The sequence below is a fragment of the Malaya genurostris genome, chromosome 3 (assembly GCF_030247185.1).
Source record: "Malaya genurostris strain Urasoe2022 chromosome 3, Malgen_1.1, whole genome shotgun sequence".
Lineage (NCBI taxonomy): Eukaryota > Metazoa > Arthropoda > Insecta > Diptera > Culicidae > Malaya > Malaya genurostris.
In genome coordinates this window covers 256572775-256861132 of record NC_080572.1, presented here as the reverse complement: position 1 = coordinate 256861132, position 288358 = coordinate 256572775, and the positions used below count along the sequence as shown (strand labels likewise).

Sequence of the window (288358 nt, the reverse complement as noted above, 5' to 3'; positions counted from 1 at the left end):
CCTATTTTTGTGGCCTTTTACGACATGGAATAGGAAACCAGTGGATCAATTCTTGGTAAAAAATAATTCCGCCGGATGCCACACGGCTTACCTGTTTGGTGGACTTATACCACCGGTACAGGTGGACCGTAGCGTTATTCTTAGCAGTTGGGAAACCGCTACCGACACTACACGGCTATCTAGGCTGCTCAGAGAGGGAAGTTAACATTGATGGTCAACTTCCATGGATGGCCGAGCAGCCGGTAAAAAATGCTTATACCGGCCAGCAGCCGGGAGTGTTAATGCTTATACCGGTCATCAATATATGATAATCGTCGGCAAAACCATAAGTCGGAAATCCAAGGTTATTAAGTTTCCTTAACAAACCATCAGCGACTAGGTTCCATAAAAGTGGGGATAGTACACCACCTTGAGGACACCCACAGACACTCAGCTTTCTAATCTCTGCTTGCCGAAGCGATGAACAAAGAAGTCGATTGCTAAGCATTGCGTGTATCCAATTTGTGATACTTGAAGGTATGCCATGACCACGGGCTGCTTCCAGAATTGAATTGAAAGACACGTTATCAAAGGCACCTTCAATATCTAGGAAAACTCCCAAGCAAGATTGCTTTTGTGAGAAAGCTTTTTCAATGTTGTACACAACATCATGTAACAGGGTTATAGTGGACTTTCCACGCTGGTAAGCATGTTGCATTCCATGTAGCGGTTGCACGCCCAGACTAACATTCCTGATATAGTGATCGACTATGCGTTCCACTGTTTTAAGAAGAAATGAGCTAAGACTGATAGGCCTGAAACTCTTCGCTTCCTCATAAGTGTCGTGACCGCCTTTGGGAATAAATTTGACAATTATTTCCTGCCAGGCTCTTGGAATATATCCAGTCGCAAGACTAAAAGTAAGTATTTTCTTCAAAACATGTTTGAAATGTTCATACCCTTTCTGCAGTAACACTGGGAAAACTCCATCCTTTCCAGGAGACTTATACGGAGCAAAACTCTCAACTGCCCATTTGACCGATTCAATCGTCACAACGCTTCGAGCAAGGGCCCAAGAATCGTAACTACCTGAAAAAGTCTCGGGAAGAGCTGTCGGTGATGGATCCATACATCCTGGAAAGTGAGTGTTAAAAAGGCAGTGAAGTACATCACTTTCATCAGACAAGTGTTCACCATCTGAAGTTCTTAAGAAACTGACATTAAAGTCCTTAGACTTCGAAAGTAATTTATTTAATCTGCTAGCCTCGTTGAGACTAGAGACATTTGTGCAGAGGCTTTTCCAACCACTTCGCTCAGACGATCGAAGAGCGTTTTTGTAAGCCCTTCGAGCCAACACGAATGCCTCCGACCCATCTCTGCGTCGGTGGTTCCATGGTTCTTCTGCATAGTTTCCTTAGTCTAGCAAGTTCAGCATTCCACCAAGGAGTTCCTCTAGTAGCTCGCACAATCCGAAGTGGACAAGCCTCTTCATATGCTGCAACTATGAGTGAATTTGTCTCGTCGACAACATTTTCCAAATCAATTGGGGTTTCAATTGTTGGTTGGTACCCGTAAAATCTAGTCGCCAAGCCCTCTTCATAGAGGTCCCAGTTTGTAGTTTTGGGATTACGATATGTGACAATATCAAATTTAACGTTTGAATGATCAAAGAATATGTACTTATGATCAGACAACGAAGGTTCGAGCTCATCGGAGACGAGCCAATTCACCAACTCATGCGCAATTCTATCAGAGCAGAGAGTTACGTCCAAAACCTCCTCTCTTCCAGATCTCGCAAAAGTTGGGCGGTTTCCTGCATTGACTATGTGCAGGTTTGTACTGCTCACGAATTCCATCATATCAGAGCCTCTCGAATTTATATCTGTGCTGCCCCAAATGATATGGTGAGCATTTATGTCACTGCCGATTACAAGCGGTATATCACTCTTGCAGCAGTATGATACAACCTTTTTGAAGTCATCGCTTGGCGAAGGTTGGTTATGCGGTAAATATGCCGAACAATAGACATATTTCCTGTCTATGCCATCAATAGTCATACCAACTGTGACAGCACAAATATCCCGAGTTGTGAGCTCCGATATGAGAGAAACATCGAGAGCACTATTTGCAAGTATGCATGCTCGAGGCATTTCACGTGGATTAGTCATACCGATCTTGTTGAAGGCAACAAAGACTGGGTTTAACAATTTTCCAACGTAGAAGTTTTTCTTTTGGAAATATGGTTCTTGAACCAAAGCTATAGAAGCTTTACCTTCTTGAAGAAGTCTGGATAGATTCATAGTTGCTGTACGTTTATGCTGAAGATTGATTTGTGCCACTCTAACCATTATAAATTAGAGTAACGAACATTCCACCTCCAGCACCAACCGTACAACAACTACAAGAAACCAAATATATTGGCTTATAATCGCCTATAGCGAACCATGTAAGGATTTTTTTAAATGTTATTATCATTTAAATCCCACGAGTTGCGAAGAAAGAAGTCGTCCACTGTGCCAGAGCTTCGCTTAACACAGTAAGGGAACACCCCAAGATATTCCGTTCACGACTGCATTGTTTAACCTCCTGCAGCCATTCAGCCATCGGCACGGAAATACACCTTGGCTTAGGAGTTCCTATTTTTGTGGCCTTTTACGACATGGAACAGGAAACCAGTGGATCAATTCTTGGTAAAAAAATAATTCCGCCGGATGCCACACGGCTTACCTGTTTGGTGGACTTATACCACCGGTACAGGTGGACCGTAGCGTTATTCTTAGCCAGTTGGGAAACCGCTACCGACACTACACGGCTATCTAGGCTGCTCAGAGAGGGAAGTTGACATTGATGGTCAACTTCCATGGATGGCCGAGCAGCCAACCAGTTTTAAAATGGCAACTTACATCTATTAATTTTCTCTCTTATATAATTGTAAACTTCGTGGAAAACAGATCCATTTTTTATATTTTATTATTTAGTTTTTAAATCACTCTTTAATATGAATGCAAAATCTATATTGGCGGTCAAAAATCTGTAATATGTATATGCAGAATCTTGATCACGAACTTATATGAAAAATCTGTAAAATACGGATTAACCTGTACATGTGGTAAACCTGGATAGAGTTTCAAATCGTTTTAAAAGCTTTGTGTGATTCTTGCTGAGTAGCAGCAACCTTGCTCTGACATGTTTAATGTGAGACCTAAACTTTGAAAATAATCTCGGTAATATTTATAGACTCGCGTGCATTTACAGTTTTGCTTCTGCATTGAATGACCAATTAGAGTGATGCTTCCTAGCTGATTAATCGCTTACTTAATAACCATCGTTAGGGAAATCCAGTAAGCAAATATAATATCTTAGATTTTTTGCAGACAAAATAGGACACAGCACGCTATTCAAATTTATATTAAAACATTTGGTTTGGTACATTTAAATCGACACCTAGAAATATTTCCAATCAAAAGGTTAAATAATATTAGTTATTGATACAAAATTAACTGAACTGTAAGTGTTCAAAACCTAACCACATTTCTACATGTATTATTCTTTGAATTTCTAATTTGCACCCGTATATAGAAAACAAACCACATCAACAATTTTAGAATATCAAAAAAATACGCACAGGAACACGCCAAAACGTACTGTCAAACTGAGATTACAAGGATTATTTGTTACACAAGCCGCTAGGGCCACTAAACCACGCCTTCGTAAACGGTGATTATGCTAAGATTCCGTCCAAATTGGGAATTGAACTGGCTGGTCAATATAGTTATCAATAGTTTACTGTACGGATACCTTGGTTTATGAACATATTCGAAAAATGACCTCCTTGTGCAAACAAGTTGTAGGAACCAGCCGGTTATTGTCGATACATTTACGAAAAATTTAGACGAACTTTATTTCTGTTATCAGATCGAAAATGCTTCCCATCCTTTTGTCACAAGTAGTAGAGTAGAGTAAGAGGCAACTGTCACTTACATTTTCGAAAAAAGTCATATTACTCCTCAGACTTTGTCATCCTTTTCTATCATTCTTCCCTGCTCAATGTCATAATAAGTACCCTGCGTTATACACGTTTCAAATTGAATGCCGCTTTTGGGCGGAGGGAAAATAAGCTGAAAAGGTGCTGGATGACGGCCTCAAGTGGGTAATCAAAGACTCACCCATTTCCGATGAGGCACTGTAAATTTTGTGGTACTGTGAATCACTTCGCACAATGGTATTAGGTTTAAATGTAGGAAAATTTATCTGAAGTTTTAGCTTGAAGTGTTAAAATCAGCGAGATGGATGGATGTGAATTGCGCTTCCAAGAATGAATTAATGAATGTTGGTTACGTTTCAATTATCATACACTAGAGGGTGGACGTAGCAGGATTGGTACGACGATCGCTTTGAAATGTCCAACTGGTAAATAATTTTTGCTTCAAGGTATGAATGCAACTTACTACAGTGACATTCCGTAGAATGCTGATCCACATACACGTTGCAGTAGTTCATAATTTTAGGCCGCACGAAACCAAACACTGCAGGCTGAAGCAGAATGAATAACGATTTGCAACGAAAAATTGAGTTCAAGGAAGCTGAAAAATTTTTGTGAACTCTGAACCGAACAAAAATAAAAGGTTTCTGAAAACATGATACTGTTGGAAACATTCACCTCCACAAAATCCCTTCCGGTCAAAATGACCCTTTTTCGTTCGAAAATGACGTTTCCAGCGCGTTTCGATTGGTGATAAAAAGTGCGTTCGCTGCGAATCTCTGGCGAGGGTATAAAAAGCGGAAGTGAATCGAACAGAATCCGCTGCAACATCGATGCTTTCCTGTTTTTTATGTACGATCCATTTCGTCACACTTTCGTTATATTCCCTGTGTGTGTATACATATTTTCAATTTGCCTGCGCTCACATTTATAGCTCTCCGTAGGCATCGAGGTATTCAATTGAAATCGCCGAACAAGTGGGTGATCTGATCCTTTTTCACTGGCTCGACCCTTCAGGGCAACGGGCCCGCTTACTGTTGCGAGAGGGTGAACAGTGAAATTGACCGAACGAATCGGTTTCGGCCCAGTCTCGCAACTGGCAACGGCAACGCGATTGTGAAAAGGATCGATCGCCACAGGGCAACGTTTTTAGTTCCACCCATTTCATTTGCTCTGTCAGCAACGTCGTTAAACAGGTCCTGGAACGGTTGCACTGGTGTTGAACGGTACCGGCCGTGACCGCAGCACACTTAAAGTCAAAATAAGCTATTGCGAGATGAATGGAAAATATTCCCGAAAACATAATCGATTCCAAGGGGAGTGATTTCGGCCGAACAAATTGTTCGCCCCGGGGACGAGTTTTTATGGTGCTTCGAGAGAAAGGGTTCATTCTTTTTTTTCCGCCAAGAAGTTGTTTCAACTGGTTCTGGATGAGGAGTTGTCGTTTAGCGATTGTTTCATAAGAGCTGTTTATAGCTTATGAACTGTAAGGAGATGTTTTTTTTCGAAGGATGGTGTATAACCGACAGAACAAAAGTGATCCACAATCAAAATAGTGGTATCGTCTTATCAATGTCATTCTGGAGCAAAGTTTTTTCATTGGTAGCTTTGCTGATGGCCCCTCCGATTCATTAATTTAAAATAAATGTGCAATAAAAGTAATATTTCAATATCACAAATACAGCTGAAAATTTCGGTGAAAAAGTCGCTTAGATTAAATAAGATAGAATGCTGAGCAGTGTAGAAGTAACGTATAGATGAGAATGGTGGAACCGTTACCCTTGAAAAAAAGAAATTGAGTTTTTGTGAAACTGTAATTGATTCCATTCAATTACATTAAATTTTTCAAAATCAAAAGTTTACTTCAGAAAAAATATTCTACACACTCAATTTTGCAACCGCAATTTGGGCAAACTTTATACTGCTTAGCGGTTCCATGGCAAACATGGTTATGACGATTCATTGAAGAAGACGCAAATATTTGCGTCTACATCAGTACAAATTGTTGAAATGTTCGACAAAATATCAATAAACCTAATCAAATATTTATTTCGCTGTCTGAAAGGCACGTGTATTGAAACATCGAGAGCTGTGAAATTATTTTATCGAACTCGTGGTAAACACATATGTTATGGTGGATCGAGTCATTACGAATCTCACTTCTTTCTTTCTCAAAGAGCATCAATCAGTCGCATTGCGTGTCATCGAATCAAATATTGTTAGTACTGGAGCTATATGTGTTTGTGCAATCTTAGGAAATTTAGATCCAACAAAGGCACAAACACAGATGGATCGATAACTTTTTCCTTGATTTTGCAAATGGTATGAAAGTATGAAAGTTAATCGTCTTACAAAGCTCGAGACAAATAATTTTTACCTACTTAATTTTCATGAATAATAATAATAATTATTTTTATTACAATCGTTTATTTATCTCCGGTTTTAACTTTCTTATTATAATGAAGTATTGTAAAGTAACGACCTCCTTGTTTCATTTCATTGGTAAGAACGTTACCTCAAAAACCTGTTTTAGTTACTAAAATCACAGAAATTATTTCTTATTCACTTTGCTAAACATCAAGAAATAATTCACATTACTTAGAAATCAAACTCATATGCAAAAAACAGCTAAAAACACTTCTGATATGTTCACTACTCTGTTCCTAATATCATCTCAATGGATTTTTATTCATCTTATTGTTGGTCCTATATTCATCCTAATAAGGAGCAAGACACTTTGCAAGCGTATGAGTAATGACAACAATGTGTGCGTAAAAACACATTCCTGCGCTTTTTTCCTGATTTTAACCAATAAATCTTCCATACGGTTGAAAAATAAACAAAACAGTTCATTCTGCTTTGAATTGCAATTCAAGTAAAGCGAAAATCTTAGTCTAAAAGTCTTCAGTTTTTTTTTTTTAAACTGTTCGAGAATATTTTTTTTCAGTTTCAGCTTACTTCCACTAACACATTTGATTAGCAACGAACAAATTCCTATATAGATTTTCTATTGCAGGAATTATTGCAGAATAAAGATTGGCGTAACTTCTATTAGTAATCCCGCAAAATAGGAACCTTTTATTTAACACACGAGACGTAATGAATATGGAAAGTTGTCGTAAAACTATGTGTTTATCCGGAAAACTTATTTTTAACAGAAAATATTTAGATTTGTTTATTTTGTGTAGCGCGATCTAAAACAAATGCATTGAATCAGTGTAGCTAACTTTTTTATTGCGGAATTAAAAAAATCTACATTTATAAAATGTAATCAATTTTCCATCAAACACTGGTGAAAAGATGAACAAAACTGATATTTCATCCAAAATTCAGGCTTAACATTCCTTTTAGAGAGAATTGTTGCTAAAAACAATTGTTTCAAACTCAATCGTTCAAGACACCTTGGTTCAAAATGTCAGAATTCTTCCCAAAAGAGCCTAACGCCAAATGTGAGATATTTTTAGAATCAATTCGACTTTAAAAAATTGTTGGGTCGTTAACATTTAAAATTTTAATTTAGGTCAGCCCTTTGAAAAATTTAACAGTACCAGATGCACAGCCAGGGTTGCAAATCGTTAGTCATGTTAAATACGTTGACAGACTGACTAAAATCATCGTCAACAATAATCGGTACGGTCAAAGTGTCTGTCAAATGAGATACTCAATAATTCTATGACCAAGTAGAAGTTTACTCAGTCAAAGACAGACGACTTTCTTGTTTTCTCTCTTATTTTCCTATTCCCTGTTGAAGTAAAAATAATCCATGTGAATACTAACATAAATATAAATTGATAAAGTTTATTGTTCTTTGCAAAAAGTCATCGGACTTCGGAGTTTATTGGTGCAAATGATTATAATTCAATGTTTATGCTGTTTGATTAATATTTAGTCACATCGTAATCAAGCAGTGACATGAGAAATGAAGATAATATCATCCTGGTGAGTGTAATATCCAGAGAATTTAAGTTCTGACAGATCGGCTCTCAGACACTCAATATATGATGATTGGTAGAGCCTGGTTGGCAGCAGTCCAGTGACATAAACTTTCTAATCTTCGTCGTGCAAAGTTGCTAATTGATAGTGACATTCAGCAGCTCTGTGCACAGCTGATGAAACACACACACGCACTTTTTAGAAATATTCGAAGACGATACAGTTTTATTGAACTATAAACATCAATAATATAACTAAAATAATGTCACGGATGCCAAAAAATAAAATTTATGATGGTAATTTAAACAAAAAAAATGAAAAAAAAATGTTGGGAACTTTATTTTTTTTTTTTTTTCATAAATACGTTTATTTCTTAAGGCAGTTTACATAAGTTTTTCTTCGCCGTAGCATCACTTTTACATAATATTCTTATCCTAATTTAATTCTAACATAGTCACAACGTTTTGCATTTATTAAAACATATTCTCTTATTACTTAAATATCATCTTAGGTAACTCGTCATTAATTATGAAATCTACTCGGAAATATTATTTGAACCAAACGATTAACTTCTATAAATTATAAAATAAGCTGTTATTTTCAGACATTTTTTTAATAATTTCATAAACTGTTTCGAGTTTGTTTGTATCATTACATAATTTCTATTCTAATTTAGCTATTGGTTGAACTCATGGACGCAGCTGGGATCAGAACTAAGTCTTGAAAGGGGCCTTTATTAAATTGAAACTCCAGTTTTCTTTATGAAATGATAAATAAGTTTCATGTATGAAAGGTCACGACAAGCAAGAATGTCTCGAACTGGGATATCGGGTAGTCTACCTTGGGTACGCAAAGAATTTATTAGTTGAGATCTGACATCACGATACTCCACGCATGTCCAAACGACATGATCAATATCTCGATAACCTTCGCCACAAGCACAATGATTAGTCTCGGAGAGCCCAATTCGAAGGAGATGTGCATCTAACGTGTAGTGATTGGACATGAGTCTGGACATCACACGAATGAAATCTCTACTCACATCCAGTCCCCTGAACCATGCCTTTGTCGATATTTTCGGAATAATTGAGTGCATCCACCGACCCAGATCATCTTTATATTGGGAACTTTAGGCAACGTGTATTTTAATGGTGTAATTGGAAAAAATGGATCTATTTGTCTTTAGATTTCAATTTCAATTTCCTATCAATGAGCTGTGATGCATAGATTTTTCGTTAAATAAAACTGTGACTTCTCATCAACGAGTAAAGTTCAGGTAATATTTATTTGAGACTCCGTGGGGTAGCTCTTGAACGCCTGATTTTTATTTTGCTCTCGAACGATATGATTTGAGTTCTCATCTTCTGTCGCTAAGTTCAAGTTATACTAAAAAGTACGAAACATTGAGAACGCCGTATTCTTCCAATGTGAAATCAAATTTTATGCTAAGTAGTGGAGGGTGGAGGTAAAATTATATGTATGTAAATAATAAACTACAGGTATAACGATTCCATCTAAACCTACTGGTTCTTGCATCAATATCAAATGAATTTAAAAGATTTTGACTTTATAACTAATTGTCTCTGAGATCTGGACTAATTTCTTAGGCTGGACAGTCGACAGGGGAGGGTAAGGGGGGAATTCCCCCTGGCCCGGATTTTTAAGGGGGCCCGGAAATTCGAGGATTTAAAAATATTTCTGATTTCTCATAATCAAATAATATCTTAGGACCTTTTTTCTGGCTCTTTCAATCCTCCAAAATTGAGTCAGGCCGTATGGTTTTGCTCATTTTTGCTCACTAAACGAAGGAGCCCGTATTAAAATCCCCCCGGGTCCGATTTTTTATCTCGGCGGCCCTTTACATGCCTTTCAAAACATACATTCACTCAGGTCGCAAAGCGGAATCGACTGATGTATGACAATTGACTCTTGGAGTCCCATAGAGTCTCTCGACTGATGTAACTAAATTTTTGCCCCCATTGTTTAAAAGTTGTATGGGATTTAATATTCGAAAATTGACTTTTCATAATAAAATCGGCTTAAAAAAAATCAACCTTTGAATCAGTGCATCTGTTATTTTTGTAGGAAAGTTTAAGAGAAAGAAAACCTTCGAAGTTTTAGAACAATCCTACATTTGTAGAAAATATTTTTGTAAAACGCTAGTATCCCATACTAAATCCCATACAAACTTTAACCCTGGGGCGCGAAAATATAGTACCACCCAGTGTAGGCGATTGCCGATAATTTGACTGAGAGCGGCTCGATATTTCTCTTCTTTGTATACAACATCATCAATCTGGCAGATGGTGCTACAAGAACTTGATGCCTCTCAGTGCATGAACGTAGAGAGAATTTTTCTACATTTCTTCGCTCCACCGTATACTCTGAGTATTTCACGGCCTTTACCAAAATAGGTACAGTTTTGCAATGATCGGCGCTGTGTGGAAAACACCAAGAAATAATCACCAGTTGACAATTATCGCAGAAAATCGAATTGATGATTCTCATACTAGATTACAATATTTCAAAACCCTTGTATGGGGCATTCACAGACATTTTCATGGACACAATTTATACAAAGGTTATATGCACATAGTTAGAATAAGCGGCAATAGTAAAATGATTCTATCGCAATTATCCACTACCCGTATAGAATCGTATCGGAAAACGAGACTGACCGACCGTTGAACGACCTTCAGAGCAAATCCCCACAGCAGCGTGCTAACCCGTGATTCTCAGACAGGTCATCGAGAGAAATTCGCTCTTGCACTGGAGTCCATTCTATGTTAAATGAACCATGCCGGTTTTTTGTTGCTGATATTATATCTGTCTCTCTTTGGTGGCACTTATTGAAGAAGTTCTGAAGAGTTTCTCTCCCAGAGTCTCCCAGATAATTATTGTGGTGCACCCACATAACCGAAAACAAGATGGCGCCCCAAAGCCACCAAGGCGACGCCAGCGGAACTGAGCTGTCTTTATTTCAAATCAATTCCAAATACGATATTAAGACAATTGTAAGATTCGGCGAAATAGTTTTCGGCTTAATGATCCTGATCCCTTTCTATCTGTTCATAGGGATCAGAGTCATTTCGCCGAATTCTGAAATCGTATTAAAATCGTATTTGAAATCAATTGAAAAGAAAAGACAAATGAAAGATGATAGCGTTAACGCCCGTTTTGTTGACCTACAATTGTACTTCTTGAATAAAAATTGATCATTGTACTCTTGAATAAAGATTGATTCATGAACCTCAGAACGGAGTTTCCAAGAAAACTTGTTGACTATTAGCTACTAAGCATCAAAGCAATTGCATAGGTGTATCTACCAAGCAAATGTATGTGGTATTTTCTTTTTATTAAGTGAAAATTATAAACACATCGTTTTAGTTCATGCGCTGTCCGACCTCGCTACCGCTCGTTCGGACCTAACTAAAGGAAAGAAACCTAGCTTTGAGTAGACCGGGCAAACGAGGCGGAAACAGGTTTGTATGCAAGAGGCCGTCGCTTCCGGCTTTGTGTCGCCAAACCATCTTGGCTTCGGTTATGTGGCTGCGCCACATCAGTTATGAAGGAAACATAACATATAGGACCTTTACAGACATGACCCTTTCGGCGAAACGACTTTCGGCAAAATGACCTATTCGAAACAACGACTTTCGGCGAAATGGCATTCGGCAAAATGGTTTTCGGTGAAATGTCTTTCGGCTAAATGATCCTGATCCCCTTCTATCTGTTCGATTTCAACAAACAAAGCCCGTTTGAAAGCTACTGTTGCGTTATTGGTCAAATTTGAATATTGAGATCTTTGAATATCACTTCTTGTTCCGTAGTTATAATGCTATAAGTTCTCTCCACTCCAGTTTCTTTGAGATAGCTGAGTTGATTTCAACAAGATTAGGTTCGTTTGAAAGCATTGATCAAGTTCTAAGATTTGACCCTTCTGGTTCCAAGAATAGAATAGAAGAAATAACCTAACCGACAAACGGTAATTTTGCCGTGAATACGACCTACATTACTATAGGGCGCCTTTTGAAAATTTTCCCTGTACAAGAATGGGTAGAACTTAATCGAAAATATTTCTTGTTGTATTCAACGCAGCAACATAAATTTTTTCTCCGTATCGCCGGAGATATGGTCAGCAATTTATGATAAACTTTTAAGTGCAATAATAGTGCCGGAATTGAACTAATCATCGCACAAAGCGTATCTTGCAAAACCGACACATAGAAATACGGATTATTTTCAGTGATTGTACAGTGGGCCTACGTCAATTCCCATGAATTTTTTGATTAATTATAGATAGGGGAAAGTTATATAAAGCGCTCCTGCTAGCCATAATGCCCCCTTTCCTTTCTTAAGCATTGAAGACTTTTCTGAACCAAAGTTTTATCACTAACACTATCTTTTCTTAGGATCTTTTTGCTATGCAAGTTTGGTGGTTGTCGTTTGCAGGAAAGTATGAAAAAACTAAAAAATTCATTTGGCAGCTTTTCGCCATTTCTTTGACATACTGATTATCTCAAAACAGTAACTTTATGGGCATTTCAAGAAGCATAATGCATCATTGTTGTGGGATAAAATGTCTTTTGTTGTGTGTCATGCCACTGATTTGTTGTGAGACATATTTTACGGCTGCTGGGGCATTATGTCTGAGGCGAGCGAAAAAAACTAAGATTGTGGCCGTTTTGGAAAATGTGTTTATATCAATCAATTCTCATCTTTTCTATTGGAGTCATTGAAAATTATGTTCCTCATCCGTATTGCAATGAAATACTTACATTCTCGAGGAAAATATATCAATACACTTGGAAATATCTCAATGTTTTCTTAAGGGGGGCATATTATAACACTTTACCCTACTTTTTGTCCGCGCTTGGCAATAGGTTATTAATAATTCATATTTTAGAATTCATAAAATCGAAGGTGACGGCGTTCGGTTTGTGGATATTTTTTTAAATCGCTAAACAATTAGTGTTTTTGAGACAGGTTTGACAAGTTATTGAAATTATAAAGCAATTTTAACATCTCGTGTGTTCTGCCTTATAATTGTACCGTTATGGTACGTGTACTAGTACGTGCGATGATCGACATTTGGATGTGAGTAAAAAGCATGTCAATTTTATTCGTATTCACGTCATCCAGTTATGTTTCAAACAATATCCGAAACCAATATGGCGGCAATTTTTTCGTAGATGCCTAAATTGATTTTGAAAAACTCTGATGTGCATTTGAGCTACTATTGTGTTATTTGATAGGCTGACAATCCTCTTCGCGAAAAAAATTTGTTCTGCAGGTATAATCGCATAAGTAAGGTAACTGACAAGTCGCACTATTCTATTCGTATTCATAGTTCTTAAATTCAATAATTACTGATAGTTTCGGCTCCGCGAATGTTACCGAAAAAGCGATGCAGTACGCTTCTGTGAATTATTCGTTACTTTCTACATGAACCCAAATGAATCTACCTGCATTTGGGTCAAACATTACTTTGATGAAAAAAGTGGCACTTTGCCGAATCTTTGGCATTATCACACAACTAAGTGAATTTAGAAGAGATTGTGTTTTTAATTTTGTGATCGGGCATATTTGTTAATTTGCTCTGAAAACGATCATTGGAAAACATCCTGTTTTAGAAGCATATAAATTACATAGCCTGCAACCGTATATTATCAAAATGTATACATTTTACAAATTGGCACATCAAAAATATGCCATATAAATTCTTATTTCGTTCATCAGCATATCTTTAGTTCAAAGGAATGTCAAATACAGATATCTTCTTCTTCAAAACGAACCGCGCAAAAATCACATGTTCCCATAACAGAGATTGATTGATAGCTAATGCAAAACCTAACCTCTGATTCCGTTCGATTCCGCAACTTTGGTTTCTCTTTCCCTTCGACTACATTTATTTGTTGGGGTAATGCCGGATTTCGGAGCTCATACATAAACCATTTTTAATAGAACCATCATCGGTGCACTGCTAAGGAAATTTGACGTGACACGTGCGGAACATCTATTCACTCTATTCGATTCAAAATCAAAATCAGAAACAAAACTCAGTTAAAAGTGGAAGGCGGAAACTCGCTGAAAGGTTTTTTTTTCTTCTATTTGTGAGCCATATGTGGTCGGTGACGCACGGGAAAGTGCAAATAGAACAGAGGGGTGGTGAATCATCATCGAAAGGAGAAATAATTCGGGGGTTGTCGGTGTGTTTCTATAGTTATAAAAATGTTATTTCCGAATGTGACAGCTGTTGTGTTTTCCCTGCTCTCTCTCTCTGTTGTTCGGCCGCCAGTTTTGGTTCAATGCCAAGGCTTTACCGGTTACCTGATGGCAGCTTTCGGGATCAGCCGGAAACGGGTAAAGTGTCGGCAACAATGATTGCAGTGCCACAGGTTCGAGTGGCACGTGCCAATGAGAAACGGTTTTTAAACGGATCGACCAGGTTGGAAATAATGACGATTTTAAAATTACTTTTCGTGTCGATGGAAAGTAAAATTTTATTCAACATTGTAGAATCAGTGGCAAAGCGTTCGAATAGGAGAAAGTGATCAATAAAGTCATGTGTCAAGAAAGCGTAAACCATTTACCGAAACTACCCTAAAAAATGTTATGTTCCGCCAAGCAGTCTTGTAACACATCGATCAAATATGACGAATGAATTGACACCGTTTACGGGCTCGATTGACGAACAGATGACACCAAGGTGTAGCATTTCACTTGAAATCGAGAAGTTCGACAGAAGAACGCTTAGATGAACTCTCACTCAACTCACATCCAGCCGTGAACGTTTGACGGTGATTTGTGTTGCTTCCGTTTCCTCTCTAGGAGTGCTTTCGTGTGTGAAGACGAGATTGCGAAACGTTCTTTTCCGGCGAAAAAGATCGAATGAGGCCAACCATTCGATTCCACCCATAGTAGGTAGCCAATAGTTGACCTGCAGCATAAGACTAAGTTTCGATAGGCCCTCTATTGAACCTTTACCGTGCCCCGACGTAAAAAAAAATCGCCGGTCAGATAATAATTCATCCAATGGTGACCAAATTGGCGCAAAGTCCAGTCAAGCTGAAATTGACTAAAACCATCGAATAAGCAGAAGGAATGCTTTCGGAATCAAAGCAACAAAAACGCGGGTCCGCTTGATGAAGTTATTGATGTTCAGTCATTTATAAGCTGTAATCAATGAATCGTCTGCCGACTAGATAAGGCTATTCGGCAGTGGGTGGAACCATTCGCCCACTTGTCGTTAGGTGACGGGATGACGGCCCAGGTCGGGTTGTTCTTTCCATCATAGGCTATTTGTTCCTGTGTTTGACGGAACATGTTACACACATGTCTACCCATATCTTTACACATTTCCATCGATAAGGGAGAAGGCGGCGTTTTTTTTTTTGGCACTGTGAAAGGCGTTTGGTACCAGTCGGGCGAAGATTGATGTTTGTGGATGATTTCTCTTTTGGGCGTTTTGGTTTTTATACCCAGAGTCAATCTTCATAATACACCCTCAACTCCCGCTTATCGCTGGTCGCATAGAAGTTAATCGTTCATACATCCTTTATATTCTGAATGGTTCAAGCCTTCAGCAATTTCTTTTCTAAAGCTCCCGCCAACAAATCATGAAAGAAGGAAGAATAGCAAGATACAGATTAAGGAAAATCACTATCGGAGAATATTTTGTATTTTGGAACAACTTTTATGTGAGAAACAATTTGATTATTACTTTCATTTTTGCCTCTATCTAAAAAAAGAAATGTATTAGAACTGCTGGAAAACCCGACTTTCGAACGAAGCCTCGTAGACCCTTAGTTTTATATACCATTCGACTCAGTTCGACAAGATCGGAAAATGTCTGTGTATGTATGTGTGTGCACTTTTCGAAGATATTTGAACGCGCTCAATTTTCTCAGAGATGGCTGAGCCGATTTTAACAAACTTAGGCTAACTAATTATTATATCATCAAAATAATCAAGTCTTTTATACCGGTCTCCGAAAAACGGAAGTGAAAATCACTTAGTATCATTATATCTCCTGAATCGAAGGTTAGAACCATTTGATCTTCGAACTTGAATAGGGGTTGATGGGGTAAAATGGGGTGCCCCTAAGGAAACGTAGCTATAGCTTAACTATAGAGAATAACACGGAAAAGTTTCATACATGACTATCTTCCGTAATCATTATTTATCAAAATTACGTACAAATGGTCGCTGAATGCATTGAAAAAAACCTGAAATATCTTATTATCCAAAACCCTTAAAAATTGTCTATTGAAATATATGCGGGGCATGACACCCGATCGTGGAAAACATGAAAAATATACATTTTAAATTACGCGAAGTGACGATTATCTGAACATAGAGGCAGGATGATCCTAAACAACGGGTAAATATCCTTGAAAATAACGTATTAATGGTCATAACAACCTCGGGGCAATATGCACACACATAAAGCTTCTTCTTCTTATTTTAAGAAAGCTTTCGACTTTTCGTTGACGAAATATTTGTCAGTTGGAAGATTGTTCTGTATTATGCATTAAATTGATAACTTATGGATAATTTTTGTAAGCGAATTCTCGAGCATTTTACCTTACACAATTCGGGTCATTTTGCCCCCAAAAATATGAGACGTTAAACTGTGGATATTTCTATAAAATTGCAAATATATCGTGTGTATTAGAACTAATTTTAGAAACCCGAATGATTGGCAAAGAAGTTCACTGGTTATACAATTAAAATCGTCTCCCTCACCCTAGAAAATGACTATAGAACGAACATCAAAAATTACTTATAACAGAGACATAATTGTTTTTTTCTAATTTTTCCAGATATGATTGAACCTTCGCTACCAAAATTGCATAGTAATCTGTTGTTATGGCGGACTTTTAGTTTCATTAAAATTTCAGTGAAAAAAATTGGTAACTTTTGAGAAAAGCAAAAGGTGCATTATGCCTCGGGGGTGCGTTTCACCTCATCTTCCCCTAATAACTCTATGGTAGCTTTGAACGAGCCCGAAGGGTGTAGCCGGGTTTTCATATAAAAACTGCCCCCAAACAGAAGATAAATTTATATATGCTGTTTGAAAGGATTTATATTGGAGATGATTTTCCCAAAATTTTTACCCTTTAACTGCCATATTGGTGGAGTTGGGGTGGTTCTTCTGATTTTCATTTTATTTAAATTTTTCAAAAACCTCTTTAGCAAAAAATTGAAAAATATTCCTGTTTTTTTTCAATTTTTTTGCTAAAGAAAACAAATTTAAATAAAATGAAAATCAGAAGAACCACCCTAACTCCGACAACATGCCAGTTACAGGGTTAAAATTTTGGGAAAATCATCTCTAATAAAACCCTTTCAAACAGCGTATATCAATTTTTTCTGTTTGGAGGCAGTTTTTATATGGAAACCCGGCTACACCCTTTGTTTATTGGGCAAATAGAAAGAACTTTGAAAGGTGAACACACAAAAATAAACACAGGCATTTTCCTATCTTGTCGATTCAGGTGCTCTTTAACACTAGGGGTCGCCGACGCTTTCATCAAAAGACAGTTTTACCAGCAATTCTGCATCTCTTGTTAGGAAAATGGCAAAAACAATCATAAAATTGGTTTTTTTCACTTACTCACTGAATTGTGAAGAAATCGCATTATGGCATTAGCAGTCCAACATAATCTGCTAATGCACTGCTAAGCCGAATGACGGATTTGTTTTTTATCATATTTGCTGTCAGAGTGCAAGCGTAACGCGAAGCGTCAAGATGCGCGTGCCAGCTAGCTACATTTGATCAAAGAAACGTCAGAGTAAATTTAATTTTGATCTTCATCTAACGAGGAAAACAGATTGAGTAAATGACATGTAATGAAAACCGCGAAAATGTTACCTCAGAGACGGGACTCGAACTCGTAACTAGCTCCTATCTAGGGAAATTGTTTAGCAAATTAAACTACCCAGTATAACAGTATACCGTATTGAATTGCTCTGCGTTCAGCACTCATTCTGACAGCAACCTTTGTTTCGGAATGTTCAACGGTATTTTTATTTTATAGAGTAACCGAGTTCCAACTCGACAACCATTGCCGACTACCATCTGGAGGTAGGATTCCCTAGAGTGTATCACCGTTATCCCGATGCGACATCACCACAATAGTTGAAATTATACTAATTTTAAGCAAATAGATATTTAAAATTAGAAAATGTCCTCGGAATCTTAGAGCTGAAGCAGTGTGCAATCAAACTTATATTATTAAAAAAAAACCTGTTTGAATCCACCTAGTGTAATGATGCCTTTTTCATATCAATCATATTATCATATATAAAATTGTAGTATTCTTCAAAATAATTTTCTTCGATTCTTTAGAAAATAATAGAAATCGGTTTGTTTGGCCGTCTAATGACAAAAACTATAAATTGGAGAAGATTTGAGGTCGATTTAGAATTTTATTTTAAGTTTTTTTTTAGTTTTCAGTGATGGTATAAAATTTTTAACACACTTTACTCTATATTTCCGGATCCGAAGGTTGGATCCGGATGAAATTCAGTAATTCCGTATAGGACTACAGGACTTTTCATTTGAACCCAAGTTTGTGCGCCATCTACGAGAAAAGTAAGAACACATATTTTCATTTTACCCCATAACTCCGGAATCGGAAGTCAGATCCAAGGAACATTCAAGCATTTAGTATGGGACTTCTTCGAGAAAAGTTAGTGCAAAAAAACGTTACATACACACATAAGCACATACACACACAGACATTTTCAAAAGTCGGGTTTCACAGTGATAGCATAACCTTTCTATATGAGAATGACAAAAAGGGTATTTTTTTGCCTTTCTCATATAGGAAGGTTATGCAATCACTGTGAAAACCCACTTTTGAACCGAGGCCCGGAGGGCCGAGTGTCACATACCATTCGACTCCGTTCGTCGAGTACGCAAAATGTCCGTGTGTGTGTATGTGTGTGCGTATGTGTGTATGTAACGTTTTTTTGCACTAACTTTTCTCGGAGATGGCTAAACCGATTTTCACAAATTTAGGTTCAAATGAAAGGTCCTGTTTTCCCATGCGGAGTTCCTGAATTTCATGCCGATCAGACTTCCGGATCCGGAAATATAGGGTAAAGTGTGTTAAAAATTGTATACCATCACTGAAATGGGGAAAAACCTTAGAAATTTTTCTAAATCGACCTCAAATATTTTTCAACTGATAGTTTTTATCAGTAGACGGTCAAACAAACCGATTTCGGTTATTCTTTTAAGAATCGAAGAAAATTATTTTGACGAATGCCACAGTATTATATATGATGGTATGATTGATATGAGAAAGGCATCATCACACCACTAGGTGGATTAAAACAGGTTTATTCCTTACGCGCAAACGAGATTCCATTCCAGCTACATTTCCTGTGTTTCGAATAAATAATAGATATACACGTCATCAGCAAACGATAGGCCAGGGCCCTCCAGAAAAAAATTAATATCGAATTACTGAATGAGTTAATTATGGTTATTTCATAACAAAAATGTTTTTTATTTAGAAAATTTCAATACTTAGATGCAACGACGTCGAATACAAATAAAACAGTCAAATATAAAAATAAACATGCCAGGAATAAAACGTGTAAAATATTATCTACTAAATATTAGACGTCTTTTTGTGATGGAATATATTGTTAGTTATTAATTTATTTTATTTTATTTGGGTGCAGGGAATAGCCTTCTGGAGATGAAATTTACAATCTCTTTCACCAAAAGGCGTAAAACCACCTCATCTTTTCAATTATTCAATTCAATCTTCAGATTTCAATAAATTACTTTACAAATTATTGTATAGTGTTTGCTTATAAAAATTTCTCTAGCTCTGCAACTAGATAAGAAATAACGGAACAATCACTTTACTGCATTTCGCGATAAATGAAAATCAAAATCATCAGAGCAACTATTAAATAAACAGCACATACTAGAAAAAGGCTCATTATATCCGTAGTTGGTTCTAGCAGCGGGAGTTCTAAGAAACAGGTGTGAAAGAAAACTGCGACGATGAATGTCGAAATTAATCAACCGTAAGAAATCCTGTATCGTGACTGTATTAAGTCCACGATGAACAGACAGCAGATCCAAGTCGATAAGTCGGCAGCAATCCACGTATCTTGGAAGGTTTAATGGATCACTCCATGGTAGATTGCGAAATACGATGTCAATTTAATAATGAGGTGACCAAAAAATAGCTCCATATTCGAGGATTGACCGGACTAGTGCACAGTGAAGAACTTTCAAGTAGTGTATGTTACGAAAACTTTTAGTAATTCGAACTAAACTAAGTAACTTTTAGTAAGATGAAACCAAAGAGTTTGAAAAAAAATCATGTATATCAAAATAACTTCTAAGTCTTTCACAAACGATTCATATATAATTGTTGAGCACATTCGAGAGAAGAATATAACGGAACATTTAGAGACATTCAATACCATCCTGTTGACATGACACAATTTTGCGATAGCATCCAGTTGAGCTTGTAGAAAGCATGCGTCATCCTGACCATTTATCAGATGATATAGTTTGAAATCATCAGCGAGAGATAGCTTGAAACATTTTTCAGTAAAGTTGTGATCATTGAGATAAATTAAAAATATGAACGGTCCTAAATGGCTACCTTGAGGCACTTCAGAACTAACAGCAAATGGTGTTTACTATTTCCACAATCATCTCACGACCAGTAAAATATGACTGCATCCATTCCAGTAGAGCATCGTTGAAGCCAAGTCTGTCACATTTGGCTATTGCTATTTGATGGTGTATTTTGTTGATTATGTAGATATGTAGTCGTTGCAATTGAACTTTTTTTTTTCAAATAATTTTGAACAACGGAAAGTTAAGCAATTCTGCGATAATTAGTTATATCGGATTTGTTGCCTTTTTTAAACACTATGAAGATATATGACTTCTTCCAAGATTCCAGAAATATTCCTTACTTGAGAGATGTGTTAAAAAGTATTGTCAGTGGCGTTATGAGACTGTTCAGGCACCTTTTCAATACTATTGAAGGAATACCATATGGTCCAACGATAGTAGAACATTTCTACTTGGAACAAGCCGTAATAATCATGGTCGTCGTGATACGATTGTGAGCTTCAAGCGAGATTTGAATGTGGGTCTACAAGCTATAAGAAAATTCATCTTGGTTCGATCAAATGATCTGATTGGAGTAGAAGCTCACGTTCACTTTGAATGTTTCTAATCTTTTCAATTCATTGCTATCTTAGTTTCTCCTTGATATCTTAAATAAATGTTTCTGAAAGAAGACGTTACCCTTATCCACATTAATCAACTACTAGTATCTCTAGTTCCTAATGGGAAACTAACAGGTGATCTATTAGATGTCTAAACGTCGAGTCACCTTTTTTTCGACAAAAGCTCCCCGGTGGAATATAAGGAATCGTGATAGTTTCTTCTGGTGCAAAATGCAGCAGCTGAAGAGCCTTTTTTCCTCTTCAGCAACTCTATCTTTAAATCTCATTCGTATCCGTATCCGTGCGGTCCAATCAGAAGACGATTTCCACTGAATTCACATAACCGTAAACCATCACAGTGAATTAGCCAATAAAATTTTAGAGTCAATTCATTCAGCCAATAACTGTCATAATAAAATTATAGACATCTTTGGAAGACGCAATAATCATTAATCAATTAGTACACAGTGTCAAACTCCCACCGCAACTATCCTTCAATATTTGCGAGCAATTGTAATCATGTTTATTTTTCCATTCAACTAGGGTATAATCATAAATAATCCCATGAGCTAGCAGAGGACACCAAGCGGAAGTTACATTTCCTCCCCCAAACTCCCGTGCGCTAACCCCATCCGAGGATGTGGCATATAGCACAAATAAACATCACACATGCAGTCCGGGTCCACCCTAGATCAGAAGGGCCGCCGTTGCCGTCACCGTGTTGTAATTGAAACCCTCGAGAACAAACAAAAGATTTATTATCATTTCCCACTTTAGACGTCCCAAGACGAACATTTTCGCTTTAATAGCGAACATCTTCACCGGACCAATATCTACACACATTTGCCACCACCGACCCTGCACCGGACCTGCTGTTGGGGGAAAGTCATTCAAGGCTCATAGTTTCTTCTGTCCCGGAAAGCTGCAGCTACCCAAACTTAGCCTTAGCCGCTTATGTGCAGTGACGCCTCAAAGACGGATGTTCTGATGGGAAGAAAAGAATACGGTATGCTGTCTGTGTGTGCGCGCCTAGTTGCCTCAAATGGCTGCGAACAAAAGGGGTGATTTTCAATTTCTTTTCCATTAGACCCACTACTGCCGGTTCCGGCAGCACAACGAAAGGGCTTTCGGATAGTGGCTGCCGTAGTAGATATGTGTGTGGAAAAGGTTCACTGATGTAGGACATTGTTTGCCGTTTCAATTCAGTGAACAAAGCCACTGTATTTTCCAGAGACGCTTGGCTGGTGTTGATATGGAATAGTTCTGGAAGGAAGCGTCAAGGGAACAAAAAAGAAGAAAACAGATGAAAAAGGATGGGGTTTTTATTGGTAGCACTGCAGGACAAAGTATGAATAATCCATTCTGATCAACGTTTGACAAATATCCGGAGTTGGAAAAATATCATGTGATTCAAGGAAATCGTTGTTTGATGATATTTTTATGCTGTATTTGATGAAGCCAAAGATTGAATTGGAGCTGTTCTTATGATTTCTCGTAAAATTTTCTTCGTTTTCAAAAGACCACTATAATAAAATTTGAATAAAGTTTCTTTTGGACGTCTCCCTACAAAAAATAAAACAACCAGTCAATTTAACCACTTTTGAGGTCCAGATTGTTGATCCTTTATCATATTCCATTCACACAGAATAATTCCCAGTAGGAAGGACCTGGAGGCTATTTCTCTTCCGATAACTCTCGTTATATCGCTGAATACTGCACAAATCACAAAAGTTATACAAATATTGATCAATTAACTGATTTGTGCTCTCAACATAAATTCGAGCATGCATCCTGTGTTTACCTATGTATGGTGAACCGATCCGTGTGAAAGGGAAAAAAAGTTGGTTCATTAGCAGAGTAACACCACCAAAATAGGGTTTATGGGAAAACGGGTCCCGTGCCTTGTATCTTTTGATACCGCTAATGATGAGAATTTATTGTGGTGGTTTGTTTTTGCACAATTCCCTAACCTGTTTGTACCACCCGAGTGGGAAAAGCTTCGTCTCATTGATTATTCCGACAAATGCTATTTCGGTTTTGTCGCTTGTTTACCATCCGATCTCCATTATTCAGTATAATCGTTTATTTATCAATCAAAGGTTTCTTTGTCATAAACGATGCATGTCGTTCAAGGTAGGTGCACAGTACGAACAGGCTGCTGTGCAAACATCCGAAGGAAAAGCGGTGCTCGAAATATTAGACTTTATTTAGCAGTTACTATTGCTCAGTTATTTTCCTACCTTACTATGGACTATGGAGATTTTAATAAAACTTGCTGTACATAAAGACTTTTTTAAAAAAAATGACTTTCCATACTTTGGTTATCCAAAAATGATCCAGAGTGTCTTTTAAAAAGGGACAAACTTTGTTTACCAACTTCTTTTTCAAATGGATGTAGTCGAAAAATGATAAATTCTACAAAAAAAGTGTTGTTTGAGTGACTTTTAAAAAACTAGTCAAGCTAACATACGCATATTCATTGCATTTCTTATAGTAAACTCCAAATAGATATATTGTTGCTTGAGAATTATTGCAATGATATCCGTGAGTAGCGTTTGAATAATAAATGAATAATTTTCTGAAAAAACCACAAGGATCAGCCCCATGGGGTTGTTCGAGCCGTTGATGTGGAACAAGGCAACCAAAATTTCCAATGATTGACATTTTCAATTAATCGTCACACTTTTGAATCCGCAAATGCACAAGAGTCTGCTTAGATTGATCCTTATTAGGAATCAACACCGAACACGCGAACCCAGAATATAGACTCTATTTATCGTGATTTGTATTTGTTTCGTAGCCGACGAAATTACATCAATAGCCCAAATGTATACAATTAAATGTTTGTACTTGCTTGCGATACGGATATCGATATTTAAGCTTCTCTTCACCAAGCTTGTGTTCAAGTTTTGTATGCAGGCAGTTATTTTTATAGCGTTTCTCTACCATTACTACCATTTTGCGATTTCGATTGAAGCGATAAAATATTTCTCATTATCAATCGAGTTCATCTTATATAAATTAGAAATTAGTCTTATGCACTCAAAATTTACCCTGGGGTAGTTGTCAATTTTCCAGGCGAAACGACATAACATGGGATTTCATCCAATCTTGCATGACACAATATCAGAGCATACCAATAAAAGCTTCAAATCGTTTATGGCACTTTTTGTTTTGCTGTGTAGCAACAACCTACCTCTAACAAGCTACGCATAAGACTGAAACGTTAGCAATAATTTCGCTTCTATTTGTAGATTCGCGTGCTTCCAACAGCTTTGCTTTTGCTTCGATTAACCAATCAGAACGCTGCTTTCCCTTTGATATATCGCTTACTCCTTCAAAACCGTCGACTATGGCAGGGAAATCCGGTATGCCGGAGATTTTTTGCAGCCAAAATAGGACACTGCTAGCTATTAATCAACATTTCAATGATATAAAATTAAAAATACATGGCTATGAACATTCAAATCAATTGGTAGAAATATTTCCAATCAAATGGTGATATAATATTAATAATTGATACAAAATTGACTGAGCTGTAATTGTTCAAAACCTGACCACATTTCTACGTGTATTTTTCTTGAGTTTCTAGTTTGCACCGCTATATAGAAAACAAAAATGTGTTCCACATTAAAACACAAATCGCAAGAGTTTCGTCTTCTTTTCATGAATCTTTCTGCTTTTCTCATATAGCAAGGCTATGCAATCACATTTAGTCGAGTTCGCATAATGTCTGTATGTGTGTGTATAAGTGTGTGTGTGTATGTATGTAACATTCTTTTGCACTCACATTTCTCGGAGATAACTGAGCCGATTTCCATAAACTTAGATTCAAAAATATTGTAACCCCATGCAAACAGTGGCGTACCGAGACAATTTGGCACCCGGGGCAAAATAAGATTTGCCGCCCCATCGTTGGTTCAGTTAACAAAAAAAGCTGAACTCCATATCCAGAAAGATGACTTGGACTAGCAAAACAAATGTCCCAAAAAAATGATTTGCCGCCCCTCTCAAAACGTTGCGCCCTCTTCCTAGATACGCCACTGCATAAAAAGTTCGAGAATTTTACTCGAATCCGACTTCCGGTTCCGGAATTACAAGTTGTTATGTGCAAAGACAATGAAAATAAGTGTACCTACTTTTCTCAGAGACCGCTTCAAGATTATTGAAGGTCGAATTTTGTACTGTCTGAAGTCAACAATAATTGTATTCTTCCGTATTGGCTATCGCCTCAAAACTATTCCAATCGGTAGTCATTGTCAGTAGACGGCCTAACAAATTAATTTCGGGCTTCCTGGTTCCCGGTTTTCGATCAACGACCGAAGATTGTAGCCATAGACTCAAAAATGGATCCCAGTTCTATTTCTCGTATCGACTTTCGTAAGTACCTGCAATAGTGGAACTAACTTCGTTTTCTCAGAGATGGCCTAACCGACCCGAATACTGTTTCTTTCTGTAGGTTATACTAGATTATGATTAATCCTTTTGTCGTGAATACCATACCATTTTGTCGTGAATACCATTAGCCATATGGAAGAATGGGCAGAACTTAATCGTGAATATCTCGACTTGTATTAACAGCAGTAACATAATTCTTTCACTATTTCATCCAAAGTATGATCAGGAATTTAGGATAATATTTTGAACAGTGTGAGATAGCCACAAACAACTTGAAAATTAAGTTTTCTCAAAATTTGTAAACAACGCGGAAAACTCTTTACTTTCGCTTGGGTTTTTCGCGCAAGGACGACGATTTTGAGGTAGTCAGGTACATATCATCAACTGAACGTTATTAAAGGGGAACCGTGGTCGAAAATCGATCATTTCTTCTTGTGCGTTGGATGGAAGCAGACGTCGGGGGGAAAGACGCATTCAAACAGCGACATCGGAGCGCGCACCTTCTGCGTGGTTAAAAACCTCAAACGCTCAGGTCGTAGTTCTCATTTGCCTTCCGGTCGTCAAGGCGAGAAGACGCATTAATCCAGTTTCGCATCATTTGGCACTGCGAGCGGATATGTCGGTTTGTTCGTGAAGCCTAGTTACAATCCAAGCAAGAACGATTGCATCAGCTGCTGGTCGTTTGCAATGAAGAAAAAGGAAACGAAAAACGAAAAGTGGACAACATTATATAAAGCCGTTCTAATGTTATCTAAAGAACTATTAAGATTACTTCTTTGCAAATCGAAGGTAAAAATCATCAGTTTAGTGAAAATCCAAAACCATTTGATTTGCTTCGTGCACTTTTCGCTGTGCGAAAACCGTTCGAGAAAAATGTTCCGAACTGTGCTAAATATCGTAGAGAGTTCCACAATTTGATCCTTCTAAAAGTCAGAAATGTATCCTGTACAGCATCTTGATAGTTTCTTTCAATGAAATATGCAAATCCGAAATGAGATAATCGACGTCAAAAATCGTTTAAAGTTCTAGTAGTGAAATGGGGGGAAGTTTCACAATTCACACAATCGATCAACTTTTAATTCGAATTCGAAAGTATAAAGAAATCATGTCAGTTTTATTCGTATTCACGACATCCAGTTATGTCTCTGACATTACACACCCGTATTTTTTGTTTACAAGAATCAAAGAAAATCATTTTGTAGAATACCACACATTTATATATGAGAATATGTGAGATATGAGAAAAGCATCAGTACACCAGGTTCGAAACAAATTCAGCCAAAGGCTTAATAATGGTTTCCAAATTATAGCGATCAGTATACAGCCATTGTAAAAAAAATGCAATATTTTCTTTGTTGTTTGATTCTATTCGCATGGTGAGTTTATTTTCAATGTATTCTTTGGAAGCACAATCTTCACACGCACGGTAAAAGCAATCACTTGTTCTAGTAGTTTTATCACAAAGCATTTTTACTATTGTTTCTTCCTGTGACACAATTTTTGAACAGTTAATTATTAGGTTCACATTTCCATGGATTGTACATATACACACATGGTGTTCAGCAGTAACGACCCCACGCTCATTTGAAAGTTTATATTCAGATTTGTTATTTTTTTTTAATCAATAATGTAATATAATTTTAGGAACACTGCTTAAGCTCTAAGATGCCAAGGGTATTTTCTAATCTTAATTAACGACAAACTTAAAACTAGAATAGTATCATTAGACGATGTCATCTCGGGTTCACGTAAATCCAGCTTTCAGCTGGCGATCGGCAGTGGTCGATGAATTGAGTGTTGCACGAGTTTTCCAGATGGCGTTGGTAAATATCTATGCTGGCCGCATCCTTCGGTCCGTGTGGGTCGGCGGGAAACACCACCAGGCTACGAAGGCCAGGCGGGTGGCCCGCATACTGGTTTTCGACTGGAAATAGATTTGTTATGAATATATACAAAATTCGTCATTGATATTTTTTGCATATACCAGGAAACTAGCAGTTGAGAAATTGGATTCTGAGATAATCATGACTTTCATTGGTTTAGTTTGGTCAAGGAAAGGTTTTATCAAATAACTTTTTTTCTTTTAAAGTGGCTAACGTAAATTTTTGAGGCAAAAAAATCATAACATAACAACAACATAATCACATTGTAACAAAATTTGATCCGAGTCGAAAATGATTTTTTTTGCAAATCGAATTTAAATTTTTAAAATCGATTATTTCAGTGCAGGAGTCGATTATGATTTTTTTCTGTGTTTTATTCGAAAACTGGTGTCTTTAACGTGACATGCTAAGGCCAGTGATGACTTTCTGCCATCTGTGTGGATTTGCGTCTCCTGCAAATTTCATATTTTTTTGCTGTGTAGATATGACTTTTCGGCAAATTTGTTTTATTTATCAAGTATTATCATTTTGAAAGTTTATTTCCTCATCTTCTGGGTAGAACGACTCAAAGGATTCTTCGACAAGTAGGGTATGGTAGCATAAAATGGTATCTGTGGATTGGCGTACAGTTTCGAAATCATCGTTTGAATTTTTGACAATAGCGTTCAATTTTACAATTTATGCATTTTCCAAGAATTCTCGTGGAAGTGGAAAATTTGTCACTTCACAAATAGTTTGCAAAAACCTAGTACAAAAATATATGAAATTGGGAATAAGAAGAATGCAATGAAATTGAATAGACATTTCTTGATATCCATTCAACACTGATATTGTTTGTTTTGGATACATGAAATGAATAAACTCTCTTGTTTTGAATTTCTGATGAGAAACATTTCAAGTGTCATTTTCAATATTTCGTTATGTGAATGCGTCAAATCCAATGCTGAGTGAGTCAAATAAACTCATTTCACTGTAAGGTGAACTCCGATGGTTTTAGTGAAAATAATTACTAGCGAGAGACATACAAAAATACATAGAGAAAACCTCGCTTGAAACGTTCATGAGAATCAAGCAATGCAATTAGAAAGTTACGACTCAAAATTGCTTCGAGAATACGCAGTGTGACATTTAGACTAAAGCTAATAGCTTGACCTACTTCACGAACTTATATTCAAGCGAAAGTTGTTCTTATCCCGTATGACATTGAATTTCATCGAGATCCAACTTTTAGGCCCAGAAATACAGGAGAATAATGAGTGTTGAAAATTTCAAATCGTCATTAGTAGTAACGATGCAACTAAAACAGAAAAAAATCATCACTTCATTCAAAACTCTTTCATTTTCAAGGCCTTGTTAGTTGGTTTTTGAAAAAACTTGGCTTTGCCGGTTTTCAGTTTCCGGTCATAAATCCAAGTACTTAGCGCACAAAGATATACCTGAGATGACTAGGAAGAATACAATACAGAATTTTGAGTGCTCAAAATCTCAAACAGTTATAAACATTTAAATTTCTTCATTGACTTCTATTAGAGATGAAGAAGTACTCGTTTTTTTGCAGACTCGGTAAGTTGATGAGAGCACAGTGATTCTCATAACGTTGTAATTGGAGCCGATTCAGCCAAGGCCGATGTGATTCGCGTAACTCCGTATTCATGAATACTGCTCACTTGTGCAATGTATTGCTAATCTTGAGGAAATAAACATCGTACAAACTAGAGCAGACTAATTTGGCTATACCGGTTTCGGTTTCAGGTTCCGAGATTTAATGGTCTAAAATTTCAATACGAATCTCACAGAGATTTCTCCGAGATGATTTGAGGTTTGGGAACAGATAATAATCCGAGGGAGCCAAGTCAGGTGAACTAGGTGGATGGGGGTATTGATTCTAATATGTTTCTGACACAGCGATTTCGTTCTTTAAACAATCCATTATTGTACGCTAATTTTTGCATTTCTGTTTCGAAGTAATCCTCCAAAAGTATACCATGACAATCCCAGTAAACCGACACCGTGATCTTTTCAACTCATTGAGCCATGTCGCTTGGAAGCATTCGTTCTGTCTTCAGTTCATTTTCGGGTAATCTTTCTGTTCTCTGACGTATAATAATGGATCTTGCCAAACATGTGCTCGAAGTGCGCTTGCGTTCGTCTTTTTAGTCCTAAATAAGTATGTGCGGGATCCAGCTGAAGAATATCTTTCTCATCTGCAGAATGATTCCCAACTATGGCATGCTCTTTCCGGTCATCCAATTATAATTTTATGTATTTTTAGTTTTTGTTGTTTATTTTGTTCCAATTTTACTATTCATTTTATGTAGGTATGTACTTTGGACGCTGTCAGTGGCAGTTGAGTTTCGACCATCATGAAACTCTTTATACCACTATTTCACGGTAATCTGCATTTGCTTCAACAGCCCCATTTCTTTAAACTTTTTTCAGTTTCGGTTTCTAATTTCGAAGAAGGACAGGTCCCTTCGTGCCTGATTTACAATTTTAAGGAAATCGGGCTTTGATGACTGTTTTGAATGTGTTGAAACCCAGTTGTTCTTGGATTACCGATTCCTGTAATGCGCACTATGTTTCACTGAACGCAATTTTGTTTCAGCATATACCGACATTGGCAGGAACCTAAAAAAAGTGTTTTTTTTTTCAATTATGGAAGATCCAAACAGTTCAGAAAAACTTCCTAACTCTAGAAGAGAGTACGGAAGTCGAACCCAGGCATGGAGAATGCAAGGCATACACTAAACCAATCACGTTATGAACGTGCCCGGAATGTTAACTTATTCCTGTATGAGGTATTTATAAATTATTTCCATAATAATTCTGGATGAGTTAACAAAATTTAGCATGTTCTGTTTCACAGTTCACGTAAACAAATTATTTTTATTTCGAACGGATTTGGTATCGTAAGACCACTTAAAAAATTAATTATTTCATATTGAATATTTTTTTTCGAAAGTACATCAACCGTCAAACACCGTGTCGCTGTTCGGTCTGTTGTGTGCCGGAAACTACAATAATCGGAAATCGGTTGACTCGATCATTGCTGGAACTCGAGAAACAATGGCTTCCGACCCTTAACTGTGGATGCTTGTGCAATGTTCAATCTGCATCAACGCCTTTCTCGACTGATTTGTGTACTAATTAAATTTAATTTTTAATTAATTAATTTCATGCTGCACTTGGTGCTTTTTGTTCGACTCCACCAGACAGAAGCTGGCAGCCCAGGCGAACCCGCTCTCGAGATGGTGTTGATGCTGAACGAGCGAGGCACGGTGGGCGATTTTCCATCCTATTCACTGCTGATGAGACCGGCGATTGCTGAATAGAAACGGATTCCGGGACTCGATTCCGGTGACATTAGTAGGTTATTTGTTTTCCATTTGCTGCGTTTGAGCCGTGCCCAGCGCAAACGACGAGACGAGTTAGTGCATTGAATAATTAATTGATTACGGATACAATAAAATTGATTGTGTCAAATTATTCGCAGGCCCGATTATGCAATTGGAATTGGAAGCAGAACCTGAAACTTGGAATTTCGAGGAATCTGATTTTGTTTTCTTTTAAGCGTTTTGTCTCTAACTCTTCAGTCTAGAGTGTTGTTTAAATTATAAAAGAACATTTCAATTTTTTCATGTTCTCAGTTATTTGGAGGTATCGCATAAGTAGCATGTCATACTAAACAATTAAGTTGGAGCTAGTGAAAATTTGAGACATATTCGAGGAAAAACTTCTCTCTAACAAGTTTGAATATCCTTAAGTTCCAAATATGTAATACGTATTCTATCTGACAATAAAAAATATTTTTGAAACTAGAAAGTTAATCACACACGGAACGACCGAAACTAGTTCTGTACCTAATTCGCAAAATTTCAATCCAACACGAAATTCTCATTAACAACTAATTTTGTTTGACTCTATACATCTAACACTATCACTGCTGAAAGACAGAACAAAGAAAATAAAAATAAATTTGATTTTATTAACATTAACATTAATATGTTCGTCGAAAACTAATGAGAAGCGTCAAAGCAAAATAATCCATTGAAAAACTACGAAGCAAAGTCTTGTTGAAACTGCTTGCAAAATGTTTTGTTATGTTTCGCATGTGTTACGATCCATATTTAAATATTTAAATTTCTAAACCTATATGTGAAACTGCCGTAAACTCTTAGTGGAAAGTGTATTCATTAAGAATTTTTGCGCATTTGATGCCATTGTTCGTAATATTGTTTCTACGTGGAACAGTGAAGTGAGTTTCGAATGTTGCACTCTGATTGTATACGTCAAACGAAGTTCGTTGTATCTTCCAATGTATATTGCAACTGGCTGTAGTTTTTTCAGCTGAAGGCTATATCGAAACAAAAAGAAAGGTAGTTTTATATTTGTTCGATGAAGAAAATAAACTCCTTCACAGTTTGTGTAGAATACTCGTAGTAGGCGGTTGCTCTTCTCTGTGGCTTCTTGTTATTTCATGGTATGTTTCGCTCCGGCTACGCCGTCCAGAGTACTACTTGTATTCGGTTTTTGCGCTTCCCGAATGCTCAAAGTTTTCAGTGAGAGAGTCGATTTCGCTGAGTCGAATGAAGGAAACATTGATTTAGAAGAAAATTTTTATAAAGTTTATGATTCGTTTATGTATTTTCCTCCAATACAACACGGGAAGTCGCTATCCTATTTATACCTGCCAATATAGAAAAGATAACCGAGACTGCAAAATTCCTTTCGGTAGTAGTGTGCCATCCAGTGGATAGTAGTCATTAGAGTATCAACGTTTTATAGGTTACAGTGCGCCATATAACTGCAGATTGCAGAAGACAATTCAATCATTAATGTTGGTTGAATATAACATTTTTTTTAATTCAACTAAGAAATTAGTTTAATGGAAAGGAGTGTGCTATAGCTAAGAAATGACGGCACGTTTAATTGGTGAATTCAACTAAAAAAATAGTCATTTTAACTCATATTTTGTCATTATTAGGGAAATGAGAATTAAAAAAATCTAAATTTATGTATTTATTTATTTTTAATGTTTGATTCCATCTGACTGAAGTCTACATGAAATATTACCTTATATTATATCGATGAACTATTTTTAATCCGTGTTATGAATCGGCAAGATGGTTCTCCGAATTCAAAAAAAACTCTTCGACAGATGTAAAAGTGCGGATTATTGATGTAAACGGTTCGTAAAGTCCAAAGCTAGTACGATGGAAGCGAGGCACAAGTAATGATCCATGATGCAGAGATCTGGATGGCACTCGGATGCATACCGATGACAATAGATTAGGGCTGGCGACTTCTCCATTCAAAAGCTTTGCAACAAATCCAACCTGTTGGATACAACGACGTCGTTGAAGAGTTTCCATATTTAGCAGCTTGCAGCGAGCATCATACGGTGGTAGATTTATCGGGTCACGCCAAGGAAGGTACCGCAGTGCAAATCTGATGAACTTGCGCTGCACGTTTTCGATCCTCAGGCTCCAGGTCAATTGATAAGGATGCCAAACAATTGAAGCATTCTCCAGTATTGGCCGAACGAGAGAGCAGTAGAGAGCTTTAAAACAGTACGGATCAGAAAAATGTTTTAATATCTTCGTGATAAACCCTAATTGTCGATTAGCTTTTGCGATTACTGCCGATCGATGCAAATTGAACGTAAGCTGTTGATCGAGTCGCACACCTAAATCGCTAAATTGGTGAGTTCTTTGCAGAATAACACTATCGATGATATAGTCGAATCTCATTAGCTGTTTGGTACGATGGTAGGACATAACCATGCATTTTGAAATGCTCACGGTCAGCTTGTTTCGATGACACTAGTCGACGAATTGATCTAATATTGTTTGAAGGCAAACGCAGTCCTCAGTAGATCGAACGATCAAATAAATCATCGGCATACGCTAATTTACATCCAGGCCTCAGAGTTCGTAATATGTCGTTGAAATACAGAATGAACAGCAACGGACTTAGGTTGCTTCCTTGGGGTACCCTGGACGAGTTAGAGATACTGGAGGATTTAGTTGCGCCAAGCTTAACATGTAGAGTTCTGCAAGTCAAGTATGATCTCAGCCAATTAGTTATACGCTCTGAAATCCCTAGTTTAGATAACTTTGCAAGCAGAATATCATGGTCAGTTGTATCGAAAGCCGCTTTAAGATCCGTATAAATTACGTCCACTTGCGCTCCGTGTTCTAAGTGTTCTAAACAAGTTGTTGTGAATTGGAGAAGATTTGTGGTAACTGATCGTCCGGGCATAAAACCATGTTGATCGTTCGGAATATAGCATTTAGCCTTAGCAAGGAGAGCATTGCTAACAATAATTTCAAAAATTTTGGATGCAGCTGAGAGACTTGTGATGCCACGATAATTTGCCACATTCCGTTTATCTCCTCTATTGAAAACAGGAACTATAAACGATTGTTTCCAAATCGCCTGGAATCGAGATTCAACAAGTGACTGGTTATAAATTCTACACAATGGATTGGCAAGAGCTTCGATATTACGGCGAAACACGACGGAAGGTATACCATCCGGACCGGGCGAGAACGTACTCCTAAGTTTCCGAGCAGCTTACCTAACCATATCAAGTGTAACATAGGATACATCAAAATCAACCAGATTATCAGAAACATCCAATACTGCCAAGTCAATTTCACGCTTGGTAACGTAATGCGCGGCGAATACCTGCAAAAGTAAGATTTTTCTACATGTCTCAAAAAATATCTTACTAAAATTAAAAATCCACTAATTTTTTCGCCAAAATGCTGATTTTGGTCTTTCCGTGCAATAATGATGCAGTAATGATTGGTAGTTATGATGATTTCGTAGAGAGGTGTCCCGTGTTATATACACAATATTTCTTCCATCTGTCATAATTGCAGCAATTGTAAACAACGGAGAACATACAATGCCACCATATCTCTTTCAGTAGTGGCTTCGAATAGATGCTACTATAAGGGTAAAGCCAGTTTCGCTTCACGTCGTGTGTCGCTTTCTCTCTGACTTCACCCTACGATTTGAGATTTCAGAAACGCATATACTCTTTTGATCAGTGTATGTATGAATGGGTATATATGTACTTGAGGTCTATCCACAGTAGGAAACTCCGACCGATCCGAGCTGGATAATATGTGCGAAAATTAAAAAGACGACTTTCTCGGATACGGATAAACCGATTTTTACCGAACTTAGATTCAAATTAAAGTTTTTATGGTTTCGCAGTAATAAAATCATAAAGAAAAACATGATCTTAGTTTGGCCATTACGTCTGATTCGTTAGACGAATCCACGCCAAGTAAATGAAAATTGAATTTAACATTTTACATAATCGGTTCTTTTAAAAACCAGCTGATCGTTCCCAAAGATTAGAGCATTTTCTTCATTAACTGATGACTATGTGTAGCGAGGCTAATATATGAACAGAACACATGGGCTGAAAAATTCCGGGCCAAACAAAGAGAACACAATTTTTTTTGGCTTCAAATTAACTTTTTTCATCAACGTAATCTCAAGCCATCAGAAACAATGAAATCATTCCAGCGCCGCTCAAACATTTCAATACCACTTTTGTAGAACGATTTATCTTTTGCATAAAAATAGGCCTCAGTTTCAGCGATAACCTTTTCATTCGTGCGAAATTTCTTACCGGCGAGCATTTTCAGGTCGGCGAACAGCCAGTAGTCGCTGGGAGCCAAAGCTGGTGAATATGGTGGACGTGGGAAGTTCAAATCATGTAGTTTTGCCATTGTTTTGATAGACTTGTGATACGTTGCGTCGCTTGATGAAACAAATTTTTTTCCTTGTCATATGAGGTCGTATTTTGCAATTCCAACCTTATAACGTTCCAATAACGCTATATAATATTCACTGTTAATGGTATTTTCTTTTTCAAGATAGTCGATAAATATAACATCACGCACATCCCAAAACACCGAGGCAAATACGCTTCCCAGCCTATTGTTGTGCTTTCGGGAGCTTTGGACGAGGTTCACTAGTTGCTGTCCACTCAAATGACTATCGTTTTGATTCCGGGGTGAAGTGATAAACCCATGTTTCGTCCATTGTCATATATCGACGCAAAAATTCCAGTTTGTTACGTTTAAACATGACCAAACACTGCTCACCATTATTAACACGTTCTCGTTTTTGGTCAACAGTGAGCAAACGCGGCACGCACTTTGAACAGAGCCTTCTCATAGTCAAATGCTCATGCAATATGAAGCTAACACGTTCTTTTGATATCTTTACGATGTTAGCTAACTCACGCAACTTAACTGTTCAATCATTCAAAATGATTTTGTGAATTTTTTTATGTTTTCTGGTGTTACCGCTTCATTTGGACGTCCACTACGTTTTGCATTATCGGTGTCTCTACAACTTTGAAGTTAGTGTTTCATTGTTGTTTCTTATAGAGCGGAGTCTCTATAACTCTGTTCAAGCCACTGCTTTTCTTGAACGGTGTAAAATTAAAACACGAAATTGTTTTTGATCGATTGTCCTGAAAATAACAAAAGTAGCGTCACTCTTAGTGCAATAACTTACAATCTAATGAATAACATATCATGAAATTTTAACAACTGTTATTTAAAGGTTAGTATTAACTGAAAAAAGTTGACCGCAATAAAACTGTGTTAGGTCCGGAACTTTTCAGCCCATGTGTTAGTGACGCGAGACTTAGAAACGATTGCGCAAATTTATTTCATGTTTGGAGTCAATTTAATGAACCGAGAAAACAAATCTCACTGCAGCTAATGGCTTCAATAGATGAAATGATGGAACCGAGATATGTATGATCTGATGACAGTAGGCCGGCGTCGATTTTATTTATCTCCTTTTTCCGAATGCTAACAGGAAACTGAAACGGATAAAATGGCGGATGTATCGAAACTAACTGTGTTTCAGATTTAGTTTTTATCGCGACAACATATACTGTTTCATGTACCAATCTTATCTAAACTATATTATCTAGACTTCATCACGGTAAATTTATGAAGTAAGCCTCACAAGTCGAAATATTCGAGTAGAGGCGTGGCACTCCAAGCGTTGCAGTTTTCAGCAGTTCATCTGTCAGAAAAATCCTTTTTTAATCCACCTAGTGGTGTAATGATGCCTGGCTCATATTACTTGTATTTTCAAAAACTTCTCTAGACGATTCTGTCAGATTTTTTTCAAACTTGAAAAAAATCAAAAAAATTCTTTGGCATAAACTACCATCACCTTTTGAATTTGTAAACAGGTATGTCAAGTTACCAAATGTGTCAACCCTGCACGCTACACAAAATTGAAGAAAGCACGCTGTGTGCTAGGCGGTGGCGTTTCCTTCCTCTGTACCGATGCGTACCAATTTTGCATGTATGACAGTTTGAAAGCTTTGATACTCATTGCCCTTTAATTTCGGAATCGGAAGTCGAATCTGGATGGAATGGCACAATATCTTTTAAGACATAGAGCTATAATTGGAATCATGATTTATCAAAATTGGTTTAACCGTTGCTGCGAAAATGAAGTGCTTTCCTTTTTTGGGAGATTTACTTTACTATAACCGGTGCGTTCGGACGCGGAAACCGGGTGCTAACTTTGCCAACTAGATACATTTACTAGATTTTATAAAAATAAGCACCTTGTTTCGCCATCACTTTTGAAAAAATCCTCATGAAATTGAAAATTATTCACTTATCGCGCTGTAATACCGAAACCAAAAATCGGATCGGAACAACTTTTCGAGGGCTTTTTAAGAAAAATTCATGCCTTTCATTTGCATCTTCGTTTGAAGAAATCGGTTAAGAAACTTCTAAGAAATTAAAGTGCGCATTTTCTCCTAGATTTGCACAATATGTGCAATATGCCTTGTAGTTCCGGAACTGGAAGTCGGATAAAAATAAAAATTAATAGCGAGTTATAAGACCATACGACCTTTCGTTTGAATCTAGGTTTGGTGCATATCACCCTGTAATTCCGGAACCGGATCGGGATAAAATTTAATAGCTATGTATGGGACTATAAGACCTTTAGGGGCTGGGGTCCACTAGGAGATTGATAGTACCTATTAGCTCTCTCCGGACTGTACCAGCCTAGATGCCGTGTGGAATCCGGCGGAAAAAAATGAACCAAGAATAGATCCACTGGGTTCCTGCTTCCATGTCGTAAAAGGCGACCATTGCAGGATTTTATTTTTCCTTTCAGTTATCAGATATTTTCAATGTTTTACTTCTGATTACTCTATTTTACTAAATCATCTCGTTATGCAACCCATCAATTTCCGTCTAGCTTCGTAGAAAAGTTTTATTAGGAATGATTTCTTCTTCCATGTTATTGATTGTCTTTCAGGATTATAAAATGAATGATAAAAATCAACCATTGCGCAAATCCGTTTATATTACAAAGTTAATAACAGAGATGACATGTATCGGTATATTGAATACATAGTAAAAAACACTTGATATTAATATTTCAAACAGTAAATTAATATTTTTCTCGGTAGCCGGCTGCCCAGATCAACTAATATAACTAATTAATAATTTTAATAAATAAATAAAATAATAAAGCGGAAATAATAAAGAATCAAGACGCGTGTGAAATTTGTTGACCTTTGTTTGGTGATTTAAAATGATTTTATAATAACTGTTTAGAATATTTCAATGCAATGAATCAACTTTTTTGTCTAAATCCTTTTCGCTCGTTTATTTTGTATCACGTAGTTTCATTTATAAAAACGTGCTTAATCCACCTAGCAGTGAGATGATACCTTTTTTTATCAATCCGAATGTGTTTTTTTGCATGACTAAAAAAACGCGAAAGGTAGATGCATAAACAAGTGACTGCATACTCGACAGCCGGCTGTCCGGAGTTTTGTCAATTTCGGAGATTGACTGTTTCGTGCATTATATTGCCAGCACAAAGTAACACATAAAACGATAATACTTTAAAACATTCTTGGTAGCCGGCTACCCAGAGCTATAAACACATGATAACATTATTAAAACATTTACTAACAAAGTATCCTCTCCTGTGATGCATGTGGGAATGCAGAGGATTCCTCGGTTCTTAGTAGCAACATGCATCGAACTAACAATCCTTTCCCTCCCAAGTAGATCTGCATTCGGACGTGGCCGGCGTCGGTATTGATCAGCATGCATGGTTCAATACAGTTTGCACAGTGTGAAACAATGTGTTATTCCCAAACATGTTACTTCAAAAAATCATTTTGCAATCTCAATTGGTCCAGATCAATAACGGAGTAGCAACACACGGGCGGTCTCTAATGCTAATGCTAATGCTATGTATGGGACTATAAGACCTTTAATTTGAATCTGAGTTTGTGAAAATCGGTTCAGCCGTTTCTGAGAAAATCGAGTGACATTTTTTGAGTCGAATGGTATATGACATTCGGCCCTGCGGGTCTAGAGTCAAAAGTCGGTTCTCACAGTGATTGTGTAGCCTTTCTATATGAGGCAAAAATACAGCTCAATCAATAAACGCAATGAATTATTCTGAAAATTTTAAAGAGTGTTCTAAACTAAATTTCAAAACCATCATCAGGTGTTTTTTATTCATTATTCATCACCGTTTCAAAGAAATTTCATTTGAAACGAGAAAATATTGAAAAAAACTGACATCCTAAACGTACTCTTCTTAGCCCTTAAAGGTGCGGTTTTCCTATGTAACAATGGAGCAGTCCTAACGTATTGTTACAAAGCCTGACTTGAAAATTACTGTTAATGTGAAGATGTTTTAGTAGGGCTTAATTCGTAAGCGACTGGTGTTTCTGTTTATTTTTAAATACAGAAATTGTGTCACCTTAGTATCATTCAATTGCCATCATGAACATACCAATCAATACCAATCAATAGAAATCAATATCAATTTACTTGTTGAACTAAAGACGGACCCAAGCCCCGAACTCAGTAAACCCAAATTTCGATATTTCAGATTTACCACTGCAAATCCTGTTAACTCTGTAAGAAACATTTATCGTTTGGTTTTAGTTATGTCATGCACACATCTAAAGACGAATTTCCATTTGGTCTTAAATTGGGATCGACTTGTTCTAAACCAAGTGCCGACCCAACGAAGACCATCCAAGTCTTTTTCTAGCCTGTTACCGACCTGATCGACAGCAATGAAATCTGATGAACGAAATCAATTGGAAAATTGTACCACATCCATCCCATGCGTGAAGATGATTGATTAGTGAAGGCAACTTTGCGCTCGGTTAGATTATTTCCGGAACCTTTCGTTGTGGCAGCTCACACACCTACCTCACAAAGCTAACAAATTTACCGACTTCCGAAAGTATATGGAAGTACACGTGCCCAAATAGAGTTCCACCGGAGAGATAGCCATGCTTCATCTGTCGGTACGTCCTGTGACGGAACGCATCGTTACAAATTTCGGTCACGTACAGCTTTCTCTAACTTCTCGTCGAATTCCAATGCAATTTCCCCCGCCGGTGCGTTTCGGTTCATGGAGCTCTCTTCTAGTCTTCCTTCCGGTTGTATTACTTTTTTTTCTCTCACCGCCAATATCTTTCCGCAACTTGGACAGGTGTTTCCGTTCTTTTCCTGCTACACAATGGTATAGTATATTGATTTTTCGGTTTCGCGTAGGGTCCGAAGCCTATTCAAAACTGGCCGAGTTTTCTTTTAATTATTCATTTCAGCTTTAAAAACGTATAAAAAAATAATAAAAGATGGAAGAGCGAAAGTACAGAGAGATGTTGTTTGGTTTTTGCTGTAGCTAGAAAATTTCACACACAGATATTTCTAATGACAAAAGCAACGAGGAAAGTGACAATCAGACTAGCCCTCTAGTTCCATTTTGTACAACCTTCATCATTGTTTTCGAAGTTCATGAAACAGCACAATCGAAAAAGTTTCTTCCGGAAGAATCTCGTTCTGTTGCTACGTCTGAAGTACGCAAACGAAAAGAAAAATATAAATGACAAGGTCTCAGCATTTTTTCTATCAAACGAAGGTGAGCATGATTTTCGTAACGGGCCACTACATCAGCTAAGCGACACTTGAGAGAGAGAGAGAGAGTCTTCGCTGTTGAGGTGAACCAATAAATAAACAACATCTTGAAGTTAGACAATATTTTCTGTCACAACTGGTATCTTAAAAAACACTTCAGTCTTCAGTAGTTGTCTCATCGTATTCTGTGGAACACGAGTAGCAGGTAGCATGTAAAGTTGATTGAGGAAGTAACTTAACAGATTGCTTTTTTTTCTCGGTATCGTTTTTCATTACAGTCCGATGTGTTTTTTTTATCAGACATGTTTCCACTAACACTAAAACCGTGGGAAAATGACACCAGTATTAAGAAGTTAATTTTCCCAACAGAAATCTTTTTGCCTTTCTCTACAGGAAGGATTAAAATTGCTGGAAAAACTGACTGTCGAACGAAGCCTCGGAGACCCATAGTGTTATATACAGATCGACTCAGCTCGACGAGATCGGAAAATGTCTATGTGTGTATGTGAGTGTAAGTAAATGAACGCCCCTTTCAACGAGTTTTCTTCCGATTCCAACAAACTTGGGCTCGTTTGAGCGGTACTATTGAATTGTGGATGAAGTTCGAAAACCAAACAGTTGTCACTTCTGGTTCTGATGATATAATAGTACTAGCTGAATTATCCGGTGTTGCTCGGAAATGTTTCGGGAAGATAATGTCGGAAAAAATTCTGGAAATTGTCCTGCTTAGTGAAATACTCTCTCTTAATAATCATAATTTTCACGGTATTCTTGTCAACTTGAGTCAGTTTTATATTCTTATGTTTTTCGTAAAATTCGATCAACTTCCCATTTTTGGGGTATTTGGTACACTCCCGCTACCATAAAATAACCTTATAATCCCCTTTGATATAAAAGTATGATAGTATCAGTATTTGTCAAGATGTATCGTTTCTCGTCGAATAAATTTTATATTGAGCCCCCCTTTTCTTAGTGAACTTACTACAGCTCTCATCCATGATTACCCTTATGACCACCTCTGAGTAGTGTAGAAAGCATCTGTGCTCTTTAAAAAGTATCGATTATTTTCCCTTATTTATTTGAATTTCCCGGCAAAATGGAAACAGATCTTTTGAAATTATTTTAAAAAATTGAGTTGCATTAAAATTAACAATAGCAATACTATGACTATCTAGCATGACCTTGAAATTCTTACACCTCTCTTATTTTACGAAAAATGAAAGTTGAAAATTGATTTTTAAAATCTCCTCTTGATATTGGAAATTTTTGAAATTCTCAGTAAATAAATACACACATAATAGTTAGATTTTTGCAAAGATGGCTTATTCAAACTCCTCTTCCAGGCTGAATGCCAAGTAGCGTCGTCTTTCTTACACACATTAATACACTCTTCCATCAAATTCTTGTAATGTTTGAAGACCTTCTCTGTTTATTGGTGCTGGTCCTACATAATCACCTTGAATTTTTCTATTCGGCAATGTTTTGGCGAGTTTGACTGATATGCCTCCACCAGACACAAAATGCTTCGTACTACTCCATCACAGATTTCGCGTAATGGCATGATGCCAGATCCAGTTAAAACAGAGTGTAAGTTTCGTGGAGCAGGAAAAGGACAGCAGGTGCTTCTGGAGGTATTCTTCTTCATATGTTTGTCGCCTGCCTCACCAAGTACATACTTCTTGGAAAATTATTCGACCTTATTCTTCCGGAGCTTCTCTAAAACATTTAGGCGGACTTACTGAAGGAAGAACCGTTGTATCTTTCAATACCATAAAATCGTATAACGCGTATTCCAAGAACATAATTTTCCTGCAAAAAAAAAAACTCTTTTAAATACAATTGAAAGTGTTCCATCAAAAAAACAAAAGGAATGCTGTTAGCAGTGTTTCATTCAAATGAAGTGAAGAAATATGTAAAAATGGAAAGAACGAATAGATCAACAAACATTACTAGAAAGGTACAAGTTTCTGCATAATCTGTTTGAACAAGCAAAACACGTGCGGTAATTGAATCAACTCAATTTCACCGATATCCGAATATACCAGGCAAATCGTCATGGCCACAGAAAATAGAAAAATCTTCCGACAGGGACGCACTTGTCCCTTGTTCGCAATAAACAGGAAGTCATCAGCTCACCGAGGCTAATCGATGCACCCTGAAGCTGTTTTACCACCGGCTGTTGTTGATGTTGTTGTGTGACTTTCCATTTCGACTGGCTGGCGAACGGAAGCCCGAAGGGGTGGTATTGAAATTCAATGCTGCTCTATCTGACTCAAGAATCTATTTTATTTGTTTTCTTCCCTATTGCATCGTCACCCGCTCAGCTTACCGATCGGGGATGAATTGCTATTGCTAGTGACATCACGTCATTCCGACCGACCCCGGCAGGGAAACAGTTCATCATCACCATATTCCCCCCGTCACAACGGAAGGAAGATTGCTGCTTCGAAGGGTGTTGTGTTCATTTTTTACCAATAAAACTAACATTAGATTATAGCGATAAGCCGGGCTTTTTCCATCTCATGTCGTCGTCTGGGGAATTCTATGCTGTTCGAATCATGACTGCGTTGTAGAAAAATACCGACTAGACAACAAATTCGTGAGATAAGGCTTACCAAGTTGAGATTATCCTTGCCTTAGCAGCATCATCGTTTCAATTCTTAGAAGTGGCTCACCGTTGGATGCCAGCTGAATGATGAGTACTTTTCGATATACGAAGCACAATCGATGGACAGACATTTGCGATTTCAATATAGCTTAATAATTTTAGCTTGAACGCGTGCTTTGTTGGATTTGAGGTCTCGCGGCTTTATGTTTTTATTTCAAAGTCAAGTTTCAAACGAAGTCTATTGATCGTCACGTAGTATTTTTTGAATTTCATTGCCTTTAAACTTTATTCGGATTTAACTCTCGGTTCTGAAAATACAGTGTGATGATCAAAAAAGAACCGGAATTTTCATTTTAAAATTCCCGCGCTTGTCCAATCGGTAAACTTTTATTCTCTCAACGTTGGCAACACTTTTATACACATTCTGTCAAATTTTGATGCATATCGTAGGATTAGTTTTTGTTTGGCGTCTATACAAAGAAGTTGAAAAATTTTCGTTTGGCGATTTTTATAATGGATGAAAATTTAGAACATCGAAGCGCCATTCGGTCGATTGTTGTGCGGTTTCGACGTCATAATCATAGATCTACACCTCATCACCAGTTATGATGCATTCGATGAATGTGGGGTCACTATCTGCGTTGGAAATCATCTTTTTAGCCACATCAACACGACGCTGTTTTTGAATGAGATTCAGCTTTTATGGCACCAGCCGAGAAGCGACGCGTTTCAAACCCAAAACATCAGTTAAAATGTGTTCGGCTGATCCATAAGAGATGCCCAACAACACAGAAATTTCTCTAATCGGTACAGAACGATTTTGCAACACGATTTGCTTCGCCGATTCAATGTTTGCTTCAGTAACAAATGTTGTTGGGCGGCCAGGGATCTTATCATGATCCAAGCCTTTGAAGCGTTTATACCACTCGTATGCCTGTGTTTTTCTTAGAAACGATTCGCCAAAGGCCTTTTCTAACATTTTCAACGTTTCGGAACACTTAAATCCATTTGCAACACAAAATTTGATGCACGCACGTTATTCTAAATTTTCATCCATTATAAAAATCGCCACACGAAAATTTTTCAACTTCTTTGTATAGACGCCAAACAAAAACTAATCCTACGATATGCATCAAAATTTGACAGAATGTGTATAAAAGTGTTGCCAACGTTGAGGAAATAAAAGTTTACCGATTGGACAAGTGCGGGAATTTTAAAATGAAAATTCCGGTTCTTTTTTGATCATAAGGTATGACAAATTTCACTTTTGAGGTAGCAATGTAAACTGGAGAAAATTTCTACAATCTAACCAGTAACTTCAATTACTGTAGTAGTTTTGTTAGTTGTAAAAGAAACAAGCCCCATTTGGCAATATGGGTGCCCCAGAAATAGTGTCAAGAGATTCTGAAATGGAACTCATATCCAATTTTCAGATATGACTTCCATATATTGAGTTTTCAACGCAGAGTCTCATGATACCATTAAACTTTGTTGAAACCAGTGTTGGTGATTGTCGATAATTTGACAGAAGCTGCACGATATTACTCTATATTATATACAACATTTTCTATCCGGTAGAAAATGCTACAAGAACTCGTGTGTCTCAATGCATGAACCGTGAGAGAATTTTTTTACATTTCTTCGCTCCACTTCATACATTGAGTATTTCACGGCCCTTAAAAAAATTACAATCTGGTAATAATCGGTGCTGTGCGGAATTTACCAAGAGAGAATCGCAATTTGACAATTATCGCAGAAAATCGAATCGATGATTCGACTTAATGATTCTCATACTAGGTTGCAATATTTCAAAACACTTCACATACATTTTCATAGACACAACTTATACAAACATAGTTAGAATAAGCGGCAATAGTAAAATGCTTCTATCGCAAACATCAACTGCCCATATAGAATCGGATCGCGAAACGAGAATAAGCGACCGTTTGTTGCTTCAGAGAGAATCCCCACAGCAGCGTGCTAACTCGTGATGCTCAGACAGGTCATCGAGAGAAATTCGCTCTCACACTGGTATCCATTCTATGTTAAATGAACCATGCCGGTTTTTTGTTGCTGGTATGATATTCGTCTCTCTTTGATGGCACTGATTGAATCGTGTGAAGAGTTGGTAGAGAGCGTTCTTTGATACGATAAAAGCCATCCTTGGTTGAAACTATTAAATTCTATTCTTATGCAACTTACGGTTCCGAGTGTTCATGTGAATGATTTATTTGGTAATCAACTATATAGATTTGGAAACAAGATAAATTTTTTTAACCAATTTGAAGGAATTCCTATCATCTTGTGTTTGCAGAACTGGGAAACGGTTTCCAATGAAATTTATGAACGTCGTATATGAACTATACGACATTTCATTTGAACCTAAATCGTAAACTTTTTACGACCTCGACGAACTGAATCGAGCTGTATATGACACTCGGACCCTCGTTAACTACTACTGCTGTTGCTCAACGTTTCGAACGTTCATTTCTTAGACTTCGGGGTAGTACGACCAAAGTTGCAAAACATAGCACAACAATATAGGGTAACAGAGGTATTTTTGGCCACTTCATATATTTTGGCCCACCTAACAAACTTTATGGATTTAATCGATGTTAGGTAACCCATGTTGCACCAATTTGAAGCTAATCACATTAAATTACCTATTGCGGAAGGAGTTTTCGAAGATATTACAACATTTGATGGATATTTTTACTAAGTGGGCCAAAATAAAATCAATCCTAAAGTGGGCCAAAATACCTCTGTTACCCTAGTCCCGATATAAATCATTCTTCACTTTTCCACTGTGACTGTGAAGACCTATCAAATAGGGTTAAGCGGAACTGTGAGCAGAGAAATTTACGCACAACCCATGAGCACTAAGACCCTCTTCTAATCGTACTTCTAATACAGTTCCTTGATGAAGTATTGATACTATTAAAAAAAAAGGTGAAACACAAAATTTCTAGTTCGCAAACATTATTTATTTCTGATCATCGGAATGCTCCGATTGTTGTGCTTGGGCATATATTACTTGACAATTCAACCCAATAGCTTCACCACCATTCCCAACAGTTTTTTAACCAAGTCCTTCTGGGCAGAAGTGATCGTGTACGTTTGGCCACCGAGACCAATCGAAATGCTACCATTCGCGTTGGTTGTAATTGGTACGCTGAAATTGACGGTTTGTCCAGATACGAGCGATGACACCACGGAGTTGACATCATTCAGTAGCACCTGTGCCAAGCTAGCCAAATTTGCCGGAACCTGGATGGTTTCACCATCGATGACAGCAGTGAGAGAACCGTCCGAATTCACTTTTAGGGACACATTGACAGTAACTGTTTTCGATTTGCCGGCAGCAGTGGCAGCGATGGCCAAAACGACGAGCAGCAGAATAGCCTTCATTGTGGATAGTATTCCAAGTGATAGTCGGAAAATGAACTGAATTTTCGTAGAGCAAATGTTGGTATTTATACGATTTTAGAGCAACACGAGTGTAGAAATCGAGTTTACGTGGAATGAGCCACGGTAACGTTATTGCTCATAATCAATCGATTATGAATTGAATTAATTGATCGTTTTGACAATGAATGTTATGAACGAATTCATTTGTTACATTTTGTGTATCGCAGATCGGCACGTGTCATTGGATTGAGTGTCCCTCCCCGTTCACAAGTTCGTTTGTTTTCGCGACGAAAAAATTCGCATCTACGAACAAGTATCACGCACAAACGTCGTGAGTATTTGACGCGTCAGTTGCTCGACGATGCGAATACTTTTTTATCGGATTGTAATTATGAATATGTAACCTTGAAATTTGTGGAATGAGAGTATGTTGGAATGAAAATTTTCCTAACCTCTAACACATAAGATTCTAAACAACCTAACAGCTTCAAAAAAGAGCTTATCATTGATGCTTAAAGCAGTTAAAATTGATCTGTCATCTCCGCCTAACAGTTCAATTTGAACCACTAAACAGACGCAAATTTTACACTATTTATGTAACGACTTTTTTGATATTGTACCGAGATGCAATATCCTTTCTGATGGCTAGAACAAAAACGTTTGACGACTGACTACTGGTCGCCGCAGAGTGTGAACATTTTGGTTTTTTTTTTGGTTTGTGCAGAAAAGCACATATTTTATTTCAGCTTTCTTCACGTTTTGCCTTCGGCTCATCAAGGTATCAGGTTTATTGTTAGTGTGTTAAAAAAAATTCCATTGAACATCCATTCCATAAACCTATCAATCGGAATACCTATAATATTTGTTAGTGAAGACAATTTGAATGCTCTCATTATTACTTCAAAAAAATAACGAAAATATTTTTATAGTCATCAATAACATTCCAAGCCAATCTTTGCTACATTATTCGTTGATTTTTTTCACAGTTTTCTATGTATTCTTTTTTTGTTGGTGAGATTTTTGTTTCGTGTTAAATTTGAACTCAATGTTTTGACGTAGGACTACTTCTTTCTTTTCTATGATGCTCACCTGGGTGCATTTTCAAAATTTCACAACACGAAAGTGTTATGAAATTACTCCAGATTTGATTTTGTGATATCATCACAAAATTTTAAAGTGACAAGCCATGTTTCAGAAGTCATTGTAAAGGCACTAAACAGTCTAACTTTTTAATTGGGAGAAATAGGTTTTTGGAATCTTCTACAATGTTGTAGAAAAATTCAAATCCACTAACTTTACCGAAGATAAAAACTTTTTATCTCTCATAATTCAGAAGATATAGACGATACTATTTTATGCAAACAAAACCATAATTTAAATGACCTTTTGTGTCTTTACAATAAAGTTTGGAGCATGGTTTGTCACTTAAAAAAATTCTTCATTCTAAGCTGAGTAACTATCGTGAAGACATCAAATAACTCAGATCAACCATTTCAGCATATTGAAAAAAAGTCAAATCATATTACGACCACTTGCAGCAGTGGTGCTAGATATATTAGAGAATGAGCCATTGTTAGGACCGGTTTTCCTTTAATAACTTTTTCTAAAAATGTCGGATTGTTTTGTGGTCTTCGAAAGATTTCTTCCTCGTTAAATTTCCTACGAAAACGATACATGCACTGATTTTTAGAGCTCATAGGTTGATCTCCAGCTAATTTTTTTTTTTTTTGTAAAAAGTGACTTTTTCCATACTAAATCCCATACAAACTTTAAACCTCGGGCACAAAAATATAGTTTCTACGATCGAGCTCAAATTTTGCACGGAGCTTAAGGGACCCAGAAGGAATACGAAAAGTTTTGTGGAGCGAGAATATAAACCTTTTCATTTTTTCCCATACAACCTTGTCCCACCCTAGTGAACATTGTTTAAATAGTAAAAAATAGTTCCAAACACAAAACTTAAGAATCAACCAAATCTATAAACTGACCCTGTTGGACGTTTGCGTTTTCTATGATAATCCATAAACGGAGACACATCGTGTGCGCAGGCTGCCATCTATGCAAAGACAGTGGAACTACACCCGGCATTATCCAGTTGATGCTTCAGTCAATGCCGTTCATAAAGTGTAAACGCATAAAAACAACTAATTATTATGCGAGCATATCAGCTGTTAGACGTTCGCAGTGTGAGTTTAGCTTCAAACAAGAGCGATTGCGAATGGTGGTCGTTTGCATTGGAGAAAAAGAAAAACGAAAAGTGAACAACGATGATATATAAAATCAGCCGTTCTAATGGCTCTAAATGTTATCTAAAGAACTATAAAAATTATTTGTTGATAAAAATCATCAGTTTATAGCAAATCTAGATTAATTTCATTAGCTTCGTGCACTTTTCGCAGTTCGAAATTCGCACCGTACGAGAGCAAATAAACAATATTTGGCTGCCTCGCATTCGAGAAAAATGTTTCCAACAATGTTTAATATCGTAGAGAATTTCACAACTTTGTCCTCCTAAAAACCAGATATGAATCACATACAGCATTTTGAAAGTTTCTAACATTGAAATATGAAAATCCGAAATGAAATAATCTATACAGAATAGAAATATGTCTACGGATATCTACGGAAATTGGTATTTTTGAAAGGAAAACTACGGAAACTGTGTGCCTAACTACCAGAAAAGGGTCTCTCCCTACTTTGCACAGTTGGATTCTGAGACAAATGTCTATCTACAGAAATGACACTACAACTACCTGATATTGCTTACTGTGAACAGTTCGAGCGATTGCATCATCCTGGTGCTGGTCGTTTGCTTTGGAGAAAAAGACAACAATGGGGAACACTATACAAAATCAGCCATTCTAATGGCTCTAAATGTTATCTAAAGAACAAATAAGGTTACTTCTTTGCAAATCGAAAGTCAGTATCATCAGTTTAGAGTAATACTATGTCCACACTGGCAGAAATAAATATAAAGTTAAAACCGCACTGTTTACACTACGATTATGTTATACGCATGACATATTACTTGGCATTGAGTTTTTTTTTAGAAACCAACTGCAAAAATTCCTACGTCGCAGGTAGGAGAGAAAAAAGTATTTTGACAACATCAGGAAAATAAGAAATAAGACAGGTACTTCTCCTAGCTATGAAGGATATTATCGTTTCACGTCTATTGCAACGTTTTGAAGGTTTATTGCTTCAATACGTTGGCCATTTAAGAGAAATAAATATTTTTGAGCATCAAATGACTAAACAAGTAATCTTTTAATTTCAAAACAAAAAAGGTTGTACCAGTCTGCGTTGCCAGGTCATTTATCCAAAAATCGCTGTTCGTCGCAAAAATCTATCTGTACCATATCGGTATCAGAATCTCTTCTACATAAGTAGTAGAAAATGTCACCGAGAGGTGAGCTAAAAAAAGGTCCCACGACAACCTTTTCCCATGTCTATTCAAGCTAAAAACAAAAATCGGAACTTATCTGTATGATCCGTGAATTATCGGTTTTTTGGGAGTACATATCTGTATTGTAAATATAATAATAATAATCCGAAATGAAATAATCAACCTCAAAACTCTATTTGTTGTTATTCACTTCACGGATGCCACGATTCGGTGCGGAACGTAAGCACTGTAAGGAAGGGCACACAAACATGTGGCAGATTTACTTTGTGCGCCGTTCGCCAAACAAGAGGCAACCGATTTGTTCGGAATTTTGCTCGTGGAAAAAATTTTCAACTGTGTTGAAAGTTGGAGAAATTTTAACGCTCGGTTATTTTCAGAATTCAAAGCATTTTGCTAAGAACTGATGAGATTTTACTTGAAGTGGATGATTTATTAGTAGAACAATGTACCAAAAAAATGTGCATTTTCCTAGTGATCTGCTCCTTGTCGACAGCAGTCCTACGTCAATCTCGCGGCACTGGAGGAAGGAACAATTAAAAACAAACTGAAGTTAACACTTCCAAACTCGACAACCAGAAGCGCTTCATTAGAATAAACATTGTGTCAAGATAATCAATTTCAAGTGGTTCAAGCTTTAATCACTTAATACGATATTCGACTGTTTTTTATGTTCATAATCTATGTTTTTTTCTAATTCTCAACAGGCTTGAATGATAAATGGTAACAGAAATACACAATTGTGAAGTGACATGTATAGTGACAGTGTTACGACGTTGGTATAATAGAATCCAAAGGTAACAATCATTGTTCAGTATAGCAACTAAACCTGCTTCAATTATTTAGTAGGGTTATTGTAAAAATAGTAATTTTATTAGTAGTCATTATTTCACCTCGTTATTTTGCCAATCACTCGAATTTCAATCAACTGCATCGTGATAAAATCGAATACAATGTCTTCACTTCGGCTCTAACAAGTAATACAGTATAAATATAGGTCAACAGTTGTGCAACACTGCTTCTATAGCAAAGCGAAAACTCGAATCGAATCCACCTATTTTCATTAGAGATTCTCAAACCCACAGTTTTATTATCCAGACGCATCAGGTGTATTGTTTTTAATTGTTCACGGACTACGAAGCTGTTAGTTAAAATAATCATTCCGTAGTTTATTAGGTTTTATCCCAAGATTAACAGATCAAACCGACCTTTTCGTCTCTCTACGCAAAACTTATTACCAAAGCAAATGTTTTCAATTTCCCAACATTTGTCCCCAACCAGCTCGCATTGGGAAGGAACGACAATCCTGCTCCAGTGTTTTCGTCCCAACCTAACGGCCAAAACGTAAATCCGGATTATCCGCCTAGCAGCTCTTTCCTTTGCTTTCTTATCATTTCTCCAAAGTGTCCTTTTCGATTCTGTTAGCGAAGCCTTTCCCAGAAACCTTTCCCCAAACTCACAAATCTATGTACAGCTTGTTGCTCATCCGAAGAGATCCTAAACTGTTCTTATTTCTTGCTTTTCCTTTATCTGCAACTATAGCAGACTTAGTCTGACCTCACTTCACCCAGCCGATGTCTGTTGCGTTGTCTACGGGTCTACCGGGAGGGGTGTTTCTCTTACTCGGAGCGTGGCAGGGGGGAAGGGGAACTTCAAGATACTACTTCGAACATGTAGGCCTATCCATTCCAGCTTCTGGATTCAGCAAGCTCATAAACGAGGATAAAAGTAAACGTTGAGCAGAGATTACTTCCGATTCAATAAATTCAGTAGAGGAACAAAAACGAAAAGTGTTTCATTGCTTTAATACCCAATGCCTTGCGCCGTGTGTCTGTGTGTGTTACGCCATTGGTAAGCTATGGGGAATATGCCTCGGGATGTTTAACAGTAGGAAACATGATTTACTTTCGAGAATTTTTTTATAAGAATTTTTGCAAAACTAGACAAAGCTAGGCACCTTGAATCGGCTGCCTGAAAGCATTTAATCTTTTCCTTCTACTTCCTTTATAACCGTTTGTACCTTTATAACAATCAGTAAAAGTCTGTTTTTTCCATTTCAGGTATTATTGTTAATGTTATTTTATTTTACCCCGATTTTAACCATTAATGGTTATTCGACGGGGTGATTTCATTTCAGAAAAAGTGCAGCGAAACTTTTTTTTTAGCTTGATAAAGGAAGATTTGTGATTCAGAAGGAATTTGCACTGGAATAAAGATATTTGAAGATAAGCCTCTCGTGAAATAGATAAGAGACAGATTTGTATTTGATGAGAAGCTTGAGTTATGGCAAGTCGGGAAATACTGATTGGGAAAAAAAAACGGAAACGCATTTGGAGATTAGATCGATTGTAGTTTCATCACGCGCAATAATTTAAAAATGAATTGAACCGTAAAGAAAAATTATGTCGAATTCACTTCCCAGCTCACCAACTTGCCAATCGGTGCTCTGTCAGAAGTCTCTCTGTCTGGAGGGGAAATCGTAAAAAAGGATTGATGCGAGTTTGGCAAAAGGAAATGTAGCATTCAGACGGAGGCAAATATTTTCGTTTGCTGCTTCTGTTTAACTTTTATTTTAGAAATATCCTGTCGCCTTCGTTCACTCTTCAGCCGGGCAGTGGACAGAAAGAGAAGAAAAAAAAATTGCTAAGAAAACTAAGCATAATCTGACCGGGCGGAAGCCAGAGCCATCAACTTCCCGAAACGGTTGACTGACTTTTGATGGCAGGGGGGGTGAAGAAAACTTCGAAGGCAAATTCAGTCTCATTTTATAGCTGGTGAAATATTGATTTTGGCGAAACAATTCCATCGAATGTCATTGTACTGCTGGCAAACTTTAACTGATACTGCCTTGTCCTCGTTACATCAGCAGTAACGACTGATATCCCATCGTATATTCTATTACAGAGAGTGCTCATCTCGTTTGGGGATGTCTTTGCCGAAACGGTCCAAAAGGGGAATTTGTTTGTAATCGAATACTTTGAAATGAGTCATGTTAACATCGGGTTGCTTCAATCAAATTTCGAAACAATAAAGACCGAACAGCAGGATGCAACTCGAAACTGGTCCTCATTATTCTAACAACCTGCCTGAAGGATCATGTACACACACAGGTAGCTAAATAATTAGAATTGGCTTCGTTACTTTGATACGTTTCATGTACGCGCGTGTTTCACACGATGTTGGAACCGAGTCTCAAAATACACTTGGCAAATGAGCAAGTACGTAGGAACATAATTTCGATCTCTGATTTCGTGAACTGAAACGAGGGTGAACCAATCCCGCCGGGTAGAGCAAATGATTTATGTAAATGATACTCCGAGCACAGTGACAAGTGAATCGACGGAACCGTGCTTAAGACGTTAGCTACCTAATGCAGAACGTGGGTTTGGTTTGATGAATAGTACCGGTAGTATATTCATAATAGGATTCATTCTATTGTAATCCCTCTAGCGTTTAGATGCAGATGAAACGATACATCTAAACAATTTCAATTGGAGAGGCAATTAATTGATATTGGAATTACATGCTACACTTACGAGAACTCTGTGGTGAACTAAATCGTATGTTCATGGATTCGTCTTAGAAACAATTGCCGGACAAAGTTTTAGAAACATCAAAATAACAATATCTATCATTTTAGGTCGCAGTTTTGGATAAACGTCTTTCTCGAAAATGTAACGGTAGTAAAATTGAATACATGTTTTATTATTAAATTCTGCAGCTAAATTTGTTGAAACAGAAAGAAGATTCGGCAAGCTATTCTTGGGTTTGGCACGAATCTTCATCAAGCAATGCTTCTAGTTGTTCATATTTGAAAGGTTTTTCTCTACCACCACCATGTTTGTCTTCGACATCGAGATCGCCATTTTCTAAACGTTGAAACCACTCCCGACACGATCTTTTACTCAGAGCAGCCTCATCGTAAGTTTCTGAGAGCATTCGATGCGCTTCAGCTGCATTTTTGTTCGAATTGTTACAGAAAAGTAAAACTTCCCGCAAATGGCGAGAATTGGGCACATAAACAGACATTTTCGAGCGTAAATAATACGAAAACAAGAACAACTGTCACTGAAACGGCGATGACAATTCGTTAGGCATTGTACAAACTCACTTTAAAGGCATTATCATCTATGTATTTTGACCAGCCTCAGCCGGTACAGCCACATATCGGAAAACGGCGGAAGCAAAGTTGTACACCTGATAGTAAAACACCTGATAGTAAAGCATTCTCTGTGAAATATTCAAGCCTATTGGAATGAGACTTTGGAAGTTATGGACCTTTATCTATGGCTATCTCATTCTACGAAGAAGCTAAAGCTCGGCGCACTGGCCCAAGATTTTTAATTCGATTAACTTTGAAACTTGTCATAACATTTTTGAAATGTTTCATTATTACAAATTTCGCTTTTCCTCGAAAGCAGGTCTTGAAAGTCCGTCATTCAAAAACTACTGTATCAATTTTTTTCAAATTTTGCACACACTTTCTACATATAAAAAAAACAGACCTTTCCTTTCCTTTTCGTTGTTTGTTACTTCGGGGAGGTTTTGTAGCTACAAAATAACGATTTTTTTCGTGAAAAATCGTAGTTTACACTTTGAATAACCACAAAAAATTCGAAAAAAATCAAACAGAAATGTAGGGGTCTAAAAAAACTTCTTCTTTAACTATGCTGCGTTCATTTGTTCACTTCTGATAAGTCTGCGCTACAAAATACAAAATACAAATTAGGAATTAGCAAAGTACAAATTAGGAATTAATCTTAAGCACTCAAAATTGACCTTGGGGTAGTTGCAAATTTCTCAGGCGAAAACAGCATGGCATGGAATTTCATCCAAACTCGCATGACATAAGCTTCAAATTTTTTTATGGCACTTTTTGTCTTGCTGTCTAGCAACAACCTACCTCTAGCATGCTACGCGTAGGACTGAAACGTTAGCTATGATTTCGCTGCTATTTATAGATTCGCGTGCTTCCAACAGCTTCACTTTTGCATCCATTGAGCAATCAGGACGATGCTTTCCCTTTGATATATCGCTTACTCCTTCAAAACCGTCGTCTATGGCAGGGAAATCCGATATGCCGAAGATTTTTAGCAAACAAAATAGGGCACTGCTCGCTACTAATCACAGTTTCAATCATTTATAATTGAAAATACGTGGCTTTATATATTCAAATCGAATCTTAGAAATATTTCCAATCAAATAATAAAATAATATTAAAACTTGATACAAAATATACTGAGCTATAAGTGTTTAAAACCTGACCACATTTCTACGTGTATTTTTCCTAGAGTTTCTGATTTGCACCCTTATATAGAAAATAAAGATGTGTTCCACATCAAAAAAATGTATCTGTTGAATATTTGTAATCTGTTGATACAAAAGATGAGAAGGTTTTATGCCCGTTGGAGTTTTCTCAAAATAGATAAAAAAATAATTACAATGAAAATTAGATTCGAAACAAAAAACGTAATACATTATAGAAACGCAAAAAAGAAAACTTAAAATTTTCAAAAGGTTATAACCCAAAAACAACAAAAAACATACATCGCCGATTTTTAAATATATTATGTAAAATGTTTAAGGTTTCAAACAAAAATATGATATGATTTAGCGCTAACCGAAACCGTTAATAAGTTATACAATTGACTTTTTCAAACACGAAGCTTCAATTTTACAATATTCGCATATTTTTCATAAAAACTATAGGCATTTATTGACAACATTACCAAAAATTAGTAGAATCGCCCGACTGGTTCAAAAGTTATGATTTATAAAAAATGCGATTTTTGAAGAAAATCGAAAATGATCGATTTGTTAATACACCCTAACACTCTAACGACAAAATGAAAAAAATACGGGTCTAATATTTTTTCAATGGAGAACGATTCTTCCAAACACCACGAAATTCAGAGAGATCGTATATCAATTTCTCAAGGAATTGTTGAATAACGATGCCCCGAAAGAAAAAGGTTCGTGTCCTGAAAATAATACTTCTGCAAGAAAACTGATGAAACCCATTCAGCTACCGAGGAATTCCATACGAAATTGAAAGTTTTCATGAACGTTTTGATTTGGCTCAAATTTTGCATATGCATTCTTTATGATCAAAAGAGACAAATTGCTTCATCAAATTGCCAGTTTTACACTAGCCTTACTTTTGAGAAGGGACTAAGAAAAAAATCCCTCAAAAATTTTCAATAATATATGTTTCAGAAACGATGGGTCCGATCGATTTCGTGTCTTCTGCAATGTTTCAAGTAATTAAAAGGAATTTTTGTTTGATTTTTTTTTTAAAAGAACACTTAAAATTCAAATATCTCGAAAAATGTATTTTTGATTTTTTTTTTGATATGTTGTAACTGAATTCCAAAGTAAAATACTGTCATATTTCCAGAATGGAGAAATAATATTTGGAAAAGCTACATATTTCAAAATAATGCAAATTTTTGAAAATCATGACGCACATTTTTTTATATATTTAAACAAAATTTTATGATAAAACGCTAAATTTTCAATTAAAACGATGTTGATCAAAATTTTGCTATATGCTGCCGTTCTCAAAATACAGAAGTTTGGAAAAAAATCAGAAAATTTTTATTTTTGTGACGATTTTCGGATGATTATTTGAGTTTATTGAAAAATAGCATAATTTTATAGTAAGTTGTTAAACAATGTTTGAGCGTCGCACTTATTAAAGATTTTTAATTGTTTAATAATATCTGCATATTTATACAAGCATTAGAAACTGAAAATCGTGTAATTTTTGTTCATCTACTGAAACTGGAATGAATGAATAGTATTTTTGTGTTGAATAATAATTTCGTTTGAATATTGTTCACTAAGATGTTGCTTGGTATTCTCTTCTCCATTTCGCTTTTAAGCCCAATCGAATAGTTCCTTTGCATTAAACTTTTTTCGCATGAGCCTGAATGTATGCCATTTTCGCATTGATATAAAAAACATTCTACTGTTGCATTTTCACATGTCAAACTTTTTGTATACATACTATACTACTATACTTTCAATTCGTTAGATAAGTCATATTTTTGAAAGCTACGGAAGATGAGATTCACACGTTATGAGTCCCTGAGCCTGTTAATAGTTTGCAATGCTTAGGTCGGAGTTGAGCGAAGCATGAAAATTCGTATTTCAGTGTTCAATCCCTTATATCGGTCATTAGCATTTTTTGGACAGCTTGCCGTTTTCTGTCCTTCCTAATTGTTACTATTAATCACGTTGACCAGGCATTGGGTTTGTCATCCTCGTAAAATTGTATAGCGATGCTCTTCATATTTTAATCTAGTCCACTTGCTGCCCTCGATTTAATAGTAGAATGCTCACCGCTCTCATTCGTTTCTCACTAGCTTGTTTATTCGCATAACCATATTGTTTTACATACAAACATGGGTACCTGTAACAACTAACAGATACATTTTTGTAAGATCAGGAAAAATATAACAACAGACCTATCCTAAAAAAATAACAGGTATATTCAAATCAGAAAACTGGGAAACATATTTTCTGATTCCTTTCTCATATATTTTATACATTCTAAAAACCACATTAATAATTTGTTTACTGTTTCGAAAAAATTTGTTCATATTTTAACAACCCGCATGAACGGATACCATAAACCAACTATACCAGATATCGTCAAACGGTAAGGAGTATGGTTTGGATGATATATGAAATAGGTTGTTAGAAGAGTCTGGTGGTTCTTTTACATGCGGGAAGATCATCCAGAATCGTTACAAAAAACACGCTGTGTCTCGAGAACCCTAGCCTATAGCAAAGTTTTGATTAACATCTTTTTCATTGGAAATTTAGCGTTCTTCCATAAAATTTTGTTGAAAAATATGAGGAAAATGATTTTTAAAAATTTACATTATTTTAAAAATATGTAACCTTTTCAACATTATTTTTTCATTCTACAAATTTGACAGTATGGTACTTTGGAATTCAGCTATAACACATCAAAAAATAAAAAAATAAATCAGAAATACATTTTTAAAGATACATATACAAATCAAACGAAAAAATTTTGCAATAGTGCGAATTTTTTACATAGTCTTTATAATTACCTAAAAAAATTCAGAAGACACCAAATCGATCGAACCCACCGTTCCTGAAACGTATATTATTGAAAATTTTCAAGGGATTTTTTCTTAGTCCCTTCTTAACAATATGGCTAAAGTAAAAAGGGCTAATTGATGATGCAAATTGTTTCGTTTGGCCATAAATAACGCTTATGCAAAATTTTAGCCGAAATAAACAATAAAATTAAAAAAAAAATTCAATTTCATACAGAGGAACCAATGTGTGACATTGTTTTCAGCGGCTTCCGGTGACATCACAGGATTCTGCAAAAAGGTTTTTTTTTTCTTTGATTTTGTGAAAATAGAGCATGAGCCAAAACCGCTAGTCGAAATATGTGTTTTAATCCGGAACACATTTTTATTTTCTATATAGAGGTGCAAATCAGAAACTCAAGGAAAATACACGTAGAAATGTGGTCAGGGTTTAAACACTTACTGCTCAGTCTTTTTTTTTTATTCATTATTAATATTATTTCATCATTTGATTGGAAATATTTCTAAGTTTCGATTTGAATGTATCAAGCCACGTATTTTCAATTGTATATAATTGAAATTTTGATTAGCAGCGAGCAGTGTCCTATTTTGTCTGCTAAAAATCTCCGGCATACCGGATTTCCCTGCCAAAGACGACGGTGATATAACAAAAGGAAAGCATCGCTCTGATTGGTTAATCTATGCAAAAGCGAAGCTGTTGGAAGCATGCGAATCTATAAATAGAAGCGAAATTATAGCTAACAGTCCTACGCGTAGCATGCTAGAGGTAGGTTGTTGCTAGACAGCATGAGGAAAAGTGCCATAAAACGATTTGAAGCTTCAAATGGTAAGTTCTGATCTTGTGTCATGCAAGCTCGGATGAAATTCCATGTTATGTCGTTTCGCCTGAGAAATTGACAACTACCCCAGGGTAAATTTTAAGTGCTTGAGATTAATTTATAATTTATATGAGATGAACTCGATTGATAATGAGAAAAAGTTAATCATTTCAACAGAAATCGCAGAATGGTAGAAAAATTTAACGCTATAAAAATAACTGCTTGCATACAAAACTTGAACACAAGCTTGGCGAAGCGAAGCTTAAATATCGAAATCCGTATCGCAAGTTTGTACAAAGATAAAATTGCATACTTTTGGGATATTGGTGTAATTTCGTCGGCTATAAAACAAATACAAATCAAGACAAACAATGTTCGGTGTTGGTTCCTAATCAAGATCAATCTAAGCAGACTCTTGTGGAAATGCGGATCCAGAGGTGTGACGATTGATTGATTGTAGATCATTAGAAATTTTGGTTGCCTTGTTACACATCAATGACTCGAAAAACCCCATGGGGTTGATCCTTGTAGTTTTTTTAAAGGAAGTAAATGAAAAGATTCGGTTGCATAACACGTGGAAACTTAAGGCTGATAAAAAAAATCAAAACGTAGCACCAAGATCTCACACCTAATCAAACTCAATTCAATTTGAACAGATTTCGGTAGCAAACATGACTCATTTGTTATTCGGTAACAGTCTAGCCATACCACGTCAATCGTTTCGTTCGAAAAAAAACTGGGTATATATTTAAATCAGAATTTCATTCTAAATTCAGTTACATTTTTGACTACCCAGAACAACAATGAAAGTGTTTATTCTGCTAGCTGTGCTTGCCGTCGCTGGGCTACAGCGGTCTCATGCCGCAACCACATACTCTGTCACCCTGCAAGTCACCGGAAATGCCGACGGATCGGTGAGTGTAGGTCTCGGATCTACCAGCTTCAATTTTACGGCCGATCAGTTTGCAACGCTTCAAACTGCAGTGACAGCCCTGCAAAGCTTTTTGAGTACAATTACACCAGGATCGACCCAAACATTAACCATCGCCGTGACCCCCAACACGGACGGTTCGATCACGGTGGTCGTCAATGGACAATCTTTCACCATCACGGCGGATTCGATTGCCACGCTGAAGAATGCTATTGTACAGATCTTCAACACTTTCTTGCCACTAACAACCGGTCGCCCACCGATCGTAGGAGGACGCTTCGGACACCACCACCATGGAGGAAGACATCATGGTTAAATTTGTCCCAGAAATTTTGAAAAGTTTCTTTCAATACATTTTACCCGGTGAACGACCAAAATGGTTAAAGCCGGAGTAAAATAAATGATATAAAAAAAAATTCTTTCAATACAAATTTTTGGAACGCAAGACTCGTTTATTTGTATGTGAACATGTAAACTAGAATACCATTCTCTGTTTTTATAGAGGCTCTAATCTTATGGAAAAATTTTAAGTCTTCGACCCATTGAATTTTGATTCACCCCAAATCAAAACGTTAGAGAGATCAACAACATGTAGCGAATATAAATACCGGCAAACAGCAAACGAAAAGTTGTTCATGACAACAGGACGAATAGAAATATCGAAAAGATTTGATTATTGTCTCCTTTTCATCACCAATGGTCATTTTTGTTCAAAGCGCGTCACAACAGTTTTGCTAACATTAGTTGATTTTAAACTAAAGAAAAATATCTCCACTAGAATGCCTGTAAGCAGAGTGACGTCATTTAATCTGTTATTTAGGTACCAACTCAAACCAAGTTTCGTAAGCCTTTGCAAAGTCGTTCGAAACGGTACTGCCAAAAATGTGTCTTTTAAACGATCAACTGTTCGTTAAAAAGAAAAAAGGCGGGTGGGTAATGTCACAGACATAACTGGAGGACGTGAATACGAATAAAACTGACATGTTTCTTTCTCACTTTAGGATAAAGATAATCATTCGTATTAGATTGTGTATATTTTTCAACTTTCATTGCTTCGCTTCCAGAATTTTAACGAAGCATCTATACTACAGTACAACTAATTGACGGCAAACATATTCTACCATACAATTGAATAACACGGAACAAATACAGTTTTGTAGATTTAGATACTAGTAGAAATAAACTTCTCAAAATCCTTTGGAAATATTTTAGTGGCTCTAAAAAACCGCTTTGCGTAATTTGTTAAATGGTTATAACGTTAAAATTAAAGAGCTAATATATAAATCTAGGGTACGCTCCGAATTCAGCTGCAAATTTTCGGAATCTAGATCAAAAACTCAGGTCTTAAATTTAGTTCTAGAAGTAAGGAACTGAAATTATTTTTAGAATTTTCCAAATTGCGTTATGGAACTTAATTCTGAACTTTAATTCCAAGTCTTGATATAGGAACTGAATTCAGTTCCAGCATCTAGTTCCAGAAATCATGTTCACAATTTGGTTCCAACATGTAGGTTCTGAATTCCGGAAATGAATGCTGAAACTGAATTGATGAATTAAATTCTGAAACTAAACTCAGGAATTAAACTCTGGTTTTCAATTCAGTTTTTATATCAAGGTTCGGTGTTTAATATTTAGTTTCAGAATCCAGATCTAAAATTCATATCCTGAATTTTGTTCATGAATTCTGAAAAATCATAAATCATATCTCTGGATTCGAGTTCCTGAATAAGCAACTAAATTTCAAACCATAAAATCCAGAAATAGGATTCAGTTCTAGAGTCATAGTTTTAAATTCTGAACCTGTAATCTGGAACTAAATTTTTAAATAGAAGTATGAAACTAAATTCGGAACCTAAAATTAACTTCAGAATTCAGGTGGACCAGAATCTAGTTTCTGAGATATGTTCTTGAATTTAACTAAAAATCCAGTTCTCTGCTACTGCTGGTTTACTGCTAGCCACGACGTCCGAATGCGAAGAAGAGCTACATTGATCCCACCTGAGCATTTGAGGTTTTTACCACCTCATTATTACTGATGTTGGTGGAAGAACCCATATCGATTTTCGCTAATTTTGAGTTAGCTTGAGGAATGAAATCTATCATCAATACACTCTCAGAAATTGCAATAAAAGTTGCGGGTTTGTTCAGTAAAATGTGAAAAAAAAAAATATCGACTCATGTCTGTCCCATATGCAAAGTACCCGCATATCAGTCCCATTCAGTGCAAATTTCAATAATTTTATTTGTTGCATCATTGGAATAGCAAAAGTGTATTACCGATATTTTATGTAATAATACCATGATTTAGCCTTAGGTAGCAAAATAAATCAAAAAATTCGAAAATAAAATTTAAATCGTCTTTTTCTCGACATGCCGATTTTCCATATGGGACTGATATGCAAGTATGGGCAGTATAGTTCCGTCTTACGTACTAGAAAAAATGAACAATTCTCGGTCAAGATTTACCTATTACACTCGGCCAGTAGAACATCGGAATGACCTGTGTATGTATGTGCCTGACTACCTCAAAACCGTCGTCCTGGTGCGTAAAAGGCAAGCAAACGTGGTGAGTTTTCCTCTTTGTTTTCAAAAGTTTGAGAAAACATAGATTTGAGTTATTTATGGTTATTTTACACTGTTGAAAATTCAATCACAAATTCCTGATTGTATTTCTGATAGCATGGAGGAAAAATTATGTTGTTGCGTTATGTATAACGAGAGATATTCACGATCAAAAACTTATCACTCTCCCAGAGGGTAAATTTTGAAAAGGCGCCCCATAGTAAAGTAAGTCGTATGCACGACAAAAAACATACATGTTTAAAATCTGCGTTTTTTGAAAAAAACAGAAAAAGAATGTGACGTTTTGAGTAAAAAAATATGTGAATTGCTATCCATTGCAGATGAAGGAAATGATGATTAACTTGCGTATTTTGTTAGATTTTATTGAACATAAAAAGTACCTATTTTCATTGGGAAATACAAAAATAAAGTGCAGATGAAAAGATGAAAATATACCATCTGATTATTATTTTCTTTTGTTTTTTTTCACTATTTATGCATACTGAAAAAATCACCGATTTTTTCAAAGTCGACGTATTTTCTTCATTTTACTGCAAAATGTACAGTTTTTTGTAAATAAATATATACCAGTGTTATGCATTAGGTTTAAAATACATGTAGCACATTTTTCAGCCTATCAACGGCATTTCACATCATCACTTATTAAATTTCATACACTTCGAAAAAACTCTGTGATATTACATTTTATAAGATGCACATGAATGGAGCGTCGCAGTTCACGCAAATTTATCATATGAACTTTCATTAAATTCTAAGCTTGTAAAAACCCATTCAGACATGATAGAGAAATCGAAAAGATTTCTTCATCACTACTTCCGGTGCTTCTCGAACCGGTGACTGAAGTTCGGTGTTTAGTACCGAAGTAAGCTACCACCGAACAAGATCTGCAAACCAAAAGAATTCGGCAATAAGTTTCAAGGCATTTGCTCTTGTTAACAACTTCACTTAAATTAAATAAATCATTCACGAAATTTGTTTCCTTTATTGCCTGTTAGTCCCGAACCGGAACTCGGATATTGACAAAATTCGATAACAGGCTATGCGACCATAAGATCTTTAGTTTGAAAGTGAGCATGAGAAAAACGATTTATTTATTGCCTGGAGAAATGTGTACACATTTTTTCTACTTGTTCAATGTGTATAACTCTGTAATTTTGCAACCTGTAAGGTGGAATCCGAATAAAATTCAATGGTAGATTTAATTTGAATGTAGGTTTGAGAAAATCGGCTCAGTCACTTCGGAGAAAATCAAGTGCACATTTTTGGTCACCTACAAGCTATTCAAACACATAAAAAAATTTGTTTTCAACGAATGGAGTCGAATTGTATATGGTACTCGGTTCTCCGGGCCTCGGTTCAAAATACCGTTTTCAGAATAATTGTATAGCCATTTCTATATCTAGATATTTTGATATTTTTAGTTGATGGCCATGTAAACTTTCCGCTGTTACAAATATTGGCCTTCGCTTCCGGAACTACCGGAAACAGAATTTAATAAAGTTATTTTATGTTTCGTCTTTCACTCATCAGTGCGTAGCAGTTTATACTGAACTGCTAGTGCGACCTGGCGGCTCAACATAAACCACTAGGCAGACGTCAAGTTAAAGCTATTTGCAAAACACACATTTTAGTTATCTAGCCACACAGATTTTTGTAATTTGAACAAAAAAAACCTGTTTTAATCCACCTAGTAGTGTATAATGCCTTTCTCATATCAATCATACTATCATATATAATACTGTGGTATTATTCAAAATAATTTTCTTCGATTCTTAAAAGAATAACCGAAATCGGTTTGTTTGACCGTCTACTGATAAAAGCTATCAATTGGAGAAGATTTTAGGTCGCTTTAGAAATTTTTTTAAGTTTTTTCACCCTTTTCAGTGATGGTGTAAAATTTTTAACACTCTTTACCCTATATTTCTGGATCCGGTGAAGCTTAGGAATTCTGTATGGGACCACAGAACCTTCCATTTGAACCTAAGTTTATGAAACTCGGTCGCTCCATCTATGAGAAAAGTTACAACATATATTTTCATATTTTTTGCACATTTTACCCCATAACTCCGGAACCCAGATTCAAATGAATTCAGGAATTTACTATGGAGTCTAAAGAGCTTTCATTTGATTCTAAATTTGTGAAAATCGGTTCAGCCATCTCCAAAAAAAGTTGGTTCACTTATTTGCACAGTTTTCGAACATTTTACCCCATAATTCCAGAACCGGAAGTCGGATCCAAATAATATTCAGGAATTTTGTATGGGAACACAAGACCTTTCGTTTGAATCTAAGTTTGTGAAAATTGGTTCAGGCATCCCGGAGAAAAGTTAGTGAAAAATAACGTTACACACATACAAGTCGGTTTTCACAGTGATTGCATAACCTTTCTATATGAGAAAGGTAAAAACTTATTTTTAACCCCCAAATTTATGCAAGGTGCACATGCCCATTTTTAAAGTTATTTTACGTTTCGTCTTTGACTCATCAGTGCGTAGCAGCTTATGTTGAATTGCTAGCGCGACCTGGCGGATTGTCTAGTGGTTTATGATGAACCGCCAGGTCCCTTCAAATTACCAGAATTTAATAGATTTCTAAAAAAAACACCGATTATACAAGCTCCACCACTAGGTAGATTAAACCGATTTCGAATTGCTCATCCATTTTTAAAATCACAACACCATGCTTTCTTTTACACATTAAAGTATATCCTTAAACTAGGAATAACTCTCGATGCATTTCAAAAGCTGCAGATATATTTGCACAAAAAAAAACTATTACAGCGAGAATGCAAGATTGTTTACTGTACGCACTGATAGGCAAATGATATTTTGATTCCCCTATCGATACTGTTTAAAAACTCTTTAAAAACAGAACCTTTTCTAGCCCTATGAAAAAAAATCATGCATTTTTCCAGTATTTAAGAAAGGCAGTAAAACCGGAATATCAATATGATCAGTATCTAACGGGGAAACAGATTGGAAAACCGACATTTGAACACAATGATGTAATGAAAACCGCGAAAATGTTACCGCAGAGACGGGACTCGAACCCGTAGCTAACTCCTAACCGGGGAAATTGTTTTACCAATTAAACTACCCTGCATATGAAAACACATGAAGAGAAAGTCCAATTGATTGGACGAAACTAAGCATGCTTCGCTCTACTTAGCCACTACGGTATTCACTTACAGTCCCGTATCGACGGAAACAAATTCAACAGAAACACATACAATGATCACGAGTCTATTTCTACCCATCTGTTCTTGCCGCACGATACTGATTTGAGACTTTTGTTTTTGTCTATTTCGCTATCTACGGGATAACACACGATAGTTTCATCCATCGATTTAATGGATCTCCACTAGTGTGTGGTAGCAGCAGTGACGATTGTGTGATCTCAAACACAATGGTAAAGGTAGACAAACCTTTTATTGTCCTTCAACGATTTTGTTTTAGGCTTTGTTAAGACGTAAAGCCGTCTTGAGCTAGTTTTAATATGATCAGTATCTAACGGGTTCGAGTCCCGTCTCTGCGGTAACATTTTCGCGGTTTTCATTACATCATTGTGTTCACATGTCGGTTTTCCAATCTGTTTCCCCGTTAGATACTGATCATATTAAAACTAGCACAAGACGGCTTTACGTCTTAACAAAGCCTAAAACAAAATCGCGGAATATCAAGTTATCGTGGAATAGCGGCGTTATGCTCAGTATCCAAATTGTTTGAACTAATCGTCTCGGACTTCATCACACATAATTGCTCAAATTGTATATCTGAAAGTCAACACGGTTTTATACTTCATTAATAATTAAATCTCTGCAAGCGCGACTGAAAGTAGATGCAATATAAGCTGATTTTTCTTCTGCCTTCGACAAGATCAATCATCGGATCACAATTTCCGAATTGAGTAGATTTGGATTCAATGGACCTTTTCTCAATTGGCTGTGTTCAGTTACATATGATCGCGACATGTTAGTGATTGCATTACGTCTCCATTTACTATCAGCTCCGAAGTTCCTCAAGGTAGTTATCTTGAATCATTCATATTTCTACCTTATCTAAACGATTTAAACATTTTGCTAAATTGAATGAAGTTACCGTATGCTGATGATTTTAAACTCTTTCACCTTATCATACCTTATATTCGAAGACGCCAGATTTTTGCAGTCTCAACTGGACATTTTAACAAGCTGATGTAGAGTAAACCAAATGACCGTTAATTCTTCAAAATGTTCTGTTATTTCATTCACTCGCAAACGTTCTATGATTGAATTCGACTACACGATCTTACGAACCGTTCTTGAACAAGAATCGTATATCAAATACTTGGGATTCATCTAGGATTCGAAAATGATTTACAAACAGCACATTGAATAAACTATCAATAAAGCCTCGAAGCTGATAGGGTTCGTCTTTCGTGTGACGAAAAACTTTAAAAACATATATTGCCTAAAAGCATTATATTGTGCTTTAGTTCGTTCTACACTAGAATATGAAGCTCTTGTTTGGTAGCCCTACTATCAAAACGACATTCAACGCATGACCACAACGAGTCATTGTTCAGCATGTGCCGACTGTTTAATCAATGTTCAAGCTAGTTCGACTTACATCTAACCCGTGATACTATCAGGAAATTCTTTTCTCGAACACTATCTCTTTTAAAATTCATCTTAAGTTTTAAGAATTTAGTTATGTAGTTATAATAATTAATAACATATCATCACCATTTGGATATTCTGTAATCTGTTGGTACAGAAGTTGAGGAGATTTTATGCCTACTGGAGACCCGCTTGTTCTTTGTTGCCATCCGCTGCTGGTACAGCGCTGATCGACGGTATGGATTTTTTAAATCTACATCAAGCAAACCAGTGCAGAAATCATCTTGGGCGATTGCTCGATTTGGTCTTTTGTTCTTCGGAGCATCAATTAATAGTTGATTGTGGTGTTACTCCACTGCTACCTGTCGACCCGCATCATCCGCCTTTAGTTATCTCGTTGGCTGCTGACTGCGGAAACAATTCCCGGAACATGGACTCCACGAATGAATCAAGGCCATTAAATTATAGAAAAATTGATTTTGCTGTTTTACTTGAATTCTTGCAAAACGTTAACTGGAGTGCTTTGCAAGAGATCGACAACGCAAATGAAATGGCATCCTTTTTCTGTAACAAAATAACTCAGTGGTTAAGTTCAAATTTATCTATTGTAAAACGGCCAATAAACCCTCCTTGAAGCATAGATTTGCTTCGTAAATTGAAACGAATTCGAAATGCTTGGCAGCGCAAACATCGTCGCTGGAAGAGCTCTGAAATAAAACGAATGTTCAAAAGTTCCAGTGAAAACTATCGCAAATTAAACGCGGGGTTGTAAAAATCCTACGTTATGCGGGTTCAAACTGATCTTCGTCGGAATCCCAAACATTTCTGAACTTTTGTAAACTCGAAACGCAAATGCTCATCAATTCCATCAAAAGTTTGTCTCGATGGTGTTGAATTCAGGTCATCCTTGGAGTCATGTGATCTGTTTGAAAAGTTCTTTGCTTCGGTGTTTGCAGAAAAAACAGCCTCCGGTATCGATGCGGAGATCGCGGCGGTGGATGTTCGTGAGAATTTAGTGCACATTGACACATTTTTGGTTACTCCCGATATGATTGTTGGCGCCGCGAAGAAGTTGAAACGATCGTTTTCGGCCGGACCAGATGGCATACCTGCAGCGGTGTACAGTCATTGCGCTTCTGTTTTAGCCGATCCTTTGTGCACTATATTTAACGAATCATTTGAGCAAGGGATTTTCCGATGACTTGGAAGGAGTCCTTTATGTTTCCTGTATAGAAGTGCGGTGATCGTACAAATGTTAGAAATTATCGAGGCATAACTAATTTATCAGCTGCATCTAAACTGTTTGAAATAATTGTGAGCACTGAGGTACTTTTTCGTACTAAAAATTACATCTGTATTGATCAGCATGGATTTATGCCAGGTCGTTCAGTCAGCACGAATCTCTTAGATTTCACTTCCAGTTGTTTTTCGAGTTTGGAGAATAAAGTACAAATTGATGCAGTATACACTGATCTGAAAGCAGCTTTCGACCGAATACTCTTGTGCAAGATGTTGCGGCTGGGCGCCACACAAAAGTTTACGGACTGGCTACGCTCTTACTTTTGTGGTAGAGTCCTGCGAATTAAGCTCGACTCTTGTGTATCATCTCCGTTCTCAAATTTATCAGGAGTTCCTCAAGGCAGCAATATGGGACCACTTTTGTTTTTGCTGTTCTTCAACGATACTCGGAGTTGGTTGTAGATTAGTGTATGTCGATGATTTGAAATTATATCTTGTAGTTCGCTCTATTGACGACTGCATCCGGCTTCAAAAACTTCTAGATACATTTGTCGCATGGTGTCGTAGAAACTGGTTGATTGTCAGCATTTCAAAATGCCAGGTCATAACGTTTCACCGAATACTGAACCCAATTCGATTCGACTATGCAATTGATGGACAAACGCTCCAGAGAGTTGATCATGTTAATGACCTTGGTGTTTTGTTAGATGCCAAACTTACCTTCAATCTGCATCGTTCATCTATAATTTCAAAAGCGACACGGCAACTAAGTTTTATTGCAAAGATCGGGCGGGACTTCAAAGATCCGTATTGTTTGAAGGCGTTATATTGCTCTTTGGTTCGTCCAATACTTGAAAATGCTTGCGTAATTTGGAGTTCTTATCAACTTACATGGAACTTACGGATTGAGCGCGTTCAGAAACGATTTGTTCGTCTTGCTCTAAGAAACCTTCCCTGGCAGAACCCGCTTGAGCTTCCACCATACCACGATCGCTGTCGACTGATCGGACTCGACTCATTGGAACGACGTAGGAAAATTCAGCAAGCTAATTTGGCAAAACTGATCAACGGGGATATCGACTCACCGAAGATTTTGTCTCAACTCGATTTTCGTGCTTCACAACGATCACTGCGCTATACCAGTTTACTTCAGCCGAGATTTCATCGAACGACGTTCGGGTATTACGAACCGATAACATCATGCTTGAGGTCATTTGGCGCAGTTGAAAATCTTTTTGAATTTCATGAACCATCACACAAATTCGCGCAGTAAGTACAGCGATCTACAATTTTATGACTTGACTAATACATATTCATTAAGACCATTTTATTGTCAGATGAATAAATTTAATAATAAATAATAATAGTGATAGATTGATAATAATTTATCTCCAGTGGGCTTTTCCCTGTTCCCGAAAGAAATAAATAAAGAAAGAAATGATTGCTGAGAAAAAACAACACCTGATATATGTTGATAGTTAGCAACATTCAAACAGTTATTACTCTGAAATGGCTTAATTTTTTGCAGCGTGTTTTGTGGTGACACGTTTGTTTACATGTCAATAACAGCTGCGAAATCGATTGGTTTCGGTACGGTTTATCGTTTCAATGATGAGTAGAATTGATCCGGGAACGCGAAAGAAAATTCTGCACACTTGGTGCTTAGAAACTGGTGTCACGTGCAACGAAATTGCAAAACGGGTGAAAGTGCACCACACCAGTGTCAAAAATATTATCGAGAAGTTCGGTAAGACCCTTTTCAAGAAGGATTTACCCCGATCCGGTAGGAAAACGGGTCCCAGCCAGCCCGGCCGGGACTTAAAAGTGGTTGAGTACATCAGGAAAAACCCATCGGCGTCGACGCGGGATTTGGCCAAGCAGTTCAACACCAGCATCGGGATGATTCAACGGATCAAAGTTCCGAACTCCCTGAAAACGTACAAGAAACAGAGGGTGTCGAAAAAGTCCCTGATACAGCAAGTTCAGGCCAAAACAAGAGCGCGAAAACTGTATAACCGGATTCTACAGAATAAAGACAGATGCATCCTGATCGACGACGAAACCTACGCCAAGGAAGACTCTCGAGCGCTGCCCGGAACGCAATATTATACGAAATCGGTGTACCAGGACCTGGACGACGCTGACACCACTGTAGCGATGGAAAAGTTTGGGCAAAAGATGTTGGTCTGGCAAGCAATTTGTACCTGTGGTTTGCGTGGAATGCTGCCACTGTACAGAAAGCATAAGGCTCCTCCTCTCTTCTGGCCGGATTTGGCTTCAGCCCACTACGCCAACTCCGTTCTACAGTGGTTGTCAAAAAATAATGTACAATTCGTGGAAAAGGACATCAACCCACCGAACTGCCCGGATCTTCGGCCAATTGAAAGGTATTGGGCAATTGTCAAGCGGCACTTTCGGAAGGAAGGTACAGTGTTACAAAACATGCAGGAGTTAAAAAAAACTGGTCTGCTGCCACCAGGAAAGTCACAAAAGTAACTGTGCAGAATTTATTGAAGAATGTCAAGTCCAAAGTGCGAGCGTTTCACAGAAACTAGAATTTTCTTCAATATAATCAGTGAAATGCATAAAAATGTAATTTTTCTCTAATATATCGAAAACTGATGTCAAAATATGTTTTTTTTTTCGCTTTTTTATTCAATAATCAATGTTTCTAACTACTTTTCGATACACTCCTTACAAGCAGCACACTTACAGGTTTTTATGTGTGCAACGGCTTGTCGAGTTTTAAACATAAGTTAATGATCCCCGATGAATGCCTTGGTACAGCTGAATAAATTGAATTTCACGGATTTTAGTTAACTATGGTCTGTAAATTCTTCATATGGGACTACCAAGTTCACTAAACTAATTTACAGTACTGCATGTTATGTTGTTTATAAAATAAAATTGTAATATTTGATAGTGCTACTAAAATCAAACAATTTTGAAAATCGATTCAGTAGACATCTTCCGAAATATTACCACTTTGTAAACAATAATAGAAGCTATTGGTTTATTTAACTAAGCTAACTTCCTCGTCATTATTAGTTTATATCGGAAGCTTATTTGATGAAATTGTTATTATTTTGAGCTACCATTCTTAAGCCGTTTATTGAATGACCTCTCCATGATCCTCAGCATTCGTACAAGACTCTAGATTATCGAGAACAACAACAACAACCTGCTAATCTGATGAACACGTTGCGAAGTAACACGCGAAAAACAAACAGACCAGAACACAGCAGTACCAATCAAAACCTTCGCTTGTTACTTCGCACGACAGGACGTCTCGAAAATCGAATTTTGAGACACAGCAGGAAATCCTCTCCGAAGATCCAGTAAACTGACACAAACAAGCTGATAACTTAACTCCGAAGGAAAGGATTATTGTTTATGTTCTCCAACTGAGAGATACTACTTTTTGCCTCCGTTGCGTTTGAGGTGGGGTTCCAATCTCGATAAAAACCAGAAGGAAAAAATCACCATCAAGGGTTTGCTGGCCGGGGTGTCTCTCGTACCACTTCCGAGTCCGAACCGTTGACGGACTGAGGAGAAAATAAGATGTTTAACATCCCAACATACGTACGGTAGAAGGAACACCATCGGGTACTTTCTTGGCCTCATCCGGCACCGTGTTTGTACCTCTATTCCAATGGACACGACGGCACCGGATGCAAGATTTCCACAGTGGTTTCCAGTTCAACTGTTTTTTTCCTCTTTCTGTCGCTTACCCGTTCCTTCACAAAGAAACATCTGATGTGGTGAACTGGGTACAAACTGCGCTACTAGCGCTAACCCAAAGTCACTACTGATCTGAAAACTACCCTGTGGGTAAGCGTGTCAGAGGGATTTCGCTGGAAAGCTCTGTGGGGGAGCAAGCCAAGCCAACCCAAGCTACTGACGATGAAAGACTCGAGCCCTGGCGTGAAGGAAAGATTAGCTTCGTTGGGTCTTGCCGATAGATGTTGAGGTTGATAAGCGTGACATAGAATTGTAATCTGCAACGGGAAACAAAAGCAATAAGCAAATTTGATTATTACTGCTTGGACTGTACTGTTTTATGAATTGTAAATTGTATTTCGAATTGGCACAGTTCTTCATAATTCTATTGCTGTATCAAATCTGCAATTAGAGTGTGACAGTCGGAACCGAACAAACTATTTGGGAACCTAATTCGATTCAAACTGGTAATTGCTTCCATAATGTAAATCGGATTCCGCCTCGGAGAAAATATAACACAGATTTACTTTGCAAAATACCGGTTGTAACTTTGTTTAGAAAATTTATCGAAAGCTAGAGCAGCACTCTGTGCATTACGCACTCCTAGTAAGTCATTGCGGAATTAGAAAACTGTTTCTATTTCAATGTCAGTGGTGGTAAGAGAAAAGTTTCACCATCTCACCATTACTGGCTACAGTTGGTAGCAAAAGTTTTCAAATTCGATCGTATCCGCATACGATGAATGTGAACTTAGTTCGTATAGGCTTGACAGTGCATCATCGATAAATGTACAAGACTCTCGAGATCGGGCGAAGTAGCAAGTAGGAAGTTTAAGAGTCATCAATTATGGACAGAGTAAAAGCGCTACTCGATTACGTTCAACTGAACTACAGGTTAAACGAACGTGAAAATATTGATGCTTTCCTGCAAACTTGTTTTCAAGTTCGTTTGTTTTTGAATAACTTTTTCGTTGAAGGTAAACGATTTCACTCCACCAACATTGATGAAATAGCATAATCTATTTTAAGAGACACACGGAACAGGATTCATATTACTTACATAACAGTAAGATACAAATTGAATTCCTAGTGAGCGTCTCAGAAAGTATGGACGCAATCGAAAATGTCCTCTTCTTCATCTGGCATCGATTTGGTGAGAAAAACAATTGCTTTGTCGTCCCCAAAAAACATTGCCCCCTTTCTCAAAAGTAATGTAAAATATTAGACGCCAACGTTTTCCTTTTCGTTGGGGAGGTTTTACAGGTACAAAATACCAGATTTTTTCATGAAAAATCTAAGTTTTGACTTCGAACAATCACCAAAAATTCAAAATAGTTTTTAAAAAATCAAACAGAAACATTGGGGTCTAGAAAAATATGTACTCTATCTATGCTGCTTTGATTTGTTGACTTTTGATTAGGCTGCGCTGAGATACCTTACCTCTACGCCGACATATTTCTCAAATTTTTCTACGAAAAAATTACAACATGTTGTTTATTTACATGATGCTTTGTATTATGCTAAACGTTAGAGTTTATTTTGTTGAACGATAGTTCTGAAAATAATGATGATTTTTCATCACCCAGACCCTAGCGCTTTCTCAGATTTAAGGGCTGAGGCCAGTGTGTTTAAGGGCGTTTTATAGGGCTATTTTCACGCTTCAAATCTGATTTTCTCAGAAACGGTGACGAATATCAAAAACCCCAACTGACAATCTCTTAGAAAATTAGTTCAGATTATTCTGTGGAAATTTCAGAATGATTCAATGACATTAGCGGTCGGGAAAGTCTTTTTTTTGAAGGAAGAATTTCATAGCTGAAAACGCCGTCTTCCAACTTGTTCATTGAATATTTGAATATTGGATCAAAAATCTATCCTGATAATGTCTAGATAATTTTATTTAGATTATTAGGAGCGATTAGGGCATAAAATCATATACGTTGTCGCGATAAATATGAAGTGAAAGTTATTTTTGTGAAGGTAAGTCAATTTCCATGCAAGCGCCTTTCCAGTTTCCTGGTAATGTAACGAAACATGAGAGAGAAATAAAATCAGCTCATCAAGGCTGCCAAACAAGCGGTAGCTTTATTGGATGCAGACACATTTTATGCAAACTTTTAACCAATCATCAAAACTTTCTTGGTCACCCGGCCACATCGACAGTCATTTTGCACATTTGCCAGAGAGCGTGGAGAGAAATGTAATACTCACAGCGAGCCACGTGGTTTTACGCGACCTACTGGCCTCAGCCCTTAAATGAAATTTTCACTTACTTTGTTTTTCCAAAATTGATCATCGATCAATTTTTTTTTAAAAAAAAAAACAAATAATTCTATTTTTTGCAAATTGTTTTATTTGAAAAATGACAAATCCTACAAAAAAAACTACACAATCACAAAATATGTTAAATTTTCGTATTAAAATACTGATACTGATACTGATCTTAAAATACTGAAATACTTATACTGATCTTAAAAATTTAAAGTCAAGTGAACATAGAAAATTATGTTCCAGATGGACATTTGAATGGAAAATGGAAATTTCCTAAAAAAAAAAACTTTTTTTCTCCAGCACTGATACTTTTTACTAATGTCGGTCTACTAGCAATAGGGCATTCGGTGTAATAATTCTCATAAATTGAGTTCCATTGGAATCCTATATAACGGCTTTCAGTTTAGTTTAGTTTAATATTCGATAACAAAACACTGGATAAAAAAATTCAATTTGGACAAGAAATAGTTCTTGCAATATATGAACGGTTGATTGGGAACATAATCAACTTTCTTGGGACAAAATTTTATCAAAATAAAAAATGTTTTTTTTTTCGAAAATCGATTTAAAATGTTTAAGGCCAATTTTTGTCTGTGTAGGATTCGATAAGGATTTTTGTGAAAATCACTTGTACAAAATTTTTTCAGGATTTATCATTTTTTAACTATAACTATAACTATAACTATAACTATAACTATAACTATAACTATAACTATAACTATAACTATAACTATAACTATAACTATAACTATAACTATAACTATAACTATAACTATAACTATAACTATAACTATAACTATAACTATAACTATAACTATAACTATAACTATAACTATAACTATAACTATAACTATAACTATAACTATAACTATAACTATAACTATAACTATAACTATAACTATAACTATAACTATAACTATAACTATAACTATAACTATAACTATAACTATAACTATAACTATAACTATAACTATAACTATAACTATAACTATAACTATAACTATAACTATAACTATAACTATAACTATAACTATAACTATAACTATAACTATAACTATAACTATAACTATAACTATAACTATAACTATAACTATAACTATAATTATAACTATAACTATAACTATAATACAAAAGAGCTAAAAAGGTTTGGCCTATTTCAAAAGTCAGTCTGGATTAATTTTAGAAAAACAAGGTATGCAAAGTGACTTTTTGTGTTGCTGGCATTTGTACGAGTTGGTGCGAAAGTCGTCTATTGAAATTGTATCGGATGGATTTTTTAAGAGGTATAAAACTTTTTGTTCAAAAAAGGCACACAAAAATTGATAAAATTGATACAATATTTATTGAAGTCGATAGAACGATCGATATAATTTAATATTTGAAGATGATTTCATGCAAATGTTGGCCACTATAACCTATGCGCAAGATCCAATTTTGCACACTCTTTTCAACATATCAGTCGGTATTTCATGAACAAATGCTTCAATATTGATTTTCAGTTCGACAATCGTTGCTGGTTTATCCTTGTAGACATGAGCCTTAACATGGCCCCACAAGAAATAATCCAAAGGCGTTAAATCACACGATCTAGGCAGGCAATTAACGGGTCCAAAACGTGAGATAAACGGTTTGCCGAAGGCGGCCTTCATATCGGTCATTGTTTTGCATGCCGTGTGGGATGTGGCACCGTCTTGTTGAAACCACATGTCAGATGTCTATCTCCTCTGTGTGACGAAGAGCAAGCAAAATTTCTCCCCTCGCACTGACAACTTCAACGAGAGCTCTTCTCTTTCACATTCATACACCACTGTTGTGTAAAGTGTACACGCATCATGAGTGCGTTTGTTTATTTCCTTTTACCTCTTCCACTGAATCGCACCAAAGTGCTAGAGCATTAGCTAATAAATTCTCTGAGGTGGATGCAGATACTTTCACAGAGGTGTACACGCCGGTGAGCACTCTGCTGTATGGTTTTCGTAGATGAAGCGTGGACACGCAAAATCAGCAAAATAAAACAATTTATCATAAAATTTTCGGTTTTCCTTGCAAATTTTTCATAGCAAGGCCAGATCTACTCTCTATTAATTGAAGTTCACAGAAGTGTTCGCTCACCATCACGCGCCAGTGGTCACTTGGGTGTATTCAGACGAGAGCGCGTGTGAGCGATTCATGCGAAGAGAATGTGTTTCACTCGCGCCAGCTGCTTTAACCACAAGCACACACTCAAATGCTGTCTATTCGACACTGAGAAGAAGTGCGCTTTCCTCTTTGTGCGGTGCTTCGTTTTTTGCATCCTCGATGTGGCAAAAATCTGACTCTAGCGTTTATCACTCTGGTGAAATGCCATCTCTGACCACGCGTAAGTCGATTCATGATTAAATTATAGACCAAACTGAACAAGTTTGACAATGACACAATACCCGATTCACGCGTGATCTGTCAAAAACAGTGTTGCCAAAAAGATACCAGTAAAAACATCACCCTTTACACGGTGACTACATTTTGGTAGTTAATTAATGAAAACCTAACTAGCCTTTGAAAACAGCTACGCTGAATTGCAACGCACAGGTACAAAAAAGTTTCAGTATTTAGCTAGGATTATATGCAAGGAAGTTTCAGCATTTTAGTTTAAAAATGTCTATGTCTGTATGGTTTTAACATGATTTAATGTTGATCTAGATATTATGATTGTCTAAGACATGTTGAAATAAAGATTATTGTTTTTGAGTCATATCATCTAATCAAAATAATACATACTTGATTAATAATAATATGGTTCTCAAGTTCATCTCGAGTATTTTTTTATGATTTAATGATACTTGCAGGAATGTTGAGAGAGCAACTTTCTTCGATTGCAGAATATTTTTCTCCTAATTAAATCACTGCCGGGCGAGAAACGCATCAGATGTGGTAGCCCTAGTAATACGGCTCTATAATATACATATTCTTCATTCTCTTATAATCTCTAGGAATGAAAACTGACTGACCAGAAGTCGTAAATAAAAAAAAGTAAAAAATAAAGTTTGTTCATGTCATTATATGACCACATGAAGAAAGACACAAAAGATTACAATTTCCGAAAATCTAATTTTTGGATGGAGCTTCATTCAGTCAACTGTCGCCACTGGTTTTCAACGCATTGACGGATCAACGCAGCCAAGGATCACGATTATCATAAATTCGACCCACTGAACGTGTCTCGAAATTTAAGCGCACTTTATTTAATTAATTTCAAATCGAATGAAGGAATCTAATTGCAGAGCACATTCTACGTAATTGCAATTTCAAACATAAGCGATCCCCTCATCATTTCTCATCCCGTGGAGACTACAATCCCACATTCAGACACACACACATACACCTAACCAATCCTGATAGAATCAGTGCATCCGGTGATGGACAGCGCTCCTTGGAGGCCAACAATCGGCCACATTCTAACTGACCGTCCCGGCACTGGTACATGATAGGTTCCACCCAAACGTGACATACGTCACGTTCACCTGGATAAATTGCTATTGCTGACATACCAGCGGGAGATCAACCGCCAGACGTTACACAGATACGACGATGTACACCGGTTTCCTACCATTCGTGGTTTGAAGCTGCGAAGGAAGGAATTTCAATAGGTTTTCGTACCAATCTAGTCACTTTATTGGATGAGGTTCGAAAAACATGATCCTAGTGTAGTTCGTTCGATGGTAAGAAAGCGGCCACTAAATCGGCAATTCCAACACGCAATGCTCGCTTACTGTAAAATGCCTATTGTAGGTTCAACTGTTGTCCTGTTGTGCGTTGTTTCGGCACGTTGTGTGACTGTGACTGTGACTACTTACGAGGCAACTGTCGAAATCGTTGTAAAATAGTGCTGCAATCATTCAGTTGTATCAACTATGGTTACCTTGTGACTTTCAGTGCGTGTTGGGTGTCGTAAAGGACATTCGTAGCAGTTTGTTTGGTGTTCATTCCAACAGGTAATTAATGCATATAACAGTAGTTGAATATTTTGAACTACATTTGCTTGTGTCTATAGTTGAACAATTTTCAATTAATAGCAACTACTATCAACTCAATTTAGTTCTGTGCTAAACTTTCCTATCACCACTAAAATGTGGAAGACTTTCTCTGGAGCATTTGGGAAACCGTAATGTTTTGTACCATTTTATGGTGGTTGTTTTTCCCCTGCAAAATGAATTTTAACGATAAATTCCAAACGCGAACAATGCGGCTCGTAAATCAGGCTGTCCAAACAAAAGAAAATCTTTGCGAAATTCAATCCTGCTGCAAAAGCAAACTAATCTGGAAACAGCAGTAAATCTATTGAACCAATAATCATAAAATCGGTCCAGCAGCCTAATGAATGTCATTTCTTTTTTCTGCTCCACAATCACTGAACGAGAGAGAAATTGATTCCGTACCGTAAACGAAACCCTACATCATCTCCCGACGGTAGAAGGAACTCGGGTGGACTGGGCTGTTGTTTGCCAATCCCATGCCCGGTGATTGATATTGGACAATCGTCGTCTTGTTCTTTGCTTCTGGTAGACTGACCGCGTCCGGGAGGCTTTCCTGATTGTGCCCGATTGCCTACCAACCAATCACCCTATCCGTAAACAAGCCTAAATGGAAAAGTCGTTCGCCCATACGCATATTGTTGTTCCAATGATGAATGCTACGGTACTGGGGCGGGAAAGGCCATCCTCAATTCGTCTACCGACGATCGGTGCCCGGGTGCTTGTCACTACATCGAACTACACATGTTGGCGTTTATATTATTACTTCAATAACTGTCATCATTATCTGCTAAAGATATAGTGGAGAAATACTTCCGGCCGGTGGAGCAGAAGGCAGCAGCAATCGGAGCAAGCCAGTAAGTGACTGAGTGAGTGAGCAATGCGTTGATGCGAAAAGAATGAGTAAAAGCATTTTGCGATAAATCAATTCTCGCTATGGAGGGGTAGCTCATGTCATAAAAGCCGTTTGCGAAAAGTCGTCTTATGTCATTACGAAATGATACGCCTCATTTTCGTTTTGATTACTACATTCTCACTGGAAGCCAGTTTTGAATTGGAGATATTTGGGAACAACATTTCTCGCAAAGCATGCATGAAATAAGCCAATAATCAATTGGTGGAGTGGTTAAGACCAAAGGACTTGTATTTAACTCTATAACGTGACCAGTAAAGACAAAGAACAGACCAGTCAATGTTGGTCATCAGACTTTTACTAAGACCGTGAACCAGTTCACTGACAGCTGCATATAAATCATTCAACCGTATAAAACATTATCATGTCACAAGTTTGTTGAGAAAGGAGCCCCGAATTGAAACGGGAACCCGATAAAATCAGCATCATATCGAACATACCGCAGCTCCATAAAAGTGTAATAATAATCACCCCATTAATTCTGTTCAACTTTACCACCGAATCCACGAATCAACGGCAACTATCAGGCTCTGGCACAGAGACAATTATTTTCTCTCGCCGGGCCCTATTTTAAAAACAACAGCACAAGCTACCTACCGTAACAAAGTGGGGTGTAAATATTGATACATCCAATCTGTTTAATTACAGCAGGGTAACGGCAAACAGAGTAATATCTACTTTTGCCTAGGTCGCTACAAAAATATTTCACCATTTGGGAGTTTTGATGTTGAACAACTGGAATAAAAAAAGGGTGAATCCGGACCAGGCGACACGGAGAAAATGCGTCGTTCGTGAATCACTTCCAGAGTTATCAAGTTTCATTACAAGAACACTAAAGTATGTGATTATTTTTTCCATGGAATTTATTGAACAATCGATTTTTTTATTTCGTTAAATTCGTTCCATTTATAAATATTTTTAAATTAAAACTGAAAGAAACTCATTACTATGAATTTTTATTGTATTTTATGCAATATTTAAGATTATTTTGTAACGTAATTAGGGCTTAACAAGAGTTTAACTATAACATTGCGTACGAATTATCGGAAAATGTCCGAAAAAACATCAAAAACTGTCTGAATAAAGTGCAGCGCCCTTAGCAAATTTTCCTTCGAATTTTCTAGTATTGTAGAAAAAGTAGGAAATTGTGAAGAAAACTCTCATATCAGCGTAGCCGCAACCTTCAGGTATAAACTTTGTTATAGAAGCGTGCACATTTTCGAGCATTAGTCATCGCAACGATGTTTAAGAAACTTTGTTATAAAACCATAGACAGTTCCGGGCATTAGTCAGCGCAGCAATGTTGTAAAAACAAAGCTATTTTTTTCCACGGACACTGGTCACTGCCTCTGGCATAGTGACAGTGGTCTCGGCTTTCGGTAGAACTTCGGGAGAAAGTCGGATGAACTTTCTACTTAAAATCACAAGCTCGGCTTGTACTAAAATCTTCGGGCTTCACCCGAAAGAAGATGTTAGGAGTTAAAAAACTCATAGTTGGGAAGAGTTAGAGGCAGTCGTCATTAGGCAGTCGTTATTAGGTAGTCGGTTAAAATAGTCGATTCGAGTAGTCGGTTAGTCCAGTCAGTCCAAGGGTGTTAGTTAGTAGTTAGTAGTGTAATACGCGATAACCGAAACAGTTCGGCAATTAACTTCTGCTGTAGGTAGATTACGGAAAAAGTAGAACGAAACGTGCATCTCACTAGAAACGAAAAGTACATCTCACTAGAAACGAAAAATGCATCTCACTAGAAACGAAAAGTGCATCTCATTAGAAGCGAAAAGTGCATCTCACCAGAAGAAAAACAGTCAATCAATTAACTTCTGCTATAAATAGATTAAGAGTGTAGCCAAATATTAGTGAAGAAATACAGAAAAAAAGAAAAAAAACGGTTTATTGACAAAGAATGTTACAAGTTTCCATTCAAAACAGAAAGAAACATCCCTTTTCGTTATTTTTCTCCCTCCACCGCTCGGCCGAAAACAACGAGGCGTTTGCAAAAATTAGCGTATATTTTAGGTTGGGTGAGATTTCAATGTAAAATACATTCAATGTGGTTCCTGTTCAGACGGATATAATAATTCCAGTGATTTAACAACTTTTTTATATTTTTCACCTGGAGCTGTTAGCGGAATATATTGAACAGTTGCACTATTTATGTACCATTTAATTCCACTATTTCACTGTCACGTTATTACACTTTCACAAAGTCACTATACTTTAATGAAGCATAACAATTGTTACAATACAGATACGCGTATTTCAGAATGTTATTTACATCCTTCATCAGTGCATCGGTTTTATAAGTTTGTTTTGTGAAAAAATCAACACAAACTTATAAAACCGATACACTGAAGAAGGATGTAAATAACATTCCGAAATATGCGTACTGTATTGTAACGATTGTTTTTTTTTTTTTTTTTTTTTAATAACTATTTATTGGAATATGAGTTAAAATTAAATTATTAAGATTTAAATTGGGTGTTCAGCCACAAGTGGTGACTTTTCAGCCCTGTTATATATATATATATATATATGATTTGGTTATTACCATGAAGACATCATTTGCTTCCGCAATTCTGAGATTTTTGTGTAGGGAAAATTCTAAACCTACTTGTATTGTGTAATGGGGAAAAGGAACTTATATACTAACTTACTAACTAATACAGAGAGCGAATCGATTCAATTGAAGATTGCATCGATTTTTGTCGGAATTTGCTTATAATATTATGTGACATTACATCTAATGGTTCTATATTTGTGAGTCTGTGTAACTCATTTGTACTAAACCAGGGAGGACGCTTCAGAATCATTTTCAGAATTTTATTCTGAATCCTTTGAAGCGTTTTCTTCCTGGTGGAACAACAGCTTGACCAAATTGGTACCGCATAAAGCATGGCTGGTCTGAAAATTTGTTTATAAATTAACAATTTGTTTTTTAGACAGAGCTTAGAATTTCTGTTTATAAGAGGATATAAACATTTAATATATTTATTACACTTTGCCTGGATTCCTTCAATGTGATCCTTGAAAGTGAGTTTTTTGTCATACGTTAAACCTAAGTATTTAGCTTGATCAGACCATGTCAATTCCAAGCCATTCAATTTGAGAATGTGATTATTGTTTGGTTTTAGAAAAGAAGCTCTTGGCTTGTGAGGAAAGATAATTAATTGCGTTTTTGCTGCATTTGGTTTAATTTTCCATTTTGACAGATAATCACTGAAAATATTTAAACTTCTTTGTAGGCGACTGCAGATCACTCTTAGATTTCTACCTGTGGCTAACAGACTTGTGTCGTCACAGAATAGCGATTTCTGACAACCAACGGGTAGATTTGGAAGATCAGAAGTGAAAATATTATACAAGATTGGAGCTACACTCGAACCCTGCGGAACACCGGCTCTTACGGGTAGCAATTCAGATTTACAATTCTGATAGCTAACCTGAAGAGTACGATCAGTTAAATAATTTTGAATCATTTTGATCAAATAAATAGGAAACTGGAAATCAGACATTTTTGCTATTAAACCTTTGTGCCAAACACTGTCGAATGCTTTTTCTATGTCTAGAAAAGCAACTCCAGTGGATAACCCAGAAGATTCATTTGATTTTATCATGTTCGTTACTCTGACAAGTTGATGAGTAGTTGAATGTTCATGACGAAATCCAAACTGCTCTGGTAAAAAAATTGAATTCTCATTTATATGAGTCATCATTCTTAACAAGATAATTTTTTCAAAAAGTTTACTGATAGAAGAAAGTAAACTAATTGGGCGATAACTTGATGTTTCTGCTGGGTTTTTATCAGGTTTTAGGATAGGAATTACTTTAGCGTTTTTCCATCTTTTTGGGAAGTAAGCTAATGAAAAACTGTAACGATTGTTATGCTTCATTAAAGTATAGTGACTTTGTGAAAGTGTAATAACGTGACAGTGAAATAGTGGAATTAAATGGTACATAAATAGTGCAACTGTTGAACTTTTTTATTCCATCCGAAAAGTGGTTCTTCGTGAAGCAAGCGAAAATCCACGGCGTCGATCATCTTCTCGTACGAGTACAATTTTCTATCAGGTGTACAACTTTGCTTCCGCCATTTTCCGATAGGTGGCTGTACCGGCTGAGGCTAATGCCTTTAAAGTGAGTGTCTAACGAATTGTCATCGCCGTTTCAGTGACAGTTGTTCTTGTTTTCATATTATTCACGCTCGAAATGGTCTGTTTATGTGCCCAATTCTCGCCATTTGCGGGAAGTTTTACTTTTCTGTTACAATTCGAAAGAAAAATGCAGCTGAAGCGCATCGAATGTTTCCAGAAACTTACGGTGATGCTGCTCTGAGTAAAAGAACGTGTCGGGAGTGGTTTCAACGTTTTCAAAATGATGATTTCGATGTCGAAGACAAACATGGTGGTGGAAGAGAAAAAACCTTCAAAGATGAACAACTAGAAGCATTGCTTGATGAAGATTCGTGCCAAACCCAAGAAGAGCTTGCCGAATCAGCGGCCGAGCTTGCGGCTACAATATCAAGAGCGACATGACAAAGTCATCCTCCAACACGGCAATGCTCGGCCTCACGTCTCAAAAGTGGTCAAAAAGTACCTGATAACGCTGATATTCCCCAGATGAAACGCCGTATTCCCCAGATGTCGCCCCTTCTGACTTCCACCTATTCCGTTCGATAGCACACGGCCCGGCAAATCAACAACATCCGCCCAAAAATCTTCTCCAATTTATAGTTTTCATCAGTAGACGGTCAAACAAACTGATTTCGGTTATTCTTTTAAGAATCGAACAAAATTATTTTGATGAATACCACAGTATTATATATGATAGTATGATCGATATGAGAAAGGCATCATTACACCTCTAGGTGGATTAAAACAGGTTTTATTCTTTCACTTCTCGCGAGGCCTTTCCACTACGATTTCGGTTTCCAATCGCTCTTGAACTATGAGCGGTGATTCCCGCTGTTGATGGGTTTTTCTTCAACGAGGTAGTCAACAAAAAGTATTCCATGACATTTCCAGAAAATCGTTGCTATGATCTTTCCAACTCATTGAGTCTCCATAGACCACGTTGGAGCGTGCCGGCTTCAATCCACTACGGGGCGCTGATTCTGTTACCTAGCGTGTAACAACGAATCCAGGTTTCATCAACAGCTACCAACACACGACAAACGTCCATCCGATCCCACGACAGCATGGCCAAACACGCTATCGAAGTGCGCTTGCACTCTTGGTTTTGGTCCGGAGTCAGCATGTGTGGCACATAGTGGCTGAATTTTTTTTCCCGTCTGTAGAATCTTATCAAAATTATAGCGTTCTAATTCTTGTGACATTAACTAGTTCACACTTTTACTTTGAAATTATAAGCTCACATCACCCTTTAATTCCAAAACTGGAAATCAGATCCGGATTAAATTCGATAGAAATCTATGGGATTTGAATTTGAATCTAAGTTAGTAAAAACCAGCCAAAAAATCCCTGAGAAACCTACGTGAACCTTTTAAAAATCTTTTCATCACATTTTTATCCTGCACTTCCGGAATCGGATAACGATAAAATTCAATGACATTCTATGGCGTCATAAGAGCTTTCATTCAAATCTTAGTTTGTGGAAATAGGTTCAGCCATCTACGAGAAAATTTAGTGCATATTCTTCTTTTTTGTGCATTTTACCCCATAATTCTGGAACTGGAAATCGGATACGGATAAAATTCGTCAACCTTTCATGTGAAGTTTGAAAATAATGTTCTAGCAATATCCGAAAAAATCAAGTACACATTTTTGTCACCTACTTGCATACCACACACATGCATTTGCCGATCTCAACTAACTGAGTTGAATGGTATATGGCACTCGGACCTCTGGCACTCGATTCGAGAGATATTTTTCTCAGTGATTGCATAGTCTGATATTTAACAATTGCTCTCCAAACAATTTGCCGAGAGATAGATTTCAGAGTAATAATATTGCATCAATATGCTAGAGTGATAAAATAAATATTACCGGATTCGCTAAGTGTTTTTGAAGAATAGTTTTTTGATGAATCGAGAAACAAGTAAACAGAAAAAGAGCTTTAACTTGCTCGAAAGATTGAAAAGTTCATAATTATCATTAATATACAAGAAAACATTATAACGACTAAATAGTACATATAAGATTTCTCAAAATAATGAAATTGTTCAAATTCTCGAAAACAATTACATTTAAAATTTGATGAAAACACCCAACATTATCAACACGTTTAAGTTTAGCGCATATTCAGATTTTGGTTCAGAGCTCACAAAAAATTTAATTTATCTCTCATGGTGCGGAAATGTGCAGAATGGCACTAAGATTTTTGAAAACTAAGAAAAATGCTCTAAAATGAAATTTTATGGTTTTGTTTCAATTCAAAAATTTTCAAATTTCGTATGATTATAATAAAAAAAACCGGAATTTTCATTTTAAAATTCCCGCGCTTGTCCAATCGGTAAACTTTTATTCTCTCAACGTTGGCAACACTTTTATACACATTCTGTCAAATTTTGACGCATATCGTACGATTAGTTTTTGTTTGGCGTCTATACAAAGAAGTTGAAAAATTTTCGAGTAACGATTTTTATGATGGATGAAAATTAAATGAAAATGATTCTACAGCTCAAAGGATTTTTTCCGTTTTTCGCGTCGTCACACTTGAACGACGGTCTCAAAGTTGAGTCCCCAACGCCATGTAATTCCGGAACCGGTAGTCGGATCCAAATAAAATTCACGAGTTTTGTACATGGCTATATAATTGTGTGGGAATATTAGACTTCTATTCCCAATTCTTCCGGAACCGGAAAATGGGCACCGCTATAACCGAAGTAAGATTATTTGGATATATGCTAACAAGATCTACAAACTAGATAAATCTACGGACAATTTTCGAGGAAACAGAAATTTAGAACATGGTTATTTATGAAAAAAAAAACACTAAAAAAAATTGTTAACACTAATCAGTCTGTTATTTCAATACTGGAAGTCGTAATAAAATGAAATTCAATGACTTTTTATGACATTTTAAAAACTTTCATTTGAATGTAAGTTTGTGATATCGGTTCTGCAATCTCTGAAAAAGTGTATTACAAAAATGTAACATGTATGACACTCGACCCTCCAGACCTCGGTTAAAAAACGGTTTTCACAGTTATTGCATAGCTTTTCTTATAGATTTTTCCAATTCATTTTTTCGGTTCATTTTCTAATTCTTACGAGAGAATTCAACTTTGATGTTTTTCCGTGTATGATTTGTTTGGAGTGTTTAATCGATTTTCTAAAATTTTCTCTTGGACGTCATTTATGTACATAGAACGGTTTCCGAGTTACAACGAATGGAAGAATAGTGCATGTTTTCACTCTTGAAACGAATCAGTTTCCCTATTCATACAAAATTACGAACGACCTATTATGTGATTAAATAAACGATTATACTTCTAATTTTCACTATGACTATAATCTGTGACCGGAAAAGTATTGACAAATTGATACTTTTGTACCACGGTAAAACAATTTTTTTTTCATAAATCCTTCGTTCCACTTGTTTGGTTCAACAAAAATTAAACTGGTGTATCGTACGGTTTTTAAAGAAAGGAATCACAGTCATGAACAAGAAATTGTCAAAAAAAACAGTCAAAACGGTACGGGTGTGTAATGTCAGAGACATAACTGGATGTCGTGAATACGAATATGACATGCTTTATTTATGCTTCCGAATTCGAATTGGTAGTTGATCGATTGTTAGAATTGTGCAACTTTCCCCTCTTGCATTACTAGAAATTTAAACGATGCGCTTAGACTAAATTACAGATTAGTTACATTAAACATTCTGAAACGCAATTAAATATTATTACATAAGCAGTATAGTTCTTTATAATAAAAAAATGGTGGCTCTGAAAAGAACTTTTTATGAAAGCGTTCGTGATGGAGAGTGACGAGTTGAGTTAGTTCAGCACGCAGACTCTGAATTCTAAACCCATATTCCGGAACTAAGCTCTGAAACTTGAAGACGATTTTTCGCCATGACTACCAGAATGGGTTGTATAGAGTACAGTAAAGTAAATTTCCGCATAATTCTTTAGGAGTATTATTATGGTTCTAAAAAGAACCGAATAGAAGAAGTCTGGAATAAAGAACTGGACCCTGAGTTCAAGAACTAAATTTAGAATCAATAACAGACTCAGAATCCAGTTTCAATTCTAGAACTGCAATTTCAGTTCCAGAATCCAGTTTCAGCACGCAGACTCTGAATTCTAAACCCATATTCCGGAACTAAGCGGTATAGAGTACAGTAAAGTAAATTTCCGCATAATTCTTTAGGAGTATTATTATGGTTCTAAAAAGAACCGAATAGAAGAAGTCTGGAATAAAGAACTGGACCTTGAGTTCTAGAACTAAATTTAGAATCAATAACAGACTCAGAATCCAGTTTCAATTCTAGAACTGCAATTTCAGTTCCAGAATCCAGTTTCAGCACGCAGGCTCTGAATTCTAAACCTATATTGCGGAACTAAAATCTGAAACTTGAACTTCCCGTTACGACTACCGAAAAGCAAATAAGAGTTGCGACCTGAGCGTTTGAGGTTTTAACCACGCAGAAGGTGCACTCTCCGTCACTGCTGGTTGAAGGTTTAACTCCCACGACGTCTGCTTCCATCGAACGCACGAAAAGAAATGATCGATTTTCACCACGGTTCCCCTTTTATACGCATTCAGTTGAAGATATGTGCCTGACGGATCAGGGTCATTTCGTCAAAAGCCATTTCGCCGAAAGCCGTTTCGCCGAAAGTCATTTCGCCGAAAGGGTTATTTCGCCGAATGACATTTCGCCGAATGGGTCACTTCGCCGAATGCCATTTCGCCGAAAGCCATTTCGCCGAAAGCCATTTCGCCGAAAGCCATTTCGCCGAAAGGGTAATTTCGCCGAATCCTGAAATCGTCTTGAAATCGTAATTAGAAGTGATTTAAATTAAAGATAAACGAGAGATGATAGCGTTAACGCCCGTTTTGTTAACCTACCATTGTACTTCTTGAATAATGATTGATTGTTGTACTCTTGAACAAAGATTGATTCATGAACCTCAGAAAGTAGTTCCCAAGAAAACTTGTTGACTAATAGCTAGTAAGCATCAAAGTAATTGCATAGGTGTATCTACCAGGCAAATGCAGGTGGTATTCTCCGTTTATTAAGTGAAAATGAAAAAATACTAATGCGGCTACGCCACATCGTTTTAGTTCATGTGCTGTCCGACCTCGCTACCGCTCGTTCAGACCTAACTAAAGCAAAGAAACCTAGCTTTGAGTAGACCGAGCAAACGAGGCGGCTACAGGTTTGTATGCAAGAGGCCGCCGCTTCCGACCCTTTCGGCGAAACGACTTCCGGCGAAATGACCTATTCGGCGAAACGACTTCTGGCGAAATGGCATTCGGCGAAACGACTTTCGGCGAAATGGTTTTCGGCGATATGACCCGCTCCCGTGCCTGACTACCTCAAAATCGTCGTCCTTGCGCGAAAAACCCAAGCGAAAGTAAAGAGTTTTTCGCATTGTTTACAAATTTTGAGAAAACTTAAGTTTTGAGTTGTTTGTGGTTATCTCACACTGTTCAAAATATTATCCTAAATTCCTGATCATAATTTTGATGAAATGGTGTAAGAATTATGTTGCTACCATTAATACAAGTCGAGATATTCACGATTAAGTTCTGCCCATTCTTCCATATAGCACCCCATAGTAAAGTAAGTCGTATTCACAACAAAAAACAGTTAAATGAAACGGCTAAGTTTCTCAAACCGTTTGGTGGAATAACCAGTCCGGTAAGAAAATCCTTGTCTGGCAGGCGATCTGCGGATGAAGGAAAATAAGCCACCAATTCATAATATCAAAGTTTTCAAGAAGACATGGATTCATAAGTGCTAGATTTTAGATTTTTCTTTTTCCTATTACACAAAAAGTACACAACTTCGCGATTGTAGGGTTAGTGGTAAAAGCAACGGAAACACGTTTTTCGTGGTGTACGACCATCATAAAATACAAACAGATCATGCTGTTTGGTGAACGATTGAAAATAAGCATATATCTAGATAGTCGCGGAGGGATTCCAACTTCGTGCACAGCTAATCAGCATTGTTTGATGTGTGCTTCAGCTGTATCATAGCCAGAGTCAATCCGTTGTGAATTGTTGGTACACGGTAATGTCAACCAGCTGCATTTGCTTGAGTGCTGATTTCCGGCAGACGGTCGTTTTTCGTGACACATGGTATGTACCGACAGTGTTGTTTGGGGTCACGTAGATACGTCCTACGCTGAGACAGGACAAACGTGTGTAGCTGTTCAACAATGAACAATGCTGGTTCCAGCGCTGATAATCTGTTAACCAGTGGTCTATTGACATTTGCTTTGGCAATAATATAAACATTTGAGAAATGCTTCGGGAATTCCATCCAAATCAGATAATAGAATTTTTCAACCCGGAAATATTAATTGTTGACTGATTCTCGATTCAAATTTGCAATCCGGAGTTTTGGGAACATTCCAACAAGGATAGCTTCGAAAAGGTTATTCGAACTATTGCCCTGCGAGCAATGAATCAGTTAAAGTATGTTTATAGTCGGCAATCGCTCGCAATAATTTAGCTACTGATCACATACACATACTACTTAATACATACTCAATATGTTTGGGTTAATATGCCTAAAATTTGAACCCTTTATTGTGTTTATCTTTTTATGATTCTAGTCTACTCCTTTTACATCCTTTAAATATGCATATGTTTAAAATTTCATAGCGATTGCTAAATTATTACTTTTTTTAGATCTCCCACTAGCAACACCTGTCACCGCTGACGTACCACCATTTAGAGAAAGACTGAGTAAAATTCATCCCCGAGGCAAAACGCACCCCTTGCTTTGCTCAGGTAATTGCAATTCTTTCGCAGAAATTTTATTGACACTGAAAGTCAATTTCGACAAATGACTACTTTATTATCATATATGAAGTAATAAACAAAAAACAGTTATTTCGTTACTATATGTAATTTTTCATGTTTGCTCCTGAGTAATTTTTATGGGTTATGAAGTTATGATCAATCACATAACCAGTGAACTTCTGTGTCATCATTGTCATCATTGAGAATTCTTTCCTGTTACAGAAAAAGAATATTCAATTGAATGGAATAATCTTCAAAGTTTTAGTCTCATGCAGTGTTCAGAATTTCGAAGATCGCCTGAATTTCGAAGATCGCGACTGAAAGTGATTTTCAGATAAAAACCTATTTCAATCCAACTGGTGGTGTGATGATGCCTCTCTCATATTACTTATATATTCAAAAATATCACTAGAAGATTATGTGAAAAAAAAATTCGATCTTGAATAAAATAAGAAACTTTCTTTGGGTATAAACTAACATAACCTTTTCAATTTTTAAACCGTTATGTTAAGTTAATAAGAGTTTTTTTTTATTTTGCATCACCGCACTAAATGATTAAACACACTTTACCCTATAGCTCTGGAACCGAAAGTCGGATTAAGATAAAATTTAAAAGCAACCTATATAGACTATAAAATTTTTTATTTGAGCCTGTTTGTGGAAATCGATCAAATCATCTCTGAGAAAATTGAGTGAGTCGCGTTTTAAACTTTTTGACCACTTAAAAATATAAATTTTAATATGGCAACCCTTCACGCTATACGAAATTGAACATGCTGTGAACGGAGCAAAGCCGCACGTACCGACGCGTTAAAGTTTTGCATCGTCATTTTGAATGTCGATTTGAATGTTTTGACAATCATCGCCCTATAATTTCGAATCTTAATGAAATTGCACAGTATATTTAAAGTCAATGAGAGCTTTAAATTGAATCATTATTCATGAAAATCGGCTTAACCGTTGCTGAGAAATCGAAGTTAGTTTCGTTTATGGAGATTTCCTTCACTATTATCGGTTCTTTCGGAAGCGGAAACCAAGGACTAGAATTCCAAAGTAGTTGTATATATTTAATAACTAACAAGATCAACCAACTAGATGAATTTAGCAGTAAGTTTTATAAAAATATGCACCTCGTTTCGCCATCGCTTGTGAAAAAATACTCAGGAAATTGAAAACTTTCACTAATCGCACTGCAATACCGGAACCGGAAGTCGAATCTGGACTTACTTTTCGGGGACATTTTAAAGAATTTTAAGACCTCTTATTTGCTTCTTAATTCGCGAAAATCGGTTGAGAAATTTTCGAGAAAATTGAGAGCGCATTTTATAATAAGTTAGCACATATTTCCTTGTAATTCCGGAGCCGGAAGTCGGATCCAAATGAAATTTAAGAAAATTATATGAGGCTATAAGACCTTTCAATTGAATCTGAGTTTGTGAAGTCGGTTCAGCCATCTCTGAGAAACGTGTGTGTCTATTTTTTTTTTCTTTTTGGTGCATATCACCCTGTAATTCCGGAACCGGAATTCGGATTCAAATGAAAATGAGGAAATTTGTATGGGACCTTAAGACCTTTCATTTGAATCTAAGTTTGTGAAAATCGGTTTAGTCATCTCTGAGAAAGTTGAGTGACATTATTCGTCGCATACACATACATACATATACACACAGGTATTGTGTGATCTCGACGAAATAATTCGAATGGTATATGAAACCCGGACCTCCAGGCCTTGGTTGTAAAGTCGATTTTTACAGAGATTGCAGAGCCTTTCTATATGAGAAAGGCAAAAAACATCGATCAGAAATCTCACTGCAGAGACGTTCAGTACTGATTTTTTAACAAAGCAATTCTCACAGAGTTGTGAAAAGTTCACTAGCGAACATTCTCCTCGATGATATTCAAGAAAAAAGTTCGCACTTTGAGTATAGGTGTCTGATATGATTCTCAAGCAGGAGATTTACGGGAAATGAACTTTCATAGACGTTATATCTCAACCCTTTGCAGAATACATGATGAATAAATTTGCTGATGAACTAGAACTAAACCTTTCTGAAAATGTTCAGTGCGCGTAGGGTGGTTGAAATTTAGATAAAGTGGTGATGTATTCGAGATTTATTCGGCACTACCGTGATGGTGGAAAATATCATTAATGAAAGCATCAAGTGCTGTGCTTATAATAGTTATAATGATAATAAAAACATTAATGTTAATATCACAAAGCATGTTATGCAGCTGATTAAAAATATTAGCCTATTTAGCTTGAATAACGTTAGCAGAAGTAACATGAGCGCAGGATATCGCTGTGCTAATTCAAATGCAGCGCATACTGTGTGTTACTTCTATGTTATGCTATAATCATTATTTGGAATGTGGGAAAAAATATAGCTGTTCATACTGACCACCCTACATGCATCGAAAATACCGTAGTAATTATTTTTCAGTTGCTGTTCAGTTGCAAATTTATTAAGCAGAAATTGTTTTATTGATGAAAATTTTATAATTGAACCTTGCACGAATCGCTTTGGTGTCGAACTGAAGCGTAGTGGAAATTCAGCACCGAAATATCATCGGAGACTCGTCTCCCTTTGGATTCTTTCTTTTCTGTGGGTGAAAATTCGTCACCAAATTTCGCTGACACAAAAATCACATGCTTCAGAAAATCACCAGATTCAGAGTTTTGTAGATGCTTGTTACTTGAATTAAATTTTTAGAAGGGGTTTTAACAGTCACTGTTAGTTTTTCATTCATTTGGCTTCTCCAATATATGTTTTCGGTCAGTCATAGCAAAAATTGAACTTAGTTATGGCGGCTTTACGTCAAACAACTAAAATTAATGAATCGTTAGGAAATTATTATTTTTTATTGCTGGACCTCGTTGTCATCCTCTTTCTTGGCGGAGAGGCGTTTTCATTTCTATCCAGCGAATGAGGTGGGAGCAGTGGTTCGCTATTCACGCTCCCGTCCATTGGTTCGGTGTCACTGTTGTTGGCGGAACGATCGTTATTGCTTATATTTGTCTGGAGGTTTAGTGTGTTGTTAGCTGTAGCTGGAGTACCTTGTTCTGCATATGGAAGAACTGGTTTTGTTGAAGAGCTGTTGATGGCTGTCTCCGATGTACTGTTTTTTTTGGGGTTGGTGTGGTGTGGAGAGTCCTTTGGTGCAGACGTCTTCTTGTCCAGTTTCTCACATGGCTTACCATAGTGAACAGTTTTTTGGCAATATTAACATGTGGCCATCTGATTGTCATGGGTAACAAATGATTTGCACGAAATTCTTGTATCCTGACCGAAAATAACATAAGAAGGTGTAGCCATTTAGAATACCAGGGAAAAGTTCTTCCACTTTTCTTTTACGATGGAGAGAATCGCTCCGTACTGGGACATAGTTTTGCGAATATAAGGATCGATGACGCTTGAGGCGAGATCATGCACACGCACTTCTATAGTACTATCTTCCATATAAACTGGTATGTTGTACTTGATATTTTCGTGCTCCACATAGTCCACATTATTATTGTTTTTAGCGAATTGAATTGCATCCAACTCTTTATAGAACTTAATAGTAACAACATTATTTTTCTAATTGCAATGAAGTAAATGCACACGTTTAATATTAATATGTAAATATTTGCTCTTCAAATAAACCTTCAAGTTCTCGTATCGAAGGTCGAATTTTGCACTGCCTGAAGTCAACAATAATTATATTCTTTCGTATCGGTGGTACCTTTTGTTCGTTTGGTTCACTCAATTCGAGATCGTTCTATTGTTCACTACACAATACTGTACTTGGTTTCTTCCGTCCCGAACGTAAGCGGTTTTGTTTTACCGACTGACTTGGATGAGATGTGAAAGCGAACTAGAAACTTATCTCTTCAAATGTCAGTATCAAAGGTTCAGTTGATTGCAGCTTTGATGACGATTTGACATTTAATGACATGCGGACAGTGTTGTGAAGGAAATGCACACATTCCGTTAACCAGGCCATAAACGTTTTTCGAGTGTACGGAAACAAACTCACTCGAATTAGGTTTTTTTTAATTTGACGAAAAATATTAAAAGTAGCTTTTTATAATATTTTCGTATAGTTTTACTTAAACCTGAAATTGTGTTGCTCACATCTGATCCCAAAATAACACAGAAGTGCGGTTGACAACATCAATCTATAATTCTGTTGGTCAACATTGAAAGTATATTTTCAAACGAAAATAAAAGGTACTACATTTAGAACCAGAACTTAACAAGTTACTTCAGAAGTGCACGGAGCAATAACACGACTAGTACAACAATTCTACTGACGATAAGGTTTCTTCCAGATCGAACATTCCTGCGTCAAACGTTGCATCAAAAACCCTCTTCAAACTACCGAACAACAATCAGTTATAAATGTTTTCCCCAAATCGATTCCAACCACGAAACTAATTTCATTTCTCAGCACAAAATTGCAGCGCCAACAATCACTGTTCATCAGCAAGTAATCTTTCATTCCATATCGCCAAAAGGCACCCGCACTAACCTGGAACTTGTTCTTGCGGTGGTTTCCAAATCCAACGTACGAACTGTCCTCTCGTTCTACGAAAGTTAACACCAACTAATATTGAGCACCCGGGAGCTGGCACGAAACAGTCCCAGCACAACCGACATCGGCAAACGGAAGTCCCTGGCTGAAACAGGAATCGCTATTCAAAAATCAATTACGTGATAATTCAAGTTGAAAGGCGAAGATAAAGCTTCGCCTGCCAGACGGAAATTTCATGTCTCCCGAAATAGTGTGCCACCAGACGGAAGTGGGACTGCTGGAACGAGGAAAGCTCCGAAAAGCACACAGCCACAGATGCCCGGGGGAGGGATGCTCCAGTAAACTGGTGGGTGGTTATTAAGATTTCGGCCATTCCTCCTCGGAGGTAAGTTGTAAACCTGGGCGAATGCTGTGGAAAAGGATCTTCTTTTCAGAAGGAAATTGTAATCTACGATCTCGAGCTGCACCCAGGACTTTGCGCAGCAAAAGGGAGAAATATATAATGGTAAATTAAACGCGGTTGAGCAAAGAAGTTTTTTTCTTTTCTATTTTTTATTTCACACTTTTTACGAAACTGGTCCGATAGTGGTGGCCACCTAGGCAGAGCAGCATGGCGCGATCCACAGGCGTAACTTATGACTAAGGACGGTGGCAAAAGGCAAAGATTTTAGGACAGTTACCAGCTGGAGTCGCTGCACCAGTGCGGGTGGAACGGTGGGAACCTTTTGATACTTGTATAAAATTGCGCGGCAATGCCTGAAGAAAAATCTTCAAAACAAGAAAAAAAAACTACCAAGAGAAATGAGTTTTGAAAGGAGCAAGTGGAATGATGACAAATTGAAAGAGATTGGACTTTTCTGATAAAATTGAAAAGATAATGGAGAAAATTATTTAACTACAAGTGCGCAACTTGGCTGAAACAGCAATGCGATTCGCAGGATTGTGTCTGCAGGGGACGTGCTTTCGCGAAAGCTTGGGATGTTTTGTGCGAATAAGCTCTCATTTTGATTTACAAAGTTTAATCGCAATTCATACTTTGTTAGCTTGCATATCAGCGGAGTATAATTGTTTTATTCAGGAGTCAACTGTAAGACTTTACATACTTTGTGCCTCAGAACACGTTGGAGAACTACACAGTTGGAAATGAACCGGTATTTAAATAAGCTATAACAAATGGCGTCCATCATAATAACATAATTTAAGTGCGATACAAAAATTGCATGACTAAAAAATCAATGAAATAGAAACCAGTTTCAATCACCTTTCTCATGTCACTCATGTTATCATAAATATTACCAAGGAATTTTTCAAAACACTTTTTTTCCGACACGGATGAAAATTTACGAGACCGTTAGACCTTCTCTTTGTGACAATCGATTTTGACATTTCTAAGAATATTAAGTTCCGTTTTCGAACTTTTGATCACTATTTCCGGAACATAACCGGGAACTGAAAGACGATATATCGAAAAAATATTCTTCACTAACAACTCGTGAAATTGATTTTTAGTTTAGTGCCGGAAGCCATACCAACATCAAACTTAATACTTTTGTAAGACCATTTTTTCAATCTAAGTTGATAGAAATCGATTCGGTCATCTCTGAGAAAGTTGTGTGCATTTTGATTTTTGTTTTGCGCATAGCAACTTGTAATTCCGAAATAAGGCCGTCAATATGAAAGTTTGAAACCATCGGTTCAGCCGTTTCCGAGAAAACTAAATGAACATTTTTGGCACATACACACTTACATACAGCCAGATATTTTGCGATTTCGAAAAGCTGATTCGAATCAGGCGCGTATAGAGGGGGGTGTTATAGAGGTTCAAACCCTCTCCGAAAAAAAAAATAATGAACACTCTTCTCTTCAACTATTTAGGTGAATTATAAAATGAATAATTTTCAACGAATGACTTTATAACCAAAAACCCTTCTTATCCACCTAGTGGTGTGATAATGCCTTTCTCTTCTTTCATAACAGTCTCATGAAAATATGTTTCATACTTTTATTAAATAATTTTGAATACTAATTTTGACACCAATTGATTCAGATTGATTAGAATAGTTCACAAAAGCAAGCTTCAGTGTTTATGTCACACAGTCAGCATCATTTTTCCAAGCTAGTGCTTGACATTTGCGTTGCCTATTTGTATGAGAACAGTGATGCTAATCTAAAAAATCGGTTCAGCCATCTCTGAGAAAATTGAGCGCGTTCAAATACAACGCTTTTTGTCGGTTACGTCACTTATACAATCATATATCCGGAATCAAAAGTCACAGCCATTTGATCTTTGAACTTGATCAATAGCCCGACAGTAGCTTTCAAACGAGCCCAAGTTTGTTAAAATCGGTTCAGCCATCTCTGAGAAAATTGAGCGCGTTCAAATACAACGCTTTTTGTCAGTTACGTCACTTATACAATCATATCTCCGGAACCAAAAGTCACAGAGATTTGATCTTCGAACTTGATCAATGGCCCGACAGTAGCTTTCAAACGAGCCCAAATTTGTTAAAATCGGTTAAGCCATCTCTGAGAAAATTGAGCGCGTTCAAATATCTTCGAAAAGTGCACACATACACAAACACACACACACACACATACACACACACACATATACACACACAGACATTTTCCGATCTCGTCGAACTGAGTCGAATGGTATATAACACTATGGATCTCCGAGGCTCCGTTCGAAAGTCGGTTTTTCCAGAAATTCTGATACCTTTCTATAGAGAAAGGCAAAACACCTAAACACAATCCAAAACAAAAAGCATCGCAGCGAACATTTATGAAGCTATTATGCGCAGTGGCGACATCTGTATTGATTTTTGTGGAATATTAGGTCAGTTATGTACCGACGTAATTTCAAGTGTTTTTTATGGTGTCGTTTGTACAGGGGCTTGATCCATTTCCGGAGCTGGTGAGTGAATTTATGTACCTATAAAATTTGTTCGGTGTTTCAGAACATGTTGATCAATTTTCAATGGAAACTTTAATGTAATTATTTGAAAAATTTTTAATTGTAAAATCGTTTGTTGAATTTTTTTAATTTTATTCTTTACTTATTTGAAGAGAAGAGTTTACATAATATAATTATTTTTTGAGTTTCGGAGGGAGTTTGAACCCCTAAGGCACCCCCCTGTATACGCGCCTGTACATTATACTAATATTCATGATTGAAAAAAATATGCGTGAGAAATTTGTAATAAAAATAAAAGTAATTTGATTAGAATCATTAGATGTGTGAAATTGTCGATCAAAAAGATGATTCCAATATTTTAATATTCAAAACTCTTAGCATTCAGAGTTACTTACAGGATTTGTCGAAGATTTACCCGACCCCGAACAAAATTCGTCCATCAGTATTCATTCAGAAATGAAAAAATATACAGATATGCTCAAAAGGTTCACGACAGAGCAAACTGTTTATCAAAAAGTCTAACCAGAAGTACATAATGTCCAAAAGCAAAACTCGACCAACCAACCGCACTCTCCCCCAATTCGCAGCAAAAAACTGAAACATACGACAAATTCGATTGCAAATCTTTGTCGGACCACCAAATTATACAGTGCTAAAAGGGCAGATAATCAAAAAGTCCGAATCATCAATTCAAGCCGAAAAAATTGGAAGGAAACTATGGTCTATTTGTGGCTACGTTAAGATTTCACTACAGGGAAATATACATCAATAAATATTTACATAAACGACTTCTACTCATGATTCAAAGCCACAAAGATCCCACTGTCTCCAGTCCAGATCTTGCACCTTGTCATAATCCAAAACCATTGCCGTTTCAACCTTCCGAGCGAACGGACGTGATTTGGATTTACTGCGAAAGCATTGAAAACCAGTTGTGTGTGTGTGATAAAGTGGTCGGACGTTCGAAACGATATTGTGTTATAGACAATAGTGCTTTTTCCTCTGAGAGGTTTTTTTCGCATTATATAATAGAACAGTGCCTTATTGTGAGCGGTGGATCGAAACGGTACCGTTAGCCGGTTATTGTTTCGCCGATCAAGGCCAAGCGTGCGGTTTGTAAACAAGCGGCCATTGTGTGAGGATAATAAATAAGTGTGCTTTTTCCTCTCGGAGGTTTTTTGCACATCATCAAAGCGGCGATACGCCGACCGACGAAGACCAGCTTGGTGTCCCCCGTTGGATCTTAAGTTAAGTACCGTTACTTCGATTATTCGTTTTTGACCATTATATTTCCCCCCGAATTACTTGTTTCTGCGCGGAAGTAGTTCCGCGACATGTCTAATTTAAGTCCTGGCCCCCCCGCTCCCGATGTTCAAATGGAGACTTCCCTTGTCTGTAAAATGTCCCGCATAAAGAGCTATCCTGATGGGCTCGCACTACCGGCCGGGCCTTACGCGGTCTATTTCCGGACCAAATCAAGAGAAAAAAAATTAAATATTTTAAAAATATCGCGAGACCTGTTTTCGCGATATAATACTATAAAAAGTATTGATAGAATACGGCCAGACAAGCTCAGGGTCCTGTTTACCAGCTCTAAACAGGCTAATGAGCTTGTTCAAAAGGATCCCTTTACGCAGGAGTACCGCGTCTACGTGCCCGCTCGCGAAGTAGAAATCGACGGTGTGGTCACCGATTCGAGTTTGACTTGCGAGGATATTCTTAAGTACGGGGCGGGTTGTTTTAAAGACCCCTCACTTAAGAATGTCAAGATACTGGATTGCAAGCGATTGCATTCAGTATCGATCGCAGGGGATGGAACAAAGTCTTATCCCCAATCAGACTCTTATCGTGTGACCTTCGCCGGCACTGCTTTGCCCAACTACATCCTCTTGGACCGGGTTCGTTTGCCTGTTCGTTTATTTGTACCCCGGATAATGAATTGTACCAATTGCAAACAACTGGGGCATACAGCTACCCATTGCAGCAATAAGCCACGTTGTGCTAACTGTGGGGAAGCTCATGCGGACGGCTCTTGCGGTAAGGATGCTGAAAAGTGTCTCTACTGTAAGGAGGGTCCACATGACCTCTCTGATTGTCCCGCTTACAAACTGCGAGGTGATCGAATGAAGCGTTCCCTAAAGGAGCACTCCAAGCGTTCCTTCGCAGAGATGCTTAAAAGTGCCACCCCTCCTAAACAGACAACGAATCCATATGCCTGCTTGTCGACTGACGAGAGCGATTCTGACGACCCTTTGGAAGGTCCATCTTCAGCGGTCCCTCATAGCTGTAGGAAAAGAATGAATAAATCTTCTCATAAGCTACCTAGTAAGGGTTCGAAGGTGTCTTCCGAAGGGCTTCGAAAAGTTACAGCTAACGGGAATCGGGAAAAATCACCGAAGCAAAAAGCTCCTGGTCTCGGAAAGCTCAATTCCGAGATGGAATTCCCACCACTTCCAGGGACTACAAAATCCCCAAGCGTCCCTAAAAATCCACCAGAGAACCAACTAGGTGCTGGACTTATCAAGTTTTCTGATGTTGTGGACTGGATTTTTACAACTTTCAATATTTCAGACCCTCTTAGAAGCATTTTAATTGCTTTCATGCCTACAGTAAAAACATATTTGAAGCAGTTGACTGCAAATTGGCCCCTTCTTTCAGCGATTGTATCTTTCGATGGCTAAATCATCCACCGAGGTCACGGATCTAATCACTGTTTTACAGTGGAATTGTAGAAGTATTATCCCAAAAATAGATTCATTTAAATTTCTAGTAAATAATCTGAAATGTGACGCATTTGCATTGTGCGAAACTTGGTTAACTTCTGAAATACCCTTAAACTCCCACGATTTTAACATTATTCGCCTGGATCGAGATGATCCCTACGGAGGAGTACTTTTAGGGATCAAAAAGTGCTATTCTTTTTATCGAATTAACCTCCCCTCGATACCAGGTATTGAAGTTGTCGCATGTCATGTTACAATCAAAGGTAAGGACCTTTGTATTGCTTCCATCTACATTCCCCCAAGAGCCTCAGTTGGGCATCGGCGACTCAGTGATATCATTGAGCTCCTTCCCGCACCGACGTTGGTTTTGGGAGACTTTAACTCACACGGTACGGGATGGGGCTGTCTTCACGATGATAACAGATCAGCTATGATCCATGATATCTGCGATAACTTCAATATGACAATATTGAATACGGGAGAAATGACACGGATTCCTGCACCACCAGCAAGACCAAGTGCGCTGGATTTATCCCTTTGCTCGACATCGCTACGGTTGGATTGCACGTGGGAGGTAATTCCTGATCCCCACGGTAGCGATCACCTACCGATCGTAATATCAATCACCAGCGGCTCAAAACCATCGAAGACAATCAATGTTTCGTACGACCTCACACGAAATATTGATTGGAATAGCTATGCGACCTCGATATCTGAGAAACTTGAAAGAACTCAACAACTTCCTCCGGAGGAAGAGTACACGTTTTTGGCTGGCTTGATTCTCGACACCGCGACTCAAGCTCAGACGAAACGTGTACCCGGCGCGAAAACTAACATCCGTCCTCCCAACCCGTGGTGGGACAAAGAGTGCACAAATTTAAACGCGGAGAGAGCCTCCGCGTATAAAATATTCAGAAAAAATGGAACACCTGATAATTACCGGAATTACGCGGCGTTAGACGTTAAAACTAAGAACTTGATTAGAGCCAAGAAACGCGGTTACTGGCGTCGGTTTATAGACGGCTTAACGAAAGAAACATCTATGAGCACTCTTTGGAACACAGCCCGACGAATGCGCAATCATAACACCACGAATGAAAGCGAGGAATATTCCAACCGCTGGATATTCGATTTCGCTAAAAAAGTATGCCCAGACTCTGTACCGGAACAGAAGATCACCCGCGCCGCGACACCAAACACAAACGAAACACCGTTTTCGATGGTAGAGCTCTCACTTGCACTCTTGTCATGTAACAATAAAGCCCCGGGATTAGACAGAATAAAATTCAACTTGTTGAAAAATCTGCCTGACCCCGCCAAAAGGCGCTTGTTGAGTTTATTCAATAAGTTCCTTGAGGGCAACATTGTTCCACATGACTGGAGACAAGTGAAAGTGATCGCCATTCAAAAACCAGGAAAATCAGCCACCGATCACAATTCGTATCGACCGATTGCTATGCTTTCCTGTATCCGGAAATTGTTCGAAAAAATGATTCTCTTCCGTCTAGACAATTGGGTCGAAACTAATGGCTTACTTTCAGATACACAATTTGGTTTCCGCAGAGGCAAAGGAACGAACGATTGTTTGGCGTTGCTCTCAACCGAAATTCAAATGGCATTTGCTCGTAAGGAACAAATGGCGTCAGTTTTCCTAGACATCAAGGGGGCTTTTGACTCAGTTTCCATAAACATCCTATCTGAGAAGTTGCATCAGCATGGTCTTTCACCAATTTTGAATAACTTTTTGTATAATCTGTTGTCCGAGAAATACATGTATTTCGCGCATGGTGATTTGTCGACAATACGATTCAGTTACATGGGTCTTCCTCAGGGCTCATGCTTAAGCCCCCTTTTATACAATTTTTACGTAAACGACATCGATAAATGTATCAACACATCTTGCACGCTAAGACAACTTGCCGATGACAGCGTTGTGTCTATTATAGGACCCAAAGCTGCCGATCTGCAAGGGCCGTTACAAGATACTCTTGCCAACTTATCCACATGGGCTCTTCAAATGGGTATCGAGTTCTCTACGGAGAAAACTGAGCTGGTTGTATTTTCAAGGAAGCGAGAACCAGCACAACTACAGCTTCAACTAGGGGGTGAAAACATAGCTCAGGTCTTCACATTTAAATATCTCGGGGTCTGGTTCGACTCCAAAGGCACATGGGGATGTCACATTAGGTATATGAAACGAAAATGCCAACAAAGAATCAACTTTCTTCGTACAATAACCGGATCGTGGTGGGGTGCCCATCCAGGAGACCTGATCAGGCTGTACCAAACAACGATATTGTCCGTGATGGAATACGGATGCTTTTGCTTCCGATCCGCGGCGAACACTCATTTCATCAAGCTGGAAAGAATTCAGTATCGTTGTTTGCGTATTGCCTTGGGTTGCATGCAATCGACTCATACGATGAGCCTCGAAGTGCTGGCGGGCGTTCTCCCATTGAAAAACCGGTTCTGGGATCTCTCATATCGTTTACTCATTCGATGCGACATTTTGAATCCTCTGGTGATTGAAAATTTCGAAAGGTTAGTTGAGCTCAATTCTCAAACCCGTTTTATGTCCTTGTATTTTGATTACATGGCTCAGAATATTAATCCTTCTTCGTTTGTTTCCAACCGTGCTCATTTCTTGGATACTTCTGATTCTACTGTGTTTTTCGATACTTCCATGAGAGAAGAGATTCGTGGAATTCCGGATCACGTGCGCCCTCAAGTGGCCCCAAATATTTTTTATAATAAATTTAGAACAGTCAACTGTGAAAAGGTGTTTTACACTGACGGATCAAACATCAACGAGTCCACAGGCTTCGGTATCTTCAATCAAAACATCACCGCTTCGTACAAACTCAGTGATCCGGCTTCAGTTTACGTCGCAGAATTAGCTGCTATTCAGTACACCCACGAGATCATTGAAACCTCGCCCAAAGACCATTACTTCATTGTCACGGACAGTCTAAGCTCAATAGAAGCTCTCCGGGCAATGAAGCCAGGAAAGTACCCCCCTTATTTTCTGGGGAAAATACGGGAACTCTTGAGAACTTTATCTGAACGGTCTTATTCAATATCGTTAGTCTGGGTCCCTTCGCATTGTTCCATTCCGGGAAATGAAAAGGCAGACTCATTGGCTAAGGTGGGCGCATTAGAAGGTGATATTTATGAAAGACCAATCTGCTTCAATGAATTTTTCAGTATTTCTCGTCAGAAAACTCTCGAAAGTTGGCAAACTTCATGGACGAATGACGAACTGGGACGATGGCTACACTCCATTATTCCTAAGGTATCAACGAAACCGTGGTTCAAGGGGATGAACGTGAGTCGTGATTTCATTCGCGTTATGTCACGGCTCATGTCAAATCACTATACATTCAACGCACATCTCCGGCGTATCGGGATCGTGGAGAACGGGCTCTGCACCTGTGGCGACGGTTATCAGGACATCGAGCATGTCGTGTGGTCGTGCGTAGAGTATCGCGACGCCAGGTCGAAGCTACTGGAATCCCTCAGGGCCCGAGGTAGACCGCCTGAAGTTCCGGTTCGGGATGTGTTGGCGAGTCGGGATAGCTCATATATGCTTCTGATATACGAGTTTCTCAAACACATTAATATACAAGTGTAATCTGTTACATCTGGCTTAGAAAGTTCCTCCTATTTATCGACGTTGTTTCAACTGTGGCTAGGAATAATCTTCACCTGCAGGTTCGACACTAACTTCCGCCGATTATCCCGATTCCTCATCTGTCCACCATCTTCATCGGAACTAACAAGATCTTTGTGCTGTCACTAACCTTTTCGCTTCCCCGCTCCCCGTCTCTTCACCATATCGATGTCAACTAATTAGATCTCTGTCGTTTTAGTCATTTCATTCCCATATCCCCTTTTTACTCCGTTTTCCGCAATATTTACTTCGCTATTTTTTTTTCATTTTCTTCTGTAACAACACCATCATCGCCCACGGAAACTTACCAACAGCATGCGGGCCACCCGCCGGGTATTCGTAACCTGGGGGTGTTTCCCGCGGACCCACACGGACCGAAGAATGCGGCCAACATGAACATTCACCAACGCCATATGGAAGACTCTCATGAAATATTCAATTCACCGGCCACTGCCGATCACCAGCTGAAGGCTGGATCTGCCAAAGTCAACCATTGCGACCCAAATATGACATTACTCAATGATACAACCCTAGTTTTAAGTTAGTCGTAAATTAGAATTAGTAGAAGCCCTTGGCATCTTAGAGCTTAAGCAGTGTGCCTTAAACATTATATTCTTGAAAAAAAAAAAAAAAATAATCCAAAACCAACGGCAGAGTGATATACCATCAACAATACTAAAGGGTGATTTTTTGTTTAGAGGTATATAATTTGAGTTTCAAAACAAACGAAAAATAATGTGAGAAAATTGATGAAATCTATATTGAAATTGATTGAACGATCAATATAATTTGATGTGGTTGGTAAAAGCTGGGTAACGCTCAACACAGACCCCATTGAGGTCATCAGCCTCTTCCCAGTAACTCCTATCCCTACCTCCCCGCGGAACCAGCTGGGTTGCGAGCAACCTTAGGAAAAAATTGGGTAACCAACCCCGGTGGGAACTTTGGTTGTAGGCTGACAGGGAAGGGGGGTTACCCATGTTAGGGGCGGCTGATCGACGTCCGAGTGCCAGTGAAGGACTCTAAGCTCAATTGTGCACTATGGTCCTCCGGAAATTTAGGGGGTTGGTGTCCTGCCCTGCGAGCCAGCCGTAAAAAAAACTACTGCAACGGAAAATCAGCAAGAGAGAAGTACGAATCGAGACCAATGGCGACGACCCCTGCCACCAAAATTAGCTCGGTACGTGGAACTGCCGATCTCTCAACTTCATCGGGAGCACCCGCATACTCGCCGATCTACTGAAGGACCGCGGGTTCGGCATCGTAGCGCTGCAGGAGGTGTGTTGGACAGGATCTATGGTGCGAACGTTTAGAGGTGATCATACCATCAACCAGAGCTGCGGCAATACACGCGAGCTGGGAACAGCTTTCGTTGTGATGTGTGATATGCAGAGGCGCGTGATCGGTTGGTGGCCGATCGACGAAAGAATGTGCAGGTTGAGGATCAAGGGCCGTTTCTTCAACTTTAGCATAATCAACGCGCACAGCCCTCACTCCGGAAGCACTGATGATGACAAGGACGCATTTCACGCGCAGCTCGAACGTGAGTACGATTGTTGCCCAAGCCACGACGTCAAGATCATCATAGGTGATCTAAACGCTCAGATAGGCCAGGAGGAGGAGTTCAGACCGACGATTGTAAAGTTCAGCTGACAAACGAAACCGGCTTACGACTCATCGATTTTGCCGCCTCCAAGAACATGGCCACTCGTAGCACCTTCTTCCAACATAGCCTCCCTTATAGTTACACCTGGAGATCACCACAGCAGACGGAATCGCAAATCGACCACGTTCTGATTGATGGAAGGCACTTCTCCGAAATTATCGACGTCAGGACCTATCGTGGCGCTAACGTCGACTCTGACCACTATCTGGTAATGGCGAAACTGCGCCAAAAACTCTCCGTCATCAACAATGCGCGGTACCAACTACCGCCACGGTACAACATGGAGCGGTTGAAGCAACCGGATGTCGCCTCAGCATACGAGTAGAATCTCGAGGCAGCGTTGCCAGATGAGGACGAGCTCGATGCGGCTCTCCTAGAAGACTGCCGGAATACAGTAAAGGCAGCCATAAACAAAGCAGCCGAGTGCACCGTCGGATACGTGGAACGGAGTCGACGGAACGAATGGTTTGACGAAGAGTGCAGAGTGATTTTGGAGGAGAAGAACGCAGCGCGGGCGGTGATGCTGCAGCATGGAACCCGGTAGAACGTGGAACGATACAAACAGAAGCGGAAACAGCAGACCCGCATCTTTCGGGAGAAACAACGCCACCTGGAAGAAGCAGAGTGCGAGGAAATGGAACTGCTGTACCGCTCCCAAGAAACGCGGAAATTCTACAAGAAGCTCAACAAATCCCGCAACGGCTCTGTGCCGCGATGCCGAATACCAGGTCCCAACGCATCACCTGTTCATCGACTTCAAGGCGGCATACGATAGTATCGACCACATAGAGCTATGGAAAATTATGGACGAGCTGACTAGAATGATCAAAGCGACGATGTACGGTGTGCAAAACTGCGTAAGGGTCTCGGGTGAACTATCCAGTTCATTCGGATCTCGCCGGGGACTGCGACAAGGTGACGGACTCTCATGCCTACTATTCAACATCGCCTTGGAAGGAGTTATGTGACGAGCCAGGGTACGATTTTCACGAAATCCAGTCAATTTGTGTACTTTACGGATGACATGGAGTTGTACGCTGTTTGCCACAAATCATTTTGAAACAAGAAGACGGGGAGCGCAGCGAGCAGGTAGAATGTGATCTGTCGAGCATTAGGCGTGATCGAGGATGGAGAGCGGCAATGTAAATGTAAATGTAAATGTATGTATAATTTTATGTTTAAAGATGAATTCATGCACATATTGGCCGCGACTCCGCTCTAGATGGCCCATGTGCAAGGTCCAATTTTGGCTCACTCTCTCCAACATATCGGCCGATATTTCACGAATAATGCCATAATCACACCAAACAGTGACTTTTTGGATGCATTGGTAGCTTTTGCAATGGTTCCTGCTAGTCTTCACTTCAGATGCGGAAATTTTACTTGTTGACGTATCCATGCAACTAGAAATGAGCTTCGTCGCTGAACACATTTTTTTTATCAAAAAGTGGATCTTCCTCTTACTTCTCCACTGTCCATTTATGATTAAATAATAGACCAAACGACGATTCATGATTAGATTATAGACCAAACTGAACAAGTTTGACAGTGACACAAGACACAATTCACGCGTGATTTTTTTGGAAACAATGTCGCCAAAAAGATACAAGCAAAAAATCTCCCTTTACCTTCGTTGCTAAAAATATGAGCCTTCCAAATTACCCGCAAAATCAATCAATTGAAAAATGATGGGCATTTTTGAAGGCAAATTTCAGAAAACAAAACCACTCAACGGTTTGAAAAAGATTGAAAAAAATGTCAAAACTTATCGCCAAGATATCTGAGCAGAATCTAATGAAGCTTCCTAGTCTGGATCAGACAGTCTTAGAATTTTCGGAAAGCATAAAGCGAGTATTTTGTTGTGACGCTTAGAGATGCGAAACAAAAAAAAATCATTTTCATTTCATCTTGTTATTCAATTGAATGGATGTATGGTTATATCGTCAACTTGCGATGTGAAACGTAAAAATGTCGTGGCCAGTTTACATATACGAATACTTTACTTCACCGGGAATTTTCCGATGGCTTCCATACATCTCCAGAACAGCTTAATGGCAGAGCAGGTCCACAGATAGAATGTTTGAGGATACAAGTTCTGTCTGATGCTTAGCCAGCATAAAATACACGAATCCATGATTTCTAAAGTATCGGATTTTCGAAACTCTTACTTCACAAGCACTGAATGAAATTTTTAATCCATCTAGTGGTGTAATGTTGGCATTCACATAAAAGTATGGCCCTTGAATACGAAACCAATAAAGTTCTTCACTAATTAGCTAGATACTGATCCAGAGACAAATTTAATTTAACAGGAAACTCTTGAACTGTATAGTAGCTAATGCTATGTATAATATAAACGAATTTATACTATACTAGGACCACAACTGCAAACCCGTTCTCTAAAGAGATTTTATGTTGAGTGAAATAATCTGCGAACCTCTCGGGCTGCCATGAAACACGGGCATCAGATATGGTTGAACGATTCCGCTAAATCACGGTCGCTTTAGTTAGAATGGCGAACTTATCACTTCATTATATGCTTCGTTAGTGATAACGGACCGACGACAAAAAAAGCAGCTAAACGGTGGTGTCCGGTCCTTTCTGAAACCTATCACACAATACATTATATCCTTCCGGTATCCGTTTTGCACTTACTGGATGTGTGTTTGCGTAGGTGTGCATGTTTGGTGAGCAAAGTTAGACAAGCGGAAAAAAGAGCTATCGAGCACAGTCGGGGCGATATTTAACGATCGTAATTTTCTTTAATAGTTGCAGGCAATTATCAGCACAGCTAGTGGCAATGTTCTTCCTTCCGTTAACCATGCTCTGGGATGCAGTGTATTTAGGGCGGTATGGAAAATAAGAACAATTTCATATGAATATTTGTCAAATGCTGCCCAAAAAAAAATTTTTTTTTTGATAAATTGAAAATATTATTATTCTCTTCGATTATTTGAAAACAACATGGTATTTTGAATATGCCAAAAAACGTATACAAAAAAAACACCCTTCTTTTGCCAACATTTAACACCGAAGGGGTGCGAATGGAAATTGCAACAGCAGTCGAGCCGTAAACCAACAATCAGCATCACGACTTCGTTGCCGCGAAAACTCGATTAGGTGGAAAACCCGGTCGATTTTCACTTGTACTGTACCGGCCTGAATACACCATGGAGTGAAGCTGGTTAGCGACAAGAAACAAATGAAGCTACGTTGAAAATGTAAAGGAATGACTAATCGGTCAATTACAGCGAATGCCATCGTGCTGGAAACGTCACTACTTCACTTCGGAGTCCATACAGCATCGATGTTTAAAATTTTTCCAGACCATTACCTTTCCCGCCACGCTCAAACCGAACTCAGAGACACAATCCCAGCCCAACCGTAATGACGTTGGTGTCGTGATGGAGATTGTCACATTTGTGTGAAACCGTTGGATGATCACTGTCCGTTGGGTCGGAGGGTTTTCGGTCCGATTCGGAAAACACGTTTGCCACAAAGACCTGTTCCTGACCATTCGCAACGTGCTAGTTGTTTGTGCAATTGTGGTTTTATGATTGCCTGTCGACTGGTTCTGCTGCATGGTTCGGTCCTGTAAATTTGCACCACTTTGCCATTGGAGGGGATGAATGACACGGGAAAGCGTTCGGGCTGAATTTGATTCTTGAGAATTGAGTTCTAAACCGTTTTAGATGGATGTTGGATTATTATCGTAGAAAAGTTTAAGATAATATAATGTGTCAAAGGAAAATCTAGCAAATAACACTTCTCTCAAGTGGAACTCTCTATAAATTTTAAAAGCGTGAAACTAAGAGTCGTTTCTGGATTTTATATAGATGATACTGCGCAATTTCATCTTCGAGAAACACATTGCCGGGCATTTTTATCAAGATCCTGGAAGCTAAATAGAGCCAGTGTAAAGAAAAATTCCTTACAGGACTCTCGGAAATGGGTAGGTTTTTAACAATTTTGGCATGTGGCCAGTTGATTTTCGTATGTACTCTTCGATCTGCGATCTTCCGGTCTTGAAACCCAAATAAGACGGAATTGGCAACTCCAAATAAATACGCAACACACGAATAATGTTTGGTACGTCAGAAAAAAATTCCTCCGCGCACTCTCGATGGAAAGAATAGCTGCTCAACGCAGCAGACCTTGTTATTTTAAGTCGTGAATTTTTCTAACGCTTATTTGGGAAGGAACATCATGTATAAGGTGTTAGAAGACTTGTTCAACTGCAGCTCTTTAACCCTTTTCAATATCGAAGTGGTTTTTTTCTTCAGCGAGGATTTAATATCGCTTACTGATGTCCGATGATTCTTTTCATAAAGCTTGGGAACTTAGGGTTCCCCAATATAATGTGTATTTATCTGCACATATCTGTAACCAGGATTGCTGGCGGAAGGGTTGCCATAGAGATATGACAATAATTTAACCCCGTGGCACCCGATCACAGCAAAGCATGCTTGGTTCTTCTAGTCAATTAGGCTATTTCTTCATATGTTCCATATGCAGGGAAGTTTAATTGGTAAAACAATTTCCCCGTATAGGAGCTAGTCACAGGTTCGGGCCCCATCTGAGCGGTAGCTTTTTCGCGATTTTCATAACGTAGTTGTATTCAAATATCCGTTTTCTAATTTGTTTCACTCATATATCGAATATTGTATGTAACAGTATAAAGAATCGTGTTACATTTGGCTCCGAAACAGCGCTGGAATAAGGCGAAAAGTCTTTTACACAAAAATATCGATATCTCCATTAAAAATGAGCGGATTTTAACAAACTATGGCTTGTTGGATAGCTATTACCGTGCGAAATCTAAGTCTAAAAACATATTCTGTTTTCAAAGTTAGTTATGGCAGATATTGTCAAAAAACTGAAAATTTTGACATAAAACTTTGAATAACTCAAAAAGTAAACATCCGATCTCAAAATCATTCAATAGCGTTCTGGGTGACGGGGAGACCTTTCATTTGCGACTAGTTTAATAGTCCAGCCATCTCTAAGATCTCGACCTCTTTATTGACAACACACATACAGACCCACACACATACACACACGGATATTTGCTCAGTTGGTCGAGCTGAATCGATTGGTATATGATATTCGGCCCTCGGGGCCTTGGAAAATTCTTCTAAAGTTCGAGCGAATTATATACCTATTTATATATATATATATATATATATATATATATATATATATATATATATATATATATATATATATATATATATATATATATATATATATATATATATATATATATATATATATAATCCACCTAGTAGTGTAATGCCTTTCTCATATTACTATTGACATCCTAAATATAACCGTAAAAATTGGCAAAGTCCGGAACCGGAAGTTACATTCAAATGAAATTCAATAACAAGCTATGGGACCATAATACCTTTCATTTGAATCTTAGTTTGTGAAAATCGGTTCGGCCATCTCTAAAAATAGTAAGTGGATATTTTTTTTCATTTTTTTGGTACATATCATCCTATATCTCCGGGACCGGAATTCGGATCGGAATGAAATTCAATAGCAGGCTATGGGACTATGAGACCTTTCATTTGAATCTTTTTTTTGTGAAAATCGGTTTAGCCATCTCTGAGAAAAGTGAGTGCATACGAGGTCTGTTCAAAAAGTACCCGGAATTCTCATTTTTCTAAAAAAAATATTTATTTATTCGTCTACATCTATATGGTCCCCTTCAAAGTAATCCCCTCTAGATATAATACACTTATGCCAGCGTTTTTCCAGTCTTCGAAACACCCCTGATAGTCACTTTTTGTAATGCTCTGTAGCACTCTCAGCGATTCTGCCTTTATCTCTTCAATCGATGAAAAACGCTGTCCTTTCATGGGTCTCTTCAACTTTGGGAACAGGAAAAAATCACACGGAGCGATATCTGGTGAATAAGAAGGTTGGGGCATGTTGAAAGCTTGTATTTTTAATTTTTAATTTTGTTTTTAGCCAAAAATTACGATTTTTTGATCAAAATTCAGCAGTTTTGGAACGAATTTTGCTGCCACTCGTTTCATGCCCAAAACATTTGAAAAAATATGATGGCATGAGCCAACTGATATGCCAACTTCATCAGCAACTTCTTTAATAGTGATTCGGCGATCATCCATAATCATTTTTTTTCACTTTTCCCACATTTTCATCGATTATTGACGTGCTGGGTCGACCGGAGCGTTCGTCGTCTTCAACGTCTTCGCGGCCATCTTGGAAACGCTTATACCACTCGTAAACACTTGTTTTTTTCATAGCAGACTCACCGTAGGCTCTCTGTAACATTTCGCACACTTGGTTACACTTTATTTCATTTTTCACGCAAAATTTAATACAAATTCTTTGACTCTTCAATTCTTCCATTGTTTAAAGCTTGTTTAAGCATTGTTTAAGCTGAAAATTTCACCATACATTAGGGACATATGTACCAACACAATAAAAAAAAAATTTTACCACCGGACTCTCCAGACGCGTGCAATTAAAAAATTCCGGAAACTTTTTGAACAGACCTCGTATTTTGTTTACATACCCACACACATACTCACACACATACCCACACACACACACACACATACACACACACGCACACACACACACACACGCGCGCGCACACACACATTTGCTCAGATCGTCGGGCTGAGTCGAATGGTATATGACATTCGGCCCTCCCTCCGAGTTAAAAAGTCGAACAGAATTAAATGGTAATATTAAAAAATTTATCCTTGTTCGAATAGTTCCTTGAGAATATTTGAGTACTTTTTGCCACCGTTTATTTATCTACACCAGAGCCTGAATTCTGTATATTCAGGAACTGGCACTAAGTTTATGAACTATATTCGGAACCGATCAAGAACTCATTTTATGAATTTAGTTGTAGAGGTTCATGAACTGAAGTTGAATTGCTAAATCAAAATTCTGGATACGAACTCCGAGCTTGTATTTAATCTACCAATTTGGTTCCAAAAATCTAGCTTCTAATTCTAGAATTAGGAGTCTGAGTTTTAATCTTTGAACCTGTATTTTGAAACTAAACCTTAGTTTCAGTTCAGTTAATATGCGAGGAGTTGAAACCGATGTAGTTGTAGTTGATGTTTTCGTGGATAAAGTTCGAAGGATGCTTTGTTTTTTCATTTACAGAATCAACTACTAGTATTAACCTGGGCTGGCGGTTCATTGCATACGGCGCTAGTCTTTCAAGCCAGTTGTCGTATGTTCGAGCCCCGATCTGGAAAGATTTTTAGTGTCAGTAGGATCGTTGTACCAACCATGCAATGGTTCCGTGCGATACACAGAAAGAAAGTAGGAGTTTTACGTGTGACATAATTCTACAAACGATACAATTCATAACTACTCAACTTGTCAAATGATGCAATATTCCACTAATACAGAATTCGGTTCCGAGTGTAATTTGCACTCGGTTACAAAGTGCCGTTGTTTGGATGAGAGAGGGTCATTTCTCCAAAAGCCATTTCGCCAAAAATCGTATTGCCGAATGCCATTTCGCCTAACGGGATATTTAGCGGAGAGTCATTTCGCCAAAGAGGTCATTTCGCTGAAAGTGTTATTTTGCCGAAAGTGAAATTTCGTGTACATCACATAATGAATCAGAAAACTGTAAATTCTGGTTATTCATCAAAATTATCTATTTGTTTTTATGTCTCCTGAAAAATTGATATGGCGCGGTCACATAACCGAGATAGCTCGGTGGCACAAAGCCGCCAAGGCGACGCCAGCTGAATTGGCTGTCGACCCGTCGCCGTCGAAAGCGGCGACCTCGCGCATACAAACCTGTAATCTCCTTCTTTTTCGTTAAGTCCGAACTAGCGGTAGCGAGGTCGGATATCACACGAGCAAAACGATGACATTTGATATTTCTTCATTTGCACTCAGCTATTGGAAAATACCGCAAACAATTGCCTGGTGGATACTCTAATAAAGTCAAAAAGTTTTCTTGGGAATTCCGTTCCGAAGATTATGAAATTTAAATAAAATTAAAACAGAAAACAAAAAAAAATTTAAGTCTTTTGGATTATTTTAATTTACGATTATAGTTCAATAAAACGGGAGTAAAAATTATCATTTGTCTTTATTTCAAATCAATTCCAACTACAATATGAACATTATTAACTCGGTGAAATGACCCTTTCGGCGAAATGGCGTTCGGCGAAATGACATTCGGCGAAATAACCCGTTCGATGAAATGGCTTTCGGCCAAACGGTTTTTTGCCGAAATGGCTTTCGATAAAATTACCCTGATCCGTTTGGATTTATATGTATCAATTACTCATTAGACAGATATGTGCTTCTGTGGCTCAGTCGATTAACTGGCGTGCTTTGTGATCTAATGTTTCTCGGTTCAAATCACGCTGTTGATCTTTTGTTTTTTATTTCATTCGAATTCAAGCCATGTAATTTTCAAATCACACAATTTTACATCTTCTTGAATATAAATTTATGTGAAATATGACGCTACATTTATGTACATCACAAGAATTTTTCATCTGATATCATTCGATTGAAAATGAAATTTTACAGCACTGAATAGGATACGTAATACATGGACGCAATTCCAAGAAAAAATCCGGAGGCTGTTGAAGCAGAATATTCTATCTTCTAATTGAAATTTTTAACCCAAACCACGATATGTGGCCGAACGCTGTCGTGATGAAAAACTTCAAACTCATGTGTGATTTCATACTCTGGACATATTTCAACGAATGTCCGCTTCAAAAGAAGAACAGCTAGTCAGTGTTGGTGATTGCCGAAAATTTCACAGAAGCTGCTATATTGCTATCTATATTGTATACAACATTTTCAATCCGGTAGAAGATGCTACAAGAACTCGAATCTCTCAATGCATGAACCGCGAGAGAATTTTTCTACATTCCTTCGCTCCACTTCATACTCTGAGTATTTCTCGGCCCTTAAAAAAAATACAGTCTGATAATGATCGTTGCTGTATCGAAATTCCCAAGAGAGAATCGCAAGTTGACAATTATCGCAGAAAATCGAATCGATGTTTCGACTTGATGATTCTCATACTAGGTTGCAATATTTCAAAACCCTTGTGTGGAGCATTCACAGACATTTTCATAGACACAACTTATACAAAGATTATATGCACATAGTTAGAATAAGCGGCAATAGTGAAATGATTCAATCGCAATTATCAACTGCCTGTAAAGAATCGGATCGCGAAACGAGAATAAGTGACCGTTTGTTGCTTCAGAGAAGATCCCCACAGCGGCGTGCCAACCTTTGATTCTCAGAAATGTCATCGAGAGAAGTTCGCTCTCGCACTGGTGTCGATTCTATGTTAAATGAGCCATGCGGGGTTTTTGTTGTTGCGATGATTTCCAACTCTCTTTGAAGGCACTGATTCAATCGTTGAAGAGTTGCCAGCGAACGTTCTTTGATACGATAAAAGCCATCCTTGCAGTTAGTCATCGGATCCGAACAAGACAGTCATAGCAACTCACATATACATACAGATATTTTGCGAACTGAGTCGAGTAATACCCTCCGGTCAACACTTCACTTCAGTTTGCTTACTGTTTCAACATAAAAATGGTATCTTTAGTTAGACACAATTATTCAAAATTTTGATAACATATGCTGGATAGTGAAGAAACTGTCTCGCTTTTAACAAAATGGATAATAAAAGGAACAATTTTGTGTGGTAATCGTTTCATCTTTATCTTTATTCATCTTTTAGTATGCCTTCAAACGAAATGAATGTCAAAAAACATATTAATGAATGTCTAAAACCATATATTGACGATAATTTTAGCCGCCTATGGGGTCTACCCCGAAAACAATAACTGTTAGTTAGTCGCTTAATCCTTTATCGGCAACGTTCATGTTTCTCGAATGGTTTATACAAGTTTATACGGTAATGCGGAAGGGAGACGTCGCACTCTGATGCTGCCGAAGTACCGTTGTCTTCCAGGACATATGTGTGAACAAATCGTGTACCATATTGGAATGTTTACAAGCACCAGAACATAACATTAACAGTTAATTACGCAAAAAGCTGTGCACCAGCTATGGTTGATGGCAGCAGTGCCAACAGTCCGTAGAGAAACAGAATTCCGAACGTTCGCTGTCCGTTCGAACGGACATTTTGCGGTTGGTCGGCATACTCGCACACTGCTAGGACATACCATAACCATCAGGCAAGGAAAGCACAAAGATCTACCAAGATTGCGGCACTTCAACGCTTCACGTCTGTATCCTGTAGCCGCGAGTAGAGTGTGAGTGGATACAAATGTCACATTTCGCTGTACAAATTGATAAATTGCTCTTACAGTTCCTAGGCGCATATCCACTGCGAAACGTACTGCCATTCCAGTACGAAAGGGATTAAGTTGCAGGACAATTCCATTCTACTTGAGTTCCTTGCCCACATGATGTTCTCCCCCCTGTGGCTTGAACCGTGTTAAAGAATCGTCAGCTGCTACCAACTCCAGCAAGTTCCATATCAATTCAAGTCAACCTCTGCTTCCCATCCCCCAAAACGCAACTTTCGCGCATTGCTTAACTGTACAGAATCGCACTGGTACGGCGATTTACCGTTGCACAAAAGAAACAGAATCAACCAGCAGATTAAGACTATAAATTATACTCACTATCGAGCTCCATAGGTGTAGCTAGTTACTCGTATCAACTCTGTGCAGATAGCAGGATAGCGGCACACGTGCATATCTAGAGTTGAGAACCTTCTTGCTGGCTGTCATGTTGTACAGATTGGTCGAAGCTAGTACTATCCCCGCTTTCTAGGCCCTACATTGACTTTCGAGAGCTTCGGAAGCGACGACTCTACTGTGATGGCGTTCGTTTGGGTGAGTGAATGCAGCACCTGCTCACCAGAAGGAAACGCGAAATGTTCGGAGGTACAACAAATTAGGTGTAAAATAAATCAACCTTGCTAATAGTGACACGCTTTCCAGGTGGATGTTACGATCCGTAGTTGGATGGATGGTTCCGCTCAAAAGAGACCTCATGACTCAAGACGAACTTTGACGATGGAAGTGACAGTCTTTTTGCAACACTTTACAATCTGTTAAGGGTTCTGTTTGCTTTATTTAAATTAAAAACTTAATTTCACCGTAGACTATCGTATTCATTATGGCTCAAATTCTATCTGTATGATCTTTGAGACGGAACTCATAAACTTTTTTATATTTTCATACATAAGAAAACTTAAATGATTTTACAAGGATAATTTTTTTAATATTACCATTTAATTCTGTTATAAGTATATCACGTCACTATACAAATTCACTATGTATCTCACAACACTATAAATCATATATAATGAACGTCACATCACATATAAGTATTTCGAATACAATTTATATTCTTTTTAGTGTATCAGGTTTTTTTTAATTAAAATTAAAAAAATTAAATTAAAAAAACCTGATACACTGAAGAAGAATATAAATTGTATTCGAAATACGTATATGTGATGTGACGTTCATTATATATGATTTATAGTGTTGTGAGATACATAGTGAATTTGTATAGTGACGTGATATACTTATAACAGAATTAAATGGTAATATTAAAAAAATTATCCTTGTAAAATCATTCTGTTCAAACACTCAAACGAAAAGTTAATTAAATTTTTTGTTTTGTTTACAAAATCTCCTAATAAGTAAACAATACTGTAGCACTTTTAGACAAAGACATAAATTGTAATGTACACAATAAAAATTATTAAGATGAAGGTTGCAAAGAATTGATTTCAATTTTTTCAGTGAACTTTTTGTAATTTTGTAACGATTACCGATTTCGAATGAAGCTACGTGAATTTTCAACATTTTCGGTTTTCTTGTTTTGTCTTAGGAATGAATGAAACGTCGAGATCCGAATTTTTTTAAGTCAACTCTCTGATACTTTTCAAAAAAAAATTCGATTACACCAGAACTCGACGTTTCAAGCTTTTGCTAAGACATTTGCTATGTTCTGCGGTTTTTTTCTATGCGGAGTTCCGAAGCAATGCGGTCCCAAAGTCGATTTTTGTAAAATAAAACTTTTTTTGAGATTACATCAGATTATTGGAGCATTTCGGATATCTCAAAATTTTCTTAGTCCCAAGAATTTCATGAATTCAGGTTCCGAATTCAGGTCTAGAACTGAATTCTGAACTTCAATTCCGAACCTCAATAAAGGAACTGAGTTCAATTCCAAAATGTAGTTCCAGAATCCATGTTCCGAGTTCAGTTTCAGCATGCAAGTTCTGAATTCTGGAAATAAATTCTGAAGCTGAATATCGGAATAAAAATCGGAAATTAAATTCAGGACTTAAATTCTGATTCAGTAGTCAGTTCTAAGATATAGGTTTGGAGCTCAGATGTAACATTTAGTTTCAGAATCTAGATCTGAAATTCATATCCTGAATTTTGTTCATGAATTCTTATTTTGAAATCCTGAATCAGATTCTGGTAATGGTTGTATTCACGTGCGACCTAGTACGTTCCGGTCTCAAGATGCTCGGATGTATCACTGAAATCAATGACTTCCCAAGTGAGGAATGTCATATACCATTCGACTCAGCTCGACGAACTGAGCAAATGTCTGTGTGTGTATGTGTCCGTGTGTCCGTGTGTGTGTGTATGTGTGTGTGTATGTGTGTGTATGTGTGTGTATGTTACAAAAATATGCACTCACTTTTCTCAGAGAAGACTGAAGCGATTTTCACAAACAAATGAAAGGTCTCATAGTCCCATAGCCTGCCATTGAATTTCTTTCCGATCCGACTTCCGGTTCCGGAGATATAGGATGATATGTACCAAAAAAGTGAAAAAAATATGCACTCACTTTTTTCAGAAATGGCTGAACCGATTTTCACATAAGATTCACACTAAGATTCAAATAAAAGGTATTATGGTCCAATAGCTTGCTATTGAATTTCATTTGAATGTGACTTCCGGTTCCGGAGGTATATGGTAATATGTGTAAATTTGAGAAAAAGTTTAAACTCAATTATCTCTGGAACAACTCAACCGATTTTTGCAAACTAAGATTCAAATGAAAGGTCCTATAATATCCTAACAAAATAAAATTTTTGGAACATTTTATCAGAATCCGACTTCCGGTTTCGGAACTAAAGCGTGATAAGTGGAAAATTACCAATTTGCTTTGTTCTATTTCGTACACGTTGTGTAGTGATGTCAATAATAATAATAATAATAATAATAATAATAATAATAATAATAATAATAATAATGATAATAGTAATAATAATAATAATAATGATAATAATAATATTAATAATAATAATAATAATAATAATAATAATAATAATAATAATAATAATAATAATAATAATAATAATAATAATAATAATAATAATAATAATAATAATAATGATAAGATTATTAATAATAATAATAAAAATAATAATAATAACTTCGGCTATTCCGTTTATCTGAAACCGTTTTCGGAAGAATTGGAAATAGTGATCAAAAACTGCAAAAAGGATCTCACTTACTTTTCTTGGAGATGGCCAAATCGATTTTCACAAACTTAAAGGATTAAAAGAAAAGTCTTACAGTTTCTAGGGGCTGGGGTCCACTAGGAGATTGATATTACCCAAAAAAAATGGAAAAAAATGAACCAAGAATAGATCCACTGGGTTCCTGCTTCCATGTCGTAAAAGGCGACAATTGCTGGAGTTTCTTTTTCCTTTCAGTTATCAGAAATTTTCAATGTTTCACTTCTGATTACTCTATTTTGCTAAATTATCTCTTCATTCAATCTATCAATTTCCGTCTAGCTTCGTTCGTTTCAATCTATCAATTTCCGTCTAGTTTTATTTGGAATGTTTTCTTCTTCCATGTTATTGATTGTCTTTCAGGATTATAAATTATAAATTGATAACTATTGCGCAAATCCGTTGATATTACAAAGTTGATAATAGAGATAACATATATCGGTATATTGAATACATAGTAAAAAACACTTGATATTAATATTTCAAACAACAAATTAATATTTTTCTCGGTAGCCGGCTGCCCAGATCAACCAATATAACCAATTAATAATTTTATTAAATAATTAAAATAATAAAGCTGAAATAATAAAGACGCGCGTGAAATCTTTTTACCTTTATTTGGTGATTTAAAATGACTTAATAACAACTGTTTTGAATATGTCAATGCAATGAATCAACTATTTTGTCTAAATCCTATTCACTCGTTTATTTTGTATCACGTAATTTAATTTTAAAAACGTGTTTAATCCACCTAGCAGTGAGATGATACCTATTTTTATCAATCCGCATGTGTTTTTTGCATGAATATTCTTCGGTGTTTAAGTTTTCATGACATTATTTTAATGACCCTCGTTTTAAGCGACAATTTGAGATTTTAATCACTCATTACTCTGTAATGTCGAAACTGCAAATCGGATCGAATTTGAATCTAGAAGTGTGATAATCGATTAAACATGCCATGATATGTAAGTTCCACTCTAGAGTTTACGGTAATTTAAGGTACTTCCAGAGCCGGTATTCAGGAACCAGCATAACCCAAACCGATTCGTATGGCCATATGACGAATAAATTACAACAGTTTTGAGTTCAACTTTGAAACTTTTCGGGATTGTCATCTTCTATATCGGTTTGAATTTTAAAAATTCATCATCATGTAATTCGAGAACCGGAAGTCATAATTGGATAAAATAATTAATTTTTGTATATAAGTTTGTTTTAATTAAAATTTTTGTTTCTGAAATTTGATTAGGCTTTTTTTGAGAAAACGATTGAGCTTTGAGAAACGATTTTATACTGGAACCGGAATTCTAAAAGCGGTATGGCCGAAGTCAGATAAATTCACCTGAGTAGCTGTACACTTTACATTTGTTTCAAAACATTTGAAAATCAGTTAAGACATCTTTGAGAGATCATAGCACGAATTAAATTTTTAGGTGCCTTCTGATCGACAACTGAATACCACTAAAACTGAAAAAAGTTATTTTTTTTATCGACTATCCAAATCTGCTAACCCGATAAACCTGATTAAATTATGTGGAATAGACATTTTTATACAATCCCCGAAACCGGAAGTTGGATCTGACTGAAAAGCAAGATGTTTTATAGAACTTTGAAACTTTTCATTTGAATCTTAGATGATTCTTGGATTTCATTTGCATCTTAGATCGGTTCAGCCATCTTCAAGAAAAATGAGTTACACAATTTTGATTTCGTTTCACATATCATCCTGTAGTTCCGAAACCAGAGGTCGGAACCAAACATAATGCAGGAACTTTGTTTGGGAGCATACGACTTTTCGTATGAATCTGAATTTGTAGAAAAGAAATTTTCCGAGAAAATTAACTGAAGTTATTTGTCACACACGCATTTGCTGATCTCGACGAACTGATTGGAATGGTATATGGATGTTATGTTGTTCCAGCATTTATTGCTGTAAGTAGTTTAAAACAAAATAATTAAAAAAAATGCTGTCATCATCTGGTTTATATATGTCATATTCGAACGATTATGTTGCCAAAAACGAGCCGTGCCAAAATCGGTCCGAGGCTAAATGTCATGAAAAAGAATGCTGTACACAATCCTTTTGGTTCTTAGAAACAATTGTATGTAACAGTATAAAAAATCGTGTTTTCCGTTGCTCCCAAGCATTTCTTTGTCATACAGCGCTCAAAACTCCTACTGCTGGAATAGGGGGAAAAGTCGCTTACAGAAAAATTTCGATATCTCCGTTAAAAATGGACGGATTTTAACAATCTATGGCTTGTTGGATAGGTATTACCGTGCGGAATCTAAGTCTGAAAACATATTCTGTTTTCAAGGTCAATTGTGACAGATACTGTCAAAAAACTGAAAATTTTGACATAAAACTTTGTATAACTCAAAAAGTAAACATCCGATCTCAAAACCATTCAATAGCGTTTTGGGTGACGGGGAGACCTTTCATTTGCGACTAGTTTGATGAAAATCGGTCCAGCCATCTCTGAGATCTCGACCTCTTAGTTGACAACACACATACGGACACACACACATACACACACACACACACACACACAGACATTTGCTCAGTTCGTCGAGCTGAATCGATTGGTATATGTCATTCGGCCCTCCGGGCCTCGGAAAAATTTTCGAAAGTTTGAGCGAATTCTATACCTATTTTTTATACCTATATAAAAATAGGTAAAAAAAAGGGAAGTTTTTATTCTTTACGCGATAGTATTGCAAATTTTTCTTTAGTTTCCTCGAATAAGATCTGTGAATCAAGACTTCCCGGGACTTCAATATCGGATATTGTTGAAACGTTCACTCGGGAAGTCAGTGAGTTTAGTGGTGCATCCGAGCATCTTGAAACCGGAACATACTGAGTCGCGCGCGAAACCAATACTGAAATTTTTACTAACAAATATCCTTCTCCCGTGACACTTGTGGAGTGCGCAGTAGTATATACGGCCTCTAGTAACAACAAGTGTTGGACTAACATCCCTTCCCATTCCTTAGACGATCTACGTTCGGGCCTGGCCGGCGCCGGTACTGATCAATGATTTCTGGGATTACCAGGAGATGTACATTGAAGGATGATTTACCAGTCCCAGGTCGGATCATCTAGAAACTCCCTGTACAATTTCAGCTAATCCCGATCAGTAACGGAGTAGCAACCAGGGGTGGTCGCTCAAGCTCAAGCTCCAGCTCAAAAGAAAAGTCTTACAGTTTCATACGGAATTCCTTAATTTGTTGTGGAAACTACTTTCGGTTCCGGAACTACAGGGTAAACAAATTTTAAAGAGTTTGTGAGATTAGATCCGAACAAATTATCCTATTTCTATTCAATAAACAGTTGTTTTTGCGAATTTCACGATTATATTTATGATATGATGAGTAATATGAGAAAGGCATAATGACACCACTAGGTGAATTAAAATAGGTTTTTTCCTATACGGCATTACCGGCATTACCATGAGTGAATAGGATTCAGACAAAACAGTTGGTTCATTGTAGTGACATATTCTAAAACTTTTTATAAAGTCATTTCAAATCACCAAACAGACGCGCGACTTGATTGCTTATTATTTTTGATTTATTATCAAACAAACAAAGTTTTTTTTTACTGTTTATTCAATATACCGACCTATGTTATTTCTGTCAATCATATCGATCATTATCATTCAATTTATAATCCTGAAAGACAATCAACAACATGGAAGATGGAAAAAATACCAAATAAAACTTTTCTCAGAAGCTAACCGGAAATCGATATACTGAAACAAAAAACTATTTGTTGAATGAAGATATATTAGGTAAAATAGAGTAATCAGATGTGAAACATTGAAAACATAGAAAGTCGTTTTTTACGACATGGAAGCAGGAACCCAGTGGATCTATTCTTGACTAATTTTTTCCGCCGGATTCCATACGGCATCTAGGCTGGTATTGACTGGAGAGAGATAATAGGTACTATCAATCTCCTAGTGGACCCCAGCCCCTCCTATAATCTGAAACTATATTCTAAACCGGAAATAAAGTTCAGAATTTAGGTGAATCAAAATCAAGGTTCTCCCGATTTCTGATACAGTATTCAGAAGGCTAAAACAATTAATACGTCCACGACGACCGAAATTCAAATTAGATACTGCTGTTTATGGAAGGTTTTCACCAAGACGTCCAGTTCCATCCAAAGTACATGAAGAAATGATCGATTTTTGTAAAGTAAAGTAAGACTTATTCACGTCTCAATTTTCTAAATTCGGCTAAAATCCGTTCCAATTTGTAGGTAATGATAGTTTATGCCCCTACGAATTACCTTCGGTTATACCAGTCCCAGTATTATGTTTCCGAAAGTACCTAAAATTTTCTCAGAGATAAGTCAAATAAACCGATCTGAGAATTATTTTAAATTGTAGGCAATGCTAGTTGATGGTTTAGTTTTTTTTTTTGTTCATATTAGAACCGAAGAAAAAAAATTTGAAACATTTGAATGAAACTTTGAAATATCACATATAATACAATTTACAAGTTTTTGTTATAATAATATGAAAACATTCAATGATTTGTTCTAGTCTCGTTAAGACGTAGCACTGGCTTGAGCTAGTTTTAAATTTGATCAGTATCTAACGAGGAAAACAGATTAATAAAATGAAATGTGAATGGAACTATGCAATAGAAGCCGCTTAAATGTTACTGTAGAAACAGGATTAGAATTCATAGCTAGCTAAAACCGGGGAAATTATTTTGCCAATTATACTACCGTGTCTATTAAAACACATAAAGAGACAGCCTAATTGACTAGAAGAACCAAACATGCTTCGCTTTACTTGTTCGCCACAGCATACAATTATAGTCATATCTCTATGGAAACATATCCGACAGAAATACTGATCTCAGCTGATGTGTGGTCGCAGCAGTTATATTGTGTTCGAGATCATAATCGTTGAACACTGTGGCGGTCGAATAAAGCGAAGCATGCTTGGTTCTCCTAGTCAATTAGGCTATCTCTTCGTGTGTTTTCATATGCCGGGTAGTTTAATTGGCAAAACAATTTCCCCGGTTAGAAGCTAGCTACGAATTCGAGTCCAGTCTCTGTGATAACATTTTCGCGGTTTTCATTAAATAGTTGTATTCGCAAGTCATTTTTCCACTCAGATACTGATAAAACTTTTCCCGTCAGATACTGATAAAAATTTATGAAAACATTGTTTTCTATAATTCATTTATGTTATTTTTATATTTTTTTTGATATTTCATCATATCATTCTGAGCCTTTTAAAAGTCGGGGAAATAATCACAAAACAATGAAACATCGTAGAATCTAAATCCGTTAGAAAGTTCGCATAATTCACGTTATGCTATACTTTACTAAAAATTATAAGATGAAGTTACAGTCAAAAAGAGAACACTAGTTTTGTATAAATTTCTTAAATAGCAAGTTAGGCAAAATAAACTATTTACTATCTGAACGGCAAATAATTCTAAACTTTTAACGTTGGACACATAATTTTGGACATTACACTTCTATCATTGAAGATGAGTCGATAATTGGGAAGGCTTTAATCATCGATCATCCGGTTCAAAAAATATATAGATATTAGTTTTTTAATTGGTTTACATTTGAACAATATTTATGGTACTGATGGTTTGAAACATTTAACACTTTTCACCTTTTAGTTTCGAAGACAGGTGTAGAACCCGGATGAAATTCAACAATAGAATATAGAACCAAAAATTATAAATTCGGCATGTGCAAAAAAAAAGAAAAAAATCGATACAATGAAATGAACCCCGTTTCGAAGTTTATGCTTCCAGGAATCGGGAACTGGGATGGTTTGGCCAGCAACTAATATAACTTTCAAATAGGAACACTTTTGAGACAAATTTAGAATAAATTTTCTGCTTTTTGTTTCGTCGCTCTAAATGATGGAAAATGTTGGCAACAATTTCCGGTACTTCCGGAACCGGGAACTAACAACCTATATCTTCTAAATCAATTCTTAGTGCCAAAACTAACAAGACGTACAAAACATAAGTTTAGTTGAGAAAAGCGGTTAACTCTAAATCGATAACATTAGGACTATTGTACCAATAGTCATCTCATTAGTAGAGTCACAAAATTACTTTCACAATGTATTGTGAAAAAAACCACAAACAATAACTTTGCCTTGGCTCTAAAAAGCAATACCGCAGAAAAAATAGTTCGAAAATGTGTGAAAGTAGGTACCAGAAGAGTGTGGTCATGATTGTTAGCGATCAATGAGTTGAATGATGAAATGAATTTTAGCAATTTTTCAGTTTGTGAGAAAGTCGATGAATCGTTTCAAACAGGTGAAAGAATGTCAATGTGATGATTTCCAAACCCCGTTCAATCGATGATGTCCGTAGAAGCAGCAAGAGTTGTTAGAGTATATTGTGCGGATCTGTTCATAGCCACATAAACGCAAATAATTTGAAATGTCGAAGTACTCTGCAGAAACCGATGTTTAGAAAAAAAAATATGCTCAAGAACATCTCGTGCGGGTTGATATAATTTGAATAGTGTCTGGGCCAATCGAAGACGTTTGGTCCCACATGAACCAATGGCCCCAACTGGTGATGCTAGTTTTGCTTTTCGGGCATTGTTAATGCTTATGTAAAATTTAAGCCGAAAAAAACATAAAACATCCTTTGGATTCAAATGGAATTGTTCCATTGCACACTTCAAATCTTGCTGGTTTTGGATGAATGTTTAGCGCATTGTGACAGCAATAATTACATCCATCGTGAAGATAGAAAATCACATTTCAGGAATTTTAAGAAAACAATGAATCATAAAATAACGTGCTCTCGTCAATCACTTTCTTTTTAATTTCGTTCTTTAATTTGAATTGACGGCATTGAACACAATTTATATATCGAAAAATGGAAACCTGTATGTTGTTTATCTGGCGCCCATATCTAATTGAACATGTCGTTCGAAATAAAGAAACACGTGAATCAAGTAGGCTCAATAAAATTTGAACACAAATCAGCTCGTTTGGCGAAAAAACCAATTTAATTTATAATCTAGTATTCATATTTTGCTCTCCAGCGGGCAAGCATTACATAACTCGATATGCGCCAAACAATCATCAAAGATCTAGCATGCATTGAGCGGAAAATTTCCAAGTCCATACAAAACATTTTTCAAGATTTTCTCCACTTTCCCGAAGGATTTTCTTTATGTACTACAGCCTAAAACCTCCGCATAAACGTCACCTTTCGAACAAAAAAAATCATTTGAAAATCGGCCCACGCATACCAGAGAACATTAGCAACACACACTTTTTTCGCTATTATTTTATATATATAGATATGGCTATGTGGCTGAGATGAATGGGGGTACCGTTAGCCTGTTCATTAATTTTGAAACTGGAGAAAATATGCCTAATACTTGATGAATAAACACAAACGAATTAATGGTCAAACACTTAATAATACAACAACAAGAATGCTCATAGCTATTAGTTGAGTGCAAATTGACAGGCAATCAGTATTTGGCCTTATCTGGCTTTGACGATCGATTAATAATAAGTATTAATTTCACTTACGACACGGGACCTCGCATCGTTGCGTTTCCGTTGCTACAGTAGGCAATTTATCAATTTCGTTCAGTAATTAACCCTTGTACGATGCAAAGGCTCTATGCTCGTTTCTTTCGCCAATTAGTTTTTTTTGCTTAACATTCACCATATCGTTAGTTGTAGTTGCTACTTGCATGGATTAATCGATACACGCTATGATGTGGTCAGTGAAAACCAACCGATTAAAGCTTGACTAAATCTTTTATTTTTATATCGTTCATTCAGCCCCGGCTTTAACTGCGGAGAGTCATTCACCGGGGACTGACTAAATATCTAAAGCACTACAATGGACCGTACGACCGAAGAGAAACTGATATTATTCGAAGTAATCATGTACTTAATATAACACTTTGGATCAAATAATATGCAAAGTTCAAACTCTGTACATTATTAAATTAACGTACTACATACCAAATGCTAACACAATCGAACCCAGTTGGAACGGTTTAACAGAATACCCCATGTGAATTCAGATCCTCCGAAATACTTTAAAAACCCACCCAAGACTCATGTCAACAATGATTTATTTCGAATTATTATGGATGTGTTTTAAGCAGCTACGGGAATATAAATAAACAATTCGATCACTACTTAAGCTACCTCTCCCACCGAGAGAAAAGCTTGTTCGAAAAGAATGCAATTTTTTTTCGCACTATCGTTTTATTTCCGTTTTCATTGCACACTAGCGATTATTGCGGTTGGTTTGATTGGTCGTATAAAATAATATTGATTGCATAATTATTGCCATTGAAATCGCTATCCACTCATCAAACCGTCTATGAAGAGCGATTATACGAAACCAATTTTGCGACAGACGATCCAACTGCGTTTGTTTGTGGAACGAGCGGCATTAAAAATGGTGGGAATAAAACAATAACATTTGTGTTCGGAACAAAGCCGAATTTCATAGCTTACGTATGTTAGGGTGGAACAAAAATTTGTGTCTTGATTCTCTAATACCTATATATTTCAAATAATTTCAAACCAGAAGATTCCAGAGGAGTAATAACAGGGTGAACAGGTAAAGGGAAAACGAACTCCTGGGGTAAAACGCATCCCTCTCTTTTCTCTAACTACTAATTCTTTTCGCAACAAGTCCATAATACATGGAATGAGAAGTCCTGGGCCTAACGAAGAAAAAGTCGATTTTTTACCGTGAAAACTTTTTATTCTTCAATATAATCTCCATCTAGAGTGACAAACTTGACCCATCGGTCCTCCAACATTTTGATGCCCTTTGAAACAAAAAACAATATTCGTCAACGCTTTCAAAATAGGCTTCCGTTTCTGCAATGATCTCAGGTCTCGATAGAAGTTTCTTTCCCTGCGGAACCCTTTTCAGGTTTGGAAATAGATAATAGTCGCTGAGGTCCAGGTCTGGAAAATACGGCGCATGGTGAACCAATCCGTACCGCAAATCATTCAATTTCACCGTTGCTTTTATGCATGAATGCGCTGGTGCTTCTATTTCCACAGCATGATGAAAACTAGAACTCGTCTGACACGATCAACTGTTACTGAAACACTAGTAAATAGATTGTCATGAACTTTGGTATTGGGTCATCTAGAGGTTTACCAAAATCTACACGGTTCGAAACAATTCAAGTCTTCCCTGTGAGAAGCCCGGGACTTTTCATTCCATGTAGTAGAAACACAGTATTTTTCTGGAGTTATGAAACCAATTTTAGTTATGAAACCAGTGCACTTCTGGGCCTATCACACGTTTTTCATAACTAGTTGGGTATTTGCAATAAATTTGATTATTCTTCATTTTTTCCTTTCGTCTTACTTAAACTCCATAACAATCGTGGAAATGAAATATCTTCGTATGCGATTATGTATTCACACATTCATTTTGTGCAGAAAAAAAGGATTTTCACAGATGAATACGTACAACAGAAACTGTAAAGAAATCATGTTTCAATTATACTAGACATACGAGAAGGAGTACAAAGAACGACTAGCTCATACAACATAGTGTTGTTAAACAGTTAAACGATTTTAAAATGAATCAATTTAGTAAGCTAATGGTGCTTTCTCGACCCGTCACGTACCCATAGGGGGGGTGGGGGGTGGTGGGGGGGGGGGGGGCAAGCGGCTCTGTCTTCTCCCGAAATCCAATAATAAAATGCGTAGGATCTCAAACTCAACCCTACTAAAACTCTGCGGTTGCCCTGGAAGGCTATACTATTTGCCCTGAAAGGCCACTCTTGCCCTGGATGGCAATCTGACATTTTCTCATGATTGATTCTTCGTAATTTTTTCGCCAAAAATTCAACCAATCGTCCTATCATTTCGTATCGAATATGCGCCCTTATTCTGAATAACGACGTATCGGTTTTTTGATCGTATTTCATTCGTATTCCTAATAACGCTAGCAAAATTGCTTAATAGACAGAAGAAACCAAGTACAGTATTGTGTAGTGAACAATAGACCTCGAAAATGAGTGAACTAAACGAACAAAAGCGCCGGTACGAAAGAATACAATTATTGTTGACTTCAGGCAGTGCAAAATTCGACCTTCGATGCGAGAACTTGAAGGTTTGCTTAAGGAGCAAATGCATCTTGACATTAACTCGTCAAAATCGTGCTCTCGCATGCCCAAAATCCAAACGTCTCGAAATTTTATACTGTGGCCAAACTAATTATCAGAGATGCCAGGTAAAAATTTCAAATATTTTCAGACAGGGTTGCAAAAGTCTGTATATCCGAAAAAAAAATCTGCAGTTATCGAGTATTTCTCGGTGTCACCAATTTCTCTATAAAGTATGACACGCTAAACTGATTTGACGAGAAAAAAAAGGTCGCGACATTTTCAAAAATCTGTAAATTTTGACGAAAGTCACATTCGATTTTCAAAAGTCTGCAAAATTCTGCACAACAAAAAATGTCTACAGCACTATGTACGAGATCTTAGATCTGGCATCTCTGCTGATTATCACCAGTATGTTAAAAGTGTTCGGATAACGATTATCGACTAGGTCAGAGAGAAAGAGAGAGAGAGAGAGAGAGAGAGAGAGAGAGAGAGAGAGAGTAAAAGCGTCGAAAAGAGAGGCCAGTTGTATGAAGCAATACCCGTGGTAGAGATATTCAAACACATTAAGCTATCGAAGATCGCAAAAAATATCTCGTTTGGCTGGCCATCTGTTCCTATGGCTTCAAAAGCGACACTTGCATAGCGACCGAGAATATTCGAAATGAATCATTGTTGACATTTACATTTCTAAAAGTAACACAGTTGTTTCGTACTGTGTTGACTGGACTGAGCATGAAAAAGGAAACCGTGGAGGGGTGGGCCACGAATAACGTACAGGTGATATGAGAGAACATAAATCCATGCAGAAAAAAGACGCTGTGCGTTCTGTGGCGAGGAAAGTGACCTTCGGAGGCTTTGGAAACATTAAGAAAAGAGCCAAACAAAAAGTATGCAATTCGCATTCGATAGAAATTAAGCTTGAGTGATTTTCTTACTATTGAACTTAAGTTCGGTAAGGTCAATTGTAATATACCACTCGACTCAGTTCGTCGAAGTCGGAAAATGGCTGGGTGTGTATATTTGTATGGAACAGACACACTTTTATCGAAGATGGATAAACCGATTTTCACAAACTTAGGTTCAAGTGAAATGTCTTAGGGTTCATAGGAAATTTCATGTTTTTTTTTTTTCAAATCATACTTCCGTTCTATAAATGATAGAGGTAATCAAAACTTCAAAGTTTTTTTTTATAATCATGTCAAATAAACGCAAATTTCTTCAAGGGTAAGGCCACCATGCACGTCAAAAAAATAGGACAATTTCAGAAACGTTTTCCGGAAATATAGTGAAAGCTATCGAAATTTATTTTTCAGTGTTAAATCAATTGTACTTCAACGTACAAAAAAAAATGTTGCATAATTCCGATAAAAAAATAGCCTCTTAATGACTAAGTTGCTGGGTCTAGCTTTCCGGGAGGTTCAAAACTGGTAACAAATCACTCATTGTCGAGTTCTTCTATACGCTACCCAAAATTAGGTCGTTATCTACTGAAACTTTGACTTGATCGTAAAAAAAGGTAAAAATGAGTAGCGAGCTTTGCCATGGCATAACACTTTGGCACCACTTGCATTTAACTAAATTTTTAGGTCATCTCTCGTTACCTAAAATTGGGGAGATGCACTTTAGTTGATTTTCTGTAGGTTTTGACCCAAAATTAGGTAACGACTAGTAAGAATGTAGTTTGATGATCTTGTTAGTTGAATCGGGTAACAGTCTCCATTTTGGGAAGTATTGTAAATATAGTTATCAGAAACTCTATTTACCGGAGTCGATGTATCAGACGTGACAAATTCATAAAAGATGGCAGAATCGATTTTCATAAATTTCGAATCAAATGAAAAGTCTGCTAGTCCCAAAGGTAACTTTTATCGGAATGAGTGTGGAAAAATGCTCAACCGTCATTTAAAATAACAATTCAAATAAAAATTCTTCGAAGATCTCCCAGTATATTGATCTTTTTAACACATGATCTTCGAAACTCATTTCGGTTATACCCGTTTTGAGCTGCCGTTCCGGAAATAGCGAAAGTAGGAGTCTAAAATTTTAAAATGGAACGTCAATGTCATATGTTAACGATGATAAGGAAAGCTCAGTTATTCTATTAGATTGATTAAAACAAATTTTTGTCTAAATAAATTTTAATTTGGAATCATTATTCCCGTAACAACACAATTGCAAACAAATACTTGCAGTATACGTTGAAAAATTCAAAATAGTATGATATTTGAAAATTTATGAAACATGTAAAACTTACATTTTTCTTTATGTAACGTCACATATATCTAAACATAGAAGCAATATTTTTTTCAACAAGTCAAAATTCATCAAAATATGAATTGGGCACTGTTATTCGTAAAGCTAATTATTTTTCCAAAAAATTTTAAAGTGTACTATGTCCAATGTTTGATGACCTATGATGACTACTACCCACCCTAGTGGATACGACGCGTTAATCATAATCAGTATTGTCCGAAATTCCAGCATTAAATTAAACCCAGAGAAAAACTTTAAATCCCGTTCTCACTAATTATGTGTCAGCACATTATTTTTGTGCCCCGGTTGTCCATTTCGATAAACTATAATGGAATATACTGAAATTGATTCCTCTAATTATGCATGGACATGCAAACAGAAAACTGATTATCCCGTGCCGCACTAACCGAAGGTGCCTACAGAAAATGCGCTTTTGGCAAAGCTTCACTCAACCAATGAATTCAATTATCGCCCTGTTCGATTAGAGCGCGAAACAAACCAGTTCTTACTGATTCGCGTTTAACATGAAGACCCATCAAATGGTCGGTTCCGATGCAACGTATTATTCACTTATGCGTATTTATTGAAACCAGGACACAACCTTCAATATACGGCCTTGGGAGCATTGTAATTTCAACCAGTGGGTTACCAACGTCATGTAGTCGGTATCGGTATATATTCGTGGACTACATCCGCCGTTTTGAAGATATAGTGAAAACAGATTATGTGTGAGTGTGTAGGTACGGGCTTGTGTTTACACTATCCCAAGTCCCACCGTTGGGTAGCGGTTTACAGCCAAAAGATGGTTTACATACAATTTGTTTATACATTCAAATAATTTCAACCCAAGGGCTCAAATAGGTGTTAGTACAATCGAATTTTAATGACCCGTTTCGTATACCGGACAAATAAACAGTTCCGAAATAAACATTCCTTCGACCAGCCCCGCATGAATATACTGTGAGCATCGAATGGATTCAAATATTACAGCAGTTTCAGGGGGACGGGTATAGCGTGATGGGTAACTCGATGCCTATCACGCAGCCCACCTGGGTTCGTTTCCCAACCCCGCACATAGGTTCAGGAAACTTTACTGGCCCGAAGAGGCGAATGACCTCAAGGTTAAAACGTCTATAATCTAAACAAAAAAAATTACAGCAGTTTCAATCCTTGGTGGATGGCTAGCCATAGACGTGAATTTTGTTTGTTTATTTTCCTATGTACATTAAGTACAATCTTGAATTATATTAATATTCCAGCTTGCCACTATGCCCTATTACTAAGCACTTATAAGCAATACAAGGAATGTTACACTACCCCGATGGAAGCAAGCCAACAATGAACCGTTCAGTTCGTGCTCGCATCTCAGCCAACGCAGTCGAAAATCGTTTGCGGTCGAAGCAAAAGAAACAAAGACAATACAGTGCAGTGAACAATAGAGTGTACGGAATGGTCAAATACGATTTAACAAAGCCTGAAACTTGGCCAACAAGGCCAAATTCAATTTGTATAGATTTCAAGCGTTGCAAAGTTAGACCAGCAGCAAATGAAATTGAAATCTTACTTAAAGAACGAATGCATCTAGACGCTAATAATGTAACTGAGATTCAATTCAACAAGGCGTCTAACTGTGTGTACATTATGTTTAAACGTGAAAGCGATGCAATTGCATTCGCTTCGGTTAACAACGAGGTGCACAGCGTTGAGTGTGACAACATTAAATACAAAATTCCTGTGCACATGGTGGACAATGCCATACAAGTACGCGTGCATGACCTTCCCCCGCAGTCCACCGATGAATATGTTCGGGAAAGTATGTCGCAGTACGGTGAAGTTCTTTCCATCGAAAGGGAAGTATGGTGGAATTTTTTTCCGGGTATCCGGAATGGCGTGCGAGTGGTACGTATGCAACTACGTAAAGCAATTCCATCTTACATCATTTGTAATCAAGACGGGAAACATCCGTGTAAAACGCTGATTACGTATGAAAATCAACTGGTTACATGTCAGTTTTGTGAACAACCTGCACACTACGGTAAACCTTGCACTGAAACTGCGAAAAGAACATCTTCAACAAAAGATAAGGTCAACCGTTCAACAACGAAAACTAGTGAGCGTAGTACTCCTGTTTCACCATCAAACCAACCAACAATTGCAACCAATGTACAACAAGGCGCTCCTACAGCAACTAGCAACGAGCTCAAGACTGCGAACAACAAGGAAAACGAAAAGAAGACGGAAATCAACAACAAAACCACCGATGCGGCAATGGAGGACGAGACGAGCCACGAACAAAGTGCCCCTCACCCCTCGTAGGAGGGAAATGGAAGCTCTTCTCCTCCTAGAAAAAGAGTGACAACAAGATCCACTTCGAAAAATTGTATATTTAAAAAATCGGCTAATTCGGCCACGTAAAGCTTGTACGCAAATAGGCCTGAATAAAAAACATCTTTTAAATAAAAAAAAAATGAACCGTTCATAAAACATGTAATTAAAAATTTGGCACTTCAGAACTTCTCGTAAACCACTTCTAATAGGCTTTACTCCCGTCCTTTCAGCTTCGCAAACTTTTCCGTTGTTCTAAAAACTGAACAAATTGACATACTTGACCTCGGTGACCAAAACTTAACCTCGGTGACAAGTGATATATAACAAAACTAGGCTCAAAAAATTGCCTAAATAAGCCTATCGAAATTCCTGCTTGATCTACTTCTAGTATTCCAGTCGATAGAAAAATGAATCTTTGTTCAAGTCTCATCGCTAAGATTATTAAGTGTCATGGTTTAAATGAAAAATTTTGAATTTTGTAGTGAAAAATAAGACTGTTACATTAGTTATTGAGATCTACAGCTTAACCATCTGTCTGATTAATAACTAAACTAAAAACCTGTTTTAATCCACCTAGTGGTGTAATGATGCTTTTCTCGTATCTCACATAATCTCATATATAAATGTGTGGTACTCTTCACAATAATTTTCTTTGATTCTTGGAAACCAAAAAGAATTGTCCATTGCGAAATGCAATCAGAAAGTTCGGTGAGGATAACACCTTTGAGGATAAACCGAAAACGGGTCGAAAAAAAGGTCCTGCTAACCCTTAGTTGAAGAAACGTATACTGAAGGCGTTCGAGCAAAAGAAGGAGGTTTCAGTTCGGGATGTGACCAAAAAGTGGGCACTTCGAAGTCAAATGTTCTTCGTGCTAAAGAACGTTTGAATCTTCGAACCTATAAGAAGCAGAAACAACCAAAACGTAGTCCGAAACAAGAAGCATCGATCAGGCCGAGGGTTCGAAAGCTGTACAATACGATTCTTGCTGGAAATTTGAACTGCATAATCATGGACGACGAAACCTACGTGAAACTCGATTACAGATCCTTGCCGGGACCACAATATTATACGATGCGAGAAGGGCAAGTGTTAAACCAGTCCGAGACATCGATTAAAGTCGAAAAATTTGGTAAGAAAGCTATGGTCTGGTAAGCAATTTGTAGCTGCGGTAAGATTTCGAAACCCTTCATCACCATTGCTTCAATGAACAGCGAAATACACATCAAGGCATGTTTACAAAAACGACTTCTACCCATGATTCGAAGCCACAAGTCTTCTGGCCAGATCTTGCTTCTTGCCACTACTAGAAATCAACGGTAGAATGGTATACTACCAAAAATGTCACTTTCGTTCCAAAAGACATGAATCCACTAAACTGCCCACAACTTCGACCAATTGAGGAATTTTAATGAGGAACGTTCGCAAGAAGGTGCGCCAGCTAGTCTACAATGGCTAAGTAGCAAATGTTGAAAATAATATTCTGTTGTTGTATTCCAATATTATCAGTATATCGAATAAAATTTGAATATCTAACACGTGTGAATTATTTACAGCGAAATCAAAGTGCGTCCATACTTTCTGGGACAGTCTTCAACCTACAGAGCGAATCTGTACTCAGATCGGTTAGGCCATATCTGAGAAAACGAAGTGAGTCCCACTATTGCAGGTACTTCCGATACCGGAATCCGGGAACCGGTATAATCAAGTCGGTTCGAGAAATGGGACTGGGATCCATTTTTGAGTCTATGGCTACAATTTTTGGTCTTTATTCGAAAACCGGGAACCAGGAAAGCCAAAATTAATTTGGCCGTCTACTGACAATGACTACCGATTGGAATAGTTTTAAGGCGAGGTTAGCAATTATTTTACGTGTTTTACTTTGCCACTTTTGCTGACGGTATGAATATTCGAACAATCATCACCCTGTAAATCCGAAACCAGAAATCGAATCCGGATGAAATTCAGAAATTCAATTTGGACCAAAGTTTGTGAAAATCGGTCAAGCCATCGCTGAGTGTGATCCATTTTTTAACATATGACCACTATTTCCGGTGCTTCCAGAATCGGAAACCGGGAACCAGGATAGCCGAAATCGGTTTGTTTGGTTGTTTATTGATAATGGCTACCGATTGAAGTAATTAAATTTTAAACACACTTTACCCTATAATTCCGAACCGGACGTCGGACCCGGTTGAAATTTGGATGTTTTGTATGGAACCATGAGACCTTTCATTTGAGCTTATGTTTGTTGAAATCGGTCGCGCCATCTCTGGAAAAATTAAGGAATTTATTTGAAATAGGAATTTTTATACTAATAACCCTGTAATTCCGAAACCGGAAGACGGATCGAAGTAAAATTCAGAAACTTTGTATAGAACAATTGTCCCTTTCATTTGAAGTTTGTGAGAATCGGTTCAGCCGAGAAAAGTTAGTGCACTTATTTTATTTTTTGGCACATATAACCCTGTAGATCCGAAACCCCAAGTCAAATTCGAATAAAATCCAAGAACGTTGTATGGGGTTACAAGACCATTCATTTAAATCTAAGTTCATGAAAATCGGTTCAGCTTATTCAACTGAATGTAAAATTGGTGAGATTATAACGGTTGCGACATAGCGCTGATAATTCGTTTGAATTGAAAGCATCAAAATATTCTTGTCGTAAAACTTCTTTATCATTTCATAAAGACGATTGGAGTTTCAATTTAATAATTGACCCTTTTGAGACTAAGTTCTGACTCCAACTGCGTCCATTAGTTCAACCAATAGCTTAATTTGAATAGATATGATGTACTGTTACAAGCAAACTCGAAGTACTTTATGAAATTATCAACAAAATGTATAAAAATAACAACTTAGTTAATCGTTTGGTTCAAATAATATGCTTTAACAAATTTAATAATAAATGACGAAAAACCTAATATGATATTTAATAAAAGAGATATATGTTTTATTAAATTCAAATCGTTGTGACTGTATTAGAATTATATTAGAATAAGAATTCTATGTGAAAGTGGTGCTACGGCGAAAAAAACCTTATGTTAACTGCCTTAAGAAATAAAGGTGTTTATGAAAAAAATGTTTCCAGAATAATAATAATAGAATTGTTGTTCATACGTCCGAATTTTTATGCAATAACCCTTTTAATTATTATGTGCCCTTAGAAACATATACTCATAATCACGTCTGTTTACGCCAATGTGTAAGTCTCAGGAGACAGTTTAAGTGAGCTATACTGTATACACAACAGAAACCTATTAGTGACAGGATTCGAGCAGTTATACAAGCAGCAGACAGTATTAAAGATTACGATACATACTTTCCGGTACATCTTACGATATGTGCTTTCCGGTAGATACAAATTGTGTTCCTATAATAATGTACGCAGACTATAAAAGCATAGTGCAAATCAGATCAGGAGCGTTCGTATGAACGATCGTGCGATCGTACGACAGTACGATAGTACGATAAAACGTTAGTATGTTAGTCAGTCCAAGTCTTATAGTGATCGTTGTAATAAATACAGTTAGTGTTAAATAGTATCCGCGAGTTTTCACTTCGTCGCGAGAATCCGAACACTTGTCCGACAAAACCACAAACGTTAATGTGCGCAAACATTTTGGTCCTTCGAGCCGGATCGTCGGAATAAGTAACGGAAATCTATCGCGCCGGTCGAATTGCGTAATCAGAAAAACACTGTCAGTGCCAACATGAAACCGGCCATCAGTACCGTCCGTATTCGTGACTCTTATACTTTCTGTGAACATCAAATCGATTGTTACAAATCATGCGCGATCACGTTTCAAATGAAGAACCTACGTTCAGTGTAAGCAGCCCTTACACGAGACAATATTATTGTCAATACAAGGAGTATTGACAATACTTTTGATCGTGTAATGGAAACTTCATTGGATTGACGAAAATATTGTCAAAAAATCAAAACTGCCCATCAATCCGACAATATTTTCTCTCCAGAGAGAAACTGTTAAATATGTGCAACGGCCTCTTCTCTCAATATTTTAATATTCATTTGCAATATTTAAAGCACCAAACACTTGAATTTCTCGAAAAACTCGGACTCTAGTTATCAAACCAATTGGATTGATGGTATTGACAATACTTTGGATTGACAATAATATTGTCACGTGTAAGGGCAGCTGTACGGCAAAGACAGAAATGAAATGCGGCGAAATTAATTCTGGTCGATAAAAACGACAATTCAAATACACCCAAATCTGTGTAAAAAGTGTTCTATTGAATATAAAACCTCTCATAATAAATGTGCGACACGAGGTCAAACTGAACAGTAATGGCGACGCAACCATTTTGCAGTGAAGTTCGTAAAGTGATACCAAAACCTCGTGCTGATGAAATTGAACTTTTAAAGTTTCGTTTTACTTAAAATAAAAGAGTTCGGATCATTATGAAAAATCAGGATGTTAGCATCTTCTACCGAATCTCTTGACAATATGTGCAGAATCCGTCTCCGCCAAGCGGTGAAATGTCAGTAGCACACGAGCGAAAGAACAGTTAAAATTGCGCTGATCATTCTGTGAGACATTTAATTCTTTTGGTTGCTACCCGTGTTAGTCTCTTTCTACCTTTAATACACGAAATGTTCAATTTCTGTGTAAATCCGTGTGAAAACTATAATCCAGTACAGTTATCGTTAAGAAAAAAAAAGTGTGCTAATCGTCAATATGCGTGCAGATGAACTCAAAGTGATACTTTACGGACAATGCATATTAAAAGAAGTTGGAAGTTAAAAAGGCTTCTACATGAGATTTATCGATCAGCATGATTCAGTTCGTGGCACAGAATTGATCATCAAACCAGATACATGAGTGAAGTAGAATTTCTGTGTAAAGAGTAACAACCTTTCAACTACGGTTACGAATTTCGGTCTTCGGTTCGATAAGCAGGTCCATACCCTGATCGTCTGGGTAGTTTTGCTGACCATTCTGTGGAATGGAAATAATTCACTCCGATACATAACAGTAAGTCACTCAGGCTTGTTCACAATACAAGCAAAATCTTTCCCGGTCATTTGCGTTAAGGATTCTCGGAGGTCGTCCCATCATGGGAGACTTCTTTTCGGTTAGCAAAGACAGTTCAGGTAGCACCTCAGTCTGCACACTGCAGATGAGGAAACAATTTATTTCATCGGCTACGCTGAAACACGGCGTACAATCTCATCATGATTAGACGATAGACTAGCAGCAGCTAGTAAGTGAAATCCACTACGGTCAGAGAAGACAAACTTATTCGGCTGAAAGTACTACAGCGGTGATGGTATTCGTCCTCACCAATCTCAGGTGCATTCACTTCGGGTTGAATTGAGCGTCATTCAACCAGGTTCAACAGTGAACCATCAGGGCTGACAGAGCCGTTGTAGTCTGTTGCTTGCATGAAGCAGCAGAGCTGGATTGAGATCCAGTCATTTAGCGAATGCACATCCATAACATCATCGTATTCTTCGGATCAACAAATAAGTTGTTGATAATTCCAACATTGAGGAAACGTTGGAATTCCAGTCCGTGGGTCTGAGCCCAGCGGAACCTTTCGGAAGGCAACACAGCAGCAGTCCAGTAATTGGAACCTTCACGAAATTCATCGTAGTACCAACAGCGCGAATAGGAACTTCGTCACCAGTCAACAGTTCATAATTACGTCGAATTAGTTATTCGAATTCTGAGAGACAGCCTTGTCTCATATCATCGGGAGTATCTGTATGTCCAAGGTACTCAAAACATCGTCCTATCGAAATTGAAAGCTATTCATCCAAGTTCGGGAGTCAACCATCAGGGCTTGCAGAGCCACTACAGCCTGTTGCTTACAGGAAGCAGCAGAGCTGGATTGAGATCCAGTAATTTCGCGAATGCTAAATACCATTTTTGTATTTATTGAATCAACAAGCAAGCTGTTGATAATTACAGCATTGAGGAAATGTTGCAATTCCAGTCCGTGGGTCTGAGTCCAGCGGAGCCTTTCGGAAGGCAAAACAGCAGCAGTACAATAATTGAAACCATCAGGAAAATTCCAGTGGTACCAACAGTTCTATTAGGAAATTCGTCGTCAATCAACACAGATTACTATTACGTCAACGCATTGAAATTCTGAGAGACACTGTTGTCTCATATCATCGGGAATATCCAAGATACTCGAAACTTCATCGGTCCAGTAATAGTCGGAGCACTACGTTAGCGTCAACCATCATATTTTAGAGAAAGCGATCCTGTCAGCGTCACAACATAAGCAGTTGCGGCGATTATCAACTTCATCGATCATCAGATGTACGTCGCCGGTTGTGAATCCGGTCCTTACTCGGGAGAAAGAGTCGCCAGACGAGTTCCTGGCCCAAGCTCGGGGGAATCGAGCAGTTCCTGTAGCATCTGTAAAGAGCACAAGCCTCGTCGGTGGGTTCGTAGAACCCCCGGCTGGGACTTGACAGCAGTTAAGTACCCATTTTGTTTTATTTCAATCGCCAACGTGCTCGTGCAGATTCTTACATTTCAGCTATTTCACATCATCAGCACGGTTCAAGGACATCGGGACACTATAGTTAAGGTTTCCAGATCGTCATTCACGTCAAACAGGATGTTCCCAAGCACATCAAAAAGTGTGTCAACATCATCGTAGCATTTTTTTGACTAATCGACAGCCTAGGATAGCGGATATTCTCGGAAGCATTCGTCAACTGACATCAAACAGCTTGTCGCCAGTCAATGGTTCATGATCGTTGCATATTTCCCAGTTTTCATCTACCTCACCAGTCCAGCAGCATAAAATCATCCTCGGTCTAGGAAGCAGTCAAGCAACTGCAGGTAAGTAACAGCTCACTACCAGCACGGAGTGCACATCACCACTCAACCCCTCCAGCAACAGCAGTCCATACATTACGATGCATTCTTCTGCCAGTTCGATCTACAGCAGTCAATTCAGCGATTGATAACCACATAATAGAAGTGGTTTCGAGGTCCCAGCAACGAAGCAATCAATGATTGCCCAGTTTTGGTCAAGGTGATCGGAACTACCATCCCAACAATAACTCAAATTAATGCAGGTGTGATGTGTGGCACCATTAAAACTTTGCTGAGCGACGTAGCTCTGCGTCATGATACGGATTGTGGCATCAAGTCTACGAAGGGTGGAGGAGGTCAAAGGAACGAATACAGAACGTGAACATTCGGCAATTTAAGTAGTATCGTGGAGGAGGTCGACGGAGGAAATTCAGCCAACAAATTCTAACTATCCAAATAGTACAGCATAGGACTTCAGTCAACGAGATCATCAGTTCATTCATCGTTCAGAAACAACATGCTTTCGTCTGAAGCAAGGCATGCTCAGGTCACCAGGACATCTCGTTAGAAACAACATCTAGGTCATCAGTTTTTTTTTGGTTATCGGATTCTTCTTCATGTGTTTAAGGCGGAAATACATTCAGCATCGGTCTTGTTACATCGTTTATTCAAAGTCAACGTTTGAGTCACTCTGACTCGGTCAACAGTCTGCAATTGTAGCAGCATTACCAGAGATGAAACCAGCGGAGTCGCTCGGGTCTTGTCTTATCGACGCCGGCTGCATAGCAGTTGACGGAGTCGAATTCAAGTCTCCCGTCCTCGACGCCCATGGTTCATCAAAAGATCATCGAGTACCAGCAAGCAGCACACCAAAGTTATTGTGAATAGAAATTACAGAGAATTTGTAATGTATAGGATAGTCAGGCAAATAGAACTCGTGAAACAATTTTGGATATATCGTAACAACAGGCAGGTCAATAATGGTTAACAGTAGTACACACTCAATTGTAACAGGAACAGAGCAGATAGGTTAGTACCTCAAATCAGATTAGAGTTTGTTGAAAGTATAGTCTTTCAAGGCGGGCGGTATGTTTACGCCAATGTGTAAGTCTCAGGAGACAGTTTAAGTGAGCTATACTGTATACACAACAGAAACCTATTAGTGACAGGATTCGAGCAGTTATACAAGCAGCAGACAGTATTAAAGATTACGATACATACTTTCCGGTACATCTTACGATATGTGCTTTCCGGTAGATACAAATTGTGTTCCTATAATAATGTACGCAGACTATAAAAGCATAGTGCAAATCAGATCAGGAGCGTTCGTATGAACGATCGTGCGATCGTAGGATAGTGCGATCGTACGACAGTACGATAGTACGATAAAACGTTAGTATGTTAGTCAGTTCAAGTCTTATAGTGATCGTTGTAATAAATACAGTTAGTGTTAAATAGTATCCATTTATTCCGTAGACCTACAATATTGATATTGACAGTATTTCATCCAGTTTTACATGGTGTCCTTCTTCTGATAGCTCGAATTGAAGTCGAAAATGGGTATTTGTGGTACTCGTAAATGGATGTTTACCGTGTATCTAAAAGAATCTTCCTCTTAAGCAGGGCTAACTTTGACAACGATAAAAAAGGGAGCGGGTAATTTCGCCGAAAGCCATTTCGCCCAATGCCATTACGCTGAAAGTCGTTTCACCGAAAGGGACATTTCGCCGAAATGGTGATTTCGAATACATCCTAATATTATTTTTTAGTGTTATGTGTCCTGGATAATGGATGTCGCACAGGTACATAACCGAAGCCAATATAGATCGGCGGCACAAAGCCGCCGAGGTGTTACCAGCTGAGTTGGCCGCCGACCCAGCGTTGGATACGGCCGCCTTGTTTACCCGGTACACTCAATTCCTGTTACGATATTAACACTCCGAATACCAAGGGGGTAAAAAAATGGGAACGCTAATTTTGACTGACTATATCTTAGCCATTTTTGGACCGATTTTAAAACCTTTTTTGACATTAGAAAGATAAATTCATTCAAAATAAAATTCGTTTGGGAAATCTTTAAACTCAAAACGAAGACATATGCATTTTTATATACAAATAGATAGTATTTGGCATCAGATATATGTTTTACAAGAAATCAATTTCAACTTTACTGAAAATGTCTCAAAAAATTCGATATTTTCACAGAAACTTTGGAATATTAGAAGTATTCGAAGAATGGTAAATACAGCTTTGTATTTTTGTACACCAATGGATTGAATTTGGTACCAGCTATAATGTACGGGACAAAATAGTTTCAAATTTACTAAAGAAAATTCAAAAATTAGATATTCCACAGAAATTTTAGAATAAAATAAAATTAAACCTGTTTGACACTTTGCATGAAATTCATATGAAACATTTAGGCATTGTTGATCACCAATCGATTGAATATTGCTTCAATAAAAATTTTTGAAAAGGAAATTTTTCCATAATTTCAAATGGATTTTATTCCGAATAAATTTATCTTTCTAATGTCAAAAAAAAAGTTTTGAAATCGGTCCAAAAATGGCTAGGATATAGTCAGTCAAAATTAACGTTCCCACTTTTCATGGTACCCTAGGTAGACCGCGTAACTTTTTACCCCCTTGGTATTCGGAGTGTTAAGACAATTGCAGGATTCGTCGAAATGACCCTCTCGGGGGAACGGCTTTCAATGAAACGGCTTTCGGCGAAACGACCCAAACCCGAAAAAAATCACTTGTCAATTGTCTTATTTTAATTAAAAGTTGAAATTATTCACGAAATGGTTTACAGTTCAAGTATTATTAATCCAACAACGAGTGACGAACAGCGCATATCTTTATAACGGGGAGTAGCAGAAACATAACTTGAAAGCTACAGAAGCATTAAAAGCTTATGTACGCTACAAGCTCTATGCTCTCGCATAAAATTGTGTTTGAAAAAATATAGTGAATGAAAGCACTCTAGGGAAAAAACGAAGCTATCTATCGGAAACCTTTCGTAAAGCTTTCAAGCTTCGCAATATTTCAAAAATCAAATTTTTGGAGAGATATTCTCGATTTCTGAAAGGAAATTGAAAGCTTTGAAGCACTTATTTCATAGCAGCAAAAGTCTTTGTCGAGCAAAGCAAGCATGCGATGTGATGCTGATGCTGACTCAGGATAAATTTCATGCACACGAAAAAACTTCAATACGGAATCCGAAAAATTCGTTGGAATCACAAATTTGTTCACGAATGACATTCATTAAAAATTTGTCATATTTTTTCACTCACAAAAACATACTTTTATGTTTAATAACACTTTTTGCTTCAAAACATTCAGTAGTAGCAAGAACCAATCCAACTGTTTGTTTAAGCAGATCATGATATCCCAGCTTCACAACATTTTGACAAATTGCTAGAAGTGTTATCTTTCCAGTGCACAAACTGTCACATTGCCAGGGCATTCGCTCTCACGAGCTCAAGTCCGTGCTCTCTGTTTTCGTTCGATTGTCAGGGCAAACAAATGCGACCTAGTACGGTGCTGGAAAGAGAGTGAGAGAGAGAGACAGGAACGAAGAAACGGCTGCGGGATGATTCACGCAATAATGCTATGTGGGACCAAAAACAGCACGCTGTGGAACCGTTTGTTTAACTGTCAGAACGGCATGGAAAGCAAAAGTATGAAAAACATTGGCTGTTGCGTGGATCGGCTCGACTCGGAGAGTGCGACGTGATTCAGAGTGGGAGAATGTGCTCAGTTTTCCAGCTGCTAGCTGGGTACTGTTTCTACCAAGCAACACGAGCAACACGGGACTCGGCGTGACTATGACGGTGATGTGCGGCTCGTAGTGACGGCACGTTGCTCTCTCTGCTCATTGGTTTTGCGTGCGTTTCACTGAACGGTCACTGAAACGCTGTGGAACGTCGGTCGCCGTTCCCTCTAATTTGCACAGCATATTCAATTTTCCCTAGTTCTGTGTGTAGAATTACAGAACAATTTTTTAATTGACCGATCAAAGATTAGGCATCATCCGATTGAGGTCATCGGGGGGGGGGTGGATAGTGTTCGTGCGTGGAGTGTTTTCTGGTTTTCGTGAAAAAAAAAACAGGAGAAGGTAACCGTATGCGGGCCAAATCGGGCAGCATCACGAAGTGGTTTACTGGGAAAAATCGATTCGCAGTGTGGCAATTTTCAGCTGGTAAACTCAAGTAGTTCGTTTTGGGGCTAACAGCGAAAGGGAAAATTGGGGTTCGTCCTCATTACATCTTGGGGAAAATCATGCTTGGGTCGTCATTTCTCTGCAGCATGATGCAGCAGCAGCTGTCGTGAATAAGTGATGCAGTGAAAGAAAACTCGTGAGTGTAGGACCAGAGTGTTGGGTGCGGTGTGTGTGGTTTAATCTTGAGAAGAAATCATCTTGCCCATCCCCAGTTAACTGGGCAGCTCTGCGAGAATCCTAGGAGGTGTTCCAGTGCGATTTTGTCAATGAACTGTTTGCATTTTTTGAAGAGTATTATTAAAGTACCCAGCTCACCTTGAAAGTGTGGCGCACAAGTCGGTTCATAGACCAGTGAAGGATGGTGATGCTGTGCGAAACAACTCGCGGAAAGTTTGAATTGGTACGCAAGCAACAAGCCAATAATTGCAGCGACAAAAAATAACCGATAAGCTGACCCATCAAAACGAAAGGTTGGCTGCATTCAACCGGCCCGTACTACAGTGAAACCGTTTAATACTGGCGGCGTGGAGGGCGGACGTTTAGCAATTGTGTATGTTCAAGGTAAGCGGCATTTCATGATTTTTACTATCAACAGCATACATCTCCTAGCAGGTATCGAATGCTACAGCCTGCGAATTGATCTTCTGGTTACTTCTAGGGACTAATCGATGTCAGTGTTGCCAAATATGGAACTCGTTCGGTTTCGAAAGATGGGTTAGGGATATTTATACTAACTTTACAATATGAGGGACTTCGATATTAGCTTCAAAACGTCTTCAACTAGATTTAATCAATTGGCGGAACAACATAAAATGTAAACCGTAGAGCACCAACACCTTCGTTACGGTCAAATGAAATATCGTACAAAACAACTCTTGCCGCAGGCATCAGAAATAAATTCTAGGAGAGAGAAGTGAGTCATAAATTTTGGAATCCCCAAGATTAACATTGCTTGCCATTTGGGTAAAAAGGATTCCCTTTCCGGGAAAACGTATTAGCTGCTGGGCTTTTAAGAGTAATTACACCGGTTTATCCGCAATGCATATTTTAAGCAACACTAGATTGCCTTCAGGTTCTTTTCTTGTATGTTTATTTAACCCCGGTTTTACTGAAGGTGAATATAAATCTTTGCTCGTGACGGAAGAGCTCCCTTTGTTAAATTCCCAATTCGCCATGTTGCATTATCCAAATTAGTATGAATAGTTTATGTTGGATAAAGAACACGAAGTAAGTAGTGTATATTCAACAACTACATGGTTAGATTTTGTTTGCCACTCTCGATATCTGAGCTGCAATGAGGTAAAAAGATTGACTCTTAAAGCCAAATTCACTAATCTCAGCAAATCAATATGGAATTATTACTTAACACAATTGTTCTAGACAAAAATTAAGGAAAAATAGCAATTTATGACAATTGTTTTATTGATAGAGCTACAACACGAACTTTTATCATAGATGACGAACAGGCTTAGGATTACTCAAATGAGACCGGAAAGATGTGAAGAAAATTTCATCGTTGTGTGTTTAACCTATCACAAATTCCACCATCTGGCAGCGGTTTACACAAAAATATGTTTCTATTTGTTTTGTTTATACATGCAAATAACTTTTCCTGCGCTCAGAGACGTGTTAACGAATTCCGATCATCCATTTCGTATACAGAGCAAATCGTGTTCCGAAGTCATCGTTCCATCGATCAGCCCCGTCTCAATGAAATATTCGCATCAAATGGATGTATAAACAATATTTTCCGTCAGGGGCGGGTATAGCGTGATTAGTAAGTCGATGCCTTTCATTCAGCCTGTCTGGGTTCGATTCTCAACCCCTCAAATAGGGTCAGAAAGATTTTCTGGTCCGAAGTGGTGAATGACTTTAAGGCCTCTATAATCGAAACAACATAAAAATAACATTTTCCGATTTTACCAGTACTCTAGTTTCACCGATTTTACCAGTACTCAAATCTTCCATTTTATGAAACAGCCAATTACACTCTTCGGGACAGTGTATGATATTGCACACAACTGAATATTCTTATATTTAGACGCTCCTGCATAAAACACTAAACTAAAAATAAAAAAAGAAAGATTATTTGTACGAAAACAGTTAGTCTTACTCATGAAATGTATTTTATTTTATACGTCGAATTCTACAAGAATGAGATAAAAAATGCTAATCTATGAGTATTGCAGTGAATGTTACTGACGGTTTTTATGAAAACAAGTTTTTAAAAAGACTGGATAAATGAACGTCAATTTAAAACCACATTAAGCGGTTTGAATACACATTAGCAAATAGGACGTCAAGCCGAAATATTTGACCAAATATGACCAAATGTCATCATAGACACACGGGTCATGTTCATGGTAGGAATTTGTGAGCATTCAGTTATCTCATTTTTTGACGACCAATTCTCATTCTTTTTTTTTTCATCTCACTAAACCAGACAAGCTCGCAAACGACATCGGTCGCCATCACATCAATTTTTTTTTTCAACAGAAAACTCATTTAAAAGTAAACCCCAAAACAAAACAATTCAATTTTAGAAATGGATAACAAGTCATCAGTTTTCACACAAGTCAATTTGAATGAAAAATTATACACGTTTTCAGAATGGAGAACCATTTATTTTGCATGAAGGAAGAAACCAATCTGACTCAAGACTGGTTTAAAAAAACGGGTTGTATTTTGCATGTGTTTTCAAATCTTCGATGTCCCGGGCTGACGGTTCAATGCATAGGGAGCTGGTCTAGCAAGGTAGTTGTCGTATGTTTGAGCCCCTCTCTGGAAGGGTTCTGAGTGTTAATAGGATCGTAGTATTACCATGCAATGATTCTGCACGCAGAGAATAGTCTGCAAAGTCGGTTGAAACAAAATTATAAAATAAAAAAAAAAAAAGAATTTAATGCCAATAATTAGCTTTTCAAATCTTCCAAAATCAGAGACTGTTTATTGTACAAAAATTGTGTCCGCACAATCTAACTAAATTCTGAATTCTTAGAATTTCATGTATAAAATGTTTAAATAACTGCTCGAAAACTGCTCGATAAAACTTTTCAAAAACTGCTCGAAATCTACTTAAAAACTGTTTAATAAATAACTGCACAAAAAATTGCCCGGAAAATGCTCAAAAAACTGTTCGATCCCTTTAGAACAGCAACTTTTATAATAAAAATCACTACGTTTTTGATACATCCTGGGGCCGAATTCGTGAGGCCGCTAGAGAAAACATCGATCCGAATGGCTAGCAACAAATATATCCTACAAATTGAAATAGTTTTGAGTTGAATTAAGAAGAATTTTTCCTTGTTATGCATCGTCACTCTTTCCGACGTGGTGAAATCTTAAGCACTCATCCTTTGATTCTCACCTTCAATTCCGGAACCGGAAGTTGGCTTAATACAAACTTTAGGAATTAAGTATGGCACTTTTTCTATTGTTTCTTTTAACCTAAGATTGTGAATTTCCAGTGCTACCGAGTGCCATTTGAGCCAATTTGTTCTGACAATGACTACCGATTGGAATAGCTTTGAATTCAGTCTTGAACATTTTTCACTATTTTCGCTTCGTCGCTCTGAGTGGCGGTATAAAATGGTTAACACACGTCAGCCTGTGATTCAGAAACCGGAAATTGAATCGTAATAAAATTCACAAATGTTTTATAGGTTTCGTATACCTTTAAATTTAATCTGAGTTTGTGGAAAACGGTTCAGCCATGTCTGAGAGAAGTTAATGCATATTTTATTATTTTTGTTGCGCACTTTACCCCTCAACTCCGGAACCAGATGTCGGATCTGGTTAAAAATCAAGAATAGGGAATCGGTTGAGCAAATTGAGCGATAAGAATTGGCGTAAAGAAGTTCTCGGACATTTTCCGATTTTGGCAAACTTAGTCGAACGATACACTTTAAACTAGGGGTCTCCAGATTTCAGTAATTCAACAGCCTACATTCTTTAGAGAAACATAAAAAATAATAATTTAAATTGGTTCAAGTGATAAAGAGAAAAAAATCTAATGGTACAAAAAATATGATCTGCCGGTTTCCAATTGAGTAATAAGAATTATTGGTTCTAAACGGAAATAAGCGTATTGTTCCGATTGCTTGAGGCTTATTACAGAAAACAAAATTTCGATGAGATAGTTTTGTATTATTCGAAACAAACTGTAGTCAAGACGGTTGAGGTAGAACTTTCCATCTACTGTTTTTCAATTCAATTTTCATAGGAGCTGTAACGTGTGCTCAATTGTTGTCGTGATGAAAAGCAACAAACTTGTACCTGGGCTGAAATGCTAGCAAAGTTCTTGTTCAAAGTAATAATTATTTGATGATTTGCTCAGTTATAGAAAACGACACGTTACTCAAGGCAGAGGTGTGACGAAGAGCAAGTGTAATTTCTCCTCTCGCACTGACAATATTAAAAAAAGAACTCTTCTCTTTTACGCACATACACTACTGTTCTATACGGTGTGCACGCATCATGAGAGCGCGTGTTTATTTCCTAGCATCGGATCGCACCAAAGTGCTGGAGAAGAGCTTTCAAATTCTCTGAGGTGGATTAATACGTTTTCATTTAGTGAGAAAAATGAGTCGATTAGCGTAATGGATTATAGTGCTAAATAATACATTAATGTAACTAATCTATTAAATTATACTAGGCAGAACTAGAGCTACCAAATGAAAATCTGTGTTGAATAAGAAATCATTACCATCTGTGTTGCTTAAAGCAAGCAAAAATCTTAGATAATGTGGTTAAAATGTCCCAAAAATCTATCAGTTTCTCAGAATATTGAACAAACTCTGTAATCTGTGACAGATTATAATCTGTGCAATCTAACGGATGAAAAAATCTGTGAACATTTTTACAGTGGCAGAATAGACAATAAATCATTAATCAAATTGAAACTCGTTTTTCCTAGAATTATGACAGTTAAAATGACCATCATCATTGCACACGAGCGTCTCTAGTCGTGAGATACATCGTTAAATTGCCTATAGCTAAACGATAAGCTAACTCTAAGACAGGACCAACCAACTGGCTTCTTTTTTTCCAAGATGAAGTGCATCTTCTTATTTTTGTGGAAAAATGTGGATGTGAATTTCAATATAATCTCGGCCAAAGACGTCAGAGCCGAAGGAATGCTGACAAATATTCAATAGAATATCAATTACAATTCATGTGAAGGTTATAATTTGTAGAACTTGAGCTCTTGGCTTTTCGAAATAATGCTTTGCACTTCATATTTTCTTCCTCTATAGATTATGGAAACTAAAACATTCTCTTACATAAGGAACCAAATAAGCCAATGCCGGTGATCCTGACAATACTTTTATTTCACACTGCAGTAAAACTAATTTCAAACTCGTGTACTTGCTTATGTCAATCTCAACCAATCATGGGCTGTTTCAAAAATGGCTCTAAAATCGGTTACATAGTTTTCAGGTCCTGTCTTAGAGCTAAACCTAAGGCTGCAGACAAAATGAGCCCGAGAAGCTGAACCGATTTTAGTGCTGATCGAATCGGAAAATGTTTTTACATTTTCATTTGCACCAGCTTCTTTAAACAAAAGCGCGCACCTAAAATCTATCTATTCGACACTGAGGACAAGTGCGCTTTCCTTTTTGTGCGATATTCGCCGGCTGCATTCTCAGGGTAGACATGAAACTTACACGCTGGTGTATCACTCTAGTGAAATGCCATCACTGATATTAAAATCAACCTGCTTGAATATTTAAAATCATTGGACTAGAAGTATAAGTTTTGATGCAATCAAAAATACTTAAACGGGTTCTTCAAAGAAGTTGCACTATTCAATTGAAGTAGTTCTTTCGATCTTTGACATCTGTCAACAACAGGTTACATTTTTATCACATCTTACTTCTTTTTGAGTCTAAATATGACAACCCTGCCCTTTGAGACTATCAACTATTTTCGTTGATGGGACACGCACTCGGTTAGCAGCACAGTTTACGATGAAATCTTTACATTTGTTGAGAACTACGATTAAAATTGCCTAGTATATAATTACTAACAAATTACTCAATAGATTGAACACGACAAACTTTGCGAAAAAATAAACATGTGATTTTATTAAGAACAGCGTAGTGAAAAAGCAGTTGAACATGTTTTTTTATACAGCCTGCACCAACTAAACTAATAAAATAAATGGTTAAAAAACGTTGCTAAAAATATCAATTACAAATTTCACTAACTTTTACTTATGATCCAAGCAATCATCATGCACTAAATTTGACACGGTTAAAGCTATTTTCTACTATTCATTTTATCTTCGACAATTAAGCGCACGGGCATAGCTCAACAAAATCAAATGAAACTATAGCATTCATTTATCTTAAAATACGACTTGTTTCATATTCATATTATTCATAACATGTATGAAGGGTCTGTAATTACCGTAAATTCCCAGGGGAGTGGATACTAACAAATATGTGTACATTTGACTTTTCCAGAGAACTAATTGAAGCGATTTAATATTCGTCACTTAGGCAATATGCCGAAATCAATCGAATGACAAAACTAACCTAATTACATTTCAAAGCCGCAAAACATAAACACAAGTTACGACTAGAGATAGTTATTAGATCTTTAAACGACACAACACAGGTAATCATCACCGTAATACAAATATTATGACATTATTTTAGTGTTATTGTGAGATATACAGATAAATTCATCTCATTAAATCGTAACCCTCGGCATGAGCTCGTCTCTTCGAAACATTCGTGTTCTGTCGAGAAAGAAGCTATAACCACAGAAAGAGTCAATACACCCGTGGTTAACACTCACTATCATTTCCTGATGTTGTATCGAGCATTAATTTTTCTCGAAGCAGATTATGGACAGCTAAGAGCTGAAAAATGTATGAAAAATGAACTGCTCGAAGCAGTGTCACGTTTTACGAACCATTGGATTACTACGTACATATTCGAAGGCGTTCGAATACACGAATCGTGATATCAATCGTGTTGTTCTGTTTCTTACGGTTGGTAGCTGGCCTGGGATGGCACGAGTGTGTGGGAGGGGAGCTAAAAGCTTCAACTGCCGAGCAACTATTACGGTAGAAAAAACAGCAATAAAGATGGAATAGATATGCTATCGCCCGAAGGAGAACTGTTTTACGATGCCAACCAGTAGAAAAAGCCAACGAACATACGTTGGCTGGCCGTACGTACTGCCGGTGTGCTTCGATTGTGAATTGACATAAGGGTGAACCGAACTTAATCGATTTTTGGAATCTATGATACGTTGGTAAAATATTTCCAATACCATACACTGAGATTACCGACTATAGGATAAAAGGAAGCGTTGAGCTTGAGTTAATTGTACAGGTGATAAATTTTCAACTGATCTGAATAGCATCAGAATAGATTGTCAGTATCTGTTCATCCATAATTGATAATCGCTTTAGTGAGTCAAGTAACGATTTCCGATTTACTCTCTAATTGAACACATTTGAGATTTATTTTGCTCTTTTGAATATTCAGGGCCCATGGATTAGTTTTCGGGTAGGGTCGGCTCTCAATGCAACAATTTTAACTTGAGAAAAATATTTTTGCTGAACAAGAACCCGACTCGTATCCATCGGGTTTCAGTCGGGTCTTGGGTTTTTTTTGGGGCTTGCCATCTCTACTAAGTAGATCCATTCTAAAACATTTCGATGCTATGAACTATGATTAAAAACATGTTTTATATGCACACTTTCAGAAATTCCATAAGGTGGATAAATAACGATTAGGCGCGTTTCAACCACATAACAGTAGAGGAAGATGTTCGGTTACCGGCACCACACCGTTGCTTTTGACAGAAAGCAGATAGCGTCATTCCGACAAATGTCATGTGTGTGTAATAGCAGCACGTTCTTTTTGTACCGAATACAGAAGCAAACAGACGCTTGTACTTTTTGCTGCGCTCAAAACAAATTTTAATTACGTGAAAATCCACACAAAAGTTTTTTCTGACTTTTTTTATATTTGTTTTTCGTAATTTTCCAAATGTCTACCGATTTCTGTTACCGGCACCCCAAGGTGTTCAGTTACCGACACCCCATTTTTTTCGACAAATCGTGAAAAATTGTCAGTGATATGCAGAGATTCCAAATCTGCAAATTTGTCTGTAAATTATCAAATTTCGTAGCTGCAAACCTTTTTTTGTCTGAAGACTTTTTACATACTTTTGAAACCTCGATTGCATACCGACATTCGTCAGAATATACATACTTTTTTAAATCGATACGATCTTTTTGCTTTTGCTAGTTAAACTTATTGTACTAACTGGCATCTCGGGTGATATGCAACACGTGGACAACTTGACAGCTTCAAAACATCCGTCATATAAGTAGAAACTTTGGTTCTCTGGTTCTGTTAGCCATGGCGACTCCAAACAAATCGTCAGAGTCGAGGAAATTAATTTTAATGCACTGATGAGTGTCATTAATTAGTGGATAAGAAGCCAAACAATTCGGCTGCAGTAACGTATTCAATGCCGCGAAGCCAGTGGAAAACCGGCCAAATCAACACCAAAGGCACCACCATCCACATCATCGGCCAAGAAAGCCAAGACGAAGTCACCATCAGACAATGAAGACTTTTGCCCAAAACGCCTCCGAAAAGAATACATTCCGTTGAAGTCTTTACTTATATTTTTCCATTTTTAGCGAAATTTCTTGGATTTCTTGGCCAGTAATCGAACACCTTTTTTGAAATGGCCAAAATTTAAAACTTTACTAAATTGATAATAAAGTTTTCGAAAACATAGTTGCTTAATCAGTTGTTAGTTAGGGACTTTAGCTTTCCATTCATGTATATATGTCTGCAAAATGTGCACTTAGTCTGAAGTTATAAGCTTAAACTAAAAGGGTGCCGGTAACCGAACACTCTCCCCTACTACCAGAAAAAATAGAATTTGAAAAATCGAAATCATACAAACTGCTTAGCACATATATCGGTAGTTTAACTTTGTATTATGAACAAACCCCGGTAAAGTAATTCGTACTATGTTTAAATACTACAGCTTTGAATTGTAGAAAGAGAACTTATTACAATAAGTCGCTAAACGAAAAAGTTATTGAGAAATCAAATCTGGACTAATTTCGTTACAATTCCGTGTTGTGAAATTTTGAGAATGTACCCAAGTGAACAATATAAAGAAAGACGTAGTCCTACGTGAAAACAGTTTGTATATATCAAAAGAACTTGGAGTAGGTAATGTCAAAGACATAGTTGCGATATTGACGTAGGACTGCACTTGAGATGTGTATAGATATTAACTGATTTAACCCTTATGCACTCGAATGGGTACCCGGGTACCTTTTCGAATTTCAAAATAAGAAATTTCTGAGTTAGGTTTAAACTAAGATTCTGCAATTCGGTCAATTCCAAGAACTAGTTGGACCATAACTTCTCATGCTTTGACTTTTCATTTTACAGTAAGGGGGGTCGAATGGGGGGGCTCAAATTTTTTTTATTACGTAAACACCCGAATGGGTACCCGGGTACCCACAAATAAAAATGCTTGTAACTAAGGCAAATTCCATCCGATTTGAATTTTTTCAGTACGGGTAAATTCAGAAATTTATCCACTTTTCGATGGCCGTGTATATTGCTGTAGTAGGTTCTTCTGGTTCCCGTTAATCCGGATTTCCGTAGAATGTTCCGACACTTGTGTTTTCCACCATAAATGTCATTTACTAATTTGAAACTTTTCCAAACCAGCTATTTGAGAAAGGCCGTACCAAAATGAACCTTTTGTAGAAAAATGACGTCATCTAAAGGGTAGTTGGCCTATTCTGGACTTACTCTCATAGAACGAAAAAAAGGAAATATAAATGAGAACGAAACTGTTTGGGAAGTAACTTCGTGATGTTTCGAAATGTTTGTTGCCAGAATTAAAAATTGTATTGCGTGCTCCTCGCAATAGGCCTGAAGTACATAATAATTTTCAAACTGAAGATAAGAAAGTGAAGTATATAAGGGAACATACATAAAGTACGTCACGCGTTTAGGGGGGAGAGGTTTCAAAAATACGTGACAATACATGGTGAAAAGATTGAGAAATGCTCGACAAAGGGGGAAAGGAGTGGTAGAAAAATTCAAAATTTTATGTTACGTACATAACGGATGCCCCCTGAAATATATAAACATAACAACTCAGCATAGCACTTGATTTCATATAGCAATTCTTAGATAAGATTACAAAAATACGTGAAATCCGTGTATAAATGCCTCGATGTCGGAACTCATTTAGGATATCCGGGTTCCTGGGAACCAGGAGCACCATGTCCATCTTTATGGGTACCAATCCCAAAGAGCTTAAGTTCCTGAATCCAACAGTGCTAAAATTACTTCAATCGGTTGAAAAATGCTCAACTTACAGCGATTTAAAAAAATGGGTACCCGGGTACCCATTCGGGTGGTTAAAGGTGTTTTTTTTTTCGAGTGCACAACGGTTAATACCGTTCGATCGTTTAAGATTTCGTAGTATTGAAAAGAACCATTCGCTTTCGAAAGATTGTGTTTGTATTCTAGGAATTAGAGATGTAGTTCAAGACAGTTTTCTAAATAAGTTCTTTACTTTATTTTTGGGATCCTGAAAACGACCGTTAGTGGATTTGGAGTCTTGAAAATGACTATTTGGTTACGGATGATTACGTTTGTATTCCACGAAGTAGGGCGCCGTTCCAAGTCATTTGTTAGTTTGAACCTTGACCTAGAAGTAATAATTACATAAATATAATCGAAACACAAGTCATACAATCGTTCATATATTTTTGTTGGCGACCTACCCTATTTTTCTGTCATTCCCCTGTACTGAAGTAGCGCATTTTGGTTACCCAGCGAAGCTCGAGCTACCAGAACAGGCAGCGCGGCAAAAAAGGAGTTTTTTTGGCTTCACCACGCAGCATCCCAGACAGATCAGAATTGGCTTCCAACGATTAAGCTGCGCCGAGTGCTCCGAGAATTTTTTTGTATTAGTTATAATTGTGTAGCGTTAAATATAATTAGATAATAAAGTTATTAAAGTGGTTTGAGTAAACGTTTAGACTTTATTAAGCCGAACTGGCACTGTCTCATCGCACACTTGGAAATAGTAAGAACTAAGACGAGCAGAACAGCACAATCCCGTGATCATCGGTAATAAGTATTGGCCAATCGATTCCGAATCCTATGAACTATCGAACAACTGGTCCTTCGAACCGGATCGGTAATACGGACATCTTAAACCCGCCAAACTTACCGTTACCATTTATTCATCGTGCATTCACATCGCGTTTGTGGGAGACGCCATCTTGTTTGAAGCGTCGGTAACATCACCGAAAGGATTTCAGTGGATTATCCAATAATACAAGGCCTTATTCCTAGGAAAAAATCGGTGAGTGCAATTCCAATGATTTAGCTTCCAAATCCCAGTACTGCTCGCGGTCTTTTGTTTTACAAACGAATAGGTGCCTCGACGCATCACTAACGGTTAACCATCATTCGGAACAATCACCAATTATATCAACTTACACAAGTAAAACATTATTATCTCTGGTGAGAGACACTTGGTTCGAGGAGCATCTTTAATAATACACAAGGCTCGTTTCATGAGCCATCAGGTAATTGGCTCTCCAAACACTTCACCTCCCCCAAACTTTGCTACTTTGGTCTCATTTTTTGAGGAAAACAGCATGCCTGCTGCATCGAAACAGAAGTCACCACCACTGAAAGCACTACAAACTAAACTTCGCGGCTTGCAGACATCTTTCAACAATATGTACCAGTTCATGCAACTGTGCCGTACCGATACTAAGCTGGTAGAGGTCAACGTTCGACTGGAGCAGCTGGATCCAATGTGGGATAAGATGATAGAGGCCCTTGACGAACTAGAATCTCACGAAGAGACACCCGATAACACCGAAGACTTCGTTAAAGATCGGATTGAATTCGAAAATCGATTTTACGAATTGAAATCGTTTCTCGTCGACAAAATTAAAGAAGATGGTGATACAAGTGCACTCAATCAGACTACTCGCTCACTCGATAATGCCCCCACCGGTTCCACTCCACATGTGCGTTTACCGCAAATAACCCTTCCAAGATTTGATGGAAAAATTGATGAATGGCTTACATTTCGTGATCTTTACACTTCTCTTATACACTGGCAAGCAGATCTTCCAGATATAGAAAAATTCCACTATTTACGTAGTCAGCTGGAAGGAGAAGCACTAGCGGTTATAGATTCTCTTCCTTTAACCAAAGCAAACTATACCGTAGCATGGGAACTGCTAACCAAACGATACTCAAATACTAAGGTTCTCCGTAAACGACAAGTTCAAGCTTTGTTTGAGTTACCTTTCGCTAAACGAGAGTGTGCTGCTGATCTCCATTCATTATTGGATACATTCGAAAAAATCGTAAAAACCTTAGATCAGGTGACACCTCAGCAAGCTGATTACAAGGATATGTTGTTATTACACCTGCTGAGTTCTCGTTTAGACAATGCTACAAGACGAAGCTGGGAAGAATGGTCATCAACCAAGGATATTGATACCGTGAAGGATCTTACTGAATTTTTACAGCGACATATTAGAATTTTGGAATCGTTGCCTAATAGGTCCACTGATCAGAAAATGGAACCTTCCCAATCCAAATATCCAAAGAAGGCATCAACGGTGAAGGCATTTAATACTACGGTTCAGAACCCTTCGGCGTCGGCAAAGTGTGTGGCATGCTCGCATAATCATCCTCTTTATCAATGCCAATCATTTCATAGCCTACCTGTACCAGAAAGAGATGCACTACTACGAAGTAACTCATTGTGCCGAAATTGCTTTCGGCGGGGTCATCATGCAAAGGATTGTAACTCCAAGTTTACTTGCCAACAGTGCAAGGGGAAACATCATACACTCGTTTGTTTTAAGGGGAAGGCAAACGAAGGCAAGCCGAATAACAATACGGATCTGAAAGCGTCTGATAAGAGTGAGGAAATACCCGAAGCAAAGGTGGTCAATCTGGCGACTACTACCAATACTACTTTATCCTGCAATACGACTACTAGTTCTACGGGTGTACTCTTGCTCACAGCTGTCGTTATTTTAGAAGATGATCAAGGTCATAAGGTTCATGCAAGGGCACTGTTGAATAGTGCAGCAGAATGCAATTTGATCAGCAAGAGGTTGAGGAAATATTTATCAGTCAAAGAGGAAAGCAGCATGGTCGAAGTAGTTGGGATTCAAGGTTTAGCAACAAAGGTGCATGGGAAAATTACAGTACATATTCACTCTCGCGTGTCGGATTTTAAGCAAACGATGGAAATGTTTGTTTTGACCAAGATAGCTGCCCAAATGAATACAGCTTTAATCGACGCTGCCAAATGGAATATACCAAGTGGGATAGAATTAGCCGATCCAAATATTCTCCAAGATGATCATGTTGATCTCGTCTTAGGTGCAGAATTTTTCTTTGAATTCTTTTCCAGTAACCGTCGCATTCGATTGGGAGATAATTTACCATCGTTAGTTGACTCAGTCTTTGGATGGGTAGTTACAGGACGATATGCTGTGAATGCTCCTACTAAATCGGTTTTATGTGATGTGGCACTTACGAGTCGGTTGGAGGATATGCTAGAAAGGTTCTGGAAATGTGAAGATGTTGGTTTGGAAACTAATTATTCGCCAGAAGAAACTAGATGTGAGAATTATTTCCTTCAAACCACACAGAGAGATGCTTCAGGTCGGTATATAGTATCCTACCCTAGGATTGACGAACTGCTGACAAAGTTAGGCGAATCCAAGGCGATTGCGGAACGGCGATTCTTGCAATTAGAAAGACGGCTCGGTCGCGACGTAGAACTCCAGAGGCAGTACAAGGCATTCATGCTAGAATACGAAACTCTGGGTCATATGAGGTTGGTCTCCCAGGAAGAAAAGGCGGATATCACCCGTTGTTATCTTCCACATCATCCGGTGGTGAAGAACGAGAGTACTACCACCAAGGTACGGGTGGTATTCGACGCTTCTGCTAAAACTGCATCAAATCTTTCCTTGAATGACAGTTTATGTGTTGGACCGACCATCCAAGAGGATTTACGCTCGATCATCTTACGCAGTCGTACCCGTCAGATAATGCTTGTAGCTGACATAGAAAAAATGTTTCGACAGGTGGAGGTCTGCCCTCAAGACAGACCCCTTCAATCAATTTTATGGCGTACTTCCGCAAACGACCCACTATCAACATATGAGCTGGCAACTGTATTGTATGGTACCAAGCCAGCTCCATTCCTCGCTACCAGGACTTTAGTGCAACTTGCAAGCGATGAGGAAACTCGATTTCCTTTGGCAGCGACAGCGGTTCGAGAGGACTTTTATATGGATGATGCCATAACAGGAGCAGACGACGCTAATACGGCTAAAGAGTTGAGAATTCAGTTGCAATCTATGTTGGAGCTAGGTGGATTCAAATTGAGAAAATTTGCCTCCAACTGTGAAACAGTACTAAGCGGACTTCCGAAGGAAGACCTTTCGATTCAAACAGATGATGGAATTAGTTTGGATAATGACTGTATGGTTAAGACTTTAGGTTTGATATGGATGCCACACACGGATGTTTTTCGGTTCAAATTCGATATAATACCACTCCATTCGAGCGACCGATTGACGAAAAGGAAAGTGCTATCCATAATCGCCACCCTGTTTGACCCTCTGGGTCTCATCGGAGCCGTCATTACCCGTGCAAAAATCTTCATGCAACTTCTGTGGCAACTGGAAGATAGTTCAAAGGGAAAGTTAGCCTGGGATTCTCCTCTACCTACAAATGTAGCAGAAGAGTGGATTCGATTTCACCAACAATTGCCATCGCTCAACAACATTCGAGTTGAACGCTTAGTAATGTTGAAACGACCAAAATCATCTCAAATACACATATTTTGTGATGCTTCGCAAAAGGCTTATGGCGCCTGCGCATACATCAGAAGCGAAGATGCATTGGAAAGGATTAAGGTAGCCCTTTTGTCGTCGAAATCTCGAGTTTCACCGTTGAAAATACAAACCATTCCTAAGCTAGAGTTGTGTGGAGCATTGTTGGCAGCTGAGTTGTATTCAAAGGTGAAAAGGGCTGTCCGGTTCGCATCAGAAATATTTTTTTGGACGGATTCTTCCACAGTTCTACGTTGGTTAGCTGCCACACCCTGTATATGGACAATTTTTGTGGCGAATCGTGTAGCCAAGATACAAAATTTAACTGAGAATTGTCATTGGTTTCACGTACCAGGAGAGCAAAACCCTGCGGACCTCCTTTCGAGGGGAGTTGCTCCTGAAGATTTATTTGATAATAAATTTTGGTGGGAAGGCCCATCTTGGCTAGGTAAGAACCCTGAAATCTGGCCAAAACAACAATCCTGGTCGTCGGAATGTGTAGAGGAGGAGAGGAGACGTGTTGTGCTAGCGGCAAGTACTGAAGGTCACAGTTCCATAGAACACTATATATCCCGATTTTCCAACTATACGGCTATGGTTCGATGTACAGCATACTGTCTTCGATTTATACAAAACTCTCGGAAACGGAAGAAAGGTAACCGAACGTTTGGTGCTCTAACGATTACGGAGTTGCAAGAGGCCGAATTTAAGATTTTACGGATTATTCAGGAGGAACAATTTAGCAGTGAGATGAAGGCTATATCCAACGGAGAATGCTTGTCACGATCATCGCCTTTGCGTTGGTACGTTCCATTCATAGCAGCTGACGGCATTCTAAGAGTAGGAGGAAGGTTAGGGCAATCGAGAGAGTCTGAAGAAGTGAAACACCCCATCGTGCTTCCCGCCAGACATTTAATCACCAAACTTCTTATGCGTCACTACCATTTAAAATTGATGCATGCTGGACCTCAACTGATGCTGAGTAACATTCGGTTGCGGTATTGGCCTCTTGGGGGAAGGAACGTGGCGAAAACGGTGTGTCATCATTGTTTAATATGTTACCGCAGGAAACCTAAGGCAATTGAGCAGTTTATGGCGGAGTTACCTGCGCAGAGAGTAGCTGTAACGAGACCATTCTCAACGACAGGCGTTGACTATTTCGGACCGGTGTATATACGACCAGGATACAGACGAATTGCAGTGAAGGCGTATGTTGCCGTTTTTGTGTGCTTCTCCACAAAAGCAGCACATTTGGAGTTGGTTACGGATTTATCGACAGCACGGTTTATTCAAGCATTGAGGAGGTTTATAGCACGACGGGGAAAGTGCGCCAATTTGTGGTCCGACAACGGCACCAACTTTGTAGGAGCACGAAATCAGATGAAAGAGCTTCTCTTGAACCTTAAACGTAAAGAGCATCACGATACTGTGGCGAGAGAGTGTGCGGACGATGGAATACAATGGAATTTTATTCCCCCCGGCGCTTCTCATTTTGGAGGTCTTTGGGAGGCCGCAGTCCAATCAGCAAAAACACATTTACTCAAGGTATTAGGTGACTCGGCGGTTTCTTATGAAGACATGGTCACTCTATTAGCACAAGTGGAATGTTGTTTAAATTCGCGGCCATTAACTCAGCTTTCGGATGATCCTAACGATCTACAACCGTTAACACCAGGCCATTTTTTGGTTGGGTCTGCCATGCAAGCTTTACCATCAGCAGATTACACACAAACTGTGATAGGACGGCTAAACCTTTGGGAGACTGTTCAGCGAAGAGTACAAGACTTCTGGAAACGGTGGAGGACCGAGTATCTAGTTCAACTTCAAGGAAGAACTAAATGGTGGAAACCTCCGGTAGGTGTGAATAAAGGTAGCTTGGTGGTAATACGTGATGATAATCTGCCACCAACACGCTGGAAATTGGGGAGAATAATAGAAACACATCCAGGACCAGACGGTGTAGTTCGTGTTGTTTCTCTTAAAACAGCAAGCGGAAGAGTGGAGAGACCAGTAGATAAAATTTGCATATTACCGGTTGCGACACCCGACGAAGAAGAACACGTGAAGAACGTTTAGGTTCAACTGAAACGATGGTCGTTTCAGGGGGGCGAGGATGTTGGCGACCTACCCTATTTTTCTGTCATTCCCCTGTACTGAAGTAGCGCATTTTGGTTACCCAGCGAAGCTCGAGCTACCAGAACAGGCAGCGCGGCAAAAAAGGAGTTTTTTTGGCTTCACCACGCAGCATCCCAGACAGATCAGAATTGGCTTCCAACGATTAAGCTGCGCCGAGTGCTCCGAGAATTTTTTTGTATTAGTTATAATTGTGTAGCGTTAAATATAATTAGATAATAAAGTTATTAAAGTGGTTTGAGTAAACGTTTAGACTTTATTAAGCCGAACTGGCACTGTCTCATCGCACACTTGGAAATAGTAAGAACTAAGACGAGCAGAACAGCACAATCCCGTGATCATCGGTAATAAGTATTGGCCAATCGATTCCGAATCCTATGAACTATCGAACAATTTTAATATTCAAACTATCAAAATGCTATCGTATATTCGTAGATTCATTCCCGGCTTTCAAAAGGGCCAAATTCTGGAATTCTATACGATAATAAACACTTTTCGAACTTTTTTCTCAAACGTGAAGCAGCCAAATACCAGCTTTATTTGCACTCGTTTGGTGTGAATTTCGCACTGCGAAAACGGCACAAAGCTAATCAAATTATTCTAGATTTTCACTAAACTGATGCTTTTATCCCCGATTTGTAAAGAAGTAATGTTATGGCATGTCCAGGAGTGTTCCAGTTCTAGATGCATAATGTATGTCAATTTTAAAGTTTGAATCTGGAAATTATAACAAGAAAAACTGGCAGCCCCAGCAGCGTTTTCCTCTTGTTTCAAAAATACAAAAAATATAACGGCAGCGTATATCAGTTTTGAATTTGACAGTAGAACTGTAAGATAAAACTAAAACGATTTGCTGGAGATACGTTGTTCCAGTTTAAGTTCTATTATAGATCGCCCACATAAAACTTCCAGCTGCTGAATTTGCTCTTAATATTTCTTTAGATAACATTTAGAGTCATTAAAATGGTTGATTTTGTATAATATTCCCCATCGTTGTCCACTTTTTCGTTTTCATTTTCTCCAATGCAAACGACCAGCAGCTGGACGACGCCATCGCTTTTGTTCGAAGCGAAACTCACACTGCGAACGTCCAACAGCAAATATGCTCACAGAAGAACTAGTTGTTGTTTTTCTGCGTTTAGGCTTGAGGAACGGAGCCTCATATTCGCCACTGTCTAAGAGTACAAGATTAATAATGCCGGGTGTAGTTCGATTGTCTTAACATAGATGAAGGCTTGGGCACTCGATGTGTCTCCTTTCATGGATAATCATAGACTGAAGCTAGCTAACGAGCAATAGGGTCTATTTACAGATTCGGTTAATTTTGATGTTTCGTGTTTGTACCTATTCTTTCACCATTCAAACAATGTTTATATAATGAACGTTTTATTAACAACACTCTTCCATTCGTTTTGTGACTTTAAACCGCTGACGCGAGTGTCTATTATCAAACTCACATTTCGCAAATGAACACTCCACTTTCTAACACCAATCCAATTAGTCTTTTGTCCCCGCAGGATAGTGATATTTGCGATTTTCATTGTCTCTTTGGCCGAAAACATCATGTTGATGATAAAGCTAGCTACCGAAAAAAGATATACTAAGTTTTTTAGCGTCTTTATACGTCTGAACGTATCAAATTATAAATAAATTGATATGGCACTATTCTCTCTCAATTCAATACATATGTTATTAGCTGAAATATTATCTAAAATTTAAGTTTAGTGCATGACACAGTATTAAGGCTTGGTGAGAGCTATTGATATATTTTTCTACAGAAATTGTTGTCCACGAATCGAGTCAAATTTAATTACTAAATTCAATTAACCTGCTTTAAACCAAAAACTACTATCAACTTGTCAAACTGTCACACACTAAGACTGCCAAAATTGCTGAGTTCAGCAGCAACCATGTGCACCGGCGACCAGAAGTGGGAGAAAAACTCTAGAATCAACTTTCCTATCACCGTCCAGAGGCCAAAAGCGTTGAGGCACTGTTTCAGACAGGCAGGCCACCCCCTGCCCACCAGTCATCGTGCGCACCCAACTCAAACCAAGCTGAATGATAAATTGTGTGATAGCCTACACTCTGTTCATTCGAGCAGGTGGACACAGCTGTTAAGTGAAGCTGACGAGAGTGAATACGAAACGGCTACAACCCGCGCAAGGCCAATGTCTTATTCGTTTCCATCAGCTCGCAGCACCTCCCTACGGGAGGGGTTATCTGCGTCAAAAGATTTTTTTTTCATATGGTAGGTTGAGTAAAAGGTATCCCTGGGGTGAAACGTACGCTTTTACTATTAAAACAATTACTGAAAATTAAGTAATCGATTGAACCTATTACGTGAAGCTTTGACTAATATCGATCAATAGTGTCCCGGAATTGATAGGTCCAAACCCCTCATAATTCAATTCCTATAGAGAGACTGGCATTAGAGGTGTGGCGGTCATTTTTCACACACTCTACTTGGATTTGATTTGATTCACATTTTTCTGCCCTGATAGGAGAAATAACACGTAAGTTGAAGCTTCGTATTTTTTATGCCTTTTTTTCAAGCTATTGAATAAATCAATATTGATTAAAAGTTCACGATTAACGTATGACAATAAAACCTAATTGCAGACGTATTACCCCAGCGTCCCACTAGTCTCTAGAAGGCTCTACGAATGTTGGGGAATGAGCGGATAGCACTTGCAATGTGGCTCTTGGGTGGTTTCATGATGCAAGATTTTGTCGGTTTTTAAAACTCTGTATTGGGGAGGTGGTTTGGTTTTGCATCAAACCCACTCAACATTAAAAAACTAGTTAGGGACCTGCAAAATAAATCACTTGATGTTGTTCGAAACAACTGGATATTGCAAACAAACAATCGCAGGTGGGGCTTTTGTAGGTAAACAACTGTAGTGTCTTTTAGTCGGAATCAGTGACGGAGTAATCTCTGAATGGAACAGCTAGTGAGAAGGGTTGTATCGCGCATTAACTCATCAAACATGTGGATGAATATGAACTGTGTGCGGTTTGGTTTCATTATGCTAGTATAATCACAGGTTGGTTGAACTTAATAAACTTAATAAACCTAACAGCAACAGCTTGTGCTTCACTTCCTTAAACAGTTGACCATCTTTTCAGGCTATTATCGGACATGTCCATATCGAAACATATCGCTGTTTTTCGCCTTTCTCATATAGAGATCACTGTGAAAACCTACTTTTGAACGGAGTTATATACCATTCGACTCAGTTCGTCGAGATAACAAAATGTGTGTATGTATGTATTTATGTGAGTATGTGACAAATAATGTCATTCAATTTGTTCAGAAATGGCTGAACTGATTTTCACAAACTCAGATTCAAAAGAAAGGTCTTATAGTCACATAGACTGCTACTAAATTTTATCTTGACCCGAATTCCGGTTCCGGAGTTACCGGACAAAATAGTCATTCACGTTTCTCAGATATCGATGAACCGATTTTCACAAACTTAGATTAATACGAAAGGTATCATGGTCCCATGGTCCATGGTCCCATTGAATTTAATCTTTATCCAACCTTCGGTTCCGGAATTACAAGGAAATATGTGCAAAGATGATAATAAAATGTCTTGAAATTCATTAAAAAGTTCCCGAAAAGTTTATCCAGATCCGACTTTCGGTTCTGGTATTACACCGCGATGGGCGGAAAATTTTCAATTTATTTTTGAACAAACGATGGTGAAACTAGGTGCAAATTTTTATAAAACTTACTGGTAAATTCATCTTGTTAGTTAGTGGATATATAAACCTACTTTGGGACTACTAGTCCACGGTTTCCGCTTCCGAAAGCACCGATAATAGTGAAGAATAGCTTTAAAAAAAAGAACTCAACTCGTTTTATTAGCAACGGTTAAACCGATTTTCTGAATTCATGATTCAAATTAAAGTTCGCATTGTTTTAAAAGATACGTTGCCACTTCATCCAGATGCGACTTCCAGCTCCGAAATTGTATGGCGATGAGTGTCAAAACATTCAAACCGTCATACAAAATGACAATGCAAAACCGCAACGTGCTGGTACGAAGAAGGAAACACTACCGCCTTTCTAACGAATCACACAACGTGTGATGCATAAAAAAAAGATCTAAATTATCGGAATATTATTCATGTTACCAGGAGTACACCTACTTTACAAATTGCTACGCATTATCGGAGTTCGAAATCGATCCGAAACTATATCACACGAAGCGAAAACAAGTTTAATATTTTACGAGACAATACGCCGGCATTCAAGAATACCTCAACCATGACCAACATTCACGATTCAAAGCTCCCATTTCTTTTCCACACTCCTTATTCGCTTGATTTTGCTCTCTAGGATTATAACCAATCAAAATTCTTCAAAGTACATCAATAAAATATTCAGTTCGCGCGAAAAAAACGCTTACGAAGAGGAATAAAAAGTTAGAAAATCGCTGAAATAAGTGTACCGATTACAGTGACATACGCTGATAAAGTGTAAATTACAGTTGAATTCTTAATTATTCTATGTTGCATTTGAATGAAATATGAAATAATTCAATTCTTAATCACACTAATTTTTAAACGAATTTTCCGGAGTTCGGATCTTAGCGAATTTCCGAAGTTATGCAAGCTTTCAAAGTTATGCCGATTACTTTATACGGGTTTCATAAAAAAATGCACGATGCGTAAAATCTAGCATTTACCAGGAACATTTTTTTCACGATTCCGATTTTGGAAACCTCGAAGTCGATATTTTTCGTTTTTTTCGATGTTTCATGTTTTTCTAAGACATCTGGCAATAAAAAAATGATTTAGCTCAATGCTGTGGTTTTTTATTCAAATTCAAAGTTAAGTGGTTTGTAGTTACGCGATTTTTGGTGTAGCTCATTCAAATAACCGCTATCTTCATAGAAAGATAATAAAATTGCTGGAAACTGACTTTCGAACGGAGCCTTGGAGAACCATAATGTTATACACCATTCGACTCAGTTTGACAAGATAAGAAAATGCCTGTGTGTTTATGTGCGTAATTTTCTCGAAAATGACTTAACTGTTTTCAACAAACTAAGGTTTATTTGAAAGCTACTATTAAGTCATTGATCAAGTTCGAAGATTAAATGGCTGTGACTTCTGGTTCCAGAGATATATTGGCATAAGTGACGTTACCGACAAAACGCTCAATTTACTCAAGAAAGCTGAATCGATTTAAACAAACTTAGGCTCGTTTGAAACCTACCATAAAGCCAATAATTAAGTTCGAAGGTCAAATGACTGTCTCTTTTGGTTCCAGCGATATAATAAGTGTATAAGTGTCACAACTGTCAAAACGCGTTGTTTCCTTACCGCTCAACTTTCTCAGAGATGGTTGAACCGATTTTATCAAACTTAGGCTTGTTTGAAAGCTACTTTTGAAACATTGCTCATATTCGAACTTCAAATGGCTGTCACTTCTGATTCCGGATATATAATGGTATAAGTGACGTAATAACAGCACTTTTTCTTTCCGTTCAATTTTCTCGTGATGGCTGAACCGATTTCAACAAAATTAGGCTCGTTTAGAAACTACTATTGGTTCATCAAACAGGTTTGTAGTTCAAATGGCGGTCACTTGCGGTTCCGGTGATATAATGACATAAGCAAACGTAAAAATTTTTTACCCCTCCATTTTTCTGTTAATGGATTAACCGATATCAAAAATTTTAGGCTCGTTCGAGACTAAAATTGGGCAGTGAATCGATTTCCAAGATATAATACTTTTCTATCCGCATAATTGATTCAGATAGTGACCTATGATCACGTTCAAATTTATTATTTCAGAAACGCTCCGATGTTGTCGAATGTTGTCGAATATGTGACATAAATGCTGAAGCTTTTGTGAACGGTCCGAATCAATCAAAATAAATTGGTGTCAAATATGAACCCATACCAGTGACAGAAATTATCTCAATAAAAAGGCAAGAAACTTTCTAATGAGACTGTGTCGATGAAAGAAAAAAAGGCATTGTCAAATAATAGGTTTCTGTTTTTGAAATCAATTAAATTTTCTGACGTGTAATTTTCCCATCGCGCTATTTTACATGTTCTTGAATGTAAATTTGCGTTAACTGTGACGCTCTTTTATGTTTTAGTCTGACCATAGCTACAGAGTCTAAGACGCTGGTCTCGCAACCCAGTTGTTGTATGTTCGAGCTAGGATCTGGCATGAACCATCCACAAAGTAGTCTATTGTAACGGAAGATCAAATCCCGTTTCTAATCCTACAATTTACACCCATTTACGTTAATCATGTTATCATATTTTTACATCTTTGACGGTATTTTGAATATTGATAATACTGTTTTAAATCAAATTTACAAACATTTCTATTTCCTAAACTTATCGAAATATCAGGTTTGGATATATGAGGCTAAACAAAAACGACTCTTAAGATGTGCTGTATTCACAAGTTGATGCCTAAACGTTTGTTAAACAACGGGAATTAAAGGCTCTTCTTAAAAATAGATTATGAAAAAAATCCAGGACGAAATACAGCTTCAAGATTTTGCTTTTGTGTTCGTGACTAATTGGTAAATAAATATTTGCCTTCATGTAAAACCCCGCACATAACTTAGCATTATCCTTTATCAAAGCATTTCCCCCACCATCCTACCGGTGTTCACAGGACAAGCCAAACTCCGGAATATTGCACCATAAACATTGAATGGAACCGCTCGGCTTGCACACAATTGACATAACGGCGTATTAGTGCACGGAACCCTTCGCCACAAAAAGGTAAAAAACACTCCGAACAATGAACTCCTAGAGCATAAACGTTAGACGTTTTGCTTAACAGAAAGCCTCAGTCAAGGTAAGGTACTTTTTGGGCCCTCGTTTTGAGAACGGTGTTGCAGGTATATTTACTACCGCCTTTGTACATTACATAGCATGTGAATCCACTGCGAATAATCAAAAACCTTTGCCTTCAATAAGTATGAGCAGGATGTAGACCATTTGTCATTTGCACGGTGCCGCACTGTGGGCTAGAAATTCATTCGCTATCAAATATTTTGAAGCTTTTCAGACGTTTCTCTGCTTGGACTAGATTTAGTAATATATATTTCTCCCGTAGTTCAAATAACTGACCAAACCTTATAGTTTACATCAAATCTTGATTATACTAAAGAAATATCAGTAACTTTATCTATCTTTAACGGATTCCGTTTTATCGTAATTTTTGCAATTTGTCTCACTTTAACCTTTATGATTGCACTGCATACCATATAAACTTCTTCACATCTTGTTCGATGCATAAAAATGCAATCCAACTTACTTACGTTCTTAAGGTAAAAAAGTGAAAAATTTGTTGTCAACCACAGCGGATTTGGGTGAATTCGACAACAAAACTGGAATAAAATTTTGTTTCACCTACTAATTCATACAAATAAATACGGCACGCATGTTTCAAACTTATCAAAAAACTTAATGGTTTTTAATTTTGTTTCCGAGTTTCCGTGAAACATTTCAAACTAATTTACCTTCGCCTTAATGACAAGTAAATACGTCTGGAAAATTTTTCTCAGTTTTAAAATTCGTTTTCACTAAACTGTTTCAAATTTTCTGTCACTCATTTGCTTTCATTGAGGGTCACTCCTTTATTCTCATGGGCTTCGTTAATAGGGAATAAATTAAGGAAAACCTATTTCGAATGCAGTGAATTTTAAGACTCATGCATTGAAAAATTTAACAGGAATTTCTTGCACGCACACCTATATTAGTACACATGCCATTCGTATCAGGGAAGCCTAATTTTGAGGGCGGATTTAAAAAGTTTCTTCTTTAATGCCTCTCTTTTCAGCAAACAAAGACAAAATTCAAGTTCTCCAAGATATGTTAATTTCGAAAATGTCCATTTAGTATTTGATAAAAAGTTATTTTTTCCAAATATTCGGATCCATAAATATCTGCAGCTTTTATCATAAATCTGTAAATGTAAGAGATAAATCAGCAAACGTGCCATCACTGGGCTAAATTGTATGTATGTACTGAAGAAAGTGGACTGTGCAAATAATTTTCTCGCAGTGGTTTACTCAAGTGAACAAATTACAGGGTTGCGTACAAAACACGACTGATCACGATGACATTAAAACTGCACAAGCGACCTTCTCTACGGCATTTTCGTCCCGCGTCAAGTGTAAGTCGGTTCAATACTGATTCTAATTGGCAATCTAACGCAGAACTAATTTTACCTAATACTTCATCTAATTTTCATTATTTAAACCTTTCTTATGACGACGATAGAATTATAAACCGGCTGCTATTGACACATAGTTCCAAAACTCAATGACCGGTAGCGATACCTGCAGATGAAAAATATAGCCAAGAAAAGGACAATTTTTCTGAGAATTTTCATGTCGGCAGAACATTTTTTTAAGCCGAAGCCAACAAAATGTTGACATCTCGAGTACAAGAATGTTTAGCGATCGAGTACCATTTATTTTAGAGTCTATACTAGTTATTTCCGTACATTTTGGAAAGGATGTTGAACTATGTGTAATGCTCCATTCATAAGTATAATGCTCAATTCTAAATAAACTTTATTAAATAATGAAAACCAATGCTGCTCGTTCGAGGTGAAAAAAAATGACAGAGACTATATTTGTTTAAGACGGTTAATTTAATTATTAAGTTCTTAATCAAAACGCTCCTATAATTGATATCCTCGCCAATAGCGAAATAGTTCAATTTTTGTTACAGAACAAAATTTTTGGCTTGAGCTGTGTACATCTTATTCGGTTCATAAGGGAAAGATGTGAATACTGAGTGTGATACTTGTTGTGATCGACTGATCACCTATACTTAAAAACTCTTGATTTTAGTTAGTTATTTTTTAGAATAACCTAAAAAAATCTTAATATTGCAATTTATTATTTGTTATTTCCTAAACCTTTAAAAATGCTAGTCATAGTTGAAATGGCAAATTTTTTTATTAAATTCACCAATTAAGTGTGCTGTCATTTCTTAGCTAAGACACACTCCATTTTCATTCAACTAATTTTTTAGTTGACTTTTATGCTTATGACAGACATGTGATATCGGTATCACTGTACACCATGAAATCACATGTTTGTCACCCTGAATCACGGTGGTATCACGCGAGCATCATGATACAACGGTGATTACCGTACTACGGTCATTCATCGTTGTACTGCATCACATCACTGTTTACTGCTACCAGCGCCATTGGCGAGCGATGGTGAACTCATGGAACAATATTTCCTTCTTCTGAGCATCAAATAATAAACAACCATCGCCATATTTAAATAAAAAATCTCGATAAAATGCTAACAAGCAGCATAAAACTTATACTTTGTAGCATATTTTCAAAAAGCAGTCAAACTAAGAAATATTCATTAATTTGGTGAAATTTTGAAATACAAATAAGAAAAACAATTTATTCATATTTGTACAAAAAATCAGCACTATTGAGTAATTGTTTTCTTTTCAATAACAAGTAAGATTATTGTTGCAATGGATTTAAAAACATAGTGATAAATATCCAATACATGAATAAACCAATTGTGTAATCATCCTGTTTATTGATGACCTATCGAAATTCCATTTTTAACATTGGCCCCTATATACACTCTAAATCTTTTTATTACTTCGTCTTGTGTCATCGGGTTGAATACAGTTCGATGGAAAGAAAACTTGTTTTTAAATTGTTTAGAAAAAGTCTTATTTTGGGTATGAATAGAGAGAACAACGAATCATGTCTTCCAGTGTGAGTAAATTGAAGCAGAACACGTACCAAGTTACATATTCAATTTAAGAAATACTTGTAATAGTTTTCAGTGTTACTTCATAAATATAGCATAACAACTTTAAACTTCACAAAATCCTAATAAAACCATTATCAGATTATATTCCAGTGTAGAAGACCGTTTTTCATAAGATTTCTGAAGCACTTTCCTATTATATAACAGCATCAAACCTATGTCAAATCTATTTCGGAATGATTTAAAATTCAAGAAGGTTTTAAATTCAGTTTTATGATGAACATAATCCTTTCTATGAAAATTCCGTGATGAATAAACTGTTACGTTGACGAAATTTTTCTGAAATATGTGTGTGCCATGCCGTTTCTGATGGTTACATACTAATAACAGTTCGGCTGAAAAGTTCGTATCCTTTAATACAAACACACATTTTTTTGCCAAAATACGTTTTTATTATTCAACATAATTGCCATCAGTGGCGATACAGCGATTAAGCGATCTTCCAACTTTTCGATACCATTTTTGTAGTACGATTTGTCCTTTGCCTCAAAATAGGCCTCAGTTTCAGCGATTACCTCTTCATTGCTTCTAAATTTTTTACCAGCGAGCATTCTCTTGAGGTCTGAGAATAGGAAAAGGTCACTGGGGGCCAAATCTGGAGAATACGGTGGATGAGGGAGCAATTCGAAGCCCAATTCGTTCAATTTCAGCATGGTTTTCATCGACTTGTGACACGGTGCATTGTCTTGATGAAACAAAACTTTTTTCTTTTTCAAATGAGGCCGTTTTTTTTTAAATTTCGTCCCTCAAACGCTCTAATAACGCTATATAATAGTCACTGTTGATGGTTTTTCCCTTTTCAAGGTAGTCGATGAAAATTATACCATGCGAATCCCAAAATACAGACGCCATAACTTTACCGGCCGATTATTGAGTCTTTCCACGCTTTGGGTTCGGTTCATCGCGTGCATTCCACTCAGCTGACTGTCGATTGGACTCCGGAGTGAAGTGATGGAGCCATGTTTCGTCCATTGTTATATATCGACGAAAAAAATCGGTTTTATTTCGATATAACAGCTCCAAAAACACTGCTCAGAATCATCAATCCGTTGTTGTTTTTCATCGATTGTGAGCTCACGCGGCACCCATTTTGCACAATACTTTCTCATATCCAAATATTCGTGAATAATATGTCCAACACGTTCCTTTGATATCTTCAGGGTGTCAGCTATCTCGATCAACTTCACTTTACGGTCATTGAAAATCATTTTGTGGATTTTTTTCACGTTTTCATCGGTAACAGCCTCTTTTGGACGTCCACTGCGTTCATCGTCTTCGGTGCTCATATGACCAGTACGAAATTTTGCAAACCACTTACGAATTGTTGCTTCGCCCGGTGCAGAGTCTGGATAACACTCATCATGCCATGTTTTGGTATCGGCGGCACTTTTTTCATCAAAAAGTAGTGTTTCATCAACACACGAAATTCCTTTTTTTCCATTTTTTTTCACAATAACAAAAGTAGCTTCACTCAAAATGCAATATCTCACAAACTAATAATCAGACAGCTGTCAAATTTATACACGTATCTTTTGAAGGTTGGTACTAACTGAAAATGGTATAGATTTAATTCTAGTGGCGCCCTCTCATAGAAACGATACGAACTTTTCAGCCGATCTGTTAATATCTTAGATTTATTTACTATTTTGAGACTCAATTTTAATAGTTTATACGCTCTTATTTTTATCGTGAATATGCGGGTGAAAAAGGAATTATGGCTGAACACCTTGAAATTTATGTGGATTTGGCAAAAGTCGGTAAGATTTACAAACAAAATTTAGTGATTCATCACCATTTTGGTAGAAATCAGCGTCGTTGCAAAAAATAGTGCTCGTGTTCCGAAAATTAGTTCTAAAAGCCTTTCATATTTCCTCCATTCTATATTTATATTGGTTTTTTATTTTTATCAGTGAATGTTACGATAGAACATCAAAATTATGAACATCTAATTTTCTCTAATGCTAATTACATTTAAACAATGATATGAGTGGTACTGTCATCCAATGAACACTTCACACACAAATAGCTGGGAAATTAAGCTAAATTTTGAGTTTTTTCGTTTCACAGTACATTCATTCTGTGCGCAAAACATGTCTGTCACCTCATCGTTGTACGCTTACAACGTTATACAGAAATTATTGTACGGGAATTACATATCTGTCAGCGGTATTAGCAAAATAAAATATTGTTTTCAACAAATATTAATGGTTGAACTCAACAGAAGGTATTCCTAAATTCAAAAATATTTTTGTTGATTTCAATTGATATTATTAGTCGATTTTAGCAATAATATTTGTTGTTTTTGGTATTAGTTATTGTCGTTTTTGATATCAGTCGTTATTGAAATCAACAATTTTTATTTTATTTGAACTTTTGTCATGTTGATTTTAGTACAATATAATATTTCTACTGATATTATTCAAATTTAAATATTGATCTTAAACATCACATTTAATAATTCGTGTAATTTTGCTCTATTTCAACTAGGTATTAGAAATCAATTATAATTTTTAACAATGCTGACAAAATTTCTCAGTACATATCTCCGAATTACAAAAAAAAACCATGTTTAAATGAACGCATTTATCAATAGTCATATATTGCATAAGGAATTATCATTTTGTTGTTTTTTATCACTTTGTTTTTTTTTTTGGTTAGTAATATAATGAAATGTAATATATTATAATATCAGAACAGAACACAATGAAATCAGACTTGAATACAACCGATTTTGCAGACTAGCGATTTCGTCGGTGGATGGCGAAATTGGGGAACTGTCAAATTTTTATTTGGTTATAACAGCCAACATTAGATTCTGCCATCTGCACCTGTCACCGAAAAATTGTTTTCACTACTAGCCACTAAAATAATGACTGCTAGCCACTAGATGGCAAACTACTGCCGAAAATATTTTACATTTGCGATTGTTATTTTATATTTTTTTTATATTTTATTATATTTTTTATTTTATTTTATTTTATTTGGGAGCAGGGAAAAACCCGGTGGAGATGAAATTTGGCAGTTCCTCTCTCCAGCAAGCATAAAACCTCCTCATGTCCTTACTATTTTGGCAGGTTTAAATACGATAGCGACTTCCCGTGCTGTATTTACGGAAAAGATATAAACGAAAATGAAATTAAGGCAATCTGCTATCAGGGTAAGTATTTTTATTCAAAATCACTTCATTTCCTTCATTCAATTGTGCGACAAAACCTTTTTGCACTTCGAAAGCAAAAACCAAATACAAACAGTATTCCGTACGGCGTAGCCCGAAAACAACAAGGGGCTATAGAGAAAAGCAACCGCCCACTACCGATCCAAAACTATGTTATGAACAGAGGAAAACTTACCTTTCTACTTGTTTCGATGCAGCTTTCTACTGATTAAAGCATAACCAGCATACGAAACTTCAGCACACAAAACTCATTTCACTGTTCCACGTGAAAAACATTGTTATTAACATTCATATCAATTGTGTATAAATTCTGAACAAAAAACACTTTCCACTGAGAGTTTACGGCATTTTCAGGTATCGGTTTAAAAATTTACGTAGGTATATAAAAAATGTAAAAAACATTAATACAATTTGCAAGCACTTTCAACTAGACTATAATTTTTATCTTTTTAATGGATTGTGTTGTGTTGACACTTCTCATGAGTTTTTGACTAATAAACTTGTTAATAAACCAATTTCATTTTTGCTTTCTTTTGCTGTCTTTAAGCAGTTATGGTGACAGTAAGACAACGTCGATTTTTATGATCTCAACCACAAAATTAGTTGGTTATTGAAAATTTCGTGTTGGATTGAAAGTTTTGTGGTTTGTGTCCAGAATTTGCCAACTAATCACATTTTTTAAAAACAAAAGCTTTTTTCAGCAAAGTAAATTTTGATTTTATTTTATTTGGCAATTTTGTTGTTAAAAACAACTCACTCAAAAGCAGTAAAACGAATTCGGCGCAGAGCTAATTCCAGTCGTTCCGTGTAAAAACTTTTCAACATTCCGATACATGGTACTTCCCCTAGACAATACGAGTAGTAAGAATATTATGGCTATTCATAATAATGCATTACAACTTTAACAGTTGACGAATCCGATAAGCTATTATATAAATTTCATAAAATACCTCTTTTGAATATTCTTATGAACTACGAGTTCCCAGCCAAAACCGAGCAGATTCTTAAAAAAGTGTTTTAATGTAACGTCATTAATATAAACTTTTAGATTGCCGAAAATTTAATTTGATTTCTGAAAAAAAAACCCTAAAATTCCAAAAATGGACAGATGCGGCAAAAATTTGTCCCACAGTGAAGTAAGGCAGACTCTAATGGGTCACGGTTCTGTAGGATTGAGAGTCAAATGGTGAACTTTACTTCACGGAGCTCTGCTTGTCTAAGTGTTATGCGGTTGAAGCTCTTGACTTAGCAAAACTATGTTAGTTTACTTTTCTGGAACGAATACTATAAAATATTCCAGCCATAGTTTTGCACATACGGAAAATACTTGAAGCAACTAGCATTATTTATATAAAAGTTGGTGCTCGTCGTAGTGATAAATATGTCAACAGCATCATTCAGTGACAACAATGTTGTTTAGTATAATGAATCAAATACTCTCCATGAGTTGAATTAGAAGCTTGATTATAAGCTGGCTTCCATTAATCCCATAGATGCCATTGTAATTTTCCCTTCCCTAATTAATTAGTCTGCGGCGAAGAGTTATCATCCATGATGCCATCGTTCAACAATTCTCCATCGATGCTGGGAGACGCTAGTATTCGACGATTTATAACCTACGACATTCATTATTTCCATTCTCAACCAATGTACATCTCTGTACTGAAGCAAAAAAAAGCTGGAAACAACGCAGGCATATTTTTGAATTATAAATGCAGACGAACGCTGAGCAGTTGAATGAAAAATAGCTACATTTTTACGCACTGAATAGTGACTGTCATGATGAATTCTCGTTCGTTGGAAGTGCATTGTTCGGCATAGGATTAACGTATCGTGTAAGGAATGGGTGATTTGTTTCCGCTATTTGACTCGACTCCGGGAAGGAATCAAGTCGTATCGAGCTGGCAACGGCTCGGTGGGATGTTCCAGCCAAATTTAAATTTGTTTTTGCCGACAAATTTGCAAGAAAATTTATGATTTGGCAGGGCATTTGCAGCTGTGGCAAAAAACGAAAGTTTTCGTTACAAATAAGACAATGACATCGGAACTATACCAAAAAGAGTGTCTCCAAAAACGAATTTTGCCGTTCATTCGATCCCACGATCATCCCGTATTGTTTTGGCCAGATGTGGCCAGCTGTCATTACAGCAAAGTCGTTCAAGAATGGTATGCAGAGAAAGGGGTCCTGTTTGTTCCGAAAAACCTTAACCCACCCAACTGCCCCCAGTTCCGCCCTATTGAGAAATACTGGGCAATCATGAAGAGGAGACTCAAGACAAAGGGAAAGGTTGTCAAAGACATCAATCAGATGACGACCTGGTGGAATAAGATAGCTAAAACGATGGACGAAGAAGGTGTGCTTCGCCTAATGAGCCGTGTTACAGGAAAAATTCGAGAATTCCTTCGAGACCGTGACGAATATTTTGATCCGCATTTTTTCTTAAAAGTATGAAGAAAACGCTACATTTATATAAAATAAGACCTTGAATTCAATAATAAATAACTGAAATACAGGCAATTGTCTTTGTTCCAATTCTATCTGAAGCTAGCTTTATTTTTTACACAGCTTTTCCGAAAAAGTTTGTACTAGCTTGGATGTCTGTTTTCTGTGCTAATGGTTTTAGTATATTAGATGACTACTCGAGTCGTTACCTTATATAAGGTTTAAAAATTTTTTTCGATAGAATTGTGGTTTTCTAATTCTAGCTGAAAAAAAATCTTTCTTACTGAAGGAAATGCATACGAGATTTTATTTTTAATTCTCTAAATTAGAATTTGCAAAAAAAAACCTTAAAATACTTTCAAAATTTTTGCTTTTTAAGATTCTTTGTGGTGATAACGTCTCCTCTGTGGCCAGACTTTGAATTAAATCCTACTGCCGCGACGAAAAAATATAAGCAAACATGTGAGACTGGAGCTAAGCCAGACACTCTGTGTAAATTGAAAAAGCACTCACACAGATAAAAATATTTTGTAAATTTACATTATTTCCATGCACATATTTGTAGCAGGCAATTGAATGGAAAGTTATTTTAAAGTTAGTTTTTCAATATACTTTGAAAGCAAAACAAAGCGTTTTTAGAAATTTACAGTCTTGTTCATTGAAAAAATCAATGCATTCTTTTTTAATTTTACATCGATGATCTATTTCATAGTTCTGTTGAATAACATGTCGTGTAAATTTAATTCTTCAATCATTATTTAATTATTTCTTGCACCCGGTGAACAACCGAAAATGTTAAAGTCGGGTATAAATAACCGATATTATTAATAATCATTTCAAAGTTTACCAAAGTTTTCTATACTGCTGTGCAGCTTCAATTATCAGCAATAATTTCCAATGTGTGATTAGGAATAGTATGCATTAGTTTTCGTACTAAGTCGCGATGAAGTCACCGATCCAAAACCCAATATCTTAGAAATCGCGGAGCTAAACCGCACTTCCTATGGGCCTGAAAAGTTTCGCACAAAAATGAAGAACGAATACAGTATGGTGCCAAATATCAAGATACCTTAATGAACGCGAAAAAAATGGAACCATGTTCGAATGTATTGTCTGTTGCTTTCAATCTTTCGTGAGACATAATTCTGCCCGTTGAAGCTATAGGTACTGTCTCGAAACTTGACGTACTGAACTTAAGTGTTAGTTAAAAACGTATTTAGTTCTGAAGATGAGAGGCGTATGATTTAAGAACCAAATACCATGCGTCTCCGTCTGATGATAATTTGATGGAGACGCATGGTTTTTCGATTGTTTTATTTTTTGAAAAGTCTGATATAATACCCATCCACATTTTTTGAAAATCTGAAAATAAAACAGCTAATGAACTAATAAATAATTTATTTTTCATGTAAAATCTAGAGTTGTACCAAAATTCTAAGCGTGAATAAAAAAAAAATCGAAAATTTCGAACATATATTTTACATGAAAACCATTTTGAAAAAATCTCGGAAAATCAGAAAGGTTTCCCATAATACCTAAAATATTCCAGATTTTTATTTATTGAAAAAATTAAAGAGAATGAAAATCAGGAGACATCATCATCACAAATATGGCAGTTGAACGGTTAAAATTTTGGAAAATTCATCTCCAATATAAATCTTATCAAACAGGGTATATCAATTTAATTTTTGGTTGGAGACAGTTTTTATATTCCAACTCGGCTACACCCTTTATCCAAAATCCAGATCTAGATTTCATATCTTTAATATTGTTCCAGAATTCTGAAGTTGAATTACTGAATCGGAATTCTGGATACGAACACCGAGCGTAAATTAAATATCTAAATTCAGTTCCGAAAATCTAGTATCAGATTCTAGAATTAGGACTCAATTCCGGAGTCCAAGTTTCAACTTTTGAACCATTGAATTCAGGTAAACCAGAATCCAGGTTCTGATTTCAGTCGCAAAATGAAGTCTTCAGTGGATGAAGACGACAGAGACTGCCTGAAAACCGTCATCCGAGAGTGAAAAAGGCGAGCACGAGTAATGAGTTTTCTTCATTATTTCCAAAAAGTTGAGAAAACTAAATTTTTGAGATATTTATGGTTATATATTACTTTCGAAAATTTAATCACAAATTGCTGATCATATTTCTGGTAGCATGTAGAAACAAGCGTTTAGTACAACTCGAGATATTCACGATGAAGTTCTGCCCATTCTTCCACAGACATACTCACGTCAAAATTTATGCTGTAACTGACTTTATAGCTAGCGAAACAATAAAGCTATTTGATTGCTTCGCTGCATATAATGAAGGTTTTGGTTACATTTAAGGTAAATCTAATTCTAGTAAGTGGTATAGAATGGAAAAGGAATATAGATATCAATCTATAGGTATATTTCAAAAATTTAAAGTCGGAAATTATGTGTCCGGTTTAACCCCAAGGTTTGTCCGGTTTAGCCCCGCACAGATAATACACTTTCGAGTCCCAATCATAATTTAATTCTCCACATAATCACAAACACTCAATAATCACCAGACCGTCATTACGATGTACAGAAATCAGATAAACCAAAAATTTTAGAAAATCTCAAAAAAATATTTCAGTTTAGGACGTGCAAGTTTTGACATGACAACGATTGACACCTAACTGAATTGACTCAGCGTCACCCAGCTAGCTGGCGTGTACCTGTCACATGAATGCACATTTACAAAATCAATCCATGGATCGAAATGATTGTTGTTGTTGGTCTGTAAGATATTAAAGCTGTTCGGTTTAGCCCTGTGTCGGGCTTAAACTCCCCTTCACATTCTTGAGCATGTTAATGGTGTTGACAAGAGCAGAATTCTTAAATGAAGAATGGGATTCATACAAAAAACTTTTCATTGAAGCTTGAATGAAAACAACACAGTTAGAAATATTCACATCTACTTTCATGCACATATTTGGAGCAGGGAATTGAATATAAAATTACTCCTGATCTCTTCATTTTTTAATATACTACAATTAATTGCAATATGGTATGATATTCATTGAAAAATCAAAGCATTTCAATTTACTTTTACATCCATGATAGTTTTCAATCATTTTTTTTATTCAACTGATCTATTTCATAGTATCATTGATTTGCATGTCGTGTGAATTTCATTACTTTTTTCTGTGAAGAATGAAGAAAAAAGTTTTGAGCCAAATTTAGAAAAAGTTCCCTTTTTTGTATAAAGTTATCTAGCGTGAAATATTGCTGATTCAAATAATTTTTTCCTTGACCTTAATCTCGTTTCACTGGCTCAAAGTTACGGCAGCTACCAGCATTATCCGCCGGATATGCTGTTTTTATGAATGTTCTCATTAGGCATCAGGTTTGTGTCCTATAGCTATGCACCCTTTTTAATGGATTATATACTTGGAATCTTGTTGGCGCCAGTGTTAGCAGTCCTGGAATGCTTAGCGACCAGCTGCATCGAACATGGATCGATGGAGATTAAGCGATACCGATCAATTCTCGCACACTTCATTTCACCCGGAACGGAGGTCATCAATCACCTTTGTATGTTTACTGGCTGGTTTCTTCGGGATTTTTTTAAAAGCATTTTCCCTGGAAGCTGTTTATATATGTTTGTACAGAACGTCTTAAACAGAAATGTGATAACTGAGGTTCGGAAATGAAAAAAAAACAATGTTCTTTAAAACTTAATGGTATTGATTATTTGACAACGGTTGTTGGAACCAGTAATATTTTACTTCCTCTCAGGCACGAATCGGTGAAGGTGTGCGAGTAAAATCCAGTTTCTTACATTCGGTTCGTAGCTCTACGAAGCTCATTCAAACACTTTCCTGGCCCCAGGAAGCAATTATTTGCGCTACGAGAGTATTGCCGGTAGGAAGTAGATGAAATTGGAATAAAATATCTTTCTCGGATTGTCGTCCGCATCCTCAATGTCGTCAAAGGAAAGGTTAGCATAATTAAAAACCATCCGGGTTAGGTCATTATTAAGTAAATTAATTACAATTCAATACCTCTGCTCCTATTATTTTCTATAAGACCAGAACATAAGAAAAAAAAGCATTCAATGGAAAAAGTATTTAAATTACAAGCTATTTTTGAATTCATCCTCCCGGAACCGTTAGGCACGAATTCAAATATAAGTGGTAATTCTAGTGCAATTTTTGAATGAGCAGGAACAACCTCTCACTTAAACCACCCATCGAAAAGGGAAAAATGCAAAAAAAATAAACATTTTTCTTCTTTGGGACAGTGAAACTCATGCGGCCAAGCAAATTACGGGTTCACGTGATGAAGAGCTACAAGCAATCTTAACAAAACTCGACTAGACGTTATAAAACCTTCTAATTTGCATAAGCGTTGCCGTTGAAGTTCATGGGATATACATGACGAGCGTCGATTGCCTTCAGCTAGCCGGCTTCATCGTGGAAACAATGTCAGAGCTTTGGAATGATTGCACTGTATTTCATAAACGTAGGTACGTACAGATGAGAATGGGGCAAAAAGTTCTCCCTCGGGTGGGGGCACAGTTGCAGCATAACGTACGCCTACTGTCAAGTTACTGACGGTGCACTTGGATGGGTTTATGGAATGTTGTCATGATTTAAATAATTCTAATGCATTAGGGTGCATGATAATTGCATCTAAAAATAGAATCCTACAGCTGTCTTTCAGAGTCAGACAGGCACTGCAGCAGCTATCAAAGCGTGACTTAAATTGCTAAGTTCGAATAGTACTCGATGTTCAATTCAATGATACAAGTGAGCACAGAAATGATCATCGTTTGAAGGTTTGGTGCAGTACAAATTTTTAATATTCGTTACGGATTTTTTAATTTCAATATGATAGGTTAAATTTTCCTGAAATGAACGCGTTCACAAAGGAGAACCTTATTTAACAGCCTATACTGAAAAGTCCAAAAAACAATCTTATGTTAATTTATTGAAAGAAGTCAAAAGATGATAAACAAATAAAGAAAAATTAAACTTGAGCCTAATTTTTCTTCTTTTTTTTAGTTGAAAAGGGGAGTCTTTGATTCAATTCTGGGAAAATTTTATAGTGGAAAGATCAATAGTTTCGGAGCAGGATATTTTGCAACCACAACCCACATGTGCGGAGCGCGACTAGCTCGTAACGTTTGCATTAAAAATCTATTTTAATCCACCTAGTGGTGTGATGATGCCTTTCTCATATCAATCATACAATCATATATAATGCTGGGGTATACTTCAAAACAATTTTCTTCGATTATTGAAAGAATAACCGGAATCGTTGGTCGTCTACTGATGACTACCGATTGGAGTACCTTTACTTTATAATTCCGGAACCGTGGGTCGGATCCGGATGAAATTCAGGAATTTGTGAAACTCGATCAAGCCATCGCTGAGAAAATTGATTGAGATCCATTTAAGGAAAAATGTCCGGTGCCTTCGGAAGCGGAAACTGAGAACCAGGATAGCCGGAATCAGTTTGTTTGATCGTCTACTGATAATGACTGTCAAATGGAGTAGTTTTGAGGCCAGTTTAGAAATTTTTCACGTTGTTTTTTTTCGCCCCTCTAAGTGATGGTATAAAACTTTTAACGCACTTTATCCTATAATTCCGGAAGATTTGTGTAAGACTGTAAGACCATTCATTTGAAACTAAGTTTGTTAAAATCGATCACGCCATCTCTGAGAAATGCGAGTAAGTAATTTGAAATTTGAATTTTTACACTAACCGGAAGAAGGAATTTTGTAATCGACCACAAGATCTTTCATTTGAATTTAAGTTTGTGAAAATTGGTCCAGCCATTTCCGATAAAATTTATTGCAAAAAAACATTACATACACACATACGCAAACACACACATTATGCGTACTCGACGAACTGAGTCGAAAATTCGGCCTTTAGGACCTCGGTTAAAAAATCGATTTTTACAGTGGTTGCATAACTTTTCTATATGAGACGACGTTTTTTGTATGGAGAACAAAATAAGTGCGTTTGATATTTTGGAAGGTAAGTATTTAAGCATACTTCCCCGTCCGAAATCAGGCTTTCTTTCAATGCTCTGATTGTTGTCTAATAGTGCCAAGACGTTTTAGATGCCGAAACGGGCGTATCCGTCGTTCAAAAAGTGCCGCACGATGCTCGTTTTCAACGGAGCGGGGTTCCGTTTTTTGAACGCGCACACTTCTGTACAGAGTTGCTTCACTGTTTTTACCATCACGATTAGAGTTCGACTGATAGAGCTGTCCAATTTTTGTCTGCTGACTCATGAGTTACTATTGCCGTTTTTCATTGAAAAACACTGGTGGCGTGGATTGCTCTGATTTTGCACTTTCGAGCAGAAATGCAACATACTGACGGTGTTTCATTGTGATTTCTGCTCGAAAGTGCAAAACCAGAGCAATCCACGCCACCAGTGTTTTTCAATGAAAAACGCCATATGATTAATGCTCCATGGTAGTTTCCGTAGTGCGAGTGAAGGTAAACCCTTGAAAAAATGACAATTTTTGCCCCTTTTTTAAATACATTCCGACTACCAAGCCTCAAAACAGTCGGAACGGAATTTTCAAATGGCTGTATCTTCGTCGGTACTGCTCCGATTTGGGTAATTTTGGTATCAATAGATTTTTCGAAGTGTTTAGATTATTGTATACTAATAATGACTTGTATTTGAGCATTGATCAATTTCGGAAACTGAAAATGTCAAGTACAGTAAAATAACCTATGCATCGCAACAATTTTTACGAAACTCAACATCTATCGCGATAATCTACGTTTTTTTTAATCATTCATATTGATACCAGTGATAAGTTATAAGATTTCTATCCGAATTTTGAATCAAATTGGAATCAAATATTTTCAAAAAAATACATGTAATTCAGTCTAGTTCTGTTTTTTTTTCTTTTGCTTGCAATGACTCGCTACTACTGACTAAATGTATGTTGTAGGTACTTGCAATTCAAAGATATTTGGCATCACCAAGACGAATTTTTGTATCTTTATTTGATGTTTCAGTATAGACTATTGGAAAAAACGACTGTTTATGAACGCAGAACTTCCAAAAATTTATTTATCCAAAATTCCACGTATAATATTGAAATACAAAATGCGCATCGAATATTTTTAAATTCTAAACCAAAAAAAATGGAAGGAAACAAAATTTTGGTGGCTGATTTTGTGCGGAATACTCCATACATACATACAAACAACTCGAATCAAAGAGAAAAACTCATGACACCTGTTTGTTTTTCTCGTGCTCAGGTGACGGAGATGAGAAATCGAGGATCAGAATTCAGTTCCAAAATCCAGCTTTGGTATTCAGCTCTAGAATGTGCAAGCGAGGAAAATTCTACCAGTATCATGAATCATCAATGCGATTCTAATTATTTGGTTCTTTCAAGTACCAGTTAATTCATGACCGACTAAAACGTAAATTCGCATCATATGCAGTTTTGCGGTTGGTCAATTGTTCGATCCGTCAGTTCCGCCTTACTGTTTGAAAACGTGTAGAGACGCAGTATTTAAGGAGAGAAATTTAACAACTTAGTTCTTGCATAAATGTAAGAACAAAAAATTTATCCCAAAGAACTATTTGATTATGTTAACGTGTTGCTAATGCTAATGTAATTCACACCGTGTCCAGTTCTGCTTTTTTGCTCTGAATAAGTTGTACTTTGGTATAAAAGCACCGTAACAAATCTGGAAGCGAATAAGTGATAACTTGCACAATTCACACAATCAATTAACTAAAAAACAGAATCTCGATATCACAAATCCTAAAGGAAACGTATCAGTTTGATTCGTATTTATTACATACAGTTATGTCTATCACATTAGCCACCCATTTCTTTTGTCGTGAATATGTCTAACTTTTTTAAGGGGGGGGGGGGGGGGTTCTTTTCAAAATTTACCCTTTGCAAAAATGGGTGAAACTCCATTCCATTCCAATCTGTCAGTTGCAAAAATGATTTGATTAGTGCATCATTCAATTCTTGTGAGATTTATGAGAAAGAAAACGAAAGTAAGAAGATGAAAATTTTATTGCTGTTTCGATCAAGAATTGGTCAAATAAAAATGAGTGTAAATAGTTTCAATGTTCCATTAGAAATTCATATCATGTCTATATTTAAAATTCAATTCATACAAAAAAAAATCCAGAATCCAGAAGTTCAGAATGATTTTCAGAGATCGAGTCCAAAATCTTGTTCAGAATCCTGAGGTCAGATCCAGAATTCAGATTAATGTTCGAAATTCAGACCCAGTATCCTGTTCCAGAGTTTAGATGATGAGTCAAGGTTCAGGATCTAGTTTCAGTTTGAAACACGCTGTTAGGAGCTGATCCAGGGTCAGAACTCAGATCCAGACCAAGAATTTCGGTCCAGAACCAAGTCCTTAATCATGCTTCAAAATTTTGGCCCAGAATCCAAGTGTAGAGTTATGTTTCCAGCTTCAGGTTCAGAATCCAAAATCAGGGCCAAGTTCCAGGTTTCTGGTACATTCTCTGCCAATTTTTTTGAGTAAAAATATTGTCTGGAATCCTGAATCCAGCTCCAGAACCCTGCTCCAGATTTACACCCGAAACCTTCATCGAGAGTTCAAGCCAAGAAATCAGGTTCCGGTCTAGAATCAAATTCCATGCTCACACTGAGTGTGCAAGATTCCTGCCTCAGGCTCAGAAACTCTGTTAGAATTCTGGTTCAAAAACCATGTCCAGATTCAGTATTCGGATCTAGAAACCTCAACTCCAGGGTCCTGGTTCAGAATCCTGGTCTAGGATTAGATTCTCTGTCAATAATTTAGGTTTAAGTTTAGAATTCAGGAATCCTAGAGAACTCAGGTCCAGAATACAATTCAGGCTAACAGTTCAAGTGCAAAATAGATTCAAAGTGTAGTTTCGGAAACTCTGTCAGAAGTTCAGAAAACAGAATTCTGGTGCAGAATCCGGGTCTAGAATCTAGGTTAAAGTCTCTGTCAGGAGTTCAGATTCACAATCTAACTTCAGGCCTAGAATCCTAATCCGTGTTCCGAATATAAGTACTGAATTCTGCTTCAAGTTCAGAATCCATATTCGGATAAAGAATCTCTTCCAAGAATCCAGGCTTAGATTCACTACTCTGATCCAGGAACCTTGTTCGATAGTTCAATATTATAATCCAGTGAGGGCTTAGGAGTTTATCTAATAATCATAAAACCAAATACTAACAATTGTAATAAACACAGTCACATCTTTATCATAAAAATTTATTGTTTGTCGTAATTTCCACTGTAGAAAGTCGTCGCTTGAGAGTTACAAATGAACTGTTTGCTTTCAAATAAACTGTTTGATTTGAAATGTTTTTGTTTTTGTCTCTCACACAAGAACTAGAATATGACTCGAAAAGTTACTTTTGAGCGAGCTCTTAAAAAAATCATAGTGTTGTCCTCATACACCGCATGAAAACACGTATAATCCAGAACTTTTCTTCATTACCCAACGAAAAGACGGTTTGAAATTACGACTGATAAAATGAAAATAATAAACGACTGATAAAATGAAAATAATCCAAAACTGACCTCATAACCCAATCATTAAGCCGTAACAAGTTTACAACAAAAAGCAGTTTTCGTAACAAATGGTGATATACGTTCGGTCTCGTTAGTAATTAAAATAACAAAATTTTCTAACAAGTAACAGAAGGAGAAATAGTTTCGATATGATATGTTGATCGGGAAGCTCTCAGAGACAGTTAAAAATTCGTGCGCAACCTTCTTCAATCCGGAGAAATCGCTCAGCCAACTGAACTACTGTGGATGTTATGATACACAACGCAGAAGACTTCCGGCTAGAAAAGAACTTGATATTTGATCTGACTGTGCACGGTCGGTTAAGTTCATATTTTAGTTGATCCCCTGTGATCCAATTTCGCACTCAAATCCTTCATTCCTCTACCACTTTATTTCTCCGGTTGAGCAATGATATGTAAGGTTTTGTTGAAAGATAGGGTCTTGAATTAATAATTAATTTCTACCGCGTTGGGATAGGGAAGTAAATTATTTTTTGTATCATTTCTATCTATTTTATATTGGAATCTCGAGTTAACCGCAAAATTTTTTTTCTACTTGATGGGCAGTAGAATGAATAATATATTTAAAATGGGCATTCGACCAAAGAAGTTTAGGAACCACTGCTCTAGACCAATCCGACACATTACAATAAAAAGTTGTTAAATTCTACCGAACGAAAAGAGAAGAAAGATTCCGATTCTGCTACAACAAAGCTACCACTAGCCGGAACAACCAACACTTGTTCTTGAATCAAAATCGATTCTCCGCAATGTAGTTACGTATTCAAGAGCATTCTAACTTCAATTTCAATACCATCCTTGCCAAACATTAAAACCATATGCGTACCTCCGGAATTCTACTTCCCTGCAATCCTAATATCCATACTAGTCATACATACCGGTCATGAACATGCCTAAGGCCCAAATCACACTCGAATGGAGTGGTGAAAATGCTACCCATAGGAAAATCCGGAATGTCTCGAAGCTGGCAATTCTAAAAACAGTTCTAGCATACTAATACTGTCGCAGCTCGTTTCAGCCCTGTCCAGTGTGAATGAGGCGCGTCTGAGCAGCAAATGAAAAGCAAATGTGCTTGTCGCACCGCAATAATGTGGATGAATCACGGAAGGTCTGGGGGGAGCAGCAAATTGAGACAATTTCATTGAACAGTGCCGATGGTAAAAATTGGGACAGGAATGATACTTCGAACCTGGCAATATAGGGTGATAGTACAATTTTTATCTTGTCCTGTTTATGTCGTTTATGTTTCTGGCCATTATTCCAATGTAAACTGTAACGTAAGTAACGAGACCTGTAAGGTTCCAAAGAGACTAAACACTCCTTCCGACGTTATCGCCATGTTCGCACTAAATTGTTGCCACATGCACCAACTAACTGCAGGTCACTGGCATATCGTAGCTACAAGACACATCGTGAACAGCAAGTAACATTAAATAAATCATAAAAACGCTAAGGAAACACTTTCAGCCCACACTGTCCTTCCCGTACCCTGCCATTACCGTCTGGGTAAGTCGCGTGGCTGCGGTTCTTTCGCCGGTTGCCTTATCCAGTTATGATGTTAGGTGCAAAATGTGGAAGTAGCATGCGATATGGCCCAGCTATGTCTAAAGTTTGTACCTTTAAACTGCCTGCCGATACCCACAATTTACCATCGCTCTACAACGCACGCACAAGTACACAGACCTTTGAATCTAGAACAGGCTCCATAACAAATCAAGTTTTGCATATTTCGAAAGCGCGTTTGCTCATGTTATTGACTTCTGCTCCAATTGGAATGGTTGGTGAAAGGAGGGAGGGGGGGGGGGGGGGAGGTGTGTCGGTTAAGAGAGTTGGACCTGACAAAGGGCAGAGCCAGCGACATACTGTCTGGCGATCCCAGGCCCACCATTAACCAGTGTGTGTGTGCAGTCTACCTATGTCGATGCTCGATAGAGTTTCTCTCTCTCTCAATGGCCTGTTGTGGATAAGTACCATCACAACGGGTTGAGTGAGGCAGAAATTATGCTGACTGTGTGTCTTTCGATTAGGGCTTTTACGGTAACCGCCCGATCGACTCGTAGGACAGTGCGGGTACGATCCGATAGGAACATAATGTTATGCTTGCAAATCAGTGTACCACTTGAAGTTTTAGTTAGTTAGTGATTATGCCCTGATAGAAAACGATGAGTTTTGGATTGAGACTTCGTAAATAATTTAAGCGTATCCGTCTTTTGCTTTTTGTCGACACCGGTATTGACAACGGAATTATTTTCAGCTCATTAATGCATATTCTTCATTGGGTTTGCTTGTATCAGAAATGTTTAATTGTACACTATATTATTGTTCGTTTCAGTCGTGCTAATCTGCAAGCGATCCTTGACTGTATCGATTGAGAAACGATGGTTAACCGAACCGCTGGTAAACTGTTTAGATCCAAAAAATAATAATACGTCTTACTCTACAATGGGGCACAAAGTTGCAGAGAATACTCTATTCAGTTTTCTTAAAGACGTCAACATGTTTCATGAAATTTAATATCGATTATTTGCTTTGCTTCAAGTTAAAGTACGTAGTCCCCGGCTCAACAGACGAGGATATTATCCGCCGCATTGCTACAAGAATCACAAGCTCAGTAACATCAAAATCTACTGAGAATTTCACGAAACATAAATAATTCAGCATCAACCAATACGAAATGTAATTTCAATCGCCCCCCTGGTGAATGACCGATAGGACCAAATTTTCAGTTTTATGACATGATGCGGATATGATCCCTATTATTTCCAAGACGATGGTGGAGCAAAAAAACTGTTAATGGCTATCGTTATCGAGCCATGATAAATGATTTTATCATGTCCATTGGTTTCAACAGGACGGTGCAACATGCCATACAGCTCGACTAACAATCGATTTGCTACGACCATTGTTCCCCGGATGAGTCATATCGAAAAATAGTGATTTTTACTGGCCCCCGAGATCACCTGACACCACTAGACTTTTTTTTTGGCTATGTTAAATCCAAAGTATAGGCTGATAAACTAAAAAACCATAGCTCAACTGGAAGAAAACATATGATGTGAAATCTCCGCAATATTGATCGATACATTGGCCAAAACGATGTAAAACACCAAAAAAGGGCCGACCCTCCATCGGAAGCGGTAACCTCTTGCATACAAACCAGTAATCGCCTCGTTTGTCCGGTCTACTGAAAGCTAGGTTTCTTTGCTTTAGTTAGGTCCAAACGAGCGGTAGCGAGGTCGGACAGCACATGAACCAAAACGATGTGGCGAAGCCGCATTAGATATTTTTTTATTGAGTAAACGGAAAATACCACACACATTTGCTTGGTAGATACCTATGGAATTGCTTTGATGATTAGTAGTCAAAAAGTTTCTTTGGGAACTCCGTTCTGAGGTTCACGAATCAATCTTTATTCAAGAAGTACAATTGTAGGTCAACAAAATGGGCGTTAACGATATCATCTTTAATTTGTCTTTATTTTAAATCGATTCTCATTACGATTTTAAGACAATTGCAGGAATCGGCGAAATGACCCTTTCGGCGAAATGGCTTTCGGCGAAATGACATTCGGCGAAGTGGCCCATTCGGCGATATGACATTCGGTGAAATGATTTTCGGCGAAACGGTTTTCGGCGAAATGGCTTTTGGCGACATGACCCTGATCCGCTTTGTAGCTAATAGTCAACAAACTCCGTTCTGAGGTTCATGAATCAATCTTTATTCAAGAGTACAAGAATCAATATTCATTCAAGAAGTACAATTGCACGGCTGAAAGCAAAAATCGGATAAGTGTAACTTAGTTTGTAAAACCAGTCCAAGTATTTTTGAACGCGAAAACCGGATAAAAACATTGAGGGCAAAACCGGACATGGATTTAGCAATGCAAGAATCGTTTAAAAATTTTTTTTTGCAAGAACCGGACAGAAAAACTTTGAATGCAAAAACCGGACAAAAACTTAATCGGTTCTTCAAAAACAAATGTATTTATCCGGTTAAATTTTTGTCCGGCTTTTGCCTTCAAAGTTTTTCTGTCCGGTTCTTGCAAAAAATATGTTTTTAAACGATTCTTGCATTGCAAAGTCCATGCCCGGTTTTTGCTGTCAATGTTTTTATCCGGTTTTTGCATTCAAAAATACTAAAACGGGGCTTCCAAACTAAGTTGCACTTATCCGAATTTTGCATTCAGTTGTTCAATTACAGGTCAACAAAACGGGTGTTAACTCTATCATCTTTCATTTGTCTTTATTTTAAATCAATTCCAATTACGATTTTAAAACGATTTCAGAATTCGGCGAAATGACTCTTTCGGCGAAATGGCTTTCGAAAAATGGCATTCGGCGAAATGACTATTTCGGCGAAATGACTCTTCCGACGAAATGGCTTTCGGCGAAATGACATTGATCCGGTTTTTTTACATATTTTGATCCGAAACAAATGCTTCCACTTTAAATGGCCAACCTGGTATAAGAGTTATTCAAATGTTAAAATGTGCAAATCGGTAGTGAAAAATATCAGTGTGGTGAACCGTCTCTAAAACTAGTTCGAAAATTGTTCAATACTGCTGAATGCTCATAATTTCATCTTACTCTTGAAGTCAATCTATCGAACAGAGAAAGCAGAACTCACTCTAATTAATGGTTTTCGTATATGTGATGAATATACTGGAGTTGATATGACTAATGGCCGAGTGTCATATACCATTCGACTCAGTTCGTCGAGATCACAAAAAGTCTGTTTGTATGTGACAAATAATGTCATTCAGTTTTCTCAGAAATGGCTGTTTCAGCGTTTTCACTAACTCAGAACCAAATGAAAGGTCTTATGGTCGTATAGACAGCTATTGAATTTTATCCCGATCCGACTTCCGGTTCCAGAATTACAGGGAGATATGTACAAAAAAATCATCACTCACTTTCCTCAGAAATGGCTGAGCCAATTCTCACAAACTTATATTCAAACAAAAAGTCTTATAGTCTCATAGCTTGTTTTTGAATATCACCTTTATCCGATTTCCGCTTAAGGAACTACAAGATATTATGTACAAATCTATGAGAAACTGCGCACTCAATTTTCTTGAGAATTTCCTCATCAATTTTGAAAAAACTAAGATGCAGATAAAAGGTCTTAAAATTCTTTAAAAAGTCCTCGAAAAGTTGATCCAGATCCGACTTCCGGTTCCGGTATTTTCCTGAGTACGAAAAAATTTTGCAAATATCCAAATGTTCTTCAATTTTAAAAATACTCTAATCTGATCAACGTCTAACGTTAGTTTTAATATCTGGTATTTATATTATTTTTCCAGTTACCATTTTTTGAAAAATCATTGAGAAAACTAAGTGATGAGCGTGCGCGGCAGCATTTTCCTCTCGAGCGTCTAATTTTCGATTTTTCAACCAGAAATTTGATTTTTTATTTATAAATTTTTTATTCATGCCAATTCGCGTACAAGCTTTACGTTGCCGATTGAGCCATGTTTTTATTAGATAATATATTTTTTTACCATTGGATCTCTTTGTCACCTTTTTTCTAGGGGGAGGTTAGTTTCCATTTTTATTTTGCGATTGTTTTTGTTTAAAGTTGTCTTTTTTGCAGTTTCAGTGCAAGGTTTGCCGTAGTGTGCAGGTTGTTCATAAAACTGACATGTAACCAGTTGATTTTCATACGTAATCAGCGTTTTACACGGATGGGATACATCCGTGTAAAAAACAAATGATGTAAGATGGAATTGCTTTACGTAGTTGCATACGTACCACTCGCACGCCATTCCGGATACCCGGAAAAAAATTCCGCCGACTCTAATCTAATCAACGTCTAATATTAGTTTTAATATCTGGCTCAAAATAAGAATATTGCAAAAAATAATAAGGGTGCGATTTATTCATATGATTTTATCAGCTACAATTTTTTCAAAAATCATTGAGAAAAGTAAGCGACGAGCGTGCGCGGCAGTATTTTACTCTCGAGCGTCTAATTTTCGATTTTTCAACTAGAAATTTGATTTTTTTTTACTTGATGAGATGAATGAACCAATTTCAATTAAATTTATGAAGCAGTGCAAGAAACGCGATTTTGGAAGCTTTTGCTGATTGATGAATCTGGTGATGGTTTCTTCTTCTACCGTACCTACAGGACGATTCGGATTCTCGAAAATTAACTGAAATAATACCAGTGCATGCAAATTAATTTCAAAATTGGTTATTTGTGGTGATGCCATAGATACCTTGGAAATAATATTTCGGTGAGCTCGTTTAATATTCATTGAATGCTTGAAACTTTAGCTTGACCTAATTCAGCAAACGACGAAAAATTTAATCTGAATTTGTAAATTTTAATGTTGGATTAGTATGAAATTTACTGGTTTCGATTGTTATTTGCATCTGGCTAACAAGTGCGACTGTATGAATTTATATGCACCATTTACCAGTCCATCAGATGTATGCTTCTGTGACTCAGTCGATTAATGGGCGAGCTTTGTGACCCAATGATTCCCGGTTCAAGTCGCTGTCAGTTTTTTTTTCAATTTCAGGAATTTAATGTCATGGAATTCTCCACTGCGACACTCCATTTATGTTTGTCTTATAAAATGCCAATCAATTTTATATGTAGCATTTTTAAATAATTTTCAACTGCTTTCACAGCGTTAGCTACTGCGGCTGAACGAATATATGGGTAACATTTATCTTCAAGTCTTAGTCTTAGTTTTTAGATTTTTTTTCAATTCATTGAATTTCTTGTCATGTAATTCTCGAATCGCACGCAAAATTCTGTTATATATATGATAACTATTCTACAGGTTTATTTCAAACTTTATAATCAAACTCGCTCATAAGTACCTGTTTAGTAAACAGCATGTTCCAAATGCAAAGTTTTAAATTTCCAAAATTAAACATTCATGAGTGTCAATTTATTCTCATCACGCAACTATTGTATTCTAGGACAATATGGCACATTATCATGGAAAACTAACAAGATTCGTCTAGAGAGATAGCATTTCCAAACGGCTCACGTCAAGTATTATCACACTCACATGCTCTGTTACTTCCAGGTCACGTGCCGCCGCATCATGGCATATTACTGTAACATGATACAAGCGGAGACATATGATATCCTTGCTGCTGGCAGTTTATGTTTCCACTAAATATGTAATACTTAACGAATAAGTTTAAATCATAGCAGTGCCGCACCTCAGGTGTGCCTTTCCGAGCAGACAGCTTTAGTTCCACTTTGCAGAAGTTCTTGTGCCATCCAACTGTCGGCAACATTTTCTCACCATGTGCTAGAAACCGTGTTTGCGTGGGTGCGCAACTGTCTGGCAGGCGAAAACACACAATACTCCGTAAAGATGAAGCAAAACCCGTTCGATTGTGATTTGCCCAGAATAAATGTGCGGAATCACCGGAGCGCGGGGGAACGGCACTGACGGTTCGGGGCGGGTTTCGATATAGAAAATTGCGCTAACCAGATCTGGGGGCTGGTTGACATACGGATGACGTTTCTGTCGATGTCTCCGACCGGCAGTAATAACCGCGTGTACCCGCATGCAGATTGAGTCGTGTTACGTTTTTACACTGACAACAAGGCGGCAGGATATGCTTGAATGGACGGGAGACCCGTTTTTTTGTCATGCATAAGGTTTCTCTGGTGGGCTCGTTGCTGAAACGGTGCGGTAGTGTGACACACACAAAAAAGTTCAGATTTCTATCAATCGATTAAATTTATCGGTGACAAGCACTGTTGTTTACATACTTGAAACAATTCCTGTTGGCCTTCGAATACGTATTGTTTTGTGAGAGGTACGAGCACCGTCAAAAGAATGTCAAGTTTTTCCAAGGCAAACGGATATGTAAATGACTTGAATACGTGTTGTAAAGTTGGAAATCCGGTTTCGATTGGTACCATCTCCACCTTAAAGTATCTCCCATTTTCCATCCATCTGTCAGCTATCATGCAGATTATCAAAACATCATCTATCTTCAGAACGAATCTAGATTTATGATGCGTCCGATGACCATCATTCAATCGATTTTACTCCGTACAAGGAGTGAGGAAATCTTCAAGTTTTCAGACTGCAAAAACAGGCTTGTTCGTTGGACGGAAAAAAGGTTTGTGTAAATGTAGGTTTCGATTAGAATCGATTCTCTTAATTGCTTACATGTTATTGTTAATTTAAGAAATCGAGTCAATTTTAAAATTCACTCGATCTGCTAAGAGCATACTGTAACTATTTGTGCTTGATATAACGATCCTGTGATGGTATGACCGCTTCAAATTATTTTAATAGTATCATCAAACTTCACATATTCCGAGTTGGGAGTAACTTTACACACGTTTTCAGTATGACAAACCATTTATTTTGTACTGATGGAAAGACTAGCTCGACACAGAAATGATTTTTAGAATGGGTGAATGAATTTCCGCATCGTTTTCTTCAAATCGTTGTAGCTCAGAAACTGTTCATTGTCCAAAAAAGGTGTCATAGAAAAAGTTTTAGAAAATCAATTAGGATCTTTAGAATAAAAATCTATGTTCTATGTATTTCATGTCTAAATATCTCGAGAACGGTAACTTCTAGGAGAATGAACATTTTGCGTAAGTTTATTACTTTGATCTGTGAAATTATGGTCATTTGGATCTAGATATTGAAGTTTGTTTTAAAGGTGTTTTTTGATCATTAACACTCAAACGCTCGGGTAGGGATTTTCATCGAATTATTTTTTTCAAAAAATCATAACTCTTGATACCGTTGACCAATTTTCATGCGTCCAGTGTAAAAAAAAACAGATTTTCTTTTAGTCCATGCTGACTCATACGGAACCGCAGCGGTCCAAAAATACCGGAGTTATTCCAGATCGCGTTGGGGTATGTCTGTTCTGCCGTTAGAAATTTTTGATACATAAAATTTTATATAAGTATGGGATTAATACGGAAATTGTATAAAATGTGAAGGACTTACTAGAGCTCATAAAATGCAATGTCCAATTCCGCTAAATCCGGATTGTGGTCCCATGGCATTTCATCTCAGGACTTTTTAAGTTGTTAAAAGACTTTCAAAACTAATTTGGGAACTCCAGTTTAGTTGATCTGCATATTTTCGAGATTTTGATGTAAATTCAAAGTACTTTCCATTTAGAGCTGTTTGATCAACTACTTTTTGCCACCTTCATAACATACTTCTAACGGCAGAACAGACATACCCTAACGCGATCTGGAATAAATCCGGTGTTTTTGGACCACTGCGGTTCCGTATGAGTCAGCATGGACTAGAAGAAATTTTTTTTTATACTGGACGCATCGAAATTGATCAACGGTATCAAGAGTTATGATTTTTTGAAAAAATAAATTCGTTGAAAATCCCTACCCGAGCGTTTGAGTGTTAACGTCAAATGTTAGTTTTAAAAATGATATTAAGTTGAAATATTTATGCAAAACATTGAAGAGACGTTTTGCCTTTCTCTATAGAAGATCGGAAAACGTCTGTGTGTGTGTATGTGTGTGCGCCATTCAACGAATGTTTTTCACGTTCAATTTTCTCAGAGATGGTTGAGCAAATTTCAACAAACTTAGGCTCGTTTGAATGCTACTATTGAGTCATTGATTCAGTTTGAAGATCAAAACTGTATGACTTCTGGTTCCGGAGATATGATGGTATAAGTGTCGTAACCGTCAAAACGCGTTGTTTTCTTCACGCTTAATATTTTCAGAGATGACAAAACCGATTTCAACAAACTTAGGCTCGTTTGAAACCTAATATTTAGCCATTGACCTAGTTTGAAGATCAAATTGCTGTAATTTATGGTTCCGGAGATATAATGGTATAAGTGACGTAACCAACTAAACGCGTTTTTCATTCTTCTCAATTTTCTCGAAGATGGCTGAACCAATTTCAACAAACTCAGACTCGTTTGGAAACTACTATTGGTTCTTTCAACAGCTTTGAAGTTCCAATGGCTGTCATTTACGGTTCCGGTGTCATAATGGCATAAGTGATGTAAACGTCAAAGCTCATTTCTTGTATATGGATTAACCGATATTAATATTTCTTCGCGTTTCGCCTTCGGCTCATCAGTGCTTAAAGCAGTTCCAATTGATCTGCCATATCGTGCTTAGCAGTTCAATTTCAACTAGGCACGAGATGGCAGTTCAATGCTTTAAGCACTGATGAGCCGAAGGCGAAACGCAAAGAAATAGAAACAAAATATGTGCTTTTTGCACAAACCAACAAAACCCCTAAATGATTGCGAATATCATATGGCAAAAGTTTGTAGTTTTCGAAATATAATCGTTAAAGTGACGTAATCGACAAAATATGTTTTTATCGGTATAAATATTTCACATAGTGACCTAGATATAAAATTACGTTCAAATGTATTATTTGACGCATGCTTTTGTGAACTACCCAAATCAATCTGAATAAATTGGTGTCAAAAATAAGCCGAAAAAAAATTTAAAAAAAAAATATTTTAAAGAGTTTGTTTCAACGAAACAGAAATACATTATCACACCACTAGGTGGAATAAGAATGCGCATTTTTTTGCAGTTTTCTACAATGGTTCGAGGACGACTAGTTCTACATAAAATATTACTATAAAAAATTTACTGCTTTGATCAGTTAAATCATATTCTATTGTTTAATTGAGTCTAAATCAACAGAGATGTCCATCTCCTCAGTGAGACAAGTGTAATTTCTCCCCTCGAACTGACAACATCAACGAGAGTTCTTCTCTTTTACACATATACACCACTGTTCTATACAGTGTGCACTTATTATGAGGGCGCGTGTTTATTTTCTTTCAGCTCTAGCATCGGATCACACCAAAGTTCTAGAATAGAGCTAGCTTACATACCGGTGTGCACTCTGATATATGGTCCGCATCAAAGTGTAAACGTGGGCACGCATACTTAGTAAAAATACAATTCACCGTTGAATTTTCTTTATTCTTTACTGCAATAAAGATGTTCCTAGCACAGCTATCTCTTCTCTCTATAAATTGATAAAAATCACAGAAGTTCGTTCGTTCACCAGTACACGAGTCAGTGCACACTTGGGTGTATTTAGGCAAGAACACGTCAGAGCGATTCATGAGAGAATAATGTGGTATTTTGGGGCAGCATTCACATCACGACACTATTTTGGGTGCTACATTACCTTTACGTAACATTTTTGTTTTGTGGTTGGTTAAAATAAAAACTTTTCTTTACGTTCTTTTTTTAACTGCTCTGCACTGACAAGTCTAAGACGAAACGTAAAGAAAAGTAATAACGGTTTTGTGCTCTAAGCACAAACATAAGCTAACCCCAAACTAAAATGAAAAGTTAATTTTTGTTATATTTCGATTTAATTCACGTGTGAAACAAACGACATGGAAATACAATTTTCTTTTACACTTAGGGGAACCGTTTGAGAAGTGTCTAAAATGTTGTGCTCGGAATATTCCTATAACTAGCAGAAGTACATTGTTATCGTTCCGGAATGTAGTTGAAGGTCACGTACAGCAAATTTGAAATTTACACTATGATTCCAATGTGTATATCTGTTATCTGTACTCAAAGTCCGTCTACCCCACACAGAGGAGAAATATGCTTTCCTTTTTGTGCGGTGTTTGCCGACTACATCCTCAGTGTAGGCATGAAACCTATTCGCTAGTGTATCACTCTAGTGAAATGCCATCACTATATCTCAAGAAGTTCAGAAAATGCCAATGAATTGTCTAAGATATAACTTCCAAAGTTTTTAAAGGGCACTTGTCGCCATTAGGACTGCATTTCTAAAATTTCAAACTCAGGAAATCAGTCATTGTTGTAAAACGAAAAGGTAGTTCTTTTCGAAACCGCTAAGTTTGTCGTCATGAAAAAGGTATTATTCTATTTTTTCAACAGAGTACAAAATAAACTGATTTCGCTTTTATTAAAATCCGATTAAACCAAAAACTGTGAAAAATTCGTGATATTTTAAGGAAATGTGCATAAACTTTTTTCACGATTCTGCACCAATTTTATTGGCCCGGCTTTTTCAACAAACTTTGGATTTGTATTTTGGGACGAGTATAGCTTGATGAGTCAGTGTCTGTCATTCAACCCACCTGGATTCGATTCCCAATCCCGCACATAGAGTCAGAAAGTATTTCTGGCCCGAAGAAGCGAATTCTCTTGAGGTTAAAACCTCTATAATTGAAAAAACAATTTTTTTTTAGTAATACGAATCCCCCTGGTGAACTACAAGAGAGGTTGAGCCCGGAGTAAAATAAACTTGAATAACACAGATTTATTTTGCACGGTTTTTATTTGATATTGTACGTATTCCCCGCGTCAAAAGTCACGGGCCTAACAAAGAAATAGTCGATTTAGGAGAAACTTTTATAGGTTTGTAAATAGATAATAATAGCAGAGGGCCAGGTCTGGATAATACGGGGGATGGTGGACCGAAAATCATTCAATTTCACCGTTGCTTTTAGGCATGAATGCGCTAATGCGTTGTCGTAGTGGTGGTGATAAAAACTAGAGCTCGTCTGACATGATCAGCTGTTGTTCAAACACTAGTGGATAAATTGTCACGAAATTTGGTGTAGGGCCATCCAGAGGCTTGTTCTCAGCGAAAATATACACGATTCGAAACTATTCACATCTTTTCTGTGAGACGCCCGGAACTCTTCATTCCATGTAGTGTGTGTATGGTTTTCCTAAAATTGTGGATTGCCAAGTAACGTCAAGTATTTTTTTAAAAATAAAATCTTTACTATATTGGATAAAAATACTGATTCGGGTGCTTTTACAAATTTATTTTTCCGGTCGATATTATAATCTTTCAAAAACATTCAATTATTTCGTCAGTAAATGTTCTTTTTTAAGTACTTAATCAAGTTCCTAAATTTCCTCGAGAATTCCTTTTTTCGTACAAGTAGTATTTTGCGTGCTGCAACTATTTGAAGAAAGTAAAAATATTTTTTCCATTTTCTAACTACCGACGTGCCGAAAGAAACGAAACTATGTGACGGCGTTCTGGTTGTCAACTGATAGTAGGTATTTAGGGGTTTTGGTGCCGCGTGGGGGCCGGTTTTGTGCTAGATTCAATTTCAATTTTTACATTTCAGTGCGTCAGCAGTTTTCTACTTATTGATTTTCCGCGCCAACTTATAAGTGGAAACAAAATCTGTATTAGACAACATTTTCTATTGTATTTCCGAATATTCATTTTTATAAAAATGTTATGTTTGTTTTCAAAATATTTTCTATGCAGAGCTGCGCTGAGCTAAAGTAGATCACCCGTAATCGCACTTAGTAATTGACCGAATAAGTGAAAATACACAATGATCCAACGAAAGCTTAGTGGTTTACTACTATGGGCAAACAATTCAAAAAATCCGAATCTATTTTGTTCCCCTCAAAGTTATTCCCTCCGGACCTCAATACACTTATGCCTCGAAACAGTTATTAAAGTCAATTTCCGGAATAGGCTTCAATGGGTGAAACGATTCACGTTTGATGTCTTCAATTGACTTAAAACAGTTTCCCCGAAGCGGTCGTTTGAATTTGCTGATTAGCCAAAAATCACACGGAGAAATCATGCACATACGGTGGTTGCGGAAACATATTGGTTAAATGTTTGGCGAAAAAATCGCGAAGAATTAATACAGTATGCGACGATGAATTACCGTGGTGCAAAAACCAAGAGTTGTCCGCCCATAATTCCGGCCTCTTTTTACGAATAGCTTCGTGCAAATGAGACATAACACTCAAATAGTATTCCTTGTTGATAGTTTGGTCGGTTGGAAGCAATTCGGTTGCCTGCAACATACAATTATTACCGAAGAACTTTAGCAACATTCTGGACGTTTTGGCTTCAGAAATTTGATTCCACATACAAAATTTACAAATAATACAAATAATTTCACTCATTCTAAAAATCGCTGATTGAACTTTCAATACTTCAGAAAGACAAACGAATACTAAACACTAATGAATATACAGTAGTATGTTGAACCGTTACTTGGCGTTAGCAAATCAACTTAAACAGCTAATGAACTGATGAGTTGAAGAAGGTGTGCATTTAACACAAACCGGTACCAATGCGGTACTAAAACCACTTAACAAGTTCTATCTGTTGACGGTCAGAAAACCGTCACTAAGTTTCGTACTTTTGGCACTTCAGTTATGACATGACACTTCGGTGAGAAAAAAAAGTTTTTGCTAAAAAGCATTCCCTTAATGCCAGCTTAGCTGTTTATGTTCAACTGTAAGGTAGCATTGGCAGCTCAACACAGTCGAAAACGAAATGTTAAAGGTATTGGAAATAAAACTGGATTTTCGCTTGGCGCAACAGTATAAACTTTTATGTGCCATTTACTTGTCAAAAAAATATGTTCTTCCGTGGATCAGTCGATAGTCATACTCACTTTGAGATCTAGTGACTTATGGCTGACGCCACAAGTTCGATTTTTTTTGTCGATCGAATATATTGAGTACTGTCCGGAACTGAGCTCCGACTCCGAAGTTACTAGATGATGAACAAGGCATAACTATGATATTCGAAGTAAAAGTGATACGATATATCTCTAAATGGACTTCAAATTATTTCTATGAACTGATCATGACCAGATAGGCCAAGTTTCTTTTGCTGTTTCTATTCTATTCACTGGTTCCAACAATTCAGAAAATAGTAACCAAAACCAAATCCAAATTGAACCTTACATCAATTATCCAGCGAATGATAGACTTTAGATATTTATGAAACTTGATTCTATTCTTGATCGACTAAAATTAAATTTTATCTGGATAAGTTCTATCAGTCTTTAATTGAGGTATGAAAGTCTTTTCTTAGAGGACTACATTAGGGTAAAATGAATTTCGATTCACAATATTTTGGTATGATGATAATGATACCAATGATGTCAAAAAAATCCAATAGCAAATACAAGTTGTTGTTGTTTCCGTGAATCCTAGCACAGACAGAATTTATGAAAATCAATTTCCGATTCGGATTCAAGTACTGAACCCATCGGTCATTGCCACCAGATATGCTACTCCGTCTGTTTGGTTGTTTGTTTACTGATTTGTATGCACCACGAATGCAGTACTACAGCCGTCGACGGTGACCAATCGACACTCCGCTTATTTTCGCCCACTACTGCTGCCTCGGCTCGTATCGTTCGAATGAGGTTGATTTATTTTTAATCGAGCTTCACCCGGACCATCGACTTACGACTGATTTATTCTATGGTTATATTCCTGATTTGCATTCCATCAAAGTAGGGTGAACACAGAGATATTCAACTATCAAAACAAAAAATAATCAACTTTATGTATATGCGATTTCATATGTCATGTTTTTATTTAACTACAACTAGTTAAACATCATTTAACATATTAAGTAGTACGTTGGTAGGTCTCAATCTGAACCCGAGTAATTGGCATAGTATACCTAGATCTAGGCTAACTGCATACACGTTTGATTCCCAAGAACCAGATTTAGTGTTGTTGCGTACAACAAATGCAATTAAAATTCTCTCAACTGCCCAGCTGTTTGGCTTACAGCGGTAAATGATGCAGTTACGGTAAAGCTCAAGACGATCCCGCAATTTTAAGGCCGAAACATGAGGAGCGAGGTACAGTGACAAAGCGAATACAATTACTTCTGTCATAAGCCCAAAACACACATCAATTCGGTACCTCCGATTAACTATCAAGTGAAGCAAATGGGGTCAACATTTTAAACGCTTGCCACCATACAAATGAATCTTTTGCTGGTAACGAACGAGGTGGTGGTGGATTATTTTTTGTCTGGATATACAATCACAAAAGAAACAGTTAATAAAACCATTACCAGTCCACATCCGTACAGTTTGATGGCTCATTATTTGCGTATTTTGTGTTGCCTTCTACCGAGCAAATGACAAACGGTGTTTCATAAACAACACATTTCCGTTGCCTCGCTTTTCCAGTCTTTTGCCTGGGTTGCCTGGCTGCATTCCAATATTATATTTAGTTTTTTTTCCTAATTTTGAGCAATAATGAATCAGAGAACAATGGGTCCACCAGAAAACTAACGAGGGATAAAATTGATCTTTAGTTGGACAACGAAGGAAAGATTTTTCTGTAGCCTCCTGAGGTCGAAATCTCAAATACGTTCGTTTATAAATTAAATAAACGCTGTACCGGATAGAAAACAACGTTATTCGAAAAAAATGTAAGTTCCTTGCATTTCATGTCTAAATATCTTATCTATAAAATCATAATTCTAGTGCTTGAATGACTACTTTATATCAAAAACTTAATTACATTTTCTCGGTAAAATTTTAAATTCTTAATAAAGCGTTGGACATTTTTTTCCAAGTATTGATTTTTAGCTTGTTTAATCGATTTTTTTTCTACCAATTATAGTTCCCGAGTGAGAACGTTAGATAGAAATTTCAAGCAAAAATACATTCGCCCGATTTTTTTAGGTTAACTGTAAACTTTTTTGTTTCTACACATAATTCTGTACTGGTTTATTTGTTTGGATCCAAGAAAAATCTACTGTAACTAAAATAAACCTCCTCATCTGACACTAAAAAATAACATTAATTTTTATTTTGGAGCAAAAAGCAATAATAGATACTGATACTGTTGGTATGTATTTTTTTTATCAAAAACGCATTACATACGCAAGTTCTATTTGTTGTTGGTGGGAAAACTTTTTCTGACTCCAAGAGCTTTGAAACTTTGTAATTTGAGACATTTCTAAATCAAAATGTTGCCGGCCCTGTTTTTTTCAGAAAATTCATAGTTTACTCTAAAGTGTGTAGGTATGATTTCTAAAATTTAAAAAAATCGATTCATAAATTTTCAAATTATTTCGCGTTATTCATTTTGATTATTTCAGAGTATGTAACTTGAATCCAATATATTGTTACAAAATAACATTTCACTATGACAGCATTCAGAGAAGCACTCGTATCTATGCAAAAAGGTGGGTGATTAATGTCAGAGAATTAACCGGGTTGACGTAAATACGAATAACATAGTAAACTATAGATGCAGATTATGTTCAGCAGTATACCTTAGAAATCAAACGGATATATATTTTATACACCAATATTTATGTCAAATCTAAATTTTTTTAAGAAGTATAGGATTTGATTTAAAAAAACAAACAGAAAAAAATAGAGGAAATTAAAAAAAAAAATTTGAAGTCGATAGAACGATCAATATAAATTATTATTTCATGCAAATATTGGCCGCGGCTCCGCTCTAGACAGGATCCAGTTTTAGCACACACTCTCCAATATATCGGTCGATATTTCACGAATAATGCCACCGGCCTATAAGCCACACCAAACAGTGACCTTTTTGGGATGCATTGGTAGCTCTTGCAATGCTTCTGGCTGGTCTTCACTCCGGATGCGGCAATTTTGCTTGTTGACTTATCCATTGAACCAAAAATGAGCTTCGTCGCTGAACGCAATTTTTCGATGAAAAAGTGGATCTTCTTCCAACCTTACCAGCGCCCATTCTCGATTAAATTAAAGATCAAACGACGATTGATGTTTAAATTATAGACCAAACTGAACAAGTTTGACAATCATACAAGACACGATTCATCTGTCAAAAACAGTGTTGCCAAGAAGATACCAGCAAAATAATCACCCTTTATATTGTCAAACTGGAAATCATCATCTTGGTTTGTACAAAACTCTAAGACATAAATTTCCAATCAATTTGAAAATTGCCTTGAGCATCTATTCGTCATACCCGTTCTAAAATTACCAATATTGTAAGAATCCCGTAAAGTGGAAGTCATCTGGAGTTTAACAGTGAATTTTTGAGACAAACTCGTCGGACCCGTTCCAAAATGCCCAGATGCTCGGATTTGAAACCAATATTGACAAACTAAAGGCAAATATTTAGTTATATTGGGATTTAAAATAGGCAGAAGGATGATGTTTCTGATTGGTTGTTAAATAGTATAAATCTATCTATAAATCACCTAGTAACAAGCGTATAAAAAGATGGTAACAGTTCGGCTGATAAGTTCGTATCGTTTAATAGAAACACACATTTATTTGCCAAAATTCGTTTTTATTATTCAACATAATTGCCATCAGAGGCGATACAGCGATTATAGCGATCTTCCAACTTTTCGATACCATTTTTGTAGTACGATTTGTCCTTTGCCTCAAAATAGGCCTCAGTTTCAGCGATTACCTCTTCATTGCTTCTAAATTTTTTACCAGCGAGCATTCTCTTGAGGTCTGAGAACAGGAAAAAGTCACTGGGGGCCAAATCTGGAGAATACGGTGGATGAGGGAGCAATTCGAAGCCCAATTCGTTCAATTTCAGCATGGTTTTCATCGATTTGTGACACGGTGTTGTCTTGATGAAACAAAACTTTTTTCTTCTTCAAATGAGGCCGTTTTTTGAAATTTCGTCCTTCAAACGCTCTAATAACGCTATATAATAGTCACTGTTGATGGTTTTTCCCTTTTAAAGGAAGTCGATGAAAATTATACCATGCGAATCCCAAAATACAGACGCCATAACCTTACCGGCCGATTGTTGAGTCTTTCCACGCTTTGGGTTCGGTTCATCGCGTGCAGTCCACTCAGCTGACTGTCGATTGGACTCCGGAGTGAAGTGATGGAGCCATGTTTCGTCCATTGTTATATATCGACGAAAAAAATCGGTTTTATTTCGATATAACAGCTCCAAACACTGCTCAGAATCATCAATTCGTTGTTGTTTTTGATCGATTGTGAGCTCACGCGGCACCCATTTTGCACAAAGCTTTCTCATATCCAAATATTCGTGAATAATATGTCCAACACGTACCTTTGATATCTTTAAGGTGTCAGCTATCTCGATCAACTTCACTTTACGGTCTTGAAAATCATTTTGTGGATTTTTTTCAAGTTTTCGTCGGTAACAGCCTCTTTTGGACGTCCACTGCGTTCATCGTCTTCGGTGCTCATATGACCAGTACGAAATTTTACAAACCACTTACGAATTGTTGCTTCGCCCGGTGCAGAGTCTGGATAACACTCATCAAGCCATTTTTTGGTATCGGCGGCACTTTTTTTCATCAAAAAGTAGAGTTTCATCAACACACGAAGTTCCTTTTTTTCCATTTTGTTCACAATATCAAAAGTAGCTTCACTCAAAATGCAATATCTTACAAAATAATAATCAGACAGCTGTCAAATTTATACACGTATCTTTTGAAGGTTGGTACTAACTGAAAATGGTATGGATTTAATTCTAGGGGCGCCCTCTCATAGAAACGATACGAACTTTTCAGCCGATCTGTTAATTCAGAACCTACTCTGTTAGGACAGCATCACCTACAAACCCGTCATTCACCGGTGAACCTATATTAATAGTGAACTGTAATGCAGTGAACACTCGCTCAAACGAACGCGGTGTGCAGCAAACGAGAATATGCTTGACATATTTGGCATACCCGTATACTGCGAACCAAGTAGTTGACTATTCATCGAGCGAACGGCAAGGCAAATATGTCATCCATCAGCTGTACATGAAGCCGAGCGTTGACTGAGCAGGAAAATGTTACCGAGCACATATTGAAAGATTCAGGTTTGTGTGAAAGCTCATACTATGAAGAACGGTGCGGTATTTTCATCATGCACGACGTGAACCCTCTTCACACTGACTGAAGCAAAACTGCTACTGAACAAAATGCGAGTTGCGAATCAACGGTCAAAACAATCAGCCGTGTTGGAGGAATCAAGAGGATGACATCATTATGACATGCTGTGATTGGCTGGTGAAAACATAGGTCGATTAAAACCAATTTTTCAATTTGTGCTATTGAAATACTAAAATGACGTTGCAATACGTGTTCAAGTAAAATTTTCCTAAATCTATAGGCAGGTAAATTACATTAGTATGTTCCGAATTATGACAAAAAAACTACAAGGATCAGCCCCATGGGGTTGTTCGAGCAATTGATGTGGAACAAAGCAACCAAAATTTCTAATGATCTACAATCAAACAGTTCAATCAATCATCACACTTTTGAATCCGCAATTGTACGAGGGTCTGCTTATGTCGTTTTCGTTTTTAAATTGCACTACACCGGCGTAGCGAAAGCTGCACTGAAACCGTTCGTTTTTATCAATTGCACTACACCAGTGCTACACTTTTTCTGCACCGATAAAACTGGTGTAGCACTCATCAAAAGTTCGGTGTAGCTCTGTGCAATAGAATCGTAGTCAAGGGTTACTGTTTATGTTTTCATCATTTTTGTTCGTTTATTCATGCCATGTTGTAGCACTGCACCGGTGTAGTGCACTTTAAAAACGAAAACGACATGAGATTGATCTTGATTCGGAACCAACACCGAAGATTGTTTGTCTTATAACCGACGAAATTACACCAATATCCCAAATGTATGCAATTATATCTTTGTACATACTTGCGATACGATTTTGATATTTAAGCTTCGCCAAGCTTGTGTTCAAGTTTTGTATGCAAGCAGTTATTTTTATAGTGTTAAGTTTCTCTACCATTCTGCGATTTCGGTTGAAGCGATAAACTTTTTCTCATTATCTATCGAGTTCATATTATATAAATTACAAACCCTAAGCACTCATTTTCTCTGGGAAGTTGTCAATTTCTCAGACGAAACGACATAACATGGAATTTCATCCGAGCTTGCATGACACAAGATCAAGCAAAGTCTTGGCATTACATTCCTTTTGTGGAATTTGGCCTTTCTGTTTCAACAGACTTCGCAGCCGATTCTTAGTGTACAGAATCATTGCATGGCTAGTACTATGGATCCTACTGACACTAAGAATCCTTCCAGGTCGGGGCTCGAACATACGACAACTGGCTTGTAAGACCAGCGATCCGATGACACAAGATCAGAGCATACCAATTAAAGCTTTAATTCGTTTTATGGCACTTTTTGTCTTGCTGTCTAACAACAACCTACCTCTAGCATGCTACGCGTAGGACTGAAATGTTAGCTATAATTTCGCTCCTATTTATAGATTCGCGTGCTTCCAACAGCTTCGCTTTTGCATCGATTGACCAATCAGAGTGATGCTTTCCCTTTGATATATCGCTCACTCCTTCAAAACCGTCGTCTATGGCAGGGAAATCCGATATGCCGGAGATTTTTAGCAGACAAAATATTTCGTACCTCTATACGTCAGTTTTGCACGATACACTTTGTGTGATGATTCGTACAGCTCATGCTGTTGAAATTTGCGTTAATTTTGGCTCTGAATTTCATTTAAATACTCGTTCATACCATTTTTAGAAAATTTCGATTTTGAGTGGACATCTTTTACTACTGAAAATTTTAAAATAAGTTGTCAAAAATATTTCTGACGTTAATGATGACAATTATGTTGCTGTATTAAATATAATAAGAGATATTCACAATTAAGTTCTCTCCATTCTTGTATAAAGCGAATTTTGAAAAGGCGCTTCATGGTGAAGTAATAGTAGATAAGCATTCACGTCAAAAATATTCGTTGCCTATTCGATCGTAAATGTAATTGATTGTAAGTTTTTCAGACTACAATTTCGTCATCACTAATAATTATAAAAAATGTTAAACACGTGAAACAAAAAGAAAACTGTTTCATCGCCTAGTCGTATTTTTTTTTTTTTTTTATTCAATATTATAATACAATTTTAAGGCACACTGCTTAAGCTCTAAGATGCCAAGGGTATTTACTAATCTTAATTACGACTATATTAAAACTAGAATAGTATCATTATGTAATGCCGGTGAATTGGATATTGCATGAGGGTCTCCCATATGGCGTTTGCAAATGTCCATGTTGGCCGCATCCTTCGGTCCGTGTGGGTCCGCGGGAAACACCCCCAGGCTACGAAGGCCCGGCGGGTGGCCCGCATGCTGGTCATCGTCTGGAGCGTAGGACCGTAGGCGGTGATGGTGATGTTACGAAGAGATGAGAAAATAAAAAAAGTAAATATTGTGAAAACCGAGGTAAATAGGGGGTATGGAAACAAAATGTCTGAAAACTACAGAGATCTAATTAGTTGCCATCGAGATGGTGAAGAGACATGGAAGGGGGGAACGAAAAGTTAGTGACAAAAAAAGATCTTGTTAGTTACAATGAAGATGGTGGACAGGGACGGTGATCGAGAGAATCGAGCGGATGTTAGTGTCGAACCTGTAGGTGGAGATTATACTTTCTGAGCGAGGTATAACAGATTACACTTGGATATTAATGTGTTTGAGGTACTGGTATATAAGAAGCATATAAGAGATATCCCGACTAGCCAACACATCTCGGACCGGAACTTTAGGTGGTCTACCTCGGGCCCTTAGGGAGTCCTTTAATAAAGACCTGGCGTCACGATACTCCGTACACGTCCATACGACATGCTCGATGTCCTGATAACCGTCACCACAAGCGCAGAGACCGCTCTCCACGATTCCAATACGCCGGAGATGCGCGTTAAAGGTGTAATGGTTTGACATGAGCCGAGACATCACACGAATGAAGTCACGACTCACGTTCATCCCCCTGAACCAAGGTTTCGTCGATACCCTAGGGATAATGGAATGCAGCCATCGTCCCAGTTCGCCATTGCTCCATGAAGTTTGCCAACTTTCGAGAGTTTTCTGACGAGAGATACTGAAAAATTCATTGAAGCAGATTGGTCTTTCATAAATATCACCTTCTAATGCGCCCACCTTAGCCAATGAGTCTGCCTTTTCATTGCCCGGAATGGAACAATGCGAAGGGACCCAGACTAACGATATTAAATAAGACCGTTCAGATAAAGTTCTCAAATGTTCCCGTATTTTCCCCAGGAAATATGGGGGATACTTTCCTGGCTTCACTGCGCGGAGAGCTTCTATTGAACTTAGACTGTCCGTGACAATGAAGTAATGGTCTTTGGGCAAGGTTTCAATGATCTCGAGGGTGTACTGAATAGCAGCTAATTCTGCGACGTAGACTGAAGCCGGATCACTGAGTTTGTACGAAGCGGTGATGTTCTGATTGAAGATTCCGAAGCCTGTGGACTTCTTGATGTTTGATCCGTCAGTGTAAAACATCTTTTCACAGTTGACTGTTCTAAATTTATTATAAAAAATATTCGGGGCCACTTGAGGGCGCACGTGATCCGGAATTCCACGAATTTCTTCTCTCATGGATGTGTCGAAAAACACAGTAGAATTAGTAGTATCCAAGAAATGAGCACGGTTGGAAACAAACGAAGAAGGATTAATATTCTGAGCCATGTAATCAAAATACAAGGACATAAAACGGGTCTGAGAATTGAGTTCGACAAGCCTTTCGAAGTTTTCAATCACCATCGGATTCAAGATATCGCATCGGATTAGCAATCGATATGAGAGATCCCAGAATCGGTTTTTCAACGGTAAGACGCCCGCGAGCACTTCGAGACTCATCGTATGAGTCGACTGCATGCAACCTAAGGCAATACGCAAACAACGATACTGAATTCTTTCCAGTTTAATGAAATGGGTGTTCGCGGCGGATCGGAAGCAGAAGCATCCATATTCCATTACGGACAATATCGTTGTTTGGTACTGCCTGATCAGGTCTCCTGGGTTTGCACCCCACCAAGTTCCGGTTATTGTGCGAAGAAAATTGATTCTCTGCTGGCATTTTTGTTTCAGATATCTAATGTGACATCCCCAGGTGCCTTTGGAGTCGAACCAGACCCCGAGATATTTAAATGTGAAGGCCTGAGCTATGGTTTCACCCCCTAGTTGAAGCTGTAATTGTGCTGGTTCTCGCTTTCTTGAAAATACGACCAGCTCAGTTTTCTCCGTAGAGAACTCGATACCCATTTGAAGAGCCCATGTCGACAAGTTGTCGAGGGTATCTTGTAATGGTCCTTGGAGATCGGCAGCTTTGGGTCCTATAATGGACACAACGCTGTCGTCGGCAAGTTGTCTTAGCGTGCAAGATGTGTTGATACATTCATCAATGTTGTTTACGTAAAAGTTGTATAAAAGGGGGCTTAAGCATGAGCCCTGAGGAAGACCCATGTAACTGAATCGTATTGTCGACAAATCACCATGTGCAAAATACATGTGTTTCTCGGACAATAGATTATGTAAAAAGGTGTTCAAAACCGGCGAAAGACCATGCTGGTGCAGCTTCTTAGATAGGATATTTATAGAAACTGAATCAAAAGCCCCCTTGATATCTAGAAATACTGATGCCATTTGTTCTTTACGAGCAAATGCCATTTGAATTTCGGTTGAGAGCAACGCAAGACAATCGTTCGTTCCTTTACCCCTGCGGAAGCCGAATTGTGTATCTGAAAGTAAACCATTAGTCTCGACCCAATTGTCTAGACGGAAGAGAATCATTTTTTCGAACAACTTCCGGATACAGGAAAGCATAGCAATCGGCCGATACGAATTGTGATCGGAGGCTGGTTTCCCAGGTTTTTGAATGGCGATAACTCTCACTTGTCTCCAGTCGTGTGGAACAATATTACCCTCGAGGAACTTGTTAAACAAATTCAGCAAGCGCCTTTTGGCAGAGTCAGGAAGATTTTTCAACAAGTTGAATTTAATTCTGTCTAACCCCGGGGCCTTATTGTTACACGACAAGAGCGCAAGTGAGAACTCTACCATCGAAAACGGTGTTTCGTTTGTATTCGAAGTCGCGGCGCGGGATATCTTCTGTTCCGGAACAGAATCAGGACATACTTTTTTAGCGAAATCGAATATCCAGCGGTTAGAATATTCCTCGCTTTCGTTCGTTGTGTTTTGGTTGCGCATTCGTCGGGCTGTGTTCCAAAGAGTGCTCATCGATGTTTCTTTTGTTAATCCGTCAACAAACCGTCGCCAGTAACCTAGTTTCTTTGCTTTAACTAAGTTCTTCATTTGCTTATCTAGCGCTGCGTAATTTCTATAATTATCAGGTGTTCCATATTTTCTGAACTTTTTGAATGCTAAAGATCTTTCCGCGTTCAGTGATGAGCACTCTTTGTCCCACCACGGGTTGGGAGGACGAATGTTAGTATTCGCGCCGGGTATACGTTTCGTCTGAACTTGAATCGCAGTGTCGAGAATCAAGCCAGCCATAAACGTATACTCTTCCTCCGGAGGAAGTTCTTGTGTTGTTTCTAGTTTCTCAGATATCGATATTGCGTAGCATTTCCAATCAATATTTCGTGTGAGGTCATACAAAACATTGATTGTTTCCGATGGTCTTAATCCGCTGGCGATTGAAATTACGATAGGCAGATGATCGCTACCGTGGGGATCAGGGATTACTTTCCACGTGCAATCCAACCGTAGCGATGTCGAGCAGAGGGATAAGTCCAGCGCACTTGGTCTTGCTGGTGGTGCGGGAATTCGTGTCATTTCTCCCGTATTCAAGATTGTCATATTGAAGTTGTCGCAAATATCATGGATCATAGCTGATCTGTTATCATCATGAAGACAACCCCATCCCGTACCGTGAGAGTTAAAGTCTCCTAGAACTAACGTCGGTCCGGGAAGAAGTTGCATGATACTGCTGAGCCAGTGGTACCCAACTGAGGCTCTAGGGGGAATATAGATGGAAGCAATACAAAGGTCCTTGCCTTTAATTGTGACATGACATGCGACAACTTCAATACCTGATATCGAGGGGAGGTTAATTCGAAAGAAGGAATAGCACTTTTTGATCCCCAAAAGTACTCCTCCGTAGGGATTATCTCGATCCAGGCGAATAATGTTAAAATCGTGGAAGTTTAGTGATACATCAAAAGTTAACCAAGTTTCGCACAATGCAAATGCGTCACATTTCAGATTATTTACTAAGTATTTAAAAGGATCTATTTTCGGGATGATACTTCTACAGTTCCACTGTAAAACAGTGATCGAATCCTTGACCTCGTTCGAAAAATTAGCCATCGAAGGAAACGATTGCTGAGAGGAGGGGCCATTTTGCAGTAAGCTGCATCAAAAACATTTTAACTTTTGGCAGGAAAGTCATTAAAATACCTTTTAGGGGGTCAGAAATGTTGAAGACGGAAAATATAAAGTCCACAATGTCACTGAATTTTACAAGTCCAGCACTTGATGTGTTTTCTGGTTCCTTGGGGACTTTCGGGGTTTTGGGTGTCCCCGGAAGTGTTGGATATTCTTTCTCCGATTTCAAGTCTCCGGAACTAGGAGCTTTTGGCTTCTTCTTTTCGTTTTTTTTACCAACACTTCCTTCTGCTGTTACTTTTGGAGGGCCTTCAAGAGATATCTTCGAACCCTTTCTAGGGAGTTTAGGAGATGATATATTTTTCCTCTTCCTAAAACTACGAGGGACAGTTGAAGATGTACCTTCTTGAGGATCGTCAGAGTCGCAATCGTCCGCAGACAAACAGGTGTAGGGGTTCTGTTCAGGTGGTGTGGCGATTTTCAGCATTTCTGCGAACGAGCGGTTTGATCGTTGCTTGAGAGATCGTTTCAAATGATCTCCACGCAATTTATACGCAGAACATGCTGTGAGGTCATGCGGGGCCGCCCCACAGTAAAGACACTTTTCAATGTCTCTGTCGCAAACGCCATCCGCATGACTCTCTCCACACTTCGAGCAGCGGGGCCGATTTCCACAATGGGAAGCTGTGTGTCCTAGTTGTTGACAACTAGTGCAATTCATTACCCGTGGTACGAAAAGTCGTACAGGTAGACGAACCCTGGCCAGGAGAACGAATTTCGGCAAAGCCGAGCCGGAGAAGGTCACCCGATACGAGTCCGAGTGGGGATAAGACTTTGTCCCATCCGCGGCGATCGATACTGAATGCAAACGTTTGCAGTCCAGTATCTTGACATTCTTAAGCAAGGGATCTTTAAAACATCCGACCCCATGTTTGAGAATGTCCTCGCATGTCAGACTTGGATCCGTGATCACTCCGTCTATCTCGACTTCGCGAGCTGGTATGTAAACGCGGTAGTCCCGCGTAAAGTGGTCGTTTCGAGCGATCTCATTAGCATGTTTCAGACTGGTCAACGAGACCCTAAGCTTATCGGGACGAATTTTTGAAATAAATTTCAATGTTGCATATTTCGACTCCAAGTCTTTAGATATTTTCAAAATATTAAGCGGTTTATTCTTCTCTTTGGTCCGAAAATAAACCACATAAAGGCCGGCCGAGGGTGAAGGCTCTTCGGGATACTGTTTAACCCGGTGAGTCTTACTATTTGGAGCAGATTTAAAATCTGTTTCCATTTTATCTTCGGGGGGCAGGGGAGGATTTAATGGACTTGCCATAGCGCGGTTGAGGTTCCGCGCAAATTATAGGGGGAGTCAAAATATAAGACGATAAAGGGACACGAAGGAAAAAAATATAATACTTAGCTAATGATCCGTAGCAACTCGGCCGCTGAGGCCAAGCGTTAGTTACAACGGCCTCTGAGAATTAATATGCACACAGCACCGGTTCACGGCACCACACTGAACGTCGGTTCACTGATCTTATTGTTTTAACACAATAGCACCCGGCACTGTCTAACGGTATTTATTGTTTATACTGTATTGATCTACTGCACAAGCTCACGAACAAAAGATCTGATATTAAATGACCTTGAAACGGATTAGAATGGATTAACGCACAGCTGCTCTAATGCAAACTACCATCCGATCGATACGACGGTCACGAAAGGAATGATGCCTAGTCGTATTTGAAAACTATGCTATTTGTTTAGAAAAATATGCAATAACATAGAACTAATTTCCAAAAAGCTCGATGATTCCTGTTGAAACTGTTGGCTTTTAGTAACAAGAAATGTCTTATTGTTCCATAGCCTACTATTGCATTTTTCGCTGGCTTTGACTTCCGATTCCGAAGTGACGCTTTTCTCAGAAAACGCTAGATCAATTTTCATATTAATTATTCAAATATTCAAATAAATAACCTTTTGTTCCTACAGCCTGCTACTGAGTTTTGTACAGATCTGATTCCCGATTCCCGAATAAAACGAATAAAATCACACACTACTGAATATCTAAATTCGTTCTCATAAGTTAATATATTATGTGAATTGTGCAAGGTTTCATTTCTTTACTTCCAAAATTATCACGGTGCAACTATACTACTTGTGTTGTTGGGTTAAGTACAACAAGAGATATTCACGATAAAGTTCTATCCACTCTTGTACAGGGCAAAAGATGAAAAATCGCCCTATAGTAAAGTAAGTCGTATTCACGACAAAATGACACTAGATTTTTTTGTATACTGCTGAACAAATTTTTGCAATCTTTATTTGAATTGTAAGGTCCTATGATCACGTAGCCTGCTATGAAATTTTATCCAAATTCAACTACCGGTTGTCATTTGATGGCCAAGATATAGCTCGTGTCAGTTAATGTCCAAATAAATAGGATATGATAGCTAAAAAATTCCTTAAAACAAGAAACTCACTTTGATTTCTCTGCGATAGTTAAATCGATTTTCAAAAACTTGAGCTCAAACGAAACTTATGGCCTCATAGGTTACAACGAAATTTTATGCATATCTGATTTCCGGTCCCAGCATTATACAGTGAAGGGTGTTGCAATTCCCAAACCTTAATTTAAAATAACATTGCAAAAGACGTAAAAAGCCATTCCAACTGATCCAATTTATCTTACTGGCTAATGGCCATACCAATTTATTTGGCTATTCTGATACTGAAAATAGTTCAAAAAATCGGAAAAAGGAATTTGCATGATTATCTCATATTTACGATTAGCATATCACTAAAAATCAACAAATCAGCAATTAAAAATTTGTTTATCATATCTACTTTATCTACTAAGCAGCCATAACGTAACTTAACTTTCATTATTAATAGTGATGTCTTTTGGGAAAAAAATGCACACAACTTCTCATCTGTCTGTTTTTGTTTTTAGAATCAAATATCTTGATATGAAATAAAATTTTGTACAACTAAACATAGATCATACTTTGATGTTCATATAAGTATAAGAAGCAAAAGAACTGAGATAAATAAACGAATAATAATAATTGTTTAATTTGTTACTGTAGTTTGAATGACAGAAGAGCTGAAAAGTTTACATAGCTTTATTATTAAACTTTCTGGCAAGAAGAGCACAAAAAAAGGAATTCTCTAAAATACTAACCATGAATTTGAACAGAACGTTAAACTATCTCCTATCAGTATCGAAAATCAATTTCAGCTTTGCACATACGAGCTACGGAAATTGAACTACATCCGTTAGCTTCGAAAACAATATCGCACACCCGCACAAGCAGTGGCAGTAGAAAACATTAAACCATAAAACGAAATAGCCCAAAACCCTAGAAAGCAACCGACGTCAGCAGAAAAGTAGGTTATTTGTATCCTTTTCGTTTCGTTCCGCTCTAGAAAGAACAAACTCATCTTTGTGACGAGTACCCGAGCTTTCTTAGCAGATTGTTTGCTAGTGGTCCGCTGACGTTGATGTTTCCGTGGCTCTACCGCCCGCCGAACCGTCAGGTGAAATACATTTCAACTCAAACACACAATCATGAAGTTTTCCAACTTCTCTCATATGAGAAACAGACGGGCAGCAACCGGAAAATCAGCTTCTCATCTTCGAAAGCCTGCTTCCGACTCATCGCAGCGAACTACATTCACACAATGCCTAGTACATAAACGGTCGCTTCCTAGTGCTAGTATGAATATGCGTAGTCTTACAGTTTCAGACGGAAATGTGTTCCAGCAGGCGGAAAAGTTTCTGGTGCATCAAACTCGCTCAATCGGACGGGTAGACTTCAGCAAGTGAAAACCGCGTTGCAAAAAACAAAACAAAAGTGACAGCAAAATGTCTGTCGCTATGTTTCGCTCATGTGTAGGTAAAAAAATATTTCAACGGGGACAAGTAAAGAGTCTCACTTGAATTTGAATCGTATTCATGTTGGTTTGTTTGAAGTAGAATTTAAAATATGTAATATGAAATGTCAGGCTGATCCTTTAAAAATCTTGAAAAATATATTCTTATACTATTTCGGTTACGAAGCTGAAAGAATACATACATTCATATGACAAACCAACGCATTGTTCCGTGGAATTGAAGTACATAACACATGGATCAATAAGTCCCGAGACTAAAGCAGAGATGGCGCTCGTAGTAAACCAGTAACCACGTCTTTCTAGAATACTAACCTTTGCTTGAAACGGGTCAAAATTTTAAGTCGATCCGACCAGAAACAGCTGAGTTATCGAGGTTGGAGTAAAGTCGTTTTGTAGTTTGTTTAAAAAATGGAAAAACCGAGTTTCGTGTTTTGATAAAACATTGTTTTTTAATGGGTGAAAACACCGTGCAAGCGAAACAATGGATTGAAAAATGTTATCCGGACTCTTGTTCATCAAAAGCAACGATTTGTCGGTGGTTTGCCGAGTTTAAACGTGGTCGTACCGACACAAATGACGCGGAACGCTCGGGTAGACCTGTGGAAGCCGTTACACCGGAAAATGTGAGTGAAGTGACAAAAACTATAATGGAAGATCGTAAAGTGAAGCTCCGTGAGATTGCTGAGATGACACAGATATCATATGGAAGTGTATTTACTATCCTTCATGAAAAATTGAGCATGAAAAAGGTTTTTTCCAAGTGGGTGCCGCGATTGCTTTCGATGGAACAAAAACAGCAATGAATAAAACAATGAAAACAATGGCGAAATTGAACGAATTGGGCTTTGATCTGCTTCCCCACCCCCAAACTCGCCAGATATAGCCCCCAGTGACTACTGGCTCTTTGCTGATCTTAAAAAAATGCTCCAGGGAAAAAGATTTGGCTCAAACGAGGAGGTCATCGCTGAAACTGAAGCTTATTTTGAAGCGAAAGATATATTTTTTTAAACATAATTGAAAAATTGGATAAACGTTGGAACCATTGTATCACCCTAAAAGGTGATTATGTTGATGCATAAAAAAAAATTTTGCAAAAAAAATGTTGTTTCCATTGTTAGTCTCGGGACTTATTGATCCATGTGTTACTAAACAATATATCACATATCTGTAAAAAAAAATGAGATGAGAGTATATTGTAATAGAAACTATCATATTATCAGTGGCGGATTTAGGCTTGCTGCACACCTTTCTTCTTGCGCATATTTAAAGCAAAAAATTGAAATTGAATTTATTATCTACAGTCTTATTAATTGAAAACTCATTGCATTCCAATTTATTTTTACATTGATGATGGTTTTCAATCAAAGTTTCGATTCAACTGAAGTCTGTTTCATACAACTATTGATTTACATGTCGTGTAAGTTTCATTATTTTTGTCTGTGTATATTTGAATTTGATAGTTATACTAATGAAGAATTCTCGCGGTGTTCTTAAGGTAGGGTTACTCCAAAAAACGTGCTTAATCCACCTAGCAGTGAGATGATACCTTTTTTATCATCCGCATGGGTTTTTTGCATGAATATTCTTCGGTGTTTTAGTTCGCATGACATCATTTTAATGATATTCAAGCGGCAATTTAAAGTTTTATTCACTGATTACCCTGTAAAGTCGAAACTGCAAATCGAATCGAATTTTAATCTAAACGTGTAATAAACCTTCCATGAGATGTCGAAATAAATTCCATTTTAGAGCTTACGGTTATTCACGGTACTACCAGAACCAGTATTCAATAACCAGCATAACCGAAAACGATTCGTATGGCCATAAATTAATATGACGTATAAATTGCAATAGTTTTGAGTTTTTTGGAGTGTCATCTTCTATATCGGTATGAATTTTAAAAACTCATCACCCTGTAATTCCAGAATCGGATAAAATTCATTAATTTTGTATGGGACTATAAATCCTTTAATTTGAATTTTTGTAGTTGAAATTTGATTTGGACTTTTTTGAGAAAACGATTGAGCTTTGAGAAACGATTCGATACTGGAACCGGAATTCTAAAATTGGTGTAGCCGAAGTCAGTTAAATCCACCTCAAGAGCTGTATAGTTTACATTTGATTCAAACTGTTTGAAAATCAGTGTAGACATCTTTTAAAAATCGCAGTGCGAATTAAATTGTTGAGTACCTTCCGAATCAAAAACTGAATATCGCAAAAACTGAGATAAGTTTATTTGGTTATCGACTATCCAAATCTACAAACCCGATAAACCTAAGAAATTTGTGCGAAATGGACATTTTTATACTAATCACCCTGTATCATAGAAACCGGAAGTTGGATCTGAACAAAAAGCGAGATATGTTATAGGATCTTAAGACCTTTCATTTTAATCTTTTATGGTTCCTAGATTTCATTTGAATCTTAGTTCGGTTCAGCCATCTACGAGAAAAATGAGTAACACTATTTTGATTTCGTTTCACATATCATCCTGTAGTTCCTAAACTAGAAGTCGGATCCAAACGTAATTCAGGAACCTTGTGTAGGAGCATACGACTATTCATATGAATCTGAGTTTGTAGAAAACGGTTGAGTCATCTCCGTGAAAATTGCGTGAACTTATTTGTCACACACGCATTTGCTGATCTCGACGAACTGATTCGAATGGTATATGGCTGTTATGTTCTTCCAGAATTTATTGCTGTAAGTAGTTTAAATAAAAAAATGCTGCCATCATCTGTTTTACATATGTAATATTCGAACGATTATGTTTCCAAAAACGAACCGTGCTAAAATCGGTCCGAGGCAAAATTTCTTGAAATAGTATGCTGTACACAGTCTTCTTGGTACTCAGAAACAATTGTATGTAACAGTATGAAAAAATCGTATTTCACGTTGCTCCCAAGCATTGCTTTGTCATACAGCGCTCAAAACTCCTACTGCTATAATAGGGGAAAAAGTCGCTTACACAAAAACGTCGATATCTCCGTTAAAAGTGGACGGATTTTAATAATCTATGGCTTGTTGGATAGGTATTACCGTGCGGAATCTAAGTCTGGAAATATATTCTGTTTTCAAGGTCAAGTGTGACAGATACTGCGAAAAAAACTGAAAATTTTGACATAAAACTTCGTATAACTCAAAAAGTACACATCCTATCTCAAAACCATTCTATAGCGTTCTGGGTGACGAGGATACCTTTCATTTGCGACTAGTTTGATCAAAATCGGTCCAGCCATCTCTGAGATCTCGACCTCTTAGTTGACAACACACATACAGACACACACACATACACACACGGACATTTGCTCAGTTCGTCGAGCTGAATCGATTGGTGTATGACACTCGGCCCTCCGGGCCTCGGAAAATTTTGCTAAATTTTGAGCGGATTCTGTACCGATTTTTATATTTATAAAAAAATGGTAAAACGTTGTTTTTTTTCAATCCACTTATTACTTAAACAATGATTGAATTGAACGATGTCGTTTTTGGGTGATTTGTTGCTTTGGAAATATTTCTTTCACGTTAACGGCCAACGTTTCGGAAATTAAGGTTAACGTTAGATAAATATTGCAATAGCAACAAATGACAAAAAAAACAACTTTCAATTCAATCAAACAAGGGCTCGTACCCGTTTCTCTGCTTAAATAATATTTCCAAATTATACTTTTATAGAAAAAAGTACATAGGATTAAACTTCATAAATTATGTTTTCTTTTAATTTTTTCAATATGCGGCTCTGAAAAAAGCTGCTCAAACTCGTTCTGTTTATTGGTGGGTGGTATCATCATTTTTATTTCCGATCATAAAAGTTCTAATTTTAAAGTCGTTCGCCTTTTCGGGCCAGAAAAACATTTTGACCCTCTGTGCTGGGGTTGGGAATCGAACCCAGGAGGGCTGCATAAAAGGCTTACCGACTCACCCATCACGCTATTCCCGTCCTCCTACTAGTTTTTTATAAATAAAAATGAATATTTTTGAATAGATTTGATTGTAGCTGCGACCATAGAGAGACATCTATAGAGTAAAATACATTTTGGTTCATGTTAATACGTGCAATAGTTTTGGATTACGAGCGACACTTAGTTGAAAAAAACATGGTTTCGAGAAAAAACGGGCCAAAGTTTAAATTCGTGGCTAACCGTGCCTCTTTTATACCAACTTTGTGCGTACCTTTGGGATTAATATTAGTTCATTCCTAAAAGTATTTTCTAGCATTTTACGAAAAAATATGTTCTTTTGTATTTAAAAAAAATGTTTTGAGGAACCTGGCCTTAAACATTTGTTGAATTACGATAATATAATTCTATTGAATATGAAGTATATAAGTTTATTTATTTTACCCATTCTAAAGACACAAATATGTTTAATAAAAGATTATGAAAGGTAAAAAACTCTATTTAGTTTTGCATAGATGGTATTTCATCAATTTTTCGATTCTACCCATGTCTATTCTATGTTACTATTGATTTACAAATGTGAATTTCATTATTTCTTTCTCTGTAGGCCCGGGCCTCACTGGCCTGGCTATAAATCCATTACTGCATGTTGTAATCATTTTTTATTCATTTGAAATTTTATTTCTGTTTCAGTTATTTTCATAAGATAATTAAATTATTGTTATCAGAAAGTAAACAGTTTAACCGATGTGTATTGCAACAAATACGACTTAAACAGCAAAACAATATGTAAAGACATGCGAACAATCATTTATTGATAATTAAATAATAGAGTTGGGCTTATAACATCTCTCCACCGGATTATGCGAAATCTAATACAATCGATGAACAGTTTGTACCACAGAAATCCCATTAGGAACACGAGTTGGCGTTGACAGTAGTGACGGAAAAAGGTATCAAAATGAGACAAGCAAAGCATTTAATAGTATTTAGCATACCAATCTATCAGACGATGCTTTGCTGAAACTATCCCCCCGTGATAATGCTCTATGGGTTGTGAGAACACGTGAACCATTTCAGACTCATGTTGACTTGCAGTTCTACTGTTGCTTTGTTCTCAAAAATGTTCTCGCAGTTCTACTGTTGCTTTGTTCTCAAATTCATGATTTCCTGAGAAGACATGTTTTCTTGATTTTTAACCATGGCACCGGCAATGGAGAGTTGTGTCTATCACAATGCTTAGGATGGCAAAATGGTAACGCGTATGCACGGAATGCATAAGAACGCATGTTCGAGTCCTGCCTCTGAGCGTATCTTTTTCCAAAAAATCATCATTTCCGTAAGTTTTTCATTCATTTGACTTCTCCAATATATGCTTCCACTACTCATTTCACTATTTTGAGCACTTTCGAAATCTATTATTTGCGAAAATCGGTTCAGCCATCTTAAAAAAAGTGTCTCTTTTTATTCGATGCACTGTGCAACCGTTATCAAATATCAAATTGATTGAGAAAGCGCCACTAGTATGAGCTACCAGTAAATATTTCTGGTGGTTTCAGGTAAAATGTAAACCAGTCTTGATAGCTGAAATGTCAATTACATAATGTATATCAATTTATTCCTCCTTCTTTCACCTTCATTCTGAATACTTTGGAACACGCCTCAATGCACTCCAAAAAATCCGGAATAAATTTCTGTCATCGAGTTGATGCTTATGTCTATTCGTTCGAACTTGCTCACTGCCGACGGATGAGACAGCGAAACAAATAGATTCATTGACGATTGAATTGGAGCAAAAAAAACTTCCAATGACTAGGCACGGTTACTCAATTGACGAGTAAGTGCATCTCATTTGAGCACGACAGCAAAATTCAGTTGACTTCGGAAGCATATATTTAAAAAGAAAAGCCAGATGTCTCATTTTAATTGAGTAACTCCATTCGAAAAAGAAATTTTTGCGTGCTGATTGATGAAATTTTTGTTGAATGTGGAAAACTGCTTATACTTCATGTTGAGTACGTAGCGCTCAAAGTAAAGTACAAGCAGTTCTTTGGGATTAATTTTATGGTTCTCGATTATTTCAATTTATTCGATGTTTAATAATGCTAACGGCATTTTATTGAATGCGAAAATGGGCACAATATTGAAGGAAAATTTATTTCCCTACGCAAAAATCAATTATGCAAGAAGTTATCTCGCTGACTTAATTCATTATTCGAAAAAAGTTACTGAGAAATGAAATCAGAAATAATTTCGTAGCACGATCTATGCGAAATCTATGAACTGACCTCCAGTATAATAAAGAAAAAGTCCTTCGTCAAAAAATAATATTGTGCCCTAAGTACGAAATAGACCTACTACTAAATCACATATTTAATTTGTACTGACGATCTGCTACCTCAATTTTTGATCCTAGAATGTTGATGGAAACAATTCATATGTGAACGCGTTTGAAAAATTATTGTTCGCATCTCACTGTTAAGTGAATTAAATCCGGTTTTAGACTCCGTTTTTGTGTTCGTTACATAAGTAATGGGCATAATACGAACGCCCAAAAACTTCGCACTGAAGTGTCACTCAGTGCAAATTAGGTTTCCATCACGTTCTTCCAGTATCATTAATTTTTCACATCGAACAGTGCGCTTGAATGGAACAGCGCAAAAGGTAAAATGTGGCGTCAATCGAATAAATCACCCAATCAAGGCTAACCCCCGCAGGGCCATAACCTCCCACAACAAAAAACAGCCTATTGTAACTAACTGACTGGCTGACTGACAGACTTGACTATTTGCCGTTCATTCCGGCAGACACAAATGAGATTGTTGGTGTGAAAATTTTCACCGACTCGACCGAATAGCGGAACATTTCGCTTCACTTCGTAAGGGTTCAGTTAATCCTTCCACCGTTGGATGCGAAATTTAGGCGTGAAAGTGTCAAACCTTCCTGGAGAATCCCGAATTCGATAAAAGGTGATGTTTTTTTTACGGTTTCCTTATGTAGTTTTCGCCGGTTCACCGGGAAACCATAGCAGTAATAATATGAGTAGAAATTCGCTAAGCTTGGCATTTGCATTTATATTGGAGTTTGTTTGTGTTTTTTTCGTGTGCCGAGAATTACATATGTTTTGAAAATCTACTTTGCTTTTTGCTTAAACGGTTCCAAAACTGATTCCAAAAGATTAACATATAAACAACCATTTTTATTATAACTAAGAAACTGTGATTCTATTTCCAATATCTATCGACTTGGTTTCCTAAATCCAGTAATCTAAAAGTTTCCACGCAAAAATCGCTACTCGTAGAGCTCGTTTCGGTTAAGGATAAAAAAATCAAGCGATTCCGTGACCTTTCCCAATAAAAACATGTACAAGTAAGGCACAATTATCACACCGAATTAGCATATCGCCCAGACTAGATGCTTCATCTAATGTGCCTACTGACCCAAGACTTCCCACGCCATCGTATGCTAGTACCATATTCCCTGCACTCCGCCAGTGAAATTCAATTTAAAATTGAAACCTAGATGATATCTCCTCCACTGTAGTGGTACCGTTTCAACATACTCTGTTGGTCTCAACTTCTTGAGGCACACCTCGCACAAAAAAAAGATGCAACCAGCGAATGTATCTGGACTAGGGTGTTTTTATGTTGAAATTCAAATTTCTAGTGTTGAAAAACACATCCGCTTGCTGATGCCGGGTCGCATGCATGTGTTTTGCAATCAGTCGCAACGAAGATCCCAGCCATTCGGCATCCCGTTGACGTTGGCAGACCTATGGGAAACCGTATCGCATGTTTGCCATCAGACGGAAAGAAAAGCACAAAGCCGATGGTTGTTATTTGCCACCAACCAACGAACCAACATAAAATATAGAAAGCATACGGTGGTTTGGTTGGTATAGAGAAAAAAAACCGGTGCATTATGTTGGTCTGAGTCACTTCAGAGAACTGGACCCTAACCCTCCGCGGCAGCTATTGGAAGCATCCCGGCCCAAGTGAGATAGGCTACAATGAAACACATCATTCAACACTTGGACAAATATAACTCATTCCGAGTGGAGCGCATTGTTAATACGTAGATAAATAGGATAAATTTGTATAATTTTGAAACAAAATTGAAGTACGCTTTGGAACAGCGATGCACACAGAAGAATCAACAATTGTGACTGGTAAAGCGAAGTTACCACGTAGAAGTATGATTGTTGGCTCTTGAGTCTTTTGTTGCTATTTTGATACCGAGCGAAGTAAATTGAGCTCAATGCTTCTCCTGAAAAACAGATCGGGGACCAGTTGACATCGGAATAATAGCTGTGCTTTGTGCTCAGCCATTAATAGAATTCCGATCGATTGACTTGATTTCTCTAGAGAAATTGTATACCTCGTGCAAACAACTCATTATGAGTTCCTAATTGATACTATGTCATTTTGAATAGAGTATTTTCGAACATTCCGTTATTGCATTCGTAGCATATTCATGTTTGTGTCAGAAAAAATCGATTATACTGAGTTACTTCATTACTTTAACCCTCAGGGTACGGACTATAAAAAAGTTACGTTCAGTACGGACAGGGTTAGCCTAACCCGGCGACTTTGATTGGGCGTATATCGAGCTGTACTTTGTCAATTTGAATAATTTTTTTTTAATTTTGTGTGAAATTGTCTCAAAAATATAATAGAGTTGTCAGATTAATCATTTAACTGATTGAAAAGAAATTATAATGAAAAATGTGAACGGGTCTTGAATTTTTTTTTTGTAAAAAACGTTTTTTTTTTTCAAAATGCTGTAACTTTTTGAAGAAAAAAATATTAACATTGTATAACTCGCATGTTAAAGGTAAAAAGTAGTTCTTACAAATGTCCATAACGGTTTTTTGATTTATTCCAAAAACTATATTTTTTTTGAAAAATGAAAATACGCGTTTTTTCGAGTTAGCGAAAAAACGTTGTTTCGTTGATTTATGACGATAAAGGTTAAAATTAATTACTTTGAGCGTAAAAAAATTGTTTCTCAGATATTGTTGACTAGTATCATATAAATAAATACCAAACATAATTGTTAAAGGCGAACTGCGATCGACGGCCCCTCGATTCCGGAGCAGATAGATTCTATTTGTACCCGCTCTTAGCATGCAGGTATGAAGGGCGGCGGGGCGCCTCTCGGAGCAGCTGCTTCTTCTTCGCCTGACAATGGCTCTCCTTCAGATTCTGCGTCTGTTTCAGAATCGTGAGAACTTTCCTCTTCCGCACCTACGGCGTCGTCGGTGTCACTGTCATTCTCTGTAACGCTGTCCTCCTCGTTTTCCTTGTACAACTCCTCCAAAGCAGCAACGCTTCGAGTGATTCGACGCGTTGCCATGTTTTTAATGCGTGTTCTTTAACAAAAAATTACAAGAAACAAAATTTAATGAGTTATAATTCACTACGAGCAGCAAAGATTTCGATATAAGACGTACGTTCAAGTGATTGAGATCTACTACAATACTTCGCTTACACCATGTACAACGCGTTATTTTGAGGTTAGAGTCTACAAAATTAAGTAAAGAGTACGTATTCTTACTTACCTTTTTATTCCTCAGCGGCAAACAGACGAAAATTAAAACTTAATTTTTTTGAAAATTTTGGATTTTGTAACGTTCGATACGGACTGGGTGTACCACACCCGAGCACAATGTTTATATGTGTCCAGCTCGGACACAAAGCGGAGACTGACTCTGCCGCTTGGGCCTCTAATAGTGTGTACCTATAAGTTTTTTCCCCCCTGGTCCGGACCCCCCTTTGCCGACTTCTCTTCGTATGGCGCTTCTTTCAAATTTCGCTCGGGTTACGGTAACCCAGTCCGTACCCTGAGGGTTAATATAAAAGAAAGTGTTGCGGAAAGTCAACGTATTATAGTGAAAGTATTTGGCGAACATCAGGGCCGGTGAAAGAGGTGGGTACGGTGGGTAGTACTACCCACCCGAAAATTCCAAAGGTGGGTAATTAACCACCTGAAATTTATAACGAAAAATAAGGGTTTGAACATCTACCACTCAACCACAAACAATGTCAAATTCTCCCTGTTTTTCAAACCATTGTCATTCCTCTAATTGATATGACGGTTTCGTTCACGGTTTCCATATGATTTCTGCTCTTCAATGAGTGCGTTCGCATTTGAGAAAATTACTCACAGAAAACCAAATTAAGTGTCGAATCTACTTGCACTCTGTGCGGTTCGATACTGCCGTAGAGAAGGTTGCTTCCACATCGTCCAAAAAGTTCAGGAACTAACTAGGAAAACAACATTTCTTGAGCAAAATTTTCTTTATTTATTATCTAAATTTTTTATATCATACTCATAGAATGATTTGTACATGGCCTTAAAATAGGCTTCAGTCTCTCAGATCATTGAATGACAAGTAGTCGCTGGGGGCTAGGTTATTGAGAATATGGTGGGTGAAGAAACAGATCGGTGCCCAATACGTTCAATTTGGTCATTATTTTCATTGACTTGTGACACTTGTTGTCTTGGTTAAAGATGATTTTTTCTGCTTCATTTGAGGCCGTTTTTTTTGCGTTTCCATACTTCAAACGTATTAATAACTAAAAACTTTTGGTGGTACTTCCTTTTCAAGATAGTCGACGTTAATTAAATTAAAGTTTGCATCATTTTGCTACCTGTACGCAACCGAGAAGATGCTTTGAGTTCCATTTGTTTAAAATAACGGATGTGTTTTGGAGGTTTATTTTTTCAATAGGGATTACTCTATTGTCTGAAAGTTGTTTTGACAGTGTAATGTGCGGTCTCTACTCAGTATTGTTTGGCAAATCATCATGAATAGGTTAACTCTAGAACAACGCTTCTAAATCGTGGAATTTATTTTCAGAATCAGTGTTCAATTAAAACTATTTACCAAATTTTCTTCAGTAATGAGGTGTATTTTTAGTTGAATGGATACGCAAAACATGCATGATCAATGATTTTTTTTTTTGCTGAATCTGGAAGATATGGATGTGGACGAAATGAGGTTTAAACAGGATGGTGTCACTTGTCATACTGCGGCCAAAACAATCAACTTATTGAAAGTACATCTCAACGCCAACATTATTTCGAGAAATTGACCTACTCGTTCGTATGATTTGACCAACCGGAAGTAGAATCCAAATCAGATTCAACATATCTCAATATGACTAAAAAGACTGCATGCATCGCGACTGCTAATAAGATGTGAGGTACTGAATCCCCGGGTTATTAATAACTTCGGAAGGCTAGTTGAGCTTCAACCTCAAACAAGATTCATGACAGTATATTTTAACTATATGTCACAGGAAATCGACACTTCAAGTTATATTCCTATCCGTGACACCCTTCTAAATGTCCCTGACTCAACTTTATTTTCCGACACAACCATGCAGCGCGAAGTGCGTGGAATCCCGGAACACCTACGCTCGATGGAAATCCCAAAAATACTTACAAGTAAGTTCAGGCATATTGACTCTAAGAAAATATTTTACACGGACGGATCACGAATTGAAGAGGCTACTGGGTTTGGTATGTTCAACAATAATGTTTCGGCTTCATTTAGGCTTCAAGAACCTGCATCTGTTTATATATATCAGGGTTAACAGCAGTTCATTACAGTTTGAGTGTAATCGTCACATTATCTCCAAACCATTATTTTCTCTTCACAGATAGTCTGAGTGCAATTGAAGCCATTCGCTCAAACGCTACTGGCAAAAATGAACCGTTTTTCTTGGGCAAAATAAAACAGTGCGTGAACGACATATTGAACAATAATTATCAAATCACAATAGTTTGGGTCCGGGTTCATTGATCCATTCCAGGCAATGAAAGAGCCGATAGTTTTGCCAAACGTGGTGCTAATGAGGGTGAAATTTGTGTTATTCCTAAAATATCGACAAAGGCATGATTCAAGGGACTGGATGTGAGTAGGGACTTCATTCGTGTGATATCCAGACTCATGTCCAATCACTACACGTTAGATGCACATCTCCTTCGAATTGGACTTTCCGAGACTAATCATTGTCCTTGTGACGAAGGTTATCGCGATATTGATCATGTCGTTTGGACATGCGTGGAGTATCGTGATGTCAGATCTCAACTAATAAATTCCTTGCGTACCTAAGGTAGACTACCCAAGTAACAATTCGAATGCCTTATGGTTTTGATTATAATTTATAGGAGTTTTGTAATTGATTTTTCATAAAACCCTTTACCTACACTAAAAATAAAATAAAAATAAAACAATTTGCACTAGAATAAAACCATGCAAACACTCTTAATATTGCTTTCAAACATTTTCTTTAAAACATTATTGCCAGTTAAATTCTTTCATAAATCTAGTTTTGTGTGTGTGCGTGTTCATTCTACGACAATTTCACTCAGAGTAAATTTGAGGGTCCTAAAGTACATTTATGACACATTAGTTGTAGGCTATTTCATTTATTGCTTCTTAGGTTAAGTGTAATTTGCATTAAAAGAAATTTCATGGTCGCCATTATGATGTTCTATACCGTAGCATTTATTGACATCAAATAAACTTCGAAATGCAAAAACGAGGAAATATGTTGGACTTTCATGATTCATTTTCAGATCGTATGCACAAGTTTTATCGCCACAGAATAGTTTTATACAAAAATGACGATGAATCACAAAAAATAATTTTCATAAATCATGGAGACTTTCGCAAAAACCGCATTTATTTCAAGGCGATTAGTTATAATTCTTATTTTTATCCTTACACGATAAAAATAAAAGCGCATAAAGTTTTTACGTTCGGAAAAGGTCAAAAACTCGTAATTAAAATATAATATATTCTTACTGATTGCATTCAAAGTAGACATGACACACATAGTCAAGAAAAATATCATCAAAACGACAGTTTATTCATAGCGGAATTCATTCCATCCAAAGAAATTTTATGTTGATCGTAAAGCTGATTTCAAAATTTTCTTGAATTTGGAGTTTTAAAGCGGGTTTATGTTGATTCTTCATTTTGATTTATAAACCTTATGAAGAATGGTCCACTTTGCAGGAACATGCTCTTATAGAGGTTTTCAGTAGGGTTTCGTGGAGATTAGAGTTTTATTGCAAGATTTATTATGTAGCATTGAAGACAGCTACAAGTATTTAATAATATTAAAAATGTTACTTGGGTATCCAATGTACCAGTTCGCGACATTCTTGCTTATCGTGACCTTCCTTTCATGAAACTTCTTTATCATTTCATAAAGTCCATTGAAGTTCCAATTTAAATTTTATTTTATGTTCGACTGTTTTCTTTTCCATGAGTTCTACCAATAGCCAGCTATCTTATATCAAGTAAAAGTGATGAAGTGATACAAACTTGAAATAGTTATAAAATCATGTAAAAAATGAATGTATTTTATTTTATGTAATTTATAATAGCAAATCGCTTGATAAAAACAGTGTTTAGATTAACTAATGAATACCAAAATACTAATATGATATTCGAAGTTTATTAGGTTTGAAGTACTGTGTATTGTGGATGCCACGGCGAAGAGAAACTCATTTATATTGCCTATGAAATAAACGTATTTATGCAAAAAATGACTAAAAGATCTGTCATTTGAATCTAAGCTTGTGGAAATCGATCAAGTGATCCATGAGCTAATCGAGTACACACTTAGACATTTTGTGATCTCGCCGAACTGAGTCGACTGGTACATCAATTTTTTACGTTTCGCCTTCGGCTTATCAGTGCAATTAGCAGATTATGTTGATCTGCTAATGCCACGTCACGGATCAACATAACCCGCTAAGCAGACGTAAAGTACTTGCTATTTACAAGTCACTTTATTTACACCGAGGTCATACTTCAAACTATTACAAGAAAAAACAATAATTTTTCCCGGTAGCCAGCTCTCCTGACAAACTTATTTAAATATTTTGGTTTGAGAGCAGGTTTCAAAATAGTTTTGCATCGCGTGATTCATTATGTTCATTTTTTGTTCTATCTTTTAGGAATTACTTGAAATTACTTGAAAGGCATTCAGCCTTATAAGCGGATGTCTCCAAATACTGTGCAAATTCCATAAATCAGAATCATTTTTTCGATCAATTGACCATCGTTTCTATACTTGAACAGTATAGTGGAATGTAGCCACATAATATTTTTATAAGAGAAACTCGATTTGATCATTAAAACTTTGCAATGTTATCTGAAATCCTTTCACATGTTGGTAAATTAGTTTGCGTTAGACCTGTGGATTCCAGCGAAAGCAGCTGACCTCAATTTCATTCGAACCATGTATCCTAAATTGGATTAATTTAACGCATAGTATCGTGATTGGAAAAAAAAACTTTCACACCCGGGCAGTATCAGCACACGATCCGGTCTTCAAATGATCTGATTGGAAATGATAACCGCGCTCGTGATGATGTGAATGAACACAAATTTTCTAGACACCCTTGCCTCCGCCGAGCACGCGGGTGTAATATCATTAATTAGAGATGAAAAATGAGTCAGAGGGGAATTTTTACAGCTTCCGCTGAGCTTGCGAACCGCAATGGATTGGAAACCACACGTTCGAAATAATGTGCCGAACCACTTATCCCGCGTCTGATATCAGAGTGATGGACGGGCATCTCAATGAAGCAAGGCTAATTTTCACCAGCTGCCGTTACCCGGCATCGTCTGCGTGTTTTAATCGGGAGTCAACCGTGGCCTAGTCAGCCCGCCATCATTAGCACCATCAACAACCACCATAAAACAACATCAGAGCGGGCTCTTTGGGTGTGAATAATTCGATGTTGCTGGATGGACTATCTGGGCAGGCATCATCTCCGGCAGAGGACAGACAAGCGCCAAAGCAAGGTATCATATCCTATCGCACCTTTTGCGTGGCTACCATGAACACGGGGAAACTGTCGCCACTGGCAAGTTTATTGGTTCGGATCACGACCGTTCGTGTCGAAACTTATTGTGGACAGCGACACAGATGACGGTGATATCCTCATCACAGCTCTGAGTTGTGATGTCGAGAATCAAAGAATTGTGCAATTTTCTCGTTTGTGCTTTGTGCTGTGGGTATTGGCACGTGACAGGGAGATCACAGATGGGTTTCAGAGACGAACTATCCAAGTTACGACCCTGTTAGATTGAATTCACTTTTTTTTTTATTGAGTTCACTTTGATGCTGTTATTGTTATCTAATTGGAATTCTGGATTTCAAGCATTTGAATTGTGACCAATTTTAGATTTCTTTACCGATACAGGATAGAAAATTGAAACCGTCATCTAATATGCAGCCTATAAATTGAAATAGTTTTGAGGTACGTTAAAAATACTTTTTTTCTGTTTTTCACGAATCGAAGCAAGGGTGTCAACTCGGATGACTTTTTTCATATTATTCGTGAATGATCTATGCAGTCTTCATTTGCAGAAATGAATGCTGATGATTTAAAAATAAAAGGTGATTTTTTTGAGGTTAGGATTTTCATGCATTAGTATTTGCTCAGATTTTTTGAGGTTATGATTTTCATGCATTATTATTTGCTCAGTATGCTCTGACATTTCATCATGAATAGACTTACTAACGAGCAACGCTTGCAAATCAGTGAATGGGCCCTAGAAAAGTTGGCAGAAAATCCGCTTTTTTATCGACAAATTTCGTTCAGCGATGAGGCTCATTTCTGGTTGAATGGCTACGTAAATAAGCAAAATTGCCGCATTTGGAGTGAAGAGCAACCAGAAGCCGTTCAAGAACTGCCCATGCATCCCGAAAAATGCACTGTTTGGTGTGGTTTGTACGCTGGTGGAATCATTGGACCGTATTTTTTCAAAGATGCTGTTGGACGCAACGTTACAGTGAATGGCGATCGCTATCGTTCGATGCTAACAAACTTTTTGTTGCCAAAAATGGAAGAACTGAACTTGGTTGACATGTGGTTTCAACAAGATGGCACTACATGCCACACAGCTCGCGATTCTATGGCCATTTTGAGGGAAAACTTCGGAGAACAATTCATCTCAAGAAATGGACCGGTAAGTTGGCCACCAAGATCATGCGATTTGACGCCTTTAGACTATTTTTTGTGGGGCTACGTCAAGTCTAAAGTCTACAGAAATAAGCCAGTAACTATTCCAGCTTTGGAAGACAACATTTCCGAAGAAATTCGGGCTATTCCGGCCGAAATGCTCGAAAAAGTTGCCCAAAATTGGACTTTCCGAATGGACCACCTAAGACGCAGCCGCGGTCAACATTTAAATGAAATTATCTTCAAAAAGTAAATGTCATGTACCAATCTAACGTTTAAAATAAAGACCCGATGAGATTTTGCAAATTTTATGCGTTTTATTGTTTAAAAAAGTTCTCAAGCTCTTAAAAAATCACCCTGTATATTGCAGCATCGCAAGCCTTACGGGTTGTGGTGTTCTACAAATGGACATACTATACATGTGTTTTAGTACCACAAAAGCTTATGTAGTTTTAAGATTTATTAAACGCAACACTCAAGACTTCAACGATTCAAATTTTACACGCTACTTACCCAACAATTCCATCTCATTTGAATCGAAATAGTAATCCAAAAAAATCGTCCGAAATTTGAGACAACTTTTTTTTACGAATTCTAACTGGATCGGGATTCATGCGAAACAATCGATTTCTTGTCATAATCGATTGTTTCATTAGAATCGGAATGCAATCAGAAACCGTTATAAGTTTCGTTTCAAATTTCGGACGATTTAATCCAAATAAATTTTTATTGTAATTTAGGGGATGACACAATCTGCCAATCTCGACGAGCTAACTCGAATGGTATATGACGCTTACCCTTCCGGGCTTTGGAAAGCGGTTACAAAAGATAATGATTAACCTTAATAAAATGAAGTGGTTGGTAAGAGTGAAAATTCTGCAGATAAAAAGAACGCGAGCACAGTTCGGAAGCATGTACGGCTATGCTGATGAAGATTCGGTTGGATTTTTGGTATTAATTTGTAACTGTTAACGAAATCTTGATCTTTTTATACGCCAAAAAACAGAAAAACTACACGACAATGGACTGATGCCGACACGAGTGCTCCGAAGCGGCCTAGGATGGCCAAATGGGCGGGTTGGACTTAAAGTCGGTTCTCTGGGATTGTCATGGTATCCTTTTCGTGGACTATTTCGACAAAGTAAAATCACCATCGACAGCAAGTACTGGTGCACATCATTGAAGCAATTAAAAACCGAAAACACGCTTTCGAGAAAAAAAGGGAAGGCCTAGAACTCAATACATGACGTATAATCCGTTAGAAGGTTTTTATCTCTAGGTCACACCCGAAACGAAATCCTGGGTGCGGGCCTTATTCCAAATTAATTAAATAGGGTCCGAGGAATTTATAGGATCCTTCATTTGCAATACAAGTTTGTCGAAATAAGTTTAGACATCTCTGAGAAATCGATATGAGTTCTATTTCGACATGTTGTTCTGGTGCATTCGGAAACGCTATATTCGAAATAAATTTGTTCAACAAATAACCAATGAAATTTTCCAAACGAGAAAAGCTTATTGAATAGTTTTAATGTACTTGTTCATATTGACATCATCACTCACACTTTTGAAATGAAAGATCCACTTTTGAAATGAAAGGTTTTAACACTTATCAGTAACACACTATATAACATGAGAAAATTAAAATCGATATTTTCCTTTTTTACACATAAAATTTTTTGTGCCAACCCCTCATAGTCCAAGATATATGACAATTTACTTGAATTGCTAATTATTTTCCTTGCAAATTCGGAATTTTTATAGACATGTTCGGGAGAGTGTTCGGTTGCAGATATCGTCATTCCGACAAATGTCATATGTGTGAAATGGCAGTCCGTTATTTTCGGGCCAAATACCAAATCAAACAGACGCGTCTGCTTTCTACTGCGCTTAAAATAATTTTTAATGGTGTTAATATCCACAAAAAAGTTTTTTCTGACCTTTTTTATAGTGCCATAAATTGCGGAACATAAATCGAAAAGGTGAATGCATTGAATATTTATGAAGTGAATTCAATCTATTTCGTGATTCAATATTAGTTGCTATCAAAATATTCGCAACCGAAGTTTTTCATCGCTTTCAAAATGTCTACAGGATTCGATTAACAGCACTCCATTTTTTTCGACAAATCGTGAGATGCAGAGATGCCAGGTCTGCAAATTAGTTTCTTATATGAAATATTCTTCACTGTCAGACATGACGACTTCAAAACCCAATCAATCAAGAATTTTTTCCAAAACGCTTCCGAAGTGAATAATCTCCTTTCTTTACCCATGACTGTTTTTACTTAAAATGATCACTTTTCTAAATAAGTATAAATTTAATTTCAATTTATTTCTTAATGAGTTGTTAGCTACGGACTTTAGCTTTCCATTGCTATATGAAAGTCCACATAATGTGCACTTAGTCAAAAGTTATAAGCCAAAATTTATGACTATTTACTTAAATAGCTGATTATTTCCCTAGCGAATTTGGATTTTTTGACATATGTTTATTCTTGAATCAGCGCTCACGATTTCAAAGAACAAGAACTACGAAAGACGCACCGAGAATTGAATGCATATGTAATCATCAGTTCGTCATCCGAAAATATTAAAACGTTCCACGTTTTGGAACTCTCTTGGAAATTAATTGTGGAATTTCACTCATCGTAGGTGTTCCGACGACAGACCATTCCTCTGTTGATTATTTTTTGTGTTTTTAATGATGTACTATTACTGACAATAAAGTGCATGTGAAATAAAGGATAATTTGTGGTGTTGTGCTGAGTGCTACACGGTGTCCACCGATCATGTTTTGTCTGGCATCGGTGTTGGTTTGTAGTTCCCTTTCAACACTGATTTGCAATGCGCTTTCCTAATCTAATAGTGTAGCCATGCAACACGCGAATGTGAATAAAATCACGCAAGCATTATCGTGACTGGTTCCTCCTCCCTTGTGTCTGTTCAGTTCCATTCCCTTTTTTCATTAATTCTACCGCAATTGTTGGACTATAAAATGGATATAACGGAATAGAAACAATATACGTCGGAGACTAATTTTACATTCGTTCTGAGAATGTTAAATTATACTATAGAACTTTTTAAATTTTTACTCGCATAGACATGATCTAAAATCAATAATTAAAATTTATTCTGTTGTTGTTTACGTTAGGAATAACCATAATTATTCCTCAAAATGTGAATAGGAACCAACTACTCAAAAAATGCACTCACAGCCTTTTTTCATTTGGCCGTTATATCACTGAAACATGATTCCAACACGGATATCGTGCTAGGTTTGATGGTGTCAAAGATGCTCTATATATCCTTGGAGCAATATTGATTTTTTTTCAAATATTTTTATCGCAGTTAGTTAGTTAGTTTGAACAATTTGAATTAGGCAGCTGTCACACAATAACTACGTTGCACCAAAAATATGAAAAAAATGTAACGCACTTTCTTAGAGATTGCTGCACCGATTTTCACAAACTCAGATTGAAATGAAAGGTCTTATGGTCCCATAGACTGCTATCGAATTTTCCGGAATTACAAGACAATATGTGCAAATCTATGAGAAAATGCGCAATCAATTTTCTCGGAAATTTCTTAACCGATTTTTACAAACTAAGATGCAAATAAAAGGTCTAAAAATTCCGATTCTGGTATTACAGCGCGATAACTGGAAAAATTTCAGTTTCATGATTTTTTTTAAAGTTATGGCGAAACGAGGTGCAAATTTTTATAAAACTCACTGGTAAGTTCATTTAGTTGGCAGACCTTGTTAGTTAATGGATATATAAATCTACTTTGGGACTACTAATCCCTGGTTTCCGCTTCCAAACGCACCGGTAATATCGAAGAAAAGCTCCAAAAATTGAACTAACTTCGATTTCTCAACAACGGTTAAGCCGATTTTTATAAATCATCATTAAAGTGAAAGCTTATTGTCTTAAAAGATACTGTGAGATTTCATCCGAAATTATAGTGAGATGATTGTCAATGACTTTCAAACTGTCATATAAAATGATGCAAAATCTTTACGCATCGGTACGTGCTGGTACGGAAGAAGAAAACACATCCGCCCAGCACACAACGTGCTTTGTTCAATTTTGTATAGAATCAAAGGTTGCCACATTTACACTGAGGTCTCTTTTTACGCGGGGTTTGCGTACCGCGTTAAAAATACCTCGCAAAAAAAACCGCGCAACTTCGGAAAACGGCGTAAACTAAACTCAAAAATTAGGAACAAAGTTTTTTTGATGCCAAATATCTTAGAAATTCATGAAAAGCCAGATCTTTTGTAATATGAAAAAAAAATTTGTGAAATTAACTTTAGGACTACTGTGCGACTTCTACAGACGCCGAGATCTGGTGTGATCTGAACATCTTTTTTTGAGTGTTTGTGGACTGCTCACATTGAGTCTCAATGTAGACGCACTTTTGGTAAAACGTGAGGTTTGAAACCGAAATATATCTATTGGATTTATACTACAATTATACGTCCAATACTGGCATATGGATGCCTCGTATGGTGGCAGAGAGGGCAAGTAGTTACGATTCAGTCGAAGCTCAATCATTTGCAAAGAGTGGCGCTCATGGCAATGACTGCAGCTTTTACAACAACTCCGACCGCTGCTCTGGAAGCTGTTCTCAATATAAGACCACTTAATGTGCATCTAAAGCAAGAAGCACTCGCTTGTGCCTATAGACTTCAAGTTACCGGTCTATGGAAGGATAAATCAATAAATTCAGAAATAGGTCATACACGTCTGTGGTCCCAATTGGTTGCATTGGATGATGTTTTTCTTGCCCCTAGTGACTTAACACTCACGTGTAGTTTCCCGTATAGAACTTTTCAAATAAAAATTCCATCTAGACAGGAGTGGCTGTCTGGATTTATGGAAACACTACAGCAAGAGCACGTAGTCTGTTACACTGATGGTTCACTGATGGAGGGCCGAGCTGGTGCGGGTGTTTACTGTCGTGAATGGGGGTTAGAGCAATCGTACTCACTTGGTAGATACTGCACCGTTTTCCAGGCTGAGATCTTTGCAATCATGTGTGGGGTACAGTGTACCCTCCGGCAAGGCATATCTGGTAAAATAATAGATTTTTGCTCCGACAGTCAGGCTGCAATTAAAGCGACTCACGTTCAAAACTTGTGATCGATTGCCGTATTCAGATCGAAGAACTTAGCATTTTCAATGCTGTAAATCTAATCTGGGTACCTGGTCATTCCAACATAATTGGAAATGAATGGGCGGACAAAGTGGGAAGCAGAAAACGACCTTGTAGGTCCTGAACCAGCTCTACCAATATCCAAATGCTGGATAAAACAAAAAACTCTATCTTGGGCTTCGTCTGAGCATGCAAACTACTGGCGAAGTTCTGAGACTTGTCGTCAAACAAAAGTATTCTTGGAAAAACCATGCCCTGGAATTTCGAAGAATCTTTTACATTTCTTGAAGCGCCATTGTGATGTTCTGGTAAAGGCTCTGACTGGCCACTGTAAACTTAATAACAGGGTGATTTTTTAAGAGCTTGAGAACTTTTTTAAACAATAAAACGCATAAAATTTGCAAAATCTCATCGGTTCTTTATTTTAAACGTTAGATTGGTACATGACATTTACTTTTTGAAGATAATTTCATTTAAATGTTGACCGCGGCTGCGTCTTAGGTGGTCCATTCGGAAAGTCCAATTTTGGGCAACTTTTTCGAGCATTTCGGCCGGAATAGCCCGAATTTCTTCGGAAATGTTGTCTTCCAAAGCTGGAATAGTTACTGGCTTATTTCTGTAGACTTTAGACTTGACGTAGCCCCACAAAAAATAGTCTAAAGGCGTCAAATCGCATGATCTTGGTGGCCAACTTACCGGTCCATTTCTTGAGATGAATTGTTCTCCGATGTTTTCCCTCAAAATGGCCATAGAATCGCGAGCTGTGTGGCATGTAGCGCCATCTTGTTGAAACCACATGTCAACCAAGTTCAGTTCTTCCATTTTTGGCAACAAAAAGTTTGTTAGCATCGAACGATAGCGATCGCCATTCACTGTAACGTTGCGTCCAACAGCATCTTTGAAAAAATACGGTCCAATGATTCCACCAGCGTACAAACCACACCAAACAGTGCATTTTTCGGGATGCATGAGCAGTTCTTGAACGGCTTCTGGTTGCTCTTCACTCCAAATGCGGCAATTTTGCTTATTTACGTAGCCATTCAACCAGAAATGAGCCTCATCGCTGAACAAAATTTGTCGATAAAAAAGCGGATTTTCTGCCAACTTTTCTAGGGCCCATTCACTGATTTGCAAGCGTTGCTCGTTAGTAAGTCTATTCATGATGAAATGTCAGAGCATACTGAGCAAATAATAATGCATGAAAATCATAACCTCAAAAAATCTGAGCAAATACTAATGCATGAAAATCCTAACCTCAAAAAAATCACCTTTTATCACATGGCTACCATACATCTTGCTGAATCATTTTCATGCGATCTCTGTGAATCCTATTACGGGACTCAGTATCTCAACTACGGTATCGGGTTTTTGGTTGTTTTTACATTGAAGAACCTATGTTCAAGCAACTGAAACTCAGAGATAATCTTGGGTTTCTAACCCAATGTGGAAAAGAGCTCTAATTACTCTCGCAAGCGGTTTCTACGTATCGTAAGTTGCGACTGGTTTCTGTACACATATATGTTGTGTGCGTGTTTCATTCCGTATTCCTCTCGTTCCTTTATTTTCTATCCTCTTCTATTTCCCACCATCATTCAGGTAAATGATGAAAAATCACGGCAAGGCACAAATCCACAAGGCCGCGTAGAAAGAAAACGCATAAAAAAACCCGTAAAAAATCCTCAGTGTAAATCTATATTAACTTGACGTAACTGTTTACAAAATCAACAGGTTATGATAGTTTACACCAAAGAAAGTTAAGTTTATTCAAGTTTGAAAATAAGATCTTGACAGAATCTTCTAGTGATGTTTTTGAAAATATACATTACACCACTCGGTGAATAAAAAAAGATTTTTGATCTAGATTCCGTGTCTGAATTTTGCCACTGAATTCTGAATCTATATCTCAGTCCAAGTCCAGTGAATTCAGTTCTAGAGCTCAGTTCTGGTGTATAAAATTAAACTATGGCGTACAAGACTCATCAGTTATAAACATTGGATAAACGCAAAGGGGTTTTTAGAACCATTAAAAAATTCCCAAAGTATTATTAGAACTTAACCTCTACTGAATATCTAAATCTACAAAAAAAAACTGTATTTGTTCCTTGTTATTAAATTGTATGGTAAAATATATTTGCCGTCAAGGATGCACCGTTGAAATTCTGGAAGCGAAGCAATGAAGTTTACAAAATTCACAGAATCTAATACGAATGATTATTTTTATTCGGAAGTGAGAAAGAAGCATTCACGTCCTCCACACACTAAGAAAAGTTTACATCTTTATAGATGCACATAAATGGAGCGTCGCGATTCACTTACATTCACGATTCAAAACATGTAAAGATAAGTCATATCAGTAACTTCACAGTTAATGTAGCTTACCCGGGTAGAAGTGATTTGCAAACCAATACCAAATTCTGTTATTAAAATCAAACATCTCAATGGTAGAAATTAACATTATTTAGTTTGAAATAAGAGTTAAAATATCAAAAATTATAACAAAGCCTGCAAGAGAAAATAGCAACAAAATGAAGAATTCTGTCATTGTAATATCAAACCAAGAACAAAATATTTATAGAAGATGAATTTGTTAATTATTTTATATTCTAGCATTTAGAATAGAGTATTTCTTAAGTATTTCTCTTATCTGATTCTGATGCAGTTTATTCAATGATATTTTATTTGAAGATAAAACTACTGGATCAATTTACTTAACGAAATTGAAATAGCTCATTAATAACGAAATAAGATATTATAACTAATTTTGATGTTGAACAGATATTGTACAATATCTTGATCCCTTGATGAAATATCACGAAAATATCAAGTATCGCTATGACAACACAAAAACATCAAGCCAAGATATGATGGTAAAATTTGTTATTATTTTGACCTTTGTTTGCTATTTACACCTACCCGGGTAAGCTTACATCGATATAGACGCGAAGTTTATTTTTACATGTTAGTAGATGTAATATTGTGTCATCACCGAAGAAATTATGGCATGTTAGAATTTAGGTCAAGCGTAAATTTCCTTTTTTCTAAGAGTGCAGTTATGTCTGTGATATTACCCACCCGCCTTTTTCTTCTTAAACATGTGCGGGTTTGAAAATTTGGTAGGGTTTCGGGTATTTAAACCCGAAATACAACCATTTCGGTCGATTTGTAAAGTATATTTAATTATAGTAAAGAATTTTTTTTATATTGTTCAAATTTTAGTGAATGTTGTCTAAAGTTTTCTTCTTCATTGTGTAAAACCAGATATTTAGAGTTTTGATTATAATAATCATTATAAACTGAAACAAAAAATGTTGCGCTTGCAATGTGAGTATATTTTACAACCAAATTTCATTATTTTGCTACATGAAATATATCATAATTTATTTTATGCGTAAACGTATAATGTTGTGAATTGGCAAGAAATCGATTTAATAAGAATATGAAGCAAATTACAATAATTGTAGTCTTTCCATTAATTGTTTCTGCTCTTTGAAAGATCGGCTTACGTCAAAAATTATTTTTCATGGGAAAATAAAAATCATGCATTTGAGGGTTATGGTTTTGTTAAGAACGTAAGATTTTGGTCGACATGGGAGAATATCGGCAAACCTATACATTTTTTTTGTCAATATATGAACAGAAATTCATTATCTGGTTTCCCACCAAACACTCGATCACATCTGAGTAATCCAGCCTCTACGCAAATTCATATAGCCACGAGAAATTCGATTCTTTGGTAGGGAAAATATTTCAATCTTTCCAGATATTTGAAACTCTACTCACAATTAGATTAGTCAGTTGATTATACGCAATAGTGAATTCGGAGCGACTTTTCTCTGACAAAGAGGAAATATATCAACAATAAATAAGATTGGACAAGAATCGTTCTGGGCTTCCATTATTCTCAGTTCAGCCGGTCATCAATTCACCACAAAGAAATCGACTCATATAACAACATTTTTTCCACTTCATAACAATGAATGAAGCTAGTCACCATTTGGCCGAACCATACTATTCTCTACTCGAAGTTATAAACTCGAATAAAGGAAAGCGTAAAAACATGAATGATGACTATAACAGAATATCATGAATAAGTTTTGCATTCAGCACGAACCGGTGGAAAGCTGCTCTCAGCATCAGTTTGCTTCTCATCCACAATAGCACCAACTGTGCCAACAATTTGACTAATGACTGAAGCCGAAGGGGCTTAGAGACACCGTATTCAAAACACTATCGTTCCACCAGAACTACTAGACCCAGTCAGGATGGACTGTTATTTATTTTCTTTTAATTTACACCTAGCTTGGGGCGGGCAAAAAATTACCCACGTCACACGTCAACAAAACCTACCTTTCCAGCCCATCGGCAGCAAGATGAGTGCAAATCTAAACAGTGTTTATTGTACGCACACCTTGCGCAATGATGGTTGTCCTTGACAGCAGCCTAGGCACAAGCATAAGGTGATTTCTTTTCTTCAAATCTGTACATTGAAGTATCGGACAATATGTTACACCTCACATAGGAATGTTTGAGTGGAGGACACTAGTGAAGCACACAACAAAATCCGATAGGTCTTTATGAAAGCCTATTCGCCTTCTCTAGGATATTTTTGCATTACTTGACACTTTCCGGCATATATTGTAGTACATACTCCGGTACAAATAATTGTGCTCTAATTAAACACCTCTAAGCATGCTTTTGTTACTTTGGTTATGTATTAAAAAGATATCAAAAACTCTATAATCATTCATTTCAATTTTACAATTAGTTGCTGTTAGCTCGATTAATACAACTACGGCAAACGATGTCAATCATGCACTTACTATGCGAAAATCGTTTGCCTAAAGTTCGAATATTCAATTAAATAGTTTTCATGATTATCATCAAGGCGTTATCTAGGCATCCGCGAAAATAGCTCTGCAAGATATTTGTTACCAACTTCAGCATCAATTGGGTTCCAAACTTTAATTACTTTTCCATCTCTGTTTCTAGTGGCATGAAATTTTTACGTCTGGCAATAATCTGCTCCACCAACCAGAAGGTCATCAAAAAAAGGGGCCTGATCTAAAGTCGTTAAAATTTAATTGTTTTTCACTAGTTTCTCGCCCGCCCGGTTTGCTGCTGCTTTATCGGAAACCAATTACGCTCGTAGAAGCGGAAGCATCCTATTTATCATCTTGCCTGTTCGAACTTTACTAATAAAAAGGATCCCTTTACGCAGGAGTACCGCGTCTACGTGCCCGCTCGCGAAGTAGAAATCGACGGTGTGGTCACCGATGCGAGTTTGACTTGCGAGGATATTCTTAAGTACGGGGCGGGTTGTTTTAAAGACCCCTCACTTAAGAATGTCAACATACTGGATTGCAAGCGATTGCATTCAGTATCGATCGCAGGGGATGGAACAAAGTCTTATCCCCAATCAGACTCTTATCGTGTGACCTTCGCCGGCACTGCTTTGCCCAACTACATCCTCTTGGACCGGGTTTGTTTGCCTGTTCGTTTATTTGTACCCCGGATAATGAATCGTACCAATTGCAAACAACTGGGGCATACAGCTACCCATTGCAGCAATAAGCCACGTTGTGCTAACTGTGGGGAAGCTCATGCGGACGGCTCTTGCGGTAAGGATACTGAAAAGTGTCTCTACTGTAAGGAGGGTCCACATGACCTCTCTGATTGTCCCGCTTACAAACTGCGAGGTGATCGAATGAAGCGTTCCCTAAAGGAGCACTCCAAGCGTTCCTTCGCAGAGATGCTTAAAAGTGCCACCCCTCCTAAACAGACAACGAATCCATATGCCTGCTTGTCGACTGACGAGAGCGATTCTGACGACCCTTTGGAAGGTCCATCTTCAGCGGTCCCTCATAGCTGTAGGAAAAGAATGAATAAATCTTCTCATAAGCTACCTAGTAAGGGTTCGAAGATGTCTTCCGAAGGGCTTCGAAAAGTTACAGCTAACGGGAATCGGGAAAAATCACCGAAGCAAAAAGCTCCTGGTCTCGGAAAACTCAATTCCGAGATGGAATTCCCACCACTTCCAGGGACTACAAAATCCCCAAGCGTCCCTAAAAATCCACCAGAGAACCAACTAGGTGCTGGACTTATCAAGTTTTCTGATGTTGTGGACTGGATTTTTACAACTTTCAATATTTCAGACCCTCTTAGAAGCATTTTAATTGCTTTCATGCCTACAGTAAAAACATATTTGAAGCAGTTGACTGCAAATTGGCCCCTTCTTTCAGCGATTGTATCTTTCGATGGCTAAATCATCCACCGAGGTCACGGATCTAATCACTGTTTTACAGTGGAATTGTAGAAGTATTATCCCAAAAATAGATTCATTTAAATTTCTAGTAAATAATCTGAAATGTGACGCATTTGCATTGTGCGAAACTTGGTTAACTTCTGAAATACCCTTAAACTCCCACGATTTTAACATTATTCGCCTGGATCGAGATGATCCCTACGGAGGAGTACTTTTAGGGATCAAAAAGTGCTATTCTTTTTATCGAATTAACCTCCCCTCGATACCAGGTATTGAAGTTGTCGCATGTCATGTTACAATCAAAGGTAAGGACCTTTGTATTGCTTCCATCTACATTCCCCCAAGAGCCTCGGTTGGGCATCGGCGACTCAGTGATATCATTGAGCTCCTTCCCGCACCGACGTTGGTTTTGGGAGACTTTAACTCACACGGTACGGGATGGGGCTGTCTTCACGATGATAACAGATCAGCTATGATCCATGATATCTGCGATAACTTCAATATGACAATATTGAATACGGGAGAAATGACACGGATTCCTGCACCACCAGCAAGACCAAGTGCGCTGGATTTATCCCTTTGCTCGACATCGCTACGGTTGGATTGCACGTGGGAGGTAATTCCTGATCCCCACGGTAGCGATCACCTACCGATCGTAATATCAATCACCAGCGGCTCAAAACCATCGAAGACAATCAATGTTTCGTACGACCTCACACGAAATATTGATTGGAATAGCTACGCGACCTCGATATCTGAGAAACTTGAAAGAACTCAACAACTTCCTCCGGAGGAAGAGTACACGTTTTTGGCTGGCTTGATTCTCGACACCGCGACTCAAGCTCAGACGAAACGTGTACCCGGCGCGAAAACTAACATCCGTCCTCCCAACCCGTGGTGGGACAAAGAGTGCACAAATTTAAACGCGGAGAGAGCCTCCGCGTATAAAATATTCAGAAAAAATGGAACACCTGATAATTACCGGAATTACGCGGCGTTAGACGTTAAAACTAAGAACTTGATTAGAGCCAAGAAACGCGGTTACTGGCGTCGGTTTATAGACGGCTTAACGAAAGAAACATCTATGAGCACTCTTTGGAACACAGCCCGACGAATGCGCAATCATAACACCACGAATGAAAGCGAGGAATATTCCAACCGCTGGATATTCGATTTCGCTAAAAAAGTATGCCCAGACTCTGTACCGGAACAGAAGATCACCCGCGCCGCGACACCAAACACAAACGAAACACCGTTTTCGATGGTAGAGCTCTCACTTGCACTCTTGTCATGTAACAATAAAGCCCCGGGATTAGACAGAATAAAATTCAACTTGTTGAAAAATCTGCCTGACCCCGCCAAAAGGCGCTTGTTGAGTTTATTCAATAAGTTCCTTGAGGGCAACATTGTTCCACATGACTGGAGACAAGTGAAAGTGATCGCCATTCAAAAACCAGGAAAATCAGCCACCGATCACAATTCGTATCGGCCGATTGCTATGCTTTTCTGTATCCGGAAATTGTTCGAAAAAATGATTCTCTTCCGTCTAGACAATTGGGTCGAAACTAATGGCTTACTTTCAGATACACAATTTGGTTTCCGCAGAGGCAAAGGAACGAACGATTGTTTGGCGTTGCTCTCAACCGAAATTCAAATGGCATTTGCTCGTAAGGAACAAATGGCGTCAGTTTTCCTAGACATCAAGGGGGCTTTTGACTCAGTTTCCATAAACATCCTATCTGAGAAGCTGCATCAGCATGGTCTTTCGCCAGTTTTGAACAACTTTTTACATAATCTATTGTCTGAGAAACATATGTATTTCGCGCATGGTGATTTGTCGACAATACGATTCAGTTACATGGGTCTTCCTCAGGGCTCATGCTTAAGCCCCCTTTTATACAATTTTTACGTAAACGACATCGATAAATGTATCAACACATCTTGCACGCTAAGACAACTTGCCGATGACAGCGTTGTGTCTATTATAGGACCCAAAGCTGGCGATCTGCAAGGGCCGTTACAAGATACTCTTGCCAACTTATCCACATGGGCTTTTCAAATGGGTATCGAGTTCTCTACGGAGAAAACTGAGCTGGTTGTATTTTCAAGGAAGCGATAACCAGCACAACTACAGCTTCAACTAGGGGGTGAAAACATAGCTCAGGTCTTCACATTTAAATATCTCGGGGTCTGGTTCGACTCCAAAGGCACATGGGGATGTCACATTAGGTATATGAAACGAAAATGCCAACAAAGAATCAACTTTCTTCGTACAATAACCGGATCGTGGTGGGGTGCCCATCCAGGAGACCTGATCAGGCTGTACCAAACAACGATATTGTCCGTGATGGAATACGGATGCTTTTGCTTCCGATCCGCGGCGAACACTCATTTCATCAAGCTGGAAAGAATTCAGTATCGTTGTTTGCGTATTGCCTTGGGTTGCATGCAATCGACTCATACGATGAGCCTCGAAGTGCTGGCGGGCGTTCTCCCATTGAAAAACCGGTTCTGGGATCTCTCATATCGTTTACTCATTCGATGCAACATTTTGAATCCTCTGGTGATTGAAAATTTCGAAAGGTTAGTTGAGCTCAATTCTCAAACCCGTTTTATGACCTTGTATTTTGATTACATGGCTCAGAATATTAATCCTTCTTCGTTTGTTTCCAACCGTGCTCATTTCTTGGATACTTCTGATTCTACTGTGTTTTTCGATACTTCCATGAGAGAAGAGATTCGTGGAATTCCGGATCACGTGCGCCCTCAAGTGGCCCCAAATATTTTTTATAATAAATTTAGAACAGTCAACTGTGAAAAGGTGTTTTACACTGACGGATCAAACATCAACGAGTCCACAGGCTTCGGTATCTTCAATCAAAACATCACCGCTTCGTACAAACTCAGTGATCCGGCTTCAGTTTACGTCGCAGAATTAGCTGCTATTCAGTACACCCTCGAGATCATTGAAACCTCGCCCAAAGACCATTACTTCATTGTCACGGACAGTCTAAGCTCAATAGAAGCTCTCCGGGCAATGAAGCCAGGAAAGTACCCCCCTTATTTTCTGGGGAAAATACGGGAACACTTGAGAACTTTATCTGAACGGTCTTATTCAATATCGTTAGTCTGGGTCCCTTCGCATTGTTCCATTCCGGGAAATGAAAAGGCAGACTCATTGGCTAAGGTGGGCGCATTAGAAGGTGATATTTATGAAAGACCAATCTGCTTCAATGAATTTTTCAGTATTTCTCGTCAGAAAACTCTCGAAAGTTGGCAAACTTCATGGACGAATGACGAACTGGGACGATGGCTACACTCCATTATTCCTAAGGTAACGAAACCGTGGTTCAAGGGGATGAACGTGAGTCGTGATTTCATTCGCGTTATGTCACGGCTCATGTCAAATCACTATACATTCAACGCACATCTCCGGCGTATCGGGATCGTGGAGAACGGGCTCTGCACCTGTGGCGACGGTTATCAGGACATCGAGCATGTCGTGTGGTCGTGCGTAGAGTATCGCGACGCCAGGTCGAAGCTACTGGAATCCCTCAGGGCCCGAGGTAGACCGCCTGAAGTTCCGGTTCGGGATGTGTTGGCGAGTCGGAATAGCTCATATATGCTTCTGATATACGAGTTTCTCAAACACATTAATATACAAGTGTAATCTGTTACATCTGGCTTAGAAAGTTCCTCCTATTTATCAATGTTGTTTCAACTGTGGCTAAGAATAATCTTCACCTGCAGGTTCGACACTAACTTCCGCCGATTATCCCGATTCCTCATCTGTCCACCATCTTCATCGGAACTAACAAGATCTTTGTGCTGTCACTAACCTTTTCGCTTCCCCCCTCCCCGTCTCTTCACCATCTCGATGTCAACTAATTAGATCTCTGTCGTTTTAGTCAATTCATTCCCATATCCCCTTTTTACTCCGTTTTCCGCAATATTTACTTCGCTATTTTTTTTTTCTCATTTTCTTCTGTAACAACACCATCATCGCCCACGGAAACTTACCAACAGCATGCGGGCCACCCGCCGGGTATTCGTAACCTGGGGGTGTTTCCCGCGGACCCACACGGACCGAAGAATGCGGCCAACATGAACATTCACCAACGCCATATGGAAGACTCTCATGAAATATTCAATTCACCGGCCACTGCCGATCACCAGCTGAAGGCTGGATCTGCCAAAGTCAACCATTGCGACCCAAATATGACATTACTCAATGATACAACCCTAGTTTTAAGTTAGTCGTAAATTAAAATTAGTAAAAGCCCTTGGCATCTTAGAGCTTAAGCAGTGTGCCTTAAACATTATATTCTTGAATAAAAAAAAAAAAAAACTTTACTAATAACGCGTTTCCCGTTTCTCGTTTCTCTACCGTTCACAGGAAATATGAAGATTAACGCAAGCTTCAAGATGGCTACCCCGATAGAAGAGAAAGTTGATCAGAATTTAAAGGTAAGTTTGTTTTACATTGAAGATACAAGAGATATTGACGATATTGTTTGCTTTCACAGACTCGCACCGGTATGGTTATGATAAGCGATGGCAAAAGTAAACCGCAATTAGCTCGGCTACATTTATCGATGGAAATGATCACCATTCAGAAACAGGACACATCGACGCCGGCTCCTACACCTACCAGTATTAATCATCCACCAATAGAATCTAAGGTAAGAGTTTCCACTAGTTATAAACTGTAAAAGTTTCCGTATATACTATCCTGAATGAAAATTTTCATTTGAAACCTCTTAAATACCTCTATTCGTCTCCATTCTTCCTTTTTTGAGACTGCTCTTAAGATTGTATGGTGTGAAAAAAACACATTTCGAACCGATGCTATCGAACAGAATACCGTACACCTACATTCAAGCTTCTATTCATTCTATTCTCTTCGCTGATGCTTACCCGGTAAAGATGCATCATAGTTTCTTTTTGTAAAATTCAGAAAATGTCCGAAATTTTAAGAAATCATGTGAAGTATATCGATCGATCACTGAATATAAAAGGTATTTCTATCAATAAGTGGTCAAAAAAGAATATGTGTAAATCGAATAAACTGTTTACTATAAAATAAAATCATATTTCGTTATCAAGTTCAATTCATACAGAATAAAGAAACCATATTCCAGTGAAGCAAGTTTTGTTTGACTCCTTCCATCAAGTTTTACACAACCTCGTTGGTCACTTTCTTCACCACAAAACAACAGTTTTTTTCTTTTTTTTTTAAATAACTATTTATTGGAATATGAGTTAAAATTAAATTATTAAGATTAAAATTGGGTGTTCAGCCACAAGTGGTGACTTTGCAGCCCTATTATATATATGATTTAGTTATTATCATGAGGACATTATTTGCTTCCGCAATTCTGAGATTTTTGTGTAGGGAAAATTCTAAACCTACTTGTATTGTGTAATGGGGAAAAGGAACTTATATACTAACTTACTAACTAATACAGAGAGCGAATCGATTCAATTGAAGATTGCATCGATTTTTGTCGGAATTTGCTTATATTATTATGTGACATTACATCTAATGGTTCTATATTTGTGAGTCTGTGTAACTCATTCGTACTAAACCAGGGAGGACGCTTCAAAATCATTTTCAGAATTTTATTCTGAATCCTTTGAAGCGTTTTCTTCCTGGTGGAACAACAACTTGACCAAATTTGTACCGCATAAAGCATGGCTGGTCTGAAAATTTGTTTATAAATTAACAATTTGTTTTTTAGACAGAGCTTAGAATTTCTGTTTATAAGAGGATATAATCATTTAATATATTTATTACGCTTTGCCTGGATTCCTTCAATGTGATCCTTGAAAGTGAGTTTTTTGTCATACGTTAAACCTAAGTATTTAGCTTGATCAGACCATGTCAATTCCAAGCCATTCAATTTTAGAATGTGATTATTGTTTGGTTTAAGAAAAGAAGCTCTTGGCTTATGAGGAGAGATAATTAATTGCGTTTTTGCTGCATTTGGTTTAATTTTCCATTTTGACAGATAATCACTGAAAATATTTAAACTTCTTTGTAGGCGACTGCTGATCACTCTTAGATTTCTACCCGTGGCTAACAGACTTGTGTCGTCACAGAATAGCGATTTCTGACAACCAACGGGTATATTTGGAAGATCAGAAGTGAAAATATTATACAAGATTGGAGCTACACTCGAACCCTGCGGAATACCGGCTCGTACGGGTAGCAATTCAGATTTACAATTCTGATAGCTAACCTGAAGAGATCAGTTAAATAATTTTGAATCATTTTGATCAAATAAATAGTAAACTGGAAATCAGACATTTTTGCTATTAAACCTTTGTGCCAAACACTGTCGAATGCTTTTTCTATGTCTAGAAGAGCAACTCCAGTGGATAACCCATAAGATTTATTTGATTTTATCATGTTCGTTACTCTGACAAGTTGATGAGTAGTTGAATGTTCATGACGAAATCCAAACTGCTCTGGTAAAAAAATTGAATTCTCATTTATATGAGTCATCATTCTCAACAAGATAATTTTCTCAAAAAGTTTACTGATAGAAGAAAGTAAGCTGATTGGTCGAAAACAACAGTTTTCATTAAGCTGTATCTCACTGAGAATTGTATTCCATGCAGTGTTGGTGATTGCCGAAAATTTGACAGAAGCTGCTATATTGCTATCTATATTGTATACAACATTTTCAATCCGGTAGAAGATGCTACAAGAACTCGAGTCTCTCAATGCTTGAACCGCGAGAGAATTTTTTTACATTCCTTCGCTCCACTTCATACTCTGAGTATTTCACGGCCCTTAAAAAAAATTACAGTCTGATAATGATCGTTGCTGTGTGGAATTTCCCAAGAGAGAATCGCAAGTTGACAATTATCGCAGAAAACCGAATCGATGATTCACTTGATGATTCTCATACTAGGTTGCAATATTTCAAAACCCTTGTGTGGAGCATTCACAGACATTTTCATAGAGACAACTTATACAAAGGTTATATGCACATAGTTAGAATAAGCGGCAATAGTGAAATGATTCAATCGCAATTATCAACTGCCTGTATAGAATCGGATCGCGAAACGAGAATAAGTGACCGTTTGTTGCTTCAGAGAAGATCCCCACAGCGGCGTGCCAACCTTTGATTCTCAGAAATGTCATCGAGAGAAGTTCGCTCTCGCACTGGTGTCGATTCTATGTTAAATGAGCCATGCTGGGGTTTTGTTGTTGCGATGATTTCCAACTCTCTTTGATGGCACTGATTCAATCATTGAAGAGTTGCCAGCGAACGTTCTTTGATACGATAAAAGCCATCCTTGATTCCATGTCTTTTCGAGATTCTGCTTGACGAGTAACCATTTTTTTTCAATAGAACGGAGCTCTAGCGTATTGAGAAAATACAAGTGCTGGATACTTGCTGTACGTTGTTCGCAGCATATCACTACATTGTCTTTTTCCGTAACGGCAAGATGCCAAATCTGGCCAGAATAGAACGAAACATTACCCGATCAGATGAACATAACAAAATCATAACACAAGTATATCAACAGTTGATATGTATAACAATTTGTGTTATTTTGAGATATTTAACAAATGGAAACAGTTCAAAGCTAAAACTTATGATAACAATATAATAACAAAATCAGTTATGATGTTTTATTTCCATTTGCGAGACTCATGATAACGTTCATTAATTGGAAAAATGAGTTCTTCCGTTGCTTTTTATCGAAATATAATGATCAGAATTTCAAAAAACTAAAAGAAGAAATCAGATAACTAAATAAATTATTCATTTATTAAAAAAAAACCATTTAACAATTTTGGATTGAAACGATGCTAAAAGTTTGCTGAGATATAAATTATCCGTGTTAAATTTGCTATCTAATTTTTTACAATAATAATTGTGATACAAACGTTCCAAAATCTGTTACGATTTGGTTCCCGCTAGAGTCTTTTTTGTTATGATTTTTGTTATTTTAACAGCTTACCAGCCAAAAATATTTCAAAATTTGTTACAAAATATTTCTGAAATAAATTACTCTAGTTGTTATAATGCTGTTATTACCATCTGATCAGGTATGTTGCTTGTAGAAAGGCAACAGACGATTTTTCAGACACCACTGAACATAAACTTCTGAGTTGATGCTTCATTCGTTATGATATAAATGTCACTTTTCACTTTTGGGTTATGATGAGTGACATTTATCACTTTTCAAGCCAAAGGAATAACTGGATAACCACACGAGCTATGTTTGTGTGAGCTTCTACAGCTTGATATGTTCGTAAAAATCTATGCTGTACCAGTTTCTGTATAATAATCGGGAGCAGGCCATTTCACCGAAAGTCGTTTCCCCGAAAGTCGTTTCGCCGAAATAATACATCATATTATTAAATATACCACATACGCCTATGCAAAAGCTTTGATGCTTATTGGTTAATAAAGTCAACAAGTTTTTTTTGGAACTCCGCTCTCATAAATCAATTTTCATTCAAGTGTAGAAGAATCAATTTTTATTCCAGAAAATTTAGGTAGACGAAACGGTCATTAACTCTAGCATCTTTCATTGAAATTACCTTTTTGGCGAAATGGATCTTGCTGAAACGGCTTACGGCGAAATGACCTTGACCCATAATAATCCTATCCCGAAACCTGTTAAGGTCTGAGACCAGTGTGTTTTATGGTGTTTTAGAGGGCTATTTTCACGCTTTAAATCAGATTTTCTCAGAAACGGTGACGAATATAAAAAAACCCAACTGACATTCTTTTAGAAAATTAGTTTAGATTATTCTGTGGAAATTTCAGAATGATTCATTGACTTTAGCGGTCGAGAAAGTCTTTTTCTGAAGGAAGAATAGCATAGCTGAAAACGACAACTTTCAACTTGTTCATGGAATATCCCGCCTTCAAAGGCATGCATCAATAATCTATCCTGACAATATCTAGATAAATTGATTTATATGCGATAAAAACATAGGTTGTTTCGCGATAAAAATGAAGTGAATGTTATTTTTGTGAAGGTAGGTCGATTTCTACGCACGCGTCATTTTTTCTGCTCCAGTTCGCTGGTAACGTAACGAAAAATGAGAGAGAAATAAAATCGGCTCAACAAGGCTGCCAAACAAGCGATAGCTTTATTAGGTTTTATGTGTCAAACTTGTAACCGAAAATATAAAAACTTTCTTGGCCACCCGGCCCATCGAGAGTCATTTTGCACATATGCGAGAGAGCATGGAGAGAAATGTAATACGCAGAGCGAGACACGTGGTTATACGTGACCTACTGGCCTCAGCCCTTAAGGATCAAGAGTAAACCAAGTTAATTTGTGTTGGTAATTTGTGTATTACGTACATTCTATTTGGTACATATGTCATATAGATCTATGTATTCATATATGCAGTGCAACCAGTTTATTTAAGTGGCTTGCAGGATGGAGTTTCAAACAATCTTTTTAACAATAATTTATTCTCAAATGAATGTTAGGCCTGACTTTTTAGATAAAATATCAATTTTGATCAATTTTTCATCAACGTTTGATGGAAAATTACTCACATTTTCTGAATATAGATTTTAGTTCTTTAAAAAACACTGCTTCAATCCATTTGTAGTAGATTGCGCTACACAAAGTAAGCAAAACTAAATATTTTCTGTTACAAAAAGTTTTCCGGAAAAATAAATATTTTTACGACAACATTCCACATCCATTGCCTTTCGCGTGTTAAATTAAAGGTTCCTATTTTGCGGGTTTACTTATAGAAGGTACTTAAATCTTTACATCGCAATAATTGCTCCAAGAGGAAATCCACATTGGAATGTGTTTGTTGTCAATCAGTTGTGTTAGCGGGACTAAGCTGAAACTAAAATAATTTTTCTCGAGCAGTTTTAAGGAAATCTGAATAGTTTTAGACATAGATTTTCGCTTTTCTTGAATTTTAAGCAGAATGAACTGATTGGCTTATTTTTCAACCATATGGAAGATTTATTGATTAAAATCAAAAAAAGAAGCACCAAAATTTGTTTCTAGGCACACATTGTTGACATTACTCATATGCTTGCAAAGATTCTTGCTCCTTAAGAGTCTGTTTTGACGCTGGTTCCATTATCCTGACCCACGCAATCAAAATTCGTTAGTATCTTCATATACTCCACGATCGTACTGTGCTGTCCTGTTTTGCTTATGCAAGGATCCCCACTTACTAGCCAACAGTTAGACCTAATTTTTAGCTAAATACACGGTTATAACGTTTGTATTTTAAAAAATGGACTAAAACTCCGACAGCTGCAACGTCGAAAACGAACATCGTGCGTCTCTTTGTGGACGACGAATACGCCGTTCCATAAAATCTTGGCACAGCAGACCTCTCTTTTCAATGTGTTTGCTGTCGACAAACCTTTTTCGAACACTTTGTTTTACTTTGCTAAGAGATGATTAGGCTTCATTCAACAAGTTCGCTAATTGTGCTTGCGAGTAGATCGGATTTACGCGATGTGCGAGCAATATGAATAACACAGGCTTGCTGAAATTGAAACTGTGCCCTCCGGCGAACGACAAATACAGGGCTGAATAAAGTAAAGTCTTGGCATTACATTCCTTTTGTGAAATTTGGCCTTTCTGTTACAACAGACTCCGCAGCCGATTCATAGCGTACAGAATCATTACATGGCTAGTACTACGATTCTACTGGCACTAAGAATCCTTCCTAGTCAAGGCTCGCACATATGACAACTGGCTAAGTCCAAAATCAAATTTGATAAAACAAAACGAATGTAAAGGAATTGATAGAAATAATTCTTCATAATAACGCACGCGATATCCGTAATAATCAGATCTTTAAATAGAGTTGTTTTACAAAACAATGGAATTATTCTGTGAAGATTGTTATTCCTTATATCTAGAACGAAGAATCGTGACCTCTACTTATATTATAATATCGTTTATGTTTGAATTACTGCATTTTTAATGTTATTGCAATCGGTCGAGACTGTAGAAGTAAGCCGGTAATTTTTTCAATAATCCAATACAATCAAAACGATCCTTTGGAGTATGTCAACATCCATCAGTAATAAATAAATTAAAATTCGCAATATAGCGTCAGGCTTCAATTATAAGGGGGTTAAAAGGCGGGTAGGGTCTAACACTTTTGAAAAACCTTTTTTTTTTCTTTATGTTTTGTGAAAGTAAAACATTTCAAGAATATTCTGTGAAATTTTCGAATTTTTATTGGAACGAAACTCTGGAAATTATGGGTCTTGATCTATGCTTATCTCATTCTGCGAAGAAGCAAGAGCTCGGTGCACAAGCCCAAGTTTTCTACTGCGATTGACTTTTAAACTTAACAAAACATTCTTGAAATGTTTTATTGTAACAAAATACGAAAGCGAAAATATGATTTTTTGAAGGTGTTAGACCCTACGCGCCCTCCAGAACAATAAATTGTTCCCTTCGATTTTATAGACACTTAGCTTTAAATGCGTTTTGCTCGAAAGCAGGGTTTGAAAGTCCATGTCCATCGTCATTCGAAAACTACTGTTAAATTGTTTTCAAATTTGAACACACTTTTGTTTTTTGTTACTTTGGGGTGGTTTTACAGCTACAAAATGGCGGATTTTTATGTATCGTAGTTTTTACTTTAAACAACCACCAAAAATTTAAAATAAAGTTTAAAAAATCAAACAAAAACGTTGTGGTCTAGAAAAACATCTACTACAACTATTATGTTTTGATTTGTTCTCTTCTGATTAGTCTCCGCTGAGATACACTGGACATCACAAATCATGATACTCCTTCGCCGCCTTATTTCTCAATATTTTTCCACGAAAAAATTACTAAATGTTGTTCAAATGATGGTTTTATTATGCAAAATATTTGAATTTAAATATCGAAAATTGAATTTAAAAGAATATCGCAAAAATAGTGTTATTTTTTATTTTTCATCCGTTAGAGCTGTGCAGTGTGCAGGTTAGAATTAACGAGTTTTTTTTTCATATTAATAATCTTTATATCGATTTTTTTTGTTTGGGCTGAATGTGATTTTCTTGTTTGTAACATGTTAGTTCTAGAAGTTTTTGTGTTTGAGAAAGGCAAACATCTGCCATGAATTTTCCACTTTGACATTCGTTGATACCAAACATTTTAGTGAACTTTAATTTTGAAGTATTTGTTATTATCTCATACAATTGAACATTTTATCATAAAAGGCTGATCATATATCCGATTGCATGTAGCAAAGACTATGTTGATACGTTAGGTACAACAAGAGATATTGACGATCAAAAACTCATCACTCTCGCTGAGAATCATTTTGAAAAGGCGCTCCATAGTAAAGTAAAACATTTTCACGTGAAAAACTAAAACATTCTGCCCCATTCGAGTGAGTGGTGACACTCCAAGCGAAGGTTAATTTTCACCTAATAAAAAACCGCTTCCTTTTCTAATTTATTCTTTCAGGAACGAATGGTACAAATTACCCGACAAAAGGTAGGAGGTCTAGGCCTAAGCATAAAAGGTGGAGCGGAGCATAAACTCCCTATCCTGATATCACGCATATACAAAGATCAAGCTGCCGACGCAACAGGTCAACTATTTGTGGGTGATGCAATCATTAAGGTAAGTAGCTAATGTATTCACGGAAGAAAGCTCCTGCCGCTTTCTAGTTCCGATAAAAACTTGTTCTTTATGCAAGGCGTTCAAAGACTGCAGGATTCGTGAATTACACGTGAACGTACAAACAAAACCCGGTTGACTCTGAAATTTATATTTTTTTTTGATAATGATTTTTGGTACATACATATAAGTTTAATCTCACAAACTATTAGTTTTAAAACGGAAATATTTTACAAAATTTTGCCATATTGTAATTTTTTGACCATCCGAAATCACCTGCATAGCACAGTTTTTGATCGATTTGATGTTGTGCTATTTGAGTTGTGTTCGCTACCATTTCATGAATAATGACTAGAACTTTTGAACACGTGCTTCGTCTGAATACTTTCGTGGGGAAGAAAAAAATCAATCAGCAAGTTTTACTATTTTTACGTCACTCGTACTACGTGATTTATGTATTACGTGTCTTCTCATGCATCCATTCATTCAAGTAGTCTATGTGCCATACTTGTGTATTGAGTATTGTATAATAGGCAGTAAATTTCTTTTATACTCGTGCACACGATACATACCGCACCCAGAGACCGAAGATGGTTTTATCGAAGTTTGATTAACCTAATTTCTCCCTTCGCAGGTGTGTAATATGATTCCCGTTGAAAATCGATAAGGGTCTTGAAAGTTTTATATGATGTTCTCGGTGTAACTTTGAAATAATGCCGTTATAAATTTGAAATGTTTCTAATTGTGTGCCCCAGGCCTAATGTCAGTTCTACGTATCGATGAACGCTTTGAGGATAAGATGAAAATTACCTTCTAGGAATAATACAAGAAGTTCTCCAGAAGAGTCTGATGGAAATAAATCAACAAGTCGACGAATAGTCTAAATAAACTAGTACTACTATTGAAGACACTCTAATTTGATTTAGCAATGAGCAATAACATACAAACCAACTCGAGTCCTCTCATTCTGCTACTAACGCAGAAAGTGATAGCATCCAGCCGACGCCGTTCCATTAGTCAAATGTCATCATCATTTCACACAGGATGGCATGAAATAGGAACTTGTGAGTAGTTAGTTGCCTTACCTTTTGGTGATCTAGACAAACCAACAAAAACTGTGAGTCATAGTCTCACAATATTTTTAACAATACGAATTGACTTTCCATTGTTTTTATCTTCACACACGGAAGAGCCAGCGATCGCAAAACCACTAAAATATTAGTTGTTTTTCTGCATTTGATTGGTTAAAATTTGATAAAACTTATCAATTGTTGTTTTAACTGTACTGCCATTTCTGTATGAAATGTTCAAAATGACGAATGTAACAATGAGAGATTCTCTTTGTTTACTTTCTCTCTCGATTATTACGGTACTGTTAACAATCCTTCACTCCAATTATTTACCGATAATAATAACTAAAGCTATCATCTTCGAATCTGCACTGAAGAAATTACGGAAAAAACAGGAATGTTTCGCAAAAATCGAAAGAGAAAGTAAACAAAGAGAATCTCTCATTGTTACATTCTTCGTTTTGAACATTTTATGCAGATTTCTGATTTATCGTACTGGCAGTTTAGCAATGACATCCAGCAAAGACACGCACCACAAACGAGTAATAAAAGGGGAAAATTAATCGTTTCAATGAGGTGTCACTCATGCTACTGAGCAATGACACAATCCCAGCAAAGTTACCTGTATGCATGAAAACAAAAAAAAGTACAGGTGTGTAATGTCAGAGACATAACTGGATGTCGTGAATACGAATAAAACTGACACTCTTACTTTATACTTCCGAATATAAATTTTTTGATCGATAGTGTGAATTGTGCAAGTTTTGCCCATTTACACAACTAGAAATTCAAACGATACACCTAAACTACAGAACAGATTAGTTACATTAAACATTCTGATACACAAATATTACGAAATAACCAGTATAGTTCCTAATGATAAAATAATGGTGGTTCTGAAAAGAACCTTTTATGATAGCGTTCGTGATGGAAAGTGACGAGTTAAGTTCAAATTCCGATGGATACCATTGACTTCCGATGGATACCGCTGACTTCCGTCTTCTATTTCCAGGATGACATATTGTTTGTATTTCGCATGAAAATTCTTCGATCGCACCATAATCAACACGATGACAACGATAGCCGAATTCGAAATGAATGGCTTCTGAGTCGGTGCTATGTATTTTATATAGCAAATCTGCAGAAAGTTTACTACAAACTACAAGCTTTGGTTGAAAAATTGGCCGTATACAGTATAGTGAAGTAAAATTTCGCATAATTCTTTGGGTATAAAATTATGGTTCTAAATGGCACCTTAGAGAATTTTGATGTCAATTATTTCATTTCGGAATTCAATATTTTAGTAAAAAATACCATCAAAATGCTGTACGGGATTAATTTCTGGCATCCCAGAAGAACCAAATTGCATAATTTTCTAAGATATTAAACACTGATTGGATATAAACGATTTTAAACACTGTTGCAAATTTAGAACTGTGAGAATGGCAAAAAACTGATCAAATGATCTTAGATTTGCACTACACTGATAATTTTAATTTTCGATTTACAAAGAAGCAATCTTTATAGTTCTATAGGTAACATTTAGATCCATTAAAAGGGCTGATTTTGCAGAATGTTCCACATTGTTGTCCATTTTCCGTTGTATTTTGCTCCAACGCAAACGACCACCAACAGGATGATGTAATCGATCTTCTTCGAAGGGAAACTGGCTCTGAGCGTTTGAGGTTTTCTACAACGCTAAAGGTCTGTTTATATTACTAGCGACTGCTCCACCTGACGACCGAAGTCCAAATGAAAGCATCGACGACTGCTGCTCCCGACGATTGAAGTCTAAATGAAAGCACGACCTAAGCGTTTGAGGCGTTATATCACGCAAAAGGTCTTCTCTCATTATTGACGACAGCTCCACCTGACGACCGAAGTTCAAATGAAAGCATTGACGACTGCTCCACCTGACGACTGAAGTCCAGATGAAGCACGACCTTTCATTCAAGTTTTATTGTTACTTTTTGTTACATTGCTGTATGGTTTACAATTTAAGTGATTCAAATGGTACATTTTTGCATCTTTCTTACAGACATTTTTTGTTTTGTTCACATTTTCGCATTGCCTAATTGGTAGTTTTCAGCTTTCACTGCAAGGTTTGTTTTTATGACCTAATACTAACTTAACCTATTTTTACCTAATTTAATTAATTAAATTAAATTTTGAATTGTTTCAAATTCTGAGTTTTGACATTTTGTAACGAATTTTTCGCATGTGTTTCTTATTTTCTCTTCGATTGTCTCGACATTAGCTAATCTATGGACATACACTGTTCTGGTACGCCAGTTCAAGTTTAAAATCATCTTCAAGCATCTGTTTTGTAAAACTTGCAATTTGTTTTTATGGCTTTTTGCACAAGTGGACCAGATTGGTATAGCATAATATATTACCGGAGCGATAATTTGTTTATAGATAGCTATCTTGTTTTGTTCATTCAGTTTGGATTGCCTATTTATTAGCGGGTACAATTTTTTAATTAAAAGTGAACATTTATTCAAGATCTTTTCTGTGTGACTTCTAAATAAAAGTTTTGAATCAGTTGTTAGACCTAAATAGACTGCTTCATTTGACCATTCGATGGATGTGCCGTGAAGTATGATTTTGCAATTGTCTTGGGGAATAAGCCTAGGGGATGGGCGGTACGGGAAAAATATAGTTTGTGTTTTACTAGAATTCACCATGATTTTCCAGGTGTTCAAGTAGTTACAGTAATTATCTAGACAGTTCTGAAGCCTTTTAGTAATATAACGAGTAATTCTTCCCTTACAAAGGATGGCAGTGTCATCTGCGAAGACTGACAGGTAGCAGTCGTTGGGCATCTGAGGGATATCTGCCGTGTAGATGTTGTATAACACTGGACCCAGTAAGCTCCCCTGAGGGACGCCTGCTGGAATTCGAAATTCTTCGGAATATGTTTCATTTAGTGAGATTTTGAATGATCATTCTGAGAGGTAATTTTGTATCATTTTAACTAAGTAAATGGGAAAGTTATAACGGTAGAGCTTGTAGATTAGTCCTTTGTGCCAGACATTGTCAAAAGCTTTCTCGATGTCTAATAAGACCATCGCCGTAGACTTGGGCACTGCCTTATTCGAGCGAATAATTTTCATTACTCTATACAGCTGTTGTGTAGTGGAGTGTCCGGCTCCAAACTGGACGGGAGGAATTATATTATTCGAGTTGGTGTGATCGAGAATTCTATCGAGTAGCATCCTTTCGACAAGCTTGCTCATAGCAGATAGTAAACTGATTGGCCGGCAAGAAGTCGGAATCGAGGGATCTTTGCCTGGTTTAGGTAACGGCACAACTTTTGCTGACTTCCAGCATGTAGGAAAATACAGAAAATCGAAGAAGCACGACCTAAGCGTTTGAGGCCTTATAACACGCAAAAGGCCTGCTTTCATTGCCAACTGCTCCACCGGACAACTGAAGGCCCAATGAGAGTTGCGACCTGGGCGTTTGAGGTTTTTAACCACGCAGAAGGTGAACTCTCCGAAGCTGCTGGTTGAATAAATCATTCCCACGACCTCTGCTTCCATCCAACGCACAAGAAGAAATGATCGATTTTCGACCACGGTTCCCCTTCTATACGCTGTCAGTTGAAGATATGTGGCTGACTACCTCAAAATCGTCGTCCTTGCGCGAAAAACCCAAGTGAAAGTAAAGAGTTTTCCGCGTTGTTTTCAAATTTTCAGAAAATTTAATTTTTGAGTTGTTTGTGGTTAACTCACATTGTTCAAAATATTATCCTAAATTCCTGATCATATTTTTGATGAAATAGTGAAATAATTATGTTGCTGCCATCAACACAAGTCGAGATATTCACGATTAACTTCTGCTTATTCTTCCATATAGCTAATTTTGAAAAGGCACCACATAGTAAAGTAAGTCGTATTCACGACAAAATGTCTCAGTTGTTTTAACCAATTATTCAGTTATTTGAACTTAAGACGCCTATTGCAATTCATATTTTTACTGCTAGTCCTTTCGGGGGGGCAGCTAATTGTTCAACAACAACGAAATTTTTCACAAGTAGCTGCGTATAGCTTTATCACTAAACTCACAGATGATATAGAAATGCAGCAAAAGATTAAAATTCTCAAGAGAGAATTCACCAGAAAAATGTTCACAGCGCATTTTCAAGAATGTAGCTGATAAGCCTAATGCTACAGATGCACTTTCAAGAAAATACAAATGCTATCACTTTAGTTAAGCAGTAATTTTTAGCGTTAAGCGTTTTTAATGACATTGACATGAACTGTCTGAAAACACATCACTCGCAGATGAAATTAAAATATTTAGGGCAACGGCTCCCTATTTCATCTGAGCTCCTATTTCCATCTCATCCCTTCACCTCATAACTTTGAACATGAATAATATTTTACAACCTACCGGAAGCAAACTGTGAAATGTTTTAAAATGATTTGAAAAGCTATTGTCACACTTTCCTATTGAAAGAAATGGTTTTAAATTCTTCGGTAATCGTTTTTTTTAAATAAAATAAACTCACTTTTCAATTTAGGACACATTTTCGTCTCAAGATTTTCAGTTCGTCATGTTTCTGATTATCTACTAATCGATTCGTCTCAAAACATGATCACTTTTTCGCACAATTACACTACCATTGAATGCTGGATGACTTCATAATTAGTAATGTTCACTTGCTACTTGTTTAATTAACGATTGAATACTTCAAAAACTACCCGACAAATAATAAAAGTCTTTAAAAATATGAGATGAAAATTTTTCACTTAGTGCACTTGATTGCGCTTTGTTTTCATCTCATTTGGTTTCGCAAAGTTGCCAAGTTATCTCATAATGTTACAAAACAAAAATTGTTTATCTTCTTCAAATTATCATCAAAAAGTATGTTTTTGGTATCCGTGACATTAGTTTAATTATATTATTGATATTAATATTTCAATAAAACTGTTTCTGCTTCGAATATTACCAGAAAGAACGTGTTAAATACTAATGAAATAACCATTGTGGCAAATCTAGTAGCACTGGTTTCATTCCGCTATACGCCAACATAACGCTGTGAAGTGTGTGTGTTTCATCGGCTGTGCACAGAGATGCCAGGTATTTTCATAGAAAATATGTATTACTTTGCATAGAAAGTCTATATCTGTTCTATCTGTTTTCACTAATAAAATGATGTTAAAAGATAGTTCTTTAGATATCCGTAAGTCATTGCCCCATTAATTAGATAATTCAACGAGTAAATTTTTTACCAATAATAATAATGTGGAAAAATCCTGGTGGGTACGGTTGTATCGTTTGAGTTGTATATCTGGCAGCGGTAAGGCAGTCGGTCACCAGAATGTCTGCCCAGCCATATTTTTCCAGCTGGTAGCGTTTAGTCAACCATCTGGCAGCCATGCGAATGCGGGTGAGAGTGTGATAGTGGAATATTTTGTTTTGATTGCTGTCGCCATTGCTAATTTATAGGATGAATAAAAGATCAACGATAGGATGGATTAAAATCCATTGAGATGAAATTAGGAGCAGAGTAGTGAAAACATCATAAGTGTTTTTTGCTGTTTTATGAACATTATTTTAATTTCCAAGGAATGTGCATCAAATCTCAATGTGGAGCAAGGCGAATGAAGCAGTATTATGAATTAGTTACAGTGATTTTAGTGGCTAAATCGGGGTTTGAAGGCGACGGCCTTACAAATGAGATGAAATAGGGAGCCTTTACCCTATATTGTAGGAATCTAATATTCTTCTGCATACTTTCACTTACATGAAACGGCCACTACGTAACTGACATAAATGACGGTGAATTTACCATTGAAATTTTTCAATTTCAAAGGTTTCTGGTGAAATTAAGAAGGTTTTTGCTCTGCTTTTTGCTGTCTTCGTTCTCCTCTAAGTGACAGTATTTGAATACAGCAATTTCGTATACCTGAATGGTTATGACAAAATCAACAGATATGTTAGTTAAATCAATAGCATTTTAGTTGAAACAACCAGGGCGTGAATATTGCAAATTTTGTGAGCTACGGGTTCTCCGTGCACAATACTAGAAGTCAAAATCTAAAACTTATCATTAAGTAATAAAATATGAGGTAGTGTTAAGTGTTTGTACATCATTGAATTGTTAATTATGTTGTTGAACAATTCTAAGTGGAAATGCGATGCCAAAGAGAAATTCATCATTCTTTGGTTACAGTCGATTACAACTAATAAATTGTAAAATTATCCCAGATGCCGCAATTTTGCTTGTTGACCATTCATGTTTAAATTATAGACCAAACGACGATTCATAATTAAATAATAGACCAAACTGAACAAATTTGACATCGACACAAGACGCGATTCACGCGTGATCTAACGAAATCAGTGTTGCCAAAAAGATACCAGCAAAAAAATCACCCTTCATAATCATTATAACAAAACATTGAACAACCAAACATTCACTGGCAAAGTAATTATTTTTTTACCTGGCTATTCACCTTCCAACTGTTCAGATTCGTCCGGACAAAAAAAAACAGATCAAAATCATCCTTTTTTTCCCGTGATTTTGTTGACATGTTCCAATTACTGGATGTCAGTAATCAAGTGTCGTCTTCGTAATTATAATCAAATATTAATTATAATTACAACAGTACTCAAGTTGAGCGAACGGATTGTTCCTGCTGTTCGTTCAATTAATCCACTATGTGTATGATTGTACCTACGCGATAATTGATCATTCGGTGAAAGCTTTTCACGAAACCAATTAAATTTACCAAAAGAAAAAAAATCAGCTGTCAACTCTAGCGTTCTGTTCTGTCTCATCTCAGGAAAAAAAAATTGAATTTCGTTCATAGAAGTGATCTAGCGGAATATCTCCTGAAGGGTAACCGTACCGGAATTCCACGCAGAGTTTATATTCATCAAATTATGACGAAACCACCGTTGGATAAACATTAAAGCGTTTGATTATAATAGCAAAGTAAATACGAATGCACCAATTGATGGCAATTCGTAGGCTCGTCAATTATTGATGGAATAATAAATAACATTGGTGCCACGAATAATAGAACGAATATAGGTACAACAGCCCTAACGAGAAAACCTACTAATATCGAATATCCGCCAGGTTATACAGCAAGCATTGCTTCCTGATACAGCATGTGTACGTTTGCTAACTTAATTAAAACACACACATATGAGTTAGCAGTGGTGAGCCCATTCATCAGCGAACGGCAATGGAGAGTTACTGTCAGTTGTTAGGAAATTTTACCAAGGAAAATAGAACTACGTCAATTTGTCTTATGCCAAACGAGCACTGAGCTCCTGTCGCACAGGACATCCAACCAGGAAACTCACCAACACCAGACACAATCCTGTGTGCCATATGTGGTTATGCGACAAATGAATGCACCTCGGATGATGGGTCTGCTGGGGTATTTTCGAATGATACAAAGCCTTCCGGGGAGCAGCATATCTCGTTCAAGGTCGTATGTACAAAAAAGCAGGATGGCTTACCCAGATCTTTATGCAAAATCCCCGGAGTGCGATTGGCAACTGCAGAAACATTTCTAGAGCACTGAAAAGAGGATGGAAGCCGACTCAGTTGTGTGTGGTTTTGCTCTACCCTTTATCTTTGCAACAAGCTCGCACGAATTTTATGACCTTTTTACTACAGAACAACATGCACTTTCCTTCACTCTTCCATTCAAAAGACGGAGCAGGCGAGTGGTATCATTTGTAAATAATTCAACAGGCTGTAACAGAGTAGGCTTCCTGGAATATGACGTTGCATTTTTCAGCAGTGGAAATTTCTTAATGAAAAATTTGAGTTTGATTATAGGTTAGTCAAACAAAAACATTATTATTATTATATCGTTTATTTATCCCCGGTTTTAACCTAATTTTGGTCGTTAACCGGGTTTGTAACAGTTTAAGGTAGGGATTTGGGGGTGGTTGGGAAGTATAAGGTGAGGGATTTATAGAGAAGGGGGAGTTTTTACATCGAGTCAGTACATTGCATGGTAAAAAAAAACCGGAATTTTCATTTTAAAATTACCGCGCTTGTCCAATCGGTACTTTTATTCTCTCAACGTTGGCAACACTTTTATACACATTCTGTCAAATTTTGACGCATATAGTACGATTAGTTTTTGTTTGGCGTCTATACAAAGAAGTTGAAAAATTTTCGTGTGGCGATTTTTATAATGGATGAAAATTTAGAACAACGTGCGTGCATCAAATTTTGTGTTGCAAATGGATTTAAGTGTTCCGAAACGTTAAAAATGTTAGAGAAGGCCTTTGGTGAATCGTTTCTACGAAAAACACAGGCATACGAGTGGTATAAACGATTCAAAGGTGGTCGTACAAATTTGGATCATGATGAGATCCCTGGCCGCCCAACAACATCTGTTACTGAAGAAAACATTGAATCGGCGAAGCAAATCGTGTTGCTAAATCGTTCTGTATCGATTGGATTGGATTGCTGTGTTGTTGGGCATCTCTTATAGATTAGCCGAACACATTTTAACTGATGTTTTGGGTTTGAAACGCGTCGCTTCTCGGCTGGTGCCAAAAAAGCTGAATTTCATTCAAAAACAGCGTCGTGTTGATGTGGCCAAAGAGATGATTTCCAACGCAGATAGTGACTCCACATTCATTGAATGCATCATAGCTGGTGATGAGATGTGGATATATGAATATGACGTCGAAACCGCACAACAATCGACCGAATGGCGCTTCGAAGGCGAGCCGTTGTTCTAAATTTTCATCCAGTATAAAAATCGCCACACGAAAATTTTTCAACTTCTTTGTATAGACACCAAACAAAAACTAATCGTACGATATGCGTCAACAGAATGTGTATAAAAGTGTTGCCAACGTTGAGAGAATAAAAGTTTACCGATTGGACAAACGCGGGAATTTTAAAATGAAAATTCGGGTTCTTTTTTGATCATAAGATACATTTCATAGAAACAAAAAACACGTCCTTTGAATAAAGGATGAAAGTGTTCATGAAAACCTACACAGAAAACGTAATAATATATGGGGTATTCCACGCAAAATCAGCCATTATTTTTCGTCTATTTTTTTTTAGTAAAGAACTCAATATGGTACGTGAAATTTTCGAGATATGATTTTTTGAAATTTCTTTTCCTTAGCCTTTAAATAAGCGATTCCATAAAACAACCTTTAAAGGTAGTTTCATGAAAAATGTCAAAAATTATGCTTGGGACTAACTTTTTACTTTTTCAATTGAAAAACCGAAACCATAGAGGTTTAACTCAATCTTGGCAAAGTTTCAGAGTGGAAAGATTAATACTTTCGGAGCACTGAATTTTTCAATCACGGCCCGCACGCGCGGAGCGTACCGCAGCGCAACTCGCTCGGATACTTAACTTGTCGACACATGTCGCGCCACTGATCGAATCCCAACTTTAACAGTTTATTTTTAGCAACGTTACAGTTAAGAGTCCCTTTGTCCCTTTGTCCCTTTGTCCCTTTGTCCCTTTGTCCCTTTGTCCCTTTGTCCCTTTGTCCCTTTGTCCCTTTGTCCCTTTGTCCCTTTGTCCCTTTGTCCCTTTGTCCCTTTGTCCCTTTGTCCCTTTGTCCCTTTGTCCCTTTGTCCCTTTGTCCTTTTGTCCCTTTGTCCCTTTGTCCCTTTGTCCCTTTGTCCCTTTGTCCCTTTGTCCCTTTGTCCCTTTGTCCCTTTGTCCCTTTGTCCCTTTGTCCCTTTGTCCCTTTGTCCCTTTGTCCCTTTGTCCCTTTGTCCCTTTGTCCCTTTGTCCCTTTGTCCCTTTGTCCCTTTGTCCCTTTGTCCCTTTGTCCCTTTGTCCCTTTGTCCCTTTGTCCCTTTGTCCCTTTGTCCCTTTGTCCCTTTGTCCCTTTGTCCCTTTGTCCCTTTGTCCCTTTGTCCCTTTGTCCCTTTGTCCCTTTGTCCCTTTGTCCCTTTGTCCCTTTGTCCCTTTGTCCCTTTGTCCCTTTGTCCCTTTGTCCCTTTGTCCCTTTGTCCCTTTGTCCCTTTGTCCCTTTGTCCCTTTGTTCCTTTGTCTCTTTATCCGTCCGGCTAAAGAAGTCAGTATCCAAACAAAAGCATTTCCGTTGCCCTTTCTGACAAACCAATCGCCTATTTATTCTATACGAAAAAACTTTCTGTTCCCCTGCCAACCCTAAAATTGTGTTTCTTTGTAGCACTCAACAGATTAAATTTCTGTTTTTCCCTGACCGATTCCGTAACTCCATAGCTATTGGCTGGACAGAGAAATGAAAATTAAAGCCAGATAAATGTAACCACTTTTGATGAAGTACGTTGCTCACCGTAATTCCATGATAACACCGGGAAATCAGCAACGGAAGGAAAGCAAAAGGAAATATATTAAATTCCGGAACAAACCTTGCTTGAACATTGACCTATAAAATATTCAACAGAAGCGAAGGGTCAGCCCGGACGGATTTATCAGTGTCTAATGAAAATTTCAGCAATGTGCTCCCGACGGCACGTATTGTATCACGTGGAAATCATAAATCTCGTAACATTTGATTCTTCGAATAATTTTTTTGCTCTCAAAATATGATTGGAGATTTATTTTATTTTGTACCGCACATAAATCAACCCTCGAAAAGAATTCACACAATTAAAAATCGTGTACATTTTTTAATGCATTGTGTATTATTTGGTTGCAGGTCAATGGCGAATATATTACTGCTTGCCCACATGACGATGCCGTGAATATTCTCCGAAACGCTGGGGATATAGTGGTGCTTACTGTGAAACACTATCGAGCCGCGACGCCATTTCTACAGAAGCAGTGTTAGTATAATTTAAAATTACAAACATAGTTTTAAAACCAACATCACTCAACTAAACGCCGCAAAACCACTGGACTATTTGCGACTGACGACACTGTGGCCGATAATAGTTGAGTGGATGCTGGCAAAATTCCTTCTCGAATGATTCATGCAGGATCACATTTTTTTTTCTATTTTTCCGATTTCTCATTTCACGTTCGACACCGGCACGATATTGGCATTCTTTGTGTCCCAACTGTATCAACAACGTTGCATGAACATCCGACCCGAATGATCCTATCACCGAATGCCTGAATAATCCTATGTCCCGTCGATGCTGCGACGGTGCCCGTCATTGGAATTTCAACCTGTGGAACATGGCAACAGTAAGCCGGGAGACACCGGAATCGGACAATGACGCGACCTGTGCCGAACTGAAAGCGGATGAAGTTTGGAAATCGGCAAACAACAGTAGACCAGTTTCCATCAGTTCCGAGCCGGAGAATCGGTGGATTGATTTAGTGTCGGGTGAGTGAGGAAATGTTTGGCTTTGATTTTTTTTCGGCTTTCACAGGCAAAAATTCGAAAGGCGAAACAGGATCAATACTTAGCTAACGCTTCCTTTAGTTACACTGTTCTATGGTCTCCAAAGCCGGCCAGGTGTTACAGGAAACCAACCTTGATTCAATAGTGCCTTGAAACAAAGGATCGCGTTTAGGAGATTTATTTCATTGACGTTCTGTTCAGATGCTGATTTTGTTTTCATTTTATTGAGGGTGTATTTGATTATTTTCATGCTTTGAAAAGAATATTCTAAACCAGGAATCGAACATTGATGTACGTACTAAGTAGTATATCTCGGGTTTATTTTCCGTCTTGCCGTATCTCAGTGATGCTTTTTATTATTTCCTTTTAAATAATGGGATCAAAGTTTCAGCAAACAATCATAATATCCTTGTCGAGTTCAGCTAAAATTTATAAATCAAAACAAGTAACATTCAGTTTTATTGTTATTATTAAATTTTTCTACCTCTTAGTTGTCTGATTACAAAAATTTCAAAAATAAGTAACGCCGTGCAAATCAAAAAACGCAAAAAACGTATGTTACCAACGGATATCTGCAAGAAACACCCTGATTCAGTTTGAAGTAGGAAGGAATTGACTTTGCTATGCGCTCTCGCTACTAGAATAATTTGTGTGCACCTACCTTCGTGAACGATTTTTTTTCACTCGGTGGGTCTCATTAAGGACCTCCTAAGATTTTTGGCTCGCCTACTGCCCCTCTGTAAATGCTGCCCTTATAAGAACGCAGGTTCGAATTCTATCTTTGAGCATATCTTTTTCCCAAAAATATCTTTTTTTATGTGAGTTTTAATTCACTTTTCAAACTGATTTCCTCTCAGTCATTAAAAAAAACAATTTTTGTAATGATGACTTTGACGTAAAGTCGTGAACCAACTTAAATTGGTAAATCGTATTCTGTCTGGGTGTTAAATTATGATTCTAACGTAAACTTTCCGTGACCTATTCTCTTCCAACTACTCTCATAGTGCATCTTCCGGTTTGGTGAGATCAATAAGAAAGAAACTCAAACTACCGTTTCAAAAATAATATGGTCTAGGATGATCTATTCACAATTTTATCAGATGCTTCGTGAATAGTTTCAAAGATTCCAAATGTTGCAGAATTCTCGTTAACTAAGCTCTGTTAAAAACTTTCTTTGTTTGGGGGCTAGCCTATTCTGTGCATAGAACAAATAACTTTTGCTTGCCCTAGTTGAATTTGTTTTTGGGTGTATTTTTATCGAAAACTATAAAACTCCCTCTCGGCTACTCTGATATTTGCAAAACGAATTACTGGACTAGATAATGATTTAACTAGTTTTTCCTTTAAGTATACCTTCTTTCAGTGGCGTACCGCGGAAATTTGGCTGAACTCCATCTCCGGAAAGCTGACTTGAACGAGCAAAAAAAAAGTTCCTAGGATAACTTTGCGCCCCCTAAAATTGTTGCACCGGGCGAATGCCCCTTTAGACTTTTGTCCCTTGAACGTGCCCATCTTGCAATGTATGAACGGTTGGTTGAGGACTTAAATATCTATCTTGAGACAAAATTTCGTCAAAATAAACGAGGCGTTTTTGTTTTGTAAATTGGCTTTAAATTTTTAAAATCGATTTGACCGATCAGTACAGCACTTGATTTGGAGTTTTTTCAGTATGTTTATTAGAAAACTCAGCTGTTTTTTTTAAATCACTAGTAATACACATTTTATTGAGATTTGTCGTTTTTCGACTGCAACCATTTGAAAAATAATGGTAAAAAAAATTGGCCATTTTCAAAAGACAGTCTAGATAAAGTTTGAAAAAAAAACAAAATATGCAAAATGGCTTTCTGTGATAAAGTATACATGTCCAGAAAGTTTATTTAAAATCTGAGAGAGTTTTGTAGCAACTTTTTATAACATGGGTAAAAATCAATGAAACTATGATTAAAACAAGTATGGAGTGTAATTTTGACATGTACTAAGTTTCGTCAAAATCTGTCAAGAGGTTTTTGAAATAACTTCCAAGCAAGAAGTACTTCGGCGTGGTTGTGGAAAAACCAGGTCAGTCCCACAGGTGAATCACGAAACAGTTGGGAATCAACAATTCGACCTTATCCCGTGTATTAAAATTTGATTTATGCTATTAATAATTATCTAACGATACTAGTTTTTAGTCGGTAAGTTGCGCTTAGATGTTCCGGATAAGTTCTGGTAGAAAAAGTTTGACAAATATGCCAAGAAATACATGGTGTGGAAGGTGATCTGTAAATGCAGCAAATGTAGCAAGCCGTACTTAACGGACCGCACAGTCCACGGCCGAATATATAAAGAAGAATGCATCCAGAAGTGTGTGCTGCCCTCCCTACGAATATGACACTCTGTTATTGGAGGATCTGGCATCGTGCCATTACGCGAGTGAGGTACAAAAACAATGATACTGTTTTAATGCCGAAGGAGGCAAGACCGCCAAACTTACCAGAATTTTACCCAGTAGAGAAATTCACCCCTATGCAAAATTTCGCATTCGTTCGAAATAAACCGATTCGAACGAAATTCGGGAAACAGTGAAGGTTTCCAAAAACGACAACGTTTCAATGTAATTATTACTATAGTTACCAAACTGAGGTAAATTGTTCTAACTGTCATGGAACAAGATAATAATAAAACTACTATAGTTGAACGAACACATCCTTTATATTCGAAATTGTTTCAAGCAGTGTTCTATTCGTACGGCTGTGAGTCATAAAAAACTGTTTGACATCAAATATTTACATTTTCTGTTCTTATTCAGCGCATGAAAATAATAAAAAAATACAAACTAAAATAACTTTTTAGCATTTCTCAGCATAAAGACAAACTGTAAAAATTACTGATGGAATTAATAAAGCGAAAATGCAGACATTTTGGAATAGCTTACTCAGAAAAGAGCCTGAAAAACTTTCTGACCTTATGTGCGGGGTTGGGAATCGAACCCAGGTGTGCTACGGAAGAGGCATCGACTGTCCCATCACGCTGTACCCGTCCCCTAAATTAACGCGTTTGATTTTCATCGACTATTTAAAAAAAATCCTACACACGTGTCACTTATACCGTTTTCGTTTATTGATCAGAGCAGCCCGAAAGCTGACCCAGAGTCGCCCAAACAACGTTTGATATGTTTGTTTTAGCAACCTGAGGTCGCTCTAGATCGGACTCCAACCGCGTAGTTTCGCTCTGAAAATTTTCTCGGGTCGCACCACGCATCCATGCAAGTTTGTTTATTTTTTCTTTTTTTCATGAGTTGTTGTAGTTGGGCGCGTACCACGTGTTCGTTTTACTCGGAGTCAGAGTAGCCCGCGTCTAGGTTCAAAAACGAAAACGGTATTAGTAGATGTATTGGTGTATATCCAAGCCTACTGTTTGATTTTGACAAACGGAAGCTTCTGTTATTAGGAAAAAGTTTTAACTTGAAAATGCCAACAAGAATAAACAAAAAATGTGAAAATAGAGTTTGATATTCGATTTTTAAATTTTTTCCTGCTTTTGACTTTGTTTTTTCAAATTTACTATAGTTTCCATCTCAATTTTTGTTGCAAAATGAGTGCTGAAAAAAGTAATTGGCCCGTCCCACGTTTTCTCGATTCATCGAAAATGCAGCATCTCGGAAGAAGTCCCAGAAAGTCGATGTTATCAAACAAAAATATTTTAGAGATGACATTCAATCTCAACGTTTCATGCAGTTTTAAGACTTTTGGCATCAACAAAATTTCGATCTCGGAAATTTTATGTACTTTTCCCCCTATGGTGCTTTTTCAAGATCAAAAATTTTCCAACATAAACCGCCGGACAGCTCCTCTTACCCATGTCCGATTTAGCTCAAATTTTGCATGAGAACTTTTTTCGAGGGGCCCAAACTTTTGAGCACTAGCGCTTTACGAAATTAGAGGTGATCCTAAAATATTGCCACCCTTATATACATTAGAGCGATAAAAAATAACGCGTTTTGTTGGTTACGTCACTTATACAATCATATCTCCGGAACCAAAAGTCACAGCCATTTGATCTTCGAACTTGATCAATGGCCCGACAGTAGCTTTCAAACAAGCATAAATTTATTAAAATCGGTTCAGCCATCTCTGAGAAAATTGAGCTCGTATAAATATCTTCGAAAAGTGCACACATACACACACAGACATTTTCCGATCTCGTCGAACTGAGTCGAATGGTATATAACACTAAGGGCCTCCGAGGCTCCGTTTGAAAGTCGGTTTTTCCAGCTATTCTAATACATTTCTATAGAGAAAGGCAAATAAGGAGTGTATCGAAAATAAGCTATCCACATACATTTGTGTTGTATATATGGCAAGTAATATGTTCCTGTGGTTTGAAGTCAACTATTTTTTACACTACCGGAACTATAAATGCAGAAATCTATCGATCTGAGTGTTTCCAGAAGAGATTGCTGCCTTTATATAAGAAGCATAGTACACCTCCACTGTTTTGGCTGGATTTGGCGTCGGCTCACTATGCCAAAACCACTCTCAATTGGCTTGCGGAAAAGGGTATACATTTCGTTGAGAAAAATACCAATCCACCAAATTGGCCTCAGCTTCGACCCATCGAACGTTACTAATCAATCGTGAAGAGGGTCTTCAAGAAGACTGGTTAGGCAGCTGGGAACATGCAGGAGTTCAAAAAAATTTGGGCTCAAGCGTCCAAAAAATGCAATGCAACACTTGTCCGGAACTTGATGAAGAGCGTTCGATCAAAAGTTCGAAAACTCGTGAAGGAATAACTTAAATTTCATCCGGTTTTCTTTATGCTCAAGTTTAACTTCGTACAATAAAGGATCAATTTTTATTTTGAATAAAATATCATAATTTTAAGGAAAAAGATGTGAATAGCTTATTTTCGATACACTCCTTAGTGACTGCATCGCCCCGTTGTACTATGTCTATCTAAAAATCCTTCATTTGTTAATGTTCTTATATTTAGTCATGTTTTGAAGCAAACGGCTCGACCAGAAACATTTTTACACGAAAGCAAATTCATTGTGTATCTAAAAATTAGTGATTCGTGATTCGAAAAACGGTGAATCAAAACCGGTCTATCGCTAGGAATTTACGGATCGGTGTTGAATCGCCTTGACAGAAGCAGAGAAGACAAACCGAATGCTTCTCCAGGAAGTTAAGAAGTCTCAAGAAAACCGAGATTTTTTAAGGGAATCAACGGGAAGGGAAACGGCTTCCACAAAGCTCGAACCTCAACCCCATCACGAGTTTGTGGATGATTAACGATGGCAGTGTAAACTAATATTAGCTACAAAAAAAAACTTTTTCCTGCCAACTATAAAGCATGTCAAACTATTACCCCAAAAAGATTTCAGATCTAACAATTCGACCATAAGACATAAAATCACTATCATCATATGATTTGATATGGCAGAAAGTTACATAAACAGCTTTCTCCACTGGTGGGATATCTTCTATATATTCTCCAAATGAAATTCGTGCCCGACGAGGAAGACAGTCACAGTTGTAGCAATCTGAAACCGAAAAGAGGACATGAAATGAAATCTCATGAATTTGTGGTTAACATACTTTCACATACAAATGATAGAATGCAGAACAAATCCTAAAAAGAGGGTCTACCACATAAATAATAATAGTGATTTCCTTCCCTTGTTCAACCCGTTCTCAATTGCTCTTCCCCCAGTTCCTCTTATGATGGCCTACGTAACCCGCTACATCTACGGTACGGATAAATTGCGACCGAATGCATTTGAAGTGCGAGGACTCAATGGAACAACAACCGGAATAATTCATTGTGACGAACTTGCCATCCTGAGCCAATGGCTTAAATACATCACCGATAACATCGTTGGTCTGACCAGCCTGCAGGTAAGTCAAACCAACGGAACCTGAATTCTGCCCAAGAGAACACACGAAAACAATTGCTCTTTTCCATCTATTTGTCTTTTTATCATTTATGGCTGACCCGAATCCCGTGCCATCACCAGATGAAACTGTACAACCGCAACTTTCCGGTCGGCGAACGGATCGAGTACATGGGCTGGGTGAACGAAGGGGTCATCAGCAATCATATCTCGTGGCAAAGCTACAAACCTCGTTTCCTGGTACTGAAGGGCACCGAAGTGATGCTGTTCGATGCACCCCCGCTGAACGTGGCTGGCCTGCAGAAGGCAACCGTCGCCTACAAAGTGTACCAGACCATGTTTCGGGTGGTGAAGGAGTCGGAGACGGTGGACTCGCGGCAACATTGCTTCCTGCTGCAGAGCTCGGGCCACGAACCGCGATATTTGAGTGTGGAAACACGACAGGAGCTACTGCGAATTGAGAACAGTTGGAATGCTGCTATTGTAACTAGTGTAATTAAGTTAGGGGTAGGCTTGAAAACTGCATCAGATTCGTCACGTTGCAAGTGATAAATCAATTGGAGAACTTTTAAATTTCTTTTGTTTCAGCGTAAAACATTCGCAGTATCTCATCACGGTAAGACTGGTGGCCTGACTCTAGACTGGCAGGCCGGATTCTCACTGACTGAAGGAGCCGACGCCAGCATTATTTGGCAGTATAAATTTTCTCAACTGCGAGGCTCCAGCGACGATGGAAAATCGAAGCTTAAATTGCACTTCCAGGACCACGAGACACGCTCTATTGAAACTAAGGTAACCGATATCATCCTTTTAGTACTAGTCTTCTTTCTTCCTTATGATTCCTTACTCAACTTTCAATCTAAAACCTAAGCGACCATTCGAAAGCCTTTCCAATAACTTTGCTATTATTCGCATTCTTTGCATCTGCTTCTTTCGAACATTTCTAAAACTTTTCCAATCATTATTTTTCCCTTTTTCTCATTTCTAGGAGCTCGAATGTCAAGTTCTACAAAGTTTACTCTTTTGTATGCATGCGTTTCTAACGGCTAAAGTTGCTTCCGTTGATCCGGCCTTTTTGAGTTCGATACAGCAAGCTTGAATTTGTGCGGTGGCAGACGGTGACGATGGTGACGACACGGGAAGCCTGCTGCAAGTAACTATCGTAGAGTTGTAGACTAAGCTTAGCCGTCAATTGTCGAGTACGTGAGCTAACTTGAAGCTGTTGAAAGCAAAAGAGATAGAGAAAATAAAAAAAACAATCAAAACTAACAATGTTCTAGAGCTGATATCCAGTTCTATCTACACTAGGTTAGCCTAATTCCGTAACGCATACCGAAACGAAGATATTAGTCAAGGGGCCGAGTATTCCAGAATTGATACATTTAAGTGACTAAAATTGACTGATTTTCAGATAAAAGAAAAAAACATATATGCTTTACTTGTAAAAGAAACGAGGTAGCTGAATTATATTTTAGGCTTCTAAACATCCTTGAGTCAATCGAAAATACGATGACACAGCGAAGTTTCGATCCATTGTGTTATCGAAAGGTGCTAACAGGCGCGAGAGTTGAAGGGAAACTATAACCAACCCCTTTCCCTCCGAGGTACCGAACTGAACGGAACGGGGAAGCTGCAAAACTGTTAGGTGAAATTAAAGATTTCGAACATGGAGCTCGGAGAAGACAAACTGAAAACCAAATAGATTTGAACATGTTTGCAAAGTACTCTGATGCGGCGGAACACTCACTATAGGACGGATCGATTTGAAATGAATTCCAGATTATGTAGAGTTAATTAGAATAAACTTTGTGCTGACCAAAGCGTAAGCAAAGAGGAACATATGTGAAGTTGGATGAAGGTGAATAGTATCAAATAAACAGAAATAATGTCTTACAACCAAAATACCGACTAAATGCGATACACATACCGAACGCAGATTATACAATGGGCTGCGACATGATGATTGACTTAGTAACATTTGCAAACACACACAAATGATCTTTTATTGATAAAACAATGCGTCTTAGATTGAAAACGATATGGCACAATTTTGACCAAACGAGAAAAAAAATGCATTGAGATCCGCAAAAAAAAATTTCACTAAATAATCCGAGTCTACAGGAAGCTTTATTACATCCTGAATTCTGTCGCACAGTTTTCGGTAATCTCGAATTAGGATGGGATCTCTTAAAAGAAAAAACTATTTTCGTAAAAAACTAAAATTTGATCAACTGTTCGCAACATCAAATATCAAAATGAAAATGACAGATGTGAAAATCCAACATTGAAATTTATCTGAACATTTAAAAAAGGATCCCTTTTGGCACCCTAAGCCTTTGTAAAAGGAGATTTTTTAGAGGTATAGGATTTGATTTTCAAAAAACAACACAACAAATTTGAGAAAATTGATGAAAAATTTACTGGAATCGATAGAATGTTCAATATAATTTAATATTTGAAGATGATTTCATGCAAATGTTGGCCGTGGCTCCGCTTTAAATAACCCATGCGCAAAGTCCAATTTTGGCACACTCTCTCCAACATATCGGCAGGTATCTCACGAATAATGCTACAGGCTTATAACCCACACCAAACAGTGACTTTTTGGGATGCATTGGTAGCTCTTGTAATGCTTCTGGCTGGTCTTCACTCTAGGTGCAGCAATTATGCTTGTTGGCGAATGGATTTCAACCACCATTTTTCGATAAAAAAGTGGATCTTCTTCCAACCTTGCCAGCGCTTATTCACGATTAAATTATAAACCAAACAAATTGATGATTAAATTATAGACCAAACTGAACGAGTTTGAAAATGACACAAGACATGATTCACGCGTGATCTGTCAAAAACAGTGTTGCCAAAAAAATCACCCTTTATTGCAAACAGAAATTTAGTGACCCTTTATTGGATTCCTTTTGTAGAATTTGACCTCCTGTTTCAACAGATTTCGCAGCTGATTCATAGCGTACAAAACCAATGCATAGCCGATCCTACCGATACTGAGAATCCTTTCTCGAACATACTATAACTGGCTTGTAAGACCAGCGCTCTATGCACTGAAATGCACACTTGGAACCTAACTGTTGTCAAATGTATAAAACTCACAACAGTAAGTAAGTCGAAACTGGGTAAATGCCGGATTCAAGTGAAAACGACACTAGTTGTATTTGTCCTACAGAGGCACTACAAACTGCAAATCAAACTCTCATGGGCAGAGTTGCAAATTGTCAGTCATCTCAAATGACCTTGACAGACTGTCTAAAATCATCGTCAACTGTAATTGGTACGGTCAAAGTGTCTGTCAAATGAGATACTCGATAGTTCTATGACCAAGTAGAAGTATACTCAACCAAAGACAGATGACTTTTTTGTTTTCTCTCTCATTCTCCTATTCCCTGTTGCAGTAAAAAAATTCCATGAGAGTACTATCATAAACATAAATTGATAAAGTTTTTTTTAAAGTCATCGGATTTGGGAGTTTATTGGTGCACATGAATTTAATTCAATGTTTATGCTGCTTGATTAATATTTAGTCATATCGTGATCAAGCAGTGACAAGAGAAATGAAGATAATATCAATCGCATCGGCAATCAATGAGCGTCCTGGTGAGTGTAATATCAAGAGAATTTAAGTTTTGACAGATCGGCTCTCAGACACTCAATCAGCCATCTGACACCGGTATGTGAGCACAAGCCATTTGAAAGTACACCGATTACGTTGAGCCCCTCGCGTTTTGAGCCCCAAACACTGCGATGTTTTGATACTCATCGCGACTCTCAAATTGTGAAAATTACCTGCTCTTGATGTCCCAAAACACTGTCTGATGTATTTTAGCTAAACCGACAAATTATTGTGAGAAAGTCGACCCAAAATTCACTAATTTTCGTGCTCTAAATGAGGTAAACTATAAAACAATTGAATTACTGATTGTTTGTTTACGTTGCAATCAGCTGATGTTGAAACTCCGATTTTGATCTCATCAAGATGGCGTCGTGACAGGGGGCCGCACTCAATATATGATGATTGGTAGAGCCTGGTTGGCAGCAGTGCAGTGACATAAGCTTCCCAATCTTCGTCGTGCAAAGTTACTGGTTGATAGTGACATTTAGCAGCTCTGCTCATGGGCACTTGAGTTCAAAGTTGCAAACTTGCGTATGGTACGGTCAAATACAAATAATAATACCCCTAAGTCCCATACAAACGAACCGCCAATATTTTCACAGCCTGAACAAGTAAGCCTAGCAAATTACTCCCTTTCATTGCGATAGTTTGAAAATGTGGAAGGAGATAGTGTCTGGCAACGCTTTATGCTAGTTGCTAAGGTGCATCGTTGTGTTTATCGTTGCTGTATTAAACTGCAACAATCTAAATATCACCGGCACTAGCACAAAAGATGAAAAATGAACACAAACACCCACGAATCTACAAATATCAATACAACTAGTAGTATATTCATGGTGGCTTAACCATTCTAGATTATTGTTCAACTTACATTTCGCTTGTGATCTTGATTATCAGATAAAAACTGTTTGTTTATTTATTTTTCACTATAATAAACAGTAACTATGGTGAACTTGTTCTTACCCTTCAGTGTTGCTGGTTTTGTAGAAAACTCGTTAAAATACATTGTCACTTTGACAGTGTATCATGACAGTGTACCGCACGATGCAAAATGTGTCCTTGAAAATTTGTCGAAGTATTCCGTATTATAATTTGTATTTGGTACAGTTGCGCAACGTCCAATAAAAATTTGACAGTTTTGAGCGCTCATCACGCAAAAAATAATATGCCTTCGAGTGTAGGGTATCCAAGCAAGTCAAAGTACGATTTGAAAATAACAATACGAGGTTTAGTTGTTGAGAAAATCAAATATTTATTTAATTGTCTCTGTTCTCAATTATAGTCTACTACAGTTCGACGTGACACTTCCGAGATCCATTGCCTTGTACGTCAGAAAGCTGACTTTTGATCTTACACTGCGCATTAAATTTAGCATAGACTGTTCTCCAACGATTTTGAATACTTTTTGCAGTCTTCTTCAAAAGTTATAATGAACCTGCCTTAACATGTTTTCGCAAATATGCCTATGGCAGGGCCCAAATAATTTTGACGTGAATTCGTCTTACTTTACTATGGGACACCTTTTCAAAATTCGTCCGGTACAAAAATGAACAGAATTTATTCGTAAATGTCTCGAGCTGTACTGAGCATAGCAACATAATTCTTTTGACATGCCATCAGAAATATGATCAGCAATTTGTGATTCAATTTTCAACAATGTGAGACAATCATAAATAACTCAAAAATAAACTTTTCAAACTTCATCACGCTTACTTTCCTTTCTCAAGTTCGAGCCTACGGTTTTGAGGTAGTCAGATCAGTCTTTTCAGTCCCGATGTTCTACTGGTCGAATGTAAAAAGTAAACTTTGAAACCATTCATTTCTTAGTGCGTTAGACGGGGCTTACAAACAAGCAACAACAAAAACAGAACTTCTGCGAGGTGTAAGGTCTGCTTTGGATTGGAGTCTGGAATTGAATTTTGAAACTGAATCCAGAACCTGGTTCTGGTCCACCTGAATTCAGAACCTAATTTAGGATTTAGAGCTTATTTTGGGATTCCAGTTTTTAGAATTTAGTTCCAGAATACTGGATAACAAGGTAAAACTATGACTCTGAAACTGAATTCTAATTCTAGATTCTGGAACTAGTGTCTTGCAACTGAATGTAATGCCTTAATTTGAGTTCTGAATTCGTATCCAGAATTCAAGTTCAGGAGTTCTAGAACAAAATTCATGATATGAAGTCTAGACTTGGATTCTGGAACAAAAATTTAGATCTGAACTCCGAACCAGAATTTTTGAACTGATTTCTGAACCATAATTTATTTCTTTGATTTCCAGAACTTAGTTTCAAACTAGACTTTGGAACTGAATTCAGGTTCTTACATTAGATTCGGAAGCTGGTTTCTGAGTATAAGTTCAGTTCATGAATTATAGAACTAAATTCATGAATTGAGTTCTTGAGAACTGGATTCTGAAACTGAATTTTACACTTGAATTTGGAGCCAGTACCAGGTTGCGAATTTAGTACTTTAATCAAGTTCCAGTTCCTGAATCTAGCGTGATCGCTCCAAGTATTCCAGAACGTAAACAGCTGCTGTCATCTTGTCATTTTGTCTAGTACGGACCGTGTAGAATTGGCCACCGGAAGCATCTTATAATCAAATTTCACGCATAGGATTCATCATTCATAATTGCGCATGCTGATTTTCTGCACATTAGTTCACCGTATAACTTACGGGCCCTTGATTTGGCAGATGCAGCTTGTTTTCCATTTCTTTCTTGGATTTTTTTTTTTTGCTTCTTAAAAGTCCTCAGTCCATTTCGTACTTTTGCTCGATCAACGACACTGTTGAAGGTTCCAAGCTTTTCAACTACATCTCGTACGGAAGCACCCTTTTACGGATAAGGGGCTTTCCATAAAAGACGTCACGCCGCAAGGGGGAGGGGGGTGTTTCATAAAACGTGACCTTTTGTGACAGGGGGGAAGGGGGGAGGTTTTTGGAATGTGACGTCCAATCCAATATTACTGCTTTGCCCTATTCCCTGAAAAAAATCTTCACAATAAACGTTTACATTCTATAGGAAAACGTGTATTTGTTGATGTAAAAGCTTCTTCTTGTAAATTCGGAAATGAGTGATGCAGGAAATCATTTCTGTTGTGATCAGCAAAAGTGCACGGAGGAGCGAGTAAATGAGCAAAATTAATAAATTTTGCCAAATATGTGTAAAAAAGAATAAGATGTCTTCAAACGGTTTAACTTAAGTTATACACTGACATTTTTTTCAGTAACTTGATTTTCTAGCATTGATAATAGTTTATCATAAGAATTTCTCTTATCTGATTCTGATGCAGTTTATTCAATTGTACTCCATTTGAAAAAGGGCGGGAGATCAACGATTCCAGACGTAGATCATGTCATGTCTTATCTTGATCATATGTGATTTTCCTCCACCAACATCAAAACTTATCGAGTCATCCAATGATTGAACTTACATAAATCAAGAATCATTTTAGCTCAAAATCACTACCCATTGTGTGACGGAAGATCAGTACCGATATTGATCGATGTGAATTATAATTCACTGATCAACTGATCATGAAAAGATTCTCCGGCAGTGATCTCGTTTTGATGAGGTTTTGGTCTTTATTTTCTCAGCCCTGTATGCTACACTAAGGAAATATTATACTTTACCTAAAACAATAATATATCTATATCGATTGAATTATAGAACTAAATTCATATTTGTATAGTTTGTCATACATATTGAGAATGTTTTGAGATGAATTTTATTTATTTTGAATTCGTGACATGTGACATAGATGGGTGGGGGGTCTTTGCTTCTGTGACAATTTGTGACAAAGGGGGGAGGGGGAGTAAAAAATCGTCCAAAAAAGTGTGACGTCTTTTATGCACAGCCCCTAAAAGCTTGCAAGATTTTTTGGTCCAGGTTTTGGTTAACAGAAGAGATGGGCAATTCTTGAGCCGTTCCAGTGTATTGAATAATAAAATAGAGCTGACAGCTCTCACTCAGTAGTCTATGGTACAGTCAGGGATGCCACTTTTGCCGATTTTCAACAAATGTGGCATAAAAATTAAGATTTGCAGATGTTTGCTAGTATATGCGAAAGGATTATTTCGCATGTCTATCTGCCGTTCGCAGTCGTTTGTGTGGAACCCATTTGCTAACCTTTTGAAGTTTTGCCATGTCTCTCAGGCAATCGAAAATGGCTTGCCGAGTGACATTCAAGTGACAGTTTCTCTTTCACATTTATCACACAACTCTTTGTATAAAATGATACCCGAAACCTAAAATAAAATGATACCCGAAACCTTATTAATCACGTCACAATAATCGAAAGAAAAAACTGCCACTTGCTCATACGGCCTTTTGAAAAATCAACCGAGATTTTTCATTACCTTTGAGTGCCCGAGCGAAAAGAAACTTGTTGAATCAGTACAAAATGATTTTTTGCAGTAACTCAATTAGAGGTGATTTTCTGACCTATCTTTCCATAATTTTCTTTGCATACAAATGAGATCTACTTTTGCGTTTACTCAGTGGTTCAAGATAAACTGCCAAGTGATCCAGCAGTTTAATGAAAACTGATAACACACTGATGAGTGAAAGACGAATCGAAAATTGTAATTAAAAATGGTATGTATGATACTTAACTTCAATTGATTAGTAGTAAGAAAAACCGCAGATTGTGTGCTTGATGATGATCATTGAAGAAAGAGGGTTTGGGTTAAAAATATCTAATTGTCATCTTCGCTGTTGTGAGTAAGTTGAAAGTATCGCAGATAAATTTAAATGCTTACCTGTCTATGCGACAGCTTCAAACATCAAATATGCCCCAATGTCTTTCAATTAATAGAAAATTTTGTATCTGTTACCATCTAACGAAAATGTTTTGGATCATGCATTTAAACACCGATTTTCTTTTCTGCATAATAAATATATTTCAACTTTTTATGACTGCAGTATTTATACAATTGGAAAAGTATCATCAAATCTTTCCGTAGTCTAAAGTTTATTCTACATTCCACAAACAGTCAATCGTCACGTCGCTGTCTTTTCAAATCGCACACATTCCTTGAAAATCTCAAATTATCAAACCTTATAATCAAAAAGAGGCAACTTGCCAAAATAGTCCCACCAGAGAGCGGATACGTTTTTAAGCAAAAGTTGGTGATTAGCTAGAATAATCTTAGAACACAACAAAAAAAAAACAAGTATCTATTCAAATTGCTACTATTTGCGGCGTCTAAACTAAACCTTTAAAATGGTAATTGAATGGGCACAAGTACATTTTATATAGCAAATGAAAACAAAGTGGTAGAAGATTAGCATTCATCGGTTAGTGGTTCCCGGGTGAGAGCAGTTTTCAACAGGAACAGGTTGGATATTGAGCTAGTGAATTGCTTCCGCAAAACTTTTAATTGGAATTGCATTTACATATTGATTGGCATTCGAATGGTCCTGTGTGAAGAAAGAAGGATTTTCACTAATCATTTTACCGGTTTCTTTTCTAGATATAATAATGCACGGCTGCACACAAAACACTCATACACACGGATCATTCACTTTTAAACGAATTAGTAAACACACGAGACATCTATTACCGGAACTCAACAATATTCAATGCTATTTGTGAAAATTAGGAGGTTGATGTAACCTAACCTCATCCATTAGGCGACACGTTGAAAATTTATTCTAACTTCCATATTGTTAAAGTTTGAAATTAGTATGTAATTTAATTGCCATTAGTTACGCTAGAAAAGTTGCTTCCACGCTATAAATTCTATATTCTAAACATGATTTGAATGCAAAATTTCAAAATGAGTTAGAGGAAAACTCTTGTTCACAGAGATACTGTTTATATTTATCGCGAACATAGAACCTATATATTTACACCAAACACCGGCACGCACCGCAACAATATCTATTCAGTGTGAAACAGTGTAATTTTAGTATCCTTATATGCACCACGTCACCAAACGGAAACTCCTCGATACAGTCGTTAAATGTTCACAGTATGTATTATTTTTTGATAACCATCAGATCAATTCTCATGTACTGCAGAAAAATGTCATGACAAACCTAGAACATCCCGAATTACTCAACAATTATAACGCTCATAAACGAATTAGTACCTTTTTACTCCGGAAAATAAACTCAATATTATACAAACAAATAGCGATATTTTATTTCTGCGAATCCGATTCAATTTTTCAATTTTGGAAAGTTTGAAGTTGAGGTCAAGTGCCAGTTGTAGGAACAGATAAAAATCCGAAAGTGCTATATCTGAACTATATGGCGGGTGCGATAGAACTATCCATTAACAACTCTTACACTAAGCGATCGTGAGGCAAGATGATTTTGTCGCATCTCTCACTAATTTCCGCTAGACGCTTCTTCGATGTAATGTTTGGTTGCGATTTTTTCAGAGGTCTAAGATATCTGGCTTTAGTGATGATGGTGCTACGTGACCGAGGTTATCCGTTGATTTTCGGCGTTTGATCTATTCGTACGAGACCAATACGGCGCAAAAAGTCCTTTCTGTATTTCAGAGAGAAATGTACTAGAAATACAGTCGCTTCCTAATTTATCTAGTGATGTGATATTGCCTTTTTCTTGTCATTCAAATAGTCTAACACAAATTTAGGTTTAAAATGTGATCAGTATCTAACGGGGAAATCAGATCGAAAAAAATGACATGTGAACGCAATTATGTAATGAAAAACCGCGAGTTTAATTGGTGAAACAATTTCCCCAGTTAGGAGTTAGCTAAGGGCTATCGATGTCGGTTGATCGTGATCAGGAATAAAGTAGGAAAGTTCCCAGCCTGGTGTTTTTCTTGTATTCCGAATCGGCTTTTGTTTGTGTTCAGGTGCATTGTAGTAACATAATAACATTACTTCGTCGTGTTTTCTGGTCTAACCTGTCCGTTTTTCAATCAACTCATGGTTCAAATGTATCATTTGTTAGCTGCAGAATTTAGTAATAATTCAATTCATGTGGTACATATACTCCACACTTTTGGACTTTGCTCATAGATTTTAAACGTATATTCGCTTTTGACGTCTAGTAGAAGTCTCATTTTCATCCAATATTGCTTGTAATTCGACGTCTTCAGACTTTTCGAAGATCTTCCACGTTTTTCTTTTTTCATATCAAAATCCGAAGCATTCGATACGACTGTGCAACACTTTTCTTCAAATGAAAACTAAAAATTAATGCTTTTCGCAAAACAACACTTCCTGGTGCAATATTCGACATTTTTAACAAGATGAAACAATAAGCGAGATTGACCGCAAGCGGTTTCAGTTTTCAAAAAGACACAGCAAATAAAAAACGACGAAAAAATATGATGTTGTTTATTCAACGACTTGATGTATATCCAATATGTTTGGCCAAACAAACAAAAAATAAGGCTCGTTCACGCCAAATGTTTATTACTGCTTGAACTGCTCTGCACTGACGAGTCTAAGACGAAATGTAAAGATAGTAAAACCAAATACAAATAATAATACCCCTAAGTCCCATACAAACGAACCGCCAATGTTTGGTTCACAGCCTGAGCAAGTAAGCCTAGCAAATTACTCCCTTTCATTGCGATAGTTTGAAAATGTGGAAGGAGATCGTTTCTGGCAACGCTTTATCGACGACACGACCTGCCACTCGTCTATCAAAACTGTATCGCAAATTTAACTACCCCCCAGTAACTCGTAATGTCAAAATTGAATCGTTCGAAAAATATTAAAAACTGGCAACTAAGAACAAATAACTCTACTTCTAATAACAGTTTCCTGCACCGTAGAAACTGGTGTTTTTAATCAAATCGAATTATTTTTTTCGAAATTCGAAGAATAGTTTTGTTGACATAAACCATGAACGTTGAACAGACAGAATAAAATGATTTAATGTTTGAACAATATTTCGTAAAACCTGGAGAATGAGGACAATACTGAGAGAAAAGGTAGTGATTATCGTAGACAAACATCGTCAGTTGATTATTGGGATGCCACGACTGAACCGAACTAGAAAATTGGAAGATAAGAAGTTATTGCATGTTCTTCATATGCTTCAGATATTAAAAAATATGTATATAAACATTGGAGATCACTTATGTTTGAAGATTTTGAAGCGTTCTCTTTGAAAATGACATATTGGACATACTGGACATATTCATAATTTTAAATTATGATTGTTTCAATAAGCAGCATTGTAAATGTTGTACGAGAGCAATCATCGAAAAACTTTACAGAAGATAGCATGTGAACAAATCGGGATCAATATATAAAAAAAAAATCAGTTGAAAATTCGTTGCAGTTCAAGGATAACATCGTTTGCCTTCGTTATCTTGATTTAAATAAAACATTCTCAGTTACTCGAAAACTGAGTAGATCGTATAACTAACTTCGTTTTTATTAATATAACATTTTATTTCCTCAATATTACTAATATTTGATTCACATGTTTAGGATACACAATGCTAAGGATTGGCGAGGTTGATAACTGTTCTTCTCCTGCGTGATCTCATTCATTGGCGAAATTTCTTTTTCCAGTTGTCTATGAAAGCAATATTTCGTTAGCTACGAAATGAAATTTCTCGATTTTCGATTCATTAGGCGTGCCAATACCTTTGAAAATAACTGTTGAAGCAAGTAATTTGTATTTGGTTGAAGTATCTTGATTGTCCGATTTCATGGCCAGTATTGTATTTCTTTAAAGCCTCAGTTGCAAATTTGTTTGATTTCTGCGTCTACTTCTAGTACCGGTAATATCGAACCTGAAATCGAAAATGTTCTTCTACAAATAAGATTTGAGCTTCGTTATCCGGCTAGGTTATTGTCTTTACCTGAGTCATCCTAAACCATACAAAAACAATTTGTTAAACTGAGCCTGTATTACCGAAAATAGTATCCCGTATTTCCATTTGTTTATGTTTATTTGCACTATTGGGATACCATGGTAACAAGCTCGTAACAACCACAACAGTGTTGCTCAAGAAGATTATTTTCATCATTATCAAGGGGTCGCTCTTTTTGTGGTAACTGGTGGTAAATCGCTCACGGACACTTTTTATTCCAAATTTTCTTCTGAGTATCTGGTCGTGTCGTCGGCTTTATGCTAGTTGCTACGGTGCAAAACAAACTTGTTTGTTTATGTTTATCGTTGCTGTATTAAACTGCAACAATCAGTCTAAATATCACCGGCACTAGCACAAAATATGAAAATTGAACACAAACACCCTCGAATCTACAAATATCAATACAGCTAGTAGTATATTCATGGTGGCTTAATCATTCTAGATTATTGTTTAACTTACATTTCGCTTGTGATCTTGATTATCAGATAAAAACTGTTTGTTTATTTATTTTTCACTATAATAAACAGTAACTATGGTGAATTTGTTTTTTTAGTGTTGCTAATTTTATAGAAAACTCGTTAAAGTACATTGTCACTCTGACAGTGTATCATGACAGTGTACCGCACGATGCAAAATGTGTCCTTGAAAATTTGTCGAAGTATTCCGTATTATAATTTGTATTTGGTAAAACGTACTTTGTTTTGAAATGTTTTTCAGATAAGAGTATAATAGTTTCTCAAGGAGGATGTTTGAAAAGGCTGGTTTTGTCATTGTTTGAACAATCAAAATATGCCACTATTCCATGATAACTAATTCAATCAAACGAAAAATTGTGTTATAAGAGTATATTTTGTTTCTGAAAATTTGGTCTGCACAACGTTACTGAGTTCACCAAATGTTGATTCTTTAAACCAGTAATTCCCAAGCTCAATGAATGTCTGAGAATGACTGCTTTGAAAGTTGTTCAATCAAATATCATATACTATTCGACTCAGTTCAATGACTTCATTTTTACTATCATAACCCGGCTTATTGGCTTGTATCTATTGAGCTTCCGTGATGCAGTATACTTTCTATGTTTATTTTTATTTATATAGAAAGACTATGTAATCACAGAAAATCAAATTTTCATTCAAGGTCCAGAGGGCCACCACGATTCGACACTGTTCATTGAAAACGCAAAACGTCACTGTGTGAGTATGTAACAAAAATATGCCCCTCATTGAAAGGCCTTATGCTTGCATTAGAATTCCATCTAGATTTGATTTTCGGTTTCGGAAGTGCAGCGTAATGTATTCCAAAAAAATACAAAAATGTGCACGCA

The 288358-nt window shown here is 37.3% G+C and overlaps 2 protein-coding genes across 3 annotated transcripts; both read left to right on the top strand.

The window, feature by feature from the left end:
* Nucleotides 1-144281: 144281 nt before the first annotated feature.
* On the top strand, nt 144282-284355 carry LOC131438719 (gamma-1-syntrophin). Of its 2 annotated transcripts, none has more exons than XM_058608926.1 (10): nt 144282-145198; nt 248154-248224; nt 248284-248439; nt 256196-256354; nt 268072-268198; nt 268564-268704; nt 274414-274598; nt 274718-275101; nt 275183-275386; nt 283694-284355. In XM_058608926.1, exons 2-10 carry the CDS (start codon nt 248159-248161, stop codon nt 283697-283699), a joined length of 1428 nt encoding a protein of 475 aa, XP_058464909.1. In that variant the 5' UTR covers nt 144282-145198; nt 248154-248158; the 3' UTR covers nt 283700-284355. The 2 variants fall into 2 exon arrangements, with proteins under 2 accessions (XP_058464909.1, XP_058464908.1); XM_058608925.1 differs by having other exon boundaries at nt 144283-145198; nt 275583-284355.
* LOC131434300 (uncharacterized) lies at nt 156321-161621 on the top strand. The gene has a single exon (XM_058600964.1). The coding sequence runs from the start codon at nt 156321-156323 to the stop codon at nt 161619-161621; it is 5301 nt and encodes a 1766-aa protein (XP_058456947.1).
* Nucleotides 284356-288358: the final 4003 nt, after the last annotated feature.

Coding starts and splice junctions, on each gene's coding strand:
- LOC131438719 (XM_058608925.1), top strand. CDS start 248,159: ATGAAGATTAACGCAAGCTTCAAGATGGCTACCCCGATAGAAGAGAAA. Junction 256,355..268,071: donor TGGGTGATGCAATCATTAAG/GTAAGTAGCTAA, acceptor ATTTGGTTGCAG/GTCAATGGCGAATATATTAC. Junction 275,102..275,182: donor CTAGTGTAATTAAGTTAGGG/GTAGGCTTGAAA, acceptor CTTTTGTTTCAG/CGTAAAACATTCGCAGTATC.
- LOC131434300 (XM_058600964.1), top strand. CDS start 156,321: ATGCCTGCTGCATCGAAACAGAAGTCACCACCACTGAAAGCACTACAA.